We start from the raw sequence: 225,887 nt of genomic DNA on the forward strand, positions 1-225,887 counted from the left end.
TCATGTCCAAATAATCTAAAAGTATCTAAAAATGTATTGTGAAGCTCCACAAAGTCACTTATACAGGAGATCATTTGAACACGATGTGCGAAAAATGTTAATATCACTTCAATGGGATTTGTGCCACAAATGCTAAAACATTAGCATGTGGAGACAGTGCCAGGGAAGCTAAACCAAGGCATGGATTGCTGTCATACCTTGTCCATAGACTGCTTACAGGGTAAGGAAACCAATGTGTAATTTTGTAATTTGCATATTTTGTATTTCAAAACTGAATAACTTGAATAATTAATTCCAAATTATTTTAATACTGCACTCAGTGGTTTTGTATATTATACAACAATGTGTGAAAGAATGGCGTATTATTAAGTATTTATGAATATTGTTATATACTGAGAATTGATGAACTATTTGTTTCATAATTTCAATAAACTAGCTTGCTATTGTGTACTAGCTGGCGGCACAAGCAACACTGGTTAACATAATGTCCTGGACCAGAGCTAGTGTGCCAAAGAGTGCATTGAGATGGTGGGCAGATAAGATTGTCCCTTGACTAATATATATATATATGTGTGTGTGTGTGTGTGTGTGTGTGTGTGTGTGTGTGTGTGTGTGTGTGTGTGTGTGTGTGTGTGTGTGTGTGTGTGTGTGTGTGTGTGTGTGTGTGTGTGTGTGTGTGTGTGTGTGTGTGTGTGTGTGTGTGTGTGTGTGTGTGTGTGTGTGTGTGTGTGCGAGCGTGCGTGTGTAACCCCTCCCCCCCAAAAAAGCAAATACCTTACTGTTGTACTTTAAGACATGGTCAGTCAATCCGGAAAATGTCAAGATCTTTGAAAGTTTCTTCAAGTGCAGTTGCAAAAACCAGCCCAAATAAATGAATAAATGCTTCACAGAGTAACATACATATCTCAACTGTTTTTTTATTTAATTTAATTAGGCAAGTCAGTTGAGAACAGATTCTTATTTACAATGACGGCCTACTCAGGACAACGCTGGGCCAATTGCACACTGTCTTATGGGACTCCCAATCACAGCCAGATGAGATACAGCCTGGATTTGACCCAGGGCTAGTAGTGGCACCTCTTGCACTGAGAAGCTGTGCCTTGGACAGCTGCACCATTCAGGAGCCTGTTCAGCAGAGACTGCGTGAATCAGGCCTACATGGTTGGATTGCTGCAAAGAAACCACTACTAAAGGACACCAATAATAAGAAGAGACTTGCTTGGGCCAAGAAACACGAGCAATGGACATTAGACCGGTAGAAATCTGTCATTTGGTCTAATGAGTCCAAATTTGAGATTTTTGGTTCCAACCGCTGTCTTTGTGAGATGCAGAGTAGGTGAACGGATGATCCCTGCACGTGTCGTTCCCACCTTGAAGCATGGAGGAGGAGGTGTGATGGTGTGGGAGTGTCTTTGTGAGACGCAGAGTAGTCGTCCGGTGTTTATATAGGGCCACTCCGTGTTAATTTAACACTTTTATTAGTGTTCATATTGAAACACTTGGAGTGTTATTAAAATATAACACGTTAGATGTTGTTCAAATGACCCATGGAAGTGTTTTTTCAACACCCTCAGTATTAAGCATCAACAACTTTCAGTGTTCAAGATCAAATTTAAGGAATGCATCCGGTAGCTGAATTGATACCAGGAAGTGCTCAATATTCACACTAGAAAATAACATATTTTTTGTCTGGTTCTCTCCCGCTCATAAATCAAGCCTGCATGTTGTAAGTGACTTAAACATGAGCAATAAAGGAGTCCTTACAAGAGTAGTAACTCTGCTTTGCTTCTTTATTTAGGCCAAAGTGAAAATAATATCACAGGCACATTCAAATGATAACGGTGCATCACAGGCGCATCAGAATGAAAACAGTGCATCACATATAGTACACGTACCGAGGCGCTCATCACAGTGAAAACAATGCATCACAGCCGCGTTAAAATGAAAACAGTGCATCACAGGCGCCTCAGTACATGTACTATATGAGAACAAAAGCATTTGGAGAGTTGCTATTTAACACAAGTGGAAGTTCTCCTAAGACTAGGTATGCAATTTTCTTGACAAAGTTGCCAATAATCTGACTACTGCTCTGTCATGCCTACAAAGGAACAACATAAAGGCTCTCATCAGCACCATAAACACTTTGAAGGACAAAAGGCTGATAACATTTCAGATCATCAACATTGACAACAACTTTGTCATCAACACCATCAAACACAGTGAATGCATGGTAATGTTCACTGAAATTATCCGTATGCAACTTGTCCAGCAATAGGTATAGTATATTGTCAACCACAATGATCTCATCTCTTACTGCAAACTAACAGTCCCTCTCTGTACTCCGGGCTATCCATCTTAACCTAGCTGGTAGAGTAAATGGCTTACTGCATAATAATATAATAATAATATATGCCATTTAGCAGACGCTTTTATCCAAAGCGACTTACAGTCATGTGTGCATACATTCTACGTATGGGTGGTCCCGGGGATCGAACCCACTACCCTGGCGTTACAAGCGCCATGCTCTACCAACTGAGCTACAGAAGGACCAATGAACTGAAGTGACGCTGACAGCTCATCACCACCAGTAAAATCACTGAGGGAAAATGCCTTTATCGGTCCATATTCAGTATGTCGCAATGGTGATGTCTCCCAGTGATGGTCTACAGCAAATTGGTGTTTTTTGGCAAGGGACTTAGTAAGTTTGAGGGTGTTCTTAAAGAGTTTGTGCGTCGCCTCAAACCTCATGATCTACATATTTAATGAAGAACCGGTTTGTCTTATGCATGCTGGGTAATGTATCATAAAGTTATGTTTGGGTAACACGTTTTTATGCAACTGTTTAAAAAGTGTGTGACGTTCAATTATAAAATGATTTAGATCCACAGTCATGCCCTGGCTAAGAAAAGGGGAAAAAACAATGATTATTTGCAGTGATAGAGTTTGAATAGAGTTAAGTACAAGGCTATTTCCACTGTTCTCTAGGTTGACTTCAGTTGGACACTTTTTGCACTCCAAGTACCCATAGTCAAATGAGCAGATTCTAGAGCAAAGCGCACGTTTCAAAATGAAATTTTCAGAGACATATTCAAACAGTTTTAACTCAAAGTGAGCCACCCCTTATTACAACCATGGAAGTGCTGCAAACAGTTTAGTTTAGAATCATTTACACCATACACAGATGGGAGCTGTGGGTCTGATTGCGATGGATTACAATGCATTTCAAATTGATCTTCACCACGCAAGACAATCTTAGGGTCATAGACTCTTCAATCAAACAGAACAGTTCATCAAATGCACACAGACCACTAGTTGCCTGGCAGGTAACAAGCCTTTTGTCCACCACGATGTAGTAGTTTTCCAATCTTGCTCCGTCTTCTTCCGACGGCAAGGAGCTATGTCTGTCGACCATGGCTCCTATCAAGATGGTCTACAATGCTGCAGCATGACTGCAACCCAAAGGTTTTTTTAAAGTCACTCTCCGCATGTTAAGACAAAGAGACAACCCAAAAGAATGAATTACACACCGATTACTGTATCATCTTACCTTATGAAAGTGCACTAGCCTGCCCACAGCATCACTGGCACTGATCTTGGTCCTCTTCCCTCCTGCTGGGGGTGGGAGGAGATGAAGCTGCAGCAGCAGGGAGGACATATCCTTGTTCCAGTCTGAGGGCAAGAAAAGGAAAAACACCCCAAATCACAAAACAATATCACTGAGTTTGAAACGTTGTGCTACTCACGAGATAATCCACTTACTGGTTTCCCTGTCATTCTCTGGCAGTTTTCCTGCAGACTTCAGGAGGTGACGCAAATTGGTGGTCGTCGTCAGGATTTTGTCAGTTTGATGACTTTGGGCTTCAATACAGTGTCCCACTTTTCAAGGAGCTTAGAGGATGTTTTCATCGTCGAACATCAGCAAAAGGTCCTGATTCACCTAAAACAAAGTGGATCAACTCAACTTCATGACCAACACAAAATCATGTTCTCAATCAGGCAAGTAGCCTACTGTTCTGATCCCAAGACATACTACATCACTCACCAATCCTTTGATGTCCAGAAACCTGGACATCAAACTGGTCACCAAACTGTTCCTGGATTGTTGGGAGAAGTTGCTCTCGGAGGAGTGTTGGTACAATTCTTTATTCATGGCTGTGTTCTTAGGCAAAATTGTGAGTGGGCCCACTCCCTTGGCTGAGAAGCAACCCCACACATGAATGGTCTCCGGATGCTTTACTGTTGGCATGACACAGGACTGATGGTAGCGCTCACCTTCTATACTCTGGACAAGCTTTTTTCCGGATGCCTCAAACAATAGGAAAGGGGATTCATCAGAGAAAATGACTTTACTCAAGGTCCTCAGCAGTCCAATCACTGTACCTTTTGCAAAATATCAGTCTGTCCCTGATGGTTTTCCTAGAGACAAGTGGCTTCTTTGCTGCCCTTCTTGACACCAGGCCATCCTCCAAAAGTCTTCGCCTCACTGTGCGTGCAGATGCACTCACACCTGCCTGCTGCCATTCCTGAGCAAGCTCTGTACTGGTGGTGCCCCGATCCTGCAGCTGAATCAACTTTAGGAGACGGTCCTGGCGCTTGCTGGACTTTCTTGGGCGCCCTGAAGCCTTCTTCACAACAATTGAACCGCTCTCCTTGAAGTTCTTGATGGTCCGATAAATGGTAGATTTAGGTGCAATCTTACTGGCAGCAATATCTTTGCCTGTGAAGCCCTTTTTGTGCAAAGCAATGATGATGGCACATGTTTCCTTGCAGGTAACCATGGTTGACAGAGGAAGAACAATGATTCCAAGCACCACCCTCCTTTTGAAGCTTCCAGTCTGTTATTTGAACTCAATCAGCATGACAGAGTGATCTCCAGCCTTGTCCCCATCAACACTCACACCTGTGTTAACGAGAGAATCACTGACATGATGTCAGCTGATCCTTTTGTGGCAGGGCTGAAATGCAGTGGAAATGTTTTGGGGGATTCAGTTAATTTGCATGGCAAAGAGGGACTTTGATCACTCTTCATAACATTCTGGAATATGCATATTGCCATCATACAAACTCAGACTTTCTGAAAATGAATATAACAAAATTCTGCTATGACTGTATACATTCATGTTATTTGCCATCATACAAACTGAGGCAGCAGACTTTGTGAAAATGAGTTTTTAAGCAATGTGATAACCCATGTGTTTGATAACCACGACCTCCCTGGCAATGCAGGTCGTGGTCAGGATGCTGGTTGCTATGGCAGTCACCTGGAGGAATGGCACCAGCTTGCAGAGAAAACCAGAGAGGGAACTCCAGAGAGGGAAATTAATTAGAGGTGCTACATACCTGTGGTAGTTAACCAGAATAGGAAGTGTGCTATGATGGCCTCTCTATTTATGGTTTAAGTTATTTTTTTTTGTGTGAGCAAATTGGATAACATTTTTAATAGCCAGTATGGTCTGATTCGGGGTCGCCATGGATTGGGAAGATGAGTCTCAGTCAGAGGAATCCATTCATCCTAAATCACTAATTGATCCTTTAACACCCTGACTGCAATATGCCAGAGCACAGCCTCTAGGTCCATATGTGAAGAGACAAACGTATTTTAGAACATAAAGAGGGTGGATGGTAAAGAACATCATCAGAGGCCTACTCTCATGTTGAGTACGACACGTTATGAACAGCAGATCAACACTTTTTCTGACCAAGAACCTGGAGAGTGAGTGACGCACAATCTCTGTTTGTCGACAGCGTTACCACTAGATCCAACTTCGGTACAATTTGTCCTATGTAGTGTTCAGCAACCTGATTGAGACTCATAGGAAGACTTCAGACCTCAGAGAATGTTCCTGTGTGGAACATTCAAACACCTAACTTTGGCACAAAATACCCTTTTTCAAATGTTGGAGAGGTGAAAATGTCTTGGAAATGACTAACATTATGTATCAAAATGAATCCTTCTCTCTAAAAATCAGAAATGTCTTGTAATTTGGTAAAAGTGGGTGGAGTTGTAATGTGCTAAATTATTTTTTTTCCAGCCTCGTACTAAAATACCAATTGATGCACTGTGAATTAGGGGTAATTCACAATGAATATTGCAGCGATTCTGCAGGAGTGTGAGAGATGCCTGGGTGATATTCGAACACAGGGCGCCATGACCCAAAGGCAGTAGGAAACAAATGCTTCAAGAAAGATGTCCCCCTTGGGGAAGTGGTCAACAGTCTTATCAACGGCAGTTTGATAACGATGACTGAACTTCTTTCAAGCCCCTTCACGCGCTCATCCTGGCTTCCATATGAGGTCATCCCACTGCTGACACAATTGCAGCAATTTGGAGGCAGAGTGTGAGACACCTGTGGCTAATGGTCTTATCAACGCCAAGATCTCATCAACATACTGTTGCTCATAACAAACCATACTCATTGTCGTCATCACTGTCGTCGTTATCACCATCATCGTCACCATCATCATCATCACTTTCTCAATTTATTAAGATCTCTCACCCAGGTCACTTCCAGACATGAGCCCATGTGTAACTGTCAGCTTATGTAACTTGATTTTTATTTTTGCAGATTCTCAATTTACTAAATGTTTAACCGGTTTGGTTCAGCAGGATAATAATCATGCAGCAACAGGAAATGTGAATTATTATGTGGATTATAATTAATGGACATTTTTGTAGGGGTTGATATTTTTCGTAAGGGAAAATCAAGTCTGAAATTTCAATGTGGAAACTTAAGAAGCCCTTTAAACCCCAGTACGACCAAGAAGCTGATCGTGGACTGCAGGAGAAAGAGGGGAGAGCACGGCTCCATCAACATCGACGGGGCTGTTGTGGAGCGGGTCGAGAGCTTCAAGTTCCTTGGCGTCCACACCACTAAGGACTTAACATGTTCCAAATACACCCGCACTGTCGTGAAGAGGGTACGGCAGCGCCTCTTCCCTCTCATGATGCTGAAAAAATACGTATAGCAAATGCACTGCCCTTGACCGCAAAGCGCTACAGAGTGTGGTGCGGACAGCCTAGTACATCACTGGGGCCGATGTCCCTGCCATCCAGCACCTCTTTATCAGGCCGTTTCAGAGGAAGTCCTGAAAATTTGGCAAAGACTCAAGCCAGACTGTTCACTCTGCTACCCTCCGGCAAACGGGATGCATCGGCTCTCGTACCATCTGACTCCGAGACAATTTCTATTGTAAGACTTCTAAGTAGCCATAAGACTGCAAAATAGTTAATTAAATGGATACCAGGACTATCTGCACTGACCCTTTCTTGCACATATACACTATATGCACACTAAACTGACACTCACACAACCCCCCCCCCCCCCCCACACACACACACGCACGCACGCACGCAAACCAACACAACACAAACACATAAACACGCACACAGATACACACACACACGTACACACACTTTTACACTCACCATATACTGCTGCTACTCTGTTATTTACTCTTATTATCTATCCTGATGTCTATGTAGCACATGGGGATGTTTGAAACTTAAGTGTCTCCACTTGCGCCAGCGAATAGCTAGCTTTTGTGATGCTGAAGGAGGGCGGTCACGTGTGCTACCAAGGCAGAGGTCCCGAGTTCGTGCCAGGTGTAGGCCGAATTGGGAGTGGTACTCGCTAAGCAAGCAGCTTGACATCCTTTACGCCTAGTTACTTTACCCTGCCTTCATGTACATATCTACCTCAAAAGCCTTGTACCCTGCACATTGATCAGGTACTGGTACTCCCTGTAAAAGCTCCATTCTTGTGTATTTTATTTGGCGCATGTGACAGATAAAATTCTATTTGATTTAGTGTGTATATACCCTCTTAGAAAAAAGGTTTCCAAAAGGGTTCTTTGTGGAGGGATAGGATTCTACCAAGAACCATTTTTATCTGAAGAACCCTTTTTGGAAGACAACAATTCTTTGTGAGGCAAAGAGTTCTACCTAGAAACTTTTTCATCCTAAGAACCGTTTTCATTTAATAATTGTTTGGAAGGGAAGAAGGATTATTTGGAAGGGGGAGAAGGGTTCTACATAGAACATCAGGAGTTTGAGTAATCTGATCGTTTTAAAAAGATAAGTGTGGGAATGTTTTAAACTGTACCTATGTACAAAGCGAAAACAAGTTTTTAGATTTAAAAAAAAAATGTATTTAAAAAAAAATCCTTATTTACAGAAGTTAATATGTGAAAAAGTCAAGGGGTCTGAATACTTTCCCAAATGCACTGTACATCTGACATTGCCTTAATCGTTTTACATATACAGTACAGACATAGCTGACATCTTTGCATAAAGAGTATTTTCTGTGATTTTATTGAGCCGAGAGTAGGAGAAAAGAGGGGAGTATGAACCAGCAGCATATTGTATATGGCACACAGCAAATTGGCCAGTTTTACCTAGTGTTGATAACTTATAATGTTGATTAAGGAGTTAAATGAAGTGGTGTACACTTAATGGTGTAAAATAACCCTAGTGTTGTTGTGTTGTTGTTAATAACCAGAGTTGAGTGTGATTGTGTCATTTTTACTCTTTAATTAGTAAAACACTCAAAACCATGTCATCATTAGCATATTTCCCAGCATGCTCTATTGCATGTTGATTTTCAGAATTGTTTCAATATCTGTATTTTTTGCATGTAATCATTGGTTGATTAATCTTATGCTACACAAAGATGAATAACATACATTTTTCTAAACAAATCCAATCTGTTAGTAGTATGACGTATTGCACCCGTTACTGAAATAGTTGTTCCAGTTGATTTAGATCATTCCATCAGTCAATTTTCCCTACCCTAGTAGTCATTCTGAATGCAGGTTGTGGGTGATTAATGCTATCCTCAATCTGTCTGGATTCCAATAGGAATTACGCATAACCTTGATTTGCAGGCTTGATGTCACCTGTAAAACCAGGAGTTTCCTAACACAGCTGTGTTAGGTTATATCTAGGCCCTCAAAGAAATACCTTATAATATGCAATGTTGTGTCATAAAGAGTTTAATTTTAAAGTCTAAATTGGCTGGTGGAACCAGCCTCAAAGATAAAAGGGTTCTCGGTAGAACCCATCATGGAGTGTTGTAGGATAAAGAGGATAAAATAGTTATTAGTAGAACAGTTTACTCCTTCATAGAGGGTTCTAGAACCATTTACACGTGATTCTATGAAGAACCCTACATAGAGACCTATAGGTAGAAACCTCTGCAAGGGGTTCTACCCAGCACCAAAAAGGTTTCCCCTATGGGGACAAACAGGAGAGCCCTATAAGATTCTACTTAGCACATTTTTTTCTGAGTCTTATGACTGTGCATAGAGTCAGTGCAAGATAGCGTCCATGCCTGCTCCTGCTCCCTCTGTTAAAACTGTATCATGATAATGTAGCCTACTATACACTATTACTCTCTTTGCTATGAAAATTGGTTGCGTTTTGTGAAACGTTTAATTAAGTTCATTTGCCATATAAGGATAGCCCATGTGTCTTCATCAATCTGGTCTTTGTTTATGCAGAGAGGGAGCCCCTGGTGGTCACAATTGGACAATGCGCAAGTAAATAAACAAAGCTGTGCGGGTTGTTTACAAATTTTGATAGCTAATAAAACGTATCAATGCTAATGCTGGGTGCGGCAGGTAACCTAGTGGTTAGAGCCGTTGCCAGGTCGAATCCCCGAGCTGACAAGGTAAACATTTGTCGTTCTTCCCCTGAACAAGGCAGTTCCAAGGCCGTCATTGTAAATATGAATTTGTTCTTAACTGACTTGCCTAGTTAAATAAAGGTTAAATAAAAAATAAAACAAATATTAAAACAAATATTAAATGCACAATCGAAATATTATTTGCGAAATTATAAACAAAAGGACCCTTATTTTGGGGGAAAATGATTATGGAGATGCCGGGGATTGAACCCGGGGCCTCATACATGCAAAGCATGCGCTCTACCACTGAGCTACATCCCCTTCCATGTAAATGTAGGGGAAATAAGGCGATACATATATAAGCCCACAAATAGGTACATTAAACGAACAGTAAAAATATCCAATAATAATTCAAACTGTATCGCTTTTCAGTTGCTATTCCCTCCCCACACCCCTCCCAGATGTAGTTAGTTGCCTACGGACGAAAACGGCAATTTTCCACAACCTTCTCCACAAGATGGCAGTAAAGGCCGTTTTCTCCATACTAACGTTACATAACAACCTCAAAGCTTGATTTCACCAGATATTTTATATCACCAGAGAGATTGGATATCTGTGTTATCAAATCTTTCTGGTTAAATCAAACTATGTTTCTCCTCTTCCTCTCTGATTATATATAACAAAGACATATTGTAGAAGGTGGGAAAGGTTTCTTTGATTATATCCCTTTTAGAATGTAGAAGCTATATGTTACGTAGTTGACCATTTTTACATCAATCAGGCGGCAAATGCTTTGCTGAGTGACATTGAAGGTCAGGAGGTATTCAAATATTTTGCTGCTCTAAACAGTCCAAATACTCCAAGAAATGAGTATATACGACTAGATATAATTTTTATGAAGATTCCTCTTTTTCATATGTTTACTGCTTGGTTTATACTTCTTGTAAAACACAAGATCAGGCAGTGTTTAGGCCCAACCAAACGGTCAGCAGAAATGGACTTCACTGGAAGACCAGGGGCACTGATGAACCATTCACCATGAAGGAGATAACACAAGGTGCAGATATATTAGTCTACATGAAGACTAGCCTATTTGCATAATCACTAAGTGATTTATAAGCAAAGTCATACTAAGGATGGATGATATACGGTATATTATAGGTAATCTGGTGATTTGCCAAACATTTATATTTGTTTATTTTTTATTTAACTAGGCAAGTCAGATAAGAACACAATCTTATTTGTCACGATGGCCTACCAAAAGGCAAAAGGCCTCCTGTGGGGACGGGGCCTGGGATTCAAAATAAAAAATCAATACAATACTGTATAAATATAGGACAAAACACACATCACAACAAGAGAGACAACACAACACTACGTAAAGAGAGACCTAAGACAACAACATAGCAAGGCAGCAACACATGACAACACAGCATGGTAGCAACACAACATGGCAGCAGCACAAAACATGGTACAAACATTATTGGGCACAGACAACAGCACAAAGGGCAAGAAGATAGAAAAAACAATACATCACACAAAGCAGCCAAAGCACCTATAACTACCTATTTACCATTTACCATTTACAGTTCTAATGTCACATGCACAAGTACATTGAAATGCCTTTCTTACAAACTCAAAACGCAACAATGCACCCCATATAGACAACAATGCACCCCATATAGACAACAATGCACCCCATATAGACAACAATGCCCCCCATATAGACAACAATGCCCCCATATAGACAACAATGCCCCCCATATAGACAACAATGCACCCCATATAGACAACAATGCCCCCCATATAGACAACAATGCACCCCATATAGACAACAATGCACCCCATATAGACAACAATGCACCCCATATAGACAACAATGAACCCCATATAGACAACAATGCACCCCATATAGACAACAATGCCCCCCATATATCAAATCAAATCAAATCAAATTTATTTATATAGCCCTTCGTACATCAGCTGATATCTCAAAGTGCTGTACAGAAACCCAGCCTAAAACCCCAAACAGCAAACAATGCAGGTGTAAAAGCAACAATGCCCTCCCATAGACAACAATGCCCCCCATATAGACAACAATGCCCCCCATATAGACAACAATGCCCCCATATAGACAACAATGCCCCCATATAGACAACAATGCACCCCATATAGACAACAATGCACCCCATATAGACAACAATGCACCCCATATAGACAACAATGCACCCCATATAGACAACAATGCACCCCATATAGACAACAATGCACCCCATATAGACAACAATGCACCCCATATAGACAACAATGCCCCCATATAGACAACAATGCACCCCATATAGACAACAATGCACCCCATATAGACAACAATGCAACCCCATATAGACAACAATGCACCCCATATAGACAATGCCCCCCAATGACAACAATGCCCCCCATATAGACAACAATGCACCCCATATAGACAACAATGCACCCCATATAGACAACAATGCCCCCCCCCCCATATAGACAACAATGCCCCCATATAGACAACAATGCACCCCATATAGACAACAATGCCCCCATATAGACAACAATGCCCCCCATATAGACAACAATGCACCCCATATAGACAACAATGCACCCCATATAGACAACAATGCCCCCATATAGACAACAATGCACCCCAATATAGACAACAATGCCCCCATATAGACAACAATGCCCCCATATAGACAACAATGCCCCCATATAGACAACAATGCCCCCATATAGACAACAATGCCCCCATATAGACAACAATGCCCCCATATAGACAACAATGCACCCCATATAGACAACAATGCCCCCATATAGACAACAATGCCCCCATATAGACAATGCCCCCATATAGACAACAATGCCCCAATGCAACCCCATATAGACAACAATGCACCCCATATAGACAGCAATGCACCCCATATAGACAACAATGCCCCCATATAGACAACAATGCACCCCCCATATAGACAACAATGCACCCCATATAGACAACAATGCACCCCATATAGACAACAATGCACCCCATATAGACAACAATGCACCCCATATAGACAACAATGCCCCCAACAATATAGACAACAATGCCCCCATATAGACAACAATGCCCCCATATAGACAATGCCCCCAATGACAACAATGCCCCCATATAGACAACAATGCCCCCATATAGACAACCCCATATAGACAACAATGCCCCCATATAGACAACAATGCCCCCATATAGACAACAATGCACCCCATATAGACAATGCCCCCCAATGCAACCCCATATAGACAACAACAATGCCCCCCATATAGACAACAATGCACCCCATATAGACAACAATGCCCCCCATATAGACAACAATGCCCCCCATATAGACAACAATGCCCCCATATAGACAACAATGCACCCCATATAGACAATGCCCCCCATATAGACATGCCCCCATATAGACCCCCCCCATATAGACATTTGCTTTTTTCTATATGTGTGTTATAAAGGATTTATGAAGGCTTCATTAAGTTTAGTGACTGTAGTTTAAAATAGGATCATGAATTCAACGGATTTCTTTCCAATCATAAAACTTACACTGCTCTCACCAGAGCGTTATATGTTTCCAAAAGTATGTTTCCATTCAGCCACAAGAGCATTAGTGAGGTAGGGCACTGATGTTTTGTAATTAGGCCTGGCTTGCAGTTGGCGTTCCAATTCATCCTAAAGGGATTCGATGGGGTTAAGGTCAGGGTTCTGTGCAGGCTGTTACGGAGTCTAGTTGATAGGTAATCGACTCGCTGGGCTGTTCCCTGGACACTGTGTGTAGGGATTTGTACAATGCTTGAACAAGGCTATTGAACTTGACATTGGTGTCCTTATTATTTTATTCAAAATATCAAACTGAAACATGGTGTGGGATATGATTCATCATTCCAGAGAACGCATTTTCAGTGCTGCAGAGTCCAGTGGCGGTGAGCTTTACACCACTCCAGCTGACACTTGGCATTGCGCATGGTGATCTAAGGCTTGTGTGCGGCTGCTCAGCCATGGAAACCCATTTAATAAAGCTCCCGATGCTGACGTTGCTTCCAGAGGCAGTTTGAAACTCAGTAGTGAGTGTTAGCACTCAATGGACCCATTCAGTGCTACTTGGGTGACTGAGAGCTTCGCGGCTGATCCGTTGTTTCTCCTAGACGTTTCCACTTCACAATAACAGCACTTACAGTTGACCGGAGCAGCACTAGCAGGGCAGAAATTTGACGAACTGACATGTTGGAAAAGTGACATCCTATGACAGTGCCACGTTGAAAGTCACTGAGCTCTTCAGTAAGGCCACTCCACAACATTGTTTGTCTATGGAGATTGCATGGCAGTGTGCTCGATTTTATACACCTGTCAGCAACTGGTGTGGCTAAAATGGCCGATTTTAAGTGGTGTCCACATACTTTTGTATATATAGTGTAGCTCTGCTGCTAACGCTACTGGTCCCCCTCACACTTGTTCTCAGATCATCTCTGACCTAAAGAAGGACAACTTCAACCTCAGGCTCCGCGTATTCTTCTATGAGGAGCTGCTGCAGGCAGAGGTATGATGACTCTGTCGAGGTAATTGACAAAACAGTGAGTGATGCGGATCAGAGACAGATCTTAACAAAGTCATGTAAAGTCATGTAACTACTTTGAAGAAATACTGTACTGGTAGTCCTACTGTATAACTCCATGTATTTTTGTGTCAACACGGAACATTGACCTGAAGGTAGAAGTTGGAACACTGAAACAGGAAATGCGGCACTGCGGAGTGTCTCTGCCCTGTCCCTGTAAGTTTGATCAAGGATATTTCATTTTGACCGAATAGAAATACAATTGATTGGTATTGTAACTCATCTGCCTGCGTTTTGTATGATCTCGTAAAAATGACCCAAAGCAGCTCAGAGAGTACGGTAACACCAAGATCCAGCTGCTGGAGAAGGTATCTGCAAACAAACGGTTCAATCTTAGCATTTAGAATGAATTCATATTCCCAGTAGCTGTGCGTGGTAAAAATCACTGGGAAAGCCCAAACAGGGGACAAGAGCCATAGTACAACCTAAGTGTTGTGATAATTGCGTTGTTTGCTCTATAACCTGTCTGTTCATATGCCTTGCCATCGTGATATATAGGCCTAAAGGCAGAGATAAATAAGAAGACACAACGGCAGAATAAATTTAGCCAAGCCTTTCTTTCATCACAAACCGGAGAGCAACATCTGCCCGGTGGAGTCCACAAAGCATATTGCAGGTAACAAACAGTTACATGACCTACAGCACGGTCAAGCAAGTTATTGTTTCCGACATTTTCGGACTACTAAACAAACACAGGAGAGTTTCTGCAAGTTGCAAAGAAAACACTATCCACTGTCCATTTGGAAGACCCATTTGCGACCAAGCTTTAATAATCTGTCTGTAAACAATTGTTGTGAAAACTACTTGTGTCATTCACAAAGTAGATGTCCTAACTGACTTGAGTGGTTGAAAAATGAGTTTTAATGACTACAACCTAGGTGTATGTAAACTTCCGAATTCAACTGTAGGTATTAATTGTCGTCTACATATCTACACTGCGTGTCTGATTGACAGGAACAACAGGTGAGGCTGTTAGTCTGAGCTGACAGTCAGAACGAATGTGTTTGCGCTTGAGCATTTTAGGCCTATATTATTATTTATATTTTTTCGTTCTTTGAATTAATTAATTATATTCATTTAAATATTTTAATTATTCATATCTTAATTTGTATATATTTTTATAAATAGATTCGGATCTTCTGATATGCGATCCGGCTCTTATACTTATTCGCGAAAGACCCATCACTAGTTTAAGGTAGGGACGTGAAATTTGACGTGACACCTGTGTACCACAATGCTATCACGGGGACTGATATGGCGAGATGAAAGGGTTGTCACTAGTTACAACAGCCACAAAGTCGAAATTGGCAAAAACTCCTCGCTTGGTGAGCAAAATAAAACGCCACCAGCTGGAGAAGACAGATTTTGGTCCCTGTTAATCCCTTTCGCTTCGCATCTTCCTCTCTGGCTATATCAAAAAGACATATTTAGTACAGAAACTTTGTGGCTATATCATAAAAATGCATGAAAACTAAAAAATATATTTTTGGTCTTAATTTAAGGTTAGGATGAGGCATAAGGTTAGCAGTGTGGCTAAATTTAAAATCAGATTTTAAGAAGATCAATTGTAGAAATAGGCGGGGTTTGGCGATTTGTGGCTGTTGAAACGACCAGGTGAAAGTTCAACCGAACTCCAGACATAATGGAAGTAAATCAGGCAAAACAAGAGCATCTACTTGCATTGAAAGGTATTTTACTGAGTTCTGATATATGATCACATTGTTTAAAACAATGCACTTAAGCAATACACTCATTTGGGTCGCGTTTGATTTGTCCGTTATGTTGATATCTGAAAAGAAGAGGTTGTTTACATCTGAGACTGACAATTAACTTACTTGCTAATGTGTGGCTAACATAGATGCCAAGTAAATGTCAACGAAGAATATGATGAACAAACTAGCTAAATGCGTAGCTAGTATCGAGTAACCCCTAATCAACAGCAAGCTGTTTTCGTTGTCTTTTTTTCTTCTTCCAGGAGCCAACCTTATTAGCGTAACGACTGTTAACGTTTGATAGTAGCTAGCTAATGTTACCAATATTCTGTCACATAATTTGCCATATCATGCACAAATTGCAAACTATGCCTAGAGCCTTAGATATGCAGTTTTAGAAACTGGTCTTGGTCTTGTAAGCCTTTACATCACAGTGTTGATAGCGCACATGACAGAAGGTTGTGGGTTCGCGAACCACCGTGGACAAGAGTTGGGGTGGAAAGATCTTGTTTATAGTAAAAGCATTGCCTTGATCTATTATTGTATTTTCAGGTCCAATAAAAAAAAGCATTTTATAAACATTTAATGTAATTTTACAAATTAGCAGAATGCTTTAATACCACACAAGTTACCGAAATTACAGGATTAGAATGGACATAGAGATAGACATATGTTCATTTTGTCATATTTCCCAAATGCCAAATAATTGTGTCTTGTTTGCAACAAAACGTTCCCTGTTTGCAAATAATTACATCTGAGACATCATTAGGAATCTGGGCATGATACTTTCAAAAGTTAGGCCTACCTTTCCACACCAGACAGAGGCCTACCAATGCAGAAAAATGTAAACTTTAACTGCTGGCTATTCTTCTTCCGTAGTTTAACCCAACGAGAGAAGGTCACAAGTATTTCCCTAAAAGCTGTCTGGGTTTAAACATTGTCTATTGTACAGAAAGTGAATAGCTTAATCAATAGATAATGACAGAATTACATTGCTTACCAAGTAAAGTCCTTTTTTTTGTCTCCTCAGCTATAGAAGGTTGTAGCTCACGCCTCAATCACACTGTCATTGTGCAAAATGGTAGGCAGCATCATCTAGATAAACTACATTACCAAAAGTATGTGGAAACCTGCTCGTTGAACATCTCATTCCAAAATCATGGGCATTAATATGAAGTTATGGAGCTGCTGCTATAACAGCCCTGACTTTTCTGTGAAGGCTTTCCACTAGATGTCGAAACATTGCCGTGGTGACTTACTTCCATTTAGCCACGAGCATTAGTGAGGTTGGGCACTGCTGTTGGGTGATTAGGCCTGGCTTGCAGTTGGCGTTCCAATTAATTCCAAAGGTGTTCAAGGGGGTTGAGGTCAGGGCTGTGTGAAGGCCAGTCAAGTTCTTCCACATGGATCTCAACAAACCATTTCTGTATGGACCTCGCTTTGTGCACGGGGGCATTGTCATGCTGAAACAGGAAAGGGCCTTCCCAAAACTGTTGCCACAAACTTGGAAGCGCAGAATCATCTGGAATGTAATTGTATGCTGTAGTGTTAAAATGTCCCTTCACTGTAACTAAGGGACCTAGCCTAAACCATGAAAAACAGCCCCAGATATTATTCCTCCTCCACCAAACTTTACAGTTGGCACTATACATTTGAGCAGGTAGCGTTCTCCTGGCATCCGCCAAACTCAGATTCGTCTGTTGGACTGCCACATGGTGAAGCGGGATTCATCACTCCAGAGAATGTGTTTCCACTGCTCCAGAGTCCAATGGCGGCCAGCATTACACCACTCCAGCTGACACTTGACATTGCGCGTGGTGATCTTAGGCATGTGTGCGTCTGCTCAGCCATGGAAACCCATTTCATGAAGCGTCCGATGAACAGTTATTGTTGTGACGTTGCTTCCAGAGGCATTTTGGAAATCTGGTGTGAGTATTGCAACCAAGGACAGGTGATTTTTACGTGCTTCAGCAGTTGGCGGTCCCGCTCTGTGAGCTTGCATGGCCTACCACATCACGGCGAACCGTTGTTGCTCCTAGACATTTTCACTTCCCAAAAACAACACTTACGGTTGACCTTGGCAGCTCTAGCAGGGCAGAAATTTGATGAACTGACTTGTTGGAAAGTCACTGAGCTCTTCAGTATGGCCATTCTACTGCCAATGTTTGTCTCTGGAGATTGCATGGCTGTGTGCTTGATTTCATACACCTGTCAGCAACAGGTGTGGCTGAAATAGCCGGATCCACTAATTTGAAGGGGTGTACACATACTTTTGTGTATATATATTGTATGTATGCAACGACATTTACATTACATTTACATTTAAGTCATTTAGCAGACGCTCTTATCCAGAACGACTTACAAATTGGTGCATTCACCTTATGACATCCAGTGGATCAGTCACTTTACAATAGTGCATCTAAATCTTAAAGGGGGGGGGTGAGAGGGATTACTTATCCTATCCTAGGTATTCCTTAAAGAGGTGGGGTTTCAGGTGTCTCCGGAAGGTGGTGATTGACTCCGCTGTCCTGGCGTCGTGAGGGAGTTTGTTCCACCATTGGGGGGCCAGAGCAGCGAACAGTTTTGACTGGGCTGAGCGGGAGCTGTACTTCCTCAGTGGTAGGGAGGCGAGCAGGCCAGAGGTGGATGAACGCAGTGCCCTTGTTTGGGTGTAGGGCCTGATCAGAGCCTGCAACGAAAGTTCAACATTCACCTTCTACCATTTCTGTAAAGCTGTCTACGCATACAATTTGATGTATACGTTCGATAAATTCAACATATGCACCACACAGAACGCACTGCAACTGCCTCTGCAAACTAATGCTGCTAGGCAAATGCAGCATTCCATTGGAAATAAATATACTTCTGGTGTACCAAAATGCATTGACGCTGACAGTGTGATTGAGGCATCATCTTCTGAATGTAAAAGAAACGAAACAATGATATTCCTATATGCAGTATGGGAGTAATGTCTTTCCCGGGTATTTTGCAGCTTGTTTCTAGCATAAAACATCTCGCTCCACTTTATGTAATCGGAATCCATTTTCTTTTCTTAATCTTAAATTAACAAGGGGTAGGCTTGTGCTTTTTGACATTTTCTTTTATTAACGTTAGGCCTATAGCATACCCTCTCATACCCCCTCAATTCGAGTTTTGAATTTGACTTAAAAGCCCTTCACTTACATGGAGGTAGGCTATTTAAAGAGTGCATGGTGTGTGGAGGAATTGACTGACAAATGTATGGATGTAGCAGCCTATAGCCTAATTTCTTCTTTCAAACAGGTAGTCCTAGCTCTTATGTATTAAATAGGAAGAAATAGGCACCAACACAAAACCCTCTTATTGCTAGTAAATTACAATGAAGACCGTTTAAATTAATTATGCCTACTCGAATTTGCATACTTTCACCTGCCTACTTTCAGCACCACGAGCTGTCCATTTCTGATTGATAGCGCTGCAGGCTGCTGCATCAAGTTTCAGAAACACAATGTAAGTTACTCAAATCTGGCTTATTGAGAGCTCAGTGGTATATGCACTCGGGAAGTATTAGACCCCTTGACTTTTTCCACATTATGTTATGTTACAGACTTATTCTTAAATTAATTAAATAAAACACACAATACCCCATAATGACAAAGCGAAAACAGGTTTTTATAAATGTTATTACCTTATTTACATAAGTATTCAGACTCTTTGCTATGAGACTGGAAATTGAGCCCAGGTGCATCCTGCTTCCATTGATCATCCTTTAGATGTTTCAACAACTTGATTGGAGTCCACCTGCGGTAAATCCAATTGATTGGACATTATTTTGAAAGGGACACACCTGTCTATATAAGGTCCCACAGTTGACAGTGCATGTCAGAACAAAAACCAAGTCATGATGTCGAAGGAATTGTCCTTAGAGCTATGAGACAGGAGTGTGTCAAGGAACCGATCTGGGGAAGGGTACCAAACAAATTCTGCAGCATTGAAGGTCCCCAAGAACACAGTGGCCTCCATCATTCTGCAGCATTGAAGGTCCCCAAGAACACAGTGGCCTCCATCATTCTGCAGCATTGAAGATCCCCAAGAACACAGTGGCCTCCATCATTCTGCAGCATTGAAGATCCCCAAGAACACAGTGGCCTCCATCATTCTGCAGCATTGACTGTCCCCAAGAACACAGTGGCCTCCATCATTCTGCAGCATTGACTGTCCCCAAGAACACAGTGGCCTCCATCATTCTGCAGCATTGAAGATCCCCAAGAACACAGTGGCCTCCATCATTCTGCAGCATTGAATGTCCCCAAGAACACAGTGGCCTCCATCATTCTGCAGCATTGAAGGGCCCCAAGAACACAGTGGCCTCCATCATTCTGCAGCATTGAAGGTCCCCAAGAACACAGTGGCCTCCATCATTCTGCAGCATTGAATGTCCCCAAGAACACAGTGGCCTCCATCATTCTTAAATGGAAGACGTTTGGTACACCAAGACGCTTCCTAGAGCTGACCGCCCAGCAAAACTGAGCAATCGGGGGAGAAGGGCCTTGGTCAGGGAGGTGACCACGAACCATATGGTCACTCTGACAGAGCTCAAGAGTTCCTTCCTGAAGGACGGCATCTCTGCAGCACTCCACCAATCAGGCCTTTATGGTGGCCAGACGGAAGCCACTCCTCAGTAAAAGGCACATAACAGCCTGCTTGGAGTTTGCCAAAAGGCAGCTAAAGACTCAGACCACAAGAAACAAGATTCTCTGGTCTGATGAAACCAAGATTGAACTCTTTGGCCTGGATGCCAAGCGTGATGTCTGGAGGAAGCTTGGCACCATCCCAACGGTGAAGCATGGTGGTGGCAACATCATGCTGTGGGGATGTTTTTCAGCAGCAGTGACCTGAAGAATAATCAGGATCGAGGGAAAGATGAACTGAGCAAAGTACAGAGAGATCCTTGATGAAAACCTGCTCCAGGGCGCTCAGGACCTGAATGGCGCAAAGGTTCACCTTCCAGCAGGACAACGACCCTAAGCACACAGCCAAGACGACGCAGGAGTGGCTTCGGAACAAATTTCTGATTGTCCTTGAGTGGCCCAGGCAGAGCCGGGACTTGAACCTGATCGAACATCTCTGGACAGACCTGAAAATAGCTGTGCAGCAACACTCCCCATTCAACCTGACAGAGCTTGAGAGGATCTGCAGAGAAGAATGGGAGATACTCCCCAAATACAGGTGTGCCAAGCTTATAGCTTCATACCCAAGAAGACTCCAAGCATTCATCTCAGCCCAAGGTGCTTCAACAAAGTAGAGTAAATGGTCTGAATACTTATGTAAATGTGATATTTCAGTGTTTTGTTTTTAATACATTTGCAAAAAAAAATTGCTTTGTCATTGTGATTGATGATTTAAAAAAAGCGATTTAATCCATTTTAGAATAAGGCTGTAACGTAACAATGTGGAAAAAGTCAAGGTGTCTAAATACTTTCTGAATGCACTGTATATCACTAGAGGTGGTGAGAACTTCAATCCATTTGGAGTAACTATCACAACACATGACTCACATCCAAATAAACAACATTGCCTGTTAAATCGAAATAACAAATTAAATTAGAATTACAACCTTAACTGAATTTTTACTTGATTGTATCCCATAAGGTAATTCAAGGAATAGTGAAATAGACTAGAGATGGGTGTCCCTCATTCAGGGACAGCGCTCTCTGCCCTTCTCATGGTCCGAATCACACACATGATGACTATTGCTAAATTATAAACTTTTTCCTAATCATTCATGTTTACATATCACATTTAAATCTCACCCAATGCTTCAAGTGAGGGTGATCAGGCCACACCAGAAAGTCCGAACAAAGGTCAGAGGTCATTCAGTCCCAGTGAGTGTTTCTTTCCCTTATCTACCCTTGTACCTCAGATATTATTTAAAGACATTTCAAACATTTCGTGTACCAGGTTTACTTTGGGTTTTTCAGCACATTCATTATCAAGAGAAGGGATGTATGCAACCAAAATTCAGAAAATAGATACTTCAGACAATTTTGTTCCCTTTTAAGGTGCAACCTTTCTAACCTGTGAAAAAACCCACTAAAACCGTATAAAAAGACCCCATAAATCAAATTCAGTATTAACATCACTAACAAATATTCAGAACAGATGGGTTGTGTGTGCGTGTGCTGATGTGTGTGGTAACACAGGGCAAAAACAAACATGGCCAGGCCTTACTTGATTGGGAGCTGGGTACCTTTTTATACTTAAAAGAACTGCAGAATATTACTAACTACTCTCAAGGGAACAGCCTCTGGATACATTTCAAAGGGAGCGATATGGACACCCCCATCTTCTCCTAAAAGGGAAAATGTACATTCCTTTAGTTTTCTCTTTGCCAAGTCTTAATCAGTAACAGAACAGAACTACAGACAAAAGAAAACATGATGACTTCTGTTCACAGAGAGGACACTGTCCTCCCTCCACTCTTTAATCGTTTGTGTTTTAATCTACCTCAACTAGGGTTGCACATGGACATTTCCGGAAAGTTTAGGTAGGTACTATTACCAACCTCCGTTGGATATTCACTATTTGTTTCACACTCATTAATGTATACTATTTTAAGATTTAATATGCACTAAATCGAGACGGATCTACTCATTAACGACATTTTTAAAGGTAATTTTAAGTTTGGTAACCCCAATGCTGGCGCTTGACACAATTGCTTTTTTAAAACTTTACAATTACAATTGTTTCTTTAACGCTACAAATAATTACTCACAATATTAACTCCACTCTAATTCCTCGTTAGGACCCATCCTCCCTTTAGTCAATTCTATAATTCAGAATTCAGAATAAGACTGAATAAAGTGTCTCATGGGATTAAAAACCCCCACGATTTTCTGAGCTTGCAAGGAATGTTTGGACATGCCAATTTGAACTTATTCTCTTTTTAGAATCCATTCCCATGGAATTTTGCATAGATTATCTAACCCCAAAATTGGTTCCACACCTGTCTCGCCTGTTCGGGACTAAAATCTACGACCGACCCGAAATCTACGACCGATCGTAACACATTGGGACTACTGAATAATCTCAGGCTTTCTAGGTTGCTATCCATCGCCCCAAGATGTAAGAATGAGTAGTAACAGGTGTAGGAACTTTGCCTACCTTGTTTAAATGTGCCGGCTCCTGTTCCACTGATTCGGACTCTCCAGTTCGACACTAAATCGTGGTGAATCCTGCCGACAACGCAAACTGTTATGTTCTGAACAAACTGAGTAAACCTCAAACGGACAACTAGAAATAGCTCAAACCAAGTTTATTCACCCACTGGGTCATACAGCTACAAAGCCAAAACATGATTACACAACTCCTTACACATCTAGACAACCAATACATCTCTGTTGCTAGGCAGGAATTGCATTGGTTCCTCTCATTGGTGTAGTCACAGCCCTGTCTGTTACTAAAACCTTTGTGGAAGTGTGTGTGTGAGATAGTACTACAGTAGGAGAGTCGTTGTAGTGGGCCTCTCTTGCCCCCCCCCCCCCCCAGAGGTTTCTTCTCCCTAGTTCTGCAGCCGGCCTGCCTTATCAGACTCTAACAATTTGCCTTTCACCTCCCTCATCAGAAACATTGAACGGAAGATGTTTCTAGTAACTTAGTAACTTTCCATACACCTAGTTCCCATATACCCTTCATTGACCCAACATATCCATATCCTTATACATGTAAAATAATTAATGAGTTACAGTATGGCAACGTGAATCAGTACATTTCAATTAGAACCTAACGGTAAGTGTGTTTTGCATTTGTGAAATTATTTTTGATGTAATTTAAAAGTAGAAGGATTTATGTTTCTAGAACTGTACCGCAATTGAGAATCGATTCATGTTTAGAGTATTTGGCTGTTTTGACTTCCAGAGCAAATTTGCCCATTTAAACAGAGCATGTGAGGTCCTTGGCCTATAAGGAGTAACGTAACGCTCCTTTAGTCCATTATTGGGATAACTGTAACCGTATCATGTATTTAGCCAATATTGGATGATGTCTTCCAAGCTATACATATTTGGCTACTTAACTCTGCAAAAAAGAAACTGTCAACTGAGTTTCATGAATATGAATATTTTCTAGAAAATATTTTTTGTCCTTTTTTTGTCCTTTGCGTTATGCTAATTACTGTATGCTAGTTGATGACAACGTTCCCGGATCCGGGATGGGTAGTTACAAGAAGTTTGTACTGCAGTGCATCTCCCCCTCATGGACTGCATCAGATTTGCCAGTTCTTGCTGTGAGATGTTACCCCACTCTTCCACCAAGGCACCTGCAAGTTCCCGGATATTTCTGGGGGGAATGGCCTCACCCTCCAATCCAACAGGTCCCAGATGTGCTCAATGGGATTGAGATCCGGGCTCTTCGCTGGCCATGGCAGAACACTGACATTCCTGTCTTGCAGGAAATAACGCACAGAACGAGCAGTATAGCTGGTGGCATTATCAAGATGAGCCTGCAGGAGGGTACCACAGGATGCAGGATGCGCCTGCAGGATGTTTTCCCTGTAACGCACAGTGTTGAGATTGCCTGCAATGACAACAAGCTCAGTCCGATGATGCTGTGACACACCACCCCAGACCATGACGGACCCCCCCCACCTCGAAATCGTAACGTGTAACGCTCATTCCCTCCATGATAAAGGAAAATCCGACCATCACCCCTGGTGAGACAAAACCGCGACTCGTCAGTGAAGAGCACTTTTTTCTAGTCCTGTCTGGTCCAGCGACGGTGGGTTTGTGCCCATAGGTGACGTTGTTGCCGGTGATGTCTGGTGGGGACCTGCCTTACAACAGGCCTACAAGCCCTCAGTCCAGCCTCTCTCAGCCTGTTGTGGACAGTCTGATCACTGATGGTGGGATTGTGCGTTCCTGGTGTAACTCGGGCAGTTGTTGTTGCCATCCTGTACCTGTCCTGCAGGTGTGATGTTCGGATGTACCGATCCTGTTCAGGTGTTGTTACAAGTGGTCTGCCAATGCGAGGACGATCAGCTGTCTGTCCTGTCTCCCTGTAGCGCTGTCTTAGGCGTCTCACAGTACGGACATTGCATTGCCCTGGCTACATCTGCAGTCCTCATGCCTCTTTGCAGCATGCCTAAGGCACGTTCACTCAGATGAGCAGGGACACTGGGCATCTTTCTTTTGGTGTTTTTCAGAGTGAGTAGAAAGGCCTCCTTAATTGCCTACCGTCTGTATGCTGTTAGTGTCTTAACAACTGTTCCACAGGTGCATGTTCATTAATTGTTTATGGTTAATTGAACAAGCATGGGAAACGGTGTTTAAACCCTTTACAATGAAGATCTGTGAAGTTAATTCATAAAAAAAAATCTTTGAAAGACAAGGTCCTGAAAAAGGGACATTTCTTTTTTTTGATGAGTTTGGTTACCATTACTACTGTTTTAGCTGGAGGATAGCCGTTGTTACTTAGGTAGTGTAAAGCATAGCACAGAGAATTTTCCACCTACCATTACTTGACGACACTTCCTCAATTCCCGACTTGGAAGACAACACGTGTCTTCTAAACTTCCATTGCTAGTTGCAGGTGGTTTGTTTGAATTTAGAAAAAGCTCCGTTATTAAATTATACATTTTTTGCTGCAATGTTTACGCCGCCATCTTTGTTAGAGTATGTGTTACAGGTATTAGGGTTTCCCTAATATTATCACAGATGAAAGGCAAAGTTATCATTTGGTATTACCATTGTAAAGTAAGAGGATTTGCAGCATCATATAGAGCTGGGGTAGCTACCCAATTATTTTTTGAGAAGGTTCGGTCACACATTTGTTAGGTGGCAAAGATCTGGATTGATATTGTCATTCATCGGTGTTGTAACAAACCCCCACTTCTTAAACCCATGCACCTTCAAACTGTTCACTTCTTAAACCCATGCACCTTCAAACTGTTCACTTCTTAAACCCATGCACCTTCAAACTGTTCACTTCTTAAACCCATGCACCTTCAAACTGTTCACTTCTTAAACCCATGCACCTTCAAACTGTTCTTCTTAAACCCATGCACCTTCAAACTGTTCCTCTTAAACCCATGCACCTTCAAACTGTTCCTCTTAAACCCATGCACCTTCAAACTGTTCCTCTTAAACCCATGCACCTTCAAACTGTTCCTCTTAAACCCATGCACCTTCAAACTGTTTTGTTGGCTGAGAGAAAATGTTGCAGTGTTATATTTCCTGCAATTCTACACATTGTTCCATGCCTTGTGTGGGTAAATCCATTTGAATTAAAACACATTTTGACATCACTCCTTTTGATTTGAACCAACACTTCCATTCATATTTGCCTTTTTGAAGAAGTGCTCAGAAAGATAAAGGTGCTGAAATTTGACCTATTTTACCCACAATACCATGAGACATCCATGGCTTCATCACTGGAAAATATAAATGGCTGAGATTTGATCAAATCTAAAAGTTTACAAACAGGGTTGTCAAACTATATATTTTTTTTTAATAGAAAAAAATACTTTTATAAACCTTAAATGTCTATCTAAAACATTATAATTTTTTTCATATTAACATATGTTGTAGCTTAGACCCCATTTGACATCATCTGAGGGTTTTGTGTTGTCCCCGCCATTGGTTGAGACACGACATGTTCTTGATTACAGGGTGGGTGTCATGTTTTGGCTGATAAATGTACTAAAATGGAAATAACATGTTTAACTTTCAAATGGTACCACATCAGAGAATGTTGACTTGAATGGGAATATCTGTTGTTTTGAATTATACTGTCAATCCTCCAGGAAACCTATTGAAATCATAGAAATATAGATAATAAAATAGGCCATTTAAGTTGACATTCGACATTGGGTGGAACGGCGGCCTTCTTTGTGGTAGTAATTAAAGTAAAAATGACAATGGTGTACCAGCTAAATTGCAGTGGTCTGAATGATCGGTCCATTCTATTCATTATATATCTATGATTGAAATGACACCCACCCTGTGGCTAGTCATTTCATAGTTTTGATGTCTTCACTAGTATTCTACAATGTAGAAAATAGTAAAACATTTAGAAAAACCCTTGAATGAGTAGGTGTCCAAACGTTTGACTGGTGCTGTATATATGTGTTCCTTTCAGTGATGGGGTCATAATATTTTGAAGCTTAAGCAGTTCAAAAGATGGAGCCAGAAACCTCTCTGTTTCTAAGATAACACTATAAATCTGTAATTAATTTAATGTTTTTGCTGAGGATGTTTTAGTTGCACAATTTTACATCTGAGGTGTTTGGTGCAGTATTTTTTTTGTTTTTGTGTTGTCTTACAGTATGTAAACAAAGTCGGAGCTGCTGGGCGGGTCTGTCTCACTGTCTATGCTATTGGATAGAGAGCAATCACCTCAGCTGTTCACCCCATGTTAGTGCGAAAATGGACATCAAATCAAAACCCAACCTTCGTTTACGCTTCGATCACACCGACAGCATCATTGCATTGTGGTACACCAGAATTACATTAATTTCCAATGAAACGCTGCATTTGCCTTGCAGCGTTGCAGAGGCAGTTGCAGTACGTTCTGTGTGGTGCGTACGTTGGGTTTACGTCAAACTGTATGCGTTGACGCCCTGACAGAAATAGTAGCTGAAGGTGAATGTTGTTGCATACATATCCAGATGATGCTGCTCGTTTGCTGTCAGTATGATCGACGCGTTACCCGTTGTGACTCACGGATGTTCCAAACTCAGTTTTAGACGAGATGGACTTGATGACCTATTTACACTTTGTAGTACATTTTGACACTAGAATAACCGTTTCTGACCCCTATCAATGCCAAAGGCACTCGTTGCTTTTTAAAGGCAGTTGCTCTTTAAAGTGTCAAATGGCATGTTATTTCATGTTAACATGGAAGTTTGATCTATAATTGCAAGCAAGTAAACTAGCCTTACCCTAACTGAACTATTTTATCTCTTATCCTTTGCCTTTCACAGTGATGCGGTTAACAAAACCCACACTCTTCACTAACATACCAGTGACGTGTGAAGATCGAGACCTCCCAGGTAAGCATCTTGGTTTATTTTACTGCCAACATGTAGTGGTAGTAGTAGTGTATAATCTTGTTAGGCCTATCCAATTTCCTTTGCAGCTGTAATTCAAAATAAATGACAGGGCATATCAATACAGAACAGAGAAAAGCTAGAAAGTCTTGAGTCAATATGCATTCAACCCCTTTGTTGTGGCAAGCCTAAACAAGTTCAGTCACGTAAAAGTCACATAAAAAGATGAGTGGACTTTCAATGACTAACCCGTCTCTGTACCCCACACATACAATTATCTGTAAGGTCCCTCAGTCGAATGACTAACCCATCTCTGTACCCCACACATACAATTATCTGTAAGGTCCCTCAGTCGAATGACTAACCCATCTCTGTACCCCACACATACAATTATCTGTAAGGTCCCTCAGTCGAGTAGTGAATTTCAAGCATAGATTCAATCATAAAGACCAGGAAGGTTGTCCAATGCATCGCAAAAAGGTGCACCTTTTGGTAGATAGGTTAAAATAAAGGATATCCCTTTGAGCCTGGTGGAGTTATTCATTAAGCTTTCGATGGTGTACCAATACACCTAGTGACTACAAAGATACCGGCATCCTTCCGGAGAGAAAGACAATCGCTTAGGGATTTCACCATGAGGCCAATTACCGAGTTTAATGGCTGTGATAGGCGGGGCCAATTAGTGGTGCGGCCAACACACCTGAACTCACTCAACAATATAGAGGACAGAAAAAGTTTTGTTGATGCTGAGAATGGAATGTATGTTTTTAAATAACATTAGTAACGTTCAAAGAAGGTTTTCTTGTGGTTTTTATGGAAAGTTTTATTTTTATTTTTCTGTTCTGTGAACATGACTTTAAATGGAACCATGAGGAAACCTGTAGAAAATGTTATGCTGAAGTATGGAAATTTCCACTATTGGAGAACATTCCCAATGTCAAACCAGTTGCAGAACGATCCTAGAACATTACCCAAATTTAAATGAGATGCAACCATGTTTGAACTTTTAGGAAACATTCTGTTAAAGAAAAGTTTGTTTTGTCAAGTTCCTTAAATGTGCTGAGTATATTCCAAAGCCAAACAGCTATCCTGCACCATTCCCAGACATTTGTGGGAAGGATGTATGCTAAATAACCATAGCACAACCATACTCTCACCAAGCTCTTAAGAAACATGGTTCTCAAAACATTACGTGCTAGCTGGGTACTAACCTAAATGACAGAGTGAAAGGAAGGAAGCCTGTACATAATAAAAATATTCCAAAGCATGCATCCTGTTAGCAATAAGGCACAAGGCCAAATATACACTGGAGTTGCTTACCAAGACTACATTGAATGTTCCTGAGTGGCCTAGTTACAGTTTTGACTGAACGGTAGACTCCGCTAAATGAGGTTGCCACGAGCAGCACCGCAGATATTGCGATGAGCGAGATGCAAGGCTTGGCTCTCACACAGTCACACACAGTATCTGCGCATGTGCACGCTTCGCTTCGCTCTGTTACAGAGTGGTAGGCATGGGACCAAAATGGCGGAGAAGTTTAGCCACGTGCTTCAACGCTCTTAGTTGTTGCTGTTCACTCTGTGCACCTACGTAATATCTTTGAGTCCATCTTTAGATGGTCTTGAAAGTCTATGGCAATACTTGAAAATGGCTGTCTAGCAATGATCAACAACCAATTTGACAGAGCTTGAAAAGTTTTTACAATCCAGGTGTGCAAAGCTCTTGGACTTACCCCAAAAGGACTCACAGCTGTAATCACTGCCAAAGGGGATTCTAACATGTATTCACTCAGGGTTGAATACTTATCTAATTACTGTGTTAGAAGTTTTCTCCCACTCTGACAGAGTATTTCGTGTAGATCGTTGACATGACAATTCAATCCATTTGAATCCCACTTTGCAACAACAAAATGTGGAAAAAGTCTAGGGTTTTTATTACTTTCAAAAGGCACTGTGCGTATAGATATTTATTATATATTATAATATCAAGCTCACAGTGAGCCTATGGTAAAAACATTGTAGTGCTATTTAAATCCACGGCCCGTACCAACACATTCACATGTCATGTTTCTCTTTGAAATCAGTATTACTCAGACAGAAAAACAGATGCCGTATTCTACATTTCACGACCCATGGGTACATCATTTATGACAAAACTGCACGCAATCCTATATTCATAGGATTGATATGCAACTTTTCAAGGATGTTCGGAACCAATATACACAAGCAGTTAGGAACGTTAAGGCTAGCTTTTTCAAACAGAAATTTGCATCCTGTAGCACAAACTCAAAAAAGTTCTGAGACACTAAAGTCTATGGAGAATAAGAGCACCTCCTCCTAGCTGCCCACTGCACTGAGGCTAGGAAACACTGTCACCACCGATAAATCCACAATAATTGAGAGTTTCAATAAGCATTTTTCTACGACTGGCCATGCTTTCTACCTGGCTATCCCTACCCCGGTCAACTGCCCTGCACCCCCCACAGCAACTGGCCCAAGCTTCCCCATTTCGCTTTCGCCCAAATCCAGACAGATGATGTTCTGAAAGAGCTGAAAAATCTGGACCCCTACAAATCAGCCAGGCTAGACAATCTGGACCCTCTCTTCCTAAAATTATCTGCCGAAATTGTTGCAACCCCTATAATTAGCCTGTTCAACCTCTTTCTTATCGTTTGAGATCCCTAAAGATTAGAAAGCTGCCGCGGTCATCCCCCTCTTCAAAGAGGGAGACACTAGATCCAAACTGCAGCAGACCTATATCTATCCTACCCTTCCTTTCTAAGGTCTTCAAAAGCCAAGTTAACAAACAGATCACTAACCATTTCGAATCCCACCGTACCATCTCCGCTATGCAATCTGGCTTCCCGAGCTGGTCATGGGTGCACCTCAGCCACGCTCCTAAACAATATCATAACTGCCATCGATAAGGGACAATACTGTGCAGCCGTATTCATCGACTTGGCCAAGCCTTTCGACTTTGTCAATCACCACATTCTTATCGGCAGACTCAACAGACTTGGTTTCTCAAATGACTGCCTCGCCTGGTTCACCAACTACTTCTCAGATAGAGTTCAGTGTATCAAATCAGAGGGCCTGTTGTCTGGACCTCTGCCAGTCTCTATGGGGGTGCCACAGGGTTCAATTCTCGGGCCGACTCTCTTCTCTGTATACATCAAAGATGTCGCTCTTGCTACTGATGATTCTCTGATCCACCTCTATGCAGACGACAACATTCTGTATACTTCTGGCCCTTCTTTGGACACTGTGATAATTAACCTCCAGATTACATTACATTTAAGTCATTTAGCAGACGCTCTTACCCAGAGCGACTTACAAATTGGATGAGCTTCAACGCCATACAACTCTCCTTCCGTGGCCTCCAACTGCTCTTAAATGCAAGTAAAACTAAATGCATGCTCTTCAACCGATCGATGCCTGCCTGCCCGTCCAGCATCATTACTCTGGACAGTTCTGACCTAGAATATGTGGACAACCACAAATACCTATGTGTCTGGTTCGACTGTAAACTCTCCTTCCAGACCCAGATTAAGCATCTCCAATCCAAAATTAAATCTAGAATCGGCTTCCTATTTCGCAACAAAGCATCCTTCACTCATGCTGCCAAACATACCTTCGTAAAAACTGACCATCCTACTGATCTTTGACTTTGGCGACGTCATTTACAAAACAGCCCCCAACACTCTACTGAACAAATTGGATGCAGTCTACCACAGTGTCATCCGTTTTGTCACCAAAGCCCCATTGTACTACCCATCACTGCGACCTGTACTCTCTTGTTGGCTGGCCCTCGCTTCATACTCGTCGCCACACCCACTGGACCCAGGTCATCTACAAGTCTTTGCTAGGTAAAGCCCCGCCTTATCTCAGTTCACTGCTCACCATATCAGTGCCCACCCGCAGCACGAGATCCAGCAGGTATATTTCACTTGTAACCCCCAAAGCCAATTCTGACTTTGGCTGCCTTTCCTTCCAGTTCTCTGCTGCCAATGACTGGAACGAACTGCAAAAATCGCTGGAGACTTATCTCCCTCACTAACTTTAAGCACCAGCTGTCAGAGCAGCTCACAGGCTATGTACAGGTGCAATGATCTATCTGTAAATAGCCCATCCATATACTGTATTTATTTATTTGTTTATTTTGCTCCTTTGCACCCCAGTATCTTTACTTGCACGTTCATCCTCTGCCCATCTATCACCCCAGTGTTTTTAATTGGTATATTGTTTCACCACTATGGCCTATTTATTGCCTTACCTCCCTTATCTTACCTCATTTGCACACAATGTATATAGACTTTTTTCTGCAGTAGTATTGACTGTATGTTTGTTTATTCCATGTGTAACTCTGCGTCGTTGTATGTGTCGAACTGCTTTGCTTTATCTTGGCCAGGTCGCAGTTGTAAATGAGAACTTGTTCTCAACGAGCCTACCTGGTGAAATAAATAAAATAAAAAATATGTGTGTTAACCCTTTACACTTGTGGGAATTGGCCTATATGGATATGACTGTTGAAACACATGCGCATAACCGTGGTACCAATTGAAAGGGAACCATTTGGAGATGATGCGAACACAAGCGTTCACAAGACTGAATCCAAACATTACACTGATTTTATGTGCATTTTATATTATATTTATATATATTATTTTATATTTACTGTACTTTTCACTGCATTTGTTGTTAATGAAATTTGAAAATTCTCTGGATCCATTCAGTTGCATGATAAGAATATTCCTGGAAAATGTGTTGTAGGTGCAGCATAAGACAACAAAAAAATGACAAGTGTTTGAGTGAAAGGACTAACTGGTGTCTCCAAGTGGCCACAACTCTCCAAAGTGTGCACATTTCTTAAATAATTTCAATGCACTTTTATGACTCAACTATAAGGGGCTTTTTTTGAGCTCTCCCAGCTGTGCTGTTGAGGAACTACAGCAAGCACACTTGTAGTTGTATTGAACACAACCCTGCATCCCAGCCATCACACAATTACTGTTCCAAAAAACGGTCCATTTATAAATCACAATCTACGTCAGGTGGGCATCATTTGAAAGCTTGTTCTATTGTCAACATGACTAGCTAAGTTTTATAGAAAATTATATTATAGTGTTAGGTTTTCACAAGGCAATTCAGGTAAACTGATTTATATAATTATATATTATTGGATGTAATGTATTTTTGTATTGGTATAGTGTGCTGTGTAAAGGCACTTACCTGCCCAGGGACTACGGGTGCACATTAGCTTTTGGCTAACCCCAGCACATTTACATGGATGTTGTGATGTAGATAAATATGCATTGTCCCGTGATGATAATTGAGTGTTTTTCATTCTGGAGGCCTGCCTACTGCAATGTGAGCACTGGGCTGGTAACCCAACACCACGGAACCCATAAATCACAGTGACACTTCTGGGTAGGGACGCTATTTATACCAGGGTTGAGAAATTAAATGAAGGCATAGCCGTAAATCAAGATGAACGACTAGAACACTATTTCAGAGACAGAAAATAAATTGTGATCGTTTTTATGCCACCCAGCTCTCGTATCTTCCACACTGCTCCTCTGAAGGCAGCCTTTTACTCAGAGATTTAGAATATTGACATTGATCATCAATATTTCATTTACAAAACTAACATGATGGGAAATCTGATGAGACCTGACGATTGTGCGTGTGCATTCTACAGGAGATTTGTTCAGTCGGCTCATGAAGGAGGATCCATCCACTATTAAAGGAGCAGAGGCTTTAATGCTGGGAGAGATGCTCACACTACCTCAGAACTTTGGGTAATAAACACTACAACAGCCCTTTGAACTGTTTTATGTATATATAGAACAGGATGACATGTCTAGAGAAGCACACACAACTCGCAGTTTACACTGAATGTACAAAAAAGTTAGAACTTTCTTCCTAATATGGCCCTGAGAACAGCAATTTGTCGGGGGAATGGACTCTACAAGGTGTCGAAAGCGTTCCACAGAGATGCTGGCCCATGTTGACTCCAGTGCTTGTCACAGTTGTGCCAAGTTGGCTGGATGTCCTTTGGGTGGTGGACCATTCTTGAAACACATGGGGAAACTGTTGAGTGTGAAAAACCCAACAGCGTTGCAATTCGTAACCCCTTGACCTTATTCGCTGACATCACCCTTCTGCTTCTGTGGTGAAAGGTAGCAGAGCTAGAGCGGTATTTGTCAGACCATGCGACATCCCAGAAATCTGTCTTCTCACAAAAACGTCTGTAGCGTCCAACCGGTTTGGCCTAGAAACCAATCGATTGAATGCTGAGACTCTCACGAACACAATAGTGTTCTCCATTTTTGGTAATGGAAGTATACCATGCATTTGGAAAGTATTTAGACCCCTATACTTTACACACTTGTACATTACAGCCTTATTTCTAAAATGTATCAATCTACACACAATACCCCATAATGACAAAGCAAAAAGCATGTTGTTTTTTGTTGCTAATTTCTAAAAACTTTAACTGAAATATCAACTTTCAACTTTGTTGAAGCACCAACAATTGCAGCCTTGAGTTTTCTCTCCAGAGATGTTCGATCAGGTTCAAATCCCGGCTCTGGCTGGGCCACTCGAGGACATTCAGAGACTTGTCCCAAAGCCACTCCTGCGTTGTCTTGGCTGTGTGCTTAGGGTCGTTGTCCTGTTGGAAGGTGAACCTTCACCCCAGTCTGAGGTTCTGAGCGCTCTGGACCAGGTTTTCATCGAGGATCTCTCTCTACTTTGCTCTGTTCATCTTTCCCTCGAACCGGACTAGTCTCCCAGTCCCTGCCTCTGAAAAACATCCCCATAACATGATGTTGACACCACCATGCTTCCTCCAGACATGACGTTTGGCATTCAGGTCAAAGAGTTGAATCTTGGTTTCATCAGACCAGAGAATCTTGTTTCTCATGGTCTGAGAGTCCTTTAGGTGCCTTTTAGCAAACTCCAAGCGGGCTGTCATGGGCCTTTTTACTGAGGAGTGGCTTCCATCTGGCCACTCTACCAGACACACCTGATTGGTGGAGTGCTGCAGAGATTGTTGTCCTTTTGGAAGGTTCTCCCATCTCCACAGAGGAACTCTGGAGCTCTGTCAGAGTGACAATTGGGTTCTTGGTCAACTCCCTGACCAAGGCCCTTCTCCCCAATTGCTCAGTTTGGCCGGGCGGCCAGCTCTAGGAAGAGTCTTGGTGGTTCCAAACTTCTTCCATTTAAGAATGATGGAGGCCACTGTATTCTTGGGGACCTTCAATGCTGTAATCAAGTTGTGGAAACATCTAAAGGATGATCAATGGAAACAGGATTTACCTGAGCTCAATTTTGAGTTTCATAGTAAAGGGTCTGAAAATGTATATAAATAAGGTATTTCTGTTTTTTATTTTTAATACATTTACACACACACACACACAAACTGTTTTCACTTGGTCATTATGGGGTATTGTGTGTAGATTGAGGAAACAAATGTATTTAATCCATTTTAGAATAAGACTGTAACTTAATAAAATATGAAAAAGGTCAAGGGGTCAAAAAGTCAATACTTTCCGAATGCACTGTATATGGAGATATATACCATACATTAATCATTTTCACTGAAAAGAAAAGTGTTGTTTCTGGTCTTCAGTGGGCATTGTTTTTGTGTGTAGTCCCTTGTCTTTGTGTGTGACACTTGCGTACTAACTTTCCTCTGCACAGAAATATTTTCCTTGGCGAGACCTTCTCAAGTTACATTAGTGTGCACAATGACAGCAGCCAGGTGGTCAAGGACATACTAGTCAAGGTACAATGCAGATTTACATCAATCCAATGGAAGCATCTTTCATCTCTGATGAATCCACTTGTCCTATTCACACTCATTTAAGTGAAATCCCTCTCTTTTTTTGTCATGTCTTACAGGCAGACCTGCAGACCAGCTCTCAGAGGTTAAACCTATCAGCGTCCAACGACGCAGTCACAGAGCTGAAGCCTGAGTCCTGCATTGATGATGTCATCCACCATGAAGTCAAAGAGATTGGGACTCACATGTACGTCTTCTTCTCTGACATGGAGTCTATGTGGAATGACACCCTATTCCCCATATAGTAACCAACGTTTGATCTTTTCATCAAATCAACACATCTGCAAAGATGCATAGGAGATGATTTGAGTGCTAAAATGCAAATAATTTGTGTCTCTACCCCAGTTTGGTTTGTGCAGTCAGTTATACCACACAGGCTGGAGAGAAGCTGTACTTCAGGAAGTTCTTCAAATTTCAGGTGAGTTTGAAATCATCCTTTATTTGAACTCTCCCATTCCCCCTCACTGAGTTACATTGGAAGAGCAGACCTCAACCCTGAACAATGTCACTGGTCTGCTAAGTAACTAAAATGTCAATGTAAAAAGGCAATAGCACACTAGCTTTGGCTTTTGACTACCGAACAATCTCACTACCTACTATCCTCAGTCTCAGACGGGATCTACTCTGAGTCACACAATTAAACTAAATCTAACTTCTCCAGTAATACTTTTTTGTATAAGATATACCGACTGTTTTAAATCAAATTTGTTGGCTCATGGATTTAAGTATTTTTTTTTGTTACCAGAGATAAATGGCTATATTTTTTTGTTGTTGTCAAGGAAGATTTATTTTTATTTTTATGGCTGTTGAATGGAGGAATCGTTTGAGAAATCATTTGAGACATTTGCATCATTTAGCTTGCAATGTATTCTCAATCAGGTTCTGAAGCCGCTCGACGTCAAAACCAAGTTCTACAATGCAGAGGTATGTTTGTTTCTCTCTTTCTCCCAGCTGCACTTACCTCACTGTTTTATTACCTGTACCAAAACAATGACAACAAATAGTCACCTTACCAGCGTATTCAACCTTCCACCTTTGTCAACATACTTTAGCTAACTTCACTCATATATAGTCACATCTTTTCTCCATAAATTTCCACTATCAATTCAGCAATTGGTTTTTAATTTGACATAAAACTGGTTTGCTGTATGTCATGTTTCATTCCATGGTCAGGCATTTTCCATTGGTGACACATATAGTCAAATTAGCAGATTTCTTCTCATAGTACTGTTTCATAGTTTCATTCGCTAGAGCATCAGATGTATTGTCCCTTTCATTTGACATGTAACCTTCATTTGTTTATTGTCTCTTGTGTTTTTGTTTTCTCCATTAGAGTGACCTCAGTTCTGTGGTAATAGTTTTTTCTGTTTTCACTGCTCTTAACCCTCACTTTCTTAATCATTTTTGTTGCAGCAATGTCTGTCTCTTTCTGTAGGAAATGAGCAAGAGCAAAGGCAAAATAATGAAACGGCATGCATGGAAGTTAACACGCTATTGTGGGGAACAAAAGTCTGTAGAAAACTCAATGGTACAGTAGCCTGGCTGATGCGAGGGAGAGCTGTGACACACTGCTCTGGACTAGAGCCCGTTGATGGTACGATGTTTGCACAGAAATTGGCTTGAGCTTTGATTGGTTCTCTCTCTCAAAAAGAAATCAAAATCTGGGGGGTTGAGACCTTCTTAGTTGTTTGGATTTTAAAATCCAACAGTTGTATTGGAAGGGGGCAGCGATTGGGAGCTGTGTGGGGCTGTCCATGTGGGTGTTTCAGCGAGAAAGACATGGAGGAGAACCAATCAGTAAAAAAGCCCCTTCAATATCAACGCATCATGCCGAAAACATCAAAATAAACGTTCCAGGCTGTGAAGTCAGGAAGATTTCGAGTTTGGTTTCAGCCGGACTAGAGAGAAATTACTTTTCGCCAGGAAATCAGAGGTATCATGCTGCGTTAATAAAAGTCAATGAAATGCTTTTCCCACTATTTTGCCATTGCTCTGAATTTTCCTCTTCGATGATTTTTCCCTCTTGCTAACTCATCTCTCACAGGACTTTCTCAGCCCTAGACAAAATTGGTATAGGGCTGTGAAATGGCACCCTATTCCCTATAATAGTTCACTACCTTGGGCTCTGGTCAAAAGTAGTGCACTATATTGAATAGGGTACTATTTCAGGCAATTGCCTAGGTCTGTATGATTGTAGTGGGGTTTCCATTTCAACACTTCTTTTGAATGATTGGATTCAGAATGTAGATTTGAATGATATCTCTTATGTAAAGGGCTGTACATTTGAATTATGTTTATGGAGTTGGTGATTTTATAAATCTGATATGTAAATGTATATGTTTATTTCACTCTTTTACCTGAAAGAAACTCTTTCAAGAGTCCAAATAGATCTGATCAAGTGAAACATTGTTCACATAAAGCTATGGCCAAAAAATAGCTGCACTACATGGGGTATAAGGTGCTATTTGAGATGTGTCAGATCTGAGGGTTTGGGTTGGGTGGATGACTGGTCAGGCTCGACATGGGAGATGGGAAGTAGAGGTGCTCTGTAACAACAACCCCAGTCTGGCAGAATGTTACTGACTGTGGTCCCTACTTAATCACTAGCCTTTGGATTAAAGACATGAATTGATCTCGGAGCACTCCTCTGTTCAGTTCAGTACTAATCCACTCCTCAAAGGTAAACTGAGCAGACTTTTGTACTCTATTTGGGCCCCACTGGTTGATTTTTCATAGGGCTGACAAAGAAACAAAAACCCTGTCTTACTGGGGTTCTAATGTGTAACATTTCAGGTGCATTCCTACAGTACATGCCTAAATTATACAGGTTCTTTGTGGTGTTTTCCAGATTCTACCTGTATAAATTACATGTGAGCAGAAAAATGTGACACACACTAGGCCCAAATTAAATCTACAATATCCCTTTGAGTGGCCAATATAAGTACATTGAAAGGGGATTGAAGTCGAAGTGCTGGCCAGTTAGATCCTTTGAGGTGTTCCTCTAGTTAGTATTGGCGTCTAACGTTAGCGCCGACCCCTGACCCCAGACAGACGAGGTGTTCCTGGAGGCCCAGATCCAGAACATCACCACGTCGTCCATATTCATGGAGAAAGTGTCCCTGGAGCCCTCCATGATGTACAACGTCGCCGAGCTCAACACCGTGGAGGACGAAGGGTAGGGGAGACACACACACACATTTTAGCTTTGTTTTGATTGTGCAGTAAAATAAAGGGGAACTGAGTTTCTAGTGTCAGTACTTTGTTATTTTACTGCTTTTCTTTTGTTAAAACATTTAGAAAGGGAAAGCTGTATGACTTCTGATTTGGAAACTACGCTGCTTACAAAATACAGCATTCACTTGGCCAGGTTTTTGTCAGTGTAGCTGGAGACGCCCCCACTATATGTCAAAGGTAATAGGTTTTCAGACTTCTCCACCCTGACTGTGTTCCAGAACGTCTACATTTGGGAAGATGTCTTACTTGCAGCCCATGGACACGCGCCACTATCTCTACTGTCTGAAGCCCAAGCCAGAGTTTGCAGAGAAGGCAGGCATCATCAAGGGCGTGACGGTGATCGGCAAACTGGACATTGTGTGGAAGACCAACTTAGGAGAGAAAGGAAGGCTGCAGACAAGCCAGCTACAGAGAATGGTACCTGTACATTATCAGTTAGAGTATATGATTCCTAGTCACAGTATGGTTGTTGCATAACAGGACATTCTCAGTCTCAATGCTGTCTTTGTGGTTATTTGTTGAGTGGTGGTGATGTTTAGTATTGGTGATGATGTTGAGTGGTGGTGGTGTTGATGCTGTCATTGTTTTTGTCAGTCATACCTGGGCTGTTGCCGAATGTGACTCATTGGAGAATTACAATGAAAATAGCAAAGCTCAAGATGATTGTATTCGCAGCATTGACAAAAGATCAGCCTTCAACACCATAGTACCCTCCAAGCTCATCATTAAGCTTGGGGCCCTAGGCCTGAACCCCGCCCTGTGCAACTGGACTTTCTGACGGGCCGCGCCCAGTTGTTGAAGGTAGGAAACAACACCTCCACTTTGCTGATCCTCAACACAGGGGCCCCACAAGGGTGTGTGCTCAGGCCCCTCCTGTACTCCCTCTTTACCCATACGTGGCAACGCAGGCCTCCAACTCAATCATCAGGTTTGCAGACGACACATTAGTAGGCCTGATTACCAAAAATGACAAGACAGCTACAGGAAGGAGGGTAGGGCCCTGGCGGATTGGTGCCAGAAAAATAACTTGTCCCTCAACATCAACAAAATGAAGGAGCTGATCGTGGACTACAGAAAACAGCAGAGGGAGCACGCCCCTATCCACATCAATGAGACCGCAGTGAAGAAGGTGAAAAGCTTCAAGTTCCTCGGCGTACACATCACTGACAATCTGAAATGGTCCACCCACACAGACCGTGTGGTGAAGAAGAGGCAACAGCGCCTCTTCAACCTCAGGAGGCTGAAGAAATTTGGCTTGGCTTCTAAGACCCTCACAAACTTTTACAGATGCACAAAATACAGGTGCATCAACGCTGGGACTGAGAGACGGCTTCTATCCCAAGGCAATCAGACTGTTAAATAGCCATCACTAGCTGGCTACCACCTGGTTACTCAACCCTGCACCTTAGAGGCTACTGCCCTATATACGCATTTTACCTTTATTTAACTAGGCAAGTCAGTTAAGAACAAATTCTTATTTACAGCGACGGCCTACCGGGGAACAGTGGGATTAACTGCCTTGCTCAGGGGCAGAACGACAGCCCGGGGATTCAATCCAGGAACCTTTTGGTTACTGGCCCAACGCTCTAACCACTAGGCTGCCTGCCACTCCTAAACATGGAATCACTGGCCACTTTAATAATATTTACATACTGTTTTACTAATTTCATATGTATGTACTGTATTCTATCCTACTATATTTTAGTAAATGCTACTGACATTGCTCATCCTAATATTTATATATTTCTTAATTTCATTATTTTAATTTAGATTTGTGTGTATTGTTGTAAATTGTTATATACTATTGCACTGTTGGGGCTAGGAACGCAAGCATGTCGCTACACCCGCAATAACATCTATTAAATATGTGTGTGTGACCAATAACATCTGCTAAATATGTGTATGTGACCAATAAAATTTGATTTGAATATATTCTCAATTGGGAAATGCAGTCATTCTACACGGTTTCCAAATTGGCCTACAATTGCATCACAAATTGCGTATCAACCAAACGACCACCCAAAAACACAAAAAGCGAAAAATTTAACAAAGTACAAAACACAGTGCAATCTAAAGTGGCCTCAACCATGGTCCCAGATGATGCCCTTCTTGTTGTTCTAACACGAAGAAAATCGGTCCAAAATTGTAGGCGGTAAATCCGGGAAAATGTACGTACCAACGTTTCGGTCTCAGTCAACCTTCATCAAGGTATTTCTCCTCCCCCCCCCCTTGTCGCCACCAGGCTCCAGGTTACGGAGACGTCAGGCTGTCGCTGGAGATGATCCCAGACACCGTCAACCTGGAGGAACCCTTCGACATCACCTGTAAAATCACCAACTGCAGGTATAGCTGCACACCAGGGGTGGGGTTATATAGCGTTTCAATTCACTTCAATTAAAAATGAATTGAAATGGAATTGACCTCAACTCTGCTATACGCATGTACTGATCTCTATATGCTTTAGTCTACTGCCCTGTCTGTCATTGTCATGCCATTTCATTCATGTACAAGAAGGAATGACAACCGATAGTCAGATGGCTAAAGAACATACCGATGTGTAACCAGGCTGGTTGTGTGTGTTGTTGCAGTGAGAGGACCATGGACCTGGTGCTGGAGATGTGTAACACCTGCTCAATCCACTGGTGTGGTGTATCAGGGAGACAGCTAGGCAAAGTCAGACCCAGTGCCTCACTCGCTTTGCCCCTCAAACTCCTCTCCTCTGTCCAGGGACTGCAGGTATTTCTAAAGTTATAATACTAGGTTAAAGCAGAGAGGGATCAAGCTTTAATACTTGTCACAAGCATGTATTTGTTTTGTCTTTTTAACAAGGCTTATAATATGTTATGTCCCTCGATCCATAACATTTTCAACTGCCTCAAACTAGCTGTTATTTAGTGTGTGGTCATTGTGAGATGATTAAAAGATATTATGAGGCCATATCATTTTAATGACCTGTTTAACGAATGCCCGCTTCACTTTTCCCCAAAATTAAAAATGGCATCTGAAAAAATGAAAAAGTTGCAATATTATAGCAGATAAAGAATGTCCTCAAGCCCCCAGTAAAGAGAGACACAACTTCCTCACGGCTGACCTTTTGCCTCTTTTATCTTCCCCAAGAGGCTAACATCTGTTGATTAGGTCACTAGCTGTTGAACTACGTTTGCTATAGTATTTTAGCAAGAAGGTCCACTTTTCAATGTTTTATTTATTCACCTTGACAATAAATCCATTAAACATTCAATTGGCCTAAATGGGGTCATACATGCTCCATGACAAGTTTTGCAATGCATTGTAACTGCTTCACAATGCATCATACCTGGATGCTTTTAGAGTGTTACCCACAAAGCATATGACCCTTTATGATGTTTTATTATTATGTAACGTCTCACCTTGACTGTTAATAGTTCAAAATATATTACTGATAATAATCGTAACTAATTACCATTTTCTTATATTTCAGAGTATATCCGGCCTGAGACTAACCGACACATTTCTGAAGAGGACTTATGAATACGATGACATTGCACAGGTGTGTGTGGTCTGTCCATACATGAGCCGGGAGAGCTAAGACCTTTCCAGACCCTTCTAGAACCCAGCACTATAAATCTCAAATCTCCATGCACCAACTTCCAAACTCTGCACCTATACTATCACCTTACAGTACACACCCCAAGGTTATCATGTTTTAACAGATGTTATGTTTTTAATGTTTTCTTTGCAAAAAAAATCTGGATTTTAAATGTGAATAAAAGCGGTATTTAATCCATGGTTGGTTGTGCTTTCACTATAAAAAACATGTATAGTGCACTATTCACAGTGCTTTCGGAAAGTATTCAGACCCCTTGGCTTTTTATTAGGTTACATCTGTATTCTAAAATTGTATTTTTTCCCTCAATCTACACACAATACCACATAATGACAAAGCAAAAAAATATATTTGGAATTTTTGCTAACTTATTCAAAACAAATATAACATTTACATAAGTATTCAGACCTTTACTCAGTACTTTGTTGAAGCACTTTTGGCAGCTATTACAGCCTTGAGTCTTCTTGGGTATGATGCTACAAGCTTAGCACACCTGTGTATGGGGAGTTTCTCCCATTCTTCTCTGCAGATCCTCTCAAGCTCTGTCAGGTTGGATGGGGAGCGTTGCTGCACAGTTATTTTCTGTTCTCTCCAGAGCTGTTCAATCGGGTTCAAGTCCAGGCTCTGGCTGGGCCACTCAGGAACATTCAGAGACTTGTCCCGAAGCCACTCCTCCGTTAGCTGTGTGCTTCAGGTCGAAACCTTCGCCCCCAGTCTGAGGTCGTGCGTGCTCTGGAACAGGTTTTCATTGAGGATCTCTGTACTTTGCTCCGTTCATCTTACCTTCCACTGAAAAATACCCCCACAGCCTGATGCTGCCACCACCATGCTTCACTGTAGGGATGGTGCAAGGTTTCCTCCAGGCGTGATGTTTGGCATTCAGGCTAAAGAGTTGAATCTTGGTTTCATCAGACCATATAATCTTGTTTCTCATGGTCTGAGTCCTTTAGGGTGCCTTCTGGCAAACTCCAAGTGGGTTGTTATGTGCCTTTTACAGAGGAGTAGCTTCTGTCTGGCCACTCTACCATAAAGGCCTGATTGGTGGAGTGCTGCAGAGATGGGTGTCCTGGAAGGTTCTCCCATCTCCACAGGAACTCAAGAGCTCTGTCAGAGTGACCATTGGGTACTTGGTCACCTCCCTGACCAAGGCCCTTCTCCCCTGATTACTCAGTTTGGCAAGGCGGCCAGCTCTAGGAAGAGTCTTGGTGGTACCAAATTTCTTCCATTTAAGAAGTGTTCTGTGTTCTTGGGAGACCTTCAATGCTGCAGAAATGTTTTGGTGTCCTTTCCCAGAACTTCTCATTCAAAGGTTTTTCATTTTTTAAACTATTTTCTACATTGTAGAATAGTGAAGACATCAAAACTAGGAAATGATACATATGGAATCATGTAGTAACCAAAAAAGTGTTAAACAAATCAATATTTTTTAGATTCTTCAAAGTAGCCACCCTTTGCCTTGAGAGCTTTCTACACTCGCAGCAGCTTTACACACTCAAGGTATTGTTCAAATCTGCCTCATGATTTCACAACAAGACTTTCAACAGCTATCAATTGTAATACATTTTATTGAGACATATTTTTGGACAAAACATTATGCTGCTTTGTTTTACAAGCATATTCATTAGCTTGTCTGACACATCAGATGGAAGAGCATGCAAAATCAAGACTGAATGAGTCTTATACTAGCTATCAACATTGCTTTAGCTATGTGAAATGAAACTGAATCAAAAGGGAAATGATGTGCGTTTGCTATGATTGTAAATCCAGGGGTGTTGGGCTGCAGGCACCAAACATACTTTCAAGGACACTCATTTATCGTCAAATTAGCAGTCAGATAATTACTATTGACAGCAATGCTAGAATTCCACATGATCAAGGCTTCGGCCATTTGTTTGACCCAACAGCAACTATAGCAAAATATTTGGTACAAAAATAAGTTTGAACATGGTAGAATAGAAAACAATGTAACCCTTCTGTCGTGTATAACTGTCATGTAATCATGAAAAGGAATACGTGCTCCCTGTTCAAATAATTCACACATGCATCCTTGATCCCTTTGTCCTTCCTTCCTCCTTTCTCTAATCCCTTTTCGCACCTTTCTTAATTATTTTCTCCCTTTCTCTCCTTCATTTCGTCATCCCTTTACTCTCATTCCTTATCTCCTTCCTCAATTTCTCCCCTTCCTTAATTCCTTCCCCCCATCAAGGCAATTACTACAAGCAATATTAATAAATCAAATCCTGGGGCCAGTACTTGCAGGTGCAATGTTACAGAACGTTAACATAGAACTGTATTGTGTAGATCAGGTACAATTGCCTGTCATGTAGAATAGGGAATTGTATCCGCTCTATTAATTTAATTTCTATCTGGTTTCCCCTCACTGAATACACCCCTGCATTCTCCTACATACAATTCTGTTGGATCAGTGAAATCTTTCAGAGGAACAAAGGATCTGTAATTCAGTATAGGAACAAGGCAATGGTTAGGACATTGCTACTACAGCACAATATAGAAAAACACATCCATTTGCAATAATCCTTGTTCTGATATTTATTAATTTGTTTCTCTGTCTTTTTGTGTATTAGTATTCTACTGTTAGGCATTTACTGCACTGCTGGAGCTAAAAACCAAGCATTTCCGCCGCACCTGCTTTAACATCTGCTAATCTGTGTACGTGACAAATAAACTTTATTCAATGTGGGTCTCTAGAACTGTGCACAATGTTTGGTGGAAATGTATTTGAAACTAATTGGGTGTCTTGAATGCGTTTGAAACTGTGTTTCCTGATTGGGTATCATCTATGCTGAACAAAAATATAAAAGACAATTTAATTGATTTTACTGAGTTACAGTTCATATGAGGAAATCGGTCAATTGAAATAAATTCACTAGGCCCGTCTATGGATTTTACATGACTGGGAATACAGATATGCATCTGTTGGTCACATATACCAACAAAAAAAAAATTAGGCTTCATAATGGACCTCAGGATCTCGTCACATTATTTTTGTGCATTCAAATTTCCATCTAAAAAATGCAATTGTGTTCGTTTTCCGTAGCTTATGTCTGCCAATACCATAACCTCACCGCCACCATGGAGCACTCTGTTCACAATGTTGACATCAGCAAACCACTCGCCCACATGTTGGCATGCACGTGGTCTGCGGTTGTCAGGCCGATTGGACATACTGCCAAATTCTCTAATATGACATTGGAGGTGGCTTATAGTAGAGAAATTAACATTCAATTCTCTGGCAACAGCTCTGGTGGACATTCCTGCAGTCAGCGTGCCGATTGCACGTTCCCTCAAAACTTGAGACATATGTGGCATTGTGTTGTGTGACAAAACTGCACGTTTTAGAGTGGCCTTTTATGGTCCTCAGCACAAGGTGCACCTGTGTAATGACTATGCCGTTTCTTGACATGCCACACCTGTCAGGTGGAGGGATCATCTTGGCAAAGGAGAAATGCTCACTAACAGGGAAGTAAAGAAATTTGTACACAACATTTTAGAGAAATAAGCTTTTTTGTGCATATGGAACATTTTGGCGATCTTTGATTTCACCTCATGAAATCATGGGACCAACACTTTACATGTGGTGTTCATATTTTTGTTCAGTGTACATAGAATGTGTTGGATACTCTGTCTCCTGATTGGGTGTGTAAAATGTTTCCTTTCCTCTCTGAAGACCCAGTCCCAGTGAAGTGCCATCGTCCCCATCTGTCCCTTCATTCCAGCTCTGTCGGTGATGTGAGTTTAAGGAATGGGTGTAGAGATTGTAATCACATCATATGGTTGCCCTTCCTTTATTGAAACATATACGCTGAAGGTAAGAAACATTTACATGCCTTCAAATGTCCTTTTCACCTTGTGTAACAACATGGTAATAACAGTTTAAGTAATTAATATGCAGATCCTGATCCATCTATTGCCAGTAAAACAAAAGCGCACATGTACAATCAGGTCTCTGCTATGATATAACTGGACAGGTGGCATCAAATCCACCACAATCTCCCATGCTAATTCTCACCATTCCATTAGAGCAAATGAAGGGGAGGACACCTCTGTATTAGACTATGGAGATACACTCTAAGAGCGAGCCCTAACCTCTGTGTTGTAGTACACAGACCTGTGTGGATCACGAGTGCTCCTCAGCGCTGCCACTGAAGGAGCGGCTGCGGATGTGGTTCCTCAGCTGTTCGATCAACTCTGGGTTCTGATGCTGGATCTGCTGGGCAAACTGCTGACCACTGCAAACAGAGAGAGACCAGGGGAGTTAGAATTGAGTGTTTCTTTACTTATGTACTCCTTGTGTCAGGCAGCTTGTGAAAGAACTAGGATGTAGCATCCTACATCCAATATTTAAAAAATAATCTTCTAAAATAATGTAAAATGTCATGGGAAATTCATGATCATTTAGTCCAAATTAAACCTCACTGATTCTTGACGTGTCTGATGCTTATTTAAATGTGTAATTAGAGCCCTAATGTCAAAAACAGAGAGTCCCTGTGTATGTTACAGTAATAGCACTATGGTGCTGCCGTACGCTTCAATCAGGCTGGAGATGTCCGACAGTCCTCCCACTCCTGCTGCTGGGCCCCCAACTGCATTGGACACCATCCCAGACATACTGCCCACAGAGGGAGAGAACCCCAAAGAGAGTTATAAACATGTGTCACATATGACAAAAAACTTGAAACAAATCCGAGTACAATTGAACAGTAAATCCTACATTCTGACTTTCTTCAAGAAATTATAACAGGATTATGAGTTAGTGGGATGTAGGGTATTTTTGTATAGTAAAACATACATCTAATTTTATCTGTCACATGCTTCGTAGACAACAGGTGGAGACTAACAGTGAAATGCTTACTTACAGGTCCTTTTCCAACAATGCAGAGTTAAAGATAAGATACACATTTTAATAAAAAATTGAAATTACGACACGAGGAATAAATACACGCCAAATAACGAATACAAATAAAGAGTAAAAATAACATGGCTATATACACAAAAGTTTGTGGTCACTTAGAAATGTCCTTGTTTTTTAAAGAAAAGCACATTTTCTGTCCATTAAAATAACATTAAATTGATCAGAAATACAGTGTAGACATTGTTAATTCTGTAAATGACTATTGTAGCTGGAAACTGATTATTTTTTATGGAAACATAGGCGTACAGAGGCCCATTATCAGCAAACATCACTCCTGTGTTCCAATGGCAAGTTGTGTTAGCTAATCTAAATCTATCATTTTAAAAGGCAAATTGATCATTAGAAAACCCTTTTGCAATTATGTTAGCACAGCTGAAAACTGTTGTTCTGATTAACGAAACAATAAAACTGTTCTTCTTTAGACTAGTTGAGTATCTGGAGCATCAGCATTTGTGGGTTCGATTACAGGCTCAAAATGGCCAGAAACAAAGAACATTCTTCTGAAGCTCGTCAGTCTATTCTTGTTCTGAGAAATGAAGGCTATTCCATGCGAGAAATTGCCAAGATCTGCCTAGAAGGCCAGCATCCCGGAGTCGCCTCTTCACTGTTGACGTTGAGACCGGTGTTTTGCAGGTACTATTTAATGAAGCTGCCAGTTGAGTTTCTCAAACTAGACACTAATGTACTTTCCTCTTGCTCAATTGTGCACCGGGGCCTCCCACTCTTTCTATTCTGGTTAGAGCCAGTTCGTGCTGTTCTGTGAAGGGAATAGTACACAGCATTGTACGAGATCTTCAGTTTCTTGACAATTTCTCGCAAATATAGCCTTATATTTTCAGAACAAGAATAGACTGACGAGGCCATTTTGAGCCTGTAATCGAATCCAAATGTTGATGCTCCAGATACTCAACTAGTCTAAAGAAGGACAGTTTTATTGCTTCGTTAATCAGAACAACAGTTTTCAGCTGTGCTAACATAATTGCAAAAGGGTTTTCTAATGATCAATTAGCCTTTTAAAATGATAAGCTTGGAATAGCTAACACTGTGCCATTGGAACACAGGAGTGATGGTTGCTGATAATGGGCCTCTGTACGCCTATGTAGATATTCCATTAAAAATCATCAGTTTCCAGCTACAATAGTCATTTACAACATTAACAATGTCTACACTGTATTTCTGATTTTAAAAAAGTGCTTTCTTTCAAAAGCAAGGACATTTCTAAGTGACCCCAAACTTTTGAACGGTAGTGTATATTGGGAGTAGAAAATAACATGGCTATATACAGGGAGTACCAGTACCAAGTCGATGTGCAGGGGTATGAGGTAATTGAGGTAGCTATGTACTGTACATATACAGTAGGTAGGGGTGATTTTGATGGGCTGTGTCTCGATAGATTCAGTGGGGTGGCTTTCACCTATTTATTCATCCAGATCAGTGCAGATGAAGGAACCGAGATGAGGAAAGGATGCCTCACACTATTGAGCCCCAGCCCTGGGTATGCTGAAACATGCCGAACACTCACAGCTGTTGCACTTGCTGGTTCTGCATCACACTGGCGGCCTGTAAATACACACAAAGCCAATCACCATGTCACCCATTTAAATGTGTGAAAATGACAATTCATTAACAGCGTTGATGGGGAACCAGATGCATTCTCAAGTGGCGTGACTACTTAGTGCTGGTACCTAGTAAAACTATTCATGATTCAGCCCAGCTGCTGCCATGTAGGATTGGAATGCTTATAATGGCATGTACTCTCTGCCTGTCAGGCATTCCGTCAGCCACCCGTTCAATCAACTAGTCATGATCAACGCCTTGAATGTCCCCAGGCCCCTTGACCAGGCCAACTGTGTAAGGTATGCGGTTCATTTTTTTAGGAAGCATTCTCCACTAGTAACTGTATCACAAACACTCATAAAAGAAGTACGAGGAATCTGTGTCTATTATTTGTCGAGACCAGGGATGGCCTTGGCCCTGGAGAGACTGCAATGTGTGTCATACCTGTGTCGAATATAGTATTTATTTTCTTTCAAATATATACAGGTGAGCCTGATTTACTTTTCCGATGTAATAGAACCAATGCATAGTCCCAAAAGTGCATACCCCCACCCCCCGCATCAGGCGTATAAGTGCACCTAAAGTACATGAAGGAAAACAACATCTATTTCCACCCAGGTACAGTGCATTCGGAAAGTATTCAGACCACTTGACTTTTTTCACATTTTGTTATGTTACAGTCTTATTCTAAAATGGATTAAATTTGTGTTTTTTTTTCATCAATCTTTGGTGCAACAAACTTGGCACACCTGTATTTGGAGAGTTTCCCCCATTCTTCCTTGCAGATCCTCTGAAGCTCTGTCAGGTTGAAAGGGGAGCGTCACTACACAGCTATTTCCAGGTCTCTCCAGATGTTCGATCGGGTTCAAGTCCAGGCTCTGGCTGGGCCTCTCAAGGACACTCAGAGACTTCTCCCGAAGCCATTCCTGCGTTGTCTTGGCTGTGCGCTTAGGGTCTTTGTCCGGTTGGAAGGTGAAACTTCCAGTCTGAGGTCCTGAGCGCTCTGGAGCAGGCTTTCATCAAGGATCGCTCGGTTCATCTTTCCCTCGAACCTGACTAGTCTCCCAGTCCATGCTGCTGAAAAATATCCCCACAGCATGATGATGCTGCCACCACCATGCTTCACCGTATGGATGGTGCCAGGTTTCCTCCAGACGTAACGCTAAGCATTAAGGCCAAAGAGTTGAATCTTGGTTTCATCAGACCATAGAATCTTGTTTCTCATGGTCAGAGTCTCTATTAGGTGCCTTTTGGCAAACTCCAAGCTGGTTGTTATGTGCCTTTTACTGAGGAGTATGTCTGGCCACTCTTCCATAAAGGCCTGATTGGTGATGCTGCAGAGATGATTGTCCTTCTGGAAGGTTCTCTCATCTCCACTGGGAAACTCTTGGGCTCTGTCAGAGTGACCATTGGGTTCTTGGTCACCTCCCTGACCAAGGCCCTTCTCCCCCGACTGCTCAGTTTGGCCAGCTCTAGGAAGAGTCTTGGTGGTTCCAAAGTTCTTCCATTTAAGAATGATGGAGGCCACCATGTTCTTGGTGACCTTCAATGCTGCAGACACTTTTTGGTACCCTTCCTCAGATCTGTGCCTCGACGCAATCCTTCTCGGAGCTCTACGGATAATTCCTTCGACCTCATGGCTTGGTTTTTGCTCTGACATGCACTGTCAACTATGGGACCTTATATAGACAGATGTGTGGCTTTCCAAATCATATCAAATCAATTGAATTTACCACAGGTGGACTCCAATCATGTTGTAGGAACATCTCAAAGATGATCAATGGAAACAGGATGCACCTGAGCTCAAAAAAAGTATAGACCTGTTTTCACTGTCATTATGGAGTATTGTGTGTAGATTGATGAGAATTTGTATTTATTTAATCAATTTTAAAATATGGCTGTAACGTAACACAATGTGGGGAAGGGGTCTGAATACTTTCTGAATGCACTGTACATGTTGTGTGCAGGTGTTTGTTCCAGCCCAGCACTAATTATAGTCTTACCATGCTGATGAAGGCAGGGTTGTTGATGAGGCTGGCCATGTCAAATCCCAGTCCCGTAGCTATCTATAACAAGCAAACAGTCAAAGGCTTCATTTTGTATTTATTATGAATCCCTATTAGCTGCTGCCTAGCAAAGCATGTGTGTATAGTACGTTTGTTATCGTGTGTGTGTGTATACGTGTGCCTGTGCCTGTGTGTGGGTGTCTCTTCACAGTCCATAAGATGTATTTTTATCAGTTTCTTCAATCTGATTTTACTGCTTGCATGAGTTACTTGATGTGGAATACACAGTTGAAGTCAGAAATGTACATATACTTAGGTTGGAGTCATTAAAACTCATTTTTTCAACCACTCCACAAATTTCTTGTTAACAAACTAGTTTTGGCAAGTCGGTTGGACATCTACTTTGTACATGACATATGACAATCTTACCAACAATTGTTTACAGACAGCTTATTTCACTTATAATTTACTGTTTCACAATTCCAGTGGGTCAAAAGTTTACATACACTAACACGGTGCCTTTAAACAGCTTGGAAAATTCCATAAAATAACGTCATGGCTTTAGAAGCTTCTGACAGGCTAATTGACATAATTTGAGTCAATTGGAGGTGTACCTGTGGATGTATTTCAAGGCCTACCTTCAAACTCAGTGCTTCTTTGCTTGACATCATGGGAAAATCAAAAGAAATCAGCCAAGATCTCAGAAAAAAATTGTAGACCTCCACAAGTCTGGTTCATCCTTGGGAGCAATTTCCAAATGCCTGAAGGTACCACGTACATCTGTACAAACAATAGTACGTAAGTATAATCACCTTGGGACCATGCAGCCATCATACCGCTCAGGAAGGAGATGTGTTCTGTCTCCTACAGATTAATGTACTTTGGTGCAAAAAGTGCAAATCAATCCCAGAACAACAGCAAAGGACCTTGTGAAGATGCTGGAGGAAAGAGGTACAAAAGTATCTATATCCACAGTAAAATGAGTCCTATATCGACATAACCTGAAAGGTCGCTCAGCAAGGAAGAAGCCACTGTTACAAAACCGTCATAAAAAAGCAAGACTATGGTTTGCAACTGCACATGGGGACAAAGATCCTACTTTTTGGAGAAATGTCCTCTGGTCTGATGAAACAAAAATAGAACCGTTTGGCCATAATGACCATCGTTATGTTTGGAGAAAAAAAGGGGATGCTTGCAAGCCGAAGAACACCATCCCAACCGTAAAGCACAGGGGTGGCAGCATCATGTTGTTGGGGTGCTTTGCTGCAGGAGGGACTGGTGCACTTCACAAAAGAGATGGCATCATGACAAAGTAAAATTATGTGGATATATTGAGCAACATCTCAAGACATTAAAGCTTGGTAGAAAATGGGTTCCAAATGGACAATGACCCCAAGCATACTTACAAAGTTGTGGCAAAATGTCTTAAGTACAACAAAGTCAAGGTATTGGAGTGGCCATCACAAAGCCCTGACCTCAATCCTATAGAAAATATGTGGGCAGAACTGAAAAAGTGTGTGCGAGCAAGGAGGCCTACAAACCTGACTCAGTTACACCAGCGCTGTCAGGAGGAATGGGCCAGAATTCACCCAACTTATTGTGGGAAGCTTGTGGAAGGCTACCCACAACGTTTGACCCAAGTTAAACAATTTAAAGGCAATGCTACCAAATACGAATTGAGTGTATGTAAACGTCTGACCCACTAGGAATGTGATGAAATAAATAAAAGCTGAAAGAAATCATTCTCTCCACTATTATCCTGACATTTCACACCATAAAGTGGTGATCCTAACTGACCTAAAACAGGGAATATTTACTTGGATTAATTGTCAGGAATTGTGAAAAACTAAGTTTAAATGTATTTGGCTAAGGTGTATGTAAACCTCCAACTTCAACTGTATATTTGAGAATATTCAAATAGCCAGCCTTTTCCTTGATGACAGCTTTGCATACTCTTGGCATTTTCACAACCAGCTTCACCTGGAACGCATTTGTAACTGTCTTGAAGGAGTTCCCACAAATTCTGAGCGCTTGTTGGCTGCTTTTCCTTCACTCTGCGGTCTGACTCATCCCAGACCATCTCAATTTGGTTGAGGTTGGGGGATAGTGGAGGGCAGGTCATCTGATGCAGCACTCCATTACTCCCCTTCTTGGTAAAATAGCACTTACATAGCCTGGAGGTGTGTTGGGTCATTATACTGTTGAAAAACAAATGATAGTCCCACTAAGCCCAAACCAGATAGGAAGTGCAGAATGCTGTGATCACCATGCTGCTTAAGTGTGCCTTGAATTCTAAATAAATCACAGACAGTGTCACCAGCAAAGTACCCCCACACCACAACACCTCCTCCATGCTCTATGGTGGGAAATACACTACGGAGATCATCCATTCACCCACATCGCGTCTCACAAACACACAGCGGTTGGAACCAAAAATCTCACATTTCTACAGGTCCAATGCCCATTGCTTGTGTTTCTTAGCCCAAGCAAGTCTCCTTTAGTAGTGGTTTATTTGCAACAATTCGCCCATGAAGGCCTGATTCACAAAGTCTCCTCTGAACAGTTGATGTTGCGATGTCTGTTACTTGAACTCTGTGAAGCATTTATTTGGGCTGCAATTTCTGGGGCTGGTAACTAATGAACTTATCCTTTGCAACAGAGGTAACTCTGGCGGTCCTCATGAGAGCCAGTTTCATCATAGCGATTGCACTTGAAGAAACTTTAAAAGTTCTTGAAATGTTCCGTATTGACTGACCTTCATGTCTTAATGTAATGATGGACTGTCGTTTCTCTTTTCTTATTTGAGCTGTTCATGGACATAGCCCTATTTGGTAAAATACCATTTCAGTATACCCCCCCCCACCCCCCACCCCACCTTGTCACCACACAACTGATTGGCTCAAACGCATTAAGAAGGAAAGAAATTACACAAATGAACTTTTAAGAAGGCGCACCTGTTAATTGAAATGCATTCCAGGTGACTACCTCATGAAGGTGGAAAAGAGAATGTCAATAGTGTGCAAAGCTGTCATCAAGGCTAAGGGTGTCTATTTGAAGAATCTCAAATCTCAAATATATTTATTTATTTATTTAACACTTTTTTGGTTACTACATGATTCCATATGTGTTATTTCATAGTTTTGATGTCTTCACTATTATTTTACAATGTAGAAAATAGTAAAAATAGAAAAACCCTTGAATGAGTAGTTGTCGGACAAGATAAATCCGTCTGTAGGTTCAGTATGATATAATTTTGTACCACTGCTAAAAGCAGGAATATTCAATGTGTCTGATAAAGCTGTTGACACAATTGGGATATCTTGACATACTTGAATACCCGTGGGATATAAGATACACATGTAATATTACATGAAGAAATCTAGAGTTGTAAATGTAAAAACATGTAAAAACATGTAAATAAAGTGTCCATTATTGGAGCTGTAGTGACAGTATTTGTAGGGGAGTAATGATATATTATTACATGTGTTTTTTTTAGATTGACCTTCAGATATGAAATCACACAAGGAGGTAAAACAGCACTACTTACAGGACTGACTGTCTCTGTTTGCTTCTGCTCAGCAATCTTCAGGTTGGATTTGTAGGTGTCGTTCTCTGGATCTAACACCAGAGCTTTCTTAAAGTAGGAGATGGCCTCTGGGTACTTATTCATAGCAGTAAATGCCAATCTAGAGACACACAGGGAATAAGAGACATTGGAGAAGTGCAGTCAATTTAACTCCAGAGCAAAACAAAAAAGCTATTTTCAAGCCAAATTTTTGCATTATCATTAGATACTGCTATTGCTCTGTAAACAAAGTTCCAAAAAGCAATACCATATTCCTCAAATGATACATGACTAGACATTGTAAACAACATTTCCACTACCCTCCCATGTCTAACTCACCCCATTCTCCCATAGGCTTTACTGTAGCTGGGGTCGATCCCTATGGCCCTCTCACAGTCCCCCGTTGCTTCTGTGTAGTTACCCAGTCTACTGTGGGCGGCAGCCCTGCGGTGATGACAACAGCAGCAGCAGCCAGACGCTCAGGTTTATTTACTTGCACTCAGATCAATAAGGCAGGCACATGCAAAGGCTGCAGCAGCCGTGTGCCTGTCTAGTAGTCTGGTTCACCAGATGTGTACGCAACTATGTCTTTCAGCTCAGACAGTGCTGTAACTGTGACTGCATTATCTACGTATAGTATAAGAATAACATGAGTTATTGTCACAGTTGTACACAATAATTACCAATATAGTTGGTATGAAAACACAATAGATACAGATGTTGTGTTGTGTTATATATTTCTCATTTGAATACAGTGTTGATACTTCTCCATTTCAGAAGCGGTTGTGTGTACCTGTTACAGTAGTAGACAGCGTTTCGGAGGTCCAGATGGATGGCTTTTGAGTAGCATTCCACCGCACAGCTGTAGTTCTCCTCTTTCATGTGATTATTCCCTGAAAATGAACTGCCGTTTTAGTTCAGCCTGATAATCAGGTTACGTCTACTGTCAGATTTTAACGACAACATTTACAAAACGATGTCAATCTGAAGGAAAACGGAAGTGCACTTAAACTGAGTTTGCACTCATCCAAAGTGTATTTATCATACGTCTACACTACATATTAAAACAGTGCCAGGTACCTTCATTCTTCAGTTGTTCTGCCCTCTCGGTGTCTTCTGGTGATGGGGACGTCTCTGGTGACACCGGGTTATTCTGATCATTCTGAGGAAAATACAATGACAGATAAAGTAAGATATCAATAAAGCCTAATATACATTATACATCATCTTAGTTTACTGATTGTGGAGGTTACTGATTTGAGAATGATTGATGAACTGCACACAGACAAGTTAATGTTGTAGTTAAGGTAAAAGAGTTTGAAATAAGGTAGAGAATCAGAGAGTAACCCCACCTTGAGGAGAGAATTGAGGAATATTTCAGTGAGAGGTTGTGGTGCTGCGAGATGACAGTCACTGGAGTTGATCTTGAAGGTGGTCTCCAAACATTGTATTGCAACTACAAGGGGGGAAAAATGCGTTGTAATAACACAATAGTCAACACTGAGCTCTTTATTTTATTGTTATACCGGTAACTGCCAAAATAAAAGGAAAGCGGTTTTAAGAAACGTTGTGATCGAACAGCGATCCTAAGCTGATCTACCTTCGAGGCTTTCCTGCTCATCGGAATTCAAAGCGCCACAGTGAGTTTGATCTCGCAGAAACTGCACAATAGAGAATGCCAAGCGCTTCTCCACTGCCATTGTGCTGCAAAAAAAACATAATACAGCATTTAGGGATACATGGAATAGAATCCCACACAGTGAGAGGTTGTAGCGTTCATTCAAACTAGAATAAGCGTCACAAATGTGATTTTTTTTTACGACGGTTCTATTGTTATTGGACTCCCTTACGGTATGATTAGCTCAAGCCACTGTAATGTGGTACATTGGAGCCAAGTTGATAATACATTGCACCAAATATAATACAATACTGCCTGTGGTAAGATGCAGGTCTGTTTCCAAGACAACTCAAGAGGGAAGTTGAGTGTGTGTATAAGCCATTCTGTATGATTAAGGGAAAGGGGGATACCTAGTCAATTGTACCAATGAATGCCTTCAATTGAAATGTGTTTTACAGTTCAGTAATCATGATTCCTTCAGATTATTCAACATAATTCAGATTTCAATGTGATACACATTTTTAGCGCGGGGATTTGGTCGTCTTTTCATATCTATTGTCTACTCATTTTAATTTGGGATGGTGAAACATATTTACAATACTAATACTGATGGTCTTGCATTACTGCACAGTAGTACTGCATAAACATCAAGCACAACCAGGTGTGCCATTATAAATGATCCATAACCTACACAACAGGGAACCCATGTTACCCATATTATTAGATATGAGAATATGGGCTATGTCTTGACATTGCACTGAAATAAATTATGACACAATCAATGTTTGGAATGGCATAATACAAAACATACATTTGAATGAATTACCTCTATTGTATCATTGACAGCTTTGCGACCATGCATAATTGTAAAACCCTAAAGTGTATCATCATGCTTGTTTGACATTTCAAAGCAAGGCAACTCTAGCCCTCTGTTCTGTTGACATCGGCCTCATAACAAAAGATGTAGTGATGACATGGGATGATGCGGTGTAGCTGCTAATGCCAGTAGGGACTTGAGATTTTCATCCCATGTCAACCTAATGCATCCCTATCTGAAGTAAATAGCAGTCTTTGATGACAGACATTTATTTATCATTTACATAGCGTGTCCAAATACATTATCTTCCCTGATCATCACCGACAATGCGTCTCTCTACCCATGCAGTGCAGTCTGCAACCTATAATGGCAGAGCATCGCTATCATAAAGCTGCCTATACAAGGGAGAAAAGCAAAGCCAACTCCACTGCTCATTCCTATCCTTCTAAATGTAGTACTGTAACATTGTAAATAACAACATTGAGCCAAGGGATGCCATTCGACGACCCCGCCCAGTGCGCCCACCTACCTGAGATATTTTGCAGCTGTCCCTGCTATCGCGTCATGAGAACTTCTCTGATTGATCGCATCTCTGGCGCCTGCGCATTTACAACGGAAGTAAACCGATTCAGTGGCACTACTACTAGCACCACTGGAGCTGTGAAGGAGAGAGGTTGAATAAGAGAGGGTTTTGCGAATTGCACGTAGAAAACGTCATGAACTTGCTGCTATCTTTAAAAAAAACGTTTTTTTTATTTTTTCTCTTTTAAAAACAAATCAATACATAAAGCACATAAGGGAACACAAGCATACATAGATTACAAACAATGGACAATCGAGCTAGGTTCAATTTATTTTTGTAGGATACGAAAATGTGGTTTTCTGTTTGTAAATTTACATTTGTGTATATGAAATTTGGTCAAAAGAATAATGAAATTAATTACATAAAAATGATTCCGCTTATTTCTATTGTATGTAAAGAATCCAAACAGTACATCTCTCCACAATAGTGTAAAATCTTCATAAATGTATTAAATTATAAACCTACTGATGTCTTGCCACAGTTTTCTTACATGCATACAATGCCAAAAAAGATGCAAAACTGTTTCTGGGTGGTCATTACAAAAGGAGCCATTTGAGTTGATGTTTTCCTTAAACTTCTTCATATGGTGGTTGGCAGGAAAATATTTATGAATAATTTTAAAGGAAACTTACTTAATTTTGTTAACAAGTAGGTATGTGTGTGGCAACATCCAAACTTTTTTCCAACAGATATTATCAATAAATCCATTCCAATAAGGCATGACATAAGGTATAGATACAACATCCTGCTGAAACAAGGATCGTGTCGCTCTGTTGTTGAATGGACCAAAAGAGAAACAAATCTTTCCTACTGTTGTTGAATGGACCAATAAAAGAGAAACAAATCTTTCCTACTGATGAGTCAACAGGGTCAATAGAAGGTAGGCTCTGAGGGTCAGGTCTTTCCTACTGATGAGTCAACAGGGTCAATAGAAGGTAGGCTCTGAGGGTCAGGTCTTTCTTACTGATGAGTCAACAGGGTCAATAGAAGGTAGGCTCTGAGGGTCAGGTCTTTCCTACTGATGAGTCAACAGGGTCAATAGAAGGTAGGCTCTGAGGGTCAGGTCTTTCCTACTGATGAGTCAACAGGGTCAATAGAAGGTAGGCTCTGAGGGTCAGGTCTTTCCTACTGATGAGTCAACAGGGTCAATAGAAGGTAGGCTCTGAGGGTCAGGTCTTTCCTACTGATGAGTCAACAGGGTCAATAGAAGGTCGGCTCTGAGGGTCTTGACACGTTCCTGAATAATAAAGCAACCCCTGAGGGAATGGCATCTAAAACAATTGCAAAATCTTTAGGTGTTACAGGGACCTTGTAAAGTGATAAGAATTCTTTATAACTGAGTAAAAGACCCTCTGCATTTACCAGTTGGCTCACCAATAGGATATTATTTCTGAACCAATATTCTAAAAACAGAGAGGTATTTTTATACAATATATCCCAATTATTCCATATATAATATCTGTGTGGAGAAAAATTGTGTTTATAAATTAAGGACCATGACAAGAAAACCTGCCGATGAAAAGCAGAAAGTTTCACTGGAACTTTGTCAATATTATAATTGCAAAACATTTACATTTACATTTACAACATGAAGTTAAGGCCACCAAAAGTAGAGAAGACACTTGAATGGACCAAACAGAGCCAATTTATGACATAGCCTGCCATCATCTTACTGGTAACCAGGCCTGTAACCACTTGCTTCACTGATACATGTTGTGGGATCAGTTGTCAGTCATTTGGTAAATTAATCAGAGTGTTAGTGGCGATCATGTGAAAGTCTTGAAGGCCATTAATAAAAGCAAATATCATCTGGCATGAAGTATTAAACAGTCTATCTCCGAACACAATCTTTGCTTTAAAAAAGACTGGTGCTATTAAGTTTAAGTATGGGTTTGTATGATGGTTAAAGCTTAAGATAAATATATCCGAGCATTTCAGTATATTTCCTAGAATTTACAGTATTTCAAGTGAATTAAATCACATTGAGGTTATATAAAATGTACAAAAAGTTGCAAATGTAATGTCATGCACATTATTTTTTGGGGAGTTACTTGTAATAATTCTATTTTGTCTCCAGAATGTCTGGTTTTAAACCCAGTGTGAGATAGACCCTGCTGGTGTTACCTCGGCAGACTGCAACAACGGGAATACCCTGAGATGGGACCGGGCCCCAGATCAAGAACATGACAGGGAGCCTGGTTCAGAGGATCAAACAAGTCTACGACGACATCGGATCTCTGGATATAGAACAGGTGTCCATTGAAAACACCTTCAAAGTACTGGCCAGTGCCAAATTAGAATATGCAGAGACAATATTGTCTGACCTTGGCCACACTGATCTATGTTGATCAAAAGGTCACAAATGTGTTTTTAATGTTAAAACTTAAGAGAGAAAACAAACGTTTTTATATGGAGATGTCTCTCAAGTCACATGTTTATACAGTAATTACTCATTTTAGGCAACACTTCTGCTCCAGTTGTTTGACCATAATCCTCCTTTTGTTTCTTCCCTGGTCCACTAATGTATAATGTATTTATATAGTCTACTCTGGACCAGTTGAATATGTCACCTTTATCTTGCCTGCATTTGTTCCACAGCACAGCGCCATGTTCTGGATGTCCCCCAGTACATGTAGCCAACAAGAAGCTGTCTGACTTTGAAGTGCAGACGAGTATGAGGGACGACGTGTTTCAGAGAGTTGTTGCCTAGACGTTACAACATACCAACAACATACTATACTAACTAGGTAATGGTAGATTCAGCGATATGACGTAATGCAGAAAGTAAATAGCATATTGAGTCAATTTCCGCAACAACTAAGAACGTTGAAGAGCAAGGTTCAACTTCTCTGCTGTTTTGGTTCCCTCCTACCATGCTGTAAACAGCGTGAAGCGAACATGTGCACATACTGTGTGTGACTGTGTGAGACTTTCTCATCTCGCTCATCTCAATATCTCCGGTGCTGTTCGTAGCAACGTCATTTCGCTGAGTCTATATTTACAGATTAAGATTAACCCATTTTGAATGTTATATTGTTTTTCTGCATCTCTGAGCGATGTTCTGTCGATTTCTGGGGTAATTTTGTTTTCATGTATATTTGAGCTATTGCTGTTCAAGCAGGCATCATTTCACCATACCGATGATGCAAAGCTCGTCATAGCGGCTGTATATCTGCCTGCTTGAACGGCAATAGCTCAGATACACATGAAAACATGAAATGACCCCCAACATTGCTCAGAAATGCCCCAAAATTATATAACATTCAAAATGGGTGAATCCTTCCTTTAAGTACCTATGAACTAACTATTATTATAAGTACAATATGCACATACACACATAGCCAAAATAATTTGATAAAAAATGGAGCAGGAGTAAAATCATTTTTATTTTGAGGTGTTACGTTGTTGGCTTTGGCTAGAGTTCATTCATTCTAAATGTGCCCTCATTTGATACCACTGGTTTATATTTAGCCTACAGTTGTAATTTGACCTGATTACGGTCTGGCAGCAGCTGATGCCAAGTGGCTTGATCCTGGTTAAAACCCCTGTTACTCCACTGACTATCATGTTCACATATCATACATACTCAACTAGTCATCAACATAATGAAACGTTATGTCATTATCAATCAAATTATTTGGATTAATCATCTGGAAGAGGGTGTACTGCCAAAGCACTGAGAGGAGACAGTGTTCTCTCCAGACTATTTATTACCCTTTGTACTTAAAGGACAACTCCACCAATAAACTATTAGTCCATTGCTGATATAGGCCCATAATGTTTGGCATTTTAGCAATTACGTTTTCAAGATACAGTGCATTCAGAAAGTATTCAGACCCCTTGACTTTTTCCTAATTTTGTTATGTTATAGCCTTATTAAAAAAATGTATGAAATATTTTTTTCCCTCGTCAATCTACACACAATACCTCATAATGACAAAGCGAAAACAGGTTTTCAGAAATGTTTGCAAATTTATTACAAATAAAAACCTTATTTGCATAAGTATTCAGACCCTTTGCTATGAGACTCGAAAACTGAGCTCAGGTGCATCCTGTTTTCATTGATCATGCTTGAGATACTTCTACAACTTGATTGGAGTCCACCTGTGGTAAATTCAATTGATTGGACATGATTTGGAAAGGCACATACCTGTCTATATAAGGTTCCACAGTTGACAGTGCATGTCAGAGCAAAAACCAAGCCATGAGGTCAAAGGACAGGATTGTGTCGGCACATATATCAGGAATGGTACCAACAAATTTCTACAGCATTGAAGGTCCCCAAGAACACAGTGGCCTCATTCTTAAATGGAAGAAGTTTGGAACCACCAAGACTCTTCACAGAGCTGGCCGCCTGGCCAAACTGAGCAATCGGGGGAGAAGGGCCTTGGTCAGGGAGGACCTGATGGCATCTCTGACAGAGCTTCTCTGTGGAGATGGTAGAACCTTCCAGAAGGACAATCATCTCTGCATTACTCGACCAATCAAGCCTTTATGGTAGAGTGGCCGAACGGAAGCCACTCCTCAGTGAAAGGCACATGACAGCCCGCTTGGAGTTTGCCAAAAGGCACATAAAGACTCAGACCATGAGAAACAAGATTGAACACTTTGGCCTGAATATCAATCGTCACGTTTGGAGGAAACCTGACACTATCCCTATGGTGGTGGCAGCATCATGCTATGGGGATGCTTTTCAGCGGCAGGGAAACTAGTCAGGATCCAGGGAAAGATGAACATAGCAAAGTACAGATATCCTTGATGAAAACCTGCTCCAGAGTGTTCAGGACCTCAGTATGGGGTGAAGGTTTATCTTCCAACAGAATAACGATCCTAAGCACACAGCCAAGACAATGCAGGAGTGGCTTCGGGACAAATCTCTGAATGTTCTTGAGTGGCCCAGCCAGAGCCTGGACTTGAACCCGATCGAACATCTCTGGAGAGACCTGAAAATAGCTGTGCAGCGACGCTCCCCATTCAAACTGACAGAGCTTGAGAGGATCTTCAGAAAAGAATGGGAGAAACTCCCATTGTAGTGCTTGTAGTGCCATACCTAAGACTCAAGGCTGTAATTTCTGCCAAATGTGCTTCAACTAAGTACTGAGTAAAGGGTTTGAATACTTATGTAAATTTTATATTTCCGTTTTTAATTGTAATACATTTGCAAACATTAAAAAAACACGTTTTTGCTTTGTCATTTTGGGGTATTGTGTGTAGCTTTATGAGGGGAAAATGAATTTAAAATGTTTTAGAATAAGGCTGTAACGTAACAAAATGTTGAAAAAAAACCTTCCGATATACAGAAATACAGCCGTCATGATGCCTTTTGCACTTGGACTAATGAAACAAATACCAAAATATAATTTGTCTTTAAGTAGCTTCAATGAGTCCAGATGAAGTCCTAACTGTCACATGGCCCTGGAAGCTGTCTAGGTACTGCTCCAACGCCTGCCTGAGGTGGACACCTGGCGGACTGACAGAACTACACACACACACACACATACAAAAATTGCACCACAGTTCAATGGGACAGATGATAAATATTGAATATGCTGCCAACTTGGTACAAGTGCATCCTCAGAGAGTGGTCTGATGTTTTCTTGCAGGAGAAGCAGCTGGACACTCTAATGCCTGAGGCCAAGAGATTCTTAGACCGTCCTATCACATTAGGGAAGAGAAAATTATTGCTTTTTTCAAAGGATATACAGAAGGTGATACAAGCTTTGGAGTTTCATATACTGTACATAAGGGACAGGATTTCTCAGTGGCACTTAAGTGTTGAAGACAACACCATTTTGGGGTGAAGATTTGAAATGTGGCTGTTATGTGGTTTGCAGAGCTAAAAATGTAATGGTCTACACTTTTCAACACTGTAGAGTTCTCATACCAATGTGACTATTTTTTCTCGCTCGTGGAAATCATACGATTGTCAAAACTCAGTGAACTCTCAATCAACTTCAACCAAAATCTGAATGCCGTAGAAACAACGACTAACATTCAGTGAAAACAAACTAAGCAGAACCAGAACTAAAAGAAATGAAAGAACTATTCATGATTGTCCTTCATACACTGAGTGTACAGAACATTAGGAACACCTGTTATTTCCATGGCAGACTGTCCAGGTGAATCCAGGTGAAAGCTATGATCCCTTATTGATGTCACCTGTTAAATCCACTTCAATCAGTGTAGAAGAATTGGAGAAGACAGGTTAAATAATTATTTGTAAGCCTTGAGACAATTGGAGACATGGATTGTGTATGTGTGCCGTTCAGAGGGTGAATGGTCAAGACAAAATATTTAAGTGCCTTTGAGCGGGTTAAGGTAGTAGGTTCCAGGTGCACTGGTTTGAGTAGGTCAAGAACTGCAACGCTGCTGGGTTTTTCACGCTCAGGCTGTTCTGAGAGCAAAAGGGGGTGCAATTCAATTATTAGGAAGGTGTTCCTAATGTGTTGTCCTCTGTGTATATCCTTGTAGTCATATCCTTGTCATGTATTCTTCATTTATCCTTACCATGTTCTCAGAATATTTGGGTTTTGACTCTTGCTTTTTAGTGGATAGCTATCTGAATGGGCTGGAGAAGACAGCGGACAGGCATTACAAGGTGACTGGCATACCCTCACCACTATCCTCTGATGCCATTCTTTGGACACTATGTTAACAAACCTCCAGACGAGCTTCAACGCCATACAACTCTCCTTCCGTTGTCTCAAACTGCTCATAAATGCAAGTGATACTAAATGCATGCTCTTCAACCGATCGCTGCCCGCACCTGCCTGCCCATCTAGCATCACTACTCTGGACGGTTCTGGCTTGTGGACAATTACAAATACCTAGGTGTCTCGTTAGACTGTAAACGCTCCTTCCAGACTCACAATAAGCATCTCCAATTCAAAATTAAATCTAGAATCGGCTTCCTATTTTGCAACAAAGCATCCTTCACTCATGCTGCCAAACATACCCTTCGTAAAACTGACCATCCTACTGATCCTCGACTTCGACGATGTCATTTAAAAAATAGCCTCCAACACTCTACTCAACAAATTGGATGCAGTCTAGTCTATCACAGTGACATCCGTTTTGTCACCAAAGCCCCATATACTACCCATCATTGTGACCTGTACGCTCCAGTACTCTGCTGCCAATGACTGGAACAAACTGCAAAAATCACTGAAACTGGAGCCTCATATCTCCCCACTAGCTTTAAGCACCAGCTGTCAGAGCAGCTCACAGATCATTGCACCTGTACATAGCCCATCTGTAATATAGCCCATCCAACTACCTCATCCCCATACTGTATTTATCTTGCTCCTTTGCACCCCAATATCTCTACTTGCACATTAATCTTCTGCACATCAAAATCACTCCAGTGTTTAATTGGTATATTGTAATTACTTTGCCACCATGGACTAGTTATTGCCTTACCTCCCTTATCTTACCTCATTTGCCAATTGTCACGGCTCTCGTCGGAATGAGGATCGGAACAAAGCGCAGCGTGGTAAGTGTTCATGATATTTTATTTCTCAAACAAACACTAGAACAAAATAACAAAGTCAAAAACCGAAACAGTTCTGTCAGGTGCAGACACTAAACCGAAACTAACTACCCTCAAAACACAGGTGGGGGGGAAAAAAAGGCTGCCTAAGTATGGTTCCCATTCAGAGACAATGAAAAACAGCTGCCTCTGATTGGGAACCACACTCTGTCAAAAAACAAAGAAATAGAAAACAAAGAAATAAATAACCTAGAATGCCAACCCTAGTCACACCCTGGCCTTACCAAAATAGAGAATAAAAGCCTCTCTATTGACTGTACGTTTGTTCATTCCATGTTTAACTCTGTTGTTGTATGTGTCGAACTGCTTTGCTTTATTCTTGGCCGGATCGCAGTTGTAAATGAGAACTTGTCTCAACTAGTCTACCTGGTTTAATAAAGGTGAAATAAATAAATAAATAAAAATGAAGAGGAAGATGGAGACTGCTTTCCACAGCAGGTGTAAGGAGGTAACCTCCTGCTATTGGTCCACTTGTACTTGTAAAAAGTGATCTACAAATCACATTGATAATAGATTCATGTATTGTTTTATTGTTTGTTTGGTTGGGTGATTGATCTTTTAAGTCTGCAATGTTGATATGCCACTTGGCATCTACTATAACAAAGTTTGGAATTATAAGGGTGCCAAGGGGTGCAGTTCCTTCAGAAATCCAGACACCCTAGAATTATTATTATTTCTTTTTTAAAGTTTATCCATCTATTTCAGGACCATCTATTTCTATCCCCACGACAAGTTTATGCTGTTGAATACCCTTGTTCTCAAGTCTCGAAAATGTATTGATAGAGTTCAGAGAGTTCTCATAGAAGTCAACATGCAGTATTTATGACCATATGTGCCAGACTTTCTGAAAGTTTATTGTTTTACGTCTTGTTGCAGGTTTAACACAGTCATTTTGGAGCAGCTGATTGAGCTGAGGTCAAAGGTGGCACAGCTACTGGCAATGAGTACCCACGCCAAGAATGTACTTGAATACCAACACGTGGCATGCTTTCTGTATTCATGGCCTATCAATAAATCAATGTAGAGCTGTATTACACAGTATTCAGATATAAATGCAATAGATATTTAACAAATATGTAATGTCTTACCAATAGTCAGATCCGGAATATGTTTATGAGTCAGTAGCCTCTGTGCTTCAATAACTTTTCTAGCACTATAATCACAAATTGTGGAAAGAAACTTGAAAATAAAACAGCTAATTGAAATTGAGGTGGCATCCACTCCATTTTGATATAATTTCCATGTCTTCTACTTTACAGCCTCTACTCCGTACTGGACACGGCCACCGGGGAGAAGATTGGCCAGTTCTACTTGAACCAGCATCCCAGATAGTCCAGCTGAAAGGCCACGGAAGAATGAACATCAGCAGGACTGTATGGGGCTATTGGGGCTATAGTTGTGCACTCCTGGTAGGGATGCAGAGCTAGTTGCTTTGTTCGAAGCTTCCATAGCAGATATCATACTATTATGGCTAATTATAAGGTCCAGAGCATGATTCACACCGTGCTTGATTTTGAATCGTTGATCTTGTGTCCTTTCTGCGGGCTCCAGCCCGGCTGTCGGTGGGCTGATGGGAAACGTAGGATGCCGGCGGTGGCCAACCAAGCCTACGAAATGCTTGCCCTCACTGCTGGAGACCTTCTTCCTTGAGTTTGGCCACATCATGCACAAGCTCTGCTCAAGGGTAGGCACATTGGGTGCACATTCAGCACTGACCCTCGACGCAATAATCACCAGCCAGGTCCTGAAAATCGACAGTGTTTTCTAATCTCCATGAATCCCTCCCTGGATGACGTTCTCAGAGTTCAGTGGGACCCCTGGAGAGACAGACTTTGTGGAGGTGTCATTTCAGATACTGGAGAAATGGGTATGGGAGAAGGAGCCCCATCTCTGACAATCTGCTCAACAAACTCATTTCCTCCCGAGTCGCCAATACAGGTCAGATGTCACACATATAGAAACCTCTCCACCAATTCACCCATTCATATGTAATAAGGTAACTAACAAATAAGTAGTGCATCTATCCTACTAGATCTATCCTACTGGGTCTATTGTACTGTCTATATCTACTGGATAGCATGCATGTCTTTCCCTTCAAATCTAAAATATTTGTTAAAAAAACATAAAATAACTTGACATCCAATATACTCCCACTCCCACTACCTGATGAACCAGCATCAGGTAGTGCTCAGTAAAGTGGACCATTCTCTGCACACCAAGTCCCAAGCGGACACTGCCAGGGTGTTCGCCAAGCACTACCAAGACATCCTGGGGATCCCCGCTACTCCAGGTCTCACACCAGTGACAATATAATGCCATTTTAATTAGAATATGAATGGACAATTTAAAGCAATGTTCCTCCTGTAAGGATGTATTGTTCTCAAAGAACACAAAAGTATTACTTTCCCTCCAGGCACTAATATGACAACCAGTTTCAGTCACTTGGCTGGGGGCTACGATGGCCAGTACTATGGCTACCTGTGGAGCGAGGTCTACTCCATGGGCATCTTTGTCAGTCGTTTTAAAATAGAGAGAAATAATGAATCCTAAGGTATGGCACAGTCAATCCACTCCACTCACCATTCATCTTGAGTTACCATATTCCTTTTTTTATGCATCTATAGTTTTAAGAAGAGAATTTAAGCCTGAAAGTTCCCTTTGATTGGCAAGCTTCTTTGAATGCTACCACGTGTGTAATATTACAGTGCCTTGCAAAAGTATTCACTCCCTTGTCGTTTTTCCTATTTTGTTTCATTACAGCCTGTAATTTAAATTCATTTTTATTTAGATTTCGTGTAATGGACACAAAATAGTCCAAATTGGTGAAGTGAAAGGAAAAAATTATGACTTGTTTCAAAGCATTCTACAAAATGTTTCACTGAAAATGGGTGCAATGCATATGTATTCACCCCCTTTGCTATGAAGGCCCGAAATAAGATCTGGTGCAACCAATTACCTTCAGAAGTCACATAATTAGTTAGATTGCACACAGGTGGACTTTATTTAAGTATCACATGATCTGTCACATGCTCTCAGTGTATTTACACCTGTCCTGAAAGGCCCCAGAGTTTGCAACATCACTAAGCAAGAGGCACCACCAAGCAGAACAAGGAGTTCTCCAAACAGGTCAGGGACTAAGTTGTGGAGAAGTACAGATTAGTGCTGGTTTATAAAAAAATCTGAAACTTTGAACATCCCACAGAGAACCATTAAATCCAATATTAAAAAATGGGAAGAGTTTGGCACCACAACAAGCCTGCCAAGAGAGGGCCGCCCACCAAAACTCACAGATCAGGCAAGGAGGGCATTAATCAGAGAGGCAACAAAGAGACCAAAGATAACCTTGAAGGAGCTGCAAAGCTCCACAGCGGAGGTTGGAGTATCTGTCCATAGGACCACTTTAAGCCGTACACTCCACACAGCTGGGCTTTAGGGAAGAGTGGCCAGAAAAAAGCCATTGCGGTGGTGGAGTTGCTGCACCAGGCTGTGATGCAGCCCGACAGTATGCTCTCAATGATGCTCCTGTAGAACACTGTGAGGGCCCTCGAGGACAGGCAGAGTTTCTTCAGTGTCTGTGTGGTTTGACCATTTCCGCTCCTCTGAGATGTGCATGCCAAGGAACTTGAAGTTTTTGACCGTCTCCACGGAAGTCTCGATGAGGATGGGAGCATGCCCAAACTGGATCCTCCTGATGTCCACAATCAGCTCCTTTGTTTTGCTGACGTTGAGGGAGAGGTTGTTTACCTGGCACACCATGCTGTCAGAGTGCCTAGGCTCTCTCGTCGTTGTTGGTAATCAGGCCTACTACTGTCTGTGCTGTCCCTTATGAAAAAAGATTGCAGTCAGAGTACAGTAGAACTGCAGTACACTGCAGTTTAACGGCAGTAGTGTGCAGTAGAGCTGAAAATACTGCGTCCAAAATAAAATACAAATTCTGCTGTAATTTTGCAGTGTAACTGCACTTACGGTGCAGTATTCTGCAATTACTGCATCCAAAATACCTCAGTCAACTGTAGTTACTGCAATTTTACTATAGTTTCAAAACGGCAATCTTTTTTGTGAGGGGTCAGCCAACTTGATGATGATGAAGTGGGAACTGTGTGAGGCAACGAAGTCTTGGTATACAGGGAGTGATGTAATGATATGTTATGACATTATATGATCTACTGTTTTTTTATATTTTTAAATGTGCCTTAATGTGTTTGGACCCCAGGAAGATTGGCAGCAGCTAATGGGGATCCTTAATTAATACAAATACTTTTGTGTGTATGTCCACAAGGGGGACACAAAACATCATACATCATCACATTACACTGACCATTGTACATTACGGTCAGTTTCCAGGGTCCGGACCAAGATTAAGCCTTAACTAAAAAGCACGTCAATGGAGATTCTCAGTTGGGCGTGCTTTTCAGTCCAGAGGTAGATGTAATCCTCGTCTGGGAGACCACTCTCTGGCTAAAGGCTGGAACATCGTAGAAAAATCACCATTTGAAATCGAATTTGCCCACAAGGTGATGTCTAAAACATATTCGTTCAAATGCAGTTCATGTTCGTTCAAATGCAGTATATGCTATTGCACTTGTAGCTACATTGATGTTCTTCAGTCTCTCTGTTGTATTTGGGAGTAATTATTTATGTCATGTCAAAACAATGCTTATTTCCCAATCTATCTTCACAGGGGATCGTTGGATAATTACTTTAATCTACTCAAATGGTATCAGCGGTTATTACATCAAAGAAGGGAGGGAAAATAACTCGATTATGATTATGCATCAGTGACACATTCCATCACTATCATCACTTTACTCTGTTTGAGTGACTGTACCCCTTTGTCATGTGCATATTCCTCAATGGACCTAATGCAAGTCTTGTTCACACAAACAACAAATGTACATTGCTTTCTGTTGTAAAATAACATCTAAAATAACCAGCGGAAAATATACTGTAAAATATGTCCTAGCTACCTCTCCACAAAGCGTATTGGTGAACATAATTTACGAACGACTGATACACCCATTTCATTGGTTACATCAACATGTCCATCAGATGCAGGGTTGTCGTTGCCCCCACTGGATTTACTGACTGGGCCAACGATACAGCAGCATACACTGGTGTTGGCTTGACAAGTCTGTGGCCAACTCCTGTGTTTCGTCGTGAATTGTAGCGTGTTCTTGCTACAAACGAGATTTATGTATAATTTTTTGAATGGCAACAAGAATGGGAGATTAGGATTGAAAACATTTCGGCGCGGCGTTCTTCAGAGGAAAATGATTCTTCTTTTCGTGGTGTTGGATATTTTTTTGTTGTTGTTGCCTGTAGCAATTTCATTGGCTGTTGTGGACATTTTGGATTCATTTTAATGTTCCTTTTTTAAAATATTTTTTAAATATATATATTTTTTTAACCCAAATATCTTATCAAATCGAATACTTGTGTGTCCCCCGTTTTTATTTTATTTTAGTCATACTTTTTGTTTATTGTCTGACACACTGGACGGTGTTTTTCAGCGAGACGCAAACTCGGTTGCTAAACAACTTTCGATGGGGATTGGTCTCGCGCGAAAGAATGCGTTCGCTAACTGGTTAGCTAGCCAGTTATCTAGCTAGCTAACGCTACTTTGAGTGGATGTTTGAAGGGGAAAACGTAGTCGGCCAGCGAATTTATACAGTTTAAAAGTTTCGTGTTTAAAAAAAAGGCAATTTCTGGACTATATTAACTAATTCGACATCATTTTACGGTAAGTGAAGTCAGTTAACGACACTTGTTATACCATAACCACTTTGTTGTAACGTGTTAGCTAGCTAGCAAACTAGCGGTTGGTGTGTGTGTGTTCTCGCTAACTTGCACTCTTCACAGGTGGATTTCCTTACGAAAGTGTTGACAAGCTCACAATTACTTATGGAATGGCTTTGGCTAGTTAGCGATATTCTGTTATAGCAAACTAGATGTTAGTTTTACAGACTGGAATATCACAATATGCCAATTACTATTGTTTTTGTTTTCCTAAACTGCAACGTCAAATCTACCGTGTACTTTCTGTGTTAACTAGGTAACCCTACTAGCTAGTAGGCGACCAACAACCCAATTAATTGCTATCTGACAATGTTTCATGTTGGCTAACGTATTGGATAATGCAGTCGTTCCATAGGCGTGACACCGATAAAGGCACAAGTCCTCTTTATTGACAATCAGTATAATGCGGAAGGAAATAAGAGGACAAAGAACTGTAAATAAACGAGATTAAATGCATGTTGTTCATCACTTCATTTGTCGAATACCTTCAGTTCATGTTTTAGGACAGATGTCTTGACCTGTACTCGACATCTTGGCATTTTCATTAGCTTTCACCTTTACTAATACGATTAGCTAGAATCCCAGGCTAACTTCGATCTGCTGGTTTTGATCTTGTATTTTAATGAGGCTAATCTCACGACGGATTTATCTGATATGGTAACCTTAGTGTTACAAATGGAGCTATCCAATGTCATTCTAGAATGATTAGCTAGCTAGACCGGAACCCTACAATGACTCTGGGATTTTAAAATGGGAGGTGAACATTTTATAAAACCCCGAAGCTGTGAATTTCTTTTTAATATGCAAACATATATGATTTTGTATTTATCCTGGATAAGTAGGCCATTACAAGCTTTATTTGCGAGTCACCATATGCTTTGTCTATGCCAAGTAAATCAAGTCTTAAAAAAAAGACTGCTTTGTGCTGCTTTTGTGGTTAGTGAGTTTAGATAATTAGCAGGTGATGAATCAAGCTAACAAGATAAGGTTGATTCAGGGGATTGTAGGCTCTTGGTAGGCAGGCTCATCTTCACTGGATTATCAGGCTGACTACTCAGCACCAGCACACACACACTTACCCAGGCCAAACTAACACCTCAGGTTATTAGAACTGTCCAAAGGTGATCCTGTTGATTTGACATCCTGAGTCATCCTGGTAACGGGAAAATGCAAGACAAGGCACAGTTCAGGTAACGCTGCTCAAGTCCTCTCATTAACAGGGTCTGTTTTTAACCCTTTCTCTCTCGAGTGCTGAAAAATGGGGCTTGGGCGGTATACCAGGGTATTTGGAAAAAGACATGGGATGGTTTCCCAAAACAGCGATTTGAGCCAGTCACGTGTTTGTTTACAAAAAGCAAAATGGGAGATTTGTGAGCTAAGTCACTCCTGCAGCAGAACTTAAGTGAGGTGATAAATTTACACTTGAAATATACGTATGAAATTCACTACTGTTTGTCAGCTATATAAATTATAACTATTACATTAGCTATCTAAGATGTGCCAAATAAATTCTGTCCATCTGGTTTCTGTTAGCCTGTAAGTTTTAAGCTTCTTGGTAACAGCACCATCCTCTTACAGGTAGTTTAGAATTTCATAGCAATGTACAGCAGTAGACGTGAGTGAGCATATTACTTACACACAATGGTCCTCGGCTCCCTCTCAGATTGCATTCCTGTAGAACAGCCAATTCAAATTTGGCCCATGTTGAATTATTTGTTCTTTGACTTGGCTCATTGGTAAGATTGTGCTTTTGGTTTGAGACTGACTATGGTTTTGTTGAAGTCTTGTAGGCAAAGTGTAGGCTGTAGCATTTCCTTTCCTGGTATGTTCATACCGGTTACTAATGCAAGGTTTAATAAGATAAAGTGTATGAGGGTGATTTGATTGTATAATCAGATTTGACCAACCAAGCCTTGCTACAAGGAAGTGGGCCACTTGTATTTTGGCAGTGGTGGAAAAAGTACCCAATTGTCATTCATTAGTAAAAGTAAAGATACCTTTTTTTTAATAGTCAAGTGAAAGAGGTCAAATCATGACGTCAGTGATTTTCAGGTCAGAAAGTCTGAGCTCTGGAAAGATGCCATAGTTTCCGACTTGGATTGGATGACCGTTTCGCTTTTATTTTTTATTTTTGGAGTTCCCAGTTGTCTTGAATGCACTGAAGTCAGATATTTCCTAGTTCCCAGTTGTTTTGAACACGGAATAAGTCTCAGCGGAGAGAGCAGCGGAGGTTCCGCCTCTCATGGTCCCTGCTCTCTCCTTCCTTTCTTCCGATGAGGCTGACCAGAGAGAGGGGACACCGTCTTCCTTATGAAAACGCAGGGCTATCGATACATTTGACTACTCATTCATTGCAGCGTGAGTGGAAGTAGGGAGAGGCATGTTTTGTAATAGTGTTGAATAAAAACAGTGACAGTGCTGAATTAAAAACTTAGACATGAACTCGCTCATAAAAACAGCAGCTCTTTGCTGTATTCTTTGAGTCGCTCTCTGGTCATGGTTTTAAAAGTTCTGAAATCTCATGTAGGCTGGTATCAAACTTTGCTGTGGCCTGGGTCGTGGAAGCTGTATTTGACAGTGATTTAAGCTATCTGATTGTGCCTACTGTGTGGGCCATTCGATTTAGCCACAGATCTCCTGGTCAGGCTGTTTTTTTTTCTCACTTTTTTTTTCTCTCATGTTCTTTTCAGACAAATGAAATGATTCAAAATGGGAACACTGCCTACCTGATGTGCAGGGATTTTAAATCAAGTGCGCCCACTGCCAACGGCGCAGGCTTTTAATGCCTTTATCATTGGCTTTTTTTCAGAAATGTTTGGTAAACGACTAAGAATGTCTTGAAGATCGGCCGATTGGTGACCACTGCTCTAGATGATAGCCAAAGCCACATGTAGCCTAAACAAAATAATCATCTGTTCTCTCTCTCTCATTAAATTTTATTCGAATAGAACCAATACCTCCACATTGACTCAATATGGAAGTACTCTTCCCCCATCTCAACTTTTTTGTTCACCTTTTTGTTTACTTCCTGCTTAGGGATGGGAATTGCGAGGGACCTCACGATACAGTATTATTACGATACTTAGGTTACGATACTTAGGTGCCGGTGTGTATATGGTATGTATTGCAATTCATTTTTGTCTTTTGATATTCCAAACATATTGCTCACCATATGTCTTCTCCCGAGGGACAAGAGAGACCTTGTTTTCTCATGGCTTTGATCAGTCATGGTAATTAAGTGCTGACAACGGATTGGCTCGAAATGTAAAAAGATGGAGAAAGGAAGGGAAAATATTGAGTTTTGGTGCATTTAGTCAACTAGCTCAAAAATATTGCGATATTGTCAAAAAGATACGGTGTATCGTCAAATAATATCCCGATATGTAACTATCGATTTAAATTGTATTTCTAATTTGTATCACTATTCCTGCTTTCATGTTCCACGAGACAAGATGTCTTGTTCTGATGGTGTTGAACAAAGAGGATATGTTCCTGACACCTGGCTGACTCAGTGATTCAGCTCGTTTTGTCTCTGAAAATAAACTCGTTAGGGCCCTACCTATTACAATTGAAATGTTTCTATGATTATTTCATTTTCCACTTAGATTTTGAAGCCATAGGCAGGGCTTACATTAGGCTAATTGCTATTGTAGGTGAAAGTGTTACATAATGCACATTTACATTAGATAATTAGGATGGTTTCCATGCATACTATATATTTTCCCTTACCCCTCATGCTCATCATGTTCCCAAAATGACACAGCAGCAGTATGTTGTGGGGATGGGGCACACAAATCCAAAATAATATATTAGATTGCAAAATCGAATGCTTCTAACCGAACGAGTCACCTTGATATTTTAAAACCTATATTGATACTAACAATAAAGTGGTTCTTCTTCAGTTACGTTGTGATATTTTCACACATCGTCATCGTCAGATCTAGGAAGGAATTTTCCGAATGACTGTCAAGTGATGAACAGCAGTTGTGATAGCGCATGTGCAATAACAGTCCAAGTGCTGAAAAAAAGGTGTTTGCGAGGAATGTCCAGAATATATTGGTGTCTCGTTCATTATGCCGGTGAAGATGGTTTGTGGCTGGATCCACGTTGGATATAATATCCCTAGCCAATTGTTGATAATCTGTTTTCTGCTCTGATTTACAGCAGGGTCTCGTTAAATTAAACAAAGAAAGCATCAAGGTAATGATTTCATGTTTGTGTGTCTCTGAGTGGACACTGCGCAATTGTGTAAAATAGACTATTGAGCAACACTCAACGCTATTCCTATGAATTATTCTGGATATAATGATTACGTAGCCTAGTGGGCTTATTCACAACATGATCTGGTAATGAAATAACATGACATTTTGTTTTCCATGTTAGACCTGCAATTTTAAACAATACAGGGCTTGAAGTAGTTTACTGGAATGGGCCTATCTTTAAAATCAGACATTTCCTCAATTTTGTGCTTGAAAGGTCCTTGTAATTATTGTAGCCAATTTAGAAGTTCTTGCTCCACGATTAAAACAAAATATTTAAAAAATTAACAGTTTTTGTGTGAGATGTGGCCGCTTTAGTTTGTTTCTCGCCACTTTAATTGAAGGGTGTTGCGCTACTCTGTTGCGGTTAAATCACGTGTGGATGTTATGAGGACGACAACATATGTTGGCTTCAACTTGGCTTTCTGTACATCCTTCCATTAAAAAAGGAACCTGGTTTTTGGCCACTTTCACATTATGAAAACGGTGATGGTGCGATTTAATGCTACCACTATTCATGGATTTATTATGTGTGCCTGCGTTGGCCACATTGGATGCAGGCATGGCGATCTTTCTGTAGCCAATGTCCATATCATTGTTACATATTTTAGAACGTAATAATAATTTGATTATCAATGCATTGTCAAGGTCTAAAACATTAATAATTCTTAGTGGTGATGGCCTACTTTTTTCTTTTTATGCTTTTTTCATGCTTTTTTGTGGGGATGGAGGGGTTCTATATTAGGGCCTTATGTAGAATTATATTAATTATACAATTGTTTAACATGAGGTCCCCGAAAATTAAAAATAAGTGCTTGAAAATGTCCTTAAATTTGACTTGATCATGTATTTATGAACACATGCTCTTTCCATGACAGATTGACCAGGTGAATCCCTTATATCACTTGTTAAATCCACTTAAATTAGTGAAGATGAAGGGACAGGTTAAATAAAGATTTTTAAGCCTTGAGAAAATGTAGATATGGATTGTGCAACTCAATATTAGGAAAGTGTTCTTAATGTTTTGTATATTCAGGCTCAGGACTATTCACTGTGTATAGGTGGAGTTATGGGTCAGTTTGCATATATTACATTTTATTCCTCTAAGTACACGTGGTACTGCATGGAAAATATATATTTTTTTGTTGTTTCGACCCATTTTGAATTTTTTATCCCAATGTCAGCACGTTGGCCCCATTTTTATTTATAGAAAGACCCAGATATGCAATTTGTTGACACTACAACACAGTAAAGACTTGGATATGCATTATCCCAAATGCCACTCAATACAAATGTATGTTAAATCTGCTGCTCTGTTTTGCTTGTTTACAGCGGGTCATTTCTTAGGGAACTGTCAGAGGCGCTCTCCTATTGTTACATTGCCAACATTTTCAATAATAAAGTTTTATATGGGTTCTAACATGTCGGCTGTTCTAAAACCTGGCCTAACTCTCTATTTACATGGCTCTGCTCACAATGGCCACCAGTCCAACCATTATGCTATCATTGACGTGAATGGGGACGCCCACTCTATTCATTCTATTTCTATGGATGTAAGCCCATCTTTGATCATGCCAGTTCCACTGGCTCGCCTGTGCAAATAACCAGCTGTATAAGAGGATTATGTAGAGAGATTTCATGTGAAATTGACTTGAATTCGCCAAGACCTCAGATTTTCCACTAAACCCAACACACTATTCTCCAATGGAAGACGTTGTGGTTATTTTTGGCAAGAAGATGTTGATATTGTCTTGCTTGATGACCAAGAACGTGTGTTGGGCCATATTGCTCTAACCACCCATGCCTGTCACTCAATAGTTGCAAAACAACACAGAAGAATATCAAAGGGCATTTAGGATGTCGGTGGAGCAATACAAAGCTAGACACTCAGAACAAGATGTTATGTCCCTGACAATGTTGTTGTAAACACACCCCATGTATTTTCACCTTTGCCTTGCTCAGTGTTTCTATCTCTGGACATAATTGGTTGTTGTGCCTCTATTTTAGCACTCGCTCTCTCTCAACAAATAGTTCTAGATTCATTGCTTCCTCAGCATGGCAAAAAGCTGACACGGCAACAATGATGCATAGAAGTGAAGGCCCCTCTCACCAGTCAAACCTTACCGAAGTGATTTATGGCATGTTCCATGGAGACATCTTCTGCTTCGCAATGACCTGATCCTTTCCTCCCCCTGGAAAGAAAATATCTAGACTCATCCTCCAGATCCATTACTACAGAGCAATGCGTCGCGTCTGAGTGAGTGTAAGTGCAATGGAATGTTTCTTTTAAGATGTACGGAACCCTTTCTCTCGAGTGTTAAGTGTATTCACTGGGGGGGGTGCAGAACGAGCTCAATATTGGTGATTCCATCTGAAATACACTGCTAAATTATTGAATATTTTAACAACTTTACCTCGCTGATTGGTAAAATGTGTTGTGATATTGACTAGAAAGACCTGACTTTGCAATAAACATTTCTGAAAAATGGGGCTTGGGTGGTATATCAGGGTATTTGGAAAAAGACATGGGATGGTTTCCCAAAACAGTGATTTGAGCCAGTCATGTGTTTGTTTACAAAAAAGCGCAATGAGAAAAATGGGTGCTTCGTGAGGCAAGTCACTCCTGCAGCAGAACTTAAGTGAGGTGATCAATTTACATTTGTATGAAATTCACGACTGTTTGTCAGCTATATAGATTATAACTAAGTTAGCTGTCTAAGATGTGGCAAATAAATTCTGTCCATCTGGTTTCTGTTAGCCTGTAAGTTTAAGCTTCTTGGTAACAGCAGCAAAGACAATCCCCTTGTGGATTAAGATCCCTGCTGCTTAATGTTTGTTTTGAGTGTGTGCTGCAAACTGTGTTTTTGAGATACCTGCATAACTTTATGAGCTGGGTGTTCTGTCCTAACAGTAAATGTTTACATGCGCTCATTAGCATTTACCTAGCATCCGCTATGAGAATGCCTTAGTACTTGTTAGCATTCTGTTAAGTGACATTTCTGGGACAATTGTTACTTTTGAAAAAAAATGGGGCAGGATGTTTGTTAGTCACAGAGTTGGTAGGGTTTCAGAGTCAGACTTGTTGGTCAATCACTGTGGGTGGGACTTTGAGGGAAGGCGACAGATTAGACTAGTTTTTCCAACTAGATTATTCGTCTACCCTTTGAATTTGTGACAACTAAATCGAGTCTACTCTTTCAACCATTTTCAGGGGGAAGACCTCTAGACCCTTGCCAGATTGTGCGTCCCCATTTTTATACAAAGTCAGACGCCCATGAATAGACCTACATGTATGATTGAAAAATACAGCAGGTGTTAAACATGTGCTTTGCTACACAGAAAGCAGCAGTTTACTATGTACTCTGTTGTCGACAATTTTAATAAAATCAGTAGGCCTATCAATATACAGTGGCAAGAAAAAGTATGTGAACCCTTTGGAATTACTTGGATTTCTGCATAAATTGGTCATAATTTGATCAGATCTTCAATTAAGTCACAACAATAGACAAATAGTCTGCTTGATCTAATTAAACACACACAAGTATATCTCTTCATCGTATGTGAACCCTTGATTTTAATAACTGGTTGACCCTCCGTTTGCAGCAATAACCTCTACCAAATGTTTTCTGTAGTTGCGAATCAGACCTGCACAATGATCAGGAGGAATTTTGAACCATTCCTCTTTACAAAACTGTTTCCTTTCAGCAATATTCTTGGAATGTATGGTGTGAACCACTCTCGGGGTCATGCCACAGCATCTCAATCGGGTTGAGGTCAAGACTCTTATGTTAAAGCCATTTTGTTGTTGATTTACTTCTGCGTTTTGGGTCATCCTGATACATCACCCAACTTCAGTTGAGCTTCAATTTGCAGACAGACAGCCTTACATTCTCTTTCAAAATGTCTTGATAAACATGGAAATCTTTTTTTTCTGTCTGATGGCAAGCTGTCCAGGCCCTGAGGCAGCAAAGCAGCCCAAACCATGATGCTTCCTCCACCATACTTTACAGTTCGCCTGTCCACAGAATATTTTGCCATTAGCGCTGTGGAACATCCAGGTGCTCTTTTGCGAACTTCAGACATGCAGCAATGTCTTTTATTTTTTTTGGACAGTAGTGGCTTCCGTGGTGTCCTCCTATGAACATCATTCTTGTTTAGTTTTTAGGTATTGTAGACTCGTCAACAGAGAAGTTAGCATGTTCCAGAGATTTCTGTAAGTCTTTAGCTGATACTAGGATTATTTTTAACCTCATTGAGCATTCCTGTGCTGTGCTCTTGCAGTCATCTTTGCACAACTTTGCCTCTCCTAGGGAGAGTAGCAACAGTGCTGAACTTTCTCAATTTATAGACAATTTGTCTTACTGATGAACATCAAGGCTTTTAGAGATACTTTTGTAACCCTTGCCAGCTTTATGCAAGTCAACAATTCTTAATCTTAGCTCTTCTGAGATCTCTTGTTCGAGGCATGGTTCACATCAGTCAATGCCTTTTGTGAATGGCATACTCAAAATTTGTGAGAATTTTTTTTTACGGGGCAGGGCAGCTCTAACCAACATCTTGAATCTCGTCTCATTGATTCGACTTCTGGTTAGCTGACTCCAATTAGCTAAGTCATTAGCCTAGGGGTTCACATACTTTTTCATACCTATACTGTGAATGTTTAAATGATGTATTCAATACAGACAAATACCATTTGTGTTATTAGTTTAAGCACACTGTGTTTGTCTATTGCTGTGACTTAGTGGAAGTTCTGATCACATTTTGACCAATTTATGCAGAAATCCAGATAATTCCAAAGGGTTCACATGCAAGAAAAAGTAACTGTACCATAAAGTATTATGACAATTGCGTTTATAACCTTCAACCTGTTCTTTTATCATATTTTGGACCAGAATGCGGCTCTCCACTACCTATCGTTCTTGCAGTGAGGATTCAACATCTTCCTTTTTGAATTTTTATTTGGCTAAGGTTTATGTTAAATTCAACTGTTGGTGTTCATTTTGTCCAGATGGGAAAGGGCGGTATGGAGTGCAATGGAAATTGCATCATCTTGGATCTCTTGGGGGGTATGCAAATTGGAGTTAGTCTAGGGTTTCTGGGATAATGGTGTTGTGAGCCATGACCAGCCTTTTTTAAAGCACTTCATGGCTACAGATGTTAGTGCTACGGGTTGACATTATTACGCATATTCATTGTTAATGATGGAAATTAAGATATTCAACCATCTGGGTGTAGTGTTTTAATCGCTACTGATGGGTTATGGCTTCTAAACTTGAAATCCTTGTTCGTGGGACTGAGGGAGAGAAGGGAATGCAGAATGTTTCCATTCTGTCCAAACATGTTATTATTTGACATCAGGTTTCCTATGGAAAGGAGAAGGTCCACAGTCTGGTACAAGTCAACAGGACAGCCATGAGTTTGGGGGGGGGGGGGGGGTGATGAATTTGGGCCGAGGTCAGATGAAGTGAGAAAGAACATGCATCACTGAAGTCCTGTCTAGCATCAGAGATGTATTGGCTGTCCAGATGTGTAAGGAGACTCTGCATATGAAGAACGTTTTTAAATAACTGCTTGTGCGCATATGTCTTTCTGTTCAGCTGTCTGTTTGAGCTTTTTCTAGTTGTCTGTTAGTTTTTAACTCTGTTTTATTTATAACCTAACACTATAAAGCAAATTGAGGTGAGAGCATTGGAAAGGCTTTTAGCGGTTGATCTGCTTCTATTCTGTGGGTGGCACTGTGTGCTCTTTTTGAAGGATGTGTCATGGCCTTTCATGGGGGGAAGGGGGCGGTGGTAGAATGCCGGTCACTGGGAGGACGTCCCATCTTGGGATGGCAAGGGGCTTTAGCGGGTAACAATTGGAGTGTTACTTAGTAGCAATGCTAATATGGTACAGCTTTATGGACACTCAATCACTACAGTGTGGTACTTTTTAATGGTACATTTCCAAACATATATTATGGAAAAAAAGATTTGAGACTTGTGGTAATTGGTGAAATAAGTACAGCCAGTTGTAATTGCTTAAGAGATAGTAAGAAAAGACTAACAATATTTACCTGGCTTAAAGAAGTAATATAGGTGTTAAGTCTTTTTTTATTGTTTACAGGAAACTCATTCAACAATTTTAGATGAAATTTTAGATCAGATGACCTGGCCTCCACAATCACCCAACCTCAACCAAATTGAGATGGTATGAGATGAGTTGGACTGTAGAGTGAAGGAAAATGTGGGAACTCCTTCAAGACTGTTGGAAAAGCATTCCGGGTGTTGCCAGTTGAGAGGGTGCTAAGAGTGTGCAAAGCTGTCATCAATGCAAGGGTGGCTACTTTGAATAATCTCAAATAGAAAAAATATTTTGATTAGTTTTTTACACTTAAAAAAAATGATTACTACGTGATTCCGTATGTGTTATTTCATGGTTTGATGTCTTCACTTTTCTACAATGTAGAAAATAGTACAAATAAAGAAAAACCCTTGAGTAGGTGTGTCTGAACTTTTGACTGATACTGTAATTCCCAGAATCATTGTAATGCGGCAGGTGTAGCAGATTTGAAATCTATCCAGCACTTGTCAATAAATTGCTGTTCCACTGGATGTCATAAGGTGAATGCACCAATTTGTAAGTCGCTCTGGATAAGAGCGTCTGCTAAATGACTTAAATGTAAATGTAATGAAGTTGTGTGGAAAAAGGACTAGGGGGTGAAATACTTCTCCCATGGGCAAATAAACTCTAAAGGGGTGATGTTCATTAACAGTAATTTTGATCAGAATGTGCGAATTGTCGAAACAGATCTGAATGGTAGATGGATTATTTGAAATATATTATTGGGTCATAAACGGATATGGCTCATTAACCTTTACGGACAAAATAATGATGACCCACGTTTCTTTGAAAAGTTCTACACTACCGTTCAAGAGTTTCTGGTCACATAGAAATGTCTTGTTAATGAAAGAAAAAACTTTTTTTTTGTCCATCTGAAATAACATCAAATTGATCAGAAATAGTGTAGACATTGTCAATGTTAATGTTGTAAATTACTATTGTAGCTGGAAACGGCAGATTTTTCTTTTGTGGAAGAAGCCCATTCTCAGCAACCATCAATACTGTGTTCCAATGACACTTTGTGTTAACTAATCCAAGTTTATCAGTTTAAAAGGCTAATTGATCATTAGAAACCCTTTTGCAATTATGTTAGCAAAGCTGAAAACTCTCATGCTATTTAAAGAAGCAATAAATCTGGTCTTCAGACTAGTTGAGTATCTGGCGCATCAGCAGTTGTAGGTTTGATTTACAGGCTCAAAATGGCAAGAAACAAAGGACTTTCATCTGAAACTTGTCAGTTTATTCTTGTTCTGAGAAATGAAGAACAGCGCAAACTGGCTCTAACCAGAATAGATAGTGGAGTGGGAGGCCCCGGTGCACAACTGAGCAAGAGGACAAGTACATTAGTGTCTAGTTTGAGAAACCGACGTCTCACAAGTCCTCAACTGGCAGCTTCATTAAATAGTACCCGCAAAACACCAGTCACAACGTCAACAGTGAAGAGGCGACTCCGGGATGCTGGCCTTACAGAGGATGAACTTCTTGATGCAGTTAAAGCCGTTATGTCTGGGAAAACAGGGCTCGATGGCATACCAGTGGAGGTATATCTAACTTTTTTTTAATATACTCAGTGGACCGTTAATAGCATGTTTTAACCACTCCTATGTAAATGGTAGATTATCGGACACTCAACAAGGTCTGATTTCATTATTACTGAAACAGGATTCAAGTGGTAAATATAAAGATCCAGTCCATTTAAAAGAAATTTGAGGCCCCTTACATTTCAGTGTTGTGATGCAGAATGTATAGCGCATAGAATTAAAAAGGAATTGTCGGATACTATACATTTTTTTTTACATGGATGATACGTTGAAGTTATTATAAAATAATACTAGAAACAATAGAACACTATGCAAAATCTGGGAAACTAGGCCTGCTATTCATTGCTGGCTTTGAAAAGGCTTTTGATAAAGTACGACTGGAGTTTATATATAAAAGCCTGGAACATTTCAATTTTGGAGAATCTCTTTATAAAATGGGTTACAGTCATGTATGGTAACCCTAGGTGTAAAATAGTAAATAATATCTACTCAAAGTTTTAAACTGTTGAAGTTAAACAAGGTTGTCCATTATCGGTGTATCTATTTATTATGGCCATCGAAATGTTAGCTATTAAAATCGTATCCAACAATAATATCAAGGGGCTAGAAATCCAGGTCTTAAGGTATCATTGTACGCTGAAGTTTCATGTTTTCTTTTAAATCCACAATTTGGACCCCTCCACAGCCTCCTAGAGGATCTAGATACTTTTTCTAACATCTCTAGATTACAACCAAATGATAATAAATGTACTATATTGCGTATTGGATCACAAAAAAATACAACCTTTACATTACTGTGCAGTTTACCAATAAAATGTTCTGATGGTGATGTGGACATATTCTGTATACATATCCCGAAATAAATTAATGATCTCACTCCAATATATTTGAATAGAAAGTTAGCAAAAATAGATAAGATCTTGCTACCATGGAAAGTAAAATGGGTTTATTTTTGGAAAAATCACCCTGATTTAGTCCTATCCCATTTGACCTATTTTCTTATTTTCCTACACCAAGCAAACAGTTATTTAAATTATATGAGCAAAACATATTTAATAATTAATATGAATTCGGAAATTATTAAATATTAAAGCATTAGACCTCTCACTTAAATCTGAACTGGTTCTCTAGAAAATGAATAAGAATGTCTCACCCCATGTTCAAGAATGGACTTTTCCCCTTTATTCAGATTACACTTTCAGGAAGGAAATCATCTCCCAAATATCGCTTTAAAAAAAACGAGCCATAGAAAGTTAGTTGCAATGTCAATATAATCCACCAAGAAAAAAACAGATCAAATATTGTGGTTAAACTCAAATATACCAATGGGTAAAAATATTTTTTATAAAAATGTATCTTTGGAAAGGGTAGCCTAGTGCAGGGTAGCCTAGTCGTTAGAGCATTGGACTAGTAACCGAAAGGTTGCAAGTTCAAATCCCCGAGCTGACAAGGTACAAAATCTGTTGTTCTGCCCCTGAACAGGCAGTTCACCCACTTCCTAGGCCGTCATTGAAAATAAGAATTTGTTCTTAACTGACTTGCCTAGTAAAATAAAATAAATATCATAAATAGGACTGGTGGAGTTAGGTCACACATGCAGCAAACAAAAATAGATGGGAATGTCTGCTTAACTGAAAATTACAACCAACTAATTGCAGTATTACTGCAAAAATGGAAGTATTCCGTATGTGTTATTTCATAATTTTGATGTCTTCACTATTATTCTACAATGTGGAAAATAGTACAAATAAAGAAAAACCATTGAATGAGTAGCTGTCCAAACTTTTGACTGGTACTGTATTTAAAAAAAATCTATAACATTTTAAATATAAACGCAACATATCAAGTGTTCGTCCCATGTTTCATGAGCTGAAATAAAAGATCCCAGAAATGATCCATACTCACAAAAACCTTATTTCCCTCAACTTTTGTGTTCACAAATGACATTTTGATTCAGTGTATCTATCACCCATTTATCTGCTGCCTGTGACCGCAGCTTTGGAACCGTTGGAGTTTTCTATCTGCGTCCTTAAGAATAAGCGCGAGTCTGCTCTCTCACCCACACTCCCTCTCTCTTTAATCTGAATCACTTTAGAAATGACATTGAAACCCCATTCATCATCTATAGGGAGTAGGGTCTGGCCTTTTTGACTGCTAATGTATAAATGTCCCCCCTGTAGCACATGAGTGACTGTTCCCCTGCGGCTCCTCTCTAGAAATGGGGCCTAATTTCAGTCATTTTGGCTTTGACATTGTCAAGTTCACTGTCCACCCCTTTCACTGATTCCCCTTACATCTGCCCTTTGTTCAACTCATCAACAGCCAGCTAACTGACATTTCTCAAACTGGAAGTCATCAGGAGGCCCAAGAGAATGCTTTTATCTCTATGTTCACTGGGTTGTGTGGCTTTGTCAACAAAACCAATACTTATGCATAGTGTGACACCATGACAGTTACTTTTTGCTCCCGGTCTCGGTGGGCTGCAGTGTCCGTGGGGGATTTTTGTCCCAGCACTAGGTCTCAACAATTAGTTGAGTAGTAAAAACAGGTGGTATAGGCTAGCGCTAAGCTCGACGTGGACAAAAGCCTGCATGCACTCACAGGGTTGAGAGTAGAGATGCACGATATATCGGTGAACATACCATAATTGCTAGAAAATGCCAACATCGGTATCGGCCGGCGTCTAGTTTAACGCCCGATGTGCAAAACCGATGTCAAAGCCGACATGCGCACCTATATAACGTAGGTACATTACGTAATGACGCCACGTAAAATGTTACGCTATACGTGCAACACAGCATTCCTAAACTAGCCCACGATGTCTGCTGTGTGGATCGAGCAGTCAACAAGTCAAGCAGTCATTTGAAAGAGTAACATTTTAGCGAGACAACTCCAAAGGCAAAATCCATTAAATCCAAGATTCATTCTCCTTGACAATCAACCGTTCTCTGTCGTGGGTGATGAGGGCTTTCGCCGCCTGGTCGAGCACCGGTACACACTACCAAGGACACTATTTAGTCCGATGTTGCCCTAACAGAGTTGCAAAGTAATAGAGTCACTGCTATTAGCTTCACGACATGCATTCTATGGAACCCAGTTTGGGTGTCAAAAAAGATGCAGTAGCACTGTCAAAGCTACAAAAAAGTCTGCAAACACCCGCCACGAACGATGTGATTACAATTTCCGAGTTGGTAATAAAGCATCTTTTGTTTGACCGCAACTTCTGGGGTAGCTAGCTTGGTACCTAGCTAGCAACAATACAACCAGCCTGAAAACAATGACCAGTAGAAATTGTAGTCATTTTCATTATCCTTAGCAATGATTTAGGAATCCTTGTAAGTATTAGCTAGTTAGCCACTTGTTGTTCGCCTATTGAAATTGAACTTCAGCTCATGAAAATAAATAACTAGCCAGCTACTTAACCTGTTGCCCAAAGCTAACGTTATAAGCCGCCAGCTAGCGTCATCTGGCTAGTGAGCCTCGACCGGACGGGTTATCTGTTGTGGAGCAACAATAAGGATTAGGCACAATAGTGGAATTTGTTGTTTGCCTTCAAAATATATATATATTTTTTTGACACGTAAAGACCCAAACGGCGTTCTTTCGAAATCCTGGTTGAGAGTGAAACGACTGAAGAAATTAACAACGAAACAGCACAGCAAGTAAGTGAAAGAAATAGGTTTGATAATGTTTTACTGGTAATGGGGACATACGTAAATGCCAATAAAATCATTTTTTGGTGTGTGTAACCTTTTTATATAACTAGGCGAGTCGCTTAAGAACAAATTCTTATTTACAATGACGGCCAAACCCGGACGACGCTCGGCAGATTGTGCGCTGCCCTATGGGACTCCCAATCACGGCCAGATGTGATAGAGCCTGGATTCGAACCAGAGACTGTCGTGACGCCTCTTGCACGGAGATGCATTGCCTTAGACCGCTGTGTCTGTGTGTGTTAACTATTTAACTGTACTAGAATGCTTAAAAGGCCACTAAAATGTTTATCTGTTAACGGTATCGTTTTTAACATTTTTTGCAAGGAACATATTGAGTATCGGCCAAAAATGGTCATATCAGTGCATCACTAGTTGAGAGTACACTCTGCACTGAGTAAACAAATGTCCTTTAAGGTGTTCAGCCTATTAAACTCCAAGTCGATTTGAAGTACATACTGTAGGCCTACTTCTATTGTCCCTGAGTCAAGAGAATGGCATTTGGCCAGTTTCACTTGATGGCTGGCTGGTGTAAATGGAAACCTCATAGCTCCAGCTCCCTAACTTAACTCCCACCCCATGCAGGAGCAAAGGGTGTCTTAAAACCAGGGCAGTTATTCACTGGAGTTTGTGGAATGCGATTTTCTCATTGCTGTGGGCGGGTGGTTTTGTTCGGGTTGCCGAAGGAGGAAAGAGCAATCAACATTTTAAAAAGGTTTTCATTTTGTGTGCCAAGTCAGCAGGGTTGGAAACGGTTGTTGGGTTAGTGAGGATAGAGCCTTGTTCTCTGTAGGACTCAGACACATGATGGTGTTAAACACCGGTCGCTCCGTTCAGACCCAATGGAAACCCTGGGTCAGACCAGGACAGCTCATCTACAGACATTGACCCGTATGTTGTTGAGGAGACCGGGTTGTTTGATTAAAATGGCTAACAGCAGGATTCTATACAGTAAAAAACTGTACATTTATTGATAGGCTTATGTCTGAGCAGATAAGTGAAAAGCGGCCGATTTAGCACTATAGTGTTCTCAGAAATATTGTTGCTAAGGTTAAATGGCGGCCCATTTTTTTTTGGAATTCTGGGCTTCCTTTGGGTGTGCTTTACTGTAAGTGTCTTTTGTAAGACATTTCAAAGAGTGATGCTGGGACAAAAATGGAGAAGAGTGTTTGATTTGTTTGTTTACAGAAATGAGCCATTGAGGCATTGAGAGATTTGTTTGCGTCTGTTTGTAGAAGATAATGATGTGTGTTAGAGGGGTGAAAGCCTTGGTAGCTGTACACAAGTTGTTGTTGAAAGAGGAAACACAAAATCCCCTTCACTTGGCTGTGTTGGGTTAAATGAACCATTATCTCACAGATGACAGTGTCAGAACTAACCATTAGATTGATGTGATGACTCTTAGTTCCATTCCTCCTCTTATCATCTCACTCCTTTCTGAATCTGTGCATGATCTCATTTTCAATAGGCTGTGTGCAATGATGTTGAATTCAGCATCTTGTGCTGAATATTCTGTTTGATGTGCTGGTTGTTTGTTTGCCATCGCTCGCCACACCATCCGATTATGCCTCAATGCGTATTTTGAAAAGTAGCCAGTAGCCCGTTTAATATCAGCCAAAACCCATTCTTGGTAGGCGATTCACAAGATTTTGTTGACTTTATAATATAACCCTAATATTTGTTGGGAGGTGTCAGTTTGTGAAACATTTGACATGCCAGTCTGTCAAATTGAACTCACATCTGTGCACTATGCCTCTCTACTAATTTGCCTGCCTCTGTGACCCACTTTAGAGAACATCTGTCTCTCACTCCCTCTCTCTCCCTTCCTCCCCTTTTCACTACTACTGCATGGCTGTTACATATTCACAAACCCACATCCTTATTTTATATGGAGTGCCTACACAGAGAGACAATCTAGGAGCCTATTTATGCATAAGCACACCACAATATTACATATAGCCGAAACACGTGCCAGGAATGACAGACAGGCCTATGCGGTACACACTGCGTCCATTGTGATGGTTGGCTATCTCCTGCTCTTCCCCTCACCACACTGTGTCCTCCACTGCTCCAGTCTTTCTAATGATCTGCCCTGTGTATGTGATGGTGTCTGCTAGGTGCAGGTCAGGCAGACAGGCTCTTATTCACTTCACAGCACACCAGAGGGAGAGTACTCCAGTAACCCCATTGTACTTGTGAGTGTGCACCTACGAGTGGTGCATACTTAAGTTCTTGTGTTTTTGCATATATATGCACTGTGTGTGTATTCTGTAGGCCTATAGATGGATGCTGCGTGTGTGTGGCCACAGTAAATCCTTAATACATGACAGACATAAAGGCTCTCCGCAGGAAGTGGAGCAGAATGTAATAAGTGGCGATGATGCAGCCCAATAGTGTGCTCAGCTGACTGTGAGAGTCAGGGCCTGTGTGCAATTAAAACCCCTCGCATACATACACACACTGCGTTGGGCTGCACTGTAGGTCCATTGTGCTGTATCGGCACAGGGACCGTCGGGGGGTGGGGATGAGCCAAGGGCTGATTTGGGTTTGTGTCAGATCAGCTGGCAAGGCCACGGGCCGCAACGACATGAACAGGCAGACAATACTGGCCTGATGTAGGGCATGCTACGCTGGGCCAAGAGGAATGATCATTATCATCCCAGGGTTTTTTCTGCATCAAAAAGGGGCTTAGGTAGTGGGCGTAGGAGGGGGTGTGGCAATGGGCGCGGTCGGTCCTTTGGCACACCTGTATTTTAGCGAACATTTTAAAGCCCCCCGTTTTTTGTTGTTGTGCCAATTTCCTTAAATTCTACAGACTTATCCATGTAGCTGAGAAAATAGAGCAGTTTTAAAGCTAATTTTATGCAACTCAATGCATTTTGCAATGGCTTAATGCTGTTATTTTGTTATGGGAATTTTTCAATTCTTTATTTTGGTGATTGTTAGTTCTTAACGATTATATTATTTACAAATATCTAGGTCCACTATATCTTCTACATACTTAATATTTGCTTTAAGTTTACACTGAAAGGGTTTTTCCACCCCCCAAAATATATACTTTCAATGGCAGAAATATCCCTGTGTACTGTAGAGCCTCATCCTGTGTGGATGTTCTACACTGTGTAGTGTCTATCCACAGTACGGGCCTTACTGGCTACACTCTAGTCTACACTAGGCTGTGTATTTTAATGCTACTTTATTCCTGTGGCTTTCCAAGAGGTGTTTGGATATATTTTCATAATGTAGTTTAGGATAAAGCATCCTTTAGCCTCAATCTTGACAAAACATACAGCTAATCTAGCAATGTTTTTTGAGATGACAAACAACATATGTAGCCTAAAAAAAGCCTAGTTATTCTACCATAATGGAATAGGATAGTATAATTAATTTGCCCACAACAACAGTGGAGGATTATCATACTGCGATATGCTTTGTTCAGTATAAAAGAACTAGAGGTTCTTTGTCAAACAGGATATATTTCTTTGCGACAAGTTAAAATAATGCCGCAATCCTGTTGTTTGCCTACGATGTCATGCATATATCTCGTCCCTCTCCCTGGCTTAGTCATAATAATAGAGCTATTGTCATCCAGCTGACGTCTCACAAATGTTTCATTCATCAATACTCTATTCAGGCATGTCCTTACAACAATACAATAATGGGCTAGTTACATTTCTATTTAGTTCGCATGCATTAAAGATGGCTTATTAGGTTACATTGACTATTGAATCAAATTGTAAACACAGCTTACCTTTCTGTTTTATAAATGTAATTGTTGCCCAAGATATAGGTTATTTTGTATGTTTTAAGTTTATTGTAGAATTTCAATATATGGGGGGGGGGTCACAAAAGTCAATATGCAAACGACACCAAATGAAATGTAGACCTATGCACTGCCTCAGAGCTTTCAGTTAAGAACAAATTCTTATTTACAATGACAGCCTACCAGGGAACAGTGGGTTAACTGCCTTGTTCAGGGGCAGAACGACATATTTTTACCTTGTCAGCTCGGGATTCGATCCAGCAACCTTTCTGTTACTGGCCCAACGCTCTAACCACCAGGCTACCTGCCGCCCCAGCAATAGAGTGGGGGATGGTGAAATCCTGGACACCTAGTGTTACTATGAGCTCTTTTTCAAAAGCCTTACATCAAACTGCCTTATCTTTCTCCATATTGGTTTAAGTAGATAAAGATAACTTGGCTCAGATAATCCTGCCTAATCAGGGTTTTTTTTTCTGCATAGAAAAAACAACTAAATTTGTAAACTTCAATGACTAAAACCAGATATGTAGAAAAGATAATGGACCTATATATTTTTACGAGACCATCTTTGAGAACTAGCAATCCCTAAAAGAAAAGCTAGACAGCCAGGGAGAATCAAAAATCCATGGCATGGGGCCCCTGTTGATTTTATTTTAATGTTTGAGTCACTCAGATGGCATAAACTGTAGAATTGCAGGGAATGAGCTTTAAAACGGTACATTTTTCTCTCCACTGCATGACAAACTGTGTAGAATTGCATGAAAGTCGCTTTAGAAAAGCAACATTTTGTCACTATGGCCAACAGGGGAGCCTCTAAAATGTAAAAACCCTACTAATAAGATATGGGTAATGGGCCAATAACGGGTCATTTAGTCTTAACGCTTAAATTGACAAGATATACCGTAAGTGCATCTCTACTTAACACAGCGAATCTGCTTATTCCCTTCTCCAGATAAGCACCTGTGCTGCTGTTGGGTCTCTCACCTGCCATCAGCTGGGATCCAGGGGCCTAGGTCATAAATGACAAGGTAAGAAAAGCATTGCAGTGTAGACCGCCCATGTTTATATTTTCCTGTTTACTATAGTCAACATTCCCGATTTTGCTGGTTAAAGCCATGTGCGGCTACGGTAAGTCATACAGAGATGATAAGCAACCTACTGGGCTTGACCTTGATCTGTGCTCTGTACAACATGGCTCTAGATAACATCGTGACTCTGAACAATGGTGGCATTGAATGATAAAGAAGCGTTTTTTGGACATTTGTTATCTAAGTGCCTACCTTTCCCAGATCCTTCCTGTAACAATGCAATCCAGGGATTCTCTATAGCCTAGTCTGCAGAGCTAGGGCCTCATAACATCAGTGTTAACAGAATCCAGACATTAAAACAGAATTCAACAATATTTAAGTATTTGTTGAACTTAGTAGGAAATCCGTTGTATGGAAGTTATTAGGGTATCAATTCATTTTCTAAATATACCAGTGCGGTGTCGATGTGCAGGGGTATGAGGTAATTGACGTAGCCATGTACATATATGTAGGGTTAAAGTGTGTGTGTGTGTGTGTGTGTGTGTGTGTGTGTGTGTGTGTGTGTGTGTGTGTGTGTGTGTGTGTGTGTGTGTGTGTGTGTGTGTGTGTGTTTTTATATTTTTATATATACAGTTCTGGGGTCAGTGCAAATACCATATTTACAATGTGCAAGGATACTGGAGTGGTAGAGGTAGATAAATATATTCCCTACTTTAATCAACCAGTCCATTTTGAATTTGTGATACACAGTGGGGCAAAAAAAGTATTTAGTCAGCCACCAATTGTGCAAGTTCTCCCACTTAAAAAGATGAGAGAGGCCTGTAATTTTCATCATAGGTACACTTCAACTATAACAGACAAAATGAGAAAAAAAATCCAGAAAATCACATTGTAGCATTTTTAATTAATTTATTAGCAAATTATGGTGGAAAATAAGTATTTGGTCAATAACAAAAGTTTATCTCAATACTTTGTTATATACCCTTTGTTGGCAATGACAGAGGTCAAATGTCTTCACAAGGTTTTCACACACTGTTGCTGGTATTTTGGCCCATTACTCCATGCAGATCTCCTCTAGAGCAGTGATGTTTTGGGGCTGTTGCTGAGCAACACGGACTTTCAACTCCCTCCAAAGATTTTCTATGGGGTTGAGATCTGGAGACTCCAGGACCTTGAAATGCTTCTTACGAAGCCACTTCTTCGTTGCCCGGCCGGTGTGTCTGGGATCATTGTCATGCTGAAAAGACCCAGTCACATTTCATCTTCAATGCACTTGCTGATGGAAGGAGGTTTTCACTCAAAATCTCACGATACATGGCCCCATTCATTCTTTCCTTTACACGGATCAGTCATCCTGGTCCCTTTGCAGAAAAACAGCCCCAAAGCATGATGTTTCCACCCACTTGCTTCACAGTAGGTATGGTGTTCTTTGGATGCAACTCAGCATTCTTTGTCCTCCAAACACGGCGAGTAGAGTTTCTACCAAAAAGTTATATTTTGGTTTCGTCTGACCATATGACATTCTCTCAATCTTCTTCTGGATCATCCAAATGCTCTCTAGCAAACTTCAGACGGGCCTGGACATATACTGGCTTAAGCAGGGGGACACGTCTGGCACTGCAGGATTTGAGTCCTTGGCGGCGTAGTGTGTTACTGATGGTAGGCTTTGTTACTTTGGTCCCAGCTTTCTGCAGGTCATACACTAGGTCCCCCCGTGTGGTTCTGGGATTTTTGCTCACCGTTCTTGTGATAATTTTGACCCCACCGTGCGAGATCTTGCGTGGAGCCCCAGATCGAGGGAGATTATCAGTGGTCTTGTATGTCTTCCATTTCCTAATAATTGCTCCAAGGGTTGATTTCTTCAAACCAAGCTGCTTACCTATTGCAGATTCACTCTTCCCAGCCTGGTGCAGGTCTACAATTTTGTTTCTGGTGTCCTTTGACAGCTCTTTGGTCTTGGCCATAGTGGAGTTTGGAGTGTGACTGTTTGAGGTTGTGGACAGGTGTCTTTTATACTGATAACAAGTTCAAACAGGTGCCATTAATACAGGTAACGAGTGGAGGACAGAGGAGCCTCATAAAGAAGAAGTTACAGGTCTGTGAAAGCCAAAAATCTTGCTTGTTTGTAGGTGACCAAATACTTATTTTCCACCATAATTTGCAAATAAATTCATTAAAAATCCTACAATGTGATTTTCTGAGCAGTAGATCGAGCTGTCGTGACCAAATGCTGTAGACAACACATTCATGTGTATCTATGGAGGGGTTTTGGCTACTGACTCAAAGGGAATACTGTGCCATCTCCCTCTGCGCTTTAAAACTCATGGTACGCGATTTCAGTGCCCTCTTCTGCATTAAAAACAAATATCGATTCAGGTTCTATGTGACAGGAGAGATGGTGTGCACTGTCGACCAAACCCCATGTCTTTGAGAGGCTCTGGCGCATCATGCATCAATTACACCCATCTCTGAAAAATATATTGCAAATAGAAAACTGCATGGTGTTCAGAGATGGAGGGTTGAGGGTAGCTGAAGGGTGGGACTAAAAATAACAAGATAACAAATGTAAAAATATACTTGTGTGTGTGAAATGTATATATGTTCAGATCTTTTGAAACGGCACAGTTGATTAAACTATGGCAAATAGAAATCAAAACTGGGTGGGCTTCAGAGATAGATAGATGGGAGGGGTTGAGGGTAGCTGAAGGATGGGACTAAAAACAAAGGACAAATTATCTATAAGTTTGAAATAGAAGCCTAAGTGTTGTTGTCCATTTAGTTTATTCAAGTTAGGGGAGGGTGATCGGATTAGGGTTAAAATTATAAGGGGGGAATTAAAAGAATAAAAACATTTTTTTTTTTTTTTTTTTTTTAAAGCACACCCATATCTCATTAGTGGTCGTGAGGTAAGATACATTGTCAGACTAATTTGCCATTTACTTTCATAGCACCACATTAAAAGTATATGATGGTGAGTTGAGAATACAATCAGAAATAATGTTAATGTTTTGCAAATTATGTTTTTTTTTTTTTTGGTTGGTGGTCGTGAGAATTTTCACATATCAAAATGTTTGGGAACCCCAAAAAGTTTGGGAACCCCTGGTGTAGAGTTGTCTTTATTAGGGATCCCCATTCTTCCTGGGGTCCAAACACACCAAAGCACCCACATAACATATAAAATAAAAGATACAACAGTGATCTATGTTTGTGCTGAATGAGCTAAAGATGAAACAGTACATCATATAACATCCCTACACCACCACACAAAATGTTCAAAACCACCATACAACAATATCACAATGTGTGCGTATGCATGTGCACCTGACCACACTACGGAACAGTAGTCTAGTTGCAACAAAACTAGGGCCTGTAGGACCTACCTTGTTAGTAGTGTTGTTGTTAAGGCAGAGCAGCGCTTTATTATGGATAGACTTCTCCCCATCTTTCAGGCACTTTAGTAGCTGACGTTTATAGTGCTGAGTGTCATGACATTAGTAAAAATAGGAAGGGGCCTAAACAGCTACTCTGGGGAATTCCAGATTCTACCTGGATGATGTTTGAGAGGCTTTCATTAAATAACACCATCTGTGTTCTGTTAGACAAGTAACTCTTTATCCACATTATAGCAGGTGGTGTTATGGCTTTACACCCAAGTTTTTCCAGCAGCAGACTATGATCAATAATGTCAAAATTTGCACTAAAGTCTAAGAAGACAGCTCCCACAATCATTTTATCTTCAATTTCTCTCACACAAATGACTGATGATTGGCTAAGTGTTGTGCTTTGTTGAGTGTCCTTCCCTGAAATCGTGCTGAGAGTCTGTTGGCAATTTGTTTACTGTAAAATAGCATTGTATCTGGTCAATCAATGTTTTTCCAGAAGTTTACTAAGGGTTGGTAACAGGCTGATTGATCAGCAATTTGAGCCAGTAAAGGGGGCTTTTACTAGTCTTGGGTAGTGGAAGGACTTTTGCTTCCATTCAGGCCTGAGGGCACACACTTTTTAGTAGGCTTAAATTGAAGATGTGGCAGTATCGTCCACTATTATCCTCAGTAATTTCCATCTATTGTCAGACCCTGGTGGCTTGTCATTGTTGATAGACAAAAATACTTTTGTCACATCTTCCACACTGACTTTACGGAATTCAAAAGTACATTTCTTGACTTTCATAATTTGCTCAGATATACTTGGATGTGTAGTGTCAGTGTTTGTTGCTGAGTTTGCCTATGTTTGCTTATCTTGCCAATGAAAAAAGTAATTAAAGTAGTTGGCAATATCAGTGGATTTTGTGATGAAAGAGCCATCTGATTCAATTAATGAGTGGTTGGATCTAAATTAAGAGACCAGTAACTGAGGAAAGAGTGAATGTAGGGAGAATAACTGATCACCTGGCTAGGTTTATTTACTGTTTTTGAGTCGCTAATGCACATAATAAATGGAAGAAACGCTATGGTTAACATGAATCAACGGCTGTCTGTGACAAGATTTCGCTTGCCCAATGCAGATTCCAGATGTTGTCTACTATATAATTGCGGTATGATGTCATTCCCCCTAGCGGTCATACCACACAATAGGATTTGACATGCAATTGTATGATGTATTTTTATCTTTTTAATGGAGAACTGGTCCATTTTTTAAATTTTATTTGTCACATCCGTACTCAAACGTTGTTTCCGTTTCCCCCATTTTTCTTCTATTTATAAATGTGATATTTGAGTGCAAAAAAAAAAACTAAAAATGGGGGAAACGGAAACCGAGAAACTAAATGGGGGAAGAAAGGATTTTGGGAAAAGACCAAACTGAATCGGGCAAAGATTATATAATCCTAGATAGCCTCGCTTGGTTACTGGTCTAACTTTAGCTTTGTCAAGCATATGGAATATGCAGCATGTCCTGGAAAGGGGGACTTTCTAGTTTCTGTGATAGCTCATCTAAAGAGGTCTGATTCAAGACTCCCGGTTGCTAAGTCTTTCATCTCCGCCACCGCTTGTGGTGCGTGCAGCTGTTTGTGAAGGTGATCAACACAATCAGGGCCGAGATAAAACTACGCTCTCCCCTCTCTGAGAGGAAACATGACGCTGGTTTGAGTGATGCAGAAGAGCTTCCTACCCTGTGTTTGATCGGCCAACATGTCAATTGTGCACTATCTTTTGTCCGCCAGGAGAACAGGGTGGGATACTTCTCTTGTTGACGCTTGTCAGGTTTTACTCATGTTTTGCATGAACACACCAGCAGAAAAATCAGTCTACTGTTCTCAGATAGTGAAAACTGATCGTCATGGATCTGTAAGATCACCAAGAGGAAGAGGATGTCACCACTCGAATGCAAATGTGGGCCTACCTACACACTCTTAATACACGCCGACACACTCTTCAATCAACACACAGTGTCGGGGTTAAGCTCTCTGCTAATAACCAAGCCCAGGGTAGACATTGCAAGGAGAACCTGTGCTTATGCTATAGTGCTGTCGCATAAAAACCTTTGCGATGTAGGCCGAGTTCTTTCAGAAAACCTAGTGTCGCAGGAGGTTTAAAAATGCTTTCAAGAGCCAAACCACCTAATTGCAAACTGACCCCATCCCACATTTTTGCATTATGTGTTCTTCTAGTAGACCATTCGGTGTGTTTCTTTGAAATATAGCACTGATTCTCCATTTAGAAATAAGGATGTCTATTTGTATGATCATTTGACTTGTGGGATAAAGGTAAATCAATGGTCACTGTGACTTGAAGTGGAAGGCTATCTGTGTAAGCCTCTTTATATAAACACCACAATGACTATTTATCGATTCACTATCTAAAGCCTATTGATTACTGTCACCTTGACTCTGTGTAGTGTCAAGCCCCACTGGTCGGCAGCAGGGGGTCATTTTGTGTTTGATAACAGTCGAATGTAGAGGTGTAATCTATGGCCAATAGTCTGCTTGGTGGTTGATAGGTTAACTAGCACCTGCCTCATGTTCAACTGAAGTTAGCCCTGTAGGAAATGGTTACGTTTGTGGAGTACATATACTGTACTGTACCATGCTACAGTACTGTAGCCTCTCAGTCCCTGTGAGAAAATGGTTACAGCAGACCATGTCTTGTCGTCCTTCTCCGTCCTTGCATGATTGCGAACTGTACTGTTTATAGCTGTGGCCCAAGAGGAACTTGATTTATAAGCCTCTGTATAGTTAGTGAGATGGTAGCTTATTAGTCAGTGGGTTGAATGGCTGTTAACGGCTGTAATAGCGAGGCGATGACGCCAGCCCAAGTCAAAAAGGTCATATTGATGGAGATCAATCATTCAATGCACTCAGCCACACTTGGTCACCCAACTTCTTTACTAGAGGTATGGCGAGTAGTAGGACAAGTATCGTAATGGATATGGGCAATTTTCCTGATATACAGTTTCTCCATCTACTCACTTTGTCATGATTTTACCCAATCACTTCTCACATGTTTTGATCTGATCATTTAGAATGTTGTTGCCTCCTGTTAGCACTATCATGAACCGTTTGCAGTGATTGGCTATTCATGTAAGGTACATCTTTAGATCAAGTGTCTGAGGACCATAGGATGATCGTCAAGCTATTAATGTCCATAATATCTAACAAGCGGGCGAGGGTAGAGGAAAACTATGAACCGCCGGTTCGCGTTCTGACTGAGTGACAGCAAACTTTGTTGATTCAACTCACCTGACATAACAAAAAATGTCAGAGTGCGAACTGGGCATTCGTAAATTCAGGGTTGTCAGATTGGCTTTTTCGTAAGTGCACCAGTGTTTCGCTCTCGGAGTAGAGGTCGACCGATTTATGATTTTAACGCCAATACCGATACCGATTTATTGGAGGACCAAAAAAAGCCGATACCCATTTAATTTTTTATATATATATGTATTTTAAATGTATTTATTTGTAATAATGACAATTACAACCATACTGAATGAACACTTATTTTAACTTATATAATACATCAATAAAATCAATTTTGCCTTAAATAAATAATGAAACATGTTCAATTTGATTTAAATAATGCAAAAACAATGTTGGAGAATGTAAAAGTGCAATATGTGCCATGTAAGAAAGCTAACGTTTAAGTTCCTTGCTCAGAACATGAGAACATATGAAAGCTGGTGGTTCCTTTTAACATGAGTCTTCAATATTCCCACTTAAGAAGTTTTAGGTTGTAGTTATTAAAGGAATTATAGGACTATTTCTCTCTACCATTTGTATTTCATATACCTTTGACTATTGGATGTTCTTATTGGCACTTTAGTATTGCCAGTGTAACAGTAAAGCTTCATAAGCTTCCTTCCCTCTCCTCGCTCCTACCTGCTCGAACCAGAAACACATCGACAATAGCCACCCTTGAAGCAGCGTTACCCATGCAGAGCAAGGGGAACAACCACTCCAAGTCTCAGAGCGAGTGAAGTTTGAAATGCTATTAGTGCGCACCCCACTAACTATCTAGCCATTTCACATCGGTTGCACCAGCCTAATCTCGGGAGTTGATAGGCTTGAAGTCATAAACAGCGCAATGCTTGAAGCATTGCGGAGAGCTGCTGGCAAAATGCACGAAAGTGCTGTTTGAATGAATGCTTACGAGCCTGCTGGTGCCTACCACCGCTCAGTCAGACTGCTCTATCAAATCATAGACTTAGTTATAACATAATAACACACACAAATACGAGCCTTAGTTTCCGGATTCGACCATATTAATGACCTATCTTGAAAACAATGCGTTTATTCTTTCAGTGAAATACGGAACCGTTCCGTATTTTATCTAACGGGTGGCATCCCGAAGTCTAAATGTTCCTGTTACATTACACAACCTTCAATGTTATGTCATAATTATGTAAAATTCTGGCATATTAGGCGGCCCAAACTGTTGCATATACACTGACTGCGTGCAATGAACGCAAGAGAAGTGACACAATTTCACCTGGTTAATATGGCCTGCTAACCTGTTTCTTTTAGCTAAATATGCAGGTTTAAAAATGTATACTTCTGTGTATTGATTTTAAGAACGGCATTGATGTTTATGGTTAGGTACATATTGGAGCAATGACAGTCCTTTTTCATGAATACGCACCGCATCGATTATATGCAACGCAGGACACGCTAGATAAACTAGTAATATCATTAACCATGTGTAGTTCACTAGTGATAATGATTGCTTGTTTTTTCTAAGATACGTTTAATGCTAGCTAGCAAGCAACTTACCTTGGCTTACTGCATTCGCGTAACAGGCAGTCTCCTCGTGGAGTGCAACGAGAGGCAGGTGGTTAGAGCGTTGGACTAGTTAACTGTAAGGTTGCAAGATTGAATCCCCTGAGCTGACAAGATAAAAATCTGTCGTTCTGCCCCTGAACAAGGCAGTTAACCCATTAACCCACCGTTCCTAGGCCGTCATTGAAAGTAAGAATGTGTTCTTAACTGACTTGCCTAGTTAAATAAAGGTGTAAAAAAATCTGCCAAATCCCAAAATACTGATTGTTATTGGAGTAGACAGCCAGAGTGAATTTACGAACACCCCGTAAGTATATGGCTCTGGTATATGGCTCATAATTTAAATGAACATTCTACGTCTGCTATTATCATTTGCTACAACACCTTGCTTTTTGCAACAAAGTTTCATCACAGTAGATTCCATGTTATTGCAAAAACTACCTCAAATGCCCGGCCGTCCCGTCTTCAGTGGTTTATAAAAAAAAGAAAACGGTTTTGATGGTTATTTTATTTTCATGAGTCTTCATCCGTAACCGTCGGTTACACGGTTATACAGTAATTGTGCTATCCCTAGTATGCTTATAGAGGGATACGCAGATTGCACATTGTGATAGAAAGATTGCATCAGTAACAAAGGTATTACATTGGGAGTCAGGTAGCCTAGTGGTTAGTGCGTTGGGCCAGTAACCGAAAGGTTGCTAGATCGAATCCCCGAGCTGACAAGGTAAAAATCGTCGTTCTGCCCCTGAACAAGGCAGTTAATCCACTGTTCCCCGGTAGGGCGTCATTGAAAATAAGAAATTGTTCTTAACTGACTTGCCTAGTTAATTAATGGTTAAGTACATGTTTAAAAAATCTATTTAGTCAATAACTTGCCTGGTTGACAGCTTGTCAAGAACTGGTCCAAACCTGTCATTCATTACTGACCAAACAGTTTTTTCCCTAGTAACAGGCCTGATTCAGGTCTGGAGAAAGGCTATTTCTATTATTGTGACCCATTCCAAGTGAAACAGCTGACTCTCTTTTGGACCAAAACAGGATTATGTGCCATGCACCATTTCTCTGCCTTTCTCTCCCTGCCGCCCACGGAGTCTGATCCAGGCAGATGGTACTGTAGTCTACACTACAGAACTGTTACTGTTGTAACTGGGGCAGCAGCTGAAATTAGCCTGTCTGCCCGGGCCAGATGTTCTCCATGTAGGCCTGTTCCAGAGTGCCCAGTTGAACTGGGACTGCTTGCCAGTCGGCCCCTCTCCAGAGCCCCACCAGCCCTAATGAATGAGGCTGTACGGGAGATCAAACACTCTGGCAAAAGAGTAGACTCATGGCTCAGGCCTATATGAGGATGGAAGACTCATGTAGGCTGGGTCACTGTGAAGCACTTCAAGAGAAGATTTCTAAATAAATAACATTTGGATGGTTGATTGGTTGATGAGTTCCTTGTCCCATTCATCAATGTTGGTGTTTCAATAGCACATTTTAGACTCCTGACGCTCTCGCTCCCTTTTTTAATCAACAAATACCTGCACTACGTTGCTTGGATCAAGTGTAGAACAGAACATCAAACGCAGCCGGCTTCTCCAGAGATCAATGAATCCTCTTAAGCCACTGTTTAACTTCAAACAGGGAAGTGTAGCCTCGTTGTTGGCTAAGTGCTGGGCTGCTGAGAAAGAGTGATAGTGGGAGAGAAAGGTAGGAAGAAAGAGCAGAGAAAGGACAACGAGGAAAAGCACGAGAGAGAGGGAAAAAGCGGGAGATGAAAGAGTGCCAGAAAAGGACAATGGAGGCCGAGTGAGAAATGGAAATAGGGGAGCGAAAAAGACCTACGCAACGAACATGTGGTGGAGAAAGAAATGGAGAAAAGGGCTGGTTGAGATCCAGGTTGAATGCTGGGGGTGCACTGTGCTGATGAATGCCTGTGCATTATAAGCTTCAGAACAGCAGCAGCTCCTCTGTGATGACAACATTAATCCCAACACACTTCTTCCCTATGCTCCCTTCCAGTGCATTTTCCATTGCAGGAGGGTGCCTGGCCTGGCCTCAACACTGTTCGATATTAACCAGACGTGGCGTTGTGGCTTTTTAAAAAGTTTTATTTTTGACTGCCATGTTGTTGAGCTCTGTCCTATGGAGGGATCGCTTTCCCTGCAGCTTCAATGTCTTGGCTTGAAACGCATTAAATGTCTTGGGGGGGGGGGGCAAACAGTGGGTGGAAGAAATGTGCCAAGATAAAGTGTGTGTGCAGGTGTGAATTGCCGACGTAATTATTAGACGGCTTTTCAATTGCTTGAATCACATCCAGCAAGCAACACACAGCAGCAATGTGGAGGTAGATGTGTATGTCTTAGCCTGACTCTTTCACTGAGTTACCTTTGTGTAGTGTAACCTAATCTGCATCCAACATTGAAGCCTCTTGTTTGAATGCATGAACATGGGTGATACACAAATGAACTGTGCCCTGTCACTGTATGCACGGTCGATAAGGCAGAGGCCACGTGCAATGGGAGACGACAGACGGAGCTAGCTGTGCTGCTTATCTGGAAGGAACTGGCAAATAACGTGGCACCTGGTTTATCTTGCATTTTATACTAGGCCCAAGACACTTATCTGTATGTTGAATATTTACATGTTTGAATCAATGCATGAATGTCCAAACTGAATGTGCCAACTGGCTAGCAATAGCGTGTGGTGGACAGGCTGGATACATTTCAGGTGAATTAGTTTGTATCCGTTTTGCCTGATGGATTAGTGTGAGGGCTTTCTAGACTTCTGGATATAGATTCTGACTGTGCAAACTGCAAGTGTCTTTCCTTACCCTGCTAAAGGAATTTGTTTTGCCTGATGGATTAGTGTGAGGGCTTTCTAGATATTGATTCTGACTGTGCAAACTGCAAGTGTCTTTCCTTACCCTGCTAAAGGAAGCAGTGCATCTGTTCCCACTGGAAGTCTGCTTTTCTGTGTCCCTGGATTTGGTTTCTGCCGATACTGTTTGCTTGCTTGTGATTGCGTGCTTGCTAGTGTGTGGTGTGGTGTGGGGGGGAGATATGCCGTGGACCTTACGGAAGTATGTGTCCAAGCCAGACTCCCAACAGAGGTCAGGTGTAGGTCAGTGTGTGTTATTTTCCCTATATAGGCTAATTGACATGAGAAATGTGTCACGACAGAATATGGTGGTGATGCCATTTGTTAGGCTGTACGTTTTTTTTTTTTTAGCAGTGCCTACATGGATATTGTCTGATTGTTCTTCCTTTTGACGCATGGCCAACCAGGAAATAATGATCCCTCCCCTTAATGCAGCGTTTCCCAACCTAAGTGTCGTGACCCGATCTGATTAGCAAATGGGATCGTGCAAAAAACAACCCCCAAAAAACAGTGTTACGTTAGGAACCTCCGGTAGCCGCTAGGTGTGGTTGTAATAACCAGAGTTTCGGTTTTCTTCCTACAAATGTGACTATCTTTTGAACGTTTTTACTTCTTGACCCTACCCATCCCTTAAGCGGGATAATTGTCATCAGCAACCGCTGAATAGCATAGCGCCTCAGTCAAATAATATTACTAAAAATATTCATGAAATCACAAGTGCAATATTGCAAAAATCCACCTGTCGTCTCAGATTTTGAAATGATGCTTTACAGCGAAAGCAATCCAAGCGTTGGTGTAAGTTTATCGATCACATGACAAAAGATTAAGTACACTTATGATCAGGTAGCTTGGTCAGGAAAATCAGAAAAGCAATCAAATGAATCGTTTACCTTTTGATCTTTGGATGTTTTCACTCACGAGACTCCCAGTTACACAACAAATGTTCCTTTTGTTCCATAAAGATTATTTTTTATATCCAAAATACCTCTGTTTGTTTGGCGCAATATGTTCAGAAATCCACAGGAAAGAGTGGTCACAACAACGCAGACAAATTCCAAATAATATCCGTAATGTCCACAGAAACATGTCAAACGTTTTTTTATAATCAATCCTCAGGTTGTTTTTAAAATATATCATCAATATATCAACCGCAAATGTCTTTCACAGTGGTAGAGGGAAAAGCTATACCTATCCAAACTCTGTTGCGCGAGCAAAACTCACGTGACTAATTTTTCTAAATAAAAGCCTGAAACTATGTCTGAAGACTGACACCTTGAGGAAGCGATAGGAAAAGGAATCTGGTTGATATCCCTTTAAATGGAGCAAAGGGAGGCTATGGAACATGGAGTTTTCAAAATAGAACCCACTTCCTGGTTTGATTTTTCTCAGGGTTTCGCCTGCAATATCAGTTCTGTTCTACTCTCGGACAATATTTTGACAGTTTTGGAAACTTAAGTGTTTTCTATCCTAATCTGTCAATTATATGCATATTCTAGCATCTGGTCCTGAGAAATAGGCCATTTACTTTGGGAACGTTATTTTTCCAAACATAAAAATAGTGCCCGCTAGCTTCAAGAGGTTAAGCCACAAAATATTACGACCCCGTCACTGAAAGATAAGGCTCTCAGGAACATGTATTTGTCTTCTGTTTCCCTCAAGCCGTGCAGGACTCATTAGAACAGAGTGGACAGACCACACACTAAATCAGACTGGGGGAAAAAAACAACATCAATCATTATCATTTGCACAAAATATAATACAAAATGATTGCTTGCTGATCTTCTTTCCAATAGGTTTTCAGATGCATTTCAGTCACATCAAACCATACTTCCTTCAGATTGAGGTACTGCCAGACTGATTTGTATTAGACTGTCATAGCCCCAATTTTTTTCAATTTTTACATTGGCCTTTTGATTACATCAATTATTTTACATGGTGGGGTACAAACTATTAAAAAAAATATCAAAATGGGGTTACAGCCCAAAGTTTGGGAACCCCTGCACAACTAGTTCAGGTAGCATATAGCCTACCCACACCAGTCACTGAACATGGTGAGAGAGTTGTCATCAAACCCGTGTCGGCAGAGAGGGAGAGCAAGAACAGGAAGAAAAAGTTAGACTGCAAGAAATAAAGAAAAAGAGAGACAGAGAATGTGTTCTCTCGTGTTATGGCTGTTGTCAGAACCAGATATCTATTCATGCTTCCTCCTCTAGCTAATCTTCTCTTCCTTTCCTTGACGTCTGTCTTAACTGCCTACTCTCCTCTCTGCTGCTCAGTATCCTGCTCCACTCCTCTCCGCATCTTGACTGGTGCGCCTCTACAAATCGGGTCTCCGGCCCGAAGCTCATGTTTTCAACCTTTACTACTTGCTCACGGTAGAGGTTCTAAACACAGAACTTGGGTCAGATTACACAGCTTCCAATAGTTTAAACTTGTATTATTTTTTAGATGAATACCCAAATGGAAAATGTACTGTCCTTCTGTGACCCAAATTCTCTTCCAACAACTCGCATTAAGAAGGAATAGTGTGATTTTATCGATGCATTCTCATTACTCGCAACCCACCTATCACATGCCCAGGGCCCACTTTGGGTCCCGACCCATTGCTAAGGAAAACCTGCCTTGACGATTGGGCAGATTTAATAGAAATATCTGATTTACCAGTTGTTAATGGTTATGGGGCTCTGCTACTCTTTTGCATGTTACAGTCAGACAGGAGACATCTGAAGACCTGTTCTGTCTTCACTTCCTGTTAGTGGTAGCAGCATACGTGTTGTTGTTTCTCCACCAAGTTGTTGACGTATCAGCCTCAGGCGTCAGCACTTGAACTGTACATGACTGAGCGAGACGGAATGATGTTCCATTAACCCTCGTGATTTGGACAAAACCCACTTCTCTCTTTTTATTAATGGCAATAGCACCCTATTCCCTATTACTGGGCTTTTTTTTTTTTTGCGTGACTTTTTCTAACCTCCTAGGCTTTCCATAAACCTGACTCCTCACACTAAGTTCTGCTGCTCTGTGGTTCGCTACATACTTTAGTCTGAGACTAAATCTTTTGTAGTATGTGGTGACGAGGGGTGGTCTAACGAATCAGTGTCAAAGCTTTACCCTCGTGTGTTTAGGCCCAACCCATCGGTTTCTGAACCAGTCAGACGTCCCTGAATGTATTTGCATTTGGTGAAGGGTCGGACATGTACTCGGATACAGACTCATTGCAGAGAAGGAACTGACGCCTGTGGGCGTGGCATAGCGTTTGGCCAGAGCAAGGAGTCTGGGTAGCTAGGCAATCTTTCAAACTTGATCCTTGGTTCTTAGCGAACTGGTTCTAAAGCTCTGGGTTATTACCTAGCCTAATCCCTCATTTCCTGTAACGTCACTCTCTCCCTGTAACATCACAGGGATTTCCTCCATCTCTCACACAAGTTCACAGAAAAGGTAGCTGAATCATGTTCTGTCCACCCCAAAGCATTAGCGGAGTACGACCCATGTAGGAATCCAACGCACGGCAACTGTTGCAAAACACCATGCTGTAATCAACTGATTCATTTGGAACCACTGGACTTGGCCTAGATTTCGATCCTCGCGACGCAGAGAGATTCAGACTCTGGATAGAACAGGGATTCCCTCCTTGAAAAGGGAAATTAGTCCCTCTGTCTGTACATTCCAGCCATTTTCCCTGAGTACAGTGTTCGTCGTGGTCTAATAGCCCCTTTCACTCCTGTGGCACAGCAGGGCTAGCACATGATTACAGAGCTGTGCAAACACAGGCCACAGAGCTGTAGCTACATGGAGACAATTACAGGACTTAACCCGCCTCATTCACACAGCAATGCTCATCATAGGATTGGTTTGGGCTTCTTGACTTACCGTCTTCACCCAAATGATAAAGGAATGATAAACCTCATGCTAATCCGTATTGCGAGATGCTGAGTCCAAGGGAAGTCACGATGCAACCTGACGCCCATACAAACCGTGCCATGCAAATGCACCCTGGGACATTAAGAATACAGACCGTATCACTTGCTGCTTTTCAAATGCAGCAAATTCCTGAAAGCTGAAGTTTGGAATGAGAAATGACTTGGATAATGAATGCATTTCAATGGATACAGAGGGATAAATGAAGTATATCTCTGTCTGCACAGCTTTGATGGCCGTAAACAAAGAGCCTTTTTTTAAAGCTTTGAGTGTTGTTTGTTATCTTTTCAGTGTAATGGCCTTGATTGGGCGAGATGTCTCAATGTAGGTGTGTTGACAGTCAACAGTAAAATCCTTGTTTTGTAAAGCCATTGATGGGAGAAGAGTTGTGTGTTTGGTGCCATGTTTTGGTGTCTCACATGGAGCGGTTCATTCGATTGGTCGTTAAATATTCACTGTTGCTCCAACAGATGCTCGGCTATTTATGGAGACTGTAGAGCTTTGTGTTGTCGACGATCAGGCAAAACGACGACAGTGTCAGTGCTTCATAAAGCGTTTTGAAAGTAGCCTACGTGATTTCAAGCTACACATTGGGGGATATATAAGCCATTTTCTGGTCTTCTACTCTGCAGGATTCTTGTGTGATGTTGTAAGCGTTGGCTTGACCTGAATGTGTCTGACCTAACTACAAAGACTGGGGGAACTATGTCTCTCTCTCTCTCTCTCTCTCTCTCTCTCTCTCTCGCTCTCTCTCGCTCTCTCTCGCTCTCTCTCGCTCTATCTCTCACACACTTCTGAACTGCATCTCGCTCTCACTCACCTACAAGACATCATCACAGGGGAAGCTGCTTTCAAATTTCGATACATCCCGGGGTAGTCGAGTCTCTCCTCAGCCTTAGCTCTGACATGGTGGAGCAACAGTACAGGGTTTTGGGATGTTTTGATTGGTGGGGAAGGGACTCCTTTGTCTGGTTTACAGATCTTATTCAGTCTTGCCCAAATGCAGAGATCCACGTACATATATATACACACACACACATACACACACACACCCCTCTCTCCCCTGTGTAGGAGTGAATCATCAGATAAGATCTCGTCAGGTAATCAGTGACATATGAGCCTGAGGCAAGGTGGGCCCCTCTCTCCCACACTGCTGGTAACTCTTCCACATCATAATTCTACCCAGATGATTAGGATGTCACTGCCCGCCTATATTCCACACTGAGCTCTTGACCACTCCCACTCATGTCCCTGACTGGTGGCACTCATACACTGACAGCAGTCTGCCCTCCTGCGCTGGAATTCAAAACAAGCCAGCCAGGCAAGGTCTGAGACTGTCATATCATGTGTAGGCAGTAGTAATATCTAAGCCGGGAGGATGTTGGGAGGTCAGGTCCCAGGGAGTACACAGTGACCTCAGGCGAGGTGCTTGTCCCTCTGTTTGAAATATCACTTTCTCTCTTGACCCTCGTTTGTTTGGTCATCTCGGGGTTAATAATGTCTGCTCGCTCTGTGACTCTAGGCTACATGAATGTGACTCCATATATTAGTGTTTTGGAGGTCTGCTCTAAAAATAGAGAAAATGTAGGACAGGGATCATCAACTTTTTCTTGAGCAGATGGTCAGGGGTCGGACCATAATTACAATTCATTTGTAGACTACAAATTGACCACAAGAAGCCCAAACAGATATAATATTTGACTAAAACATAATCATTTCAAACCTTTGTACAATCACATATATGACTTGACTGGGCCAGATGGGGAACCCTGCTGTAATGCATGATATATGTTTTTAACTGAAGAAGAGCCATAGCCAGGACAAACGTTCTGGCATTCAAGCCATCGGCAGTGTTCTGGTAGTCCGTTTTGTCTCATGTTGATGTACTGTCTGCCTCTAGCTGCTGGTGAAAGATGTTTCTCCTTCACTGCTCTCACACAACCTCCCCTGAAAATGGACTTGAGTACTAGTTTCCCGAAAGCCCTTTTTTGTTATGATGACCTTGCTGTTGAAAGCAGCTGAGGTCCTTGTTTATGGGTGTCTCACTTGAGCCCGTAAGCGTTTGTTTCTGCACGAACCCCGCTCATCGCTTGGTGTTTTAACTTCATTGCATGTTTAATTAAAGACTTCCCAGCAGGAGGGCTTTTTTAAACAGGCTGCTATTTATGACCAATATAGCACAAGAGCACAGCACCACGCTTTGCTCCCTTTTTCTGCCCAGGCCTGGGTCTAAAAGACAGAGGGAAGCCGGTGAGAGAGAAAAGACTGACAGAGAAAGAGATGGTGGGCGTAAGGGAGTGAGAGATGGGTGTGCTCGCGTGTGTGTCACGCCCCAATGCGTGGTGCCAACTGTTGGAGTAGTTAGGCCCCTTAGTGCCAGTGAAGGGAAATCTTAACGCTACAGCATACAATGACATTCTAGACAATTCTGTGCTTCCAACTTTGTGGCGACTGTTTGGGGAAGGCCTTTTCCTGTTTCAGCATGACATTGTCCCCGTGCACAAAGCGAGGTCCTTACAGAAATGGTTTGAGATTGGTGTGGAAGAACTTGACTGGCCTACACAGAGCTTTGACCTTAACCCCATCGAAACACCTTTGGATGAATTGGAACGTCGACTGCGAGCCAGGCCTAATCGCCTAACATCAGTGACTGTCCTCACTAATGCTCTTGTGGCTGAATGGAAGCAAGTCCCAGCAGAAATGTTCCCACATCTATTGGAAAGCCTTCCCGTGAAGAGTGGAGGCTGTTATAGCAGCCAGCAGGTGTCAAAATACTTTGGGCATGTAGTATATGTGTAAAACATATATATGCATCTATTTCCTGAGCTTTTTAATATCTCCTAGATATAGGACAGAAGCTTCAAAACCTTTTTCCCTATGATACATGTTTTTACTGTCTTTTTTGCCATTTTTAAATGTGCTATTCAATGCATTTCTCTGGCTGTAGTAATAAAGGCCAAATTCTATTTTATTAAATAATAGTATATAATATTTTGATACCTAAAAGTGTCCTAAAATGTAAAATCAAATAGCTAAATTATTCATAGTATGACCATCTGCTTCAGGCAGACCACCATAGTCCCTGTGCCCAAGAACACAAGGGCAAACTGCCTAAATGACTATAGACCCGCAGCACTCACGTCCGTAGCCATGAAGTGCTTTGGAAGGCTGGTAATGGCTCACATCAACACCATTATCCCAGAAACCCAAGACCCACTCCAATTTGCATACCGCCCAAACAGATCAACAGATGATGCGATCTCTCTTGCACTCCACACTGCCCTTTCCCACATGGACAAAAGGAACACCTATGTGAGAATGCTGTTCATTGACTACAGCTCAGCGTTCAACACCATAGTACCCTCAAAGCTCATCACCAAGCTAAGGATCCTGGGACTAAACACCTCCCTCTGCAACTGGATCCTGGACTTCCTGACAGGCCTCCCCCAGTGAGGGTAGGTGGTGAGGGTAGGTAGCAACACATCTGCCACGCTGATCCTCAACACTGGAGCTCCCCAGTAGTGCGTGCTCAGTCCCCTCCTGTACTCCCTGTTTACCCACGACTGCATGGCCAGGCACGACTCCAACACCATCATTAAGTTTGCTGACGACACAACAGTGGTTGATCTGATCACCGACAACGACAAGACAGCCGATAGGGAGGAGGTCAGAGACCTGGCTGGGTGGTGCCAGAATAACAACCTATCCCTCAACGTAACCAAGACTAAGGAGATGATTGTGGACTACATGAAAAGGAACACCGAGCACGTCCCCATTCACATCGACGGGGCTGCAGTGGAGCAGGTCAAGAGCTTCAAATTCCTTGGTGTCCACATCAACAACAAACTAGATTGGTCCAAACACACCAAGACAGTCGTGAAGAGGGCATGACAAAGCCTATTCTCCCTCAGGAAACTAAAAAGATTTGGTATGGGTCCTGAGATCCTCAAAAGGTTCTACAGCTGCAACGTCGAGAGCATCCTGACCGGTTGCATCACTGCCTGGTACGACAATTGCTCGGCCTCCGACCGCAAGGCACTTCAGAGGTTAGTGCGTACGGCCCAACACTGGGGCAAAGCTGCCTGCCATCCAGGACCTCTACACCAGGCGGTGTCAGGAAGGCCCTAAAAATTGTCAAAGACCCCAAATGGTTACCCATGGTTACCCATGTGCATCCCCCAACCCCTCTTTTACGATGCTGCTACTCTCTATCTTATATGCATAGTCACTTTAACTATACATTCACGTACATACTACCTAAATTGGCACGACCAACCAGTGCTCCCACACATTGGCTGACCGGGCTATCTGCATTGTGTCCCACAATTTGGAGTAGGCTAGGCCAGGGGTCGGCAACAGCCAGGCCTCAACATTTAAAGTGAAAATGTAATTGTTTTTATTTTAGTTTTCGGTTCGAAAAGGTCTGTAACATGACCAGGAATTCAGAAATTTTTTGGGGGGAGGAAATCTGTTCCCAAATATTCCCATGACTAAAAAAAGAGATGATGTGATCATGTCTCAATATTATTAAGATATTGTATTTGAAAACGTAAATGTATTTTTAGGCTTAGGGGTGATCAATTTCCAGTCTACAAACGATTCTAATTCTGTTCAGGCCCCTCGGACCATCAGCTCTGATAGAAATTGGCCCACGGCTTAATCTAGTTGCCTACCCCTGGGCTAGGCTATGTCAAGTCCAGTGAAAATGTTATGTTTTTAGTGTATCTGAACAACCAGTAATTGAAACCACAAATAGCATCTCACAAGCATTTTAGCCTTCACCCCCCCTTTCATGCTAACATGTGAGTACTTGAGTACTCAATATTGAGTACCCAATATTACTAGGGATGGGTACCCAAATACCCATCCCTTGTACACACCCGTTTTTCTTTGAAACTGGCATTTGTTACTGGTAATTTGTGGTGGATAACAAAAGTGAAACCGGTCTAAAGGTTGAGTTCCCATGCTGCATGCTCAGCCTAGTGTTGCTCGCGCTCTTGCCGTTGTCTGCTCGTCTCACATAGGAAGTGGTCACAGAGTCATACACCCAAGTGGCTTCGCTCAACTTTACATCCGTGTTTCTTAATCCTGCTCCTGGGGACCCAATGCGATGTATATTTTTGCCCTAGCGTTATACACCTGATTCCACTCAGACCCAGGTCCAAAGGCTTGATGAGTTGATAATTTGAATCCACAAAACACCAGTCTCAACGTCAACAGTGAAGAGGTGACTCTGGGATGCTGGCCTTCTAGGCAGAGTTGCAAAGAAAATGCCAAATCTCAGACTGGCCAATAAAAATAAAAGATTAAGATGAGCAAAAGAACATAGACACTGGACAGAGGAACTCTGCCTAGAAGGCCAGCATCCTGGAGTCACCTCTTCATTGTTGACGTTGAGACTAGACAGAGGAACTCTGCCTAGAAGGCCAGCATCCTGGAGTCACCTCTTCATTGTTGAGGTTGAGACTGGACAGAGGAACTCTGCCTAGAAGGCCAGCATCCTGGAGTCACCTCTTCACTGTTGACGTTGAGACTGGACAGAGGAACTCTGCCTAGAAGGCCAGCATCCTGGAGTCACCTCTTCATTGTTGATGTTGAGACTGCTGTTTTGCGGGTACTATTTAATGAAGCTGCCAGTTGAGGACTCTATTTCTCAAACTAGTCACTTGTCCTCTTGCTCAGTTGTGCACCGGGGCCTCCCACTCCTGTTTTTATTCAGGTTAGAGCCAGTTTGCGCTGTTCTGTGAAGAGAGTAGTACACAGCATTGTATGAGATCTTAAGTTTCTTGGCAATTTCTCACATGGAGTAGCCTTCATTTCTCAGAACAAGAATAGACTGACGAGATTCAGAGAAAGTCCTTTTGTTTCTGGCCATTTTGAGCCTGTAAACAAACCCCCAAATGCTGATGCTCCAGATACTCAACTAGTCTAAAGAAGAACAGTTTTATTGCTTCTTTAATCAGGACAACAGTTTTCAGCTCTGCTAACATAATTGCAAAACACAACGTGCCATTGGTACACAGGAGTGATGGTTGCTGATAATGTGCCTCTGTACGCCTATGTAGATATTCCATTAAAAATCAGCCGTTTCCAGCTACAGTAGTCATTTACAACATGAACAATGTCTACACTGTGTTTCTGATCAATTTCATGTTATTTTAATGGACAAGAAATGTGCTTTTCTTTCAAAAACAAGGACATTTTTAAGTGACCCCAAATGTTTGAACGGTTGTGTACACCCCTTTTGGGTCCCCAGGTCCACGATTAAGAAACCAGGTGTGTCCTATGCATGTTAATATGCAAACTAGGCCTAAACATTTTGCCATCTCAGGAAAAGAAACAGGTTGGTGGCCGCCTCCATGATTTTTGTATTTACTTGTTTGTCATTTACTTGTTTGTTTTTAATGGCGTTTTAATGCTCTTTTAAAAGCTGCATTTCATATTGCATTGCTCTAACAAATGAAGGGCTCAGTTTGTGTCGTGCAGCGTAGGCTATCTGTGCAGTAGAGACTCCACTTTGACATTTAGATCTGTGGATGATATCCAGTGCGATTTAACGTGCTCTCTTATCTCATATTTTTGTCTTTGGCCTTTGGACATGGTGTGATTGGCCAATGCTCTCATGTTTCTGCCATTTAGAAAGCAAATACACACACACACATTTTCTTTACCAAGTGAGCATAACAAGACCACGTGTTTACTATAGTCTTGTTATTTTGCCTCTAACTTGGTTTAAGACGGAAACTGGATGTTTACCCAAATGTTGGTCAAAAGGACCCACTGGGTAGTGGGCAAATCCTCCTGTGTTGCTAATAATGTAGCTTGACTAGCTAGCTTCAGGTTGGTGTTGCATTGTGGTGGATGAGGTGAATTCTCTCCATTGCAATGTGAAGTGCTTTGAGCATTGGAATTCAATCTGTATCTGTGGGCATTCTAAGCCTATAAAAAAGCCTGACAGGCTGTCAATCAAACATGCGGTGTTTATGTTTGATTAGCCAAACCTGTGCCTGTGTATTTCCAGTCTCAGGGGCTGCTATGTCATCCTGGCAACCCCGGAGCTTTGAGAGACTGAACCAATAAGGTGAAAGCTATAAGGCTGCATTCCTCTGCCCGGGGCCATGCATATCTAAAGCAGCATTAATGTACTGGGAGTTATTGAACATAATAATTATGATAGGCATCTCAAAGGGAATTGAAATGAAGACATACCCAGGTCAATTTGCTGCTCAAATTAGGCAGTATTGGACATCTTATCTTCAAGGGCTTGGAATTGCCAGCGACCGCATGAAAATTATATGCTGATATTTTGGTGTCCGATGCGATGTGTATTGCGATTCGATACTGTGAAGTATTTTTTAAATATTTTTTTATACACGATTCGATGTCACAAGCATATTTCTCACCATATGTCGTCTGCAGAGGGACGAGAGAGCCATGACGACACACGTTTTAAAGTGCCTTGTTTTGGTGCAGGTACAGCAATCTAGTGCAGAAGTATTGTGATATTGTCAAAACAATACGATCTATTGTCAAAAATAATATCCCAATATGGAACTGTGTAGATTTTTATTTCTTCCCCCATCACTATTATCTTGTAAGGTAGGCTACGTAGTGTTTTATATGAGGGTTAGGGTTAGGGTTAGTTGGGCTGTATGGAATGGCATAATCAATAATAATAATAATATAATAATAATATATGCCATTTAGCAGACGCTTTTATCCAAAGCGACTTACAGTACATTTACATTTACATTTAAGTCATTTAGCAGACGCTCTTATCCAGAGCGACTTACAAATTGGTGCATTCACCTTATGACATCCAGTGGGACAGTCACTTAACAATAGTGCATCTAAAACTTAGGGGGGGTGGGGTGTGCATACATTCTACGTATGGGTGGTCCCGGGGATCGAACCCATTACCCTGGCGTTACAAGCGCCATGCTCTACCAACTGAGCTACAGAAGGACCATCAAGGATGGCCCATAGTGATGTGTGCTGCAACATTAGCCTGTGGTTTTTGCTTCCATAATGATCAGTCCTGCAGTAGCCGGCCGACTACATCCTCAGTTAAAACCGAGTGTTCCAAGACCTTTCTGATACTGAAGGAAGGACCGTTGCCAGATCCTAGCAAGAGAGGCCGAGGGGGAGGAGGGGGAGGGAGTGAATGAGAAGGTTAGTGTGTATGTGAACTGTAGAGGGGGAGGAGAAGGGAGGAGAAGGGGAGGAGGGGGAGGGAGCGAATGAGAGATACGTAAACATGATGATCAGTCCTGCAGAAGGTTAGTGTGTATGTGAACTGTAGAGGGGGAGGAGAAGGGAGGACGGGGAGGAGAAGGGAGGAAGGGGAGGAGAAGGGAGGAGGGGGAGGGAGCGAATGAGAGATACGTAAACATGTTGTGCCAGTGAGTGACAGAACCAAGACATGATGTTAGTGAAAACATTCCAATGGAGAACTCTATCATAAAGAGATATGTGCATCTATCAAGAGTCTGTGTGTGTGAGGGAGAGATAATCTAGTCTTCTAGCTAGCCCGGTGTGAGAAGGTTAGTGTGTATGTAGAGGGGGAGGAAAGAGGCTTTTAAAGTAGGGGTGTCAAACTCATTTTTCCCCTGGGCCGCATCGTCAGCGTTTTTTGGAATTTTCTATGTTCCCTGACCGTCTAGTGATTATTAAAGCGCTGGACAATCGAGAAGCAGGATACATGTAGATCTGTTGACGGTGCACAGGGATTATTAGAGCAGTCAAACTCTCTGAATATACGTCCATTATCATTTCTGCAGTTTCGATTTCATTTCAGTTCGCCCCCCGCCCTTTGTTTGTCACCAAGATCAGATTACTAAGCCTCAGAGATTCAAAGAAAAACAATCATGGTTTTGTTCTCCCCGGTCCCATAAGACCGCAGAGAATCGAGTACACTGGTGAGAACCAAAACCTTGGAAACTGGAAGAGCCGGTTCCCCTCAGCCCCATGCTGCTGCCACTGATACCTACAACAGTGTCTTCTTTCCACCCATTTCCATTGAAAGTCACTTCTATTTTCTCCACTCTGGGGCCTTTCTTGTGCATTCCCACGTTGTCAAGTGCCTCAGTGGAGACTTGAGTGCGGTCGTGTTCTTGGCCAGAGTGATAAGCTGAGGAAGAGCTGGATGTGTGTGTGTGTGTGTGTGTGTGTACCGTGTGTTTAGTAGTAGGCCTACCGTGTGTGTGTGGACCTCCCTAACCCAATATCATCCCTGAATTGTTGAGGAGCTGCCTGCACCTCTCCTGCAGTGCCCGCTGGGGGCGAATCCAGTGCCGAGGTGACGCGCACGCCGGGCGACCGAGGCCTCCCTACCACTGAGGAAGTACAGTTCCCGCTCAGCCCAGTCAAAACTGTTCGCTGCTCTGGCCCCCCAATGGTGGAACAAACTCCCTCACGACGCCAGGATAGCGGAGTCAATCACCACCTTCCGGAGACACCTGAAACCCCACCTCTTTAAGGAATACCTAGGATAGGATAAGTAATCCCCCCCCCCTTAAAAGATTTAGATGCACTATTGTAAAGTGGCTGTTCCACTGGATGTCACAAGGTGAATGCACCAATTTGTAAGTCGCTCTGGATAAGAGCGTCTGCTAAATGACTTAAATGTAAATGTAATGTAAATGTGACACGCACACCTGTGTGATGAGATCGCAACCTCAAGTAGGCCTGATCTAATGTCACCTAACATTAGTTGCATTTTGATTTCGTTCAACGTCAGCTTGGCTTCAACCTGGCCGCTATACTGTTTCTACTTCAGACAGACGTCGACAGACGTTTCAATGGAGGCGTACTACAGTGTTTGTGAACAAGTTCGTTATCAAGAAGACTGCATTGTCTGCGGTGAAATCCTGAAACTACATGGCAGCTAGCCAGGCCTCCTAGCCATGGGCCCGCCGCTGTTCCTTCACATTGAGGAAGCAGCCTTTTCTTTCCTCTCTTCTTCCAGCAGCCTCCCTCCCACCGTAGGATCTTTTTTCCTTTGGGCCTAATTCTCTGGGTGACGAGTTTTGTCATTGACCCAGCAGGCAGGCAGCATTCCTGCAGCAGCCTACAGAATCAGGATCATAAAGCTCCTTCCATAAGACTGCAAGACTTCTAGTCTAATCACATTCTAGCATATTAACCAGATAAGTGCTACTACCTTCTATAAATAACGCTATCCTGTCACATCAGACCCTGTGCGCCTCACATTTCCGCTCTACACACAAACACGCGCTACTCACCGACTACTTCCCTTCTCTCATTTGAACAGCTCAGACGGGTCCCAAATGGCACCCTATTCCTGATAGGCCCTGTTCAAAACTATGGCACTGTAAAGGGAATAGGGTGCCATTTCGGGAACCAGCCAGGGACACCCAGTCGCAAATGAACCCCTAGCTCCCCCTAAGGTTAGGTGAGAGAGAGGGAGCGAGAGAGAGCTAACCGGAGTGTTTTGTAATTGGTTCCCAGTGTATTTCAGTGGATGAACTTGAAGTGGGTCAGTGAGTCTCAGTTGGCCGGCAGAGACTGTTGGGAGATCTGCACATGCCCAGAGTGCGTGTGAACATGAACACTCAGACAGTGAGAGATGGGGAGATGAATGGTAGCCCTGGAGACAGGAAGCTCTCTCTATCTGCTCAGGTTCCAGGTCAGCTGCAGCCCCTCCTGCCTCCTTTATCACCCTGCCCTCTCTGTCCAGACCACTGACCCTGGCACCGGGGACATGTCTGTCCGATGGCAGAGTACTGCAGTGGGAGATAATCGCTCGTTCTCCTCCTCCTGCCTCTCACCTAGCTACCACCTTTTCTACCACCTTCACCAGCTTTATTGGCCACTTGAGCAATGTTTGGATAAGACAACTACAGCAGGTGCCAATTTTGTGTGTGTGTGTTTTGTATGTGTGCATGTCCTAGCTTAAATAATTGACTGTGTTTAACACTGAAAATAGTCAACATCACCAGGGTAGGTTGGAAGAATGTGAACTGAAGGATCTCACTCTTTCAACACAAAGCAGGTTTCTACCACACTGTGTATGTGTGACTCAAGGGGTGGGGGGGGGTCTCTTTAGCCGCCCCTAACAGCAGTTGCCATGACGACGCCACTCACCTGCAAGACGTGGGTTACTGTCTGAAGGGGGAAGAGCTTTTACTGCTCTGAGGAGAGGAGAGGAGGAGAGATAGGGGAGACTAAGGACCTGCCCGTTGACCCAGTTCATTCACCATTACACTGGACCAGTGACAGACACACGCATACAGAGACAAACACAAACCTACACAACCAACCACGCAGAGGCCTGCAAGGAGTTTATATGCCTGTGGCCTGTGGCTTTAAAAAGAGACCATTGACACACCTCTCACTTGAGCCACTCCACTGTTACTTAACACAGTTATTATTGACACACTTACTACTTTAAAAAAGATTTGTTTATTATACATTTAACCTTTATTTAACTAGGCAAGTCTTAAGAACAACATCTTATTTACAATGACGACCTACCAAAAGGCAGAAGGCCTCTTGCGGGGACGGGAGCTGGGATTCATAAAATAATATATATCTTTTTAAATAGGCCAAAACACACATCATGACAAGAGACACCACACCACTACATAAAGAGAGACCTAAAGACAACAACATAGCAATGCAGCAACACATGACAACACAGCATGGCAGCAGCACAAAACATTATTGGGCACAGACAACAGCGCAATGGGCAAGAAGGTATAGACAACAATACATCACGCAAAGCAGCCACAACTGTCAGTAAGAGTGTCCATGATTGAGTCTTTGAATGAAGAGATTGAGATAAAAAGGTCCGGTTTGAGTGTTTGTTGCAGCTCTTTTCAAGTCGATAGCCGCAGTGAGCTGGAAAGAGGAGCGACCCCCGGCATGTGTGTGCTTTAGGGACCTTTAACAGAATGTAGCTGGCAGAACGGGTGTTGTATGTGGACAATGAGGGCTGCAGTAGGTGTGGAGGATGAGGGCTACTGTAGACATGTAAATGAGTACGTAGAGGGAAAATTGGTTAATACCGAGAGCTTAGCGTGTCTGGAAATGCTCTGAACATGAAGGTTCTCTCCAAAGGCAAGGCCTGGGGAAAGTTTAGTGGACTAGGGCCGGAGCAGGTATTGAAGGTTGCATCAGCCCCCAGAGGCTAGCTAAACCATAGAAAAGACTTATGTTGCACTGTGGTGAGGCAACAGGCAGCGTACGTTTCTTGTTAATGAGAGCAGCCTATCAGGCAGCATATCCCCCCAGGGAGCTAGCTAGCACTGACTCTAAGGCTCTCTCGCTATGCTAACACTGTAGCTTAGCCTTAGCCTATCGCCTTCCCCAATCCACCAGCTCTTCTTCAGTGTACTTCGCTCTCCCCCCTTGTTTGTAACCTAATCCTCCATTCACCTGCTTTAGATTCTGTATCCGCCCCTCCTGAAGTCCAGTCTCACTTCTGCGATTGAAGTATGTTCGTCATCTCATCGCGCGCTGCCTTCCTTTTGACATGACGTTTCCTTCTCTCTGCCGTTCACACGCGTCCCTCTTCCTCACGTCGCCCTCTCCTCCTCACGTACATCGGTCACATTCACCCTTCCCTTCATACACCTCATCTGCAACACCTATCCCTCTCTCCTCCTACACCCTCTCTGGCTCTCTGCGTCATGAATAACCTTTTAAGTAGTCAGCCAGCTACTCCATCATGCTGTGAAGTGAATGGAGTCCAGACCTCCACACACACACACACACACACACACACACACACACACACACACACACACACACACACACACACACACACACACACACACACACACACACACACACACACACACACACACACACACACACACACACACACACACACTGTTCTCCTCGGATATACCTGATTACTCACAATGTAGGATGCTGACAGGCCCTTAGGGTTGTGTGTGTGCTCGTGTGTGAAGTCAACGCAACAGCTGCTGATGGCTGACAGTCTAATAGTCAGTATGCTTCGGTCCTCCAATGATTGGGTCCTGGTAAATAACAACCATGATGATCCGGCTAGATGCCAGTAACAGTAGGTCAGTATAGAGATTACAGAAGGAGAAAGTGTGTAGAAGGAGGCATGGTGATTAGTATCTGGATAGTACAGACTGGTGCATGGTTTCCCTGGGAAACCCCGGTAACAGTAGTACTTGAATGCATTCATAATATAGAATCATATATGCAATTTAGCAGACACTTATCTAAGGCTTGGTCATGCATGCATACATTTTAAGTTTGACCTCTTATCCCTGAGGCACGCAATCATTTCCCTCTGTTTGGCCCTCGGTGTGTGCAGACGTCAGAGGCCCAGTCGCGTCTGTGCGTGCGTGTGTGTGTGTGTGTGTGTGTGTGCGTGTGTGCGTGTGTGTGTGTGTGTGTGTGTGTGTGTGTGTGTGTGTGTGTGTGTGTGTGTGTGTGTGTGTGTGTGTGTGTGTGTGTGTTATTTTGACTGATGAGGAGAGGCGAGAGCAATAAACCAAAAATGACAGACACCGACATAACCTTCCTTTTACCGACGCGTTTTGCGTATGTCTGTGAATTTGCTACACAACGTTCCTGTAGATTGTTCTAAACCAATTATTTGGTTAACGGTAATAGCCTAAGATACGAAAATATCTGCCCGCCCCTGTTTCACTGTTGGCTGCTGCGTGAGCGAGCATCTCTTGCTCCCTTTTGTTGCTGGAGGACGGAGAAAAGCATTCTGGGAAGCACAAGCATTTGGCCGTTGCTCAACATGCAGTTCTAGTTAGAGAAAGGAGAGTCACAGCTTTTTGTGAGGTCTATCATGTATTTCTCACCTCTTACACTCTAAATAGAAAAGGTGCCTGGTCTATCCTTTTAGGGGTTCTTCAAATTGAAACTGGGGGGAACCCCTATAAGTTGGAAGAACCCTTTAAAATGCTTCTTCAAAGAACCCCTCAATGGATCCTCGGGAGAACCTTTTTGAAGAACCTTTTTGGGGTTAGTTTCTGAACCGCCACACAACAATAACACAATATTTTAGTTGTCAAGTCCAATGGATTTATCCTGAAGGCATTGAGTTGTACAACTGACTAGGTATCCCCCTTTCCCTTTCCTCTGGCTTGTTGATGTTAATGTGTTGACGTTCTCCGTATCCATAGTCAGAATGATCTTCCAGTGCATGGTGATCAAACATGTTTCCTGTTATATTCATCAAACAGTAATTATACAGATGTTTAACAAAACATGCACACAACAGTATTCATACCTTGGGTTTTGTGGTAATGAAAAAAATGTTTTGATAATGGTTTTCATACACATAGCATAACGTCGGGGCCTATGGGAATTTCTTTGAAGAGGTAAGGGCGGAGGATGGTACATGTGATCTGCATAACATACCAATTGACATACCTTTTGTGTGCCTCGTAAGTATACCTGCAGACACAAAAGGGAGCAGTTCAGTCATCTGCACGCTATACAGCCAGCCTTCAACGTGTTCTTATAGCCTACATATTTCTTACCTCTTCGTTGATTGATTATCAATTGATTGGTGTGTTCTGTTTTAGAAAGATTTGCACAAATATGAAAAGATAGATGGTATCATCATAAAACAACATCAATTTATATCATATATATATATATATGTGTATATATGTGTGTATATATATATGTATATGTATATGTATGTTATATATATAATAATAATATAATATATGCCATTTAGCAGACGCTTTTATCCAAAGCGACTTACAGTCATGTGTGCATACATTCTACGTATGGGTGGTCCCGGGGATCGAACCCACTACCCTGGCGTTACAAGCGCCATGCTCTACCAACTGAGCTACAGAAGGACCACAATATCGTATTAAGAGTTAGCAATCTAGCTAAGTGTTTTGAGTTCCCACTTCCTCAGTGGTGAGTAATATATAACCCGATGTCGGAAAATTCTCTGAAAAGCCAAAAATATATCTGGATCCTATTTTGTAAGGCTACGGCTGCACATCAAAATGTCAATTATGCATTCCCTGAATATGTTAGATGAATTAGCTTACTTTTTCTGAATCATAGGCTACCATCTCTGTTGTCTTACTGGGGGAAGGTCTAGAGCCCTACTGCTAATTTTAAAGTAACTGTCCATTTTAAAACATGTTTATTAAAATAAATACACGTGTTTTTTTATTGTAAAATTGGTCTTTATCACAATAATACTTTTGGTTTGTATCGCCCAGCTCTAGGAGAGGCCCAAGCTGTAGGAGAGGCCCAAGCTGTAGGAGAGGCCCAAGCTGTAGGAGAGGCCCAAGCTGTAGGAGAGGCCCAAGCTGTAGGAGAGGCCCAAGCTGTAGGAGAGGCCCAAGCTGTAGGAGAGGCCCAAGCTGTAGGAGAGGCCCAAGCTGTAGGAGAGGCCCAAGCTCTAGGAGAGGCCCCCTGAGACGGGCCCGCTTTCACTCATTTAGGCCTTCTCGTTCCGCTTATTATAGGCCACTCAATTCTGTCTCTGCCTCTCAGACTTGCGTACTAGCCTATTACTTGTACTCACGCACTCATTGGCTACGATTTTCCGCCCTTCTCCCAAATTGTGCACTTGCAACTTAAGAGAGTTAACTTGCCTCGTTCTCACACTTTTTATTTCACTAACTCTGTTCTGCTCACTTTCCCCCCCTGAACTATGTGGCTATTAGTGTGATTTAAAGGTAATCCGGTGAGGAGTGATTGCAGTGGAAGTCTTGTTCAGTTTCTCTAACCCAGGAGAGCATGGTGGGCTGTGACAGCCCCATGTCTCTACAGGCTATTAGAGATGGCCATGCACTAGCCCTAAATCACTCACTCACTCACTCACTCACTCACTCACTCACTCACTCACTCACTCACTCACTCACTCACTCACTCACTGACTGAGTCGGACATGTTGTGCTACGATGCGGTGCGCTGATGAAGATGAAGCGGGAGTAAGTCACATTCTCCACGCACTCCAGTGAACAAGGCCACCGTTGACCAGAGTACATTCCATAGTGCAATACTGTACTCTGGACTGCCATAAAGCCCCCCAGCCATAAAGCCCCCCAGCCATAGCCAACTCTGTCATCAGACCAATAATATCCACTGTGAATCTTGTGGCCTCTTCAAAGAAGCGAGTGCAGAGCGTTGGGAAGAAAGCGTAGGCCGTTAACATGTTTCTTTCCAATCCGCCCAGCAGTTTCCTTTTAGTGTCCTGACTCGAGGAGTAGTCAAGCGTAGGCCGTTAACATGTTTCTTTCCAATCCGCCCAGCAGTTTCCTTTTAGTGTCCTGACTCGAGGAGTAGTCGAGCGTAGGCCGTTAACATGTTTCTTTCCAATCCGCCCAGCAGTTTCCTTTTAGTGTCCTGACTCGAGGAGTAGTCAGTTTCCTTTTAGTGCGTAGGCCGTTAACATGTTTCTTTCCAATCCGCCCAGCAGTTTCCTTTTAGTGTCCTGACTCGAGGAGTAGTCGAGCGTAGGCCGTTAACATGTTTCTTTCCTATCCGCCCAGCAGTTTCCTTTTAGTGTCCTGACTCGGAGTAGTCGAGCGTAGGCCGTTAACATGTTTCTTTCCAATCCGCCCAGCAGTTTCCTTTTAGTGTCCTGACTTGAGGAGTAGTCGAGCGTAGGCCGTTAACATGTTTCTTTCCAATCCGCCCAGCAGTTTTCTTTTAGTGTCCTGACTCGAGGAGTAGTCGAGCGTCAGCCGTTTCATACCTGGGCCAACCGTTGTTTCATGACAAAGTGCGATAGTCAAGGACTGGATTCTCTGGAGGATGACTTGCGTCACGACGTTGTTTCTGTTCATCCTTCAATACAACACATTTAAGCCTGCCAGCCTTCTGCCGTATTGAGCTGCTGTAGATGCTGCTTGCTCTGCCTGACTGAAAGTGGTGTGTCTTTGGATGCCTTCCAACAGGAACTGCTCTATAATAAAACATTTCCAACAAGAGGCTCTCACAATGGCAGAGTTTGCAGTAATACAGCCATTAGTGGAGGAAGAAATAGCTGAGATTTTGATTTTTGCCTTCTGGCCTCACAATGAGCTGATGACGCTATTTTCAACCTTCACCCGCTAGATGTTCCTCAACCTCAGGTCCTCGGAATGGCACTGGGTCCCGGAGATGATTCTGAGCAGTCCCCTAGATGGTTAGCTGGCGTCAATTTAGTCCGTTCTCAAATGCTGTTTTGTTAAACTTAGCCTAAGCAGTTTTCCAAGGAGGAAGGCCCTGATTCTTCACAAAACCAGGACAAAAATGACACGTGTTTTCTTTGATTTTTCACAACATTTAATCCATAGAATGGTCCTTTTGGGGGAAGGATTGTTGACATGTATTTGACATTTTGTATCTGAAAGCCTAATAAAAAAAAATAATCAAAGGAGGCATATTTATGACATTTTGGAAATGTGAGTTGTAGATCTGTCATTCTCATCTAAGAAGCGGTAGATCTGTTCTGTGTGTGCTATTTCTATGCTTTCCGTTCTTACGTTTTAGTTTTTGGGTCTTTCACTTTCAGTTTTGTAGACCAGCTTCAAACAGCTGAAAATACAATATTTGTGGTTATGGAAAATATATTTCACAGCGGTTTAGATGGTACAATGATTCTCCACACTATACTTCATTGTTTTGTCACATACTGAATGCTGAAATTAGGATAACTATTTGACTTTTAACAGCCAAGAAATGACAGCGCCATTTCTGCACAGTTCATCTTTAAGACTACATAATGCTGTATATGTAGGCGCTACAAAGCAAGAATATGGCCGAGAGCCAACTCGTGAACTTTGATATGCCAATGGAATATATTATGTTAAACAATATATATAAAAAAGCCAAATCTTTTCATTTATTGTTTATTTTTATTTATTTTTGTACCACTCGTATTTCAGCACAAGCGGTAAAAGCTTCATATGACACCAGTTTTTGCTTTGTAGCACCTACATTACGAAGTCTTAAATGGGGCCTAGGTAAGGCCACGCAAGGTCAAGCATACAGTATCAGTCAAAAGTTTGGACACACCTCATTCAAGGGTTTGTCTTTATTTTTACTATTTTCTACATTGTCAAATAATAGTGAATACATAAACTATGAAATAACACGTGTAGTAACCAAAAAAGTGTTAAACAAATCAAAATATATTTTACATTCTTCTAAGTAGCCACCCTTTGCCTTGATGACAGCTTTGCACACTCTTGGCATTCTCTCAACCAGCGTCATGAGGTAGTCACCTGGATTGCATTTCAGTTATGTACGCTGCTGCGCTCGCTGTTTCAGTCAAATTTCTACATGGAGGAGAGAGGGAAAGGAGGTTATTTACCAACTGAATGCCTTCAAATGAAATGTGTCTTTAGCGTTTAACCCAACCTGATTGGAGAGGTGCCGGGAGCTGCCTTGATTGACATCCACGTACTTGGCTCCTGGGGAACAGTGGGTTAACTGCCTTGTTCAGGGGCAGAACGACAGACTTTTACCTTGTCAGCTCGGGGATTCGATCCAGCAACCTTTCGGTTACTGGCCCAAAGCTCTAAGCATGCTACTCTGTCATGGTCTCGGGGTGGATTTGCATGTCCCATATAATGTGGGTAATGATGAGTCGAAATCAAGTTAGCCTGTTGTTTTCTGGCACATTCATTTCATATGTACCCACAGAGTGGTGGCTCATAGGCTTACTGTGCTTTGATTGACGAACAGCAAGCTTGACAAGTTTTATAAAAGGTTTCAAGCCAACTGAATATTGTCGATCTCACATCCTTGCCATTCATAAATCCTTCAACGTAGTTATGTACTTGGTATCGCATTGGAACACGTAAACTAAAGATTTTCGATATGAACTTCATCAGGACTTGCCAGGCTGTGACGTTAAAGCGAGTGACTCGTCAGTAGCCTTCCGAGTCGCACCTGTAAGAGAGCTGTTCATTTGGCTCCCTATTTTGCATACCGGTTAGGCTTTTTGGCTATTATCAGGATATACTTTACAAAAACATTTGAAGAAGATGGTATATCCTCCTCACTCCAGGAACAATAGGTAGCTAGTGGAGAGAGCCTCACTCTGGTCCAAAATATGATCAAAGAAAACCGACTGAATTGTTTTAAAAGCTAATTATACTTATAGGCCTATGGTATTTTTAAAGACATTGATATAGATCTACTGATTGTAGTCAAAGTGTTGACAATGGAGCCATCAACTGCTGCTTTCTGGGTAGCAAAGCCCATGACTAACACCTGCTTCATTCTTCAATCATACCTGTATCGCAGGTAACTGAGAGAATTCCTTAAAAGGAAGCTTGAAGCCTGTGGAAGTCGGCAGACTCTTACAGGGTTCTTTAATAAGAAATCTGTGGGTCAGTTGCAAAACAAGTCTTTTTAATTAAACACAATGACGTACTGCAATTCACAGAGTTGAAAACACTTGTTGAACTTCTTTCAGGAATTTAATTGAGGTTTTTGTCTCTTCTCTTAACAGGCATTGACCCAGAACTTAATGAATTATTCCAAAATGTTGCTATGTGTTTCGGACGGAATCTAGGCATTCGAATGTACCAGAGGAAACCAAAATAGAGTTTGTTTGACAAAAATGTCTTAACACAGGGTGCCTGGCTGGCTACTTTGTCTGTCTGGCTGGCGACTCCATGTGCTTGTAGAAAACACTGCCTTTTCTGACCTTTTCATATGTTTGCCTTAGGCTTAGTGTCTAAATGGAGATGCATTGTCAGTGCACTGACGAGCAACAGAGTAATCTATATGCAAATTCAAGTGCCAGCTCACTGTTTATACCTCCGGTAAAATAATGGGTAGTGGGGAGGCATATCCATGAGATATGCATGCTTTGCTTGTCCAGATTAGGTCTCTTCTCTGGGCCAGATGAGTGCCACTACCGTGCTGTGGCTCCGTAGCTTTATTGCAAGTAATGTGAAACCTGTTGAAGAGCTTTGCTTTCATTATCTAGTGACGTTCTGTACCGAAATGTACACAGCTCTCTTTCTGAAGAGATTTTAAAGGGGCCCGTTTATCTGTAACGTGTTTCCATACTAAACAATGCTCAGAGGGCATTGTGTTGATGATAGCTGGCCCTTTTGCTCAGGCACTTTCAACACAACACAGGTGTGAATGATAATGCGTTGCCGATCCTGCTTATGTGTCAATATGGTCTCTGAGAACAAACGATTAGTCTATGTAATAGGGTTGTGACGATTATGGAATCGTGGGTAACGATTGTCAAGCAAATGGTCATGGTTATTGTCATAATTGTAATTTTTTGTGAGATGTTTTTGTAGTTTGTAAAATAGAAAACAATCTTTATTTGGCTAGGCAAGTCGGTTAAGGACAAATTCTTATTTACAATGACGGCCTACACCGGCCAAACCCGGACGACGCTGGGCCAATTTTGCCGTCCTATGGGACTCTCAATCACGGCCGGTTGTGATACAACCACGGTGTCTGTAGTGACGCCGCAAGCACTGAGATGCAGTGCCTTAGACCGCTGCGTCACTAATGCATCTTTTAGGAAATTTGACATACCTAGTGAATACCACACAGATTTGGTGACACCCCTGTCTGAAAGCCGAATGGTTTTGATCGCTTGGAAGTTTTGGAAATGAAGCATCTCCTTCTGACTGTGCCGTTCTGCTCGTAAAATTATTGCCAAATGTACCCACTTTATGTAAAAATGAAAAACTGCGTTTGAGTAAACTATTAACTTGAATATAAAAATACTCAAATAATGTATTAAGCCAATTATGACAAAAAAAAATGTTAGCTCACGGTTGTTAATAATTGTCGGTTACGTGATAATTCTGCCAGCCCTGTTATGTAACTGCTTCCAGTGCAATTTATGCCCATAGTTCAGGGCGGCTGTGGAAAACTAGCAGATCATAACGGATGCTGCCTTCCCCTTAGATCGTCTTTGTACGTTTTGGTTAAACGTCTTGGACGGTTATTGAAGCACCGAGTGGAGCCATACTAGGGACGACTATAGAAACATTTTTTTTACTGTTTTTTTTCCAGAGCACTCAAACATCTAGTGCCCAGGCTGGCGATTTAGTCAGGGCTCCAGAGTGCGAGCATTTCACTCGCATTTGTGAATAAAAATAAAAGCATGACATTTTATAGCAAAATTAATTCTGCAGTAGCTGTTTTCAAAATGTTAGTAGTTTTTGTTTCATAAGCTGGTAGGTAATCACACAAAAAAAACCTGCTTTACCTGCCCACTAGTTCAATTTCTTCAATCTGACACTCTCCCTCTGACATTTCTCTCTTGCCTTAGGACGTTACCTGTAGTAGCTTTAGCCCCAAGATGCACCAGTAGTTCACTGAGCTGTCCTGACACCTAACTCTCCTCTCCCTTTCTCTGCAGTGCCTGAGGATGTCGAGCAAGCGGAACCTGTTTGTGCGTCTGGTGCCGTGCCGCTGCCTGCGGGGGGAGGAGGAGGCGGTGACGTCTCTGGACTACTCCCACTGCAGCCTGGAGACTGTGCCCAAGGAGATCTTCAGCTTGGAGAAGACCCTGGAGGAGCTCTACCTGGACGCCAACCAGATCGAGGAGCTGCCCAAAGTAGGACGCAGACACACACAGATGGATGTGTTCATGATCATTTCAGAATGATACACACCCAAATACCCTGATCATTTAAAAAAAAAATGTAATAAACAAAGGTGTTCCTGTAATGTGTATTTAATGGTTTAGAAACATGAACCTTTCCAAATTGCAGTGACCACTCCCTGGCAAACACTATCTCAGTAGTGACACAATGAAATCAGTCCGTAAGGACGGCACCAGGCTGTAGGACTTGATCAAGTTGCACCCTCTGATGTCAGTTGGGCCTTTTTTCTCCTGCTGCTTACAACACGGAGTACATTACCAAGGGATGATTGTAATGGTTATGTAAGACGAGAATATCCTGCCGATAGAAAGGAGCCAATCCACAGTACTGCCCTGTGCTTACCCCTTTCCCCACACACTCAATCAGTCTATAATTCTCCAAGTGTGTTGTAAAGAAGTCAGCATCGGCTGGCTGCTGGGGCCCAGCGACTTGATGCTTGGCTGTGAATGAGCTGCAGCTTCCTTGCTGCGAAGTCAACTTGTCTTATTCCCCACCCTCTCTCTCTCGTTCTCCCTATCTCTCGCTCTCTTTCCCGTTTTCACTCTTCCTCCCTCCATAGCAACTGTTCAACTGCCAGTTGCTCCACCGGCTGAGCATGCCAGACAATGACCTCACGGTGCTGCCTGCGGCCATCGCCAACCTCGTCAATCTCAGGGAGCTGGACGTCAGCAAGAACAGTAAGCACAATGACCAAAAATAATACGACAAGAATGACCATTCATTCAATACAATAGCTCTGTATGACCAGATCAATAACATAATATAATTTTGTTGAGGTCTTTTAAGGAGTTGCAGCCTACCCCTTAGCCCCTTTGGGTACGGTGTTTATGTTTAGAATGACTGCCGTCTCCCATTCAACTTTTATTTTAGGCCTCTCCATCACTTATCAAGCCACTCATTCTGAAAAGTGGATTTTGACTGAAGAGCCATCCCGCTTCTCCATACTGTGCAGTATGACTAAAGAATGTTGAAGTTGACAATGGATGGTTCAATAAGAGTTTGAGACTGTTTCTACCGTCTCTGGACTAGACTCGCGTGCTAGACTGGAAGAGACCAGACAATACCGGCCAGCTTGAAAGTGAAAAAGCCCTGCCGTTGAATTACCGTAGTTTTAAGTCTGTGTGCAAGTCAGTGTCTTATCAGCAGTGGGATGTTCAGTCGACTTAACTAATTGCCCCTTAGTGTCCCTCTGTTGTCAAAGACAATTACTGAAACATAAAGTGGATTAGATTATGTAAAAAGTGTCTCTGTGTCGGTTCAACCATCATTCCTCCATTTTTTTTTAATTGAGAAGTTAAAACAAAGAAAACCCTTAAAAGTTTCACAGAAGTGCCGTTTCACCACATTTTATATTTTAAACCCAACAGAAGATCACAAAACCTTTGTGTAAAAAACACACAAAAACAAGGAAGTTATGAAAGGCTGAGGCCTGCAAATGATTCTGTACACTAGAATATGTAGGCCTAGCACCTACCTTACAACATCTGGCCAAAATCGAAAATGACATCCTCGTTCATGTATATAATAGTGGTGCACTACGTAGGGTGTCATTTGAGACTGAACCGGTGCCAACTGTGAACGAAGCTCCCCAGAGCTGTCTCTCATATCCAGTCTAATGGAGGAGCCGCTCACTGCTAGTTGTCAGTGTGAGAGAAAGCATGTGTGTGTGATGATGGCTTCTGGATTGATCAAATGGGATTAACACCAAATACGGGCCTCCCAGACGTTCTCTAAGATTCTAAAACCGCAGAGTTGCATCAGCACACGTTTCCTATTGAGTGACATTTAGTTTTTCAGTCTGTTCACTTCGTCAAGCTGTCGTGATTGGGGAAAAACAACCAGAACACTATTTCCAAATAATCTGCCACCTGTTCATTTGAGCACTGTTGAGTTTGATAGAAATGCTGTAATGGCCAGTCCTTTCAGATTGCTGTGCTTTGAGACAATGACTCGTACTGCCTTTTATTACAGTTATTACATTATCTCTGATCGAAACTGAAAGATCAGAGTCCAGCCTCAGTTGACTGGTGCACACAGACATTTTCAAACACACACTGCTACATACGCACACCATTTTGTGTTCTCCTGCTCCAGTGAACTGAGGGACGGGCAGCTAAATAAACAAGTATCAACGAAAGTAAAGTAGCACCATGTTGTTTCTTGAGCTCCACTTGGTATTTTGTGTCCATCCGCCACAGTGGAGTCCGTACCAGACTAATCAAACAGAGTAAGGAACATCTGGGGAGTTTTTAGTGACTTGAGGCCATGTCTGTTTACTTAATAGAAGCTTACCCTCCTTCACCTAGTACTCAGGGGTAAGTGTTGTGAACACGAATCAAAGTATATGGAAATAAACCTCGAGACGTGCTCACGACCCCCCTTCCCCATTGAGTTGAGCCACTGTCGAGCGGATGTTTTTGGTGAGAACTGCCAGACACACTCTATCAGCTTCTCTCTGCTAATGTGTCAACTCCTCGAGCACTCAGCCCTGTGGTTGTTTACAGAGGAAAGGTGCAGCTCAGGCGCTGTAATGCAGAGCTAAGACCAGACACTTCTCACAGAGGACTAACTGACTGATTGGCTGGCTGGCTGGCTGGTACTAGTCTACGCCACTCTCCTGCTGTTGAAAACAGAAATGCTAGCATGATCCCCTTTCCATAATAATTAAACGTTTTCTTGACACATCATAACAAAACCAAAAAAAAATGTTATCCTCTGCCCACCACTTATTGAAACATTTGTCAACATGCTTTACAAAGATTGGTGGGTATCTTTTTTTAAATGTCGGCCTAAATCAAGGATAGGCAACATTTGGGGGTGGGGGCCAGTTGCCCATCCCTGGTCTAAATGGAAAATGATGGCGTACATCTGTATATTTTGTGTCAACACATTAGATGTGGGTTCTGAAGGATAGGCTATTCACAAAGCAAGATCAATATGTTAGCCTGCTATTTTTGATAAATATTGACGTACAATCATATACAGTGCCTTCATGAAGTATTCATACCCCTTGTGTTACAGCCTGCATTTAAAATGTATTAAATTTACATTTTGTGTCATTGGCCAACACACGTCAGTGTAATTATCAGAAATATGTTAAAAATGAAAAGCTGAAATGTCTTTAGTCAGTAAGTATTCAACCTCTTGTTATGGCAAACCTAAATAAGTTCAGGAGTAAGATATTTGCTTACATTTTTGAATTTATTGTTGTAATTGAACCTTTATTTAACTAGGCAAGTCAGTTTATTAAGAACAAATTCTTATTTACAATGACTGCCTACACCGGCCAAAACCGGACGACGCTGGGCCAATTGTGCGTTGCCCTATGGGACTCCCAATCACTGCTGGTTGTGATGCAGCGTGGAATCGAACCAGGTTGTCTGTAGTAACGCCTCGAGCACTGAGATGCAGTGCCTTAGACCGCTGCGCCACTCGGGAGCATGGACTCGTTTTGTAGGTAATAATAGTGTTGAACATGATTTTTTTTTTACCTCCTCTGTTTACCCCACACATACAATTATCTGTATGGTCCCTCAGTCGAGCAGTGAATTTCAAACACAGATCCATCCAAGAAGACCAATGAGGTTTTCCAATGCCTCACAAAGAAGGGTACCTATTGCTAGTTAAATATTAAAATAAAGAAAAATCAGACATTGAATATCCGTTTGAGCATAGTGAAGTTATTCATTACACTTTGGATGGTGTATCAATGCATCCATCACTACAAAGATACAGGTGTCCTCAGTTCCCAGAGAGGAAAGAAACTGCTCGGGGATTTCACCATGAGGCCAATGTTGACTTAACAGTTTAATGGTTGTGATGGGTGAAGACTGCGGATGGATCAACAACATTGTAGTTACTCCACAATACTAACCTAAATGACAGAGTGAAATGGAGGAAGCCTGTACAGGACAAAACTGTTTGCAATATGTCACTAAAATAAAACTGTGAAAAGTGTGGCAAAGAAATGTAACAATGTCCTGAGTGCCGCTCTTCATATTTTCAATCATGGTGGTGGCTGCATCATGTTATGGATATACTTGTCATAGGCAAGGACTAGGGAGTTTTGTAGGATACAAATAAATGGAAGAGCTAAGCACAGGCAAAATCCTAGAGGAATGTTTTCTAACAAACTGGGAGACAAATGCACCTTTCAGCAGGACAATAACCTTAAACATAAGGCCAAATACTCACTGGAGTAGTTGACCATGATGACATTTAATGTTCCTGAGTGGCCTATTTACAGTTTTGACTTAGATCTTCTTGAAACTCTATGGCAAGACTTGAGAATGGCTGTCTAGCCATGGTCAACCACCAAGTTGACACAGCTTGTATATATTTTTTTTAAGAATAGTGTGCAAATATTGTACAATCCAGGTGTTCAAAGCTCTTACGCTTACATTTACATTTAAGTAATTTAGCAGACGCTCTTATCCAGAGCGACTTACAAATTTGTGCATTCACCTTATGACATCCAGTGGAACAGTCACTTTACAATAGTGCATCTAAATCTTAAAGGGGGGTGGGGTGAGAAGGATTACTTATCCTATCCTAGGTATTCCTTAAAGAGGTGGGGTTTCAGGTGTCTCCGGAAGGTGGTGATTGACTCCGCTGTCCTGGCGTCGTGAGGGAGTTTGTACCACCATTGGGGGGCCAGAGCAGCGAACAGTTTTGACTGGGCTGAGCGGGAGCTGTACTTCCTCAGTGGTAGGGAGGCGAGCAGGCCAGAGGTGGATGAACGCAGTGCCCTTGTTTGGGTGTAGGGCCTGATCAGAGCCTGGAGGTACTGAGGTGCCGTTCTCCTCACAGCTCATACCCAGAACACCTCACAGCTGTAATCTCTGCCAAAGGTGATTCTAACATGTATTGATTCAGGGGTGTGAACACTTAAATGAGATTTAATTTCTTTGAACATATTTTCACTTTGTCATTATGGGGTTATTGCGTGAAGATGGGTGAGGAATAAAATCAATTGACTCCATTTTGAATTCAGGCTGTAAGGCAACAAAATGTGGGATAAGTCGAGGGGTATGAATACATTCTGAAGGCAATGTATAGGCTACTGTAGAAGCGGTTGATTTTCCTGTTTATAAAATAAAAAACAAGCCGGAGTTGAATGTGGGATATTGAAAATAATGAGTTATACGATCAAGTCGATATTGCTCTTTAGATCTACGAGATAGGGAGATGTTTTGATACTGCTCTGTTGAATATCCCCCGGGAATTGTAACACTGTTAAATAATTAAACCCCCTAAATGTTGACATGATGTAACTGTACATCTGCTTCGTGTTCTAGGTATCCAGGAGTTTCCAGAAAATATCAAGAACTGCAAAGTCCTGGCTATCGTTGAAGCGAGTGTGAATCCCATCTCCAAGTGAGTTCGGTTCAAATACTTTAAAAGCCACACCTGTGTATTTACCTACACACGCCGAAGGATTTGACTACGGCCTTGAAATGTTCATTTCGTAAACACCTTTGGCTAGACCAGTCACGAAATAAGGCCTCTCGTGTTCATGGTTCTCACTGACTTAAGTGAATGTTTGCTCTTGTCAAATGTGATTTTCATTTGAGCCAATGCTACCACTGACAATGAGTAAAGATCCTATTCAAAGCAAGATGGTTCAAAAAAGGATATTTCTTGGGAACAGCAAAAAGTTGGCAGACATATACTTTCCGTTTACAAAGATAAGATAAACGTTAGTGTTCCCAAAGGGGAAATTGTCTTGTACACTGGGCCACAATACTTTTCTGTAAAATAATAAAACCTCTTATTTGCGTGACATTTGTGTACTTTTTTGCATTTTTCTTCTGTACTGTTAGGAGCTAGTGTAACAAGCATTCTGCTGCACCTGTTAAAACGTGTGCCAAACTGTGTACGTGACCATTAAACTTTGATTTGAGTTTTATTGATATATTTTTCTGCCTGACTCCTATGCCACATTTAGCCGAGATGTGCGTAGATACAGTAATTTGTCTCTTCTTTATGGTTCTTTTAAAAATAGAATAATAACACTGTCCTACAACTAATGGCCTGTATTGTTTCATCCGGCTCCTGTGCGTGTCTCCAGTTTTATTTCCTCTGTCTTTACAATGTTAGTGATTTATGTTCGTGACGTGGTCATGTTGCTCCTGTCTCCCCTGCAGGCTCCCAGAGGGTTTCACCCAGCTCCTCAGCCTGTCACAGCTCTACCTGAATGACGCCTTCCTCGAGTTCCTTCCAGCCAGCTTCGGCAGGTAAGACATCAGTCAATCAATCAATCAATCAATCACAATTCATATACACTGACTGTACAAAACATTAGGAACATGCCATTTTTCATGACATAGACTGACCAGGTGAATCCAGGTGAAAGCTATGATTCCTTATTATTGTCACCTGTTAAATCTTCAGTCGGTTTAGAAGGGAGGAGACAGAGGGAGGAGACAGAGGGAGGAGACAGAGGGAGGAGACAGAGGGAGGAGACAGAGGGAGGAGACAGAGGGAGGAGACAGAGGGAGGAGACAGAGGGAGGAGACAGAGGGCGGAGACAAAAATATTTAAGTGCCTTTTGAACGGGTTTTGCGTCAAGAACTGCAACGCTGCTGGATTTTTCACCCTAAACAGTTTCCCAGTCTGTATCAAGAATGGTCCACCACCAAAAAGAGTGTGACAAGCATTGGTGTTAACATGGGCCAGAATCCGTGTTTGAACGCTTTCGACATCTTGTAGTCCATGCCCCGACAAGTTGAGGCTGTTCTGAGGGCATAAGGGGAGCAAACCTCCAAAAGCAAATACACTACATTTGTTGGCCTTAAAGTACACAAGGGCTCACATGCAAGGAAGCAGGCAGGTATTGAAAATGGATTCAGGGGTGAAATTTTAGTCACAAGAAATAGCATGACAAGGTACTGTAGGTTATTCCCTCGAGACAGGAAGCTGTTACCTTATAGTGATGTTGGAATGACGGGCATGAATCCATGTTTTCTAATCTTCAGAGTTGGGGACCTTAACCTCCCCATGGAAATGTTTTAAACTGGGAATGTGCCTGGGTTACCGTTGTGCCTGGGTTACCGTTGTGCCTGGGTTACCGTTGTGCCTGGGTTACCGTTGTGCCTGGGTTACCGCTGTGCCTGGGTTACCGCTGTGCCTGCGTTACCGTTGTGCGTTACCGTTGTGCGTTACCGTTGTGCGTTACCGTTGTGCGTTACCGTTGTGCCTGGGTTACCGTTGTGCCTGGGTTACCGTTGTGCGTGCGTTACCGTCGTGGGTTACCGTTGTGCGTGCGTTACCGTCGTGCGTTACCGTCGTGCGTTACCGTCGTGCGTTACCGTCGTGCGTTACCGTCGTGCGTTACCCGTGCGTTACCGTTATGCCTGCGTTACCTCTGTACGTTACCGTTGTGCGTTACCGTTGTGCGTTGCCGTTCGTGCGTTACCGTTGTGCGTTGCCGTCGTGCGTTGCCGTCGTGCGTTGCCGTTGTGCGTTGCCGTCGTGCGTTGCCGTTGTGCGTTGCCGTCGTGCGTTACCGTCGTGCGTTACCGTCGTGCGTTACCGTTGTGTGTTGCAGTTGTGCGTTACAGTTTTGCGTTACAGTTTTGCGTTACCGTTGTGTGTTGCAGTTGTGCGTTACAGTTTTGCGTTACCGTTGTGTGTGTTACCGTTGTGCCTGTGTTACCGTTGTGCCTGTGTTACCGTTGTGCCTGTGTTACCGTTGTGCCTGGGTTACCGTTGTGCCTGGGTTACCGTTGTGCCTGGGTTACCGTTGTGCCTGGGTTACCGTTGTGCCTGGGTTACCGTTGTGCCTGGGTTACCGTTGTGCCTGGGTTACCGTTGTGCGTTGCCGTTGTGCGTTGCAGTTGTGCATTACCGTTGTGCCTGCGTTACCTCTGTACGTTACCGTTGTGCGTTACCGTTGTGCGTTACCGTTGTGCGTTACCGTTGTGCGTTACCGTTGTGCGTTGTGCGTTGCGTCGTGCGTTACCGTCGTGCGTTACAGTTGTGCGTTGCAGTTGTGCGTTGCAGTTGTGCGTTACAGTTGTGCGTTACCGTTGTGCGTTGCCGTTGTGCCTGTGTTACCGTTGTGCCTGTGTTACCGTTGTGCCTGTGTTACCGTTGTGCCTGTGTTACCGTTGTGCCTGGGTTACCGTGGTGCCTGGGTTACCGTGGTGCCTGGGTTACCGTGGTGCCTGGGTTACCGTGGTGCCTGGGTTACCGTGGTGCCTGGGTTACCGTGGTGCCTGGGTTGCCGTTGTGCCTGGGTTGCAGTTGTGCGTGCGTGCGTGTGTGTGTGTGTGTGTGTGTGTGAGGTTAGAAGTCAGAGGAACCAATATGTGTATGAATGCAGTGTGATGTTAAAGTTTGAGATAAAATCAACTGCTACAACCCTCTTTCTTCTTCAATTGCTTCAACTTCCACACTCCCCTGTCTCTATAGAGACTAACTCTTCATCATTTGGAAAGTTTTCAGACCCCTTTACGATTTCCAAATGTTGTTACTTTACACAACCTAATTCTAAAACGGATTCAATTGTTATTTTTACTTCTTTTCATGAATCCAAATACAATACCCCATAATGACAAAGCAAAAATAGTTTTGTAGATTTTTTTGCAAGTGTATAAAAAAACATTTAAAAAACGGATATATCACATTTACATAAGTCTTCACACCTTTTACTCAGTACTTTGTTGAAGCACCTTTGGCAGCGATTACAGCGTAGAGTCTTCTTGGGTATGATGCTACAAGCTTGGCACACCTGTATTTGAGGAGTTTCTCCCATTATTCTCTGCAGATCCTCTCAAGCTCTGTCAGGTTGGATGGGGAGCGTCACTGCACAGCTTTTTTGAGGTCTCCAGAGATGTTCGAAATGGGTTCAAGTCTCGGCTCTGGCTGGACCACTCACGGACATTGTCCCGTGACGCTTGGCATTCAGGCCAAAGAGTTCAATTTTGGTTTCATCAGAACAGAGAATCTTAGGTGCCTTTTGGCAAACTACAATCAAGGCTGTCATGTGCATTTTACTGAGGAGTTCTGCAGAGATGGTTGTTCTTCTGGAAGGTTCTCCCATCAGATCCGTGCCTCTTTACAATCCTGTCTCGCTCTACGGACAATTCCTTCAACCTCATGGCTTGGTTTTTGCTCTGACATGCACTGTCAACTGTGGAACCTTTTATATAGACAGGTGTGTGCCTTTCCAAACCATGCCCACTCGATTGAATTTACCACAGGTGGACTCCAATCAAGTTGTAGTAACATCTCAACGATGATCAATGGGAACAGGATGCAGCTGAGCGCAATTTTGAGTTTCATAGCAAAGGGTCTGAATACTTATGTAAATAAGGTATTTCCGTTTTTTAAATTTGTAATACATTTCCAAAAAATCTGCAAACCTGTTTTCGCTTTGTCATTATGGGGTATTGTGTGTAGACTGAGGAACATTTTTTTACGTAACCAATTTCAGAATAAGGCTGTAACATAAGAAAATCTGGAAAAGGGGAAGGGGTCTGAATACTTTCCGAACTTACTGTAAGATATAGTATGTAATCATGGCTAGATCATATAGGTTTATGACATGGGAGGAAACCTTGCTACTGACCTTATGTAGCTTTCTCTTGGGCTCAGTTCCCCCACTTTACAGCTGAATCACAGCTGAGTTTCAAACTAGCAGGAGTCATGTGGAATCTTGAATTACATATCTGTATGGCTCACATCGTTGGTCAGGCCCCAGTGATCCAGCCCCAGGATAAAACACTATCCCATGTCCCTGAAGGCTGGTCAATAGATTTCACTTTGAGTATACACAGTGAGTGTTATGTCATTGACTTGTATTCTATCTCTCGCTCTCCTCTCTCACTCTCCCACAGGTTGACTAAACTGCAGATCCTGGAGCTGAGAGAGAACCAGTTAAAGATGCTGCCAAAGTAAGTTTTCTCTGTCTCTGTTTCACATGTTGTTTTCCCCATATCAAAGCCCTTGCAGACCTCACAGCTCACAGTCCACGGACGAACAAGAGGTGGCTCTTTGTGAGCAACAATGTTTGTGGGAGGGAGAAAAAAGGACAAGTTCCTTTCTATTGTCCTCTATCTCGCTCTCTCTTTTCTCTCCCTCTCTCCCCTACACACTCTTGCTTTCTCAGTCTCTCTCACTTTTTCTCTGTGGCATTGAATTTCACCGTATGGAATTTTAATTTACCAGACCCATATGCATTGGGTGCGTAACCGGATTAGGACGCCCACCCACGGTGTTCAGAATGACCGAACTCGCATTTCGATTATGGTAATTCATCTTAACAGAACATGCAAGTCGAGGACGCAACGCCGTGTGTCCTTACCGCTCACTTTGAAGCTGTTAGAATAACTGTCCACATTTACTTTTCCTCAGCCAACAAGACGAGTAATGAACAGCTAAATCACTAGCCTTTGCAGGCGGAGCTTGAGTTAAGTTTGGGGAAGTACATTTTTACCATTAAAAAAATGCCCCTTTTATAATAAAGCATTCCATGCGTCATCACATTTGCGGACTTATGTGATGAGTAGATTGGATAGTCATACTTTAGGCAAATAATAGAACTCAATCACTGTTTGTAAAAAAAGTGTTGTTCAATGCATGGCTGAGCATGTATAGTGTAGAGACCTGGGCTATAGGCTATATCAGAAGTTTCTTTCTTTGCACAGGAAAAACACATTTCATGCAGTTATAGTTCACTTTATATGACTGGAGACATAAGCAGAATCTGTTTTTATTATGGCAAATTACAGGGTAGCCTACTCTGCTGACACTGATAAACAGATCAATAAAAACAATGTCCATATAAGAGGCCAATGAGAAGGAGAGACGCATAGAAGGACGTTCATCTAAACTGGAGGAGGAAATGATCGTCCGAAAACAAACTTTTAAGTGGCACTGACCCAACAATGATCGTGGATATGCGCAGTGCGCGCTCACCGGGGATATGGCCGATGCTCGCAGATGGTGCCAATAAGATTGGCTTTTAGGCTTACTGTTTGCTCAATTAAGTTGATAATTTTGATTAATGTAAAGTCCATCTTTTTTAGTTGTCTTCTCTTTACAGCAATAGCCTTTTTGCTTTCTGAACTGTACTGAACAAAAATATAAATGCAACATGTAAACTGTTGGTCCCATGTTTCATGAGCTGAAATAAAAGATCCCAGAAATGTTCCATAGCCACAAAAAGCTTAATTCTCTCAAATTCTGTTCACAAATGAGTTTGCATCCCTTTTTAGTGAGCATTTCTCCTTTACCAAAGATAATCCATGCACCTGACAGGTGTGAGGGAGCGCGCAATTGGCATGCTGACTACAAAGCTGTTGCCAGAGAATTGAATGTTAATTTCTCTACCATAAAGCAGTCTCCAACGTCGTTTTAGAAAATTTGGCAGTATGGGAGGAGCAGGTAAGCAGCGTGGCGGAGCGGCACTCCAAAAAACAAAACATTTCTAATAAATACGTTATATTGCAAAAGGCTGTTCTCCTGCAAGCCCTACTAATGAAAGTTTACCAATACCTTGCGGTGTGCAAAAAAATCCAGAAAATGTGCTATTAACAACTTTGAGCTTACCCAAACTGGAGAAGCTGGATAAATCACATGACAGCCTGTGGGATCTGGAATCTTTCATTGACCAATACTACCATTCCGACATGGATTGTGGGGATTCCTTAACTCAGGCTGGCCATAATAAAGCAAGACACCGGGATCTCTGCCATAAAGCCTGCCAAAAAGATTTAGGAACTCATCCAGTGACACAGTGGATTTAAACAACTCCACTGGCAATGACGTCAACGCTTCCAAAGTGTTCTGGTCTCCATAACTCAAAAGATGTCTGTTTTTAGATGAACTGAGAAAGAACCTAGCTGACCTCAACATTGCCATCGCTTTCAATAACAAACAACTTGAGGATATGCTCAAAGAGAATAAAACGCTAAGGGGGGGCACTGTTGACAAATTGGAAATCAAAGTAAACAATGTTGACCGTGACAAGAGTCCTTCAAGAGACCGTGCTAGATATGCAGTATGAGGGGATAACTTAATATTCTCTGGCACTGAAAAGGTTAAATCTAGAAACCGCGAGGCGTCTGTGCGCGAGTTCATATCTACTAATCTGACAATTTTACAAGACCAGCTACAATGAATTACATAGAATAGAAAGCACATCCCACCATGGCCCGTGCCCCATAGTGGCTTGTTTTCAGCATAGAATAGAAAGCACATCCCACCATGGCCCATGCCCCATAGTGGCTTGTTTTCAGCATAGAATAGAAAGCACATCCCACCATGGCCCGTGCCCCATAGTGGCTTGTTTTCCATGGCACATCCCACCATGGCCCGTGCCCCATAGTGGCTTGTTTTCAGCATAGAATAGAAAGCACATCCCACCATGGCCCGTGCCCCATAGTGGCTTGTTTTCAGCATAGAATAGAAAGCACATCCCACCATGGCCCGTGCCCCATAGTGGCTTGTTTTCAGCATAGAATAGAAAGCACATCCCACCATGGCCCGTGCCCCATAGTGGCTTGTTTTCAGCACTTCCAGCAGAAAATCAAGGTACAAAGAAAAGGAAGTCCGCTCAAAGGCACAAACTATGGAATGAACGACCAGCTCCGTAAAGAAATCCGATTTTTTTAAATGCAGACAAATGAGTAGAAGCTTCTCTATGGTGGTTGATAAACTGTACAGTACCAGTCAAAAGTTTGGACACCTACTTTTTTTCTTGATTTTTACTAGTGAAGATATCAAAACTATGGAAAAACACACGGAATCATATAGTAACCACAAAAGTGTTAAACAAATCGAAATACACTGCTCAAAAAAATAAAGGGAACACTAAAATAACACATCCTAGATCTGAATGAATTAAATACTTTTATCTTTACATGTCACGTGCTCAGTGTGAACCTGCTTTCGTCTGTGAAGAGCACAGGGTAGTGGCAAATTTGCCAATCTTGGTGTTCTCTGGCAAATGCCAAATGTCCTGCACGGTGTTGGGCTGTAAGCACAACCCCCACCTGTGGACGTCAGGCCCTCATACTACCCTCATGGAGTCTGTTTCTGACCGTTTGAGCAGACGCATGCACATTTGTGGCCTGCTGGAGGTCATTTTGCAGGGCTCTGGCAGTGCTCCTCCTGCTCCTCCTTGCACAAAGGCGGAGGTAGCGGTCCTGTTGCTGGGTTGTTGCCTTCCTACGTTCTCCTCCACGTCTACTGATGTACTGGCCTGTCTCCTGGTAGCGCCTCCATGCTCTGGACACTACGCTGACAGACCGAGCAAACCTTCTTGCCACAGCTCGCATTGATGTGCCATCCTGGACGAGCTGCACTACCTGAGCCACTTGTGTGGGTTGTAGACTCCGTCTCATGCTACCACTAGAGTGAAAGCGTCGCCAGCATTCAAAAGTGACCAAAACATCAGCCAGGAAGCATAGGAACTGAGAATTGGTCTGTGGTCACCACCTGCAGAACCACTCCTTTATTGGGAGTGTCTTGCTCATTGCCTATAATTTCCACCTGTTGTCTATTCCATTTGCACAACAGCATGTGACATTTATTGTCAATCAGTGTTGCTTCCTAAGTGGACAGTTTGATTTCACAGAAGTGTGATTGACTTGAAGATACATTGTGTCGTTCAAGTGTTCCCTTTATTTTTTTGAGCAGTGTATATTTTTTATATTTGAGATTCTTCAAGTAGCCAACCTTTGCCTTGATCACAGCTTTGCACACTTTTGTGATTCTCTCAACCAGCTTCATTAGGTAGTCACCTGGAATGCATTTCCATTAACGGGTGTGCCTTGTTAATTTGTGGAATTTCTTTCCTTAATGCGTTTGAGCCAATCAGTTGTGTTGTGACAAGGTAGAGGTGGTATACAGAAGCCCTATTTGGTAAAGGACCAAGTCCATATTAAGAGAAATGACAGTCCATCATTACTTTTAAGGCATGAAGGTCAGTCAATTCAAAACATTTCAACAACTTTGACAGTTTCTTCAAGTGCAGTCGCAAAACCATCAAGCGCTATGATGAAACTGGCAATCATGAGGACCACCACAGGAAAGGAAGACCCAGAGTTACCTCTGCTGTAGAGGATAAGTTCATTAGAGTTAGCAGCATCAGAAATTGCAGCCCAAATAAAGAGTAAAATTAACAAACCCATCTCAAGATTAACTGTTCATTGAATCAGGCAAAGACCACTACTAAAGGACAACAATAAGAAGAATAGATGCTTGGGCCAAGAAGACGAGCAATGGACATAAGACTGGTGGAAAGCGGTCCTTTTGGTCTTATGAGTCCAAATTTGAGGTTTTTGGTTCCAATCGCCATGTCTGTGAGGCACAGAGTTCGTGAACGGATGATCTCTGCGGAAGCATGGAGGTGGTGTGTGGGTGTGCTTTGCTGGTGACACTGTCAGTGATTTATTTAGAATTCAAGGCACACTTAACCAGCATGGCTACCACAGCATTCTGCAGCGATATACCATCTCATCTGGTTTGGACATAGTGGGACTATCCATTTGTTTTTCAACAGGACAATGACCCAACACGCCTCCAGGCTGTGTAAGGGCTATTTGACCAAGAGGGAAAGTGATGGATTGCTGCATCAGATGACCTGGCCTACACAATCACCCAACCTCAACCGAATTGACATGGTTTGGGTGGAGTTGGACCGTAGAGTGAAGAAAAAGCAGCCAACAAATGCTCAACATATGTGGGAGCTCTTTAAAGACTGTTGGAAAAGCATTCCAGGTGAAGCTGGTTGAGAGAATGCCAAGAGTGTGCAAAGCTGTCATCAATGCAACGGGTGGCTACTTTGAAGAATCTAAAATACTACATGATTCCATGTGTGTTATTTTATTGTTGTTTTGATGTCATCACTATAATTTTACAATGTAGAAAATAGTTTTTTTCAAACTGAAAAACCCTTGTAGGTGTGTCCAAACTTTTGACTGGTTCTGTATATTGATGGGCAGCGTCTCTATGGTGTTTGATAAACTGTACATCGATGGTCAGCTATATAGAGATGCCAAGGAAACACCATGGCACTTCTGATGGGTCACATTGGCTCATTTTAGGCCTAACCAGAGCATGTTACAGACAGTGCATTTTGAAAGTATTCAGACCCTTTGACTTTTTCCACATTTTATGTTAAACCCTTATTCTAAAATGCATTCATTTATTTTTCTTGTCAGTCTACACACAATACCCCATAATGACAAAGCAAAAAGTTATTTTTTTTTGCAAATATAGAAAAAATAAATTATGTAAGTATTCACTACCTTTGCTATGAGACTCGAAATTGAGCTCAACTGCATCTTGTTTCCATTGGTCATCCTTGATGTTTCTACAACTTGATTGGAGTCCACCTGTGGTAAATTCAATTGATTGGACATGATTTGGAAAGGCACACACCTGTCTATATAAAAGGCCCCACAGTTGACAGTGCATGTCAGAGCAAAAACCAAACCATGAGGTCGAAGGAACTGTCCATAGAGTTCCAGGATTGTGTCGAGGCACAGATCTGGGGAAGGGTACCAAACAATTTCTGCAGCATTGAAGGTCCCCAAGAACACAGTGGCCTCCATCATTTTGCAGCATTGAAGATCCCCAAGAACACAGTGGCCTCCATCATTCTGCAGCATTGAAGATCCCCAAGAACACAGTGGCCTCCATCATTCTGCAGCATTGAAGATCCCCAAGAACACAGTGGGCTCCATCATTCTGCAGCATTGAAGATCCCCAAGAACACAGTGGGCTCCATCATTCTGCAGTTTTGAAGATCCCCAAGAACACAGTGGGCTCCATCATTCTGCAGCATTGAAGATCCCCAAGAACACAGTGGCCTCCATCATTCTGCAGCATTGATGAAGGTCCCCAAGAACACAGTGGCCTCCATCATTCTTAAATGGAAGAAGTTTGGAACCACCACCTGGTCAAACTGAGCAATTTGGGGAGAAGAGCCTTGGTCAGGCAGGTGATCAAGAACCCGATGGTCACTCTGACAGAGCTCCAGAGTTCCTCTGTGGAGATGGGAGAACCTTCCAGAACGACAGCCATCTCTGGTGGAGTGTTGCAATCACGCGTTTATGATAGTGGCAAGACGGAAGCCACTCCTCAGTAAAATGCACGATAGCCCGCTTGGAGTTTGCCAAAAGCCACCTAAAGGGCTCTCAGACCATGAGAAACAAGATTCTCTGGTCTGATGAAACCTAGATTGAACTCTTTGGCCTGAATTCCAGACGTCACGTCTGGAGGAAACCTGGCACCATCCCTACGGTGGCGTATGCTGATGGCAGCATCATGCTGTGGGGATGTTTTTTTAGCAGCAGGGACTGGGAGACTAGTCAGGATTGGGGAAAAGATGAATGGAGAAAAGTACAGAGATATCCTTGTTGAAAACCTGCTCCAGAGCTCTCAGGACCTCAGACACGGCCATGGTTTCGGAACATCTCTGAATGTCCTTGAGTGGCCCGGCCTGATTCTGGACTTGACCCCGATCTATTATCTCTGGAGAGACCTGAAAATAGCTGTGCAGCGACGCTCCCCATCCAACCTGGCAGAGTTTGAGAGGATCTGCAGTGCAGAGAAGAATGGGAGAAACTCCCCAAATACAGTTGTGCCGAGCTTATAGTGTCATACCCAAGAAGACTCTATAATCGGTGCCTAAGGTGCTGTAACAAGGTACTGAGTAAAGGGTCTGAATACTTATGTAAATGTGATTTATTTATACATTTGAGAAAAAAAATCTAAACCTGTTTTTGCTTTGTCATTATGGTGTATTGTGTGTAGATTGAGGAAAACCCTTTTTATTTAATCAATTTTAGGATTTGTAAATTAACAAAATGTGGAAAAATTCAAGGGGTCTGACTACTTTCTGAATGCACTAAGTATTTTTGTCCGTTATTTTACTCCAATTAGGGAAGATGGGGTGCCGGGAAAATCATTTAAAAATATATATATTTACCAAAAAGTATATAGGGGATTGGAAATGATGCAGACAATTACACTGTCGCTTCTATCAACATATTAAAGCTGATCACCTGGCCTCACAACCGCAGATCATGTGTAACCTCGACTAGTCCAGGACCTCCACATTTGGCTTCATCTGCGGGATCGACTGAGACCAGCCACCCAGACAGCTGATAAAACTGTGGGTTTGCACAACCAAATAATTTCTGCTCAAACTGTCAGAAACCGTCTCCGAGAAGCTCATCTGGGGGCTCATCTTCCTCACCAGGGCCGGACTGCGGTTCAGCGTCGTAACTGACTTCAGTGGGCAAATGCTCACCTTCCTTGGCCACTGGCACACTGGAGACGTGTGCTCTTCATGGATGAATCCCGGTTTCAACTGGGGCCGGCAGATGGTAGACAGTGTGTATAGCGTTGTGTGGGCAAGCGGTTTGCTGATGTCAACGCTGTGAACAGAGTGCCCCATGGTGGCAGTGGGGTTATGTTATAGGCAGCCATAAGCTATGGACAATTAACATAAGTGCATTTTATCGATGGCAATTTGAATGCACAGAGAAACCATGCCGAGTTTCTGAGGCCCATTGTTGTGCTTTTTGTCCGCCGCCATCGCCTCTTGTTTCAGCATGATAATGCACGGCCCCATGTCGCTATTCCTAGATGCTGAAACTATCCCAGTTCTTCCATGGCCTGCATACTCACAAGACATGTCACCCACTGAGCATGTTTGGGATGCTCTGGTTCGACATGTACGACAGCGTGTTCCAGTTCCTGCCAATATCCAGCAACTTCACACATCCATTGAAAAGGAGTGGGACAACATTCCACAGGCCACAATCAACAGCCTGATCAGTTCTATGAGAAGGAGATGTGTCGCGCTGCATGAGGCAAATGGTGGTCACACCAGATACTAACTGGTTTTCTGATCCACACCCAACTTTTGTTTTTAAGGTATCTGTGACCAGATGCATATCTGTATTCCCAGTCATGTGAAATCCATAGATTAGGGCCTAATGCATTTATTTTAATTAACTGATTTCCTTATTTGAACTGTAACTCAGTATAATCTTTGAAATTGTTGCATTTATCATTTTGTTTAGTGTATAATGTAGCCTGACTAGTTATCGGTTTAGCTATTCTTAGCATGTATTCATTTTTTTTGTCATGTCCCCAAAAACTTTACACTGACACTCGCAAATACTGTAAGGCCATACAAAGTTGATTTCCTTTTTGGAACGATTCAAATTAATAATTTAACCAACAAAACAAACGACTCACTTCGCCATTGTGTTCCTTGGGATTCTGCTCAATCGCGTTGAATCAAGTTTTTGAATCACAAACAGTAATTTATTTTTAAATGATTGGATGTAGCTGTTTTTTGGATTATGTGGCAGCAATACTTCCAGTTGATTTGGGCTTCCAATGTATGGGACATTGCAGCTCAGTAGATGCTAGTCAGCCTGCACACGAAACACTTCTACGGTAGTTAAGATGCAGTTGACTGTACTATAATGGAGTAGTTCCTGGAAGAAAACGGGGGGAAAAAGTGGGCTTGCTTCAGCTGTATAAAAAGATTGTTTGCCATTTGAACTTTGATACATTGAATGAAGAAATTATTTTATAAAGGCATAACATGGATTCAGTTGGGTGGTCAATCATCCTCCAGGAGAGCTACTGGGTGTGCTGGGTGTCTTTCCAGTCCCCCTCTAAACAAACCACATTTCAGAAATGAGCTGCTGTGTTTGAGCAGTAGCTCTCCAAGCTGACTGACCACATGTTTTATATAGTTACCTAACATGTATTCTACTTTGTTGGGGGGGGGGGGGGTGTTAAGTGCCTAACATGAGATGGTACATGGGATCAGAGGTTAGCCTCCCAGTGTTGATACCACACGTTTGCTTACTTTTTTATACATAGCTACGCCGCCTCTTTGTTGATCGTGGAAATGTGGTTAAAAGTCGTGATGTCATGTAAAAATCAGGAAATTCTGACCGTAGCTCCTGTTCTGTTTCATCTTTTGAAAGCCTCTTCTTTCACATTAAAAACAATGATTATTAAGAGGATCCAGAGGGTCGCAGGTTGTTTTGATGTCTCCCTTTCTCTTTGTCTCGCTCGGTCTCGTTACCTCGCTCTCTTTCTCTACCCTCTCTCTGTGTCTCTCCTCTATCTCTGTCTAATTGAAGCCTATCAGGGGCATCTAGGTCCAGTTCTTCTGTTGTCCCCTAGCTGACTGGTCCTCTGTGTTCTGTGTCTGAGACAGCAGCCAGGCCTGTTAGGGGCTGGAGCTCTGACAAACAGAAGGCCTAATGGCAGAATGGATGCCAGAGACGCACAAACATCCCTGGATATAAATAAACACATACACACAAAATGCGAGACACACACACACACACACACACACACACACACACACACACACACACACACACACACACACACACACACACACACACACACACACACACACACACACACACACACACACACACACACACACACACACACACACACACACACACACACACACACACACACACACACACACACACACAACTGCACGTACGCACCCACACACCCATCTTACCCCAGACGCTTTTTGGCGAAAGCACCGTCACGCGTTCCTCTTCTTACTCATTTAATCCTCTGGGACCCTGTACTGTCTCTGACAGCAGCTCTGAAACAGAGCCTGGTAGAGCAGGAACGCATGCTTTCATCACAGTCCGAATACACAGGCCGTATTTTTATATCGACCCCAACATTTATTACGACACCAAACCCAGAGTTTGCCATGAATCCGGCTCGTTTTGTAGTTTGATTGTACAGACGGGTACATGGTATGTATTATAAGTGGGATGTTTTGAGCAGCAGCGAAGAGAAAACAGCCTCCACAGGGGGAAGCGCGTAACTGTTAAGGCTAGCGCTGAGCTGCGTTTGGTTTGACGGGTGTTTTGAGGACTAGGGCTGTGTTCCAAATGGCACCTTAATCCCATCATAGATCCCCATAGGGCTCTGGTCAGAAGTAGTGCACTATAAGTGGAATAGGGTCCATTTGCGACGCAACCCAAGAGGTTTATCCTCACTGAGAAACCATCGCCTATCACATTCTGTCTCATGTTATAGGTCGTGTTTAGATTTTGTTTGTCTTAGTAACACATGCAATAACATGTTATACTCATTTAATATAGCTTATGTCGTATAGCGTCCAGTTCTCTTGTATCTATATGCGTCGATCGACACAGCATGGATCTGTAGCACCTGTCAGTGAAGTGGGATGGATGTTGACCAGATGATCTCATGTTAAATCGCCCATCAATATCTTGCCACAAGTCTGTCACTAGATGCATATGAATTTACCCAGACCTGAAAATCTATTGCTGCCAATTTGTTAGAAATCGATAAAACTCTGAATGAAAAGCAAGCCTGGATATGGGAGTAAAGTTAGACCAGCATCAATTCCAGGACGTTATTTGAACAAATGTCTTTGGCATGTGTCATAACATTTTTCATGGCCCCCTGGTGTAACATAACCGTATCTGTGTCAAATGTTTGCGATGCTTTTTCCTGTGACGAAATCGGCCTTAAATGGGCGAGAAGGAGAACTGGGAGTGAGCCTGCTATAACAGGGCCCTTGTGTGAAATAAAGCAGTATTTATTGTTTTATTATTTTAAGAAACTAGACTACAGGGACACTAGGTGAAAGTTTGCATACACATACAGTACACATACAGTGCATTCGGAAAGTATTCAGACCCCTTACCCTTTTCCACATGTTACGTCACAGCCTTGTTAAAAAAATGTATTCAATTGTTTTTCCTCATCAATCTACACACCACATAATGACATAATGACAAAACGAAAACAGGTTCATATAATCTGTTTTGCAAATGTATTCAAAAATTTTAAAACGATACCTTATCTACATCAGTATTCAGACCCTTTGCTATGAGACTCGAAATTGAGCTCAGGTGCATCCTGTTTTCATTGATCATCCTTGAGATGTTTCTACAACTTGATTGGAATCCACCTGTGGTAAATTAAAATGATTGGACATGATTTGGAAAGACACACACCTGCCTATATAAGGTCTCACAGTTGACAGTGCATGTCAGAGCAAAAACCAAGCCATGATGTCGAAGGAATTGTCCATAGAGATCCGAGACAGGATTGTGTCGGCATGGATCTGGGGAAGAATACCAAACGATTTCTGCAGCATTGAAGGTCCCCAACAACACGGTGACTTTCATCCTTCTTAAATTGAAGAAGTTTGGAACCACCAAGATAATTCCTATAGCTGGCCGCCCAGCCAAACTGAGCAATAGCGGAGAAGGGCCTTGGTCAGGGAGATGACCAGTGGTCACTCTTATGGTCACTCTTACAGAGCTTCAGAGTTCCTCTGTGGAGATGGTTGCCCTTCTGGAAGGTTATCACATCTCTGCAGCACTCCAATCAGGCCTTCATGGTGGAGTGGCCGGACGAAAGCCACTCCTCGGTAAAAGGCACATGACTGGGGTGGTGGTGGCAGCATCATGCTTGTGGGGATGTAGGAGTGGCTTCGGGACAAGTCTCTGAATATCCTTGAGTGACCCAGCCAGAGCCCAGACTTGAACCCAATCAAACATCTCTGGAGAGACCTGAAAATAGCTATGCAGCAATGCTCCCCATCCAACCTGACAGAGCTTGAGAGGATCTGCAGGGAAGAATGGGAGAAACTCCCCAAATACATGTGTGCCAAGCTTCTAGCGTCATACCCAAGAAGACTCGAGGCTGTAATCACTGCCAAAGGTGCTTCAACAAAGTACTGAGTAAAGGGTGTGAATACTTAGGTAAATGTGATATCCGTTTTTATATATATACATTTGCAATTTCAAATTATGGGGTGTTGTGTGTAGATTGACAAGAAAAAACAACAATTTAATCCATTTTAGAATAAGGCTGTAAAGTAACAATGTGGAAAAAGTCAAGGGGTCTGAATACTTTCCAAATGCACCGTAAATGGATGAGTACACAGCGAGTCAGCTGTTGTTTACCTGCACCCTCCAGGAATGGCTAATAATCCATCCGAAGCCGACCAACTATGTGAAAATCTGAGTCCCGACCCTAACCCGCTATTATAGAAAATGCACTGTAAGGTACTGTCAGAGACTGCATAATGTTTTGGATTTATTTTGCCTGATTGAGATGTTTCTGCTTATAATGTGTATAATCTATAATTACATTTCATGCAGCTCCTCTTCTGTCCTCGTATGTTGCCCTGGAAGACTAAATTAACCCTTGCTCACCGGGCCGTCATAAATCGATAGAATGAGTGCTTCAATCTAGTTGACATCGGTAAAGTTCTCTGTCATCTCTGTTTCTTTCGTGGTGCAAAGACGTTTAGGGACTGAAGAGAAAATACAAAAGCAAACTTTTTTTAAATACAACTGCAAAGATTTTCTGTGCAAAATGTTTAAATAACATCAGTTTGACAGGTTGTAAGGAAATAGAAAGCTCTGAAAACGACCCAATAGAAAGCTCTGAAAACGACCCAATGTTTTTGATACGATTTCAGTTCAGCTTGGGTGCATATTCTGTGTGGATGACATGCTATCAGCTTTTATGATGCTGATAAAGATAGCACCTCTACAGACGGTATATTACTGCACATTTGTGTTCTCTTAAGATGCTGGAAGAAAATCATATTTCTCCACTCATGTTCCAGAGAGAACATTTTGCCTACATTTGGTGTATCATTCATTTTACCGCAAGTACTGCTTTATTCTGCAGGAGTTCATATTAAGGCTATGCAAGAGGTTATAGACCTACAGTCAGTGTCCAGATTTCCGTATCCATTTAACCCATCGGCTACAGGGTCCCCTTGACGTGCCATAGGTCAATATGAATTCCCCGTCATGTGACAGTTGAATTTATACAGCGCCTCACAATCATCACACTTAACGTACAGTAGCTGGCACTGCTATCGTCCTCTTTTACCACTTCACCAAATCTTTCCTCAACATTACTGTTCTGGCCCTCCCTTCTCTTTATTTTCAGCTCTTCATTTCACAGCTTTTCTCTTATTGAATTCAACTCTGACATTGTCTTTTTTTTTGCCTCTTTGGTTCCCAGAAGCATTTGGTGATTGGAGTGAAGGCTATTTGGCTCGTGTACAGTTAGGCCCTAAAGCTTAGGCTTATGCACTAATGCCACATAACCTAAAAAAAAAAAATGAAAGCGAACCTCAATGTAGCCTGTAGTTAGAACTTGCGCAAGAATGATACATTCATGGATTTTTTTTTATGGTATTCAACCAGCCCACCCTTAATCAACACAATATTTCATTACCCTAGACCCGCCCACCCCGCTGATATAACCGCAGGGGCTGCGGGTTATGAGTTAACCCGCACATCACTAACATACAGTGCATATAGGAAGTTAGCCGCGAGCGGGAAGTTATGAGTTAACCCGCACATCACTAACATACAGTGCATATAGGAAGTTAGCCGCGAGCGGGAAGTTATGAGTTAACCCGCACATCACTAACATACAGTGCATATAGGAAGTTAGCCGCGAGCGGGACAACTTCCGGGCGCAAATCAAATAAATAATCATAAATATTATGGATTTTAAACATTTATGTACATGTCTTATTTTGGCTGAAAGCTTAAATTCTTGCTAATCTAACAGCACTGTTTGATTAACAGTAGCTATTACTGTGAAAACATGCCATGTGATTGTTTGAGGACGGCGCCCCACATCAAAATATTTGTCCACCGGCACGTTTCATGCATTCACAAATAACGATTAAATATTCACTTACTTTTTGATAATCTTCATCTGATTTGTCATCCAAATGGTCCCAACTATAATATGTAGTGTCGTATTTGTTAGATAAAATCCTTCTTTATATCCCAAAAAGTCCATTTAGTTGGCGCCATTGATTTGAGTAATCCACTCGTTCAACATGCAGAGAAAGGAATCTGAAAATCTACCCCTAAACTTTGTTTCAACAAAGTTTCTATTTACTCCTCAGATATCCTAAAATGTAATCAAACTATAATATTTCTTACGGAAAGAACTATGTTCAATAGGGAAATGATTTTAGCAGGTGCGTAATGTCTTCATGTCGCACGCAAACACGATTTTCCAAGACTGTCCTTCTGCTAAAACTGATATTTCTTATTTGTTTTTGATGTTACAAGCCTGAAACCTTGAACATAGACTGGCTGACACCCTGTGGAAGCCATAGGAATAGCATTCAGGGAGCTAATTTTCTTACTCTTGCATTTCTAAGAGGATGGTCTCTCCAAAAAGAAGTTTGAATAGTTTATTTCTTTGGCTTTTCTTCTTTCATATCTATCGTGTTACAATCTCCTACATTATTCTAATGTTTCTACAAACTTCAAAGTGTTTTCTTTCCAACGGTACCAATTATATGGATATCCAGGCTTCAGGGCCTGAGCTATAGGCAGTTTACTTTGGGCACGTCATTCAGACAGGAAGTGGAGAAAAAAGGGGCCTAGCCCAGCCCTAAGAAGTTAAAATATATATATATATTTTTTTACCCCTACAGGGCTACACAACCTACTCCACATTTTCAAAGTGAATGAATATTTTCCACAAAAGAATTACAAATAAAAATGAAATATCATAATTGGATCATCCGCTGAGTTAATACCTGGTGGAAGCACCTTTGGCAGCTGGGAATCATTTGGAATAAGATTTGACCTACTTTGCACAATTTTTAGGGCAACATACACTGAGTGTATAAAACATTAGGAACACGTTCATAATATTGAGTTGCACCCTTTTTGCCCTCAGAACAGCCTCAATTCGTTGGGGCATGGACTCTACAAGGTGTCAACAGTGTTTCACAGGGATGCTGGCCCATGTTGACTCCAATGCTTCTCACAGTTGCCAAGTTGGCTGGATGTTCTTTGGGTGGTGGACCATTCTTTATACACACAAGAAACTGTTGCGCGTGAAAGCAGCGTTGCAGTTATTGACACGCTCTTACCGGTGTTCCTGGCACCTACTACCATACACCGGTCAAAGGCACTTCAACTTCTTGTCTTGCACATTCACCCTCTGAATGGCACACATACACAATCCATGTCTCAATTGGCTTAAAAATCATTGTTTTGCCTGTTTTCTCCCCTTCATCTACACTGATTGAAGTAGAGTGAACAAGTGGCATCAATAAGGCATAACTTTCACCTGTTAAGTCTGTTATTGAAACAGCGGGTGTTCCTAATGTTTTGTATACTCTGTGTATATCCATTTGTTTTTGTCAATTTGCTCAAGCTCATTACATTTGCTTGGTAATAATTGATTGACATCAATATTCTTTTAAAGCAGATTTGGGTCAAAACTGAGACTAGACCACTCAACATCTCTTGGAAAGCCATTCTGGCATGTCTTTACCTGGACTTTGCTCCTTTCATATTTATTTTGATCCCCAATCCTTGCCGATGACGAGCATCAAATCAAATGTTATGCGTCACATACATGTCTTTTAGCAGATGTTATTGCGGGTGTAGCGAAATGCTTGCGTTTCTGTCTCCAACAGTGCTGTAATATTAAACAAGTAATATCTAAAATACACACAATCTAAAGTAAATGAATGGAATGTATAATATATAACTATTTAGATGAGCAATTTCAGAGTGACATAGAGTAAGATAACAGTAGAATAGTATAGAATACAGTATATACATATGAGATGAGTAATGCAAAATATGTGAAGATTATTAAAGTGGCCAGTCATTTCAAGTCTATGTATATAGGGCAACAGCCTCTGTGCTAGTGATGGCTGTTTAACAGTCTGGTGGCCTTGAGTTAGAAGCTGTTTTTCAGTCTCGTTCCCAGCTTTGATGCACCTGTACTGACCTCACATACCCATAACATGATGCTGTCTCCATGATACTTGGAAATACTCAATAATCAACAACATTGCATTCCCTCCGTTACTGGCCTCTATGACAAAGTGAAAAGAAAGAAGCCTGTGTTTAAAATTTAAAAAATCCAATCCAAATGATCCATTCTGTTTGCAACAAGGCTGTTAAGTAATACTGCAAGACATCACAGCAAATAATTTAACATTTTTGCCTAAACTACAGGGTTGGGTCAAATCCAACAACAGAGTGAAACCCTATTTTATTTTATTGTGTTGGCAGCACCATGTTATGGGTATGCTTGTCATCGGCAGGGACTGGGGAGTTTGTCAGGATCAAAAGTAATATGAAAGGAGTTTGAGGAAAACCGCCCTCAGTTTTCTGAAAACCTAATCCTGGGATGGTTGTATTTTTCAGCAAGACAATTCGACACATTTTAATGCCAAAGACATGCCAAGAGGTGTTGAGTGGTCTACTCTCAAACCTGACTTAAATATGATTGAAAATCAGAGACGAGGTTTAAATATTGCTGTCCGTCTATGATTCCAAACGTAATGTAATGTGCTTGAGCAATTTTGACATAAACAATGGATGTATGTTGCCCTAAGAGTTGTGCAATGTTGGTAGAAGCAAATAATTCACAGCTGTAATTGCTGCCAAAGGTGCTTCCACCAATTATCTCAGGGGGATGGAGATTTATCCAATTATGTCAGTCATATTTTTAAATATTTTTGAAAAACATTTTCCGTAACATTTTCCGTAACTTTCTTTCATTTTCACTGAAAATGTGGAGTAGGTTATGTAGATCTGTAGGGATTTTTTTATTTATTTAATCCCTTTTCAGATTTAATTTTAAGGCAGCAAAATGTCAAGGGTGTGTAGGGTTTCTATAGGCACTGTGCATAGACACTCACACAATACTCAATAATTAACTCGTCATACATTTTCTATGTATGTTTTGTATTCAATCTCTGTACGGAGATGGCGGCAATTTTATTTTTTAAAGGATTTCTAAGTAACCCTGCAGAATGGCAGGGTAATCCTTTGATGCTGCTGTTGTGATTGACTATTCCCAGTTCCTTAGCTCAACATCAATCTCTTTCTCTCCCTCTCTTTCTGCAGAAGCATGCACAAGCTCACCCAGTTGGAGAGGCTGGACTTGGGGAGTAACGAGTTCACTGAAGTGGTGAGTGTCTCTCTGTCCTGCCCTCGGCTGAACCTCAGTCCTCTAAAGTCATTGGCTTCCTGAATGGTTGTAAATTAATTGAGCTCTCATTTCTCTCCCTTTCTGTCCCTCTCTCTGTGTCTCTCGCTCTCCCCACTCTTTCTCTCCATCCACTCTTTGTCTCACTGTCTCTCCTGACTCTTTCCCTCTCTTGCCCCTAACCCCAGCCTGAGGTATTGGAGCAGCTCACTGGAATCAAAGAGCTGTGGATGGATGGAAACAGGCTGACGTTCCTACCAGGGGTAAGGTGATAAACTGCCATTCAACTCCCCACAGGCTTATTCTTCCTGTGCACCTTCACACAGTCTGTCCTGTCCTACAGTATGGTGGTAAAACATTCCCCAGAGACACAAACTGTGTGTTAACTAAAAAAAAAAGCCAACATAGTACGATATTATTAAAGATGTTTTGCTCCCTGTCCAACGTCATGAGATTCATGTCACTAATGACTAACCCACAGACCAATTCATCTGTTGGTTGGATGTCATTGTGTGATCCAAACAATTGTGTTTTGCTGTGGTACGTCGTCATCAGTACGTGTTGCGTAATGCCTCTCGCTCTTTTTCGCTCATGGAAATGGCCAGCTTGTTTGGTAAATAGGTCATAATTAAAACATTAGCGCGCCGCAAGCATTTCGACAGCAACCCCGTAACCACAGGCTCTGCCTGGATTAGGATTACTGAATACCGCCTGGCCTCACTGTAGAACATTATTAAAGAATGCCTCATAAAACCATGCCTAGGAATGCTGTGATGTACACTGCATTTCACTGCGCTGGTGTTTGTATTTGGTTATAATGACATTGAAATGACTGTTTAATTAAGAAAAAAACGCTCATCAAAAACACGGCAGCCAGACCATTCTTTCTCCTTTCCTTTTGTCTTTCGTTCATTTCAATGAAAGCAGGCTCATATTAGGTTGTACTTTTGTGTGTGTGTGTGTGTGTGTGTGTGTGTGTGTGTGTGTGTGTGTGTGTGTGTGTGTGTGTGTGTGTGTGTGTGTGTGTGTGTGTGTGTGTGTGTGTGTGTGTGTGTGTGTGTGTGTGTGTGTGTGTGTGTGTGTGTGTGTGTGTGTATACTTCTGAGTACCAGAAGTCCTCACAAGAATAGTAAACCAACTAAAATGATTTGAAGTGAGGACATTTTGCTATTTTAGGCTTCAGGGTTCGGGATAATGGGAATCAATATGTGGTCCCCTAAAGTCCCCAAGTATTGTAAGACATAGCTGTGTGTGTACTCACACATGTTTCTGTTCTCCAGAGGCTGGGCACTCTGAAGCAGCTGTCCTACCTGGACGTGTCCAAGAACAACCTGGAGATGGTGGACGAGCAGATCTGTGGCTGTGAGAGCCTGCAGGACCTGCTGCTCTCTAACAACGCACTCACACAGCTGCCCGGATCCATAGGTGAGTGGCTACACACACAGACTATATATACCCACAGACCGAAGTGGACTTCCAGAAGCATGATTCTTCACCAAAGCAGTTTTCTGTTCCATCTGCCATTTTTAAATTTATATGGTGATATGGTTTGAACATCTAAATATATGATAACATTTTACGGGGATATGTGTTTATGGCAGCCCTCTTGGAATTTTATGTCTAAGCATTCAGCTCTCATTCTGATGGGAGATACTTTGCTTTCCCATTAAATAAGATGAAGCAAATGCGTACAGCTGGATTCAGTAAGCAATTTATTAAGCCCCAAGCGATGGCCGTAAAGCCAGTTTCAGTATTGTTGCTGGTATTAATTATTAATCTGTTGCATTACTGTAATGCATACTCTTTTGGTGATCCAGCTGAGAATCAGAATCAATTTGTGTGTGCACTGTAGCAGTGTATTATTTTATCTTTATCTCGCTCGTCCTACTGCCCTCTTATTCACTCTCTACCTCTCTTTTCTCTTTCTTCCTCCTTCCCTCCCGCCCTCTTCTCCCTCCTCCTCCTTCCATCTCTCCCTCCCTCCCTCTCAGGCTCCCTGAAGAAACTAACTGCTCTGAAAGTGGATGAGAACCAGCTCATGTATCTTCCCGACTCTGTCGGAGGGTGAGTACTACTACAGCCATAGTTTTAAAACAACCAGACCAATCCTGATTGGTTCACATTGATCATCATCCAATCATATCACAGAACGCTGCAGTACAGTACACCAATATAGGGCTAGGTTTGATTAATTGACCTAAACCCTTTGTCCCATCGACCTCCTTTTCCACATGTGCCAGATATGAGACGTTTCACAGTTGTCAGTGATTGTAGAGGTTGAGGCGTTATGCCCAATGATTTAGGTGATTGAACAAATCCTGACTGCTCTATTGTGGATGGGTGCAATGGTAATCCCTGACCCCAGGAACCTCCTAAAACCGTATTGACAGATTAAAGCCGCCGTTTAAGTCTGCTTCGCCAATACTCAACTACTTACGACAGGTTAGGCCAGTTGTTGGCAGTTGACTGCTGTTTCCTGGTAACACGGAAGTCAATTCAGGCTGGGACTTGACCAAGTTTAGATTTGACCTCTGTGGAAGAAAAGGAAAAGCCACACACTCTAATTTACCAACGTAAGACTTGAACTCTGACTACAGACGTGATCATCTGTATGGAGCAACCAAGACAAATTACATTATTATTTTAAACCATCAACATAGTATGTGTGGTAGCCAAATTGCATTTAAAGGATCTTGGCAACTTGGTTTATAATTTTTCTGTATTTTTGACATTTTTCTTTCCTCTTTTTGTTTTTGTTTCCCAACATTGCCAATTAGTATGTTATCCTGTATTTCCTGGTCCGGGATTAGGAAAAGTTTCTTGACGGGAATATAAATAAGTGATTGCAAGGGGAACCGTGGTTTAATCCCAAACCAGGATTGTAAAAGCAAACTGATTAAATGTATTTAATATTGTATTTAATTCAATTTGCTTTAGACCTTGAGTTGTGTTCGATGTCCTACACTCTTGTTTGTCCCTGGTCTTGACTTCTGAGCAGGGGAATCAGATTCCTCTTTTTACTCGGTTGCTATAGAGCAGGTATTCCCAAACTGGGTTATGTGCAATGCTGTCGGGGGTATGCCAAATACAAATGTGATTCACACAATTATTATTCATTTTTTTCCTTCACGTTTTCAAACTGTATATTTATTTTTTCCAACAGGGCTATATATTTTGGATGAGGTATTTTTCTCGCCTGAGTAGTAAATGAAACCATCTAGTGTTCAGCGAAGTAACAATACAATGTCAAATACAGGTAGCCTAGTCAAATAATTAACATCCAATCACATGAACCGTTACTCTCTCACAGGAAACCTTCACTCTTGCTCAGACATTCAGAAACAAAACATGACAATTTGTAAAAATAAGCCACAAGTTTTCTGAGCGAGAATGAAGACAACTTTCGAGTAGTAAGACATGTATAAAAGCAACAGATACCATTAATAAAAAGGGTCTAGAAGCATCTTTTATGGTGAGCTACCGAGTGGCTAGGACAGGCAAGCCCCTTACTATAGTAGAGGACTTCATTCTTCCTGCTGCCGCCGATATGGCTGGGACAATGCTGGGGGGAAAAGGCCCAAAAAACTATACAGACAATGCCTTCATCAAACAACGCTGTTTCACGACGCATCAGGGTCATGGCAGGAGATGTTTTGAAACAATTCGCATACAAGCCAGTGAATTATATGCATTCACAGCTCCTGGTATACGTCCGTTGCGTTTATGGGGGGTCAATTAAGGAAGACCTCTTCCGCAAACCACTGGAAATCAGGACAACGGGAGAGGGTATTATTTAAGTACTGGACAGCTTTGTGACATCAAATGGACTTTGGTGGTCAAGATTTGTTGTTTGTACTGATGATGCAAAAGCCATGACAGAGAGACATAGTGGAGTGGTAACGCGCATGCAAGCAGTTACTCCCTAACTCAAGCTGACGGACAATGTCAAATGTGGTACAGCGACGCATCTGAGTGATCTGGGTGCGCAACTATGCAGGTAATTTCCCAAAACAGATGACACAAACAACTGGATTCGTTATCCCTTTCATGCCCTGCCTCAGTCCACTTACTGATATCTGAACAAGAGAGCCTCATCTAAATTGCAACAAGTGGTTCTTTGAAAATGGAACTTATTCAGAAGTCACTGCCAGATTTCTGGATGGGGCTGTGCTCAGAGTTTCTTGGCAAATCGTGCTGTTAAGACACTGATGCCTTTTGCAACCACGTACCTATCTGAGAGTGGATTCTCGGCCCTCGTGAAAACTAAATACAGGCACAGACTGTGTGGAAAATTATTTAAGACAGACTCTCTCCAATACAACCCAGAGTTATGTGCATCCGTTCAAGCACACCCTTCTCGTTAACCTGTGGGGAGTTATTCACCATTTTTGATGAACAAATAAGGTTTATATGTAAGATGGCTAAATAAAGTGCAAAATGATTGATTATTATTATTTGTGCCCTGGTCCTATAAGAGCTCTTTGTCACTTCCCATGAGCCGGGTTGTGACGACAACTCACACTGATTCTTATGTTTTAATAAATGTATAGTGTGTGTGTGGCAGGCTTACAATGATGGCAAAAAAACATTTGAGAGTGACCATGGTGCTAGAGGGGGTACCCAGCTGGAGATTGAAAGTTTTAAGGGGTACAGGACTATAAAAAGTTTGGGAACATAGAGAATATAGGGAATGATAGAGAAGAACAACTTGTGTTCTAGTACTATCAGCTATTTTTATCCCACAGCCTTTGATGACTGGCCAGCAAGCAGCAGGTCCATCTTACTTTGCCTTTGGAAACACATGTATTTACATTTTTCATAGCGCAGAAATCCCCAGCTGCGTATGCAGCCTTTTCTCCTAGCTTCTCTGTTTTCAATAGAGCTTTATTGTCCGTTTTTCTGCGAAATGGAGATTTGGAGATTTCTGCCTTTTTCCCAACCCATGCATGCGTACACACACACATACTGAGGCACAGGGTCAGCTGCAGCAGGACACGTACTCAAAGCATGCGCTGACCAGCTGTTCACTGACATTTTCAACCTCTCCCTGACCCAGTCTGTAATACGTTCATGTTTCAAGAAGTCCCCAAGAGCGCCACGGTAACCTGTCTAAATGACTATTGCCCCGTAGCACTCACATCTGTAGCCATGAAATCTACAAAATTGTAGTTATTAGCAAATCTTTATTTTAATTGTTTTGAGATACCCTATATGAAATCTAGCTACTTTTGAAGAACATGTTGTGCTCTAGAAATGAATATGTAACACTGTAAATACTTCAGTTTATTATAAAAGCTCAAATGTTGATGCGAATACCTGTCATTTATAAGTTTCAACTTTTTTTTGTGTGTGTAAAATCACGATTTATGTTAGCGGCGTGCAAGTAGTTTTAGAATGGCCCACGACATGGTTTATGAATGTAAAATGTTGTTTTTATAGGAAGGTTTTTATTCGTTAATATGGATCCGATCCTTTACCCTGTTTGGGCGAGAAGCCAGCTGTTTTCGCTGTAGTAATGGTGCAACCATGACGCTAACGAATCTGCACTTTTTTCCCTTTAGGGCACTCAGAAACAATGGCACAGCGAAGCCTTATCATTACAACAATTATTTTCTGAAAGAGATTCTTTTGGGTGCACAGTGTTCCCAAAATGAAACTGCTGGTCGAATGGCAACGTTTTTGGTCGCATATGCTTACTCTGTCTTTATCTAATGTAGCTTGGTCACACTGGTCTTGACGAGAAGGAGACAAAAACTTTTGGGGTTCTCTTCTGCACTGTTCATCCAATCCAGTAAATGTGGAGGAGGAGTTAAGGTTGATTGTCGCCTTGATAACGTCCACCTCTAGTGACTCCCCATCCCACATGCGGGAGCGTAATCATCGCCTGACACTAATTAGCATAACGCAACGGACATAAATATCCCTAGAAAATATTCCTATTCATGAAAATCACAAATTAAATATATTGAGACACAGCTTAGCCTTTTGTTAATCACCCTGTCATCTCAGATTTTCAAAATATGCTTTACAGCCAAGGCTAGACAAGCATTTGTGTAAGTTTATCGATAGCCTAGCATAGCATTTTGTCCAGCTAGCAGCAGGTAACTTGGTCACGGAAATCAGAAAAGCAATCAAATTAAATCGTTTACCTTTGAGCTTCGGATGTTTTCACTCACGAGACTCCCAGTTAGATAGCAAATGTACCTTTTTTCCAAAAATATTATTTTTGTAGGCGAAATAGCTCCGTTTGTTCTTCAGGTTTGGCTGAGAAATCACCCGGAAATTGCAGTCACGAAAACGGAGAAAAATATTCCAAATTAGCTCCATAATATCGACAGAAACGTGGCAAACGTTGTTTATAATCAATCCTCAAGGTGTTTTTCAAATATCTATTCAATAATATATCCATCGGGACAATTCGTTTTTCAGTAGGACCGATTGCAGTAATGGCTACCTCTGTATTTTACGCGAGAATCTCTCTGGGAGCATCAGTTGACCACTTGCGCAATGTAGCCGCTTACGGGTATTCTTCAACATAAATGCGTAAAACTACGTCACAATGCTGTAGACACCTTCGGGAATACGGAGAAAGAGTAATCTGGTTGATAGCCCATTCACTGCTCAATAGGGACTCATTGGAACGCAGCGCTTTCAAAACAGGAGGCACTTCCGGATAGGATTTTTCTCAGGCTTTCACCTGCAACATCAGTTCTGTTATACTCACAGACAATAACCGGAACATCCGGTTGTTGGGACGGCTACTATGGCTCAACTCAAGCTTAAATTTCACATGTGAGACATCTATCCGCAGAATGTCTTTTTTGTATTAATGCTGGAATAAAAACACCATATATATTTAGTGTGTGCTAGCTTGTATGCTAGCATGAGAAAAACAGAATAATGAGAACCAGATACAGATACAGTTTTGGATATAGAGTAACCTCTTCTCCAGCGAGTCTTCCAGTCACAGAATAATCGCTCACTCTTTTTTCTAGATAGTTATGGTAGCTGTCAGTCAGAAATAGAACATTTGACAGGGGATAAAGATTCCAAGGACTGTTGGCTACTGTTTTATAGGACTTCCCTCACTATTGTATAAAGCTGTCTCCTGTCCCTCATGATAAAATGCCTCTAGAATGAATAAATCAACCAAAGCCCTCTCCACACTAAACACCTATTTTCTCTTCTCCTCTTCCTCTGCCTGTCTTCTTCCTTTCCCTCTGTTTCTTCTTCCTCCTCTTGTTCCACCTCGGTAGGCTGGCAGCCCTGGATGAGCTGGACTGTAGTTTTAACGAGATTGAGGCTCTGCCCTCCTCCATCGGACAGTGTGTCAGCATACGCACCTTCGCCGCTGACCACAACTTCCTCACACAGCTGCCCCCAGAGGTGAGCATTGGAGTCCCACGCAGTGTGTTTACGAGTGTCGGTTTGTGTTATTATGTGCACGCTGTGCTGTGTGCTTAGGTACAAAACATCAATTGTGTGTGTTTCACATCAACTTATCGTGTCCGGCCCCAGCTGTGTGCTGATGTCCTATCCCTTTGTCCCATCCCTCTTATCTGCACATCACTCAGATGGGCAGCTGGAAGAGTGCCACCGTGTTGTTCCTGCACTCCAACAAGCTGGAGTCTCTGCCCGAGGAGATGGGAGACATGACCAAGCTCAAGGTCATCAACCTCAGTGACAACAAGTGAGTCTAGCCTCCTGTCTCTACTCCTCCCGTCTCAGCCGGGTGGCAGTCCAGTCAGATTGTTGATGCATTCTGGAAAGCAGCCAGATAGGCAGGAGACCAGTGTTGATGGGGCCTCTTTTATTGAGAAAGTCTGTCATTCTTCATCACACAGTCTTATCCAGGTTCGGCGCAACTCTCCCATGTCACATCCCCCCTGTAGTCCTGTTTGGGCCCTCGTCACCACCATCTCAACCCGCAACACTCCTTATCCCAGCTAAGATGGGGGAACGTTAATCACATAAAACAAGGATTACAAATGAGTATAGGCATTGTTGACAATATGACTGCAGTGCAAATTAATCTGTAGTACTAGTGGGGAGGAGGCAGCACATTTGTCAGGGTTGAATGGAGAGTCACAGACGCTGCAGGAGAGGCTACGCATATACTCTAAACCCCCCTCCCCCAGGGAGGCGTCACACATTTCCACACACAGTATTTACTTTACTTAGCCTGGTTCACATGCAGCTGAAATGGAGATGTTTATGAATTAAACAAATGGTTGAACATCCATATGTGGTACCATGGCAAAAGCCCAAGCTTCACTGCATCACGTTAAACCCAATCTTTAATCCGTGGAACTTGACGACACAATGTATTACGGCAACTTTCGCTTATGTTGTTGCTGTGAACATCACTCAAATCAATTTGATCTCCTCTAACTTTTCCCATTTGTTCTGGTGTTCTCAAGAGGGTTTTCATTGGAGCACTCGGAACAGTCGAAACACCAGTTTAACGCAGTAGTTAAAATGGGTACCGGTCTACCAGCTGCTCTCTTTATTGTGCAAAGCCTCTCTACTGTTGCCACGTGGTGCCTTGTAAAACATGTCCATCCAGCTTATTGGAACCAGCGCTGGCACCAGAGCAATCTCTCTCTGCTGCGTTTGCCACCAAAGTGGATTATATAAGGCGCTGAAGAAACACACACACTGTGTGTGTGTGTGTGTGTGTGTGTGTGTGTGTGTGTGTGTGTGTGTGTGTGTGTGTGTGTGTGTGTGTGTGTGTGTGTGTGTGTGTGTGTGTGTGTGTGTGTGTGTGTGTGTGTGTGTGTGTGTGTGTGTGTGTGTCAACAATGGAGAAAAAAATCATCAGAATGCATTCCCCCACTTTGCACACACTCACCCAAACTCCCGGAGACCCTGGAAGTAAATCATTGGTGAATAGTGATACAGGAATTAAAGCCTTGAACCAGGAAGATGACGTTTGAACCAGGAAGATAGCGCTTGGACCAGGAAGATGACGTTTGGACCGGGAAGATAACGCTTGGACCGGGAAGATAACGCTTGGACCGGGAAGATAACGCTTGGACCGGGAAGATAACGCTTGGACCGGGAAGATGACGCTTGGACCGGGAAGATGACGCTTGGACCGGGAAGATGACGCTTGGACCGGGAAGATGACGCTTGGACCGGGAAGATGACGCTTGGACCGGGAAGATGACGCTTGGACCGGGAAGATGACGCTTGGACCGGGAAGATGACGTTTGGACCGGGAAGATGACGTTTGGACCGGGAAGATGACGTTTGGACCGGGAAGATGACGTTTGGACCGGGAAGATGACGTTTGGACCGGGAAGATGACGTTTGGACCGGGAAGATAACGTTAGGACCGGGAAGATTGAGTGGATTGATTTCCGACACTCACAAAACCTCCATCAGGAAGGAATAGGGGTTATTCCCAGGTGTTTTCCCAGGCATGGCCACAGACGGACTAGCCGCTCCAGTCCTCTCACTGCCAGCAGCACTAAATAGATTTTACCATGACTCAGCAGTAACCCTGTAACCTGCTGTAAATGAGTTCCTATCCTCCAGTTTTTACAGCGAGAAAGAGACCTGTTTATGACCCTGGGACCACTCACTTCTCATTCCCACTTTGGCCTTGGAGACACATTTGACACAGCACCTGTTTCCTACCTGTTCAAGATGTAATCAAATCAAGCTTTATTTATACAGCATATTTCAGACATGGAATGCAACTCGATGTGCTTCACAGGAAGAAACAAATAAAAATCTAGCTGGAAAAATTTTACGACACAACAAACATAAGAGGATAGTCTATCCGATTCTCTGTGCACTTTAAAAAGTTATCCTGTAGACGTTAGGCAATAGCACCTAAAGATTTGGGGCATTATTAATATCGGACAGCAGTATCTGTACAATTAAGTGTGGTTTAAGTTAAGTTGTTATGGATGCGTAATATTACAGCCTATTCGCTAAATAGTGCTTTTCGTTGCAAGTTGATATCTGTCCCATATCTTTCTCAGGTCAGTAATGTGAAGGGTGACTTTAACTGTAATTATTTCTCTGTTTGTGTCTCCAGGTTGAGGAATCTTCCCTACAGCTTCACCAAGCTCAACCAGATGACTGCTATGTGGCTGTCTGAGAACCAGGTGTGTACACAGCCTCTTGGCTTTCACCTCAACTAAGGGGCTTTCAGTGCTTTGTACTGTATTCCATATAGGCTTATTTCTTTAAATCTCTGTTCATTGTTTGTATGGACCATCAAGGTGCTTGTTGTATGACCCTGTTGGTTCAAAAGCCTCCCTGCAGTGTCATGAGAATTGTAATCTGTAATTGACTGACACACACACACACACACACACACGTGGTCTCTGAGATGTTCTCAAACGTGTGGGAGCCAGTGCACTTCCATGTCACTCTACTTCTCAAACGGTGTAACAAAACATGTCAAACCCCTACAGTAACTCCAGATACCACGCCATGGCATATTTAATCTTGTGATTATTTACGCCTAACAATCAGCCAATGCTGACCGGGGCATCGATAGCTTTACCCACTGTTACCTCACACACAATGGTGGTCATTGTGGAAAGCATGGGGATTGGTGGTCATTTTCTGGGGCACGAAAACGAGCGACCCAAGTATAGTGGTGCAACCCGACAGCTCCCGACAGCCAGCCATGGACTAATCCCGTTGGACACAGTACAATCCGCCAAAAACTCAGATTAAACGTAATAAAACACTTCCATGGCGTCTAATCCTGCAGACACACCATATGGCACAGAGGGCCTTTCTCCAAAGCTGAAAACTAAAAGCCGCTGACCGTTCGCTGTGATGAGAACATTTGACCAGAGAGGGAGAAGTGCTCTCGAATACAAAACAAGCATGTTTTGGTTGAGTGGCTTCCAGTGCATTCAGAATGTATTCGGACCCCTTCCCTTTTTCCACATTTTGTTACGTTACAGACAGTTTAAATTACTTTTTTCCTCATCAAACTACGCGCAATAATGACTAACACATAATGACAAAGCGAGAACGGGTTTTTAGGATTTCTTGCAAATGTATTAAAAATTCAAAACAGAACTTATTTACAGAAGTTTTCAGACCCTTTGCTATGAGACTTTAAATTGAGCTCAGCTGCATCCTGTTTCCTTTGATCATCCTTGATGTTTCTACAACTTGATTGGAGTCCACCTGTGGTAAATTAAATTGATTGGACATGTTTTGGAAAGGCACACACCTGTCTATATAAGGTCCCTCAGTTGACAGCTCATTCATGTCAGAGCAAAAACCAAGCCATGAGGTTGAAGGCATTGTCCATAGAGCTCAAAGACAGGATTGTGCTGAGGCCCAGATCTGGGGAAGAGTACCAAAACATTTCTCCAGCATTGAAGTTCCCCAAGAACATAGTGGCCTCCATCATTCTTAAGTGGAAGAAGTTTGGAACCACGGCCAAACTGAGCAATCTGGGGAGAAGGGACTTGGTCAGGGAGGTGACCAAGAACCCGATGGTCATTCTGACAGAGCTCCAGAGTTTCTGTGTAGAGTTTGTTGTCCTTCTGGAAGGTTCTCCCATCTCTGCAACACTCCACCAATCAGGCATTTATGGTAGTGGCCAGATGGAAGCCACTCTTCAATAAAAGGCACATTACAGCCCGCTTGGAGTTTGGCAAAAGGTACCCAAAGACTCTGACCATGAGAAACTAGATTCTGAACTAAACGTTTTTTAAATACTTGGCTGCAATGACACACTTCGTTATCTAGCCACCTTGTTCCTTTCTTTTAGCATGTGCATCTAGAAAGTACACCATCATGCTTTTGGGATACTTGTCTTTCAGATTCCACAATGATTCTTTAGTTGTGGACACTACATCACCACACTCCCTCTCTTGCTCTTGGTCCTCAAGTCACCTTGATTTAGCACCTGTGTTTTTTAAAATCAGTTTCGCTCTGAAAATATGTATTAACTCCATGACAGTAGCTAAAGCAAGGGGCTATAGCAGCACACAAGTAGACTACAAATGCATGCTGGTACGGGCATGCCCTGAGCTCGTGAAGGGAGCGCTACTGGAGCGAAATTGGAGAGGGCGAGAAGGCTGACACTCCAGCCTTTGGGAGTCTCGCTCCAGTCAAATTGGGAACGCTCCTCTCACATACTGCGGAGACATGAGCGTCTCATCATTAGATACACATATCTGGTGTAAATGGGAAGGTGCAAACAGCACAGAAGGAGCGAAGGAGACGAGACCAAAAAGACAACACGAGAATTAGCGGACATAAAGGCACATGAAAACAAAAAGATGAATTGATTCTTGCGATACAGGCATTTGGAAAATCACGTAAAAACATACATTCAAATAAATTTGATATATTGCCCAGCCCTACTCCTGCCACACTAGATCTCCTCCAAAGAAATACAGCTCTGATCATCTCCTAATGTTACTGTCCAAAGGCTTTAGTAGGTTTGGAAATCAATGATGATTTCCACCAGTGAATGTTTGTTACTAGTTACCACAGCCACAAAACCATACGTTCCCCCTATTTCTACAATTTCTCTTAAATTGTGATTTTAAACCTAACCTTAACCACACTGCTAATTGTATGCCTAACCTTAAATGAAGACCAAAAATGCAAATGATTGTTTTTACTTTGTGGCTGTGGTAACTTGGGACAACCCCAGTGAATACATATTCAGAAAACTATTACTTGGCAAGAAATTGCATTTTCCTGACAGTTTTCATAAGCCATAAGGATGTTCAACATTTACTCTTATAGCACGGTCTTATATTGTCTCTTTCCCCTCCCCCCACAGTCGAAGCCCCTCATCCCTCTGCAGAAGGAGGAGGATCCAGAAACCCACAAGACAGTTCTCACCAACTACATGTTCCCCCAGCAGACCAGGACAGAGGACTGTGAGTACTAGGCAACCGAGTCTTAGACTAATACTAAGGCCTACTATCTGTGGGGTAGGCTCTGTTCACTTTTACAATACATCCTACACTAGACAACCTGGGAGCCCCATATAAAATACAAGCTCGATCGAGGCTATATCTGATTTTCAGCACCACGAATAGCAGTCGGATCAAATTACCACAGAATCTGACACAGCGGCTGTCTAGTGAAGTTTCAGGGAGAATTGAATCTCGTGAAAATATTGTAAATATGCTGCAGGAGAGATGTTACTTTTTGATTTATAAACTTAGCAACGAAGAAAATATTGTTCTCCAGTGATTAATTTAAATACCCACATCAAGCCAAGACATTGAATAATGAAACCCGGATACACAACTATTATAATCTAACAGAAGGTTTGATTGTCATCAATATTTTATTATACTGTGTAGGCTAGCCCATCCTCCAAGGTGACTCTTTACACTCTATTGAAAAGATGTTATTGTCTTCTCAGACAATCAGCCTTCTCTGTGTTGTTCTTGCCATCCTAAATTGTCTAACACCTCTGGGTAGGTTCTGGTGTGGTAACATCCTGAAGGTTAACTCAACGGTAATGCGATTGGTCAACAACTCAAATTTGGAATCCAAGCAACTTTATCAAGGGGTCTTGGGTACATTGTCCCTTTGTTCCTGACCTGGTTGAGAGAATGCCAAGAGTGTGCAAAGCTGTCATCAAGGCAAAGGGTGGCTACTTTGCAGAATTATCAAATATATTTTGATTTGTTAAACACTTTTTTGGTTACAACATCATTCTTTATGTGTTATTTCATAGTTTATCATCTTCACTATTATTCTGCAATGTATAAAATAGTAAAAAATTAAGAGAAACCATTGAATGTGTAGGTGTGTCCAAATGTTTGACTGGTACTGTGTGTGTGTGTGTGTGTGTGTGTGTGTGTGTGTGTGTGTGTGTGTGTGTGTGTGTGTGTGTGTGTGTGTGTGTGTGTGTGTGTGTGTGTGTGTGTGTGTATTACATCTATAAATAGCCAGGGAGTTGCAAGGTGGTTGATGCGCATGCGGCTCGAGCAGCGTGTTGCTAACCTAGACTAATACTAAAAAGATCTGCTGTAGGCTCGGTCCTGTTCAAGCATCTCGACAATGCATCTCTCCTCGAGGTAATCACGGATCTATACGTTCATCAATCGAATAGAACTGGGCCACCATCGATGTCAGTCACGACACTATCCGTGACCCCTCCCTCTCTGCATCTGTTACCTGGGGCACTACCTGTTACCTGGGGCACTAGGTGTACTGTTACATCAGTTAGCCAGCCTGCTCTCTCTGACCTCCTGTTGGTCGAGGATACTACAGGTTAGATATTTTAAAAATATATATATATTTTCTTTAGCTGATTTAGCTTGACATTTTGAACGGGGCTGGGTGGACAAGGCTTGTACTTTTGGGACAGTTCCTGTCTGAGAGTGCAAAGAGAAGCAAAAACATAGTGACTTTCTCACCTATGACTTTTTTTCTATAGTGAACAAGCAGAATCGGTGTTCAGGAGAGCCACAGGTGCTCATGGAGGGTAAATAGTGAATCCGTTATCAGTGCACTGCTTTTGCGTTACAATTTGTTTTTGTGGCACCCGCCAGATCTACTCAGCCCGTTAATTGGGAATGACCAGGGGTTGTCAAGTGTTGTGGAAGCCGCATAAGAAATCCGAGCCCTTTTCAAGCGCAATAGCGGCAATTTCATATTTTCTGCACCACAAATAGCAGTCGGATCAAATTACCATGAAGTCTGACACAGCGGCTGTCTGGTGAAGTTGCAGGGAAAATTAAATCTCGTGAAAATACTGAAAATAAGCTGCTACATTTTATGTTACTTTTGGATTTAAAAACCTACCACTGAAGGAAATATGGTATTCAACAGTGAAATGCTTACATACATGCCCTTAACCAACAATGCAGTTTTAAGAAAATACCAAAATAAAAAAAGTTAATAACAATAGCGAGGCTATGTACAGGGGGTACCGGTGTTGAGGTAATTAAGGTAATATGTACATGTAGGTAGAGTTATTAAAGTGACTATACATAGATAATAACAGAGTATCAGCAGTGTAGAAAGTCTGGGTAGCCATTTAATTAGATGTTCAGGAGTCTTATGGCTTGGTGGGTAAAGCTGTTTAGAATCCTCTTGGTACCTAGAACTGGCGTTCCGGTACCGATTACCGTGCGGTAGCAGAGAGAACCATCTCTGACTAGGGTGGCTGGAGTCTTTGACAATATTTAGGGCCTTCCTCTGACACCGCCTGGTTCCTAGATGGGTCCTAGATGGCAGGAAGCTTGGCCCCGGTGATGTACTGAGCTGTACTCACTACCTTCTGTAGCTCCCATTGTTTGCCTAGACAGATGTAAATCTCCAAAATTGAAACTAAATAGATTCTGGAGGAAGAGAGACTAAAACGTCTTAATCTGTTTCCTAGCAACACTACTTTTGTACTACCCTGAAGTGGAATCTTTGCTTCGAACGCAGCCCAGGCTTAGAGAAAACTGGTCCAGAAACATGACTGGGCTAAGCTGTCAAAAACAAACAGAATTCCCACCAGTTTTGTCAACACTATGAATGTACCTCACACACACATTTTTGTGGCTATCAAGTGATATTGATACCGCATACCATGTGGTTCGGGGGGGAAACTGAAAAACCTACTCTAGGCGAGGGACAATGTTTTAATTAGTGATACATAACTGCTAAGGTTTCATATTTTATTCAATTATTTTATCTCTAGATGTATGTTTAACAAATGTCATTGTAATTCTGCATAAAGGTTGACGTTTGGTTGTCTTTCTCCTCCCCAGACATCCCCAGCTCTGACAGCGAGAGCTTTAACCCCTCCCTGTGGGAGGAGCAGAGGAAGCAACGGGCCCAGGTGGCCTTCGAGTGTGACGAGGACAAGGATGAGAGGGAGACGCCTCCGCGGGTCAGTACCCCACACACATGCATAGACACAAACAAGCTCACAGCCAAGAAAAACAAAATCTCTTAACTTGCCATGCTATAGATTGTAGCTAGCGCGGATGACACACTGAGGGTGACACTATGCAAATGCAAGCTAATGAAAGGAGATGACAAACGATGTCCATTTGGCCCCGTTGAGAACCAGGGTCAAATAACGCTGCTCTGTACTCACATTGCTTTTGCACATTACACAGTTCTCATTACTAAGTTGTTAAGGCTGTTAAAACACTGGAGCAAGGGTTACAAATGGGCTTTCTGGCACAAAAGCAAGCTTTTTTTCAATCTCCTCTTCTTATAATGGAAAATCTAGGTTGTGTACCAACTGGCACCCTATTCCCTATTTAGTGCACAGTATTTGACCAGAATCCATAGGGCTCTGGTCAAAAGTAGTGCACTGCATAGGGTAATAGGGTGCGATTTGGCACGCAGCCTAGATCTGTTTGTCATCTTGTGCTTCAAGCTACAACCCATAAAAGATTGGCCTTTCCCTTTGTCCCTTGTATTCAAGAGAGATGTGTGTGCCTGCACCCAAGTTCTACAGAATTTCCATTTAGTAGTTTGGTGTCTACAGTCTCGTTGTGAAATGGAAGCTGCCTGAAGCTCATGGTGCGGTGGTTGTGAATCATTTCCTTCCCACCAATTGTGCCGTCTCACACCGTCTCCCACTGGCACAATATGGCCGCCTGGCTGCAGTGTCTCTCCAACAGACTGAGGGGGCTGGCCTGCCGGGAAGAGGCACACCGCCTTTCAAACGGTCAGTCTGACTGAGGAGCGGTGGCGTCACGTCCGCTTGGCAGGCAAACCCAACTCCCCCTCCCTACCAACCTCCTACCCCGTGGTCGAGGGACCTTCTGTGATCACTGGTTTTAATGCGCGTGTCGCGCTCTCTCTCCACTATGTGCACGTGTGTGTGTGTGTGTGTGTGTGTGTGACGCATGTGTGTGTGTGTTTCCAGGAGGGCAACCTGAAGCGCTACCCGACACCATACCCAGACGAGCTGAAGAACATGGTGAAGACGGCCCAGTCAGTCGCCCACAGGCTGAAGGAGGACGAGTCAGGCAACGAGTCAGGGAAGGATGCCAGACCTAGCGAGCGTAACCATGTGGGAGTGCAGGACGTGGGAGTCAAGGTTGGCCTCCATCTGAGCCCTGTTGTCTGGAAACAGACATGGCAGACATGCAAACTGCACGTACACACACACACACACTGTCTAGTCTAGTTTCTAGTCTTCTGCTTTCCGTAAATACAACAAACAACTTGTATACAGTGTATTGCAGGGATCAACTAGATTCAGTTGCGGGACAATTTAAAAAAATAAAATCACCCGCGTGCCTCCAGTTGAGGAACCCTGTGGTGTTGTATTGGACGATTGCATGAGAGAGAAGAAAAAAAAAAAAAAAAAACTGCTCCACATGTCCACAAGTATTTGCAAATATTTTCATTTGATTTGATATGTTAAACATAATATATTGGAAATGAGTGGAATTACAATCAGCCGTAATAAACCTGAGATCAACAGGAATTCGCGGTTGTGTTCAATGGGAAACAAATAACAACCTAATAATGACTCTTTTTTTTTTTTGTAATAGAAACACGTCTCCTTTATATATCCTTCTGTTGTTTTGGGGTTTTAACCAGGTGATTGAGGCTCCCTGTGCCAACGGCAAGCCAGTGGAGATGGAGCCCAAAGCGCCTGTCTGTGTCCAGGACTCCACGGCACCCCTGGAGACCTCTGAATCCTACAACTCCCAGAAGACCTCTCTCCGAACCTCCGACAACACCAGGACCATGAACCATGAGGACACCCTGGAGGTACGCTACTACGGAAACATGCTACACACCTCGTTGGCCATACACATTATGACCCTTGCACATTTATTTTGTGATTTAAAAAGTAATAATAAATACATGTGTGTGTGTCAAGTCTTTTTCTCTGCAGGACTCCGAGGAGCTTTCGTCTGAGGAGGAGGAGATGAAGATGGCGGAGATGAGACCTCCTCTGATCGAGATCACCATCAACCAGCCCAAAGTGGTGGCCCTAAGTAAGAACAAAAAAGGTACCACCCAGACCAGCGGCTCCTTGCGGGATTCACCACCACTAGAAGTAGTACATGGCTAGAACGCTGGTACTTAACTCAAGTTAGGGTTTGACAAAGTTGTTACTTATGGACAAATCCTAATTTGAGTTAAGTAGTTGTATGTAGTATTGACACGTTTGTTACATCATGGGGACACCGCTTGGTTGTACACCCCATTGTCGTAAAGCCCGTCGGAACAAAAATGACTTAAATGTAAATGTAATGTAAATGTGTACACGCTGACCGAGTTCTCCTCTCTTCGTCTGACAGATGACGGTAAAGACGCTGACTCGTTGCTGGACGAGACGGTGGCCAACAGCAATCAGAACAACAGCAACTGTTCGTCCCCGTCGCGCATGTCGGACTCTGTGTCTCTGACCACGGACAGCAGCCAGGACAACTCCCTGTGCACCCCCGAGAGAGAGGCCAAGATGCCCTTCCTACCCAAAAGCAGGTGGGCGCAGTATGGTTCCTCTCTAGATTTCTTGAGGATGGAGGGTGTGATTTCCTTGCTATTAGGTGTGCTCACACTCAATGTAAATAAGCCAGTGGGATTTCCTAGTCATAGGGATGTTCAGGGGCAGAACGACAGGTTTGTACCTTGTCTGCTCGGGGATTCGAACTTGCAACCTTTCGGTTACTAGTCCAACACTAACCACTAGGCTACCTGCCGCCCCCTTATACTCTGTATGGCACAATACTCGTCAACAACAACAAACCAATATGTTGCGCTTCCTGTTCCAGGCAAGAGGATGTAAACATGAACCAGCGTAAGGAGAGCACCCCTCTCCTCCAGAACGGCAATGGCTCAGCCACGTCCCTGCAGGCCCTCCTGAAGACCCAGCAGGGCTACGAGTCCAAGCCCGAGAAGATGGTGGTTGACTACGATCTGTCCATGGAGAGGCTGGCCTTCATCGAGAAGGGCAACAACAACGGCATGGGTGACGCCTACACCAAGTGGGACCAGATCAACATGAATTTGGCCAAGCTGCCGCCTCAGCCGGACAACATGGTGGTCCAACCGGACGACCGCCCGAACGGCTCAAGCGCCAAGGTGGACTTTAACCACTTGCCTCCCCCATATAACAATGACAACTCTACGGCGCCCATCACGGACCACTTGAAGAACGGCAACCAGCTGGGCGACCACTTCAATAGCCACTCCAGCGAGGGACTGGCTGTGTCGCCTATGAGGGTGGACTCTGCCACGTCGATGGTGCGGACGGCTTCTGCGGGCGTGACGGCCAGCAGCAACATGTCTCTGTCTCGCAGCACTGAGGAGCTGTCCCCGGAGAAACGATGCTCCCCTCCTGTAGTGGCAAAGGCTCAGAGCATCACCAACATCGAGGCCGGGGGGATGAAGCTGTACTCCTTGGACGCTGAGGGGGGCTCCTATGAGGGTGGCGTTGTGGGCAGGATGGCCGGAGCCGGCCCGGGGGCCCAGGGCCAGAGCATCGTCCGCAGCAAGTCAGCCTCCCTGCTCAACGACCAGCCCTTCCAGGTCTACTCCGGTTCCTCAGCTTCCTCCTCCGATCTGCTCTCCAGCTCCTCCAAGCCTCTCGTCAGCACCGGCCGCTACCCCGTCCCCTCTGGCATGGCCATGGGCCCGCCGCCCCAGTACAACGTCCAGTACTCCAGCAGCACCATGCCCAAAGACGGCCTATGGACCCAGAGGACCCCCGTCCTCCCCGACCAGGGCTTCCTTCCTCCGCCCCAGCATTCTCTGGCCAACACCAACTACTCCAACCGCAACCAGGCTCCTCCCTACCTCCTCCAGGCCCAGCAGAGAGGCCCGCCCACGGGGCCCACGCACGGTGATATGTGGGCTAAGGAGAGACACCTGCCACTCGTAGGTCAGCCACGGAGCGGCACCCTTCAGAGGCAAAGCAGCAGCAGTTCCTCCATGGGGGACCCCCGGCGCATGCAGGTGCCCGAGGGAGAGTACATGACGTACAGGGACATCCACACCCTGGGCCGGGGGCCGCTGGCCGTGGCTCAGGCCATGCAGAGGCCTCTGTCGGCCCGTACCTACAGCATTGACGGGCCCAGCACCACAAGGCCCCAGAGCTCCAGGCCACAGCCCCATGAGCTGCCCGAGAGGACCATGTCAGTCAGCGATTTCAACTACCAGCACGTCAGCCCCAGCAAGAGGCCCAACGCCAGGGTGAAGTCTGAGCACTCGTTGCTGGATGGGCCGGGAGGACCGGGAGCAGGTGGAAGGGTACCGGTGGACTGGAGAGATCAGGTGATGCGCCACATCGAGGCCAAGAAGATGGAAAAGGTAGAGTATTTGATTAATATTTAATGAGCAATCCATTTGATTGTACTTTTCATTCAGTATGTTTAATAATAGTCTTAATTGCCACTAAGAGAAATCCAGTATGATATAAAGGCATAGCCAAGATAAGAGGTCAAACATGGGTGATATGGACAAAAATCCATCTCTCTCTAAATTGACTGAATTATCGCAACGATAAAAAGTGAATACCATTAAGTGCACCAGTTAATTGTCTATATTATCTTTAAAACTACTACTATTACTTTGAATACGGTAGTTATTCAAGCAATAGCCCATATTAGCAGACTTATTTAATTCCTAGTAAAGGCTACTTATCATTATTGTCGCAAGCAGTAAAATGTCCTCGATAAATGTCGGTTTGGTTGGTGCCGATTTGTACATTTTTGTTTTATCGTCCCAGCTCTAATAGAGGTCGCCTGTGTTTTTGATTGAGAACGTGTTAAGATCATCACACTGTTCTGTTGTCAGCGGCCCAGGTTGTTATGAGGTCCGTTCGATTTGATCACGTCATTGCCGAGATGACCTCTCACCGTCCGTTCAGAAACCTCATGACCCACATCATAGTGGCGTTTCTGTTTTCACTCTCTTACCTTCGTTACTTGTCCCATTCCTCTGCGTCAGTTCAGATTTATGCAAAGGAATGGGACAAGTAATGAAGACGTGGCTCCCCTACGGTCCCTAGGTACCACCGGTTGAGGTGGGGGGCTACAGTCTGCATTCTCCTTGTCCACTTCATCACCACAGTGGGCACCTTTTTAGAACGCAGACATGAAAGTGACGATGTCATCGCGGACGGTTCAATCGGCGATGGGACTTAGAACGAGGAATGAATGTCCTCCGTTTGAAAAGGAGAGATTACTCACTTGATCCTTAATTAGTCGAGGCCCGTCAGAACAGACCGAGGAAGACACGATGTGGGAGATGCCATTTAATCACTTGTTCACAAGCGAGATTCGTCTCATTTTATTCCATTTCCTTCCTAATTAAATCGTAGAGCATCAACTCGCTACGTGCTGAAATCTCCTTGAAGAACTCAACCAGGTTAACAGATTCTGTGGTCTTGAGTTTGACTGTAACATGTAGTCATTGGCAGTACAGTCGACTCCTGATAAATGGAGCGGCTTTGTACTGGAAAGCTACATATTGAAATTGAAACAGTTTGCACTTGTTTGGGCTTATCAAGGGTCTACGTATAACACATACTGTTTCTTCAGCATGTCCATGTTGCATCAGTATGTTTGGAGTAACAAGCAAACAAGCTGCTACTAACTCGATGTATGAAATCAAATGTTTTGTGATTCGCTGCATGCTTGCCTGCTGTTAGAGCATGTGGAATGTTAACATTAACAATATTATTTCCATTGTTTTATCATTTATTACCACTAAGTGAAATGCATGCCCACTCAATTGTACGCGTGTTGCCTGTATATGTGTGTGTTGGCTGCGTGTCAGGGTTTCCGTTAGGAAAATGTGGCGCCCCGGACATTTTGACCGACAACATTTTAATTTGGTGAAATTTACCAGACTCATATGGATCGGGTGCGTAACCTGATTAGGGCGTCCACCCACGGTGCTCAGAATGACCGAAATCACATATTTTTCCACTCAAGGGCTCTGTATCTGTATGCTGTAACGTGATAAATAAGATTCCTAACGAATATACTGTACAGACGAACCAACTTAATTCCACAAAATGATGCGAATTGCCCTATAGATTGATAGAAATGACCCGTCTAATGTATTTCTATCAATGAATAGGCTAGAAAGCATTTTGCAATGGGATTTATTATTCTTCTCCCAGACAATTGGCAGGGTGAGAATTTATTTATCGGTTTAACAAAATATAATTTGGACGAAAGCTAACCGGCTAACGGAAACCCTACTGTATATGTAATGTGGTGTGTTGCCCTCCTCTGTTCAGAACGCCTTGTCTCGGTCCTATAATTCCAATTACGCCCCGCTGAGCTGCTCCCACTACGGCAGCTCTCGGGACGTGCACCACTCAAGCAGCCAAGGCTCTCTGGTCTTTAGTGCTGCCGCAGACGGACGGCCTTATGGAGCCCAGGGCCACTGTGTGAGTACTGGACTGGACTGGAGCTAGACTACAGTTCAGCCTCCTAGCTCCTAGCTGCCTCCTATCCAGGCAGATCTTATTCTTACCTCATACTGCTTTTCAGCTTGGGGCCCTTTTCCAATACTTTTCAAAGGCATCCTTGGCTCCCTCGTTGCTCCATTCAGAATACAATGACTTCCTCAGTTAAGATTGATAATTTTGTTGCGTGGCCTTTTTGTGTTGTTCAGTCCTTGATGTTGCCATTGATCTGTGCTGGATGGAAACAAGTTTTCTCCACCTTGTTTGCTTCCATCGCTTCAACCCTCAGATCTGGGATGACTTCACAGAAGGAAGGAAGGAAGGATGCCATTTAGAACTATTGGGGCAGGGGCTTTGAACTGTATAGCTCCTTGCTGTAGTGTGACGCAACCTAACTTGTTTGAAAGGGGGCATCCTTTTGTCTGTGCACATAAACTAGTCCGCTCTACCACAAACTGTTTGTAGGGAAACTCACAATCTCTATCAAGGATTTGTGTAGAGGAAAGTCCTAGCGCTGTAGAAGGGCATCTTTCAAAGAGCAATTGAGACCTGGTATAGGTTGAACATTTTTGTAGTCTCTGAATTTACAGCAGACAAGTAGCCTACCTTATCCAACCAGTAGTAGGAGTGAAGCAGTGTTGTTATCCTTTATAAAGAGATTCTCTCTAAGAACCTATTTTCTGTCAGGCAGTGGCTTTGTGTCATCATAGGACATATGGTAGGATGCAATTGACAGGTGAGATACCGAACAGCTATTTCACTGGCTTGGCGTCGAGGAATTTCATTTATCCAGTGACGACATTGCGTCGGAAGCCTTTGATTAGTTGTATATGCTACAAGTGTCATCTCTGATGTGAGATAACATTCATGTTGAATAGTACAGTTGGATGAGTAGATTAATAGTATTAAAACATCGCACATCCACTTTACCCAGGTGCTGGAGTTGTAGACAAACTCATGGATAACTCATTGTAGGCCAACTCATGGATAACTCATTGTAGGCCAACTCATGGATAACTCATTGTAGGCCAACTCATGGATAACTCATTGTAGGCCAACTCATGGATAACTCATTGTAGGCCAACTCATGGATAACTCATTGTAGGCCAACTCATGGATAACTCATTGTAGGCCAACTCATGGATAACTCAACTCATGGATAACTCATTGTAGGCCAACTCATGGATAACTCATTGTAGGCCAACTCATGGATAACTCATTGTAGGCCAACTCATGGATAACTCATTGTAGGCCAACTCATGGATAACTCATTGTAGGCCAACTCAGGCCAAAGCTGCATTGAGCACATTGGCCACATTTGTAATTACCCTCCGGAACCTTGCCCTTTTCTCCCTTTGCTCTGGTGGGGACTCAGATTTATCCACGCTATCTCTCACGTTTGGAGATCTTTTAAAAACCATACGTGGGGGATATTTAAAAATGGGTTTCAATTGTGGGTCAGTATCAATAATGTACTAGTGCTTCCTGCTCATGTCCTTAAATGCCTTTCCCCAATGGTGAGTATTGGGTGAAGCATGATGGGACATGTTCTGCTTTCACTTTTGGTTTTAGGCTTTCCAACTGTGTTAGTCCTTGAAAATGATCATTGGCATGATGTCACTGCACTGCCCCTATATACAGGACCTTCCACCCCCACCTGGGATATGGATGCCTGATGAAGACCTAAGGGGCGAAACGTTCTAAATAAATATCACCTGGGATCATGAGCAGTAGTATAATAATATTAGCATGTTGCACGGTACAAAATGCCCCTTTTTTTAAACAAGGTTTCCCTCCCAACCTATAATTCACTTATCCCAGTGCTTTATCCACCAGACCCACCCACGCACTCCAATCAGGTAGCGTGCGTCCCTCCTCAATCAAATTGATTCTCCCCTTTTAACGACACTCTGACTCATCAATCGTCATCAGCTCGCTTTAATGCCTCCTCTTCACTCCCACTGTTGATCACTTCAGAATCACCTCATAACCCTTTTCACTTCTCTGTGGCGGTGAGCACTGTGTTTGTCCAAGGTAAGTACGGGGGGGGTGTTAGGTTGATTCGTGGTGTCAAATGGCGGCCTACTGATTTCCACTCGACATGTAGTCTTACAATTGAATGAATCGTCGTTTCCTTTCCTCTGTTTATTCTCTAAAGGACACTACTTTTGGCTCTAGTGCCCGACGTAGGGAATAATCATCCTCATTGTTAAGAATGTTCTCTATAGATGTACGTTTCATGGGTGTTGGAATTACCTGGAGAAATATTAGATTTTTTGTTAACCGAACATGCGGCAAAACGTCATTCGCCTCGACCAGAACATGGTCGACTAATTCAGCTTCAACATGAAGAATGACCTCAACGTTACCTAATAGTACACGGCTTCAGGGACTTTCCTAAAATAGGAGAGGTGTGTTTGTCACAGACAGGACATGGGCTTTGTTACCAATCATCTGACATGGTTCCCTCTTCAGGATGACGTGTTTGGACCTCAAGGGCAGCAGGGCTACACCATGGACACCCTGCGACAAGTAAGTGCACACTATATGTAGAGGATACCCCTGAACCAATCAACACTCTTCCTATTGTGTTACTTTTAATTAGGACCTTTTTATTTTAGCCTGCCTGGTGAATGTTTTCTTCTTGAACTGCGCTGTTGGTTAAGGGCTTGTAAGGAAGCCCTTAATACACTTGCTGTATTCGGCACGTGGCAAATACTAGATTGATCATTTTCACATTCCTAAAAGATGGTCTCCTCAAATTGGTTTGTTTTGCTACTATAAATTAGAAATGCAGACCATAAAGCCCATGGAATAGTCATAGGCCCATACAGTTTGGAGTAGTTTAACAAAACGAGGGCAATAATTCTACAAATCGATCATACAACCCCACCATAACTGGAAGTGCCTGTCTGTCCCATCTCGGCACATGCATTCCCTGACCCATCGCTTTTTTCTCTACCGCTATAAGTAGAACGTTGCCCTGCCCCAGCCCAATACCCTGAGTAGAGCTAGCTCGCTGAGAATTAAGATATTGACCCAGTAGCAGTACCTAGAAGCACCATCCTCCTCCCCACCAGTGATTTAATGAGTTCTAATTAACAAGATCTGCCTTGAAAGAGATTATTGTTCAGGCCTATCTATTCTCACGGTGGCCCCTCTTGCCTCCACCAGGGTCCCCGGTGCCTCGCAGTGAGGTTTGGAGGAGCGCTGCGTCTGTTATACTGGTATTATTAATAGCTCTGCTGGGTGGAGTACGGTGGGGGAAGCTCAGCGTAGTAAAGCTCCTCAGTCCGGGCCCCAGTGGGCTCTTGACCTTCATCGCTAGGCTAGATACTGTATGGTACGGCGTCCGCTGACTAGATGAGGAATTGCAATTTAAAAGAGTAATATGTGAGACTATTAGTCGAGTTCTACCGTATGTACAAGTATACAGTGTTTCCATATGAACTTCCCAGTTGAGGACTGAATGTGAAGAGGCTCATTTGAAATATTTGATACCCAGAAATCTCTCCCTTTCCATGACCTGTGAAATAATTAGAACAGGCCCATTTTATTTACTATTCCATTTACACTGAGATAGAACTCAATTTACACTGAGATAGAACTCCATTTACACTGAGATAGAATTCCATTTACACTGAGATAGAATTCCATTTACACTGAGATAGAACTCCATTTACACTGAGATAGAACTCCATTTACACTGCGATAGAACTCCATTTACACTGCGATAGAACTCCATTTACACTGAGATAGAACTCCATTTACACTGAGATAGAATTCCATTTACACTGAGATAGAATTCCATTTACACTGAGATAGAATTCCATTTACACTGAGATAGAACTCCATTTACACTGAGATAGAATTCCATTTACACTGAGATAGAATTCCATTTACACTGAGATAGAATTCCATTTACACTGAGAGAGAACTCCATTTACACTGAGAGAATTGAATTTGAGAGAAATGTAGACATTTTGGGGAGTTCCTCCTGCCACCTGCAGGTTCTCCGGTGGTACCGCAACTGTCTCTTTTCAGTAACCGGCTCAGACAGAGCCGCAGAATGAGGTCAGTCGGCTGTCTGTGAGAATTTGAAATGGTCTGTTCCAAGAGATTTCGTACGGAGAACAACCACGTGACTCATAGAGCCATTTTATTATACGGACTGCAAAGTCCTTATCAGACGTTATAGATGAGGCCTTTCATATAAATGTCTCCTTCGAACGCACTAACGCAATGTATTTTTTTTGTTTGAGTTCAATTTACTCAATGTTCTTAGACTTACTGTCTATCTGCCTGGATGTAGATACGGAGAGAAAATGGATCTCCCTGTCGAATAGGAATACTAAGGACAAATGTTTTTGAACTGGGGTTATATATCGAATTTTTCAGATTCTACCTCAACGTTTACCAAGGTGAAGTGGACTCTGTCGTGGTCCTTCAGACCCGGCATTGATAATTACTCCTCAGTCGCTCCGTAAAGAACCTATTGCACATATAGTGTACCTCTATAGACAAGAGCCCGAGTCTAGCCTTTCCTATTACATGGTATATAGTGCATAGGATGTCATTTCAGATTTGCCCTAAGTCACAGTGAAGAAAGCCTAACCCTTGCCGGCCCAACTACATCAGTGGAACCTGCCAAAAACCCACCACCATCCCATAAAACCTCATTGATTCATCTCTGAAATTGATCCTCCACACTAGTCAGAGGACAATTATTTCCATGATTTTGTTGCTTTGGAGGCAGTGGCAATGAGTCTGTGTGGATCCAATCCCCCTGGCCTGCTGCTTTAGACAGAGCACCTTGCTGCTGGTAAATCAGCAGCTTCTACTGAAATTTGCACTCTTGTTCTGTCACATGTTCATCTGTATGCCGGGCCTGCAGTTCAGTTTACCCTTTGGCCAAATTTGTATTATTATTATTTATTATTTTTCTCTTGCTGGATTATAGCCTAGTATATTGTTCTCTTGTTCTAAGTGCTGTGAAAGTATGAATTTGAGTACTGTGAGCGTTTTAGATAAGTCTTCTTCTCTTTAAAAAAAAAAAAAATCCATTTTGTTAGAACGTCAACTCTGTACCAACACCTGTCTGTCTCTGTGTGTGTCTGTCTGTGTGTTTTTGCCAGGTGCCTTCGTTGAACGGTCAGCTGGGCGGTCCGGTGCGTGGCCAGATGACGTCGTGCCAGACGCCCATGGCCCGCCACCCCTCCAGAGAGCAGCTCATCGACTACCTGATGCTCAAGGTCTCCCATGGCCAGCAGCCCCAGGGGCCCCCTCCACCACGGGCCGACCAGGACACACTGCAGCAGGAGGTAAGTTGGGGGGGTGGATGGATGGAGAGTTACAGTTCAACGAAGCTCCTTATCCCTACTCCTGGAGAGCTATAGGGTGTTTAGCCCGCAGCTACAAACCTCATTGATCATCAAAACCTTGATTAACTAAGATGATTAGGTCAAACACATATGTGTGTTTTAGTGCTGGGCTTGAACTACACCATATAGGAATAGGGTTGTTGACCACTGTGTTAAAGCATGCATAGCATTGCACTTAGTAATTGTTAATGGTGGTTTGTTTGTTACATCGATTAACTGGCTAGACTGAAAGTATTCAGACCCAACATTTTGTTAAGTTACAGCCTTATTCGAAAATAGATTTTTCCTCCTCAATCTACACACAATACCCCATAATGACAATGCAAAAACAGGTTTATAGATTTTTTTTTGCTCATTTATTTAAAAAAAAAAATATATATATATATATATATATATATATAAATAAAGTAACACATTTACGTAAGTATTCAGACCCTTTACTCAGTACTTTGTTGAAGCACCTTTTGCATCGATTACAGCCTCAAGTCTTCTTGGGTATGATGCTACAAGCTTGGCACCCCTGTATTTGGAGAGTTTCTCCCATTCTTCTCTGCAGATCCTCTCAAGCTCTGTCAGGTTGGATGGGGAGCGTCGCTGCACAGCTATTTTCAGGTCTCCAGAGATGTTAGATCAGGTTCAAGTCTGGGCTCTAGCTGGGCCACTCAAGGACATTGAGAATTGTCCCGAAGCCACTCCTGCATTGTCTTGGCTGTATGCTTAGGGTCATTGTCCTGTTGGAAGGTGAACCTTCACCCCAGTCATGTCTTGAGTGCCCTGGAGCAGGTTTTCATGAAGGATCTCTCTGTTCTATCAACGGCAGTGTGTTATATAGACTTATTTCGGAAACATCAAGGTTGGAGAATTTTATTTCTCATGGTCTGAGAGTCTGTCATGCGCATTTTACTGAGGAGTGGCTTCCGTCTGGCCACTCTACCATAAAGGCCTGATTGGTGGAGTGCGGCAGAGATGGTTGTCCTTCTGGAAGATACTCCCATCTCCACAGAGGAACTCTGGGTCTCTGTCAGAGTGACCATTGGGTTCTTGGTTACCTCCCTGACCAAGGCCCTTCTCCCCCGAATTGCTCAGTTTGGCCGGGCGGCCAGTTCTAAGAAGAGTCTTTGTGGTTTCAAACTTCTTCCATTCAAGAATGATGGAGGCCACTGTATTCTTGGGAACCTTCAATGCTACAGAAATGTTTTGGTACCTTTCCACAGATCTGTGCATAGACACAGTCCTGTTTCTGAGCTCTATGTATAATTCCTTCAACCTCGTTTCTTGGTTTTTGCTCTGACATGCCCCGTCAACTGTGGGACGTTATATAGACAGGTGCGTGCCTTTCCAAATCATGTCCATTCAAAGGAATTACCACAGGTGGACTCCAATCAATTTGCAGAAAAATCTAAAGCATGATTAATGGAAACAGGATGCACCTGAGCTCAGTTTAGAGTGTCATAGCAATGGGTCTAATTATTTATGTAAATAAGGTATTTCTGTTTTTTATTTTTAGTACATTTGCAAAAATGTCAAGAACTTTGTCATTATGGGGTATTGTGTGTAGATTGAGGAACATTTTTTTTTTTTTAATCCATTTTAGAATAAGGCTGTAACGTAACAAAGTTGAAAGGGGGAAGGGGACTTTCCAAATGTACTGTATGTGACTCGTATTCAAAGTAACATCCCCTGTGAAGGTAATGTCTGCTGGTGTCTGTTTTTCAGTTCCGGGTCAAAGTGGAGAAGAACCCAGAGCTTGGGTTCAGTATATCAGGAGGAGTAGGAGGACGGGGAAACCCTTTTCGTCCGGACGATAATGTATGTTCACTCATCAGCCCTCTTTTTCCCATAGCAATATAGTGTTGTCTATTTTTCCAGCCTACTGCATGTGACATGTAATCTAAGCACTTACACAATTGAGGCCTCTTTACGTTAAGCATTGCATTATGTTAGTAGTTCACTGTATAGCAACTCAGCTTGTTACTGCATTTGTACGGATTTTGCAACAATCGGTGAGTAAACGTCACTAGTGTTAACCAGATGGGCGTGATTCGTCTCTCTCTTCTCTCTCAGGGCATCTTTGTGACAAGGGTCCAGCCTGAGGGACCTGCCTCCAAGATACTCCAGCCTGGAGACAAGATCCTCCAGGTGAACCCAATAATACCATTCCCTCTATTTCCCCATCACTATAAATCTATACTGTAGCGATTATTTGCTGAACACGTTTACCGACTACAAAATACCATTACACATCAGAGCCAAAGTTGCCATCTCGGTGTTGAGCTACATCTCTCTTTGTTTCCCCCCAGGCAAACGGATATAGCTTTGTGAACGTTGACCATGGGAATGCCGTGGCCCTGCTGAAGACATTTCCCACCACTGTGGATATGATCATCGTCCGAGAGTTGGCGGCGTAGAGAGAGACAGACGGGACTGTGGAGAGACGACCTCCAATCCTTCTTGTTTTTATATACAGAGGAGCCTGGTCTATAAATAGAAGAACTGAAGTGCTTTATGGGGAAGAGAACCTTCTAGAGCTTTTGGGATAACGGGGCCGAACCACTGCATCAAGTGGACTTAGTGAGGGAGGAGAGGGACCTGGGGAGGGGGAGCAAACATCTGGAAGCATGCGTTGTCGACTTAGTCGTCTTAAAGAAGAAGTCACTGTGGGATAGTCGGTTATTTTTTTACACAGTGGTCGCAGCAGAGACGGCGTGTGCTCCAACGACACAGAGATCAACAAAAAGTGCTTTCTGTATCATTTTTTTTTTAAAAGAAAATAATATTCCTACATCATTCCGGAGTTGTAGTTGCTGTAGTTGAGCATTAACTGTAGTTGACCACTAGAGGGCAGGGCTCCGTCTGTCTCTCTCTGCCCTCCTTTTTAAATCATGTATTTTTTATTTTATTTAATAGATGCTGAGACCACTTATTTGACCTAGGCGACATTTGATCTGGGGGACAATGTTATGTGCTTTCTCGTGGAGATGAATGTAGTGCTGGGTTGCGCTTTCAGAACGATGTTTAAGAATCCCCCTCCCCGCCTACTTGCAATTGTGACAGTTTTCAACCAGGTCCTGTACATGGTGGATAGTTGAGAAGGACAATTAATTTGCTTCTGCCTCCATAAAGCCTGTGAGCCACACACTGCATACATTTATTATATACTGTCCGCAGTCTAGGAACAGTTTTAGTAGCCTCTGTCCAATTTGTAAGTCGCTCTGGATAAGAGCGTCTGCTAAATGACTTAAATGTAAATGTAAATGGAACCACTGGCTTGGAATATCCCTCACCTGAAAAGACCTGCCTGTGCCGTCACTGAACTGCTGACAGACGAGGACACTCACTCCGTCACTGAATCAGCGACTCCGGTCGCTGACTACTTGGATGCTGTAAAACACTCTTCGTATGTGAAATGGAATTGGGACTGGGATATTGAACAGATCATGATAGGCCCTGACTGTGGGGAAACTGACTGGGAGTAACAATATAGGAATGTCTTTGCTTGGCCTAAATTAGCCTAGCCAGGATGTGGGATAGTGGGTCAGGAGGGATAGTGGTAATGTCAGGTCACCAAAACATGTGTTGAGACCATGGTCAGGGTTTGGGGAGGTGCTGGTGGGAGTGACGCCCTATTCCCCAAAGTGCGCTACATACTAGTGGTGCACTATATACAAAGGATATAGGGTGTGATTTGAGATGCAGCCTGTCAGACTCCGCCCCTTCCACTCAAGACTCCGAGCAGGTTTAGGCCTGGTCTCTGGGCCCCTTCCACTCGTGTTGGTAAGATTTTAAAGGGCTTCTCCCTCAACTCAGCCACTGGTGACTAGAAAACACTCACAAAACGGTTTGAGATTAAAAAGGGGTTTATGTCTGTCTAACATATTTTTGTTTAAGTGTGGGAAAACAACCATAGTTTGCCTTTTTGTGTATAAAAATCATATTTTTTAGACATCAATCTAGGCTTTTCACTCTCTTTTTGTGTTGGGATAGTGTTTCATGCATGGACTGTTTTTTCTCTACGCTAGGGGGGGATTGAGCTGTTAAGTGCCATAGACCTTGAACTGTTTGAACAAGGGGGTGGAGGGAGTGACTATCCTGAGACCCAAGCAATATTCACATATTTCTCTTCACAACAAACTAAACGCTCTCTTCTTGAGTACACCCCGTGTGACTCGACACAATGGTTTAATAGCAATAGTCAGCGGCTTTATTTTCATTCAGAAAGACATCCAATTGCATTTTTTTTAGACCTATAAAAGGGGAAAAAACACAAGAAGAAACCCTTTTAGTGATGGCTGATTGTTATCCATGATTTTATATTGTAAAGAATCTTTTCTAATGAAAAAAAAAAACATGGGGAGTTACATTTTTAGCAAAGAAAGTCCAATGTAAAAGTCTGCATTGTATAATAGTGAATGCTCTTGCGTCACTCAGCCCTAGGCTTACATATGAGTTGCAGGCTTTCCCAAACTTGACTGCTCGGAAAACTGTTCAAACCAACTGGTTACGTGTATCTGTGCAAACATTAATAACTTTTACCCCAATTATAAAATAAACTCAATCCGAGCTGCAAAGTCATTTGTAATGTTTCTAATTGAATAGTGTCACAAGTTATAAAAATGCATTTAAAACCTTTTACGCTTTGTCCACTTGGTGTAATCAACAGTCTATAGATGTATGTGTTGTTTGCATGAATTCACCCAATGAATTGTCTATTTTGAAAATTGAATCCATGAAACCTTTTTAGAAATATTTCCTATAGAAAGCAAACGATCCAATTCAAAGATCTCTACAAGTTATTATCCCACTGAACCTTTTTTGTAAATCGATTGTAATGCAAACACTGAATTGTGACAGAGCGTATATAAAGTACTTATCAGAGATTGATCATTGTTTTGGTTTTTCCCACACATTTAATGGCAATGTCGTTATCCAAATCCTTCGCAAATTCCAAAAGGTATGCATGTAATTCATTGTCACTTTATGCGTACAGCTAAAGATTATACTCATGTTACTGTCAACTTGTGACTCGAATAGAAAACATTGTCAATGTTTGCTCCCCTTTTTTCCATTTTGAATTCCAACTGAACATTGCTCCCAAATGAAACTGTACCGTTTTTTTTTAAGCAACTGCAGACCCAGTGGCTCATAACTGTAGATATTTGTCATTGGTCAATGTTAGCCTAGAGAGGTAACATATTGACTTAAGGTTTCTCTCCTGCATTTCCCGCCTGCAAGATTACTGTACATCATGTTTTAAATTAGAACATTGTAATTATGCTTGTGTGCTGTTTTGTTGTGGGCACTGTGTTATTTTACTTTCTTTCTGGGAATAGGAACAATCTAATGAGATTTCTCGGGTCAATGTCATATTTAGACCTTGTACAATCTGGGACTAAAACCTAGGGGGTCACCTGTCTGCCATATCCAAGATAAACTGGTCTTCTCTTCATTCTCCCACCTTGTTTTAATTTATTTAACTCAGTCTCCTGTGACTTTTTAGACATTACTAATCAAAATGTAAATACTTTTAAAAAAGTTAAGAAATCAATTAATCATGGCATTAGACACTCAGAGTTTGTAAAACCAGCAATAAATTGCAACGCAGACACAACCCGTTTCATTGTATAGCTATTTCAAAGGTTTCTCTGGAAACGGCTACAGTAAGATGATTGATATGCATTCATTCAACATTCCAGATTTTGTATATAACAATACTGTTTCTGAGTTAACCTGTGGAAAATAAGAAATAAACTAATGCTCTTTACAATAGTCTTTTCCATTGAATGACGTTCTCTCCTTTCCCAAAGGCTTGAATTCCTCATGCCAGACTAGGACGAAGATAGTTGTAAGAAATGCTTCTTAAAACAATACAGCCATGTACTAGGATTAAGAATATATTTGGACTAGATAATGCTGAACAAGGTTGGAATTCTGTTTTAAATCAATTGAACAGAAGACAAGTTGTTAATTTGACACCAAAGGAAAACAAATCAGTTGAAATTGCTCTGTGGCTGTATTAGACTTCAGCATTGCATTGGAGGCATACTTATGCAAAGTACAGCATTACATACTACCCCGTAACACCCACTGAACACAACTGTGAAGAGTTTCCACAAATATTAGCGTCTTAGCGCTGATTGCTGGACTTTTAACTGTGGGAAATCAGCTCCATCTAGTCAGCCTATTGTACGTAACGACTCAAGACCCATAGGTATCAGCCTACTCTGTGACACCCACAGAACGTAACCCTCCCTGAAATCTGAATTGACCCCCCACCTACCCCTAATTTTGATCAAGACTCCTCAATCTCATCGGCGAAAGCATCCGAGCAAGCGAAACTGCTCCCCTCTGTTTTAGAATGTGTATGTATCTGATGCCGTCATATTCTTTTTGGCCAAACAACATCAGAGACATGGGCTACAGATACTAAAGTAGAGGGGCGCTGTTTGTCTCACTTGGATGCTTTCTCTGGTGAAATTAGATTCAGCCTCTTGCAAATTTGAAGGAAAATTATAAAACATGGAGCCTGGCTTCTCTCGGCATCCTCCACGAATACAAGCCACTTTGTAGGCTGAATGTCATTATACTTATGGTGTTTGTAGTAGATGCCCCTTTCCATTGGGCCATCGAGTGGCGAAGCGGTCTTAGGCACTGCATCTCCGTGCAAGAGGTGTCACTGCAGTCCCTGGTTCGAATCCAGGCTGTATCACATCCAGCTGTGATTGGGAGTCCCATAGGGCAGCGCACAATTGGCCCAGCATCGTTCGGGTCCGGGCCGTCATTGTAAATAAAAATGTGTTCTTAAATGACTTGCTTCATTAATTGAAGGTACAATAAACAATTCAAATGGCAGGTGCACAATGCATAAGTTCGGATGGTGAATTTTTGGGGGAATAGGCAGGTAACCTACTTTATGAAGTTATTTGTTTGACAATCAGATGAAAGCATGACTGGTTGCGGTCATAACACATTAGAAGGTAATACCATTTTAAAGTGAAATTACATGCCCACATAGGAGATCCCAAAAAAATAGACACCCCCTGAATGTCAAGGTATAATTTGCGTTTTGGATGGCAGGAAATGTGAACTTACTGCTGTCATCAAGGCAATGGGTGGCTATTTATGAGAATTTCAAACATATTTTGATTACCACATGATCCCATATGTGTTATTTCATAGTTTTGACATCTTCACTATTATTCTACAATGTAGAAAATGGTAAAATAAATAAAAACCTTGTGTCCAAAATTTTGACTAATACTGTATATAAAATTTTACTTTTGACCACTTTTTCTCCCCAATTGGTAGTTAGTGTTGTCCCATCGCTGCCTCTCCCGTACGTACTTGGGAGAGGCGAAGGTCGAGAGCCATGCGTCCTCCGAGAAACAACCCAGCCAAGCCGCACTGCTTCTTGACACAATGCCCATTTAACCTGGAAGCCAGCCTCACCAATGTGTCGGAGTAAACACTGTTCACCTGGCAATTGTGTCAGCATGCATTGCGCCCGGCCCATCACAGGAGTCACTAGACTGCGATTGGACAAGAACATCCCTGCCGGCCAAACCCTCCCCTTACAACACAGGGCGAATTGTGGGTCACGCGGTTGTAGCCGGCTGCAACAGATCCTGGACTCGAACCAGGATCTCTTGTGGCACAGCTATCACTGCGGTGCTGTATCTTAGTCCACTGCGCCACTCGGAGGCCCAGTGCAGCTTTTGACGTTATTGATCATAGTCTACTGCTGGAGAAACTTAGTTGTTATGGCTTTACACCCCCTGCTATAATGTGGATAAATAGTTACTTGTCTAACAAGACAGAGTGTTCTTTAATGAAAGCCTCTCCAACATAATCCAGGTAGAATCAGGAATTCCCCAGGGTAGCTGTTTAGGCCCCTTGCATTTTGCAATCTACTAACGACATGCCACTGGCTTTGAGTAAGGCCAGTCTGTCTATGTATGCGGATGACCCAACACCACACATCAGCTAGTACAGCAACTGAAATGACTGCAACACTTTACAAAAGAGCTGCAGTTAGTTTCGGAATGGGTAGCAAGGAATAAGATAGTCCCAAATATTTCCAAAACTAAGAGCATTGTATTTTGGACAAACCATTCACTAAACCCTTGGGAAAATTGCAGTTGGCTCAGAACAAGGCAGCATGGCTGGCCCCTTAAAAGTACACAGAGAGCTAACATTAATGACACGCATGTCAATCTCTCCTGGCTCAAAGTGGAAGAGAAATTGACTTCATCATTACTTGTTTTTGTAAGAGGTGTTGACAAGCTGAATGTACCGAGCTGTCTGTTTAAAATACTTTTACACGACTCAGACACTCATGCACACCCCACAAGACATGCCACCCGAGGTCTTTTCACAGTCTCCAAGTCCAGAACAGACTATGGGAGGTACACAGTACTATGTAGAGCCAAGACTACATGGAACTCTATTCCACATCAGGTAACTGATGCAAGAAGTAGAATCAGATTTAAAAAGCAGGTAAAAATACACCTTATGAAACAACAGGGATTGTGAAGAGACACACAAAGGTACAGACACATGCATACGCAGATATTGTTGTGTGGTGGTATTGAACATGTTGTGTTGTGGGTATGTGGTAGTGTAGGGATGTTATGGATGTACTGTTTTATCTTTAGTTCATTCAGTACAAACAGTTCACTGTTTTATCTTTTGTTTTATATGGAATGTGGGTGCTTTGGTATGTTTGGACCCCAGGAAGAGTAGCTGCTGTCTTGGCAGCAGCTAATGGGGATCCCAAATAAATACAAGTACTTTCAAAATCTTAGCTCGCAAGCTAGCAGTCATCATCATGAATCAAGTTGACAATCTACTGGCAAATCCTTTTCAATCCTTGTCATATGAAGATAAATTATAATCACTAGCCTGCTATACAGTGGAGTGGGTGTGTGGTCCAAGTCTGGGTTTAAGGTTCTCTTATCCAAGCTTAAAAGGATAAACATTCAACAGGGTTTTTTCAGAGTTCCCAGTTGTCTTGAAAGCACCATAAATCCATAGAATGCCAGAGTTTGATGACCGCTGCACAACCTTCCTGTTCAAATGAGCACAGCACAACAAGGTCCAAAAATGTATTGTATGCTGCTGCATAAATTATGCAATATGCCAGGGAGATATGTATCCTGGAGCTAAGAATGTAATAGCCCATGTGCCTCACCCTAATAATTTGGTCAATTTTCCCCTCATAATTTAGTCTACTGTTCTGACTTGGTAGTGCACATGTAGCTTATAGCCTGTTTTAGAGAAGTGTAGAGCTTTCGTAAGAGCTTTAATTGTCATTTAATTGTAATATGCCACCTTTATTTATCCCACTGTTCTGACTTGGTGTACAGGGAGAATACTGTAAGAATAGCCCATGTTATGTCGCTGTACATTTAAAAAGTGCTGAACAAATAGTTACTCTTGACTACGTCCGTCCTAGCTCACTCATTGTCTTTAATCGAAATTACGGACTGTCTCTTTTCCGCTCGATGTCACCTTATGCCATAGTTTGTACATCTCAATTGTCAGTTGAAACCACATTTGTTTAAGCAAGTCAGCCATATCAGCTGTGTTTTTTTTAAGGCAGTAAATGAGGCTGAAAGAACTGTTTCGCTGCCAGACAAGGCTTCGCTGATAGCCAGGTGTAGCAGTGGTAAGGTTCTGGGACAGCTGTTAGGCCTTAACAGTTTGTGAACAACACCTGTCACCGTTATAGTGCAATTAATGTATTGCTTAGTGTTGTGTAGTGGCTTTGCTGGCATGCATCCCCAAACATTTGGGGGTGAGTTTGCCCTACCAAGATTTACATGCTAAAATTGGCACTGGCTATAGAAAATAGGAATAGCCAAATTACTCGGAATGTCACTTGTGTGCTGCGAGACTCCGTTCTTTACCGAGTGCCACCGGTCAAGTTAAAATAGGCTAGAGTGTAAATCATAACTTGAGGTACACGTGTGGAACTTCAACCATGCATTGTGGTGGTCTCTAGGAAATTTGCACAGAAACTTCTTTCTTCTAGGACTACATAAATCTGGTGGTTATTAATGGTTGTGTTGTCTGTCTACAGAAGTAAGAAATTCAAAAATAAAGCAAGGTGTGGCAGCATGGAGAGGAGGCAGAGGTGCACCTCCAGGATGAAGAGCAGCAGATATTAAGAGAGGATGGAGTACAAGCACAAACCTATGAAGGTGAGAAGGCGGTATAGTGGAGGTGGTATAGTGGTATAGTTACTGATTTCCAAATCCAGCCTTAATCGTGTGGTTCACTGAATTTGTGTCTTATTGTAGTCCTTCACTGTAATCTTCAGCTTTTTGTTTTAATGCTTATTATCACTGTGAAAATTAGCATACGTACTATCTGCACGTCCCCGAGCCTGTCTCGGGAACACTGACCTACTTCTCACTGACAGAGCTAAAGATCATATCTCTGTGAAACTCCGCTCTTCATCTCTAGAATTGATAACAATCTGCAGGCAGCTAACTTGGGGTTCAGCACACTTGCTTTTAACATCTTTTCATTTATTTTCTACACGGGGACGTGTCACTGCAAGTGTTGTTTTGTACAATGTGTGTGTAGATTGAACAGTGTTGCGCCATACTCTAGTTTAGAGGTTTTAGGCCTCACCCATACCTGCCTGCAATGTCTGTTTGGAATCTTTAAGTATGAAATAACAAGAAAAAGTATGTGGCGTGCAATAGAATAGGATGTTCAAATCATTTGTTTGAGGTGAGGCAAGCTAAAGGTCATGGTCTAAGTTTGGCAAGAGGGAAGTTTCACGACCTGGGAGGGGATTTTTTGGTGGGTATCTCAGATTGTTCTGTCAATTCTCACATATAAACTTAATTGGGAGGAAGGATGTTTGAAAAAGTTAACATTTGTATCACAAACAATTTTGGGGAAAATCATGATGAAAGTGGCAATTTTAGGCCCTTTTTAGCCAAGAGTGCTTTTAGCAATGCTGTCATCATCATGTAACTCTTGAACATTTTATTACAATTGAGGATTTTAATGACAGTAGAAACATTGCTGGCGCAAGACCTGTTTTTATCATGACTCTTGGTATTTCTAATTTCTGTGTTTCACACAATTTGGTGCTTTTCTTGGCCAGGGCCCATTTGAAAAATCTCAATATGACTTCCCTGGATAAATAAATACATACAGAGCCTTCAGAAAGTATTCATACCCCTTGACTCATTCCACATTTTGTTGTTACAGCCTGAATTCAACATGGATTCAATAGATTTTTTTTCTAACCCATCTACACGCAATAAACACAAAGTGAAAACATTGTTTTTTAAAACATTTTTACGAGAAATATATCAAACATACAGTACCAGTCAAAAAAAGTTTGGCCACACCTAGTCATTCAAGGGTTGTTCTTTATTTTTACTATTTTCTACATTGTACTATGAAATAACACATATTATAGAATAATTTAGTAACCAAAAAGTTTAAACAAATCAAAATATATTTTAGATTAGTAGCCACCCTTTGTCTTGATGACAACTTTGCACACTCTTGGCATTCTCTCAATCAGCTTCACCTGGAATGTTTTTCCAACAGTCTAGAAGGAGTTCCCACATATGCTGAGCACTTGTTGGCTGCTTTTCCTTCACTCTGCGGTCCAACTCATCCCAAACTATCTCAATTGGGTTGAGGTCAGGTGATTGTGGAGGCCAGGTCATCTGATTATTATTATTCTACAACGTAGAAAATAATAAAAAATAATGAACAACCCTTGAATGAGTAGGTGTGTCCAAACGTTTGACTGGTACTGTAACTATTCACACCCCTGAGTCAATACTATGTAGAAGCACCTTTGGCAAAGATTACACCTGGGAGTCTTTCTGGGTAACTCTCTTAGAGCTTTTCACACCTGCAACATTTGCCCATTTATTAATTTCAAAATTCTTCAACCTCTGGGGCGGCAGGGTAGGTTGCAAGTTCAAACCCCTGAGCCGACAAGGTACAATCTGTCATTCTGCCCCTGAACAGGCAGTTAACTCACTGTTCCTAGGCCGTCATTGAAAATAAGAATTTGTTCTTAACTGACTTGCCTGGTTAAATAAAGGTAAAATTAAAATAGGTTGTTGATCATTGCGAGACAACCATTTCAGGTCTTGCCATCAATATTCAAATAGATAGATAGATAGATCTCTTTCCAAAAATCATAAGTATTAAAAGGTAGTTGGTGGTATAACAGCCTGCACTCTTATAGGAAGGATTTCCACTAGATGTTGGAACATTGCTGTAAGAACTTGCTTCTATTCAGCCACGAGCATTAGTGAGGTCAGGCACTGATGTTGGGCGATTAGGCCTGGCTCGCAGTCGGCGTTCCAATTCATCCAAAAGGTGTTTGATGGGGTTGAGGTCAGGGCTCTGTGCAGGCCTGTCAAGTTAAGGTCTTTCACACCGATCTCGACAGACCATTTCTGTATGGACCTTGCTTTGTGCATGGGGGCATTGTCATGCTGAAACTGGAAAGGGCCTTCCCCAAACTGTTGCCACAAAGTTGGAAGCACAGAAGCATCTAGAATGTCTTTGTATGCTGTTGCATTAAGATTTCCCTTCACTGGAACTAAGGGGCCTAGCCCGAACCATGAAAAACAGCCCCAGACCATTATTCCTCCTCCACTAAACTTTAAGGCTGGCACTATGGATTCGGGCAGGTAGCATTCTACTGGCATCCGCCTAACCCAGATTTGTCCGTCAGACTGCCAGATGGTGAAGCGGGATTCATCACTCCAGAGAATGTGTTTCCACTGCTCCAGAGTCCAATGGCGGCCTGCATTACACCACTCCAGCCGACGTACTCTGCGGCTGCTCGGACATGGAAACCCATTTCATGAAGCTCTCGACAAACAGCTGTTGTGCTAATGTTGCCTTCAGAGGCAGTTTGGAACTCGTAAGTGAGTGTCGCAACCGAGGAAGTACATATATTTTTTGTTGTTGTACTTTTACCCCCTTTTTCTCCCCAATTCTTTGGTATCCAATTGGTAGTTATAGTCTTGTCCTATCGCTGCAACTCCCTTACGGACTCGGGAGAGGCAAAGGTCAAGAGCCATGCATCCTCCAAAACACGACCCTCCAAGCCGCACTGCTTCTTGACACACTGCTCACTTAACCCGGAAAACAGCCGCACCAACGTATCAGAGGAAACGCTGTCCAGCTGGCGACCCAAGTCAGCTTGTAGGGACCTGGCCCGCCACAAGGAGTCGCTAGAGCGCGATGGGATTGTGTACCGCCTCGCGGGCCTCCCGGTCGGCTGTGACACCGCCTGGGATTGAACCCGGGTCTGTAGTGACACCTCAAGCACTGCAGTACCTTAGACTCAGCGGTTCTGTTCAACAGCACTTCAGCACTCGGCGGTCCCCTTCTGTGAGCTTGTGTGCCCTACCACTTCGCGGCTGAGCCGTTGTTGCTCCTAGACGTTTCCACCTCACAATAACAGCATGTACAGTTGGCCCAGGGCAGCTCTAGCAGGGCAGAAATTTTACAAACTGACTTGTTGGAAAGGTGGCTGTGCCACCAGTTAGTTCTGTGACAGTGCCACGTTGAAAGTCACTGAGCTCTTCAGTAAGGCCATTCTACTGACAATGTTTGTCAATGGAGATTGCATAACTGTGTGCTCGATTTTATATACCTGTCAGCAACGGGTGTGGCTGAAATGACAAATCACGTTAATTTGAAGGGGTGTCCACATACATTTGTATATATAGTGTATCTACATGTAACTGCCAAAATGAAGTAAATGAGAGATTCAAAGTATATTGAAAACTGGTGCTTCCTCACAGGTGTGGATTCTGACTTAATTAAGCAATTAACATCCTTTCATGCTTCGGGTCTAAAAATATTAAAAAATGTCCAGTTGGCCATTATTTTGGCTACCATGCCTAGAAGACAAGATCTCAGTGACTTTGTAAGAGGGGTGTCAAAGGAGCATAGGGTGTTTTAAAGGGTGTGTCACCAGATCTCAACCCAATTAAGCTTGAGTTTGTTATGAGTTCCCCTACATCATTAAACATTTTCTCATTCCAGAGTTATGACAATCCCATCGTGTTGAGAGCGCTAAATCCGTCTGAGAATATCACCGTGAGATGAATCCACAATGGATGGCCTCGCTAGACTGTCCACTGTTCATTTGCCATCTCCCAAGCTGGACTCAGGGGAAGAGATAATCAATTCATTGTTTGAATAGGCCAGAAATGTAACACCTCACTGCCTATGCAACTATGGGGTCTGAAACCTGACGCTTCAAGTCAGCTCTGCTTAGAGAGTGGATACGGAGAACAGGCAGATGAGGCTTTTTGGCATTATAAGTCACGGGACCCTACGGCATTAACAGAGAGCTTTTTACACCAAAATGTCAGTCGGAACCAGTCCAGAACCGCTCAAACACATAAAGAATATGCTCGTTAACAGGGTGACACTGATGGCCGCCGGTGGCTCTGTTTACATAGAGAAAGGCCTAGAATGGTTGCACAGCATCTCAGTGAGAAAAGCAGATTCTAGAATCTACAGTAAACATTCTCAAAGAACCATGGTGTACACCTTAGTGTTCAGAGATGGACTGGTGCTGCCTTGGGTCTGGTGGATGTAATCTAACTCTGGCCTGGCTTGTCTGATCTGGCTTGACTGATCTGGCTTGACTGATGTGGCTTGACTGATCTGGCTTGACTGATCCTGGGATTCCAATGATGACGACGTGTTGGTTGGAACACAGTGTGGCATAGCCTGTTGGAAGAGTTCCATGGTGGTGTAATCACTTAGAAAGGCCAACGGGTGGCACTGGTGGGCCACCGTACTGATGAGGACAGGGTCCGTCTGTCTCATGTCTGTGGGGATAGATGTAATGGTGTCAGAGGTTGGATCTTGAGCTCTGTCTGTGGCTATGGTTGACAGAGAAGGCCCTTGGCTCTCCCCATGGTCTGTGTTGAGGTGTAGACATGAGTCAGCATTGCGATGGAGGTTGCCAACAGGAGACATTTCTTCTCTTCCATTGACAATGTGTAGACTGTTGGAGTCCCCCTCTTCTTCCTTCAACATCTGTCGGTTGATGAGCTCCAGGAGTTCCTATGAGAATCAATCCATTTTATTGTCCCGGAGGTGGAAGAAAACCAACAGCAACAGGGCATGATCTGAGACATGCTGTAAAAATGCTATGAAACTCTCCTGCATAATTATACCATTTTCTTACCAGATCGCAGACCCCATCTATTTTCTGGATGGCATTGCTGTTACCTGGATTGGGGATATTCGGCCAAAGGAGTTTCTTTGCTCTGAAAATACAACACGTTGACATGTAATTAATTCCATCACTTGAATTTCACTGGACAACAGTTAACTTAAGAACAAAGCAAAACAAATAGATATAAATACACCTTTGACCTAGAAACATGACGACTGTACCTTTTTAAGAACTGAGAGCCGAGATGAACCACCAGTAAGAGTAAAGTTACTCCAACAATGGCACCCGCTATCACACCACTCACAGTCAGGGATGCTGGGGAGGGACAGAAGACAGTACTGGTCTGCCATTCAAAATGTGGGATATCAGAGATGTTAATTGCAATATAACCACTGTTGATAGATCAACAAGCAAACCTTCAGGTTTGGTTTCAAAGTATGCAGCCGAGCTTCTCACTCCCATTCCTGCACCAGTGAAGGCAGACAACTGGACCCGGTATACAGTACTGCTCTGTAGGTCTACCAACTCATAGCTGGTTGAACCAGCATCCACAGTGATGTCTGTTGCAGCGGGAACACCAATAGTTAAAGTCAGTGACACATTCAGAATAAGAAGTGGTAACCTCACAAGAATCATTTTAAGGAAGTTAACACTTCAACAACGGTTCTCGTTTTAAACTCTGGCCTTTTGGGAACTAGACGTGGTGGTGAGAATATCTGTTAGTGTGCAGGAAGGCTTAACTTCTAAAAAAATATATTTAAAAAAGAAGTGTACATATTTATCAGATATTAGTCACAAACTCTGAAACATTCTACGTGTGACATGGAAAAGACAGTAGGAGAAGTCGCACGCTGCTCACATTCTACTGTATGAATACTCACTCACTTGCACGTCTCTTGGGCCAACATCAACTTGGCACCTGTTTGTGAGCATCCAAATAAAGACTACATCAATTCATCTTACTTGGTTCAGTATCTGTCCAGTCCTGCAGCCTCTCTGTGTAATGGATGAAGTAGCCCAGCAGGAAACCTCTGTTGTCCTCCTCGGGGACAGCTGTCCACTCCAGCACCATGGAACTCTGGCTAACATTACTGCTGCTGATGTTCCCTGGGGCACTGATGGGGGCTGAGAGGAAAAGACACTGAATCTTATCGCAATGCATTGATGACTAATTGGTTGTATGATTAAGACATACAGGTGCTAAGGTGTAATGTACTTATCCTGCAACCAGCTTGTAAGTATATGAAGTGGCTGCCTGTGTCTGCGCTTACGGCATGTGTTTGTGTGACGATGAGATGCCCCTTGTGTTCTACTCCAGCACTGGTTTAATCTAGTACAACCCCAAGGAGATGTTGAGTGTGGCCTTAAAATCAGTTTCATTTTAGACTCACATCCTTCAGTGAAGAAGGACTGGATGCTCCCATAGGTGCTCTCGCTGTTGTTGATGAACTTCAGGTTGCAGGGTTCTTTATGTGGCCTCGTGTGCAGAGTGAAGGTGTACTTCTTATACAGCTCTAATGGCTCTATCGTTCAAAAAGCAACAAGAGTGGTTTTAAATGGGGAAACATCTTTCATCGGGACAAACTGGTGGTAGGCGGCTTATATCTGTCAAACATATGCAATGTGTCTGGATATGTGAATCCACTGTTGTTTGCATGTTAACGCAGGAGAGAGGTATGTACCCTACCGTCCAAGTGTATGACTTCATAGTTGTTCTCATCCTCATAGAAGGACTTGTGAGCAGCTTTCTCTCCTCTCCTCCACCACTCCACTGAGAAGCAGGAGTAGGTTTTGATCAGGTCATCCACCCAGGAGACAGTGAAGGACGTGTTGCCAGTGAATGTCACATTCAGCCTCCCATATAAGTCTGTAGAGACAAGCCAAACAACACGTCAAGGTCCTTTCTCCTGCATCCGAGATGTCCCACTTCAACAGGCGGATTTCAAGCACTGTTAAAGTAGAAAGACTCGAAACCCCATCATTGTGTCATGAAACCATGAAAAGTAGTGCACCTAAGCTGAGATGTGGTGTTTCATCATCAAGCGTTATGAAAAACTAGCTTTCATGAGGAGCGCCACAAGAAAGGAAAGGAAGACCCAAACTATTAGAGATCCCAGTCTCATAATTTAGCAGACGCTTTTATCCAAAGCGACTTACAGTCATGTGTGCATACATTCTACGTATGGGTGGTCCCGGGAATCGAACCCACTACCCTGGCGTTACAAGCGCCATGCTCTACCAACTGAGCTACAGAAGGACTCACAATCTCACACATCTCAACACCAACTGTTCAGAGGAGACTACATGAGTCAGGCCTCATGGTCAAATTGCTGCAAAGAAACCACTAGTAAAGGACACCAATAATAAGAAGAGACTTGCTTGGGTCAAGAAACACGTGCAATCGACATTAGACTGGTGGAAATCTGTCCTCTGGTCTGATGAGTCCAAATTTGAGATTTTTGGTTCCAACCGCCGTGTCTTTGTGAGACGCAGAGTAGGTGAACAGATGATGTCTGCATGTGTGGTTCTCACCGTGAAGCATTAAAGAAGAAATTCCACAAATGAACTTTTAACAAGGCACACACATGTTAATTGAAATGCATTCCAGGTGATTACGTCATGAAGCTGGTTGAGAGAATGCCAAGAGTGTGCAAAGCTATCATCAAGGCAAAGGGTGGCTACTTTGAAGAATCTGAAATATTAAATATATTTAGATTTGTTCAACACTTTTTTGGTTACTACATGATTCCATATGTGTTATTTAATAGTTTTGATGTCCTCACTATTATTCTACAATGTAGAAAATAGTAAAAATAAAGAAAAACCCTTGAATGAGTACATGTGTCCAAACGTTTGACTGGTGCTGTATATGGAGACTTTAAGTACCAAAAATAAATACATTTTAGGGGTGACTATCTATTGTTCCATGTAGTGAATCTGTTATTCAATGCGTTTCTATGGGCTCGTAGCAATAACGGCAAATACAATTTTTTAGCAACATTTTTTGGAGATACTTCAAGAGGTCTTACAATTCTAAATCAAGTTGCAAAATTATCCTTAGTTTGACCTTCAGTTCCATGTAGCTTAGTATAACCTTGTTTTTTGAGAGTCTTGTGAAAACCATTGTTGGTGTTTCAGTGCATGTAAAAGGCAACATCAAAACACAAATGGCAGACTGCGTCTCTCTTATACAAATCAAATCGTTTTCAAATGCCAATTCTTTATACTGTAAATATTGATTGGTGATGATTTTCAGACGATATTTTAATTGACCCTTTTGGTCCCGCTTTAAATGATGTTCAGCTTAGTAAGGCTTCATTAAGCGTTCATAAGCAGCACGTTAAATGTGTTACAGAGCGCCTATAACCCTATGTCATGCTTCATTAAGCGTTCATAAGCAGCACGTTAAATGTGTTACAGAGCGCCTATAACCCTATGTCATGCTTCATTAAGCGTTCATAAGCAGCACGTTAAATGTGTTACAGAGCGCCTATAACCCTATGTCATGCTTTATAAAGGGTTCATAAGCAGCACGTTAAATGTGTTACAGAGCGCCTATAACCCTATGTCATGCTTCATTAAGCGTTCATAAGCAGCACGTTAAATGTGTTACAGAGCGCCTATAACCCTATGTCATGCTTTATAAAGGGTTCATAAGCAGCACGTTAAATGTGTTACAGAGCGCCTATAACCCTGTCATGCTTTATAAAGGGTTCATAAGCAGCACGTTAAATGTGTTACAGAGTGCCTATAACCCTATGTCATGCTTCATTAAGCGTTCATAAGCAGCACGTTAAATGTGTTACAGAGCGCCTATAACCCTATGTCATGCTTCATTAAGCGTTCATAAGCAGCACGTTAAATGTGTTACAGAGCGCCTATAACCCTATGTCATGCTTTATAAAGGGTTCATAAGCAGCACGTTAAATGTGTTACAGAGCGCCTATAACCCTATGTCATGCTTCATTAAGCGTTCATAAGCAGCACGTTAAATGTGTTACAGAGCGCCTATAACCCTATGTCATGCTTTATAAAGGGTTCATAAGCAGCACGTTAAATGTGTTACAGAGCGCCTATAACCCTATGTCATGCTTTATAAAGGGTTCATAAGCAGCACGTTAAATGTGTTACAGAGCGCCTATAACCCTATGTCATGCTTTATAAAGGGTTCATAAGCAGCACGTTAAATGTGTTACAGAGCGCCTATAACCCTATGTCATGCTTTATAAAGGGTTCATAAGCAGCACGTTAAATGTGTTACAAAGCACCTATAACCCTATGTCATGCTTTATAATGGGTGACATATTGTGGCATGACTGTAACAATCACCAATGCCATATGTGACATAATCCACTGTCGAATATGTGCTTTATAATGGGTGACATGTTGCTCTGAAGTGATGTCATGTTAGTCACATAACACCTAATCTTGTTCCCAGACACTTCTGCCCCAAATGGTTTGGTGGACCAACACATTAAACTAGGCCTTCATTAGTTAAGGTTTAGGTTTAAAATACATTTGAAGAAGATACGGGTTTAGCCATTCTCTGGTCACTCCCACTAAGGTCAACTTTGAATGGTTGATGTTCCAGGTTTATATGTGCCTGGACCAATGTAATAGTCCGATGGCCATTTGATTAATTGTTCAGCAGTCTTATGGCTTGGGGGGGTAGAAGCTTTTAAGGAGCATTTAGGTCCTGGAATTGGCACTCCGGTACCACTTGCCATGTGCTAGCAGATTAAACAGTCTATGACTCGAATGCCTGGAGTCTGACAGTTTTATGGGCTCTACTCTGACACCGCCTATTTTATAGGTACTGGATGACAGGAAGCTTGGCTCCAGTGATGTACTGGGCCGTATACACTACCCTCTGTAGCGCATTACGGTCAGATGCTGAGCAGTTTCCATACCAGGTGGTGATGTAACCGGTCACAATGCTCTCGATGGTGCTACTGTAGAAAGTTTTGAGGATCTGAGGACCCACGCCAAATATTTTACGTCTCCTGAGGGAAACGTATCGCATGACGTCGTACTTAATTTAAAGTCCGACTCCTTTAGTCATTCATAGCACATACATAGATGCCTTGTATCATATGACGCTGTACTTGCTATAAAGTCAAACTCATTTGGTCATAATCATAACTCATACATAAAGGCTTAATGATGTTAACACACAGGGAATTATCACTAACAACCAAAACAAATAAATGTTAAAGACCTGTTTAAACCATACATTTCCTTTTATTTGTAAATTTTTTAAACAATACAAATAAATGAAGTTTCAAAACGTCCAGCAATTACATCGAACATTATAATAATAATAATAATAATATAATAATAATAATATATGCCATTTAGCAGACGCTTTTATCCAAAGCGACTTACAGTCATGTGTGCATACATTCTACGTATGGGTGGTCCCGGGGATCGAACCCACTACCCCTGGCGTTACAAGCGCCATGCTCTACCAACTGAGCTACAGGGCTGTGAATAGGGTAGCTTGTCCCTGAGCTGGCAGACGAATGGTTCTTGCCCATCTTCCTGCTGGAGGTACTGCATGTTGGTTCCAACCTTAAAAGTAACAATAAAGAAAGTTAGCAGTTCTGTTAGGAAATGCCTTTGTCACATCATCTGAATAAGGTCATTTCTGTGCTGCGCCAGAAACTCTAATGGGATGATGGGAAACTCCATTCAATTCGTATGATTATTTTCCTCTTTCATTTACAAATCTCACGACTTGACTATGAGACGTGGTTGTATCTAGGGGGATTTGTATTTCGCTGAGGCTGCTCGCTAGCAAAATCTTGGCTATCAATTGCTGTGAAGTCACCGAAATAACGATTGAGGTAGCTACAGTATGCAATCTAATTCAACACTGAACTACAACAAACAAATTTAAATTACAATAAATAAAAGGCTAACTTACTTGTTTTTTTGCTGTCCAATGGTAGCACAAGTGGGTCTTCGATTTGTGAACTCATCACATGATCTGCTTCTCGTCGGCAACACTACAAAAGTAATTCTGGGTCATGGAATTTCTGACATATTCTAAAAGTCCCCCTCGAAATATATAAAAGTCCCCCTCGTAACAGTAGAAACGTGACCGCGAAATGCTTACTTACAAGCCCTTAAATAACAATGCAGTTTCAAGAAAATATTTACTAAATAAACTAAAGTAAAAAATGTTGCACAATAAAATAACAATAGCGAGGCTACATATAGGGGGTACCGTTACCGAGTCAATGTGTGGGGGTACAGGTTAGTCGAGGTAATTGGGGTAATTTGTACATGTAGGTCGGGGTAAAGTGACCCTGCATAGATAATAAACAGAGAGTAGCAGCAGTGTAAAAACATTCATCACAAAACCAACTGTCATTGACAACTACTTTAATGATTTCTTTAATTGTGAAGATTAGCAAACTGAGGCATGACATGTCAGCAACAAACGCTGACACTACACATCCAAGTATATCTGACCAAATTATGAAAGACAAGCATTGCAATTTTGAGTTCAGTAAAGTGATTGTGAAAGAGGTGAACAAATTATTGTTGTCTATCAACATTGACAAGCCATTAGGGTCTGACAACTTGGATGGAAAATGACTTAGGACATAGCAGATGATATTTCCACTCCTATTTGCCATATTGCTCACGTGCGTGAGCAGTGTGGGTGCAATAATTGAATAACATGGATTTTTACATTTTGTGACGCGAGCTGTCTGGTCAGCCTATAAGAGCAATAACGATTCTGGGTGCTACAGTAAAAGTCTTGTAAGGAATACTCAGTAGGGTCAGTAGAATGTATATATGGTATCATTTCATGAGGCTCCAAATAATACATGCTGCTGGCCTTTTACTCCACCCATTTCATTGGAGGCCGAATCACATCACATGTGCGCTGACTACACTAGTCATCCTCTGATGTGGTTTATGCATTGTTGTGACCACATGCAATCCTATTTTGTTTTATGTAGTGCTTATGAAGGCTTTATGAAACCTTTATAAGCGGCACGTCATTTAAAGTGGGATCAAAATGGGTCAAGAAGACACTGGGAATTGAATACTTTTCCTAATTATAGGCTACAGTTGCCAGGCCCATTGTGAAATTATAAATGATGTTACATTCATAATGTTTAGGGCTATGTAAGTTATAGCAGGGATAACATGAGGTAACATGTATAAAGTATGCCTTTATACATGTATAAAGTGTGCCTTTATGTGAGAAGATTGATGTGAACCCAGGTATCCTGCTTATCAAAGCACTCCCTTAGTCTACTCAGCCAGTCTGCAGGACTAAACTGTTGTGCTGAACCACCCTTGTTTACATTCAGCACATGGGGTACCCAATTCAGACTTGAGATAAGTAGACTTAGCATGGACTCAATAAAACATGGACTTAAGTCAAAACATGTTTAATTCCATGTTAAATCAACTCAAATCTCAGGTCTGAATAGGAATTCAGTAAGATGGCATATTGATTTGGAATTTGACACACTCAACCACACAGCAACTTACCGTGTGATGAACTTGGGCCCCCATATCAGAAGACAAATGTTTAGATTATTAAAAGCCAAATGTGAACTTCAAACACTGTGCTGCCCTACTGTTTAGAATTCCCCCAGTCTGGGAAATGGATTTGTAGGGAGGGCACTCAAGTCAGGTGTGCCATCTAGCAAACTCTATGGTCAAGTATTAAAAACAGGCAAGTTTGTGTGCGCCACCACTGTATTCCGGTCCTTCGCGAACTCAGGAAAGAACACACCAAACGTTCAGGTAAAACTCTCCAGAACAATCCAAGAAAGTATGTGGCAATGACAACAGTAAAGTAATTCACTCAACTAAGACTCCCATTTACAGCGGTTGGATTCAAAACACCATAATTAGAAAACACCATGCTTAGGAGCTTTGGAGAGAGGATATGACACCAAAACAGAAGGGTTCTAATTATGCACCATAATAGTGTTGTCAACCTTTTACGCGTTAGTCTGTTGTGAGGTGTTGCACAACTCTTGATTAAGTGGTGTTACAACACACCGTGTCATGGTTCCGAACACTTTAGGGTGAATGGTTAAGTACATGTTAAATATGTCTCATAACCCCTTACACCCATGCGTTTCAAAATTCCAGCAAAGTTAAGGTTTCGTCTCAACACTGGGGGGGCAGCTCAGTTGCCTCTAGTTTTAATGTTACATAACACATCATTTTAACAGTGTACTGTTCAGCAGGAGAGCAACTAGTAAATCATTTCCGATGCAAAAACTGAACTGAACTAATAATACTTCACGCAAAAATAGTTAATAAATCCTAACATGGCCTGAGTGTATGATCCCAATATTGGAGGGTAACGGTAGATAACGGTAGCTATATAACGGTAGATAACGGTAGCTAGATAACGGTAGATAACGGTAGCTACGGTAGCTTTATAACGGTAGCTACGGTAGCTATATAACGGTAGCTACGGTAGCTTTATAACGGTAGCTACGGTAGCTTTATAACGGTAGCTACGGTAGCTACGGTAGCTTTATAACGGTAGCTACGGTAGCTTTATAACGGTAGCTACGGTAGCTATATAACGGTAGCTATGGTAGCTATATAACGGTAGATAACGGTAGCTATATAACGGTAGATAACGGTAGCTATAACGGTAGATAACGGTAGCTAGATAATATAACGGTAGATACGGTAGCTATATAAGATAATGGTAGATAACGGTAGCTACGGTAGCTATATAACGGTAGCTAACGGTAGCTATATAACGGTAGATAACGGTAGCTATATAACGGTAGATAACGGTAGCTATATAACGGTAGATAACGGTAGCTAGATAACGGTAGATAACGGTAGCTATATAACGGTAGATAACGGTAGCTATATAACGGTAGATAACGGTAGCTATATAACGGTAGATAACGGTAGCTACGGTAGCTATATAACGGTAGCTATATAACGGTAGATAACGGTAGCTACGGTAGCTATAGAACGGTAGGTAACGGTTGATAGCGGTAGCTACGGTAGCTATATAACGGTAGATAACGGTAGATAACGGTAGCTACGGTAGCTATATAACGGTAGATAACGGTAGCTACGGTAGCTATATAACGGTAGATAACGGTAGCTACGGTAGCTATATAACGGTAGATACGGTAGCTATATAACGGTAGATAACGGTAGCTATATAACGGTAGCTACGGTAGCTATATAACGGTAGATAACGGTAGCTACGGTAGCTATATAACGGTAGATAATGGTAGATAACGGTAGATAACGGTAGCTATATAACAGTAGATAACGGTAGCTACGTAGCTATATAACGGTAGATAACGGTAGATAACGGTAGATAACGGTAGCTATATAACAGTAGATAACGGTAGCTACGTAGCTATATAACGGTAGATAACGGTAGCTACGGTAGCTATATAACGGTAGATAACGGTAGCTACGGTAGCTATATAACGGTAGATAACGGTAGCTATATAATGGTAGATAATGGTAGCTATATAACGGTAGCTATATAACGGTAGATAACGGTAGCTATATAACGGTAGCTATATAACGGTAGCTACGGTAGCTATATAACGGTAGATAACGGTAGCTATATATTATATAACAGTAGATAACGGTAGCTACGGTAGCTATTTCTACCTTTGTTGTCCAGTGGAGGTATAGTCCTTTGTGCTGCAGGCGAGTTCCCCGCCTTGTTGAAGGCTGTGATGGTGAGGTGGTAGGCTGAGTGAGACAGGACCAGTCGGAGTAGAGTCCTGCTGGTTTTGAAGGCCTCAATGGGGTCCTCTCCTGAGGCCTTCCCCACTGTCACACTGTAGCCCTCCGCTAACTCACTGGCTGCAAACTGGAATGCAAATTGTCGGTGCAAGGTTACAGGCCTGCCCATAGATTTATACAACGTGTCACTTGTAGTGCAATAAACTATTGTATTACTTTATACCTACAACTGTTGTAGATATTGTGTTTATGAAGCATGCAGGTTAACTAACAAACATAGTATTGTATAAGTTACCTTCCATTTTATGATCACTAATCTACTTCCTTTGGTTTGTGGAAAATCTTCTACCATCTCAATGACAGGCATATCAGTAAGTTCTAAAAAAGATTGAACGAGATGGACACGTTGCTTTTTCGGTGTTGAATGTCAGTAGATCAGTAGAGTAGAGAATTGATTGACTATTTTTGGTAAGACCATTGAAAATGTCTAACTTGCAGCTTTAGGTCAAAGGTAAACTCACCAGGTGGAACAGTGAAATTCTTGCTCCAGGGGCACTGGGTACATTTGTCGTTGGCCACACACTGTATTTGCACCACATAGGACAGTGAGGAGTTAAGATTACCCAGAGTGCACCTATTGCTATCCCTGGATTGCACTGGTGGCTATAGAGAACACAAATGAGAGGTTAGGTCAGTATACCTTGAGAGAAAAAAACAGTGTAAAGTTGTATATCCTACATGGTCTTCTCCAGTCTTGGACAACTAAGGTAGATTTCCCGGCCACAGATTAGGCCTAATCCTGGACTGAAGTGAACATTCAATGAAGATTCTCTAATGACTAGGCTTAATCTGTGTTCAGGACTAGTCTTATTTTGTGACTGGGGAACTGACCCCAAGAGTTTCACTATTCATGCCAGTTTGTTTCAAGTCTATAATCTGTTTTATAACGGCCAAAATCAAGGAAACACCAACATAAGTGTCTTAATCAGGCGTTGGGCCACCACGAGCCACCAGCACAGCATCAATGTGCCTTGGCATAGATTCCATTAGTCTCTGGAACTCTATTGGAGAGATGCGACACAATTCTTCCATGGGAAATTCCATAATTTGGTGTTTTGTTGATGGTGGTGGAAAATGCTGTCTCAGGCAGCCATAAGGGTTCAATTGGGTTTCGATCTGGTGACTGAGACACACACACACACACACACACATGCTTGAATGATTGTTTTACTATCCTTGTGGGAACCAAACAATTGATTCCCATTCAAAATCCTATTTTTACTAATCCTAACCCATATCTCTAATTCTATCCCTAACTCTTAACCCTAACCCCTAACTCTTAACCCCTAACTCTTAACCCTAACCCCTAACACTTAACCCTAACCCCTAACTCTTAACCCTAACCCCTAACTCTTAACCCTAACCCCTAACTCATAACCCTAACCCCTAACTCTTAACCCTAATACCTAACTCTTAACCCTAACCCCTAACTCTTAACCCTAACCCCTAACTCTTAAACCTAACCCCTAACTCTTAACCCTAACCCCTAACTCTAATTATAATCATAACTGTAACTCTAAACCTAACCACTGAGCCTAAAATAGCCTTTTTCCTTTTGGGGAATGGCGAAATGTCCCCGCTTGTCCAAATGTTCATTGTTTTATTATCCCTGTGATGACTTCTGGTCCCCAGAAGGGCAGTAGAACCAAAAGTGCACACACACATCATTTAAGCCCCCTATGGTCCTTTGAGGTCCCCTTTTCAAAGTCTTCTTCTAGCCATGGTAGCCAATAGCAACTGGGATACTTGTATACATGACTCAAAGCATGATGGGATGTTAATTGCTGAATAAACTCAGGAACCACAAAGTGTTTGCTTTATTTTGGCAATTACCTGCATCTCTTTATGAGCTGCATGTAGCCAGTACCTTTCAGATCTGACTTTTAAAGCCCACCTCTTTCCATGACTGGCTCTTCAGGTCCTTGTACCTCACAGAGTACAGCGCAATATATTTGTTCTCCTCCTTCCTCCAGGAGGCCTGGATGTCCAGCTGTCTTGAATGGCGATTTAAGTCGACGTTAGATGGAGGGCCGCATCGAACTGCAATGTTAAGGCAACATAGGCTATGTGATATCGTATCGTTGTTATACTCTATTTTGATTCAGCAATAGATAAAAAGGACTGGTCACATCGTATGCTTGCTGTAAACCCATAGGCTATCCTTCTGTCACATAATGGAAGGGAATAGATGCATAGGTGATTAACGTAAACAGACCCAATTGTTGAGGTGAACCTCTGAAAACGTTCTTTGTGCAGCTCTTCGGATCACTCTCGTCAAACACATGAGCCGTCATGTTGCGCTTTTTAGACAGATTAAAAGTCTGAGATGTCCCTGATATGTTTGCGTACATTTTGCAAAAGTGAATCATTTTCCTGTGAAGAATATCAAATTGAATAGGATTTAGTATTTTATTATTTATTTCATGTATATGTTTTGCTATTTTGTCTAGTCTACAGTGCAAACAATCAAATGATACAATACAACCATAGAGAGACATTAAATTACTGTGCTATTGAATTGCGTTGATACCACTTACTGTTCTATGATGAGTGTGTATCTGTGTGTTTGGTAGACAAGATGCTTTCTCGGTGTCCACACACATTCCCAGCCATTCCTACTTAAGCCCAGAGGTACAAAGCAAACTAATTCACGGACTCCCTCTGAAAAGAAAAGTTCAAAAGAGCAACTAGATTGTCGCAATAAAGATTTATCAACCCTCTCAACTGCATCTGAACAAAATCCTAGTAGTTGGAATGGTTCTGTCATTACCTTGGGATGTGACACAGTGTCCGTAATGTGAAGAGATATTCTTGGACCCACAGGACACTGAAATGTACAGTACATGCATCAAAAGATTTAACGATGTGACACCATAAATAAAACACAATAAATAACAGATACTATGTCAAAATATAAAGTACACATTTTCCAAGACCCTGTAAGGGGGATTTTTTTATGTTTGTGCTATTCTTATAACTCATTACTGTGTTCTATTCATGTGCTGTTCTATAAAGCAATTTCTGTGTTCATGCAAGTGGCTGACTGTACAAATCACACTTATCAGTAGCTGCAATTTGGCAGTACGCCCAGACGTTGTTTTGAGAACAAACGAAAGATATCTCAGTTTCAAGATCTTGGCTTTGAGAGGAGAAACCTCGTGAGGTGTTTTTCTGTCAAATGTTGAAACATGAATAGATCAAACCGGCAAGGATTAAGTAATTATGCAAAATATAAGTTCTGTGTATAGCCGTATATAAGACAACTGTTGGGACTGGCAGAGGTTTCTGACAGATAATATAATAATAATAATAATAATAATATAATAATATATAATATATATAATAATAAATATATAATATATAATATATAATAATATAATAATATAATAATAAATAATATAATAATAATAATAATATAATAATAATAATATATCATATATAATAATAATAATATATAATAATAATAATAATATAATAATAATAATAATAATATATAATAATATATAATATATATAATAATATATATAAATATATAATATATAATAATATAATAATATAATAATAAATAATATAATAATAATAATAATATAATAATAATAATATATCATATATAATAATATAATATATAATAATAATAATAATATTATAATAATAATATAATAATAAATAATAATATATGTCTACTATGGTGCATTGAGTTGGTTGGAACCTCTCCAGCGCACTGACAAATAAACAAAAATGAATTGAAGATTGACTTTGAGTGTCCCTGTGTAAGAATTTCCATGACATCTCTCTTTAGATACTAGGTACGCTGTATACGGTGATGCAATAACTACTTTGTACAAAGGAAACAGTGTTACCGTAACAGCGCTACCATATAAATCTTGTTGTGCTTTTACCATAGTATCCAGACAACAATTACAGGAACATGGGTCCACACCCATGTCCTTTGGGTGCCTACTCTAATAATATAATAATAATAATATATGCCATTTAGCAGACGCTTTTATCCAAAGCGACTTACAGTCATGTGTGCATACATTCTACGTATGGGTGGTCCCGGGAATCGAACCCACTACCCTGGCGTTACAAGCGCCATGCTCTACCAACTGAGCTACAGAAGGACCATGCCAACAATAAGATCAGCTTTGTTGCAGAAATCATGCAAGAGTGTGATGGGTCAACTAAACAAGTGTTTGGTAAACTATGATTTGAAAGTAGCTTACCCAACTAAATTCAGCAAAAAAAGAAACGTCCTCTCACTGTCAACTGCGTTTATTTTCAGCAAACTTAAAGTGTAAGTATTTGTATGAACATAACAAGATTCAACAACTGAGACAAACTGAACAAGTTCCACAGACATGTGACTAACAGAAATGGACTAATGTGTCCCTGAACAAAGGGGGAGGGGGGTCAAAATCAAAAGTAACAGTCAATGCAGCTAGTGGCCACACCAGATACTAAGTACTGCAGTGCACCTCCTCATGGACTGCACCAGATTTTCCAGTTCTTGCTGTGAGATGTTACCCCACTCTTCCACCAAGGCACCTGCAAGTTCCCAGACATTTCTGAGGGGAATGTCCCTAGTCCTCACCATCTGATCCAACAGGTCCCAGAAGTGCTCAATGGGATTGAGATCCGGGCTCTTCGCTGGCCATGGCAGAACACTGATATTCCTGTCTTGCAGGAAATCATGCACAGAATGAGCAGTATGGCTGGTGGCATTGTCACTCTGGAGGGTCATGCCAGGATGAGCCTGCAGGAAGGGTACCACATGAGGGAGGAGGATGTCTTCCCTGTAACGCACAGTGTTGAGATTGCCTGCAATGACAACAAGCTCAGTCCGATGATGCTGTGACACACCTCCCCAGACCATGACGGACTCTCCACCTCCAAATCGAGAGTACAGGCCTTGGTGTAACGCTCATTCCTTCGATGATAAACACAAATCTGACCATCAGCCCTGGTGAGACAAAACCACGACTCGTCAGTGAAGACCACTTTTGCCAGTCCTGTCTGGTCCAGCGACGTTGTTGCCGGTGATGTCTGGTGAGGACCTGCCTTTCAACAGTTCTACAAGCCCTCAGTACATCCTCTCTCAGCCTATTGCAGACAGTCTGAGCACTGATGGAGGGATTGTGTGTTCCTGGTGTAACTCGGGCAGTTGTTGTTGCCATCCTGTACCTGTCCCGCATGTGTGCTGTTTGGATGTACCGATCCTGTGCAGGTGTTGTTACACGTGCTCTGCCACTGCGAGAATGATCAGCTGTCCGTACTGTCTCCCTGTAGCACTGACTTAGGTGTCTCACAGTACGGACATTGCCCTGGCCACATCTGCAGTCCTCATCTGCAGGCCTCCTTGCAGCATGCCTAAGGCATGTTCACGCAGATGAGCAGGGGCCTTGGGCGTCTTTCTTTTGGTGTTTTTCAAAGTCAGTAGAAAGGCCTCTTTAGTGTCCTAAGTTTTCATAACTGTGACCTTAATTGCCTACCTGTTAACGACCATTCCACTGGTGCATGTTCATTAATTGTTTATGGTTAATTGAACAAGCATGGGAAACAGTGTTTAAACCCTTTACAATGAAGATCTGTGAAGTTATTTGGATTTTTACGAATGATCTTTGAAAGACAGAGTCCTGAAAAGGGACGTTTCTTTTTTGCTGAGTTTAATAATTACTTCACACTTGAAGAAGTTAAGCTACACTAAAGCTACCCTTAAGATAAAAATAGTTTACTTAACTAAAGATACTTTCAAATAGTAGTACGCTACTTTGGGGAAAATTATAATAAAAAAATTGCAAGAACAGATCACTCTGGGGTCAAGTGATAACTCAGTATGTTGTTTAGCCTATTAATAAAGACAAACACTATGTGTCAAGTGAGAATTAAGCAGGAAAAACAAAGAAAAGTATTGCCTATTTCACCCATATATTCTTCTCTTTTTGCAAAATAGCAATAGGTAGTTCCAGTAGTTAGCTGCACCGCTACATGGCACCGCTACATGGCACAAAAGTAATGAACTACTGAAAACACTGCCAAGTTTTTAGTTGAGTTAATTTAGCACCAAGCTACTGCAAAATGCATTATAATTACTATTTGAACTTCATGTAGTTCACTACTCCACAAAACTGATTAAAACACATTTCTTACTTTTAACGCCAAAACACTGTACCTACATATGTGTATGTACACACACATAGTGCATATATATATATATTTAAACAGTGTTTTGTCTGGAAGCCATTATTTAAGAATAGTTCAAACATACCTGGAGAAACTTGGAGAGGGGAACAGAGTGTGGTAAAATATTCAAAGAGAACACCTAAAAAAAGGGACAGCAGTAACCAAGACAGCAGTAACAGATAATCGAAGATCGTCATCATTCCTGGGACACCTGCTTACTCAAAATGAGATATACTGAGTGGAGGAGTATAGAATGAGGAAATAGTTCAAGAAAAATAAGACAACCTCATTGACATACAGTAGATTGGGGAATAGAGGATGGGATACACCGTGTGCTGGAAATGTAGATTTCTTAGATGTAGTCTTTCGACTTTTACAGAATTCATGTGGAGATTTTTAAATGTTCTGTAAAATGTTCTAACACAAAATGAGAAGAAAAGTACTTACCAAAGAGTAAGTAGGGCAGAGGTTTGTGCAGAAAATGCATTGTTGGTCTTTGTGTCTCATAGAATAGAGCTCCAAGTCACAGCATCACATTCATAGCCATATTTTATGTCTGGCTGGTTTTGTCTGACAGCCAAGAAGGTCTGTGTGGTTTTGAAGTGGCTTGATGAGCAGTAGCTAACCATTCATGTGTGCTCACCACCCAAATGTGCAAGCCCACAGAAAGAGAGCAAGAGAGAGATTTTCATTTTTTTTCTATCTGGATGAGTTGACTTCTCTTTTCTATTCAGAACAAATGACTGGTATGAACTGAGTGTTACTCAGACAAAGAAATAGCCCAAGTGTCAGCTATTTCAGGATTTCTAACAAGTTATCGCTCTGCTTTCAAGGAATTGTAATCGCAATTCTCTGAAAAACAACAAATACCCACTAATAACACAACACTGAGCGTCACAGCTTTGCACAGACCTTTGCAGGGGCAAGTGCTTAAAGTGTACAAAAAAAAGTTTAGCTCAAATTGCTTACAGTCATAATTATCTACTACTCACTTCACCAAATTGGAAACCACATGTTTGACTCTTCCATTTATACCCTTCCAGCCATTACAATGGTCCAGTCTTCCTATAGCTCCTCCCACCAGCCTCCACTGGCCTACTGTAGGCTACTGGGGCGGAAGGGTAGCCTAGTGGTTAGAATGTTGGACTAGTGACCGGAAGGTTGCAAGTTCAAGTCCCCGAGCTGTCGTTCTGAGAATCTGTCGTTCTGCCCCTGAACAGGCAGTTATCCCACTGTTACTTGGCCGTCATTGAAAATAAGAATTTGTTCTTAAACTGACTTGCATAGTTAAATAAAGGTTAAATAAATAAAAACTGTGTGTTATTCCGGGCTGAACTGTCCTTACAGTGAGCACACTTCACAGGCTTCAGTTAGGATGAAGAGGCCCCTACTGGACTTCATGACCTCAGTCAGAAAGTAATCTAGCGCAACATGAAGGGTATACACAAAAATAGGCCAAAATAGGGAAGTTGACCTTTCAACTTATATATTGTTCACTTACTTACAATACCTACTGATACAGACCTAATGTCATCCAGCCGGTTCTCTCTCAGCAATTGAGACGGGACAAGGTTAATAGATCTGACCTGTTCTATGTACACACTCACTGTAATTCATGGGGGTTATTTTTTGTTTCCCTTTAAGGTCTTGTTACTATCAAATCAAATGTATTTATGTAGCCCTTCCTACATCAGCTGATATCTCAAAGTGCTGTCTGTTTCTTGTGCTGTGAGAATGCATGTTTGATTTTGTTAAACAGGTTCTGTGTGGCCATTCTTTGGCTGATTGGTCTGGTATTTTGAAGCTGAAACATGAGCATGCCCTACCGAAGGTCGTTGCTTGGTCGGATCAGCTATTAGTCCCAAACCTTTTATTTTAATTTTATTTCACCTTTATTTAACCAGGTAGGTCAGTTGAGAACAAGTTCTCATTTACAACTGTGACCTGGCCAAGATAAAGTGAAGCACTGCGACAAAAACAACAAAGTTACACATGGGATAAAAAAAATGTACAGTCAATAACTGTCACGCCCTGACCTTAGAGAGCCTTTTTACTTCTCTATTTGGTTAGGTCGAAGTGTGATTTGGTTGGGCATTCTAGTTTTTCTATTTCTTTGTTGGCCGGGTATGGTTCCGAGGGAGCTGTCTATTGTTGTCTCTGATTGGGGATCATACTTAGGCAGTCTTTTTTCCACCTTTAGTTTGTGGGATCTTGTTTTTACATAGTTGCTGTCTAGCACTGCAGAACTTTGTTCGGTTTTGTATTTTGTTGTTTTTTCGGTGTAATTTAAAATAAAGGACAAATTTACACCTACCACGCTGCACCTTGGTCCAATCCATCTTTCAACGAACGTAACAATAACACAATAGAAAAATCTATATACAGTGTGGGCGAATGTAGTAAGATTAGGGAGGTAAGGCAATAAGTAGGCCATAGTGGCGAAATAATTACAATTTAGCATTAACACTGGAGGGATAGATGTGCAGATGATGATGTGCAAGTAGAGATACTGGGGTGCTAAAGAGCAAAAAAAATAACAATATGGGGATGAGGTAGTTGGGTGGGCTATTTACAGATGGGCTGTGTACAGGTACAGTGATCGGTAAGCTGCTCTGACAGCTGATGCTTAAAGTTAGTGAGGGAGATATAAGACTCCAGCTTCAGTGATTTTTGCAATTTGTTCTAGTCATTGGCAGCAGAGAACTGGAAGGAAAGGCGGCCAAAAGAGGTGTTGGCTTTGGAGATGACTAGTGAAATACACCTGCTGGAGTGCGTGCTACAGGTGGTGTTGCTATGGTGACCAGTGAGCTGAGATAAGGCGGGGCTTTACCTAGCAGACTTACAGATGACCTGAAGCCAGTGGGATTGGTGACGAATATGTAGCGAGGGCCAGCCAACGAGAGCATACAGGTCACAGTGGTGGGCAGTATATGGGGCATTGGTGACAAAACGATGGCACTGTGATAGCAAACTGGATGTAGTCTGAGTAGAGTATTGGAAGATATTTTGTAAATGACATCGCCGAAGTCAAGGATCGGTAGGATAGTCAGTTTTATGAAGGTATGTTTGGCAGCATGAGTGAAGGAGGCTTTGTTGCGAAATAGGAAGCCGATTCTAGATTTAATTTTGGATTGGAGATGCTTAATCTGGGTCTGGAAGGTGAGTTTACAGTCTAACCAGACACATAGGTATTTGTAGTTGTCCACATATTCTAGGTCAGAACCGTCCGGAGTAGTGATGCTAGTCGGGTGGGAGGGTGCGGGCAGCGATCGATTGAAGAGAATGCATTTAGTTTTACTTGCATTTAAGAGCAGTTGGAGGACACAGAAGAAGTGTTGTATGGCATTAAAGCTCGTTTGGAGGTTTGTTAACACAGTGTCCAAAGAAAGGCCAGAAGTATACAGAATGGTGTCGTCTGCGTAGAGGTGGATCAGAGAATCACCAGCAGCAAGAGCGACATCATTGAAATATACAGAGAAAAGAGTTGGCTCGAGAATAGAACCCTGTGGCACCCCCATAGAGACTGCCAGAGATCGGTACAACAGGCCCTCTGATTTGACACACTGAACTCTATCTGAGAAGTAGTTGGTGAACCAGGTGAGGCAGTCATTTGAGAAACCAAGGCTGTTGAGTCTGTCGAGAAGAATGCGGTGATTGACAGAGTCGAAAGCCTTGGCCAGGTCGATGAAGACGGCTGTGGCGGTTATGATATCGTTTAGAACCTTGAGCATGGCTGAGGTCCACCCATGACCAGCTCGGAAACCGGATTGCATAGTAGAGAAGGTACGGTGGGTTTCGAAATGTTCGGTGATCTGTTAGTTAACTTGGCTTTCGAGGAGACTTTAGAAAGGCAGGGCAGGATGGATATTGGTCTGTATCAGTTTGGGTCTAGAGTGTCTCCCCCTTTGAAGAGGGGGATGACCGCGGCAGCTTTCCAGTCTTTAGGGATCTCAGACGACACAAAAGAGAGGTTGAACAAGCTAGTAATAGGACAAGCTAGTAATAGGACAAGCTAGTAACTTGATTCCAGTCAGTTGAGAAGGGCCGATATATTATCACTTCCATATCATACGTTCCATTAGTAAGTCATTTCTAACTAAAATGTGGTTTCATATAAAAGGAGATCACATACTTGGATAAGTTTCTGAGAAAACCGAAACCTTAACACAGAAATGTCCCTGTTTAGTGTGCTCTACTCTCTTCATTGTAAACTCAAAACTGCTGCACTTGCTGACAGGGGAGAAGTAAAGAAGTCATTGTACAGTAATTCAGCTTTTTGTATTTTTGTTACTGTATCTGATGTTCACTGTTGATTGGTGGCAGAAGTTGATTGGTGGCAGAAGTTGCCCGAAAGCACCTTATTCTGCCCTTGAGTTGCGTTCCCATGCAAAACTAGACAGATAGCTAACAACTAAGTCTTCAATAAAACTCCCAAGGCGTGACTTTTCTTGAATGAATATATTGAAACGTTTATGTTGTGAAACTGCAAAATACAGAAAAGAATATACTTTAGTGTTCAATTCACACCGACATACTGTAGCTGTACATTAAACATTTGAAGTTGCATAAATACAAAGCACGTGCTAAGGTACCATGCATCTGGCATGATGCCAAACCATATATCTAATTGTTAACCATATGGTAATTGCTCCTTTCATTACTCTAATAATGTATAACCATCTATGTAGAATAACAAAGCATATTACACTAGAAACAGTAACAAAACTACAGTATTGTATATTTTACAATTCGTTTGCATGACGCATGAGCAAAGTAATACAGCTAACGACATACACAAAAGGCATTGCAATTTGTGAGTAAATGCAACCAACATTGATATGTAAGAAACTCTATCAATAACAAGATTATCATCATTAGCTAAATGCTTGAATTGAACTTACAAACAAATATTTTTCCAAGGCTGAAGCGTGACAAGAAATAACTACATTGAAAGACCTGCACGTAGCGTTGCTTGTAGCTGCTTCTTTGCGTGCAAAACAAATTCTGAACTTCCCGTTTGCGTTGACTTTCTAAGTACCAGAAAACGCCACTAGGGGGCAAATAACACCATTGAACACAATGAAAATCCAATTTACCCATTGTAATAAAATAATCTGTTACCTTCTAACAGGATGGCAGCACACACCTTTTTGAACAATGTAAATATACTCATTTTGGGTTGGATCTGGAATGTTGCATTTAGAGGCACATCTCACAGCGTTGTAGTTGCGGGTTAACGCAAGTAAACATAGTTTTTTAGCTTTTTCTTTGCCAAACAGTTTTACCCACCTTTTGCAGAAGAATGCATTGAAAGTATAGGAAGCGTTAGTTTTTTCACCATGACCGGCGATCGGAGTTTAGCCACCTATTTGTTTTTGCCACTCCATCACTGAGTGGCATATGAAAATGTACAGGGTTCATTTTGAACACGTCTTCATTTTGAACCCCTGTCTAAAAATGGTGGTCCCTGTACAGCATACAAGAAGAGAGGACCCTCGCTGAGTTACTCATTGAAACTAAACTCATTTCTAAACTGAATTGTGCTAAATTAGTAAAAGCGTGTGTGTTTGTGAAATTCCCCACCCAAATACTGTACTTATCATCCTGGAAATCAGTGACACGTGTGGGTGACTAAAAGATCATGTAGCGAGATAAGTGGGTTGTTGTTAGAAACTGCTGGTCTTTTTTTGAGAACAGGATATCGTAACCTTCTGAAGAGTTAGAACAGCTCACTTTGAAGTGTACACCATAATGCCAATGCTTTTAAGAGAGCATAGTAATCTTCACATATCTTCTGATGATGGAACCTGTGATTGAACTTATGAAATAAGTTAGTTAGTCATTTCATTGTTTTTTTCAATTGTGGGGAGAGTATGATTAAACTATAAACCCAATGTGTGATTCAAAATGGAGGGAACATGGTAAGACGATAAGATTCCAAAATACATTTCCTTCTCTGGCTAATGAGGAAAGTGAGTGAGGAAAATGTGAGGTCTTATGTCGTGCATATGAGGATTTACTGATCATCTTTAGGAGATTACTGTAAAATCAACACTCAAAACTCAGGCTATTAATACAACTAAAAAGAGGCCTGAATAGTGTACAATATTTTTCAATCTTACAGTTTATTTAGCAAATGTACTAAACTCTAATTATTGTCGGATTTTGTACATAAAATTAGAAAGCAAAAATAAGATGTTCATATATGTGTCTACATAGAAGAGAACTAAGATAAAACTGTGAAATAAATTAACAGTGCATTTGGAAAGTATTCAGACCCCTTGACTTTTTCCACATTTTGTTAAGTTACAGCTTTATTTTCAAATGGATTAAATCGTTTTCCCCCCTCAATCTACACACAATACCCCATAATGTCAAAGTAAAAACAAGTTTTTAGAAATGTTTCCATATTTATAAATATAAAAATAAATGAAATCACAATTACATAAGTATTCAGACCCTTTACTCAGTACTTTTTTGAAGAACCTTTGGCAGCGATTACAGCCTTGATTCTTCTCGGGTATGACGCCTCAAGCTGTTTTCAGATGTATCCAGAGATGTTCGATCTGGGGTCTGGAGTCTGGCTGGGCCACTCAAGGACATTCAGAAACTTGTCCCGAAGCCACTCCTGCCTTTGTCTTGGATGGGTGCCTGGAGTTGTTGTCCTGTTTGAAGGTGAACCGTCGTCGCAGTCTGAGGACCTGACTCGTCTCCTAGTCCCTGCCGCTGAAAAACATCCCCACAGCATGATGCTGCCACCACCATGTTTCAATGTAGGGATGGTGCCAGATTTCCTCCAGACGTGACGCTTGGCATTCAGGCCAAAGAGTTCAATCTAGGTTTCATCAGACCAGAGAATTTTGTTTCTCATGGTCGGAGAATCCTTTAGGTGGCTTTTGGCAAACTCCAAGCGGGCTGTCATGTGCATTTTACTGAGGAGTGGCTTCGTCTGGCCACTCTACCATAAAGGCCTGATTGGTAGAGTGCTGCAGAGATGGTTGTCCTTCTGGAAGGTTCTCCCATCTCCAGAGGAACTCTGCAGCTCTGTCAGAGTGACCATTGGGTTCTTTGTCACCTCCCCAATCAAGGCCATTCTCCCCCGATTGGTCAGTTTGGCCTGGCGTGGGTTCCAAACTTCTTCCATTTAAGAATGATAGAGCCCACTGTGTTCTTGGGGATCTTCAATGCTGCAGAATGATGGAGCCCACTGTGTTCTTGGGGATCTTCAATGCTGCAGAATGATGGAGGCCACTGTGTTCTTGGGGATCTTCAATGCTGCAGAATGATGGAGCCCACTGTGTTCTTGGGGATCTTCAATGCTGCAGAATGATGGAGCCCACTGTGTTCTTGGGGATCTTCAATGCTTCGTAATTTTTTGGTACCCTTCCCCAGATCTGTGCCTCAACACAATCCTGTCTCGGCGCTCTACGGACAACTTCTTAAATCTCATGGCTTGGTTTTTGCTCTGACATGCACTGTCAACTGTGGGACGTTATATAGACAGGTGCGTGCCTTTCCAAATCATGTCCATTCAAAGGAATTACCACAGGCGGACTCCAATAAAGTTGCTGAAAAATCTAAAGGATGATCAATGGAAACAGGATGCACCTGAGCTCGATTTCAAGTCTCATAGCAAAGGGTCTGAATGCTGATGTAAATAAGGTATTTCTGTTTTCTATTTAAATACATGTGCAAATTTCAAAAACTCTGTTTTTGCTTTGTCATTATGGGGTATTGCGTGTAGATTGAGGATAATAAAAAAATTAAAGAAACATTTAAAATAGGACGTAACAAAATGTGGAAAAAGGGAAGGGGTCTGAATACTTTCGGAATGCACTGGATTTACCCCAGTGATCAAAATTGTCTGTCTTTTCAACCAAAAAGTATTATGCTCATAGGGTGTTTGTTATTTCCTTTCAATTCATGTCCAATTAAGACCTATTAACAAGTAGAGGGGAGTTCCTAATCCCAACCAATCAATTACCTTAATTGATCAATCCAATAGAAGGTAAGAGTGAAAACCCATCGACACTGGGTCCTCCAGGAATTGAGTTTGACACCCCTGTCAGAACTGGTCCCTGTCACTCATGCTGTATTTGTCATTATTCTCTTGGTTGACACTACACCCTAGTGGACAACATGATAGTACAAATGTCAAGAAGCAGGCCATTGAGCATTGCACCATAACACAATATTCAATATGACAAATAAATGCATATCTCCCTTCACTTCCTCAGAAAGGGGGGAATCACATGTAAATGGAAAAATAACATGATCATAGTGCATGCTGTGAATGATAGTATGGATTCAATAAATACATCTACATGGATTAAATAAAAAATAAAATCTAAACGATATCATTGAGTTGTTATGATCATAACTAAGCACCAAAGGAGGTACATTTACAACAAGCCATTGCAGGATCTTTGCCTCAGCAGGATCTTAATTGGACATGAATTGACAGGAAATAACAAAAAACAGCATGTGAACACAATACTTTTTGGATGAAAAGACAGTCAAAAAAACAATTAAAATACATCTCCCAACCAGTTTTGACCACTGGGGTAAATACAGTGCATTCAGAAAGTATTCAGACCCCTTACCCCTTTTCCACATTTTGTTATGTTACAGCCCTCTTCTAAAATGGATTAAAAAAATATGCCATTCTGATCCTCAACACGGGGGACCCCCAGGGGAGGGAACACTCCCTGTTCACCCATGACTGCAAGGCCACGCACGACTCCAACACCATCATTAAGGTTTGCTGACGACACAACAGTGGTAGGCCTGATCACCGACAACGATGGGACAGCCTATGGGGAGGAGGTCAGAAACCTGGCAGTGTGGTACCAGAATATCATCCTCTCCCTCAACGTGATCAAGACACAGGAGATGATTGAAGGGGCTGTAGGGTCGATGGGGCTGTAGTGGAGCAGGTTGAGCACTTCAAGTTCCTTGGTGTCCACATCACCAACAATCTATCATGGTCCAAACACACCAAAACAGTTGTGAAGAGGGCAAGACAACGCCTATTCCCCGTTAGGAGACTGAAAAGATTTGGCATGGGTTTTCAGATCCTCAAAACTTTCTACAGCTGCACCATCGAGAGCATCCTGACTCGTTGCATCACCGTCTGTTATGGAAACTGCTAAGCCTCCGACCGCAAGGCACTACAGAGGGTGGTGCGTACGGCCCAGTACATCACTGGGGCCAAGCTTACTGCCATCCAGGACTTCTATACCAGGCGGTGTCAGAGGAAGGCCCTAAAAATGGGAAAAAACTCCAGTCACTCTAGTCATAGACTGTTCTCTCTGCTACTTGCATGGCAAGTGATACCTGGAGTGCCAAGTCTAGGTCCAAAATGCTTCTTAACAGCTTTTACCCCCAAGCCATAGGACTCCTGAACAGCTAATCAAATGGCTACCTGGACTATTTGCATTGCCCCCCACCCCCACCCCCATATTTACACTTCTGCTGCCCTCTGTTTATTATCCATGCATAGTCACTTTATCTCCACCTACACACAGTATTACCTCAATTGCCTCGACTCTGTACCGGTAGCCCCTGTATATAGCCTTGCTTCTGTTATTTTATTGTTGCGCCTTAATTGTTTATTTTTAAATTTCTCTTTTTTACTTCAGTTTATTTCATTAAATACTTTCTTCACACTTATTTCTTAAAACTGCATTGTTGGTAAAGGGCTTGTAAGTAAGCATTTCACTGTAAAGTCTACTATACCTGTGTATATTCGGGGCATGTGACAAATAAGATATGATTGTAATGTACTGTATATATAGAGTCTGTTTAGTGACAAGAGTAAGGGGTTGAATACATCTAAAACATAAATGGTCCAATTTCCTGATCTTTCTAATATCTCTCAGAAATAGGAGCGATATTTCAGAACAAACTTCCTTCCAATTTTTTGGGGACTTACTATCTGCTGTTCCATGTAGTGAATCTGTCATTCAATGCACTTGTATAGGCTAATACTGTAGCAGTAAGGCCAAAGAAAAATGTTCATCAAATATTTTTATTTTTTATTTTTTATACTTCAAGGGGTCTTACAATTCCAAATCAAATAGCAAAATCATCATTTTTAAAACAATTCCATGTGTACAACCTTTTAAAAACAATTCCATGTGTACAACCTTTTTAAAACAATTCCATGTGTACAACCTTTTTAAAACAATTCCATGTGTACAACCTTTTTTTAAACAATTCCATGTGTACTTTACAGTACACATGGGGCGGCAGGGTAGCCTAGTGGTTAGAGTGTTGGACTAGTAACCGGAAGGTTGCAAGTTCAAATCCCCGAGCTGACAAGGTACAAATCTGTCGTTCTGCCCCTGTTCCTAGGCCGTCATTGAAAATAAGAATTTGTTCTTAACGGACTTGCCTAGTAAAATAAAAGGTACTTTACAGTATGTTGACCCAATTCTGAAGGTTTTGGAGCTGGTTGCATCCATCTTTTGTAACGATTACAAATCATTATTGCGTAAACGAGCACCGGGACATCTCATATTACTCACTTCCTCAAATGAAACAGACCCGTTTTCCAGTTGTGTATCACTATTTCAAATGATTCCGGTGCCCAATTCTCCTAACCTCTGTGTGTGTTTGTGTGGTAGTAGTTAAGAGGCTAAGAGGCATGTCATCCATTACAGTATGCGAGTCAACATCTACAGATGATACAGTGCATTAGGCAAAGAAAACACATCAGCTAACAACAATGTGATAAAAGAGCTCAGCATTGATAGAGATATCTGATTACGAACAAGCTAAACGAAAATCACGTCCAACACAGGCCTGAGAGACTGGGGGGGTTATCCCACTAGTGCCTGCCACCTATGTAGTGATTCAGTAGGAATAGCTGGGGTGGTGTTGGAAGTCGTAACCCATTGACAATGCATTTAGACCCTTAGCATAAAGGTGAGACGCTATGATCAAACTTGCTCTCATGTGGACTGCCACAGGAAAGGAAGACCCAGAGTTGCAAAATACCATCAAGCGCTATGATGAAACTTGGCTCTCACGAGGACCGCCACAGGAAAGGAAGACCCAGAGGTACCTCTGCTGCAGAGGATAAATTCATTAGTGTTACCAGCCTCAGAAATTGCAGCCCAAATAAATGCTTCAGCGTTCACGTAAGAGACACATCTCAACATCAACTGTTCAGAGGAGACTGCGTGAATCAGGCCATGGATGAATTGCTGCAAAGAAACCACTACTAAACGACAACAATAATAAGGAGAGACTTGCTTGGGCCAAGAAACATGAGCAATGGACATTAGACTGGTGGAAATCTGTCCTTTGGTCTGATGAGTCCAAATGTTTGATTTTTGTTTCCATCCGCCATGTCTTTGTGAGATGCAGAGTAGGTGAATGGATGATCTCTGCATGTGTGGTTGCTACATGAAGCATGGAGGAGGAGGTGTGATGGTGCTTTGCTGGTGACACTGTCAGTGATTTATTTAGAATTCAAGGCACACTTAACCAGCATGGCTACCACAGCATTCTGCAGAGATACCCCAATCCCATCTGGTTTGCGCTTAGTGGGACTATAATTTGTTTTTCAACAGGACAATGACCCAACACACCTCCAGGCTGTGCTATTTGACCAAGAAGGAGAGTAATGGAGTGCTGCATCAGATGACCTGACCTCCACAATCACCTGACCTCAACCCAATTGAGATGGTTTGGGATTGTAACGAGTGCGACGAGAGTCGGGAAGAAAGTACAGGGAGTGAGTGTTTTAATAAATAAACAAAACAATAAACACGAAACACAAACAACACATCGACATGAAACAGAGTCAAAAACACCTGAGGAAAGAACCAAGGGTAGTGATAGATATTGGGAAGATAATCCAGGCAGGTGATGGAGTCCGGGTGA

The 225,887-nt window shown here is 42.1% G+C and overlaps 4 protein-coding genes, 1 long non-coding RNA gene and 1 other non-coding gene across 15 annotated transcripts; 2 read left to right on the forward strand and 4 right to left on the reverse strand.

Annotated features, from left to right (window-relative positions):
• Positions 1 to 2,564: 2,564 nt before the first annotated feature.
• Positions 2,565 to 7,632, reverse strand: LOC124006736. The gene is made up of 4 exons (XR_006833830.1): positions 7,427 to 7,632; positions 3,760 to 3,937; positions 3,548 to 3,669; positions 2,565 to 3,449 (listed from the first exon to the last, which is right to left on the reverse strand). It is a non-coding gene; the product is annotated as an uncharacterized LOC124006736 (long non-coding RNA).
• Positions 7,633 to 9,872: 2,240 nt separating this feature from the next.
• On the reverse strand, positions 9,873 to 9,944 carry trnaa-ugc. The gene has a single exon. It is a non-coding gene; the product is annotated as a tRNA-Ala (tRNA).
• Positions 9,945 to 15,764: 5,820 nt separating this feature from the next.
• On the forward strand, positions 15,765 to 42,863 carry LOC124007505 (trafficking protein particle complex subunit 13-like). Of its 5 annotated transcripts, none has more exons than XM_046318134.1 (13): positions 15,766 to 15,972; positions 27,953 to 28,021; positions 33,716 to 33,815; positions 35,722 to 35,806; positions 35,923 to 36,107; positions 36,209 to 36,281; positions 36,743 to 36,787; positions 37,197 to 37,214; positions 38,911 to 39,038; positions 39,316 to 39,514; positions 41,340 to 41,440; positions 41,686 to 41,833; positions 42,558 to 42,863. In XM_046318134.1, the coding sequence occupies exons 1-13, from the start codon at positions 15,927 to 15,929 to the stop codon at positions 42,663 to 42,665; spliced, it is 1,305 nt and encodes a 434-aa protein (XP_046174090.1). In that variant the 5' UTR covers positions 15,766 to 15,926; the 3' UTR covers positions 42,666 to 42,863. The 5 variants fall into 5 exon arrangements, with proteins under 5 accessions (XP_046174091.1, XP_046174090.1, XP_046174094.1 ...); XM_046318137.1 differs by having other exon boundaries at positions 15,773 to 15,972; positions 35,923 to 36,050; XM_046318136.1 differs by lacking the exon at positions 15,766 to 15,972 and adding an exon at positions 22,460 to 22,522.
• Positions 42,864 to 46,126: 3,263 nt separating this feature from the next.
• LOC124007339 (small glutamine-rich tetratricopeptide repeat-containing protein beta-like) lies at positions 46,127 to 65,353 on the reverse strand. 3 transcript variants are annotated; one of them, XM_046317829.1, is made up of 13 exons: positions 65,196 to 65,353; positions 57,709 to 57,837; positions 56,345 to 56,448; positions 56,097 to 56,200; positions 55,825 to 55,906; positions 55,538 to 55,637; positions 55,084 to 55,188; positions 54,727 to 54,865; positions 51,177 to 51,239; positions 49,139 to 49,176; positions 47,230 to 47,313; positions 46,813 to 46,933; positions 46,127 to 46,487 (listed from the first exon to the last, which is right to left on the reverse strand). In XM_046317829.1, the coding sequence occupies exons 1-12, from the start codon at positions 65,264 to 65,266 to the stop codon at positions 46,822 to 46,824; spliced, it is 1,131 nt and encodes a 376-aa protein (XP_046173785.1). In that variant the 5' UTR covers positions 65,267 to 65,353; the 3' UTR covers positions 46,127 to 46,487; positions 46,813 to 46,821. The 3 variants fall into 3 exon arrangements, 2 of the variants coding, with proteins under 2 accessions (XP_046173785.1, XP_046173784.1); XM_046317828.1 differs by having other exon boundaries at positions 46,127 to 46,933; XR_006833910.1 differs by lacking the exons at positions 46,127 to 46,487; positions 46,813 to 46,933 and having other exon boundaries at positions 47,232 to 47,313; positions 49,031 to 49,176.
• Positions 65,354 to 70,389: 5,036 nt separating this feature from the next.
• LOC124007356 (erbin-like) lies at positions 70,390 to 188,599 on the forward strand. 3 transcript variants are annotated; one of them, XM_046317852.1, is made up of 27 exons: positions 70,390 to 71,051; positions 91,438 to 91,513; positions 127,834 to 128,031; positions 128,640 to 128,757; positions 133,378 to 133,456; positions 134,227 to 134,316; positions 137,923 to 137,979; positions 155,020 to 155,083; positions 155,290 to 155,364; positions 156,382 to 156,526; positions 157,093 to 157,165; positions 162,358 to 162,487; positions 162,676 to 162,791; positions 165,150 to 165,219; positions 167,883 to 167,982; positions 170,824 to 170,945; positions 171,939 to 172,112; positions 172,622 to 172,795; positions 172,908 to 173,040; positions 173,332 to 173,515; positions 173,806 to 175,342; positions 177,282 to 177,434; positions 179,928 to 179,984; positions 182,588 to 182,773; positions 184,550 to 184,642; positions 184,898 to 184,972; positions 185,134 to 188,599. In XM_046317852.1, exons 3-27 carry the CDS (start codon positions 127,843 to 127,845, stop codon positions 185,239 to 185,241), a joined length of 4,302 nt encoding a protein of 1,433 aa, XP_046173808.1. In that variant the 5' UTR covers positions 70,390 to 71,051; positions 91,438 to 91,513; positions 127,834 to 127,842; the 3' UTR covers positions 185,242 to 188,599. The 3 variants fall into 3 exon arrangements, with proteins under 3 accessions (XP_046173808.1, XP_046173809.1, XP_046173810.1); XM_046317853.1 differs by having other exon boundaries at positions 172,908 to 173,025; XM_046317854.1 differs by lacking the exon at positions 177,282 to 177,434.
• A 6,764-nt stretch (positions 188,600 to 195,363) lies between these two features.
• On the reverse strand, positions 195,364 to 215,068 carry LOC124007203 (interleukin-6 receptor subunit beta-like). Of its 2 annotated transcripts, XM_046317600.1 has the most exons (16): positions 214,443 to 215,068; positions 214,081 to 214,134; positions 210,583 to 210,639; positions 210,350 to 210,473; positions 210,028 to 210,185; positions 209,707 to 209,852; positions 208,274 to 208,415; positions 208,048 to 208,130; positions 207,675 to 207,879; positions 199,720 to 199,899; positions 199,424 to 199,555; positions 198,996 to 199,157; positions 198,449 to 198,592; positions 198,254 to 198,347; positions 198,042 to 198,123; positions 195,364 to 197,917 (listed from the first exon to the last, which is right to left on the reverse strand). In XM_046317600.1, exons 1-16 carry the CDS (start codon positions 214,480 to 214,482, stop codon positions 197,375 to 197,377), a joined length of 2,346 nt encoding a protein of 781 aa, XP_046173556.1. In that variant the 5' UTR covers positions 214,483 to 215,068; the 3' UTR covers positions 195,364 to 197,374. The 2 variants fall into 2 exon arrangements, with proteins under 2 accessions (XP_046173556.1, XP_046173555.1); XM_046317599.1 differs by having other exon boundaries at positions 214,081 to 215,068.
• Between the last annotated feature and the right edge of the window lie 10,819 nt (positions 215,069 to 225,887).

The sequence above is a fragment of the Oncorhynchus gorbuscha genome, linkage group LG20 (genome assembly GCF_021184085.1).
Source record: "Oncorhynchus gorbuscha isolate QuinsamMale2020 ecotype Even-year linkage group LG20, OgorEven_v1.0, whole genome shotgun sequence".
NCBI lineage: Eukaryota > Metazoa > Chordata > Actinopteri > Salmoniformes > Salmonidae > Oncorhynchus > Oncorhynchus gorbuscha.

Bases quoted from the DNA above. Each gene is read 5' to 3' on its own strand.
- LOC124007505 (XM_046318134.1), top strand. From the start codon at position 15,927: ATGGAAGTAAATCAGGCAAAACAAGAGCATCTACTTGCATTGAAAG. The intron at 28,022-33,715 runs GTAAGCATCTTG...TGCATTCTACAG, and splicing joins TGAAGATCGAGACCTCCCAG to GAGATTTGTTCAGTCGGCTC. The intron at 39,515-41,339 runs GTACCTGTACAT...TGTCGCCACCAG, and splicing joins CAAGCCAGCTACAGAGAATG to GCTCCAGGTTACGGAGACGT.
- LOC124007339 (XM_046317829.1), bottom strand. From the start codon at position 65,266: ATGAACACTTACCACGCTGCGCTTTGTTCCGATCCTCATTCCGACGAG. The intron at 55,907-56,096 runs GTGGGGTTACTC...TATTTTCCTCAG, and splicing joins TCCTCAATTCTCTCCTCAAG to AATGATCAGAATAACCCGGT. The intron at 47,314-49,138 runs GTGAGTGTTCGG...CTCTGTGGGCAG, and splicing joins AACCAGCAAGTGCAACAGCT to TATGTCTGGGATGGTGTCCA.
- LOC124007356 (XM_046317852.1), top strand. From the start codon at position 127,843: ATGTCGAGCAAGCGGAACCTGTTTGTGCGTCTGGTGCCGTGCCGCTGC. The intron at 157,166-162,357 runs GTGAGTACTACT...CCACCTCGGTAG, and splicing joins CTTCCCGACTCTGTCGGAGG to GCTGGCAGCCCTGGATGAGC. The intron at 182,774-184,549 runs GTAAGTTGGGGG...TCTGTTTTTCAG, and splicing joins AGGACACACTGCAGCAGGAG to TTCCGGGTCAAAGTGGAGAA.
- LOC124007203 (XM_046317599.1), bottom strand. From the start codon at position 214,195: ATGATGACGATCTTCGATTATCTGTTACTGCTGTCTTGGTTACTGCTG. The intron at 210,474-210,582 runs GTAATGACAGAA...TTTTCTTTTCAG, and splicing joins ACACTGTGTCACATCCCAAG to AGGGAGTCCGTGAATTAGTT. The intron at 207,880-208,047 runs GTAACTTATACA...TTTGCATTCCAG, and splicing joins TAGTGATCATAAAATGGAAG to TTTGCAGCCAGTGAGTTAGC.